The sequence below is a fragment of the Oenanthe melanoleuca genome, chromosome 3 (genome assembly GCF_029582105.1).
Source record: "Oenanthe melanoleuca isolate GR-GAL-2019-014 chromosome 3, OMel1.0, whole genome shotgun sequence".
NCBI lineage: Eukaryota > Metazoa > Chordata > Aves > Passeriformes > Muscicapidae > Oenanthe > Oenanthe melanoleuca.
In genome coordinates this window covers 78546372-78834729 of record NC_079336.1, presented here as the reverse complement: position 1 = coordinate 78834729, position 288358 = coordinate 78546372, and the positions used below count along the sequence as shown (strand labels likewise).

At 39.6% G+C, this 288358-nt stretch overlaps 3 protein-coding genes across 4 annotated transcripts; 1 reads left to right on the top strand and 2 right to left on the bottom strand.

The window, feature by feature from the left end:
* Positions 1–20538: 20538 nt before the first annotated feature.
* MRPS18A (mitochondrial ribosomal protein S18A) lies at positions 20539–42591 on the top strand. The gene is made up of 6 exons (XM_056486798.1): positions 20539–20716; positions 20892–20923; positions 24298–24402; positions 32250–32373; positions 33181–33247; positions 41819–42591. Exons 1-6 carry the CDS (start codon positions 20617–20619, stop codon positions 41961–41963), a joined length of 573 nt encoding a protein of 190 aa, XP_056342773.1. The 5' UTR covers positions 20539–20616; the 3' UTR covers positions 41964–42591.
* RSPH9 (radial spoke head component 9) lies at positions 42410–62262 on the bottom strand. The gene is made up of 5 exons (XM_056486797.1): positions 61998–62262; positions 61703–61865; positions 60891–61020; positions 60167–60313; positions 42410–44097 (listed from the first exon to the last, which is right to left on the bottom strand). Exons 1-5 carry the CDS (start codon positions 62222–62224, stop codon positions 43937–43939), a joined length of 828 nt encoding a protein of 275 aa, XP_056342772.1. The 5' UTR covers positions 62225–62262; the 3' UTR covers positions 42410–43936.
* A 51257-nt stretch (positions 62263–113519) lies between these two features.
* On the bottom strand, positions 113520–269249 carry PLD5 (phospholipase D family member 5). 2 transcript variants are annotated; one of them, XM_056486795.1, is made up of 11 exons: positions 269146–269249; positions 268460–268645; positions 206387–206523; positions 168114–168282; positions 160331–160445; positions 138707–138834; positions 124283–124480; positions 120964–121103; positions 119062–119227; positions 115705–115819; positions 113520–113837 (listed from the first exon to the last, which is right to left on the bottom strand). In XM_056486795.1, exons 2-11 carry the CDS (start codon positions 268643–268645, stop codon positions 113602–113604), a joined length of 1590 nt encoding a protein of 529 aa, XP_056342770.1. In that variant the 5' UTR covers positions 269146–269249; the 3' UTR covers positions 113520–113601. The 2 variants fall into 2 exon arrangements, with proteins under 2 accessions (XP_056342770.1, XP_056342771.1); XM_056486796.1 differs by lacking the exons at positions 268460–268645; positions 269146–269249 and adding an exon at positions 238759–238843.
* Positions 269250–288358: the final 19109 nt, after the last annotated feature.

Sequence of the window (288358 nt, the reverse complement as noted above, 5' to 3'; positions counted from 1 at the left end):
ATTAGATAAGGGTAGTCAGGCAGAAAACATTACACAGCCTGATTTCTGTTACCTGGTGTGTCAAACTAAAGATCCATTTTGTTGGGCTTTTTATTTCACTTGCATATACTAGTAGGCAAAAGGCTTACTAAGTAACTTTGCAGTGCATTTTTTCTCTATGAGATTCATCTGGTGCAAGATGATTTCTGGTACAGATATTTTTCTGTGTGGGAGACTGACATGTCTGGACTGGATCTTACCTGATATTTCTCAGCAAGTTTTCTTGCCAGATTTTTAATTGAAAAAAATATCAATTTAGTGGAAATTAACAGCTTTGTGGAAATGTATCAGGGCTGATGGATCACATGGGTCAAGGTTAGGTCTTCAAGAAGGATGCAGGAGACCCAGATTCATGGTCTGCATCAAATGGACCTGACACTGCTTCATTACACTGGCTCCTCTGCCAGGATGAGACCTGTACTCAAATCCCTCACCTAATGAACACCGAATCCCTTACATAACATGAAACAGCTCCTTGGAAAGAGGGAGATCACTTCTACTTGCAAGATACAAAATACTTCAAAATACTTTGGGCCACGTTGCCCACAGTGCTCTGGGTGGCCACTGCAGTGACCTGTGCCTGGCAGGTCTGACCTGAAGCCATGCTCATGTATCCTTCCACTCAGGGGTTTAGGACAGCTGAGCTGCTCCCAAAGCACATAACCAGTTGTTAAAGAGTTGAAGCAAAGTGCTGAACCCCTACAGGATAGCGAATGGTGACCACAGATATTAAAAACTGTTTGGAAACCAGTTAATGAGCCACTTCATTGCTCAGAAAATAGGGCCTAAATATTCTAAAAGGCTTTCACTGGCACCTCAAAAAGCAGATAGGATTTCAGGTGCTTCAGGCCTCCCACTGGAGGCCCCTCTCCTCACAGACCATGGATAGTCCCTGTAGGCAGCACTCAGTGGCCCCAAGTGTTTTACTCCATCATACACCAGACCCCATTGCCTAAGCAGGTTCCTAAACTGGTAATCAGCTGTCATCTCCACAAAAACTGAAGAACGAGACAGACTGGAGCAAATAAAGCCACACTGCACACCCTCTCCTCTCCATCAGAATGCACATGGTCCACAAGCCACATCCTGGTTGTTCAGCCCTTGGTGTCTCAACACCAGTGCAGCCCCCAGCACCAGCCATGCCCTGACACCACCAACAATAACCCTGACTCCCACAGCCACCACAGCCCCAGGGGTCAGACATAAACAATAATCCCCTGGCATCTACCAAAACACCAGAAGGATGCACTGACTACAGAGCTCAGACCTTGTGTCCTTTTTCTTTACAAACCTATACATGATGGTGTAAGTGGCCACCTCTGGAGCTGGACATCAGCTGTGGGTTTATTTTCCATGAAGGCACCTCTCTGCTCCCTGCAGGGCCACAGAGCCTCTGCCTGCCTGCAGGTGCCCTGTGGTTGGGCATGTGTTTGCCGTTGTGTGGGAACTTGGCTATCAGGAGAGCTTAGAGAGCTGTTCCCAGCTGCACCTTGGCAAAGCTGCTTTCTGGCAGGAGGAGTTCCTCATTGCTAGCTGGTTGCCATAGGCTAAGGAGGGTTGTACCTTCCTGGTGTTCCTCCTGCTCCTCCTCCCCACTCCTGGGTGCTAGTCCTTGCCTGCTGCTTTGCTGCAGGGACAGTAGCTCCTGGGCTGCAGGACCAGCCCCCTGAGTGCAGTACAGCTCTGTGCAAGGCAGGTACCCCTGGCTCTGCCCTCCCCAGCCAGCCCCATGCTGTTCTAAAAGCCCTCTTGGCAGAGTGCCTCTTGGCTCCTAAGAAAACATCCCCTCGGGAGCTGTTCCTAATTGGTGGTTTCCTTCTCTTTCTCTTACAGTGCTGAGTTTTGCTTCCTAGCTCATATTTTATAAGGCTGGTTTTTAATAGGCTGTGCCGGCTGCCAGACCTGAGTCTACCTTCAAACTACTGGGAAAAAAACATCCTGTCTGCAAACCAGAGGATAGATGTGGCTTTGTGTCTGGATGTGGGCTGGGCCAGTGAACCCATCCAGAAGCCAGTTAAGAGCTCTAAACTTTGAGGTTTCAGGCCTTCAACAATTTGAGTAGCACCCAAGTATCACTGCAGCCCAAAGAACTCAACCCAGGGTGGTTTCCAATGTGCATTCCTGAGATCAGCCAACCCATGGCATAGTGTACGTGATGGATGTGAAGGGTGGGAAAGATCTTCATAGACTGTAAACAGCCTGAATATTTATTACCCTCCCATCATTACTATATCCTTCTTCTCCAGGGATCACCAGCTGGGACAGGGAACAGATGAACCTGAAAATAGCACTGTCTGAAATGCAGACAGATTTTATTGCTGTACACCCCAGCTGCTAAGGGAGGAGTGACTCCACATGGGGAATTTGCCAGGACATGGCATACACACAAGAGGAGCTTTCTGCTGCCGTCACTAGGCCAGGCATAGAAGACAGAGGCTGGCAGAAGCAGCACAGTCCCCTTTGGCTGCCTTGCTCATTTTTGTCTCTGTCCCACCCCTACAAACCGTCCCAGTCTCCCTTAAGAACCAGGACACTGATGTCTCCAAGGCTACTATGGCCCTTTCCTCCTACGTGGGGACTTGTGGGGTGGTCTGGGCAGCAGAGTTGATATCCTGAAGCTGAACACCCATTGCACACCAGAGGCAATTGGGCTGGCCAGCATCTTTCTTTTGCCCTGAGAGCAGGGGCTGGCTCTGGCAGGGCTGTCACAGCAGCAGGGCCCATGTCCCCCTCCAGCCAAGCTGCCACTTGTCTAACAGCTGAATTCCACGCTCAGGGAACAGGCAGGGCTGGAGGCACATGGCTATGGTTGATCAAAGCCACAAGTTATTCTTCAAGAAGAAGCCCAGGCTGAACTCTGTGGTGGCAGTTGCAGTTCCAGATCCTTGCAGAGAGAATGAAGACAAAAGATCCCACATAAGCACAGACAAAATCTTCACTCCTCCTTCCATCAGATTGTCTCCTTTGTTAGCTGCTCAGCTCCTCACCTCCAAATCCTCACCAGCTCCTGGGCCTGAGTAAATCTCACCTGCCTTTTTGCTCAGATGCAAACTGGGGAGTCATCACCCCTCCCACCTATCCCCCTCACCACAGCCACTAGTGCTTGGAAAGGTTTCTCCTCTCCAAGGAGCCCACACACGGTGTGACTGCTGAATTCCACACGTGGCTGGCAAGTCATGAGGGGATGTTTGTACTCCCAATCCAATTTGCAGAACCCACCAACATACCATGAATTACAAGTGTCAGATATCACAGGCACATCTCCAGCTGGATTTTCCATTCACAAGGGAGGTATTGGTTCCAGAAACTGCAGCAAGTGCCTCCCAAGTGTAAGGAAGAAGGGTGACTGTCAGAGAAGGGTCATGGATTGATCCCCTGCCTCTATCCTTCCTCCTTACCCACTTGAATATTCAGTCTACGTCACATCTATGAGCCTTTGACCCTATTTGCATACAAATCTCAGAGATAAGGGGCAAAGAAAGGAGACCAGAGGAAGGATAGTTTCTAGACAGAATAGCATGCTGCATCCCTTCCAAGACACTGGCCTCCTTGTACTCCAGGGATGAGCCCCACCACCAAGCCTGGACACCAGGTAAGGAAGAAGGAGCTCCCAACTTAACCCTGTGAACAGCAGAGCAGGGTTTATTTAGGTGTGAATTGTTACTAATTGCTGTTGCACTACAGCAGAACAGAGGGGCTCCAGTGGAAACCATGGTTTGCAGGCAGTGACACACACACAGAAGCTTATCCCTGCCTTAGAGTTTACAGACTAAGGAGGAGCAGATGCTGATTCAAAAGGTCCCAGCAGGAAATATCAGAGGCTGTCTCAGTTCAACCTGAGTGCTTAGCTATAAGAGTAACACATGTAGAGAGAGAAAAACACTGAGGGGAAGTAGAGTCTGTAAAAGAAAGCAGGTAAAGTGCATGGGAGACTTGAGCAAAGAGATTCCTTGGCACAAATCCTCAGCACCATTTATTCTTGCAACCAGAAGGCATCCTGATGAAAGTGTACAAAATACTCACAGAGAGAAAGGCAACTGTGTGTTGCTGCTGTCCTTGGACACATAAGGGCAAACAGATATTCAATTAGATGAAGAAGTGGCCAGTTCAAACTTCATCAAAGTAACTAATTTCCTTCACTTATCTGGACCAAGCCATCCCTAACACAAGAAGATGCAGAAGACAAGAATTTAGTAAACCTCACAAAAAGATTGGACATTGACATGAACGAGAAGAAACAAAAAAAAAGCACACTAATGATAGCTAACAACACTTTTGTAAAACATGCTAAAATTTATCCTCCTGGTCCCAATCCCATCTCTAACAGAGAGTAACCAGAAAATGAAGTTAAGTGTTGAACAGATTATGTTCCATCTGCCTGCTGCAAAGTTCTTGCACTTCCCCCTGAAGCATCTGGAAGAGGCATCAGAGAAAGCATCAGATAATCAGTGACAGGATCTGGAAATAAATGGATTTTGGGGCTCACTCAGTTCAACCGTTTCAAGGTTCCAGAGTTTCCAGGGTCAAGATTGCAATCTTCATATTTGTGTATACAATGTCCTTGAAGACATCAGGGAAATGAAGCCATTTGAACAAGCATTGCCAGTGTTTGTGATAGATTGTGGATCTCATTGTCCTGGTCCTGTTTTTCCTTAAAGCTCCAGAACCTGATGATAGATGATTAGGTGAGAAACACATTATCTGCATAAGACAAGATTCTAGTCTGCTTGTATATGGGGAAAACCAAAAATTGTGATCTTAATGCAACATGTTTTCTACACAAGAGAAGATTCTCGTAGTCTTTACTGAGGGTAAAAACTAAAAAATGCTACTTAAGGGCAATTCTAAGGCTCAGAAACTGAGGCAAAGAGATAACATGTTGCATTTATTCTTTTACAAAAGCTCATGATTTTACAGTTATCACAAATTTTTGTGGTCCAGCTTAAAACATCTGAACCCTTGGGGCTTAGAATACTGAACTTAAGGCAATGTAAACTGCTGTAAGCTCCCTCATATCTTAGTTCTTTCTAGCTTTTCTCATGGCAGCTCAGCAGCTCTTCAGAAGCCCTCCTCTGCAGGCTCTGCCTCCCCCCATGCTGCATTCTAGATTTCATCAGACATCTCATTGAAGTCACTGTTTTTCTTAAAGCTCCAGTTCACAGACTCACTCAATTATGTGAAAACTTACATCATATAAGGAAAAGTTCCTACTCCTCATAGCTGCCAGGAAAAGCTAGCAACAGAGCCCTGCTGTAACCCAAAAGCCCAATACTGAAGGACTGAGAAAAACACCAGTATCTTCTTACACCACTGAGACATTTATGATTTGAGAGATTCAGGTCTTGGATTGTGCATCTGAACTCCTTCTGCTGGCACCATTGTTCTCCCCAGCCCTGGATTTTGAATGGGTCTCTCTTGCCTCCAGCCTGTTGCTATGCCATTTGCCATTCTAAATTTACACCACTGCTTCCTAAAAAGGCTAAAAGGCTAAAAAGTGCTCCATAGCAGTATGGATTCTGGATGAAAGGAGGAGACTGATGTTCCCTTGACACCAAAACTCAGTCCAGCTCAGACACTAGTATATCCCTAGTATGGCCCTGAGCTTTGTCCCAGCAAAAGTCCTTGAAGTGTCTGCCTCCAACTGAGCTCTGTGTCCCTCTCCCTCATCTCAGGACACAGCATCCCCTGGCCAGGCAGCAAAAGCAGCTCTCCTGTTCCTCCTCCCCTCCATTCCTGGCTCCCCTGTCAGGTAAGCAGAGGTAGCCACGAGCTGGTAAAGGTTATGACCAGTTTTCCACTGCTGTTGTAATTTGGCTCTTGTTTCCACAGCATAGCACGCTTTTGGGGATGGGCTTTTGGAACCCCAAAGGCTTTCTGCCTGAAGATGGAGTTGGACCTGAGGGTTAGGACATTGAGAACTTGCATGGGAAACAAGCAAATGCTCAAGCTTAGGCTCTGATCCAGGTTTAGTGTACAGTGTGAATATGCCCACATACTACAGTCTTGTCCTGAGGCCAACACCTTACAGCAATATCTTGAAGATGAATGTACATATCTCCTAACTTTGTGTAACCTGCTCAGCAAGGGGTTTCCAGTGCCTCCCTCACCCCGGTAGGCAGGTATGTGAGATTTGCATCTGTGGCTGCTGCACACAGGCACAGCTTTCCAGGAAAGGTGTGTTTTCCAGCTCTTTTCTGTGCCAGTATTGCCGCCACCTGGAGATGAGAGGAATGAAGGGCTCCCAGCCATTTCCTTACCTTCATCCCTCTCCCTTTTCTCAGCCACAAAGCATCCTCCTCTATTCCAGCTGGAGGGAGAGCTGGCAGCCTCCCAGCTTCTGTGGTTATGATATCCCATGAGTGCAGCCTGTTGCAAGCCTTGCTCGAGAAGGACGGGGCCCTTTATGCTCTTGGTAAAAACACAGCTCCTGGGCACTGGGGGAGGCTTTGGCAAAAGGAAGCAACCCCCACTCAGCTTACTCGCCATCCTTCACCTTTCGGAGGAGGCAACTTGCCCTGGGCTTTCCTGTCCTTGTTGGTTTAGAATTTAGGTTGCAGACCTGCATGAATGAATACAGGCTTGTGTGTTCGGCAGAGCTGTGCACAAAAAGGAGAAGGGGTTTTGTCCATGTATTTTATGGCACTGCCCGTGTTGGGAGATGGGAGGGAGCTCCTACACTGCATGTGCACGTGCACATTTTCATGCTGTCTGCACGTGTGTGCATGTGTATGTGCATTTCCATATTGTGTCTAATAGGCTCTTTGTTTCTCCAGAGAAGAAGGAAAAGGAAATCCGCATGTAATGAATCCATTTATTTTATGGAGCTCCCCTGGAGAGGGGCCGGGGAGCATGATTTATGCAAAAAAACAGGCAGCTGCTGTTGGGAGGGGGGCATCAATCTGGTTTTGATTTTAATTCATAAGTGGAGGTGGCCACACAAGCCAAGGCCTCGTAAACTCCCCATAGAAGAGAGTGGCTCATTGGTGTGAGGCTGTCAGAGCCTATTTGGCCATTAGTATCGAGCTGCTCTCCACTGCATCCGACTAATTCCCGCCCTGTTGTTCTGCTTTCTTAGCACGGGTTTCCCTGTGCTGAGGCCTCCCATTAAAAGAGTGAGGCAGAGCTGTACTGGGGCACAGACTGAAATCTTTGTACTGAAGGGCAAAAAAGCCCCTTACAGAGCATTTGCAGTTTATGTCACAATTCAGTGTGCAATGTACACTAATAAAAAAAAACAACAAAAAGTAACATGACTTGTATGCTACAGTCCAGTTCCTCCCTTTTATAAAAACACAGGGAGTGAGGTGGGATGAAAAGACTTCTGGGTTGGGATAAATGGCCTGGAAACAACATACCACTCATCAGTTTTTTCCATCCCTGCCATTCTGCATAACTCAATGGATATTGTCAGGACTCTGAGTGTAAAGGGACAGTGAAGAGATGCTTTAACAGGGCAGAAGTCTTCGCAGATTCTGTTTTATTACATGATTCTCCATCAGAATAAGAGCCCATGGAGTTTAACGATCAACAGTATAAAAGAGAACTCCACACAGCATATTCATTCACTCTGTGATTATCCCTTATGACAAGAAAGTTGCATTTGGCTTCCAGATCTCCCCCAGCTGTCTGTGCATGGCATAGCTGATGTGCAAAGAATCTAACTGAGAATCTAACTCAGGTCTGTACTCTTCACCATAATCTCATGTCCAGCAGAGGTAGGCAGGTAAGTGGACAGACAGTTCCACTGTATCAGTTCAGGAAACCAAGAATGAAAACTGGTCTTTCCCAAAAACTGTCCTCACATGCTACCAGCAATTAATTATTGGGCCAAATTAATAATTTTTTGTATTTCACTTACTCTCTGTAACTTGGGTCCCTATAAAAAACACAGATTTTCTTGTTCTCAACACTGAATGATATTTTTAGATCACTCAGATACATGTTGTCCCTTCAGAGAACAGACAACACTTGTCTGTTGACATTGAACTTTAAAAGACTTTTGCTTGGCAGAATTAAGGCCTAGTAGTGGGTCAGCGAAGAGAATTTGGAAGAAGAGGTGTGGTTCACTTACCACTCCCTAAAATGCCCAAACCACCTTGCAGAAGAAGGATTTGTTTTGAGAGCTACATAAAGGAAGGTGGCTCATTTGCGTGTTACACCTTCGCTGATTTTCCAGATGGTCTTTGCGTGGCTTTCTAAGAACTTAATTTGGCAGCAGCTTATACATCAAGGATGTTTATGCTGACAGCAATACAGCCCCTGGCATCACCCTGCTCTTGCATCATCAAACGTTCTGAACCTCCTGTTCCCAAGTAAAAAAATAGGCAAGAAAAAAAGGCAAAAAAAAAAAAAAAAAAAAAAAAAAGCTTTGAAAATATAAAGGCCAAGAATGCACTGATGTGAAATGCTGACTTTAGGAAGCAGCCACAAGGAGTGCTTGTTTTTTTTTAAACCAGTGGGATCAGGGCCCTTCCCTGAAGCCAAAAGTAGTAGGCCAATTGGACCATCAGTTTCCAGGCCAAGAGAAAGAGCTGCTTTTACAGGCCATGCTCCTATAACAGAGTCTGGTCTGTGGAGGAATGGATCAGGTCACAGAACTTCCCCTAGCAGTAGCTTTCAAGCATAAAGCTGGATCCATTTCACAATTTTATTTTGGAAGAAACCTAGTTGCTTACTAAGTCTCAGAACTACTAGCACTATAGCAGAGACTAACAAAGATTAGATGAAAGGCCTCAAATTTGCAGTAAAGTGGCATTATCCATACTTGCCCCTTGATAATCCCCAATTCAATGATTTTGCTGTTTGACAGACAAGGCTGAGCACCAACAAAGTAAACACATCACCTTCATGCTCTTCTGTTTTACATTTTCCTTCCTTGTAAATAAACACAAAAGTCTTAGTAGCATTGCAAAGGGTATTTATAATTAGGGAAATGTTTGAACTGATCTACCTTTCCACCTTCTGCCTGTTCTCACTTCCACTTACCAACTGCATGTTTCAAGTTATCTTATGAATTGTACATTTTATGAAGTCTTGGTTGAATGATACTTTACCTATCAAAGTTTTTTAATGGTCTCTTCAGCTACAGCTTGTGCAACTCTTAATTTTAATGTGTTCATCTTCATACAGACCTACAGGAGAGAGAGGCACAATTATGTCTCAATTATGGTTAAGTCCCTGAGGAACTCAAAAGACTAAGGCCTGTCCCAAACTGCAAAATTCATTCAGCCATACAGGGCTGCTGATGTAAGTGTGCCAGCAAAACCTCTCATGTAGATAGAGGTCTTCAAATTGATGCAACCATATACTATCCTCATTTTTGTCTCATTTTTTCCCTTGAATAAACAAGGGAATGGCCCAAGGCTGGGAAAAGAAGGCAGTAAATAATGTCCAGTCCAGCTTCTAGACATGCAGACAATATTCTCCCTAGGTGGCTCTGCCAATGTTGTTATGCTCCTGATCACAGAGTAATTAATTTATTATTCCTCCACTAAAAACAGACTATTGAAGGTACTCTCTACTTCATGAATGGCCAGCATGCAAAAGTTTATTCTTGCTCTTCTCTTGGAGTTTGACTTCAGTTTCCTAAAAACGCATCCCTTAATTAAGGGACACAAAAACATGTTGGAAAAATTACCTCATGATTTTTCAGGGTCACACAGAAAGTCTGTAGCAAAGCAGAGAACTGAGGCCAGGTGGTCTGTGTCCTCAGCTAGTCACCTAAGAACATGGACCAGATGAGGCATGAGAAGCAGGAGAGCCTAGAAGCACCCAGAGAAAACTTGTGCAATTATAAGAATGTAACAACCCCAGAAAACAGAACACAAAATAATCCTGGGATAAAGCATGAGCTACCTCCACCAGCAGACCCCAGGGCATGCTCACACATGGTGCTGCAAGGCTGGAGACACGGCTTGCTGAAAATTCCCCAGGACAGCACTACCTACATGGGTGTGTCATGCTAGGCTATGACACATCCTCTCCAAATGGACAGCTCTGAGGACAGTGAGAGCAAATAGTTTCCTGCAGTATCTCTGAGGATAAGAGAAGCCTCCACACAACCAGGGTGAGGACCACACAGTGGGATTGAGACAGCAGCTGGGAGCAGAGAAGGTGCCAGCATGGCCTCTGGGCACCCACAAAGGGCATAGTAACTTCTGATGCTCCTTACACAACAGTGGTAGGGCCACTGCTGCCTGTTTGGAAAGGGTCTTAGTAAAGAAAACTTAGAAAGTTGAAAAAAAATCTTGAAGAGACTAGTCTAGGTCAGCTGGTCAAGAACAAAGACCCTCCTAGCAGCAAATAACTCAGCATGGCCCTGGCTCCTTCATCTAGGAGGTTATTTTCATCCAAGAGCTCCTCACCAGGAATTACACCTTTTCAGCCAGCTCTCTGCAGTTCCTACTGATTTGGTCTAATGAAAGTGACTCCTAACCAATACTGGTTTAGTAAAGTTCCCACCAGATCAAAACTGACCTCAGTTGGCTCCTGTCATTTCCAAAAAGCTCCTGCTGATTTGGCTGACTGACTGAGCTCCAGGAAAATTGTGTGTAAGCCTTGCATTTGAAGAGGGTAAATTCTCCCTTTCTGGAACACAGAGGAGACAGGAACAAAGCCAACAGGAACAAACAGAGTCAATTTGTCTGGATGAAAATGTTTGCAGCAGCCCCTGCTCTAAGGCTACTGCCTCTGAGCTGGACACCAAGACATCCTGGGCAGACCAGCATGCCATGCCACAGAGACACAAACCTTCCCAGCCCCTGGCCACTTTATTTCTAGCTTTATTTGATTGCCTCAGGCTTGGACACCAGCACAACTGCATGCTGCAGCCACTTGCAGCAAGAGCTATCATGATGAAAAGTTCTTTCATCTAGCAAGGGGCCAAAAGATTAGGCCCAAAACAGACACTCAAAAGCACCCTGTACTTTGGAGATGATCCCAACAAGACTTTCAGGCACTTTCCTCACCCCTCTCAAACTCTTGGCAGAGCTGTGATTCAAAATTATTGCTTTAGTTAGAGGCTACAGCTACTTAAGCATCTGACTTCCATGCAAGGCCCACCTGGCATAGCAGCACACCTCCCCCAAACCCACGTTGGGCCCGTAACATTTGCAGGCTGTGTGGGCTGCTCTGTTTCAGGGCTGTGGAGCCTGTCGTGCTCCCCTCCAGCTGCAGCGTCGGCAGCGTCACGCTGACAGGTTCAAGCCATGCAGAGACGGTTGTTTTTATAACCCACTCTCTTTTAACACAACTTTCCCAAGCTGATTCCTCTACATTACAGTTGAGATCACCTGCTGCTCAAGGGGATTCAGATTCTTAAAAATTGAAAGAAAAAAAAAAAAAAAAAAAAGAGACTGGAAAAACTGACACCTAATGGCATCCAAGGAAGAAGAAAGCACCTCAGCACTGACCAGTTAGTCCAAATACTGAGCTCTGCTAACATCTCTCATTCCTGACTAGCATCTCCCCACCTCTCTCTGTTGTTCCTTGGTATCACCACAAGAAGCCCTGCTGACCTGCAGCTCTCCCTACTGTTCCAGCCCTGGGACCACAACATATTTCCCACTAGTTGTCTTAGAGCCTTGAACAACAGCCAGTGTGACAATGACATGGTGGTCTACTCAGAAATTAATCACAGCTCAGCTCTGGGATCCCACAACCCATGTCTGCTGCACGCCTTGGCCTTTGCTCATGACATCCCAACTGTTCTTGTCCCTCATTCACAGCACAGCTCCTCCATGCACTTCAGTCCCAATTCACCACCTTCTTTAGCCCATACAGACGGAAATCAGCAGATGTGGAACATGTGAGTCACTCTGCAGTATCAGTCCCAAGGTCTCCACAGTTCAGAATTTTACCTGCTGAAAAAGCTACCACAATAGAGAGGGGAGGGTTTAAAATCCACTTAGTAGACTGTCTACCATCTAAATTTGTACTGACATTAGCTTAAAAGCCTGAAACATCATGTTTATTCTGGCTTTCAGTTATGTTAATAACTACAGTGGTTCTCCACATACTTGCCATTCACACACTGCCCAACCAAGTAAACAGTAATACTATAAGTGCACTGTGTAGTGCTACTCAGGTCTTTTCCTAAACTAATAGAATTAAATTAAAGCAATTCAAGATGTTTGAACAAATTAGTTTTCTCTCAAATCATGTGCTGTCTCCTGGCATTCTACAGGGAACTTCATTTGCCATGGAGCCTCCTCTTCAGTAAATTTAGCTGGGTCTCTCTGAACTCCTCTCTAGACTTGATCAACCTAAATTTGGCTAGTGCTCACATAGTAATATTTAAAGCTCACGCAGTGCAAATGAAAAAAACATGCTATAAAAGGATTCAAAACAATACCATTTGTTTTTTGTTTTAAAATTTTGCTATTGAATTTCATGCTATTGAATCCACAGCCCTGGAGACCAAAGTCCCCTTCTTAACTCAAAAGGAGCTGCACAGGCAAGGCAAGATTCTTCACAGTATGCTGAAGAATCAACTTCTATGCACCCTAGTGAGTTTAGACTCTGAGTAACATTTAGTCCACCACTTTTTTGATTAAACAGTCAATGAGTGCAATGAAAGTCCAAGGCCTTTTAGAGAAAAGGATATTCTAGCTCACTAGGACTTCGGACTACAAAAAACCCAACTTATTTCACACATGTACTGCCAAAGAGCTGTCAAAAGGAAACAGCTTATTGTGAAATGTTTTTGTCATGAGAATGAATATTCAGTCAAGAACAAAACAAAACCTACCAACCTCTCTGACTTCAAAAACAAAAATCCCTCTGGCCAAGCATTTCAAAGCTGTTCACCACCCTCAGCTGGCCTGAGATCCAGGATCCAGCAAAGTTCAAGAGCTGCTGCCCAGTAGGACAGAAAATGAGATCCCAAACAGGTGTGGACCAGGTGTGAAGAAGTAGAAGGTTAACACACCCCATCCATCACTGGACAGCACATCTGTAAAAACGGAAATAAATACTAACTCAAATCACTGTCTCGTCTGGAGATGAGCAGAATTCCCCCAGTGGCAACTACAGAATATCATGTGTTAAGGACTGCAGCTGAGCTGATTTACTGCTAAACTGTGCTTGTATGTTTGCAGGAGGCTCTTGTTCCCTTGCTGCTGAATTGCTTCGTCTTAATACAAGAGACAAAGAGTCCTAGTGCTCTTCTGAATATCTCTCTGGTTCATTTTTCCAGTTGCAAAGCAAATGGTTTGAATTTTGATTGTCTTGCCAGACTCATAAAAAGAAACTATCAAGCTCTAGCCAAATTGTGAAGAACAGCATGTTTCATGAAATCCCAATTAAACTATGGCCATCAGTGTCTCACTTTCATCTTTGCCGAGTACTGCCTCAGCTTTCTTCTTGCATGCCAAACTCATATTCTTCTCTGATGCACTCAGTGAGATTACAGTTGATAGTTTTGTTTTGTTGTTTGGTGAAAGACACACACACACACACACACACACACACACACACACACACACACACACACACAAACGATCTGCAGGGTACCAGAAACAAGTATCTTTGGGGCCAGAAGGAGATTTTATTTCCATGTATTGGATGTCAAATTGGAATTTTTTGTTATTATCACTCAAACAAACAGGCACAGAATATCTTTCCCAAAAACAAACTGACAGACATCAAATGAAAAGCACCACACTGCAACACATTTTGGGAATTCTCATCAGTGGAACAGCTCTTTGAGCTGCACAACATGACCCACGTAGATTCTACAGTCCAATGTACCAAGAGATTTGGAAAGTGACATAAAATTACTCTTTTGGAAATTCTCTTTTCCCTTACCTGTCTCTAAGCAGGTCAGGCACCAGCCATCCACCCTGAAAGACAAAGGGAAATGCAAGATGACACTGTGTTTTCACTGATGGCAAGGAGGACATCACTACAGTTTTCCAGCAGCCTCCAGGTCTCTTCCAGTTTGATGATACATAAAAGTAAAGCATTCACTAAAAATGCAGCACAACAGATTGCAAAGCAGAAAATGTGTACATTAAGGGATGAAGTAAAACTGATTTTAATGGACCATTAATAATCACTTCAGCTCATCTAACCTTTTTTTGAACATACCAGTCCAGGAAGCAAGCTTGATGATGACTGGAACAAAGCAAACAGAGATGTCCTACTGTCTTGCACTGTTATCAGTCTTCTATTGTCTTCTCTTTAGAAATCTGTCTAATAAGACAGTCTCCTATTGTTTACTACTCAGTGCAATTTTGATGATAAGTGATAAAAATGCATTGAGAAGAGCATTCCCTGCTTTTATTTGTTGTGATAGTTGAAGCTTTTCATGCTGAAAAATATTGGGAAAATTTAAAAAAAAAAAAAAAAGACCAAAACCTAGAAAGCAAATGCATTATTTCCAGATTTGCAGAATGCAAAGATAAATCAAGGTTCAGATAACAGTTCTCTGTGGATTAGACAAATCGGCTGAGACTCAGAGTGGTAGCACATATAGGTGTGTACAAGAAGTGCCATGTTTTAAAATTTCTATTCAGCCAGAAAGCAGCAGCATCACAAAGAAATATCACTCTGAGAACTACATCAACAGCACAGTTGGCTAAATGAGCACTCTTCTCAGAAATACTTGGAGGAGTTAGATGACTGAAAGTCTCCAAAAGTAAAGGACTTTGAGGCGAATCCAGCTGATATATTTGTAATATGGTGCCAGCATAATTTCCCCGAATGGCTAAAGGAAAAGGGAAGCATTAAAGGGGTCAGTTGGGAATATATGTGCATGTGGGGGAGGGGGGCAAAGAATAGGCAAAACTAGCTGAGAACAGGCTCCATTTAAATTGCATACAGACCTCACACAAAGCACAGAGAATTGGTCAGTAGATTGAAGCCATCTGGCTGGAGAAGCCATAAGAGTAAAACCCTGCTGGAGATCTCCCCATCACGTCCCATCATGGTCCAACATCAGAGCACAGCACGGGCTTCCCCCACTCCAATCTCATGGAGTGAAATATGGGAAGATGAGCAAGAAGAGGATTGAAAAGTTCATCCTTATGACACAGCCCCTACTCTTTTCACAAAGTATGTTGTCCCAAGGCCTCTCCAATAAATCTCAATCTTTGGTGGCAACAAGGGAGAAACTGAGTCAAGGCTCTACGTGCTGCAGCCAACAGCACAGAACACTGACACCAACAGCTGGCTTCAGGCTTCCATGACTCCCCAGTGAAAGACCACCCCAGGGCTCTCCTAATGTGAATGAACCAGAGGACTCCGGTCTCTTCCTGCTCACCCTGGCCATTTACAAGCATGTCTGTGGTAGAAGACAGATGCAGCATTTGTTACAGGGCAGCCTGGAAACATCTGAAGAAGCAATATTTTTATTATAAAAGCATACAAATGTATTTTAAAACTTATAAAACATATCTTGATTAATGACTCAGATAAAGCCTCTGATTCCATTTAATGCAAATTAAGACCTCTTGTGTTTCAGAACACTGGTATCTGAACGCTCAGCAGTGCTGTGGTCTTTATGCCAGCCAACCCTTACAAATTTAATGTTTTTTTATTGCCTGTTTTTCTGAAGTCCCTCCTTCACCTGGGTTGGAAAATTAAGGCACTTAACATCTGGAAAAATTAAAACTTTGGAAGTTTGCCGGTCTGATTGCCATGGTGCTGTTAGAGTTTTTGTTCCTTACGATTCTCCCATGCAGCCCAAATATTAATTGCCAGAGATCAAATCCAGTGCAAGTGGTTCAGTTGTTTTCCATCATTTTGACTTGCCCATATGGAACACTTCCAAAGCATCAAAAGTCATCACTATTTTTTAAACCCTGAGAAGCTCAAAACTTATCATTTCTATGTCAGAAGTGATTTTGAGTGATCCTAAAGTCTTCTCCCTCTAATAAATACCATCACTGAGGTATTTTACCTGGTGTCAGCAATGTCAGAGATACTGGGTACAAGAACAGTAGCAGAGAAAATGTATAAGAAGCATGGTGGGGGAGAAACAGAACTGAAATGCTCTTGCAAAAGGAAGTTAGATTAATTTTCCCACTGGATTTTTCTTGTTTACACTTAGCGTAAAATCTTGGATGGAAACGTAATGAAATTATTCCTTGGTTATTTTACTTTGAAAAATAGCCATATCCACTGGGAAAATAAGAAAACCTTAAAAATATAAACAAGTTATATTCAAGTGAGTCATTCGTTCTTCTATCCCAGTGCCATCTCTCGCTGTTCTCTTTGCAGCATTTCCTTCTTACCATCTCCAGCCACCTTTTCATCTCCCTTCACACTTCCAACTATTATTTTTTGCCCCAATGTCATTCACTTCCACCCTCTAAAGCCAGTTTGAGAAGCTAGCTGTCACTTCTTCATGGACACTGGCATTTGGGGTACACTATTGTGGTGTGGAATGGGCTGGCCTTTTCTGCTGAGGAGATGTGGCCACTCTTGACCAGACGGCTGATTCACATGTGATGAACCCTGCAGAAGCCTCCATGCCCTAAAGGACTTGTGACACTGGACAACCTTCAAGGACATTCCTGTATCTCAGTTGTTGAGTAGGATGAACTGCATTGTGGTGCAGGATGATTGTTATTCTCTTCCCTTATTTAGATTTATGAGAGTTTTTGTTACATTTGTCTTTTACGATCCGAATTTTGAATTATCCAGGCTTTTGTTTATGTAACTGTAAGATATTATAGTAATATGTGTTTTCTAAGTACAGACGACCCAACAGGATAAATCTGTGAATCCGTGTCCCTCTCATTACAGCCGAGCAACGCCAGAACAGCTCTTAGGATCCATAACATCTAACGTATGTACACATCTAACAAGTGATTTTGAAGAGTTTACTAAGTTTCCGCATTTAAAATCCTGGATCACCAATTGCTGGATTTGAACACATTTCTTCTGCTTTTGATCACCCAACATCAAATTATAGACTTTAACATAAATTCTAGATGTTATGCAACCTACTTGTAACCAGATTCAGGTTTCCTAATTTTTCTGGAAGGGGGAAGGGCTGTTGGATGCAAAGTGAGCGCTGACCTGCACTGACCCCTTCTGGAAAGCACCAAGAATGTACCATTGGAAACAAACCTGCACTGGTCCTGGGGGTGCGTGTGAGAACTACTTGACCTAATAGTTTTTTCCATCTTGATTCCATGACTTTTATAATCATGTTTGGTTGGAACGGCCTCAGCCTTCAGAAGCTATTTGCATGGGTAAGGCTCTGGAGCTAATATACAAGTCATCCATTAACATCCAGCAGACCAGAAAAGGCTCACAGGACCAGAAAAGTTTCTCGGTAGATGAAAGCAGATACAATAATGCATTACAAGAAAAATAACAAAATATAGTCCATTTTCAGACAGGAACATAACACAAATTAGTATGAAAAGAAAAATGGAGCCTTACAGAATATCTACAATGTGTTATCCCAAAGCAGTTCAAACAAGAGAATACAATCCCTTTGAGAACAGTTCCATGAAATCTCTGGATGACATGAGCTGTTAAGGCGTAAGTTTCTCAACTAAAATACGGTACTTCCTTGCTCCTGACCAGACCCACATTTGGGAGCACAGGTTTAATTTTTACTCAAAAGGAAAAGGACTCATTATTCAATGGCCAGTGACATCCTGTTCTGCTCCTTGGAAACATCCAGTTCTATCCAAACTGGATGACCCACTACAGTACTGACAAATCACAGACCACGGCTGAACCAGCTTACAGAAAGAAAATCACTTTATTTTCTCTCATGTACAGGGACATAGTATTCAGGGCTATATTTCTTCTTCCCTGAACACAAGGGCTTGATGAAATAAACACATTCAAAAATTATCTGCAAGAAATCAGAAATATGTCAAATTTCCAAATTTGGAAATAGATTATGGGCTTCAACTCAAATTGGCACATGCTTTGTTTTTCTGCTTGGGACTTGATGGTCTGCACAGCTAACAGTTATAGAAATATTCACAAGACAAAAAAAAATCTCAGGAGAAGAGACAAATCGCTCAACCCAAGCATGCAAGTTTTTAAGAGCGCAACAATCTTTATTCCTTGCATTAAATTATTTGCCACTTGAACTCCTTTAGAGACAGCATTTGTTCGAAGGTGAGGCAAGCAAGTAGAGTACTTACTGCATTTGAACCATCACCATGTCACTGGTCTCTTTCTGTCCAACCAAAAGCCACACTGCTGTTTAAGTATCTGCTTCAAAAGTCCCATGACATGGAGAAATTTTTGAACAGCCACTAATCCTCTACCTACACAAATTTACGATAGTGAGCTGGCATCGCGCTTATCGCTGTTGATTTCCATCCCATAAAGAAAGCCATCCCTTAAGTTTTCCCAATCACAAGAGGCAACAAAGCCAGTAGAAGAAACTGCATTTATTTTAAGCCACTGAATAAACTCTTCTGTTAGGTTGCTTCTTCCCCTAGGATAAAACTCATTTTATAAAGAAAAAAAAACAACAACCAACCCATAAAATTGTGACTTCACCACTGTGCCCAGCAATGTTCCTTCTCCTCATAAGGAAATAATTCCCAGACTGGATGGCAGTAAATATTTTGTTTGGCTCTTATGTTTAAGCTTTTGGACAAGTTGAAAATCACCCTGCTTCTAGAAATCATTATATAGCATAAAGCAGCGAGAGAGGAAGAGGTCTCTTCCGGCAAGCATTCTTCCTCAATTTGTTCTCTGAATAAATGGGATGGCCCTGCTTTCACTGCTTGGCATAAAGCACAAGAGTCTGGACAGAAGCCCTGCCCTCATTCCCACTTCTTTGGAAAGTCCCAGAGTTAAGAGCTTAGACCTGCAACAGAAAGAGATTACTGTAACAAGAAGAAAACGAGAGAGGAGGTGAAAGGACCTCCTGTGACAGGGAGATCAGATTATATTTTAAATAAATTTTACATTTATGTTGCAGTTTACATTTTGCACCACAATTTAGACACAAACTCAGAAAACCATACAGAATATCTTGGATGAGCACTGTTGACCAGTGATGAAACAGATTAACATGAAGGCCCATCAATGTGCATGACTCACAAGTGATTTTAATTTACTCTGTTAGTTTTCACTTTCTGAATTTTTTTAAGAGTTGGAATGACAGAAAACAAACAAGCACTTGGAGAAACTCCATGAATGACCTTTGCTCTCAAGTACAGTTCAACTCAAGTACGCTCTTCACAAAGATGCAGCATTACCATCTAAGACAAATTGTTGGTATCTGAAATCCCAGTGAACTATGTGGGTCTGAGCAAGCACCTCCAGGCTACCTTCCACTAAGGGCAGGTGTAAGAAGTCCAGCAATGAGGTATGCTAAGAAATATGATGGGAAAAGTAATCTCTCAGCAGCCTTCAAACTATCAAGGAGAAGTGGTATTAAAACAAAAATGGAAAGTGTTTAAACTAGACTGACTGTTTACAGCCTGGCAACACACTGCTTCAAATTGTCACCTGCTGAAAGGTACAAAGCACTGCAGGAACCTCAGGATCGCTAGAACATACAGATGTGGTAATGGTGATTTGAAACAAACCCCTTCCCTGAATTCCACAGCTGGCACAAAACTTTCCTTGATGCGGGAGGCACTCCAGAGCCCATCCAAACAGACACACAGCTGAAGCAAAACCACATCTGAGCCTCCCCTCACTGGAGACCTAGGAGATTCAGGAGCTGCAGCAGGACTGTAGCTCAGGCTTCCACAACACAAAGGCACCACTACCTCTAGATTTACCTGCATCCTCCTAAACATGAGCCAGAGTGTGCCCAGGTAGCCAAGGAGGCTGGTGGCACCCTGGCCTGTGTCAGCAATAGCGCAGCTAGCAGGAGCAGGGCAGGGATTGTCCCCCTGCACTCAGCACTGCTGAGGCCACAGCTCGAGTGCTGTGTCAATGTCCCCTCACTGCGAGGACATTGAGGGGCTGGAGTGTCCAGAGAAGGGACACGGAACTGGGGAAGGGTCCGGTCCTGAAAGGAATGGCTGAGGGAGCTGGGAGTGTTTAGTCTGGAGGAGGCTCAGGGGTGACCTTGTCACTCTACAGCTCCCGCAGGCCGGGATCGACCTCTTCTCCCCTCAGCCAGCGCCAGGACAAGAGGACACAGCCTCAGGCTGCGCCAGGGGAGGGTCAGGTTGGACAGCTGGAGATCCTCTACAAACAGTGATTCCACATTGGGATGTGGCACCCGGGGAGTGGTGGAGTCACCGTCCCTGGAGGTGTTCAATGAAAGATTGGACCTGGCACTCGGTGCCATTGTCCTGATCCTATGGTCGTGTGCAGTCACGGCTTGGACTCGATGACCTCAGAGGTCTTTTCCAGCCGAGCTGAATCTGTGATGCTGTGATCCCAAGCTGATACCACCGCCAAAAAACCCAATCCCCCAAACAAACAAACCAAACAAAAACCCCAGGGAAACCCAAGTCACTACCAGCCACAATAAACTCAAACAAACGAAAACAACGAGAAGGACCCCGCGGACAAGAAACACCTCCTCCCCTGCCGCCCGAGGGGCAGAGCGGGGGACGCGCCCCGAAATGGCGGCGGTACCGCCCCCCCCGGCGGAAGCGGCGTGACGGCAGCGCCGGCCCCGGCAAGATGGCGGCGCCCAGCCTGCTGCGCGGGGGCCTGCGGCGGATCTTCTCCGGCCTGCTGGGGAGCAGCTGGGCCGCGCCGCCGGCCCGCGCCCTCCGCCAGGGTGAGTCCGGAGGGGGCTCGGCACGGACCCGCGCCCCGCTGCCTCCCCGCTGGCTCGGAGAGGTGGTTGCGGTCACTGTAATTCGCCCTCTCCCACTGCTCCCCCCCGCAAAATGCTGCTGCTTTCAGGCTGCATGAGCCTCATTCTGGTTTCCCGTCTCTTTTTTCTTTTGCAGTTGTGGAGGTGACTGAAGGCAACACGACCACAGTAAGTCCCTGCACCCCTTTTCTTCGTTGCTGCCTTTGCTGTGGCTTTTCCCTCCTTCAGCCATGTGTGTGTCCGAGCCCTACCCCACAACAAGTGGAGGAAAAAAGGGGACGCTTTTCTACTTGAAAGGGCCCTCAGGGTGCGAAGGCAGAGCCGAGGCAGGAGTTTGTTGCGAGCGCAGGTAGCAGTGGAGGGGCTGGCGCTGAACAGGATCCCTGTTGGCGGTGACAGGTGCCTCCAGTCAGAGCCACTCGCAGCTCCGGGAAGGTCGGAATCCCTGAGGCATCCAGGATCTAAAACACTCGAGGCCATTCTTCAGACGGGTTCGCTTCCTAAACTGGTGCCCTGTGCCATTGTCTGCAGTGTGCACAGGCACAAGGGAGGATTTTCGGTGGCTCTGTCACTGGCAGTGCCATGCAGCATTGCAGGATGTTTCTGTTCTGCCTACGTGCCACACACATCTCATGCCTTTGATCTGTGTTGTGTATGTTAACCACGGTGTGTGCCATACTGACTTCAGGTCATGCAAAGCTTCCATCTTATAACACACATCTAAAAAAAAAATAAGTGAAAGGGGTGTTGTCAAAGGAAGACCTTAATTACTAAAGGAAAACTGCTTCTGAAAAGGAGACAGAAGTTCTGAAGTAACTGATAAAGAAGAGCATCTTCTTAGCTACAGTTTAAGGCAGGAAGGAAAAGATTAAAGCAGTAGAATTAAAATTTTGCCTAGTTAGCACCATCTAATGTGTTATACTTTTATCAAGACAATTGTCATTTTTTAGAAGCACTGAAATGACTGAAGGGAAAAGGAGATTGCATTGTTCTGCTCACATTGCATATGGTAATAGCACTATTTGCCCTGGTTGGAGAGAGATAATAGATATTTTTAAATATATATATATATATATGAGAGACGAGGAGAGTGAAGGACCAATTTGGGAATAGCTAGAAGAGAGTGCACTTAAATGTTAATCTGTATATACATAAATAATGAGAAGGGGAGGGACTATTTTGCTTGCTAATGAAACAGAAAAAACCTGCTTGCTCATACCTTTGAAACTTAAAATTTTTTGTTAGAAATATGTATTTTGTTGAAAGTTTTGTTGTACTTGCGTTAGTGGACTTTGTCATGTCTGAAATGTGCATGGAGCAGATAACTTACTCTATTTGATATTACGTATCTAATATAAGGCAGTTAGCAAGATGTCATAAGACTGTCAACAAAAAAAAAGTTTAAGCTGTGCCAGTAGCTATGATGGAAAGTATCTATTTCTTGCCTTCAAGTACCAAACTTACTAATACAGTGCCCAGAAACCTGAAGAGATTGCAAGTGTGACCTGGAATTATTTTATCCAAAACAAGAAGGGAAAGTGCACACCAACAAAACACACTCAGTGGATTGCTGTATTTTTCACTCAATCAGTTTCAAAGAGGATGTAAATTATATTCTCAAAAGTCCAAAACATTAACTGAAGCTTTAAGTAGAAAAAATAAGCATTACATTAGCAGAGCCCTTTATGAAAATAGCTTTTCCTGGAGATCTGGATATATTTGCTGTGTAATATCCTAGCATCAGTCTGGAATCAGTCAGTACCCCTAGATGAGGAAAATGTTGTCAAAAATGGTGTAAATTGACAAACCAAAGGGCTGATAAGTTTCTTAGTGTCTCTGTCACTCCATTTATCCTGCCAATTTTACATCAATCTTCCCTGAATCCATCTTTCCCTGCTCATCTTTCTGTGTCCTCATTTTTAATCAGTATTGAAGAAAGTGTTTGATATGAACCAGTTAATAAATACTGAGAATGTAGAGCTCCTACACTCCTTCTTAGTTGTTTGACAGAAAAATAACAGCTGAGTGGATTGACAGTAGAGAAGTTCCTCAGCAGCTGGGAAACAATTCCCAAAACTTGTACACTGAAATTTATCTCAAGAAAAATTGATGTTGACGTAGCATTCTGAATCTTTATTTATTTCCAAGATGGGATTACAGTTATAGTACAGTCTGAAGCCAGACTGGCAAGAATCAATATATATCAAGATATACCAACTTCCCTGAAAATAACTTTACTTATTAATAGAAAATTATATACTGGCCTACATCTCATATTCATAGTTAAGTATTTATTTTTGTCAAACTGGCTGTTGTACTTGTGGGGGGAGGAATCTTACTTAAAAATTGACAGTTCTGTCTGAGGTACTGAGATGCTTAAACTACAAATAACTTACCTGTATCCATTTTATCATCAGAAAGGAAGAAATCTGGCATATGAAATAGTTCTGTGAGTTCAGCTGGATGCCAGCTTCCTGTGCACACTTACAGGAAAGGTCATGCTTTTCTCTTCCCAGGTTTTCAGGCACAGAACCTGGTGGTTTCTTAAAAGTAACCTTGCATTCCACCTTGGTTTTCTTTTCAAACTCTGGTGCTTGCGCTCTTTGAGGCTGACAGTGTTCAGAATCTGCTTTTAATTTTAATTTGAGCAAAGGAAACTCCCAAAATATCTTGGATAAAAAATAGCTTCATTTTATTGTCTCTTCTGTTCATTTGGGTGCAATTTGAGATAGCTCTTGCTATCTCCATTATCTTCCATTAGTGAGTGCTCAAAAAAGAAAAAAAACACAAGTGCACATGTAGATAGGCTATATTTCTAACACATCTATGATTAGGAAACAAATTTGTCAAGTTCTTCCTTTACACATGTAACTTGTGAGAAAGTTTGAGTATTAGATGCCACCACTTTATAGTGATGTAGAAAAGATAATTTTATAATCTTGCAAAAGAATTGTTCAGAAAATTAAACTGCATAAAATACTGGTATTATAAAATAAATCCCACAGACGTTTCCTAACTATCCTTTCTTAAATTTAAATTTTGCTCTTAAGTTTTCCCAGCTGGTGGTTTATAATACATCAAGGTCCTGCATGCTTTCAACTATAATATGCATCTGCTATTCTGTGACATTCATATTCACAGAAAAAAAGAGTTATTTTAAAGCTTTTGGCTAAAGGGCCTCTACACTTTCAAGGCATGGTGTTTTAAAAGAGTACTGCAATAAATGGAATTCAGGTGAATATGAGAACTTCCTACTGACTGTCAACAAGTTTGCATTTAGAGAAATATGCACAATAATTTGCCAAAGGGTTTTCTATGCCCTTTGAATTTGTCCCTCTCCCCACAGTCTGTGGCACAAGCATAGCAAAGGGCTTGTGGTATCTATATGAAAGTGAGTGGAATGATGAAGATACTGTTCCCCTTACATCCACACAGAACTGGTCAATGTACTGTGGACTTGATGGAAAGTATTCCTTGAGTTACAGGTGCAGGTAGAGCTGTAAGCTGTGCCTGATCATTACATGCTTTGAATTGTTTCCTAGATTGAAGGGAGAATTATAGAGGATGCTGAAGCACCACCTCCACCAAACCCCTCTGGCCAGTGTCCCATCTGTCGCTGGAACCTGAAGCATAAGTATGATTATGTGGTAAGTTTAATGAGGGAGTTCCCCCAGTCCTCATCCCTGGACAAGAATTGCTGTCATCCTACCTACCCTGCAACCTGCCCACCTCATCTTTTCGTGGGTGTAGTAAAGATACTTAACTCCAGCTCTGCTTCTCTTGGGTGCAGCAAGAGCCTCCTGCACAGTAATTGTGTGCCTTGGTTGATGGTGTTCCTGGGAAAAAGGATGAGTTTGTATCAAGTGGGAGATTTGGAATTACTTACACAGCCACCTGATCTGAAAGGGCTGTAAAGCTCTTTTGTGCCCAGCTGCCTTTCACCACTGCACTTCCCAGAGAATCAAACTGGAATGTAGCATTTAGTCAGTAGATACAGCCCTGACTCCAGAGTCCAGAAGACTTGACTAGGCCAATTATATGACTTCCAGCACTGTGATTTCTCATTTGTCATTGTCCACTAAGTTAATAAGTGTTTCATACAGCTTTTAAAACTCTTTAGGAGTATGAAGGAGAGCATACATTTTTACTTATCTTGTGAGAGAAAAAACAGGTTTTCAAGGATTTTGCAGGAAATGCTAATGAGACGTTTATTATCTAATGAGAGGATAACTAACACTAAACCTAGAATATGGGAAGGAAATCCTGTAGTGCTTTAAAACAAAAGCACGACAGTCACAAGCACTTCAGAATAAGAAGCATGATATAGCAGATGCAGAATGTAACTTTACAAGAGGTCATTCAAACACACAGTTTACAAAAGGACTAAGTTCCCCCCTTGCATGCTCAAAACCCAACACTGGAATTAGAAAAGAAGAAAACCAGACAGGAACATGCTGTTACTAAGATAAGGCAACAGAAAACTCAGAATAAGCTAATGTCAATAGGATTAGAGAGGGGGATACAAATACATTGGAGAAAAAGAAATGTTTGTGAGAAAATCCATTAATGAGAGGAGAAGGGGACTGAAAGCCACATTGGTTGCAAAATGACCGAGCTGCTTGTTTGTGTAGTCCTAGTGCACACATGCAAAGGAAAAATTATGTTTAAATATCTGTATATTGATGGCAGTCTGCAAATGTAAAACGAGGGAAAAACAAATACAGAAATAACTTAAGCATTGAATTAGGTACAGACCAGCATGCCTGGATTGCATGTTGCCTCAAGGTCTTGAAGGAATTAGCTAACAAGTATATTAATTCACTCACAGGATTTTTTTAAAGCATGAAAAAAACTCCTAGGGGATCACCAAATGGTTTGAAAACTGCAAGTGGCATACTAAATAGATAAGAGGGGAAGAAGAATGATGCTGATGATTACTGATTGGTAAATAAAACATTGCAAATTCCAAATAAAAGGTGTCAGCTAGGAGTAAAGGCAAATAACCTGTTGGATAGGACTAATTAAGACTCATGAATTATGAAGAATATGAATATGGCTATAGTACCAGACAAAATACTTGCAACTACTCCAGACAGATGAAACAACAGGTGTGAGGTGTAAATGAAATAACGTTTAGTGTCTTTCAAAGCCTGTGTTGCAGAAATGGAGGCATTTAGAATCTGGTCTTGTCAGTGATTCTTACTCAGGCTGGGTGCAATATTAAACAGTGAAATAAGCTGGGGGCAGGGGAGTATTTAGTGTTTTCTGGCCTGGTTTGTCAACAATGTGGAAAACCTGGAAATAAAGTGAATTTGCAGATTATGATAAATTACATGAAATGACAAATACCGTTAAGGTTTGTAAAGTACTACAAACCCGGATCGTGTCTGTTTTGTATTGCCCCTGTACAGTTCTTTTTCATGATTGCTGAATTGTGTAGTAATCAAAACCAACTAGTTCCTTACTCTGGAAACTACTTTTTAAAGATTCGTATCATTTTATGTGACTTCTAAATGCAAGAAGTAAACAGCATCATTAAACTTAGTAATTCTAGAGATTTACAGAAAGCATTCCATGAGTCACACATTAACAACCCTTGAGAAACTATAAACTGATGTTCAAGGATGAAATGGATTACATCTTGGAAATTTATGTATACACTTACAGAGACTCAGTTCCTGCTGCCATGTGTGGCAGAAGACTCCACTGAGTATGTGGAGAGATAATCCATCAAGAACCAAAGAAGTTTTAGACAGTGTGATTCTGTAGAGTCTGGATTCTAGGATTAGAAATTGGTCACAGTAGACGGTGTGAAACATTAGTTTTATATGTGTTTGTAGAGTGAACTGAGTTACGAGTTTTCTTCCACACTTCACTGTGATTCTTAGATCCTGATTTCTGCTGTTCAGTAAGGAAGCAAGAGAAAACTAAATGTGAAGGGAGATTCTGCAGCCAATCTTGGGAATCATTGCTGAGATAATTTCTAAGAAATTGTGGTGCTGAGAGACAATCTAGGAATGTGTCCATCTCAGCTGTCCCATAGATTTTGAATGCATATGCATCTAATGTGGATATATCCAATACTCCTCCTGGACAAAAAGCTAAAGAGAGCAATGCGAACTGGTATTTTGGAATTGTAGAAGTTTCTTACCTCATGTTTAGTAGCTTCCCTCTGTGAGGCCAGTGAGAACTAGGAGAAGTTTGAATTCTGGAGTAGATCACTTCTCTGGTTATGTAAGTCCTTTATGTGTTTGAATGCTTTGTGCCAGCTACAAATTTTCAGGATTTTAATCATTAAGGTGAATAAAAATCCCTTTTCTACACAAAAGCAGTCTCTGCTATTTTATTCTTTGTTGTAGCCATGATGAGCAGCAGAATATTGAGATGCTTAATACCAAAGTGCAGGCATTTAACTCTGCAGATGATTAATCAGTGGGACAGTTTTCTTACTGATAGTTAATTGCCCTAAATATCTGTAAATTGAGAGCAACTATTTTTGTTAAAGATACAGCCTGGTTCATACAGCATAACCTATAAGCTGAGCTTGGTGAGAGACTGGAATAGATGGTGGTTCCTTTGAGATTGATAAGCTGAGATCAGTCGGTTGCACAGAAGGGAAAGTGTGAGCTTTTTTGCTTGGGATGCTTGTAATTGGGCTGAATGAGGCACTATGAAAAGGGAAGTGTTGAATTAGCCCCTGAGGGAGTTGAGTAATATGACCTCACAGGACTTTCCTTTTGTCATGTGCAACTAGCACAGTCTAAAGTAGTGGCATAATGAGTTACTCTGGCTGTCAGAGAACTGGGGGACCAGTGTCTCCAAAGTCATTAATCAACTGAACAGGCATTGTGAGCACTAGCAGGTCATGATTCCAACCTGCCTCAGCTGTGGTGTAGAGGGCTGCAGTTGTCTTTGCCTGTTCAATCCTGATCCTCTGCTGTGGCTCAGGATAACAGAGCTTAAGATGTAAATTCCCACACTTTGTGGTCTCCGTGTGTCTGTCTATCCAGTGAAACTGAGATCTCAGTTGATTTTTTTTCATATCCATTGGAGATAAAATATTTTGGTCACTGTACGGATGCAACTGGATTGAAATCTGCAATCCTGTTACAAAATGCGTGGAGAATGGTGTACAGCTCCCAGGAGTAAGGGAGAAAAGAAAAACTAGACTCTTGTGTAGCTGGAAATAATGACTGGCAGACGTGTCTGATACAGCCCAGTAGTAATTTGGCTGCACAGAGAGAGCTGTTCCTGTGCTAAATGAAAGTTTTAATGAATCACGTGTCAGTCAAGGATCCTGCTTTTCAAAGTGTCTGCAGACATTAAAATGCAGGTGCCTCTGCATTTTGGTTACCATCTATTCACAAGAATGTGTGGTAGGTATATAGTGCTCCATCTAGCAAGCTTGTCCAGCCCTTTTAGAAGTGGAGGCTAAACTTGTTTTTCATTTCCCCCCCTTATCCACTTCAAACATCATTAGTTTGAGTAGGCAGTAAATATGTCATCTTGCTTTGGCAACAGTTAGGGGAAACCAAGCTGCAAGCTTTGCCTATTAGCCCTAGATTAATTCAGTCCAAGTTGTTTTCATCAAATGCTGCAGATTACAGGGGTGGGAATCTTGGTCCAGCCTCATGGGAGCTGTCCAGTGATTAAAGTAAATCCGCAGTTACAGGCTTGGCTGTCCACTAGCACAAAATGTGAATTTCATGGAACATGACGGCACCATGAGAACTTGCCAGACATATTTTTTAATTTGACCGCTCCACGTACTTGTTCACTTCCCTCCACAGCTGCCCCATGAAGTTGGCTGTACCTGTCTGCTTTCTCCCAGTGGTAAGATCCATCTGTGTGAATACTCTGGGAGAGGCACCTGTCTTGTTAACTGTGGGGAATCTTCAGAAATGGACAAACCTTTGGTCAAGTGTGCAGCATTTTAAGCCAAGCAGCGTGAGTGTAATTTGGAGCTGTAGCAGCTGGAACACGACTGATGATTTCAGTCAAAAAATGACTGCCACACCAGGGTGTTGGTCAGTTGGTGACACTGTTGGTCAGACATGATAACAGAGGACAGATTTTATTGTATTTTTTTTCCCACAGGGAGGAAAAAAAAATATCGTCTCCATTTGTTTCCCACCACCCCCCCTTTGCATGGAAACACTTGATAACAAGCCTGTAACTCCATGAGGTGTGGTGGTAATATGAGAAATTACTTGGACCACACACACACCCTTCACAAGAGTGTGTGGCCTACTTAGGCTTTCATGGCTGCAAAGACTGAAACTGCCTCAAACTTGCCATCAGTTCTCTTTGTCCTCTTCTCCACAGAGTAATGCAGCAGGCTAGTAGAAAAGTCTTGCACGTTTTTCTCTTTCTAGTCACTTGGAGCTGAACAGCCCTTTTTCACTTAGGGAGGTGACATGTGCTAAATGACAAATTTAGCTGTTGGTGATTTGAAGATCCAGACAGCTAAAGAAGAGGAAAGGGGGGGATGGAGCCTTGCTCTGGTTTCCTGAATCCAATCCAGTGTATTTCAGGAGTGGTCAAAAGTCAGTGCCCTTGGACTGTTTGGCTGGCCTCCATCCAGTTTCTGCCCAGTGTAGCTGGCACCATCTGGTCCCTTAGTTACTGTTCTCCTTGGCAGGGCCATGTTTTAACTGGGCTGAGGGATATTCTGCTTCCTTTTTAACCATCAATGGCCTCCCAGGAATGTGCTGCTAGCTGCTTAGCTGGGATTTTCTCCTTCTTTAGATACAGCATCATTCTGTAGGGTGCCTGATAAGTCATTTTGTATCAGAGAGACATTAAAGTCAGTATCTAAATGTCAGTGGGCCTACATGACATGCCATGTTTTCAAAGGAGCTGGATCTGAAAGTCAGTCTGAATGTATTCACTATAGACAAGTGGATGTAGAAAGAAAGCCAGTTATGGGAAGAGGGAAACTGTATGTCGTGATGATATTAGTGGGGATGGTATTCATTGGGGACTGGGAGGTGGGAAGGACAAAACAAAGCATAAAACCCCCAAACAAATAAAAACCCTCAACATTTTGTCTGTAACATTTGTAACCAAAATTTTTAAAAATGGAAACCATTTTTAAAAAGGGTAGAAAGAAGGAACCTGAGAACTGCTGACCTATCAGCAGGAACATCTAGGAATATAATGGAACACCCTCCTAGAAGGTGTGCTAAGGCACATGGATGACATCAAGAATATGTGATACAGCCAACAAGGCTTCATCAAGGGCAAGTCCTTCCTAACCAGCCCAGTGGCCTTTGGTGATGGAGTGACTCCATCAGTGGACAAGGGAAGGCTTCAGATGTCATTTACGTGGACTTCTGTAAAGCCTTTGACATGGTCCCCACAATATCTTTCTAAATTGGAGAGGGATAGACTCAGTGGCTGGACTGTTAGATGCACAAGGAATTGATTGGATAGGCACATCCAGAGAGTAGTGGTCAACTGCTGAGAGTCTGATAGACATCAGTGACAAGTGGTGTACCTCAGGGGTCCTTATTGGGCACCAGTTCTATTTAGTACCTTCGTTAATGATGTAGGCAAAGGGGTTGAGTGCACCTTCATCAGATTTGCAGATGACACACCTTAAGGGTGGGATGCCGTCCAGAGGAACCTGGAGAAGTTCAAGTAGTGGGGCTGTGGGAATTTCATGGAGTTTAACAAGAACAAGTGCAAGGTGCTGCACCTGGGTCAGTGCAGCCCCTGTTATCAACACAGGCTGGGGATGAACAGATGGAGAGCAGCCTTGGGGAGAAGGACTTGGGAGTGCTGGTGGGTGAGAGGCTGGACATGACTCAGCCATGGGCACTCATAGGCCAGAAAGGCAATTCTGTCCTGAGCTGCATCAAACAGAGGGTGGCTAGCAAGGCAGGGAAGGATGAACTCGATGATCTTTAAGGTCCCTTCCAAGCCACCATTCTACAATTCTATGACAGCATCTGTCAGAATCCGTCATTCCAGAAGGGCGTCCTAAATTCCAGCAGTCCCCTTGACAGCTGACTGGTCTTGTGCAGTGGGAGTGTGTGAATAATTCCTAGTTAGCTAGATTTCTGAATACTCACTTTATATTTGCTCATGATTATTTGCTTTTGTAAGGCCAGTAATTGAAGGTAGGAATGCTCCAGGGAGCTCTGTGTAAAAGAGCAAGGATGGGCGGTAGGAGCAGGTCTGTGAATCTGTGAACAGGCAGTCAGGGTCACCCAACATGAAAAGCAACAAATGCTCTTTGTTGTTGCTGTTGCCCTGGCTGGGGGTGCAAAGTTCTGCCGTGCCTTGTTTGAACTCACTCTGTCTGGATGCTTGCTGGCAGCTCCCTGCAGCCTGCAGGCAGCTTCTGCATGGCCCTGCTGCCTCAGCTAGGAACATACAAGAGCCATGGAGAAGTAAACCCTTAACCAGCAACAAGTCTTTCAGCAGAAGGGGAAAAGACAAGTGCAAAGTCTCTAGAGGCCCTTTGGGCCAACTTATGCTGGTCAGAACGTCAAGGATGCCTGCTTATATTGGCCTGAGGGGTATCTTTGCACTGGTGTCGTGTGTGGAGAGCGTGGCTGTTGTACTGTGTACAGTTAATGGGACACTTGTGCAACAGCTGTTGCTGCTGTGTTTAAAAATTTGTCATTCCAGCCCTGTGATACTATCTGATCCTAGAGATCCCTTTAATTTTGTTATTATTAAGAGGGCAGCTTTACATTTCTGGAGTTTTTAATTGTAAATGTCAACAGCAGTGTAGTCTAAATGGTTCTTGAATCACAGACAAGTCCTCAGCATGCTTCAAGTGTTCCTTTCATCCACCATGACTGTCACAGCCCCATCTTATGCACACACTATTGAAGGACTGAGTGCAGCAGTTTATCCTATTAGTCCTTACTCATCAGCACATATTCTTTTCTTACATAAAGCTTCCTCATGCAAGATCTTGGACCATTACCCTGCTCTCCACCCTTCCAGAGAGACCTGAGGGAAGCTCCACCATGGGAAACTAGATAAAAGTTTGAGGAGTAGATAGCAGAGAACAGTCCTCCTCTGAGGAAACAGGGAGGAGGTCAGAGGTGATCTAACGTATCTGTGAACTTTAGGACAGCAGATGTGATGGCATTTCAAGTTGTGTAAACAGTATCCATCTGTAGGTCTTGTGTAACTGCCTCAGTACCTAGGACACATTATCTTAGCAAGAATCTTGGAGCAAGTAGTGAAACAGTGAAGGAGCAGGGATTGCAGCTGACATCATGTGTTTACACTAGTGAAGTCAGGGGAAGACTCAAGCCATCTGAGTGACCTTACTAAGCTAAACTGGCAGGCAGTGACAACAAGCAAAAACCACTTGTTGTCAAGCTGCAGACAAAATGCGTAGGAAGGAATAATTGTTTTGTTTTACATTGTTTTGAGTTCTGTACACAATGCAAGGCTCAGCACAACACCTGCAGTCACAGCAGTGAAGGTAGGTGGGGCACTGATGGTTTTGCCCTTCTCTCTTCCTCAGGATGTCTTGCTGCTGAGTCAGTTTATCCGTTCAGATGGAGGGATGCTGCCACGAAGGGTCACGGGCCTCTGCTTGGAGGAGCACAAGAAGATTGCTGTCTGTGTGCAGATGGCTCACCGTGCAGGTACATAGCTCTGCCAGAGACAACCCCTGACTGTAGGGTACCTGTTGAACCCCTTCAGAGGGATCTCCTGCCCAATTGGTGTAGCTCAGTGAGGTGTCATTGTCCGGTCACCCAGCAAACTCATTACTGTCCAAGTGCTGGGATGGGTGATGGAACAGAGACGACTTGTTCTGCTTTCTCTGTGTCCTGACTCCTGCCTTGACAGCAGACATTTATCCCTGTAGATGAGACTAGTGTTGTGGAAAGATCTGGGAAGTGGCTCAGTCTCCAGTAAATAATGATTAAACACCTGCTTCTGAAATTACTTGATTTATCTCAGCTTGACCTAACCCATTAGTAACATGCAACTCTACCATCTGCCATGTGACGACTTTTTTACTTTTCCCTGGGAGTGGGACACAGGTTGATGCAGTCAAGAATATTGTGCTGATCTTTATGCCTGGTACCTGAGTTGTATCCAAGTTAAGTGGTTTGATGATTTTAATAGTCAGATTTTTCATCCTGGAGATGGGATCTGATTGGACACCAGTGCCCAGTGTCCTCTGTAAAAGCCTCTACAATGAGCCCAAGTGACAGTGTCATTGGTATGTATTTCCTCCCTATATCCAGCACAACTTCCCAGCTTCTCTGGCTGCAGTGCAGGTTCAGCAGTGATGAAGATAAAATACCCTTTCTACTGTACTTGAGCTTTTGTTGTGCTGTCCAGTAGTGACCTGGTTTGCCTGGCTTATGAGGTGTAATGTGACTTGTGAATGCAATAGAAGCAAAGAGACACTGCAAAATATCTCACATCTTTTTCTGTTTCAGGTTTGTTGCCAAACCACAGGCCTCCACTTCCTGAAGGGCATATTCCCAAGAAACCCAAGCTGAACAGGTGAATAGTCTTGTCTTTCCACATTTCTCTTTTTCAGGCATAAATTTGAAAGTGAAAAGCAGTTAAGTACAAATGAGTGAGAAATGCCTTAGGCAGCAGGATTTATAGAGTACTCAGCATTTTGGAGAAGATCTGTCACAATATTCTCTTGGCAGTCTTTTAAGGACAAGTTGTATCTCATATAAACCATTTATTCACACAAGATTAAAACTGCCACACATGTTAAAGTCCGCCTGCCCTTCCTCAGCTGTGCTCACCTCCTCATCACTTAAAATCAGTAAGGCAGTCACAGAAGAATGCCACAGATGGAGTCACAACACTACAGAGTAGCTGAGGTTGAAGAAGCCTCTGAAGATTATCTAGTCCAAGCTACCCACTTAAGCAGAGTCACCTAGAGCATCTTACTCAGAACTATGTCCAGCCAGGATTTTAGTATATCCAAGAAAAGACCTCCCCCAGATTTTTCTAAGGGCAGCTTGTTCCAGAGAACCAGCCTCATACAAGACAGTGTTCTCTTACATTCAGACAGAATTTCTTTTTTAATTTGTGCACATTGCCTCTTGTCCTGTCACTTGGCATCAGTGGCTGGGGACAGCCCACCCCTCTCTTGTTTATGCTCTCCCTTCAGGTACTTAGGAACATTGTTAACACCTCCCTGAACCCTCTTTTCTCCAGGCTGAGCAGTCCCTTCTCTCTTAGCCTTTTTAGCCCCTAACAGCAGGAAGGTGCCCAGGCAGTGATACCAGCAGTGAGGGTGGGGGGTGCTGAGCAGCCAGCAGGGGCCCATCACAGGCCTGTTACCTTCTGCCCCATCCCAGTTTCCTCCAGTCAGTGATTCGCCCTCTGCCTGCCCTTCCTATGCAGCTGAGTCTCTTCCCCCTCCCGGGCCTTTGGTGGGCGAAGGGAAGGCCTGCAGCCGCCTCCTGCTCTGTGCTGGGCACTTGGAGGTGCTAATCCCCTGTTTATAACCTCACACTCTGTTTCCATGGGGATGTCAGAGCAGTGTATGAACCTCGCATTAGCAAACCCTGGGGTTACCAGAGGCCATGGGGCTGTCGCTGGGAGAGCTTAGGCTGCAAGGCTGAGGATGGCTGGAGACTCCTGCATTTCAGGTCTGACTCTACAGTCAGATTTGAGACTTGGTTTGGAGATTTGAGAGAGGCTCTTGGAAATGTTGGCAGGCTGCATAATGGCTATCAGTCAGGGTCAACTTAGACGATACTGTTTCATGCAGCCCTGTAGCCATCAGATACTTCGACTGTAATAACTTCTTCCTTGTGTCTTACAAGTCTTGGGGATTCTTTAGTATCTGTGTCTTATCTGGCAGCTGTGGGGTGGAGCACATTATCTTGTTAGCATTCACATTGCAACCCTGAGTAGCAGGTTGAGACTGGAAATGGTAAATGCAGTATCTTGCTGGAATCACACCAGGACTCCAGATCTGATGCCCTGACTCTTACAAATTGTTCTATAGACCTTCAGTAAGAACAAAGAATGACGACCTCCGGATACATTCTACATGCAAGTATGGTGTGCTACATCTCTAAATTAATTAAATTGGAGATTACTGCATTGCTTGCCCCTCCCAACACCACCATTGTTTTTCTTTTCCCAAAGAGGGAATGAAGCAGGCCCAGTGGAAGCAACTTCGAAAAAGAGAGCAGAGCTGTTGCAGAGGATATGGAGGAGCACTGAAGTAGGCAGATTTTGGGTTCTGGGTGGAGACAAGAGAATAGGATCAAGAAATGGGATTGACAGTTTTGGTGCTGGGGCTGACACTATACAAATGAATCCCAAGAGCTAGGATAAAGTGTAGTAGTAGTTCAGGAGTGCTCTTCTGGTCCTTCATGATACTGTCTTTTCAGCCTACTGGAAAGGGAAAGCTCTGTATGTTGGAGCCTTGCAAAATATTTGCCATTCTGTATGAATTTTGAGTGTGTGATCCCCCACCTGTATTTCCCTCGTTGCTTTCTGGAGCAGTAGCTGACATGGCATAAGGCAGGAGTTACAAATTGCTTCCTTCCTCTAGCCTGAAGTGCACCCACATGCTGAATGACTGGAGTCATTTAGCCAGTACTTATTTTGGGAATGAAGCCAGAGCTCTTATCAGAAGTTTCCCACATAAATGACTTGCCCAAGCTTACCTTGACTTTGCCTCTGAACTTGTTTCCAAAGCTTCCTGTAAGTCTGCAGTAACTTGGGAAGCACTCAACCTGTGGTGCTGCCAAATGCAAGTGAGCTGACAGGGGAGAAGAGGGGCAGAAGTGGGCTTGAACCTTGGAGTGGAACAAGCTGCCTTGTTTAATGCCATCAGAATGTGTCTGGGTCATCCTCTAAATGTAGTATCAGGGCTATTCACCTGACCTTGCTTGTTCCTTCATTCTGTTTATGCCTACTGGATTTTTAAGGGCCAGTTCAAGAAGTGATGAACAGGATCTAAAGAGAGCCTATTATAGCAGGCAGTGCATTAGACAGTTGAGTGATGTATTTTCCAAATCTTTGAGCTTCATCTCTTTCTGAGATCACTGTATTGGCTGTTCTAGACATCTTTACCACTCTGGTTAGATGAGAGGTAGCTGTGCCTTTCTGCACTGCTGCTATACCCCTGCAATGTCAACAGGGAGAAACTGAGATGCATCATAATATGCTTGGGCCCCCTGTTAAAGCTTTTCCAAGACAGAAACACAGTTAAGGTAAGCAATCTGTTATATGTCTCTATACTCTGAATGGAGAAAGTTTTCAGTTTCGTAAAGGAAGGGCTTCTGAGAAGTCACTGTCTACTCCAGATGTTACCTCACACACTTCTGTGGGAATTTGTAGTGTCTGGGAACTGCCTGCCATCTTACACTGAGCTGAAGAATGTTTTGCTCATGGTAGGGCTCTTGACATACTACACCATCAGCTGTAGAATGACAGGACGAAAGCCTAAGATAGCCTTAGGGACTGATTTTACTCCCACCACCTGAGACTGAAGGGGATACATTGCTGTGAAGTGGGACTCAGAGCCCAGTGCCTCTGCCATGATGCCAACCTGAGCACTGAGTTACTGCATGTAGACTCAGAGCAGCAACCCCAGCCTGGCTGAAATCTGGCAGATTACTTCATTTGGATGAGCAATCCCTTACATTTTTTTCCTGGCCAGTAAAGTTCTGGTTGGTGCTCCCTGTGGCCAGGCTTCCTCCAAGGCTGCATCAGTACTTTAAAGAGCAGCTTCATCTGTTGCCAAAAGAGGGACAAATGAGCCTGATGAAAAACTGATTGAACCTTAGACAATGTACAGGCCAGCTGCATGGGAGGAATGCTATGGCTCCTGAGCAAAGGTACTAAGGAAGACATAAAGGAGCTGCATTAATGTATACTTTTGAAAGCACTAAAAAAAAAGCTGTTCCTCAGATATTTTTTTTACTGCAGTTGTGGCTATCTTGGCCAGAATGTTTGGCCCGTGTCACTGTCACCCTGATTAAAGTGAGCCTGCTTCAAATCCAAAGAGTCTGGCATGCACTTGCTAGCACCTAGCTGGGATTAAAAGGTATCATGCCACCATATGGAACTATCAGCAAACTGCCTTGTTTTAACAAGGGTCAGGGGTGCTGACATGCCATTGATTTAGAGTTATGAAGTGTGGATTTATGATGCAGAACCTCTCTGCCTCTCAAGAAGGTGCTCTTCTGGTACTTACTCAATGATGTTTTCCTAAAAGCAGAATTCCTGCTCTGTTTTCTGAACTGGTTGTACTATCTCAATTGTACGAACTTTGGACATTCCCTTCTCCGTGCCCCAGATTTCTCTGCTAAGAGATAAGGATTTCCCTGCTTTGCACTGGGTTATTTGGCAGCTGTCCTTCCTCTACCTACTCCATCTCCTTATCCTGTTTCCAGCACTGGAATTCAAGAAGAGCAGAATGCTTTGAGAACATCTGACCTGCAAATCCTGCCTTGTACTTGATTATACAGCTCTCTAGCATAGTATGGAACATTCATCTATGATGTAGTGTAACACAGAGGAGGAGATGGCATAACATGGATGTGAAATGCTAAGCTTTGTGGTCCTGAGGGTGGTAGGAGATGTAAGAACACATTTTGGTTTGAATTCAACTGGGGAGCATTCCACATCTCCCTCTTCTATGCCCTGCAGTTGGGACACTGTCCAGGTAAGACTTGCCATGGTATTTCTCATTTCTTGGACTTCAATTCTGTGCCTTTTTGCTTTCTACCTGATTTGTTTTTGACAGTAATGGCTCATGAATGTTACCACTTAACTGCTTTACTAGCTATGGTTCTTTTGAAGAAATGGCCTTGGGAATAACCCACATCATCCATAAACTCTTGAGTCTCATGTCCTCACCTTCTCTTACGTATAATTTGTCTGCAGAATCTGGAGATGGAAAACAAAATAAGTTTATCCTGTCAATGCAGAAATACTCCCTACAGTTCATTTTCCTCATGTTTGGCCCAGTCTAGGGCTTTCAGTCTTTACAGGGGATCATTTCACAAGCAAATTTGTCGTGCAGCCAAGGATTGTTCCCTCATCCTCAGCCTGTATTCTCCCTTTAAAAACTTTCTGCTGTTATTTCTGCATTTGTTCATGCTCCAGCCTGGCATGTTCCAGTTAAGTGCTGCAGCAACAAAATATTTTCACTAGCCTGTGAAGCTAAGGAAGTTCTAAGCGATTTCACCAGAATTGTGTAGGGTGACAGAGTGTTCTCATACTCCACAGTCATATGTGTACAGGCTACTACGCACCAGAACCACTTGGGAAACAGTCAAGCTCAGCTGTAGGTCAAACTTCTTCCTTTCAGTAATGGAAACCTGAATAGCTCAGCAGTTTTCTTTTCAGCATGGAGGTTTTTGCATGGAAAATGTGGACTAACAGTCTATCCAGAAGAGCTGCTGAATTCAAGCCAGCATCTAGATGCTCTTTTAATATGAATATAGCACTCATGTTTCTCTGGCAGGTCCAAAGTATTGGTTAAAATGCAACTCTGTGAAGTTGTTCCCTATCCAAAAGGACTAGGGGATATCACAGGTTCCCTGACTCTACGGTCTTCTCAGCAAGAGGTGCTGTAAGATTATGGAGTACTTGATTTTGAGTCCTCAGCTGCCAGTCCATTTCCAGTTAGCATAACTTGGCACAGAGAGTATCCAAGTCAATCTCTCCTCCATCACCTGAACTGGAAGAGTTACTCTGTGTTAAGCAAGAGGCAGGCTCCCTACAAATTCCTCACGAATTACAAAGTTCTCAGGCTCTGTGGACACCTCTCGTCCCTTGGAGCAGAATCTGGTTTCCCTGCTATCAGCATTTCTCTCCAGCAGCATGTGGTTCCTCTCATCTGCATGGAAACTGTGTTGTGCATAGCATGTGTATTCAAAAGTCAAGAGCCAGAGCGGCTGCAGGTGAGCAAAGCCAAGAGGTGTCATGGGAAGGGATGTGGCAGGGAGGAGGCAGTCTCGCCAGCACTTTGATCGAGTGCTTCCTGCAGTCTGTAGTCCTCTGCCTTCTGCTCTTAATCCAAACAAAAGCCATATTGAAAAAATTCAGTGAGGGTTCAGAAGTTCAGACTTGAACTGTACCAACATGGTCTTTGCCTGAGCTGTGTATGTGGTTTTCCTATTTCCCTTACCCTGCATGTGGAAGTCTTGTGCCTATTCCTAGGTCTAAAGTGGCAGCTTCCAAGGAATGCCTGCCCACTGAATAGAATCTATGAAAACAGACTTCCAAATGCTACAGAGATTTTAGGCTATTACAATGGCTGCAGGTGAATTAACCACAGTTGTTTCCATCCTGATTGTATCTTGCCTTTTCCCATCAGGGAAATCCCACCAGGGTTCCCATGACATTTTATCCAAAATACTCATTTGTGCACTTAGAGTCTAGGATTCTTGCTCAGGACCCTACCATACTCAAAGGGGCAGGCAGAGCCCCGAGGTGAGTCACAGTTCCCAGGACTGGCAGTTCTGTCCCCCTTGCCTAGAGTGGGAGCTCTGAAGTGTCAGGTTAGGACACTGCAGACCAGCCACATTTGGCATCCACCTGAAGGATCTGTTGTGACAATCTTTAGCTACTTGAGAAAATTCAAAGACTCTGCCAGTGTGTGTTGGTAGGTGATTATGAAAACTCCTCAAGACAAACCTTGTTGGATACAATGAAAAGTAGGGAGACTTGGCTAGAAAAGGGTGTACCCTGCCTTACATGGATGGCACAGTTCGTAGGAAAGTCCTCTGTGCTGGGCTTTGAAGCTCTCCTGTGTGAGTTTTGTGGATTGTTTTTACTCACAGAAAACAAAACCCAGATCTGTGAAATCTGTAGGAAATTGAGTTAGTCAGAGAGGAGAAGGAACTTTGTAGACTGACTGCTCCCAGGCATCAGGCTTTTGCACTGCTGAATCAAGGTAAAAAAAAAAAAAAAAAAAAGAGGCAGCAAACAAAATAGGACAAGTTTGAGTTTGGGACAAAGCAAGTATTAAAAGCCCTAAAAGCAAATGTGCTCCAGGAAGGGAGAGCGTCCAAATGTCTGTTTCAGCTAACAATGAAAAGCCCCAGCCTGCAGTCCCCAAAGGAAGCCAAAAGCCTGGACCAGAGGGCTGGATTAGACCTGCTCAAAAGAGAAATAACAAAAGCTTTAAAATCAGGCCATTACTAAATCCTCCTTCCTATGCAGAATTGGGGTGTGCACTTCCAGCCCCCACACAGAAACAGAGGGATTTCTTAAAAAGCCACTGTCTGTCTAAACCTGCATACAGCATTGATGTGTATCTCACATTCACACATTCACTTCTCTCCCAGTGAGATCATTTATTATCACAGGAGCACTTTCCCGTAATCATGTGGACACGTGACCAGAATTGCACTTGGCACATTGATGCATTAAAACAATTTGGGATTTTTTTTCCCCCTCCTTTTTTGTAAGTGTAGTCTTGCAATACCAAGATTTTTGTTATGGCACCCCCCCTTGCAGCAAGGGGAATATGAAATGGAGGACCTAGCCCATGTGCTCATCCAATACCCTTACAGCTTCTCCCAAAGGAGCTGCCTTGCCATGGTCCTGTGCCAGATTCCAAACTGGGGACCTGTGTTTGGTCTCTCTGAACTCCCCTTGCATGTGAAATTAGAGATGGGAAAGTCTCTCCTACTTTCTGTCCCGATGCTGTTATGTAAGGGATTCCACTAATGCACTAGCATAGCATTACAGGTCACAAGGGATGAGTTTAATGCACGTATAGGAAAACAAGTGGCTGGATCTTGCTCTGTTGTCACCCAGACCCCTCCTGCTGGTGCTTCTAGATGTTTTAAATGTCACAAACTTTTCGAAGCGAAGCATTTTGAAAGTGGCTTGATTTCAGAGGCGGAAAGCTTCACTTGTGATTCATTTTTCAGTTTGTGCTGTTAGGGCATACTGAGGAAGAAAAGTGCTAAATGGGCTGCTCTTATGCAGTCTGTAGCTGCCTGGCATAGCAGGTTTTCTTTGTAGTTCTCAGGAATGTGCCAAATGTCTTCAAACAAATGTATTACATGGTCTCTGTCCAAAGTTCTTAATATCTCAAATTTGCACGATGCAAATAAAAGGTAACAAAGCTTTTTGTGGGGAGAATGAGTGATTGAGGTTACATTAAGACCATGGGATTACTCAACAGAGGCATGCAAACATCGCTGGACAAAGTTTATCAGTCTGTTCCAAATTCTAATTTGTTGGAGCATTGTTTGTGCAGATTATGCTAAGGTTTTACTTTGGATCTTTATTGTCTGAAAAGACTCTTCTTTCTCTAAGGACCTCTATTCCCCTCTCTACTGGTAGCAAAAGATTTAAAGCCTAACAAAACTCCAGGCCACCCAGCCACAGGGTAAGATTTCCAGTAACTGATTCTGGATCTGAAATCCCCTGCCTGTTTGCAAAGCCAAGTCTAAAACTTCAAATGGTAAAAAGCAAAGGATATTTGCCAGACGCTGCTCTTCACAGAGATTTGTAGTTGTGATGATAATTCCATTTTAATACCTCTTACACTGTAGGTGCTGACTTCCTGCACTAGCAAGCTGCAATACTATTGTACAGAGAACACTAGAGCAAATTTCGACATATAGAAATACAAGACTAGGTCAGAAACCCATTGCATGCAGAAGTAAAAACTAATTATCCCCCCAAAGTAAATATATTCGTTTTTAGAAGTTTTCTCACAGAACTTAGCCTTTGTAATTAGTTTACCTTATTGAGACCAGCTGTTGAAATAACACTTCCCCTAGAGGCTGGATGCATTCATTCTTGGACTTAGTTGCAATGAAGGGATTTGGCACTCCAGTTTAGCTGCAGGTGGACAACTTGCCAGCAGCCTGGAGACTACACCTGATTTGTTTTGTGAAACTGGAAATCAAGCAGGTGCCAGTGGGTTCAGTAGAGAAATGAGCTTGGAAATTCCAAAACAAACAAAAACTCCTTTCCAGTCGTCCCTTCTGAATTGAGGGAGCTCTGCTTATGGTTATTCCTTTTATAAAGAGGCGTGTTAGGGAGGCAGAGGGTATAGTGCCTTGTTTCTGCTTCAGTGATCAGTCTCAAACTGAAATGTGTTTGTGTTTTTGACAGGTACCTGACCCGCTGGCCCATCAGATCTGCAAAGCCCATTTGGAAGAGGGGCCCTAAGTGGTGCAAAAAGCCCTATGCAGTCGGACACCCTTTGCTGAAGGATAATGTCAAATATACACAGAAGCCTCTCTGTTTAAACCACTAGTGACTAGAACTAGCATAGTCAGTAAGCACATGTTTTCCACTGTTCTGCTGGGTTTTTTTCAAGTTTGTCAATATCTCCAATTTTCTTACTCCAAAATTGTCTTTACTCTATATTGTGTCCAGCTGTGATCTTTTCCTCTAGGAAAATACAAGAGCCATCAAAGCAAAATTCAGTGTGCTGGATGATTTGACAAAAGCAAGGGGCAATGACTTATACCTCAAAGCCAGAAAGGATCTGTAGGCTTTTGTTTCTTTATGTTCCACAAATGGGTTTGGAAAAGGAAGTTTCCTGCTTTTCCCAGCAGTGAGTGGTGTTTCCCCATAAACATTTGCCTCATTTGGGCTTTTGTACCTGTGACATGGAAGAAAAATTTCTCTGCAGCACTGTATTTTCTCAGCAGTAATAGAAATTGTTAATGATTACTGAAATCAGTTTTTTAATTATCATCTGTACTATCCATAATTTTCAACAGAATACCTGTGGCAGTGGCAAACAAGTGTGTGTCTTACACGTCCCCTTAAGAATTCCTGGCTTATGATTCACTCCTGAATCTGGCAAATACAGTGTAGACATCCTTGATGACCACCTGTTTTTTTTACCCCAGCAAATAAATTTTTCGTAAATCTTCCATGTCAGTGATATGGTTGCTTCCTGGGATAGATTGGAACTGATTATCTATCTTGTAACTAAAAGGTCCCACCATTTTTCTCCCTGTGTAGTACACATACAGATCTTCCACCTACTGACCATTGCTAATTATGGGCCTGGTATGAAAGGCTCATTAAATTTATCATGGTCATTATTGTTTTGGCTTCATTTCTTTGGTATTAATCTGGGGGCTGCAAATCAATAAGGAATTTTTATGTAATACCATGCCACTTAACCTTGTATTGCTTATATCAGAATCATCTGCTAATATCATCAGCATGGACAGGAACAAAGGGTAAGGATAAACCTGTATTATCCAGGAAATCAAATTAGATTTAAATGGTTCTTTTTAGCCTTATATTGTGAAATGAAAGCCCTAGATTCAGCCCCTCGAGCTGGCCAAGACCTTTTGCTTTGAGAGACAGAGCCAAGTCTTCATTACCATACTGAGATAAAATCTCTGGCTGACTGTTTTATAAAGCTTTGAAAGCTACAGCCCTTCAGAAAGGAAACTATTTTTCTTTATTCTTATACATACAGAAGTTACTCTGTGTTCTAGCCCAGATAGTCCTGCTCAGTGAGCTTTGCTAATGGAAAAGTCACTGGATTAAACCATTGTCTTGAGATGAACCTAAATAAGCACGGTTTCCAAGACCAGGTGATGCCCACAGCTATTTTTTTCTTACAGTTTAATGACATGAGCTGGTGCAACCCCTCTAATATTGGTGAAATCTTAATATCTGAAAAGCAAAATACTCTCTTCAATATGCCTTTCTAGAGTTCAGGGTTTAGTACAGATCTCTTACAGTATACAACAGTTTTTTATTCTGACTCCCTCTGCTTTTGTCATTCATAGGTGACAGCAGGTATTCATTCATATTTCCAAGTTCTTGTGTAAGCAAGGTGCTTTTGTAATCAGACAGATGGCCTAGGTTTCATTTCTGACCTAGAGCTTGCCTGTCAGGGAAGAAAATGCCTTTTATTACTATCTAAAGGATCCACAGTGACACATTACAGGGAGAACTTGGTGCTAATAATGCCAAGGTTGTGTTCAGTCCCAATTCACTTAAGAGCTGGACTCAATGAGCCTTGTGGGTCCCTTCCAACTCAGAATATTCTGTGATTCGCTGAATTCAATCTGGAGTTGGGGGAGGATTGCATACAGTGAAGTCCTAGGAGAAGGAATCAGGGCCAGCATCCAGGCACTAAAGAATCCTGCTCAAAGTGCAGAGGTTTCACATTTTTATTAGAACAAGCAGTAAACAAAATTTCCTACGTATAAAATCTAGATCTTTTCTAGTTCTTGAAAAGAACAGACAGAAGAGTCACAGCATGAAGGGCAGATCAAGATTCTTCTCACCAGTGCCAAAGTAGACGTAGCCAAATTGCTTGGTCATTGGGACATGATAGAATGTCAGTCCCAGCCACAGCAGGCTCCGCAGCACCACCACAGTGCCTCCCTTCTCCAGCTGGATACTCCAGGAGCCTGTGTGAGAAGATGTGCAAGTGAATCACTGGAAAAGAGAAAGAGGCAGTGTTCCTGCAGCAAGTTATCCTAAGCTGAGAGAAGGGCTGCCATGGGTTCTGCCTGAGCAGTTAACAGGGCGCAAGGCTGCACTGGAGTTTGTGACACCTGAAAGGAGGGAAGTCGAGGAGAACATAAACCTTGTTTTCCTTTTGTCAGTTCAGCACTGCAGGCTGCCCTCCTTTCCAGATGTCTGTCTGGGTTCACATAGTAGCATATTCCCATGGCTATGGTGGTAATGTCATATGCGTCACAGGAAGGGACCCTCAAGCTCCAGACTGGTAGAGCTGATCCCCAGGAGAGGCTGCAGCTATTCTTGGCTGTTTCTGAGTGGGCAGCAGTTACTCCAACACGCTCTGCCACCTACTTGATGTAGCTAATAGCTACAGAGAGCCAAGATGAGCTATAGCAATCCTGCATAGGTATGAAAGTTGTCCTTAAAATAAACTAGCATTAGTAGTGGGAATAGAAAGAAGGTGCTTTCCTCCTTCAGGGAAGACTAGTTTCTCTGATGCAGCAACTGGAAAAAAAAAAAAAAAAAAAGAGAAAATTAAAAGTAGGGTATTTCCTATCTGAGAAATTTATGGAAAAGGTTAATTTTTTTCAGTCTTTCTTGGCTCCACTGTTGAAGAGGATATGCGTGGTAGGGGCAAAGGGATTAGTTTCCACATTAATTTTGTTTTGGCTCCACAGAAGAGGTTCAGAGCCAGTGTGAAAATGCAGTTTCTTCTGGATGCAAGGAGCTCAGAGCCTCTGAGTATTTATTTTGCATCTGACATGACAGCTTGGGAATTGTGCCAGAGGGAGGGGGCTGAAGCATCAGCTTGGATTCAATGCCAGAGGGCAGGGAGCTGCCAGGAGAAGAAAATACCAGCTTCAGCACCAAATCAGTAATGCCTAGAAGCTACAATGTACGGAAGAAGGTTCCTGCTGAATCTCCATCTAAAAAAAAACAAACGAGCAGGCCCAAATTAAAAAAAATTGGTTGGAACTCTCAGGCTACCACTGGCCTAGAGTCAAGCAGTCAGCCTATCTGTATCCAAAGCCAAAATCTGCCAATTCCAGAATAAGCAGAAAGCACATAATGTGTTGGGCCATTTAGGCAGTATTCATCTTTGTAGATAATTTTAGGCTCATTAATTTTAAGCTCATCAATTTATGCTATGATTCATGCTTACTCATGTCACGGTTAGCCTGGGGAAGGGCTTCTGTGATTGCTGTCAGCTGCCTGTCCTCCTGCTCCCACTCACTAGTGACTCTTGGCCAATTTTAGTCACATCCGACAAAGGGCTGAAGGGCTTTAACACCCCAGGTTCCTACAGCAGGTCTTCCTGGGATGTGGCCCAAGGGCTGACTTCAGCTCCTGGAGCTTTGCTCTGGCAGGAGCTGCAAGGAAGCACAGGCTGTCAGGCCTGCCTGGCAGCCACGAGGCAGCAGCTAGCTGGGCAATCCGCGTTTGTGCAGCCTTGGGCTCTTGCGTGCTCCCTCACAGTAGATGTTCTCTTGTGCAGTTCATGGCAAACTACAGTAGCTGAGGAAAGGAGGGAAGTTGAGGGGAAATGTTTATGTGGTGGCTGCAGAATCAGAAAGGAACAATACAATTCAAAACCCTGTAAAACCAGGTGTTGTGAGTTGTGCTTCTCACCCATTATCTAACTCTTCACTTTGTATTTCTGTACTTCTCAAAAGTTTCTTGGACACCACTGTTTCCTCTGCCTCCTTCAGTAGCAAGTTCCATATGTTTGTTATACACAAGTCTTGTGTCATCTCTGATCTGTTACCTTTCAAAGTACCCTCTTCAGTCGTGCAAATGTGGGATTTGGTGAACAGCAAGAATACCTACCTCCTTTCTGACAGGCTTACTTGAGCTGCTGGACAGAAGTACAAAACAGACATTCACAGTCTTTTTCGGGAGATTTCTGCTTTGGAGAACTTCCTTCTGACTTACTCTCCTCCACATTTCCACTAAAGACAAGCAGCTGGGGTTGCAGTAAAGCAGAGCACTACTAAATATCAGACGGTCAATATAGGTGTGTGCCATCCTTTTACCTTCCTTGCACTGTGACATTTTTTACACAAGTCCTACGTACAACATGAGCTAATATCTTCACAAGCACTGGTTTCACATACAAGGCAACCCCAATCTCCCATCCAGTCTCTCCAGTGTCACTCATGGACACAAACTGGTCTGGATCTTTTTCATAAATGGAGTAAAAATGCCTATATTACGGTTCAGCCACCGAGATTACAAGTTCTGACTGAGGAGATCTGCGTGTTCCTAAGAAATTTCACCACTTGGGTAACATGGAAACCCGGATGAGGAGCACTTCCCTACAAGGCAGATCATCCAGTGACTGAAGCACTACAGCCATTTGCTGTCAAAGAACAAGCTTTCAGTTTCTTGAACTTTGTCTAAACATTTTCAGCATTTGCTAGTGAGAGTAGCATGACCATGCACAGGAGAGTTGATTAACAAGTAGTAGGCAAATAGGTCTGAATGTAATAGTGACAAGTAACTCTCAATTTCTCCTTTGAATGACTGCTCTGAGCACATGGTTCTTCAGCTTGAATTTGTAGAAATGATCTACAAGTCTTTCCTCCAAATACTGGTGGTACTTGCTGCAGCTTTACACACTGGTTTGTGGGGAAGGGGATGACCACATGCCGTAAACTTTTTGAAAAGTTTCTGTGACAAAAAAATAATGAGGAACTCTCATTGTCTTTGATTTAGCATCAGTCCTCTGAGAAGCAGGTCTGTCAAGACCAGGACTATGCCTTGCCTTGCTGGGTGGTGAAAACCTTTAGGGATTATCTAATTAGAGGAAGCATCTAACAACCTGGGTACTTGTGATAGCTTGTTTATATATGTTCACCTACACAGATGAAGCCTCTGCCTCAAACCATTTACACAGAACAAAAAGAAATGCCTGGAGCATGACAACTGAGAAAGGTAAGAGGGAAAACAGGATTTTTAATGCTCTTAGGAACTATATCTGGATTTAGGCATCTCTTTGTTGGATAATTCACAGAGAAGGTAGAGTAAATCAAGTTCAACATAATTAAATCCCCATATCTGTGCTCTGGGGCAATAGAGTACATGGATCCATGATCTCCTTAGAACATTTAGCCAGTGACACGCAGGCTTATCAATATCAGCAGAGTATTCATCAGCAGTTAACTCCACTGATCAAAAGAACTTCCCATGCACCTTCACACCTGGCAGAAATGGACAGATATAATTGAAGATGGCTCCAATCACTTTCATACTACATCACTGAAGGCTGTAATGTGCAGTTTCTGCATTTCCCTATCGTCTGTTCAAGCTGCCAACTCTCAAAGGGCTTGAACTTGTCATTTCATAAATGTGAGACCTTTGGTGAATATTAATTATTGTTATAATTTCCAGCTCTTCTCTGGCCCTTCATCCTGCATATAGTTCTACACAAATACGAACAGTAAAGTTTTGCTGATGCTGCATAAGCCTTCGTGTGAAACAAGGGTCTGAACAAAAACAAGCAGGTTATGTAAGGGCAATCCCTTCTGGACCCCAGCACAACATAGGTTGAGAACAGGAAAAAGTTACAAGAAGCTGTCTGGAACTGTAATGTCATTTTCACTGGCATCCTGTTTTCAGACAGAATGATGATTAATCCTAGAGCTGCTCTTTATTCTGCAGAGCCAAAGAGTAACAGCACTTCCACCTTCCACCTTCCACCTTCTACTAGAGACATTTTTCTAACCTAATCATCAAAGGTGTTTTTTTTTCAATATACTTTTCCAGACTGGACTTTTCCAACACAAAAGCCCATTCAGAAACGGCATTTGATGCACAGTGCTCTTCTAAGAAGAGATTACATTAAAGTTCTGGAACCTCTCTGGGTTCTTTGGACTTTTTCATAAAGGGAAAAAATTAGAACACGTTACCTCATTACTTTTTTTTCTCCATACCTCACCACATCAGCAGTATTTGAGGAAATGGTACATAAACCAAAATTTGAACTTGTGAGACATGGAGAAAGTTGTTCTCTCTGGAAGATACAGGACACTTGTGTTCTATCACAGCTCAAATCTCACAATATTCAAACAATGGTTTTTTTTTGGTGGGGGGGAAGGCCCACCTTTCTTGTAGAAGTTTGAAATACTGATGTCGTAAATCACACTAGAAGTAGTTTAAACAGTAGCTAATGAACAGTATGCAATAATAGCTTAAAATTAATATGCCGCCTTTTCTTCCTTAAGAGAAAGTCTTAGAAATGCATTTAATAATGCAATATAAAAAGGAATGAGAACTATGAAAATGAAATTCTACTTTCATCTTTTTTTTTCTTTTTCTCTATTTTGTTTTTTAAACTTCTGTACTATTACAGATGGGTTTTGGGATAAAAACATTGCATAGATAGCTTCAGGTCTGTATTACTATAAAAATGCAGAAGTGGGCTGCTGGGTCCAAATCCTTTCCATCACTAGCTGAGAATATTCCATGGCAGTCCGTGTCAGACAATATATCTCTTTACTGAGAGACTGGGAAGCTCAAAGCATCCGTCTATAAGGTATACCAAGATTCCTAGATAAAAGTTGTCAAGAAAAAAATCCTTTAAAATATTATTGTTTGCATTGGAGGAAATACAACTAGAACCAGGAGTCAGCAAGTTAAAGTTGGATTTCCTAGACTCAAATACAGATTTTAATTTGCTGTCTCTATATCAGGCAGCAGAGTTAACTTCACTCATCACGTAAAGCTCACTGAGGTGTTGGTCATTGCTCTCACACAAGAGATTCCTATCAGTAACACTGTTCTGATGAGGTTCCCAAAGTTCAAAATACATTTCTTAAATGAGCAAGTTAATTTTTAAGCTGCACCCAGCAAACTTAAGAAAGCCAAGCACTGTCTGTGCTGAAACTATTGCCTGTTGCTGCTCCAGAAGGGAAGGGAGGGAGCTGCTGTGTGGGAGGAAGGAGCATGGGAAAAGTATCCGCTGGATGAAGATCTGGAGCTTCCTATTCCCTCTTTGGATCAGGCTGCAGCCTCCACCCTCCAAACACAGGCAGGAATTCTGAGGAGTTCCTTACATCTTTCCCAAACAAGAAAGTGCTTTGAAGATCTTGATGCTCACCCAGTGTTAAACCACTGCCTGTTTTATGGCCCTTCAACAGCTGCCAGAACACCAGGGCTGAATTTCAAAAGTCAACCTCCTTCTCAGCTTCTTCTTCCTTTGCAGTCGCCAATAGAAATCCCTGTCTCATCCCCCATGTCTGCCTCAGCTATGGGCTGAATCTTGTAATCCACAGAAGCAATAGGGTGCGTGAGACACGAGCTTTTAAACAAAACCCTTTTAAGAGGGCTGTTTGCAGAAGAACTTTCCTGCTGTAACTGGTCCACTTGCAGTATGACCTCTCATAACACTGCTGCTTTGGAGGTGATTCAGCAATGCCTCATTTCAGTGCAAGCTTGAGAAGAAACAGCTTTAAGAGCTAGACAGCCTGATAGAGAGGCTCCACATCGCGAAAGCTCACAGAGGGTCATAAAAGTGACATTATCAATTCCTCTTCAAAGGAGGAAATGTCTCAAGGGAAAAGCAGCCACAGCGTGGTTGTACTTACCATTAACACATTATGCTGCCACAAGAGCAGGTTACAACATCTATTGCTGCAGTTAGTCCTGAGTGAGAGTCAAGTATGGAGTTACAGGACAAATATTAACACCCAGAGAGGAGCAAGATAACCATTTTCCTCTGCAAAAGCAGCCACTGCTTGGCTGCATGACCCCAAGCACTTAGAGCTGACAAAGCTTCACTACGCCCATGGGATTTGGCTTCCATTTCCCTCCAACAGAAAATCCTACACTGAGAAGAGCTTCCTACTTCTAATTTGTTGTCTGTAGGGAACAAATACAAATTGCAAACCAGAGCAGCTGTAAGGAAAGGTCACCGTGCTTTGGCTCTCAATAAATTGTGCCACACGGACATTTCACACACAGTCTACCAGCCATAAGGACACATCCAAACAGTCCTATGTGGGGCCCAAACTCCTTTGTGCCACTTACTGGCTGCAAACTAAATCTCTTCCATTTGCTTGACACACCACCTGCACCCCATATGTTAACACTGCTGTCAATATTTCCAATTCCCCATATAACTATTTAATAATAATTAAATAAAAACACAGGCTGGTTGCAGGTTGTGTACTATTTTTAAAAGCCTCCAGAGCCAGGAAAGCACAGCTTACAGTCAGATGCTGCCAAGCGGCTCCTGCATGGTCCTAATGCCTGCTATGTCCTTGACACACAAATACCACCATGCCCAAACCCCAGAGTAAAATGGTCATACTTTAGAGTCTTTTCCTCTCCATTATTCTCTCCCACTGGGGATGTCTCTGCAGTAGAAATGATTACAAAAGGCTCAGGTCTTTTATTTACACATGAAGAACTTCCTGCTGACAAGGAAGACTCAGGATTGCAGTGCTGTCCCAGATTCACAGTATTCAGGTACCTCCAAGTTAAAATGAAATTCAGGCCATGCTTAGACATCTGACAACAGCACTGCTTAATCCAGCTGAAGCAGCCTCTGCCCTTAAACCCTTATTCCCGCCCTCATCATTCTTCCATCATAGAGACCACAGAAGTGTTTATTTACTGCTTAGTGAGTCAGGTGGGGTTGAACTGAAAAATATGCTAGGCAGAAATAACATTATTTTTCCAGCTGGAATCTGCACAGCCAGCAATGCCAACACAAAAGAAGGGACAATATACAGAAATAAATGAGCACCAGAGGATGGGAAGAACTGAAAAAGCTAGCACTGAAGTAATACACATCAAATTAGAGCCTCCCTTATAGCCCTGTTAGTTTGCCCTTTAGTCCTAAATCCACCTGATAAAACAAAACAAAACAAAATAAAAATATTCTAATTAAGGGAAAGATGCAGACTGCACAGAAAGCATTGGAATAAAGACTTGGAATGGAGCTGTGCACTAGAGGAAACAGCAAGACCATATGCAGTCAAAACTTATAAGGAGTAGGAAAAACTGATTAAAATCCATGCTATTTGTATTCTGACTACAGTACAGATCACTGAATCGTGGGTTTTCTGTAGTAAATTTAGAAATCTCTCAGAGTGGCAAATCACCTCCTTCCAAAGCACAAGTTTATGCTGGATCTCATCACACTCCATATTTCTTGTTCAGCTGGTCGCTGTGGAAACGTTTTTGGAGCGTGCCAGGAGTCACGTAGCATCTACCTGGGGAGCCCCTGCATTAATCCGTCACCTTCGTGGGTTTCTCTGAGCCCATTGGTTGGTAGCAAGAAAAAGGAGTCTCTCGCCCCTCCCTGCTCTGAATGAAAGACGCTTCCTCTAAATCTTGCTACAGGATTTCAGGCTCAATTCAGCTTCTTTGGGGCTTTTGTCACCAAACAAATGTGATGTCTTTGAAAGAAAGATTAACAGTTTGATGAAAGGATGCAATGGGCAGCTTTGTTCTAGCCTGCTTCCCCTAGAGCTTTTGGTCACTGTCACTTTCTTACCCACAGGAGAATATCTGTCTGACTCTCAGAGGAGATTATGGCCACCTTGTAAGATTTTTCCTCTCCTGGTAACAAAACACTGGCCACTTTGAGGAGGTGATAATGATGAACAGGGGCTGGATTAGGGGCAAAGAACCTCACATTGATCTCTGAATTCTGAGAAAACACAAAGGAGTCGATGCTGGGATTCAAAACCTACCAAATGCTTAGAGCACATCCAGTTTGCTCTCCTGCAGGAGGGGCAAGTCCACAAGCCCTGTCAGTCCCCCAGTTGTAGTTCTTACCTCATCATCAAATTAGCAAGGCTAGTTAAAAGAGCTTGGGATGAGGAACAGATGGCACGGATTATAAACTGTTGATGTTTTTGTACTAAACTAGATACGAATTCTGGACCAAATTACCCAAAGAGTTTACCAGTTTCTGAGAATAGTGTCACACTGAGCATTTCCACACAGCACAGTGCAGTGCTAAATCTGAACACTCAAGGCTAAGCATTTTTTAATGCCTGTGACAGCCTAGCTACTTCTGCTCAGTGTAACTGCTGTACAAATATACCCGAAGATGAATTGTCCCTTGTCCTTTCCCCTTTACACACTGCCACACACCCCTTCAGCATGCAGAATTTTAATCCATATGATATTTGTGTACAGTAAAACAAGATAATGCCATTGGCTTCCTCCTTTCAAAAGCTCTGTGGCCAAATGGGCAGCAAACAGCAAAACAAAGCTATACAGCAGGGCTGGCACCAATGCCAATGACTGCACAGGCCGGAGCTGCCACTCCTTGGAGCCCCTTCAGAAACAGATCACTCCTAGCAAAAGCTGACCTCATTCTGACTTCGGTGACATACAAATTTCCCTCATCATTCCCTAGAAAAAAAGTTAGGCCAAGGCTGACTGATGTGGTGATAAACCTGCAGCTTCTGGTTCTATAAGGCTTTATCAGCATTTTCCATCATTTTAGCAAGAAGTTCATCTCCTTTTTATGTCCAAGGAACCAGAAGCATAAATGGAGACAGGGTGGGTCATGTTTTATTTCTCTGAGGAGGAAAAAACCCTTTAAATAAAACCCTTTTCAACCCTGGAAAGTTGTTACAAAGATTCTGCTTCTGTCTTCATTCTTTCCCTACAGCAGCCTGGAGGATGAAGGACTCCACCACAGCTCTCAGTTGATGAGCAGCCCTGTTCCAGTATAAACTCATCCAAGGTCTGACTAAACAATACCCTGAGGTGATATAGAGCCAGGACCCAAAAGCAGTGAATATGCTGCTTTATTACCCATAGATACAAAGCCCAAGGAAAACAGGCTCCTTTCCAGTAATCAAAGCAGACCATGATCAGCTAGTCAGGTCGAATACTAGGTGGCTCAGGAGTCCTCCTACCGTGCTGCCACATGAGAGGTTGCAGTCTGATCTTGAACTCCTGAGCTGGCAGTACCCCAGCTTGTAGGAGGGACAGCATCTTGTCTTGCTCCCAGGCAACTTTCTTGGGTCTCTGCAAGAATGGCCTTAACAGCCTCTACACATCACTGGCAAAAATTAAGAGTGATCCTACTTTTTTAAGAATGTTAAATTCTTAACATTTATAACATCTTAACATTATATGTAGTGTATGTCCGTTCCACAAGCATGTGATCTCTATGGATGCTGAGAAAGCCATTGAAAAGCCTAGTGACCATTCCAGAAATTGGCTAAGCTTGAAAGGGAGAGAATATCTTCTCTATACGTACAGTTCAGGAGGCCAGTTCCAGACACAGTCTGGACATACTTAGGACATACTTAGGACATACCTTTTCCTTGATTTGATGCTGCTCTTGGTGATTTTCTTTCTCATTTTACTTTTCCATGGTTTCTTTTTCTGTGCTCAGCACTGAGCATGCTGGCACCATAGTGCACCCTGCTGGAAGGCAGCAGCTAAAGTCATCCTGGAATTATTTCTGGGCATCGCTGACTTCAGTTTGAACAGAGAAATTCAGGTACCAATGCTTTTACTAAAAACCCATTAAGCCAGCTACTGGGTTCAATTTTCAGGTCAGAAATCCTAGTGCTCTGATGCATCTGATGCTCAGATGACTCATCTGGTTTTCTCATTCACTAACACTGTATTCTAAAGCTTGTTTTTCAAAACTACTTGTATTAATGTCAGGTAACTCCATGGGATTTTGTAACTCAGTTTCATGCATTCACCAAGCCTAGGGAATCACATCTCCTAATGAGGAATGAGGATAGCTGTGAGCCATGCTAGGTATTTCAGTCTACATTTTTGCTACCTCTTTTTATCCTTGCAAACATGAAGTACTGCCCTCTCATTTATTATGAGTCTTTTAGTTTGGATTTCAGTGAGACAGCTTGAAAAGCCTTGTCCCCGTGTGGCTCTTGGCAGGCTAAGGAGTAAAGTGCTCTTGCTCTCGGCTTTCACAGAGCTGGGGAGGTGCTGCTTATTGTTAAGCAATGAAAGGGGAGGGCTCAGGTCACATCTGTGAAATGTTAGTGGAGAAGGGAGGCTGGGTGAAAGTAGGTGGCCAGCACAGCATAGCACTTCACTGGATTTTGCAAGGCCACTAGGGAGATAGGCAGCCATTTGTCTTAGAGCCCTGATAAAGGGCCCTCGCCTCTGGTGGCTGGCTGGGGGCTGTAAATACCTCTGCAGACACAGACTCTTCAAATGGCTGGAGACCGAGGCTGATAGGGGATTAATCGCCTTGGAGGGAGGAGGGAGGGGGGAGGGGGATGGAAAGCAAGTTAATTAGCTGTGTTAATGTATGGAGATAAAGCAGGGTCATGCCTCCTGGCCTTCTTCCTTCCTGCACCCTGACTTTTGGGACAGCCATGATGGGGCTACCAAAATGGCCCTTGAGAGCAGCCACGGAAACTATCTCCCACTTAGAAATGCAGCCCCTCCATCTTCAAGGACCCATTAGGCAACAGCTTTTGCTAAACCGATAAAGACTGTGCTAATGAACCTCAGATGACAGGAGGTTAGTGTTCTAACTGAGGCTACTGTTCAGCAAGCTTACAGAAAAGCTCGTGCTCAAAGTTTTCAGCCAAAGAAATGGCCACAAATCCCTTTGTCTGTAATGCTGTGTAAGGAGTACTTCAAAACCACTGCACTTTCAGGTGAAAACAATAGAACTACATTCCAAGTGGCTTCCTCCACAGGCAAATGGTAAAGGAGCTGAAATGATCTTCTGTCTAGGCACTTCTACTACCCTATCTTCATGCTGAAATGGCAAGTAGACGAGACTCACTGATTCACCCTGCCACTGTATACTCATTTGGACTGATGCTATAGAATCTCTCCCAGCAGTAATGATCCACAATGGCAGTAAGTCAGGAATCTCCTCAGTCCTCTTTTGGGCTCTCACATATCATAGTTCAGAAAGAAATGCCAGCTGAAATGAGCTGACTTGCACTTGGAACCCATTGTCACCTTTGTTTTACTGTCACTGACAATGAAGAAGTGCAAGCTGAACATCACCCTCCATGGCTGTCATCAAGTTTATGGCCAGGCAGACCAGGAGTCCGGACTCCTACGGACCACTGCCCATTAAACTGAAGTCACTTACACATGTCTGGGACTATCAACTTGTCTTTGCATTTGACTGAAACACAATTCCCAGGAAGACATCCAGCATGATGTTAAGATGAGACATAAGGCTCATCCATTACCCTTGCTAACTTTTCACTCTTAGAAATTGTATCTCATCGTTCATTTTAGCTCTGGCTATAAGTTTTAGCTGCTGATTCCTGTTATGACTTTCTCTGCTATAATAAATAGATCTTCAGTACCTAATGCTTAAACTCCACAGAGTATTTACACAGTGTAATACAGCCATTCTCACGGGCTTTTCCTCAAGATAAACAGATCAAACTGTTTATGTCTCTCACCAGCCCTTGAATCATTTTGTGATTTTTTTCCTGCAATTCTCCAGTTTTGCAATGTGCAGTAATCCAGTTATGATTCCACTAACAGTACATGCAAAAGTAAAGTCACCCCTCTGTTCCTAGTTGCTACACCCTTGTTTATGTATCTGCAGATCAAGTTACCCTTTTAAGTCTCAGGACCAGCCTGGGAGCTGATGTTCAGTGGGCTGTGCCTGGATTTCCTTTCAGAGCCACAGTTTCTAGAATACAATTCTCAAAGTCTGACTTAGAGTCCTTACTTTCCTCATGTGACTTGGCAGGTAGGTACATCAAAATGTACTGTATTTAAGTAAGCCCAGTTTTCCAGATCTCTGTATCCATCCTGCCTTTGTCATTATTTGTCTCTCCACCAACCCTGTACTTTTAGATAATTTATAAATAAGTTGAAGAATACCAATATTGGCATTGGTCCCTTTCTGACCTCTCCCAGAAATACACCCATACAGTGAATTCTGAATCACAACTGCTAAGGAAGATAAAAATTAGGGGAATAATTCTGCAATGCTGGGATTTATTAAAGATTATTATGCCACAAGTCTCTTGAGATAATGATTTCAGAAGTAAATTATCTGACTCTGCCATTTTAATGTTTTTGATCCACAGTAGATGTTGTTTAACTCTACCCTCCCTTATCAAACAGTCTAAAAACTGTCTGAAACAGTATTTTATGGTCTTTGCTTGATGTAAGTTCATATTCTTTCAGAAAAGAAAACAGAAAAAAATCGAGCTCTTCTGCCCTTCCACATGCTTATCAGCCTTTTTACCATCACCATTTAGTGACAGTTTCCAGTACCTTTACTATGCTTTCTTTTCTTCTCAATGTAGTTTTAAAAAATCTGCCTCACTGTTGTCACGGACTACTCCACGACAGCCAGTTATTCTGGCTCCCTTTGTTATTCTCTCCTCATTATAAATTCCAATTTATATCAATCATCAATCATTCCAAACATTCTGCATTTCCTTTAATATGTCTTCTTTTATTCTAATTTCTACTCTTAATCTACAAGTGCACTGTGGTAGGTTTTCAGCCAAAGGCAGCTATTTACTGATTTGGGGTCATGGCTTTTGAAGAAAGTCTTCTCATATAAATCCTATTTCCACTCATATCTTTTACTATCTAGACATACCTTCCTGCCTACATCAGTTTTTAGCAGTGTTCTGTTGGTTTCCCTTATCTCCATATCAAAGTGATCTGAGTCAGTAATCTGTAACAAACCCTCAAGTCAAGCTACTGTTTTTCTGAATTGCAGTTTGAAAGTGCCAAAGAACTGAATTCTCCATCCCTTGTCTCACTTTCTTCCACGCTTTCCATTCTACACTAGTATCCCAGCCTTTCACTCATCCCCTTTCTTTATCCTTGCAGAATGGGGCATAGTCTGATCTGATAGTAGGGTCACAGTAAAATCAACCTTCCCCCTCAATTTTTGCTTCCCCCATCATTATCAATGCCTGAGAAGTGTCTATTTTATATCTTCACAACATTAAGTCATCAAGTGAAAATACTGTAGGTATGCTAGGAATTATTACTATTTGCTTTGCCATTCCATTATCTGCAAGCAGATGTAAAACTGCCACAGCCTCAGTTCCTGAAATACTATGTCCAGGGTTCCAAACTCCATGCAGCAGAAAGGACAACGCTGGCAATGTGCCAGCAGCTGAAAGGCCACATGTAATTGTGCATAAAGTTGAGCAGATTGTCTGCTTAGACTAGAGCAAACAAGCTTATCTTTAATGCAGACATATGGCCAGCAAAACCTACAGATCCCAGCATGCAACGTTCTGGCCAGCTGGCCATTTGGATCAGGATGAAGCATTACATGATCTGATACTGTGGTGACAGAAGATCTCTATCACAACCCCTCCATGTTCATGCTGTCAAGACAAGGTTCTCATTTCCCACTTTTCTCTAGAATCATTTTTAAAAATGCATTTTTCTTTTAAAAAAAAAGCTAAGTCAGCCATTTGTCTGTGGGAGCTGAGACACCAAGAAAAAAGACAGAATGATTAAAGGAAAAGCAGCAACATATTCTGAACTTTTAAAGTGCACAAATAACCTGATAGATAGACATACAGACAGAATCTGGAACCTGCAAACACCACAGATATCACTGGTAAAGATAAGAATGGCAGACAGTTTTGTTACAAAACTCCAGGTTTTCCAATTTCGCACTAAACTTTGCTTTTACCATTGTTGCCTTTATTCAATCCAGTTTTAACTTCCTTTCTTCCCACCTCTCAGCTGTCATATAAAATGTTCTCTCTGCCTCCAACTTTCCATTCTGTAAGACACCTCTGCTCTCCTATAATGACACACCATATATCTTATGACAGTTACCCCCTTGACAGCCATCACAGATGCTAAGTCTCCAATTAATAGAGAAAACTATTCCAACAGAGTTGTTACTTTTAGATCAGCCCTTGATCTCTCCGATCTGTTGTTTAGGTCTTTTAAGATGCTAGGGGAATTTAGCCAATGCAGGCTGGGAGCTTCACTCCAATGTCACTTACCTCCAAATCACTTCTTATGTATTTATTGAGAAAGGAGCCATTTCTAGCTTCAGTCACAATTCTAGATGCAATAAATTTGAGAATTCCCACTTCTGCTCTGACAATAACCATTCAAGACAGGATCTAACCAGGAAAGGCAAGAAAAGCTTTGGGTCAAAATGAGGAGATTTTCCAGAGCTTTGAACATGTCAGTAAATAGAAAAAGCACTGTCTACTTTTTCTGCTCTGTCAGGACCAACATGCACTGTCAGAGCTCAAGGAAGGTAATCTGAGAACCAGAGTTTGAGTATCTCACAACCAGGAGTGACTCTGGCAAAGCCATGCTGATAAAATCAGTAGAAAGCCTGAGTCTGTCCTGTTTTTTTTCCCCAAGCAACCAGTACTTTTAGGCAACCTGAATGCTTGTTAAAGGAGACTGGGTTGATCTTTTTTTAATGTCAGAGCTTCTATCTGCATGTGATAGAATGCCATTAGAGAGGCTATACACGCCTTATTGATCCTGTAACCAATTACTGTCTTACCTCCTTCACCTCATCCCTGAATTCAGGACAGAGCAGGCAGAGCTGCACAGGCACCATGATGAATCTTCTCTTCCATTAAGAAGCACTCAGCTGCATTTTAGTTCAGGTAGTCTTTCAGAAGCAACTTTTTAAAGGATACTGAAATTTACACTAACAGCAACATCCACCCAGGAAAGGAGTAAAGGTTCATGCTTACAAAGATATCAGACTGCCACAGGAACACAATCATGAGTGGCACAGTTGAGCCCCACTTTCTATCTGCCACCAGGTAAAACACAGCTAAAGTCAAATTTGATTTGAAGACTTTAACAAAATTCCATCTTCATGTCTAACACATGGTGTGTCTCCCGACCACAAGGGAGGGAGGAATAAAGGGGGGGAGCAGCAGGAAGACAAACTACCATACAAAACTGCAGCTAAAATTTTCATAGGAGATATCTTGGATCTAATCCCTCTTGCAGTTCTTTAAGTCAAAAGGGCTGCCTCAATGAGTGTGTATGTAGAAATGTGCAGTTTCTCCATACTACACCTCTGGAAAACGACTGCATAAGGACACTCCCAGTAAACTGAAGAGTGGTTTAGATTTTAGCGGTTTATGCTCTGTCAAAAATGTTTAGAATTCAGGCAGGAGCTCACATTCTCAGTTCTTTTTTTGCCAGAGGAAGGGAGGGACAGAGAATCTTTAAAACTATTTACAACACTGGCAATTCATTGTCCATCCACTCAATTCCATCTGGCACAGGTTACCCAGTATCGTACCCTTCTACTCCTGAACAGGAATAAAATAACAAATTTAAGTTTAAATTGTTTCCCTGGAATCTCCCTAGACAGAGGACATGAGAACACCTGGTACAATAAAAAAAATTGCAGCATATCAGCAAAAAACAGATAGAAACAAATAACAAGCCACTCCCATCTCTTTAGAGAAATATCCTGCCAGAGCAATCCCTGGAAGAGACTTTAAATATATTTGCAGCTGTCCAGCAGAACAGCAGAGATGTAAACTGAAGATACAATCTGGTATGCTTGTATTTTTTTCTCCTTTCATGGTGTATAATCCTGCCAGAGTACAGACTATTCCAATACAGTTTATCAAAGGAACATTTGAATTCAGCCTCTCTGAGATATCAGCTTGGTGTTAATGAGAGCCCATTTAGATAAAGAAGAGAAATACTGGGTGGAACAAGAGGTGTGAAATACTTCAAACCACATAAATTCCCTGTATCACTGGTGGAGTTATCTCTCCCAACAGGGTCATCATTTGTCACAGGCTTTACAGAAGTCAGGAGGGAATATGGCACTGAGGCAGTGTGGTCAGACCTGTAGTGAGGATGTGACAGCCCTGGTACACTTACATCTTTCCATTGTAAGCATCAATTTAGAATTGATTGCATAAACCAGGAAGTAACTACAATATTTAGTAAAGGAGAAAGTTCCTTTAGGGATTCACAGAAGCTTCTCATACCACCTCTGCAGTAACCCATACCAGTCCCCTCAGTGTTTCCAAGGCTACTCAAACTGGCCTTCCCTTTCATTGCATCTGTTGATTTTGCTACCTTTACCTCGTGGGATGTCATGCTCCAGAGAATCTAGAAAGTCGGTGGATGGGTCCAGGTCAGCCTTTTCCAGCAGGGTTTTATTCTTCAGGTTAACAGGCTCAGTGAGATGGAAATAGGAACTTAACTTTTTTGCCTCTGCCAAAGACAGACCTGCAAACAGCCATTGGTGAACATTAATACATAAGTGAATGAACTAGGGTAGCATTCGAGATATACTATTGAGTATAACCTTGCTTCTCTAATGCCTACAGCCCAGAATCACAATCTAGGACAGAACCACAATCTTTCTCCAACAGACTACACAGAAGGCTTGTCAGAAACAGGTGTCAGCACGTGCCAGTGCAGTGCATTGCAGACCATTCTGACTGCAGTCCCAGATAACCTGACTCGAGGACAACTTTCTGTGCCCATTTGGTCATATCCTATATCTAAATGGACAATTCACTACATCTGTGATTGCTAAACTTGGACATAAACTACAGTTTATACAGACAAATGATTCAGCTTAATGACTCAGAACTATTACTGACTCTTTTCCCACCTTTCAAAGTTGAATCATGCACCTGAACATTAGTGGCAGTGGATTCTCTCCTTCCTATTCATCTTATCCAGGCAAAAAAAAAAACCCCAACTGAAATCAAAACATCAGTTAGAGAAAGTCATCTTAATTTACAGCCTTTATGATCAAAGTACAGTTGATCCTGAATAAAAGACAATCAGAATTTACCTTCAAAGTGTCTATTTTCATGCACAGCCCCAAGAGGAGTCTTCACAAATGCCCCCCGGGGGACGATACCAACTGCTCTGTCTATCAGTTCAATCGTGGCTATGAGGCGGGCCTCCTCCTTCATCACAGGCTTTAAAGAAAAATAGGGACATTTTAAATGCAGGGCTTTCCCTGTTTTCATTTCTAAAAATAAACTTGAGGTGACACAAGGGACTCATCATCTTGGAGTCCAATGGCACTAAGAGGACCTCAAAAGACATTTCTCTCCTAAGATATGACAGAAAACATGGCTAGGAGCAGACTGTTTAGACTCACCAGAGATCTAACTATCCATCCCTTCATCTATTCTTTCCTTCCTCTCAATTCCCCTACTTATGACTTGTCTGTTCATTTATAAAGAATGTTACCTGCAGTTACTATTAAAGCTTTAGAAACCACAGTGAGGATCTGTACCAGTTGTGCACAATAAAGCAGAAGGGATATTTACTATTTCTGAGGCTTGACAGCAAGAACTGAAGTAGGAGTCCAATCAAGAAGCTGTTGTTACACAATGACGGTGAGGATTACAGAGATACAGAACATTTTGAGTTGGAAGGGACCCTTAAGGATCATCAAATCCAACTCTTCAGCGAACAGCCCATACAGCAATCTTGGTGTAATAAGCAGCGTGCTCTAACCAAGAGGAAATTGTGTATCTTTTGCCTGACCACACGCTCATGCTGCTCATTATAAACGAGGAGAAGCCACTACCTGTCCAGAGTGAGGGGCACAAATGTAGTGAACAGAGTTCAAAAGCGTTGTCCTGTATTTACCTCCTTACCACTTTCCATCAGCCTTGCAGCAGCTTCTGCGTTTATCTCAGCCAAGCTGTACTCAAAGGAAGGATCCCCCTGAAAGCGGCCCTTCACCTGCTCAGCCAGTGCGAGCATCTCCTTGGTGGCTGGCGTCAGCAGGCTCCAGTCCAAGCAGTTCAAGCTGCCAACGACAAGCACGACTCAGGCCGAGCCCTTTAAAGAGCAGGGCTCGAAGCAGCTTCGCCAGGCCCCTGAGGGCGCAGCGAGGCCGGACAGCCCCTCCGACCCCACAGCCCCGGGGCGGCCCCCGCACCTGTACAGGCGGCTGCGGGGCGCGGCGCGGTCGGGGCCCAGCCCCTCGGCGATGTAGTAGGCGCCGCGCACGCCCTGGATGCAGCCCCAGAACCAGACCCGCTCGAAGCGGTAGTCGCGCTGCAGCAGCGGCAGCGAGGCGCCCAGAGCCGCCCGCTGCTCCGGGCTGAGCCCCGCGCCGCCGCCGGCCACCAGCGCCAGGGCCGCGGGCAGCGACTGCACGTCCATGGCGCTGCGCGTCCCCGCTGTTGCCGGGAGACCGCGGCCCGCCCGCCCGGGGGCCGAGGGACGGCGGGCGGCGCGGCCGTGCGGGCCCGCCTCAGCCCCCCGGCACACCCACAGTGACGGGCAGCAGCCCAGGAGGGATGGAGCCGTGCGTGTCTGCCCGCGCTGCGCTCCTCCGGTTCTAGAGGCCTAAATCCAAAGCCAAAACGCAGGTGGGCATGCAATTGCGTACAACAGGGAAAAAACAACCTTTATGCTTACTGCTGTAATCTCACTGTAAGCTCACTGCTTACAATGTCATTCTTACAGATCCTGAGGAGGGCCATGAAATTGATTAGAGGACTGAAGCGCCTCCCCGATGAAGAAAGGGGGACTTGAGAGGAAGGCGCACAGGTTGAGAAAGTTGGGACCCTTTGGGTTGGAGAAGGTTTTATGGAGACCTCATGGCAGCCTTCCACTACCAACAAGGAAGCCAGAGAGGGACTCTTCATCCAGAACTGTAGTGATAGGATGAGCAGTGTTGAGTGCAAACTGAAAGAGAGGAAATTTAGGTTAGATATTAGGAAGAAATTCTTTACTGTGAGCATGGTGAGACAGTGGAACAAGGAGGCTGTGAAAGCCCCAATCCTGGCAGTGTTCAAAGCCAGATTGGGTAAGGCCTTGAGCAATGTGGACTAGTGGGAGGTGTTGGGATTGGGATGATCTTTAAGGTCCATTCCAATCCCTTAACATATCATGATTCTGCGATCTTATCTAGCTCGTGTACCTCTATAAATAAATGGCTTATTTATAAGTTACAGCATTGGGATTGCTCTTTGGCAGCTCATTTTGCTGAATCACAGACATCCAGGAAACAGCTCCTGCCCTAAAAATATTGCCGTCAGGCTTAACACAAAATACAATAAATAAGTAATGAGATTGTGCAGCTGCTTAGACAAATAGAATTTCTATTTGACGTCTTCAGGAAATTTAAGCTTTTTTTATATGTGTGCGTTATATAAATAAATATGTGCATGCACTTACATTTAATTCCATTGTAAAGTCATAAATTCTTTCTTTTTCATCCGTTTCCTGTTCACTTCTAAGGAAAACACTGATCCTGGGACTGCTGCCTGTAACCGTTGTCACCTGATTTTTTGTCAAGTGAGGTGTTTAATGGGCTGTACAGCACACAAGCTGACCCATTAGCTTTACTTATCCTGTACAAAAGGCAACTCAGATTCCTGAAGATTAACTACCTTGTCTTTGGCACGAATCAGGCAGGACACACAGGAATGACCGCAGACCACTGCCACCTACCTGTGCCTGATTTGCTCAATGGAACAGGAATTTTCAGGCTTTATAGACTCATTTAATTAATAATTTCTCTAGAAGTGTGTGTTAGTATTTTATGCTGGGGCTACAATGGACCATAAACAGCAGAACTGCAAGCCAAACTCATTTCACATGAGTCAGAGAGGCAACCCAAGATCATTATGAATTTCTGACACTGTCAACCACAGCTGGATTCAAACCAGATGCTAACATTTGAGAGGCTCTTTAGCCTGTTATGGATCTTCTAAGCCACCTAGTCTCTAGTCTTTGCCTGCCCTCACTGAAGATTATCAAAAAGAATATCTATAGCTTAAGGAAATTCTTCCTGGTTCAGTAAAGTCTGGTGGATAACTCTGCTCCCCTTTGTCTTGACCCCAATTACTAAACACTGATAAGGATTGGGAAGTAAGTGCTTGCATTATTTAACAAATGAAAGGTCAAAAGCACTGCTATTCAGTAAGGTCAAAGGTTACCATCACTGTTATTAAACAGTTCGAAAGCAGTTTCTCCCATTTGCCATCCCAGGCTCAAACAAGGAGCTGCTGGGCAGACAGGAGGGAAGAGAGGCAGCAGGCATCATTCAGCTGGCAGCTGGCTAGGTGGCATTTCTGAGACACCTGCTTCAACAAGAGAAGGTGCCTCAGTCCAGCAGCTCCCATCAGAGGGCTGAGTTCTCCTGCCTTTGCAGGGAACATGCTCTTACCTGTGTACCAAACAGCTTCAGCTTCTCCCAGCTGCACCCTTTAGAGCTGGCATCCTTTTGGGGGAGATACCAGTCTCAGGCTCCCTTCCGCTCATCTCAGGCAAGGTAGCAAAGCTTACAGAACTAAGCATCTTGAAATACAAGTGAGTTGCTGCTGTGAGCACAGCAGGCTCCTGGATGCTTGCACACCTTCATAAAGCATTTGAAAACAGTTTAAGTGATGTGGTGAAGTGAGCTCTTCTTCCTATGTTTTTTTAGTATACTTCATCTTCAAAGAAAGAAAAACAGCTGTCATTCCATGTCACTTCTGCTGGTACAAATTAATAAGGCTGTCCTCAAAATATTATTGCAGAATAACTATTGCACTTTCCTGGGCATCCATTGGGCTGACACTGATCACAGGTTGTAATGCTATCCATCACCTGCTTTTTTGTGTGGTAGAGACAAAGCTGCAGTTGGTTCTGATGCAGCAAAAAATGGATAAGGATTATTCCTCCCGGGTGTTGAATATAAAATCTGATTTTCCTTCAAATAATCTCAAAAGTTCATACTGTCTCTGACTTCATAAACATTGCAGCCTTGAATCATTTTCCTGCTAAGGAATCATTACTGCTAAGGATAGTAAGAGATAGTAAGCAAGATAGGAAGGTACAGGGCTTTTCTCGATAAGGAAGTAAAGATAGATGGCTTCTTGTCAGAAGGGGAGGAGACTGTGAATGACAAACAGCTGAACAAACTTCAAGAACTGCAAAGTGAAGCCTTGAGCTATGCTGAGCTTAAAAAGTAAGGAACTAGAGCCAAGTGATGGTTTAACAGCAACAGAAGGGATCAGGAGTGTCCCTACCTGATATAGTACAGACACTTTCCTCTGTCTTGGAGATTGTACTAAATATGGGAAAACACTGGAAATACCTTGACTGCACACTCTTCAAAGGAAAAAAGTATGGGTCTTTTGGCTTGTCCAGGACCAATGCCATGTTCTCTATTAGTGGGACCCGAGCTAGCTGTGTGCAGTCATGGGGAGACACAGAGACGAAGGGGTGAAAGTGCAGCATTTGCCATGAGCTGGACTCCACCACTTCTGGAATGCCTGCAGTAGCATTCTCAGTAACAACTCAGCAAGAAATTGGGCTAGTGGGTCAGGATGGGAACAGCTGTGCTGAGATACAGAGAAAATCTGCAGGATGACTGTCACAAGCCTTCTCTGGAGATTCTCTTTGGCATAATCCTGGGCAGGCAATATGCCCAAAAAAAAAGTGGTTATCCTGCCTTACTCAGGAAAAGACAAGCACAAGAGCCAAGAAGCTTTGTCATTTTGTGACATGAAATTTTCTGTGTCTTTAAGGTTTGTTTCATGCTTTTCATCACATCTCCTAATAACATCTATCATACTGACTGCTCTTGGCACAGGGGGCAGGTAGAGTTTAGTGGGGTAAGAAATACCAATGTGCTGATTACATCATCCTGCCTGGGCATCACTCGAGTTGCTGTGATACTTCTAGCTGACAGCTGAACACACATGTCTGTCTTGGTTGTTTTTCAGGTACCAGAGGGGTGAGATGTAGCACTGTGACTTTGCACGCATCATGCTGCCAGTTGGACTGCTGACAGCCTGAGGAGGATGATGCTGTTGAGGAATCCTGGGAAAGACAAAGCAGCATAGGGAGAAATTGCTATGTCAGTGTAGTTCTGACTGTGGTTAGGCTTCAGGAGGATTTAATGCATTGGTATAGGTGTTATCCACATTGGTATGGGTGTTATCCAGCCCATCATTTTAGTGTCTTGGCACTAGGATTTAATATATTCACAAACAACTAATGCAGGGTTTTTCAGACATCCTACAAAAATGGGCAGTGCATGAAAGATTGCTAAATTGTTTTGGCTATTCCCTGGAAGCAACTTGCTGACAGCAGTCCCTGGTCTTTATATTCAATTTTTAGGACTGACACTCATCTCTACAAGCTGCAGTTGCTACAGCAAAATGGTAGAAGAGCATGCCTTATAATGCGGGGACCTGATTTAGGCTTTTCAGAGCCGTGACCAAGACTACACATCACAGAGTGGAATGAATCATCAGCCAGCAGTAATCACAGTCCTGGTGTAACAAGGTTTAATCAGCTTGTCCTTGTAAGAGAGCTCAAGTCTGAAGTTTTCAGGTGGCTCCAGGCAGAATCTCTCTAAAGTGTTTAAGCAAAAAAGGAGCAAAGACTTGGGTGATGCTTGATGCATGTGGCAAGCTGATGACGGGGTGGGTGTTTCTGGCCTAGCACCTGAGAGCCCAGAGCAACAGTAAAAAGGTGCATGCAGGGGAGCTCTGGGACCAGAACAACTGACAGGGCAGATGTCATTAATTAAAAATAAGGTTTCCAGAAAATATTCTTCTTGTAGTAAGCTTGGTTTTTATCCAGGCAGAGCTTATTCCTGTGAAGACATCTGCATGTCTCTCTTTGCCAGATAGTCAGAGACCACTGGCCTTTTCTCAGTGTCACTTTCTATAGTGATTGCCATTTTCAACAGGTCTTTTTTCCCCCCTCGGAAAATATGTCCCAATATGAAATTTCTATTCAGTCTAGAGCACCTGCTTAGGTCTTTGAACCTTTAAAAATGTGCAGGATGAGCTCAGATGGGCTGTGCAGCTGCAGATAACTGTCTTTGCCCTCCAAGCATCAAACATCCAGAGAGGTGTTTGCATCCCCATCTTTGTGGCACTGGCTCTTGCCAGCAAAGCTTAGCCCTTTGCCTTTGAGTGGATTCACTCTTCCACCTGCTGCTGAATTACGATGTTTTTAAAGCCCAGCTGCATTGTGCTGACATTTGTATGTGATTTCAATTCCCAGTAATAGAGATGGGCCAGGTAAATTATATCAGAAAAGGGGAAAGAAAGAGGGTTCTTTGCAGAGCATCTGCGGCAGAGTCTGTTCCTCCACATGCAGTGTGTGGCCCTCACCCAGGCAGCTGCACTAACAAACAAGGGGTTTCCTCATTTTTACTGTGAGACTGAAAAAAATATTCTGTCTAATTCAGGAGAAAATGCTACTCCTCTGAAATTTCCAGCTTTTCTTTCCTGCCTCAACTCAGCTCTGGGCAGAGACTGAGGAAATCTGAGATGACCCAGGAGAGAGAGCAGCAGAGACCTCTGCCTAAACTGTTTGAATAGATAATACCCTTTCCAAATGCTGGCACCTGGGAATCCTTTAATGACTTGGATGGTGCTTTGGGTAGACTGAATATCTCCTTTCAGAAACAGAGGCTTATTATTATTTATTTATCTGTCTTAAATTCTGCAAGCAGTTAGAAAGGAGCCCTTTCTTGTGTTACATTCCTACCACTGTGCAGAATATCATGAGGCTAAAGTTTGTTCTCATTTACCCTGATTTAACTACAAGTGTAAATCTATATTAGAGCAGATACTTTACATCAAGTTTTCAAAGGGCAGAATTTGTCTCTACTCATTTAGTAATCTTAAACACACATTTCCCATTCATAAGGGAATTATATGTGAAGAATTCCAAATATTAAATGGATATGTCCCTCCAACATAGCTATTAATGGAAAGCTGAGTAATAATTTGTAACTGAGAGGATAGGGTTGTCACTGAAAGAGGTAATAGACCACCCTTTAAAAAGTATTTTGTCCTCTGCATTGGGAAATCGTTTTAACAACTGAACTTTATTGACATTTCTTTATTGACAGAGCTCTGGTAGGACTGATTTTTCTTTCTTGTCTGCATAGAGACTTCTATTTGGTCTAAAGAGAGAATGCAATCTCTAGTTTCATGGGTATGCATGAAAACTCTTCTTAATAACCTGATCCAGAGTCCTAATCCCCTAAAATTTATTTCTTACCTCTCTACTTCTTGTCTTGATTTGTTTGTTATTGTCTTCATCAGTCCCAAAATCCGATCTACTCTATAAAACCATAATTTGTAGGCCTGAGCCATATTCTTTCCAGACTCCCATCTTTCTTGGTTTCATCTGTTTGCCAGGTCTTTGATCTTTAAACAATTCATAGCAAAAACCAAAAAGTGAACAAGTAAATGCTGCAGCTTTGGACGTTTTCCTTTGCCTGAGCCCAGCTTACAACTGCAAGGATGGAGGGTCGCTTTGGGTTTGTTAGGCACCTTGCAGAATGAATCCTCCTCCCAGTCTGGCCTTTAGTCTATATAGGATTGCAAGTGGTGTCACAATAATAAGTACCAGCTTGCTTTCCTGCACTGTTACCTTTGCTTCTACCAGCCTCTACCTCAGAATTTCCTGCAGCAGAGTGACCTTGTCTAGGAAGGTCTGGAGGTCATTTCAGATCTGAGCCAAGGAAAGTTTCCTTATGACAGTAAGAGAAACCACATGCCCAAGTCCCCCTGTGAGCTTGTCAATGCAGCAGCACAGCAGGATGCCCATGAAGGATGGTGTGGGTCTCTCACAGCCAGTTATTTGGGCTTCATAGCCAGCCACAGGGCAATTTCCTGCATAAAACAACTTGTGAGGTGTAGAGGTGCATCTGAACTGTGAGGCCTGGGGCTGTTTTCCAGCTTGGAGGCCCAGATGTGCACTGCAGTCACATGCTGCTTGTTTGTCAGGATGTAGCTTGGGTGTGTAATTGTCTGCCTTCTCTTCTCTCTCCTCCCTACCATGCTTCCAGCTTTCCATTGGAAAGAAAACTGATTGAGGGCAGGAGCGTGGATGATGTGCTGTACTCTTGGTTCGGACTGCTTCAGGATTTCATACAGTTCACCTCAGACTAATAACAACACATTGCAGAGCTTGACCTGAGAAGAATCACTGTGGAATGGGTTGTTGCCAGCTTCTGAGCATCTAAGGCATGCAGACTGGGACTGTGGTAGTGCTTTTGAACCAAATTTTCTTTCCCAGACAACCACCATGAGGTGTCCTCGAGCATTCTTTGTTTTACAGCTATCATTACCAGCAGGGATGAGCTAGGGTGTATTTGTTTTGGGAGAGGGCTGTGAGGGTCAATACTGACCAATCTGCCTAGTTCTAGGACTTTGGTGGGTCTCTGTGTGCAAATGCTTAATCAATTTTAAAATACAAAACCACCCAAAAGTTTCCTTTTCATTTGACCACAGCTTTATTTTTGCCCCAGTTAACCCAGAGTCATGTCATTTCACCTTGAGATTAGAGATTATGGGCCACAGCTGTATGAAGTTGGCTGAGGGAGGGTGAATGCTGCAGCCATTTTCTAAACATCATATACTAGATGTAAAGAGAAATAGGAACTCAGGTTTACTGCTAGACGTGTGCATTGCTGAGTGGTTGGAAGAGCAGTGCTGTGAAAAAAACCCTGAAATCAGGAATAGGTTGAAACACAGGTTTAACAACAGCCAGAGGCTATTGGTTGAAGCCTAGGTCCAGCAGAAGTCAGTATCAAAGCTTTCATTGATTTTGCTGGATCAGGATCTCATCTGGGGAGTACAAATGCAGAGTCAACGGAACTGCAGTTGCAGAAATGGCAATAAAGCAGCTGTTGTCAATGGACAACATGGAGAAACAAAATTACAGCAGTAACCTACAGTATGAACTTGATGAGAAAGTTAAATGTGGTTTTTGAGGTGTCTACCTGTTCTGAAGAGAAGCTGTAAGGTAACATAATGGGAGATGATTAGAGCACAGCCTGGGCTCTGGCCACTGGGAGTTCCTCTCTCCCAAAGAAAACGCACAGCTGTCTCACATTACTGACTAAAGCAGACTCCTAAGGGGAGAGATTCCTCACAAATTGCTTGTGAGAGAACAACAGCATGGTTCAAACTCCCAGAGGACTTATGGTTACAATTATTTAACAATACTGAAGTCCATTGAACTGATTACTTAAGCCAGAAGTACCTTGGCTGATGATGAACTCCCTTGTATGTTGAAGAAACCCTACCTGGTTCACAGCCTTTGCACCCACCAGAGCAGTAGGAACATCAAGCAGTCATTCCTACCCTATAGGAAGTGGTTTGGGAGAACCACAGAAGTTTGGGTTTGGGAGTGGTTTTTGTTTAGTTTAAACCACACCTCCTTGGGTACTTGAACAACCCATGAATAGTAATTAATATTATTATTTCTCTTCCTCTCCACTGTTTTTAAGGAGAAAATTTGATGGTAATACAACCTGAAGGTAGCAAGGGAAGCTTTTGTTTGTTTAGGAAGTGCTTTTTAAAGTTCCTCTTAAAATCATATTTTATAAGGATTTTTTCTTTTCAACGTTATGACTAGAAAAAGCCTGTACTGGATGCAAAAAATCATCTCTCTCAGATGTGAATTGTGTTCTATGGGCAACTCGTTGACATCTTTTATTGTTACAGTTGTTGGATCAAAAAAATAGTGGAGGTACTGGGGACAGCAGGCCTTTTGAGCAGACTAGGAGCAGGCAAACAGCAATGGGAATTTCACTGAACTGATTTTGTACAGCAAAAGCTTGGTACACAGTGCCCTCTTTGTTCCACAGAGAAGAGTGCATCCCTCTGAACCTTGTTGCAAGAAACAAGCAAAATTCTAGCTAAGACGTGTGTTGAAGGGATGCCAGCCGTTCAGCTTGGCTTCCTCCTTAATCTTTGTGTGTTTGGAAATGCTGTGCAAGTCAGGGCTCCTCCAGGCCAAAGCAGAGACTGCAACAAATATCTGACATTTGTGGCCCTGCAGGGAGAGCTATCAGACATGGACACACGAGCCTTTGCCAGCAGAAGAGGGGCTTTGACCCTCTGTAGGAGCACCAGAACTGTGTTTGCTTCAAATGCTCTTTCTGTTGAAAGACACTTGGAATTTGGAGCATCTAAGGGACCCAAATGCAAGGATCCAGTGACATCCCCACTTGTTACATTCTCAGTGCCTCTACTAGAATTCAGCCAGGCTTGTCACAAGCTGGAAGTGTCTCTCCTCTTCTAATTTTGGTAGCAACGAGAGGATGGGTCTTTTCAGAGAGCCCTCCTCACTGAAAGAAACTCAAAATGCAGACATACCAGGAGCTAAGAGTTTTCACACTCCAGGAAAACACCGTTTCTGAGTTAGGAACAAATCTGCATGGGAAGAATCTGAAAGTAGCCTGTTGCCCAGTGGTGTGGAAATGCGTGTGGTGGACAGACTGCACTCGGCATCCGCGGATGCGGCAGCTGCTGTGCCTGGCGCGCACACAGGTGTTACTGGGGCCTCAGCTGCTCACAGTTCCAGGAACTGGAGGAAGAGGCAGCCAGAAGGAGCAAAGAAAACACAGATTGAATAATCAGGAAAAGAAGATAAACTGTGCTGAGTGGCAGCTGGTCTTTAGAAAACAGGCTGTGTAAATACCCCAAGGGCCTTGTGCATCATCCCTGGGAAGCTAGTCCCCAGAGGGGGACTCAGCTGGATCACCACGCCACTCCACACTGGAGGTATGTTTACTTCTGCACAGTCTTCAGTGTTTCCTGTGAGAACATTCCCCTGCTCATAATCAGTATCTGCTGACCTTTCAACAAGCAGTGTTTTCCTTCTGTGTCTATACACATCTGTCTGTGCCAGAAAAATCCTCTAAATAAATTATTTACTGCCCATCTTCTTCTGAAGGCAAAGGTGCAGTCCAGTCCCACTTTTTACAGTGCTGAGGGGAGAGACGTGACCAAATAACAGGATTGTGCATTCTGTCTTCAATGTATAGGTGACATACAGTGTGTAATGTGTATAATGGAAGCAGTTAGTATGGAAAATTTGCCTGGAATAATTTTCTTCATCATACGTACTGACAGCTCTACTGATACTTTTGCAGTGGTAAGCATGGGTGGCTTTTAGAAGAGGAATGCAGCTTGCCAGCAGCGTTTCAGTGCTGGCTGTTAATGTTGCCTCTGGCTGTAATTGTGCAAACCATCCTTCAAGGAATATTTGACAAAAGGTATCACCAATTTGTGCTTCCATTAACCTGTAGGTCCATTTCGTGTCTGCTACATCCTTTTCTTTTTCTGTTCATCCTTTGCTGTGTTTCTCTCTTCTCTCTCTGTCCTTCCCACATGCTTTGTAATGTTTGTTCTCTGCAATTCATTTGTACTGGTGGACTTGCCAGGCCTGGAGGCACACAGAACTTTTGGCACTGGCTTTGATGACACACCTTGAGTGCTGTGTCCAGTTCTGGGCCCCTCAGTTTAGGAAGGACGTTGAGATGCTTGAGCACATCCAGAGGAGGCAATGAGGCTGGTGAGCGACTGAGGGAGCTGGGGTTGTTCAGCCTGGAGAAAAGGAGACTCACCGGTGACCTTATCACTCTCTACAACTTCCTAAAATGTGGTTGTACTCAAGTGGGGTTGGTCTCTTTCACCAGGCAGCAAGTGACAGAACCAGAGGACACAGTCTCAAACTCCACCAAGGGAGATATAGGTTGGATATATAGGAAAAAGTTTTTCACTGAAAGAATAATAAAGTCTTGGAATGTTCTGCCTGGGGAGGTGGTGTAGTCACAATCCCTGCATGTATTTTAAAAGCGACTGGATGTGGCATTTGGTGCCGTGGTTTAGTTGAGGTGTTAGGGTATGGGTTGGACTTGATGATCTTGGAGATCTCTTCCAACCTAGTTATTCTGTAATTCTGTAATGTGATCTTTGGTGATCTTGGTGAAAGAGCTGACCCCAGCCTGGAGCTGTGGGTTTCCTTACAGAGCTCTGCAGAAGCACCACAGAGCAGGGGTGACCAGAGGGGAGGGACAGCTGAAATGCTTTGCTGTCAAACAGTTTCATTGCTGAGGTTTGGACCAGAAGAGCAGGACTGTCGAAGCAGCACTTAGGTGACCTTGGGCCCTGCTTGGCACTCAGGCTGCAGCTGTTGTAGCAGTGAAACATTCAGTCCTGCACCACCTGAACTCTTGGTCTCCCTTCTGCTGTCCCTAGGCTGGGTTTCCACCCATCTCTTGCATGCTTTTGGTATTGTCATCACTCAACACCTTCAGCAGAAGAGCTATCTGGCAGAAAACTTTTCATGATTGACTTACTCTAGGTAATTAATAAATGAGAAACTCTGCCTAGTGCAGTCCACACCAATGGCCTGTCAAGCACATGGCAGTGCTATAGACATGCTGTGCTTGATGCCTTACACAGACAATATCCTTGCTCTAAGAAATTTTCAGCTTGATATAGAAGTGAAAAATGGGAGGAAGAGGAAGAGGAAGAGGAAGAGGAAGAGGAAGAGGAAGAGGAAGAGGAAGAGGAAGAGGAAGAGAAGAGAAGAGAAGAGAAGAGAAGAGAAGAGAAGAGAAGAGAAGAGAAGAGAAGAGAAGAGAAGAGAAGAGAAGAGAGAAGCTCCAAGGCAGAGCTCTCCCCAGAGCATGCATGTTACCTGAGTGTTTGTTTCTTGCAGGGGAAAGGATCTGGGGATTAGCTGTTGTCTTTACTCTGCAGGCAAACAGCAGGTAGTAGGAACAAACCAGAGAGTGGAAAAATAGCGTAAAGAATTAACTTGCACATTCATAAAAGCTGAAAGGAATTAAACACATGGTGACTCCTGGAATCTACTTCTGAACTTACTGTTCCACTCCTTAGTCCTCTATCTAAGATCCATACAGCGTCAGTTAAGGATCTGCGTCATCCCTTTGTTTATTGGCTGTTCAGGGTGCCCACAGACTCCAAATGAGAACAGATAATTATTTGCACTTACTTCAGTACTAGGTAACTTGTGCTGTGTATCAGAATCTAATTGTTCTAGAAATACAAACAAACAGAAAATGCAAAGCACAGAAAAAAAAAAAAAAAAAGCAAAAAAAAAAAAAAAAAAGCAAAAATTTCTTTCAGTTTAAGAAGATTAAAAAAAAAAAAAACAAAGAGCTGGAGAGAAGAAGGCATCATCACTTCCTTTTCATGTATGGGAACTAGAGCATTAAGAGATCAAATAACTTGCTCAAAGTCAAAGAGAGGGTGGGCCAGGAAATTAAGCCAATCCATCACTAGCCTTTGCTTGCAATCCCATCTCTTCTTTAAATAAGGACTCTGCTCCACCTCTGCAGGGAATGTGGTCATAGCTACCAGGCAATAATCTGAATGGGAGCATAAAACTCCCAGTTTTTATAAGGGGTAAGAACTAATGCTGCTAATGACTGACTACTCAGTTCCATAGATTGATGAGAAAGACTCATTATACTCACTTGCACCTGTAACTTGCCTAAATGTGACAACTTACAGAATGTGCAATAACTAAATACTAAATACTGATGGCAGTGTTTTAGGACAGAAAAGCAGAGGAACTAAAGACTTGGAACAAAAAGCTGGTTTAGAGCTACCTGTTTTTTAATGACGACTGTCTTGAATATCCTCTTGAAGAAAGCCTGTCTGGAAGTTGCTGAGGGATGGAAAAGACAGGTTGTTTTTCCATAAGCTAAAGTGGTTGCAGCCACTTGTTTTGTTGCAGGTGGGCAGCGGGCATGCAGCTGGTGGCTCCTGTGAGTCCATCAATTTGCCACTGTCATCACAGCTGCTGGGGATCCATTCCTGTATCCTGCCCTCTGTAAACAGCAGCTCATAACCACAAAGCATCAGGCGTCTCTGGTCCAGCATCAGCTCAGGGAGCCAGAGAGCTGCTTGCTGAAAGCTGCTTTCTGTTTGCTTGCAGACGTGTCAATATTTACTGAGTGAGGCTCCACTTTTGCCCAGCTGGAGCATGACAGCTTTGCCACTCTTGCACTCACTGGCCCTATCTTCCAGCATTAACATCAGGAGGTGATGAGTGACCAGGCTGGCCTGATAAATGGGAAGAGATCTGCAAACAGAGAAGAACAAACACTTCCTGGGGGGCTCAGGACACCTGCTGAGAAAGATATTTTTTTTTTTCAAGGATCAGGTAGCTGTATCAGGAGAGACACAGGAAAGGTGCTGTTGGAGGTGTTGGGTGCTGGGAAAGGCCCAGCTGTGAGCAGGGGTACACAGCGAGCTGTTAGGGTGCTGTCATGGGGAAGGCACAGTGCCACCTCAGAGCTGTAGCTGTCTCACTGGGCTTTCAGCAGAGCTCTGTGAGTGCAATATTGGGGGAAAACGACAGTCCAAGAGGTGCACCAGCAAGAGTGACCCCCTCTCTTGTTTCTGATGGGAATAGGGGAGGCAGGACACTGGCAGGGAAGATGCTGTCAGGGGTTGGAAGGTGCTGAGCTCTGCTGCACAGTTACAGCTGCAGTTCCTCAGTTATCAGATGTGTTTGAGTGAGCCATTATATGCAAATAAAAATCAGGAGGCCAGTTTCTGACGTTTAGTGTTCAAGCTTAATTCTCTGGGATTTCACCGCTATTTGCAGATACTTTAGTGGTAGACACATTACAACTAATGGTTTGAATTTGGCTGGAGCTTACTGGCATGGTCTGGTCTGCATTAGGTGGACAATAGCTCCCAGTGGTGGGGACTGGCAGAAGGGAGGGATTAGTAAACAGCAGAAAAGGCTTAGAGACACTGAGGGACAATATTCTGAAAAGGATAAGCTGTTCAGTTTGGGATTCTTCTAGCTTAGTTTTTTTTCACCCTTCTTCATCAGGACCATACGGAAAGAAATTTAAATGACTGAAAACTGGGCCTTTTTGTACAGTTTAAGTGTCAGGATGGCACAATAAGTTCCCCAGATTTGGCTGAGACACCTTCAGAAATCCCTCAGAGATGTCAGTGTTGGTGGCAGCATTTCCCTGAGGATTTAGGAAATGAGAGGGTCAGCAAGGAGGATATGAGAACAGAGAGTCCAGACATTATATAAAATTATAGAATCATTTATGTTTGAAAAGACCTCTAAAATCACTCAGACCAACTGTTAACCCAGCACTGCCAAGTTCACCACTGAATGGAAACAGCAGAGTGCAGAACAAAGGAGACAGCAATAGATCAAATATTGAAAGAAAAGCTGTAAACAATGAAAGGAAGACAAGAAAAAATGATACAAAAATGGGGTATAACGTAGTTTATGTATTAAGTGAAGAATAGGAGTTTTGGCAGCTGAACTGTGTATAGAGCCAAGCAGTGTCAGTAGCATTTTCTGGCTCCTCTAAGGCCACGCTTTGCATCATGGCTGGTCTAATGTGGTATGGGACTAATGACCTAGAGGTTCAGATTTCCTTTCCCATTATGGATTTGACATTTCACCTCAGTGGGGCCCAGCATCCCACAGTGATCGTGGGGGATCATTTAAATGAATTTTCACAAAAAGGATACGAAACAAGCTGCCACACCAGAAAAGGGACCACACTCAGTACTGTCATTCAAGGAGCAGTGCAAGGCTGCAAGGATCCCAGCCCTGCTACCCTGATCTGGCAGAGCCTGGGGCAGGCAGCAGCTGCACTGGGCTGACTCCCAGGAGCAGGGTGGACAAGAATCAGCCAACATCTGTTCCCCTTTAATCTCTTGTTCTTTTATGTTTTGGTGTAGTGCTTTCGTGCATAATAAGTTGCATGCTCTGGCACGTCCCCAGCCACTGTCCTGGATGGTGGCTCCTCAGGCAGGCAGTGCTGCAGGAACTCTGAGGCTGGAATGTGTTAGGAGGTGGTGCAGGCTACAGACTCCAGAGTGTTTCTGATGGCCCAGCTCCTCCTGCCCTGCTGGACTTGGCAGGATTCCTGGGGTTCACCAGACCCCATCGGGAAGAGGCTGAACCATAAAAGTTGGTTTCCCTTCGTGTCACTGCTTGTTTTGATTACAAGGGGTACAAGTCAGGACAGTGTCCAGGGCTTCCTTTCACCCACACCCTGTTATGCAGTGTCTGCAAGGAGAGCACCTGCACCTGCAAGGTCTGTTATCCTGGAGCCACCGACGCTTTTCACCTCATGCAGATCCCACTGAACACACTCAGTTGCTTTAGCAGAAATGGAAATGGGAATAATGTACTAACAGTCTTCCACAAAGACCTTGTGCTTTCTGAGTTTCCACCGTTGCTTCAGGAAGTTTACTGGGACCTTGGTAAGGGAGCTAAAGACGGTTTCTTGATGAGAAAAGTGGTCACAGATACTCTGTGACTTGTTTCTCATTTAACCCCATGCTGAAGGAACCACAAAGCAGCATCCAGGCCAGCAGCTTGGAAAATGACAGCTCCTTGTGAAACAAATGGTTGAGGCAGACTTTAGGAGGGAAAGCTCTTTTCTCTCCAAGCAATGTATGAAATTCCAGATAATTTCCTTCTGCCTTGGTGCTTGATGGTGTGCAGGCAACTCCTCCAGGTTGGGAAGCACATAAGGATAATATTAATTGCCTTCCACCTCTGAGCCTTTTGAAACATGAGGGCTGGGATCATTACAAATGCTTGTCATCCAGGAAATCACCAGCAAGAGGAACATGCACAGCACTGGACTTCACTGAAGTAGTGAGGCACCAGATTCTGCATGACTGCACACTGCAGTCAGGAGTAGTAGTGATGGCAGTATCACCCATGGAAGAGCAGTTGAGATCATAAAGGGATGTCAGGAATACACAGTGGGACAGATATTGGAGGATAGCGAACCTAGAGCAGCTCCAGTGGATTGTGAAATGACCCTTCTCCATGTTCAGCTCTAAGGCAAAGCTGGCTGGATTTATAGTCCCAAAACTCAGAGCAAGGCATCATGAATAAAGCATGAGGCCCTAAGCAGAGGGAGCTGCTGGCTTCCAAATTTTCCATACCAACATCACTCAGGCCAGCATGTCTGCTTGGGTGGATATGTTCTCCTCTTGAAGTCAGGAGGGGAAAGGGAGCAAGAAAAGACCTGGAAAGCCGAGCTGCTTGCCCTGCTGTGCTGGTTTTGGCAGGAATAGAATTAATTTTCTTCATAGTAACCTAGTATGGGGCTATGTTTTGGATTTGTGATGGAAACGGTGTTGATAACACTGGGAGTTTTTCTTTATTGCTGAGGGCTTGCACAGCATCAAAGTCCTTCCTGATCCTCAACCCCCTGCCACCAGCAATGGGGCTGGGGGTGCACAAGAATTTGGAAGGCGACACAGCCAGGACAGCTGATCCCAGCTGACCAAAGGGACATTCCACACCATACAGCATCCTGCTCAGTATATAAAGCTGGGGGAAGAAGGAGGAAGTGGGGACATTTGGAGTTGCTGTGTTTTACCTTCCCAAGGCACCATTGCCCATGATGGAGCCCTGCTGGGATGGCTGAGCACCAGCCTGCCCATGGGAAGCAGTGAATGAATTCCTTGTTTTGCTTTGCTTGTGGCTGTGGCTTGTTTTTTCCCTATTAAACTGTCTTTATCTCAACCCACAAGTTTTCTCACCCCTGTGAAGTTGAACCATGACATTTGCTCACATGTTCAAGAGGCAGGAGCCAGTGGTGGCTGTGATGTATTGGTGATGCACCAGTGAATATTTGGGCACCTTTTCCTGTCCCCATCTCTGTGCTGGGGGGAGGATGCTGGACTTCCTGACACCTCCTCCCTTGAGGTCTGTGCAGCAGGGCAGGTTCTGATGGCTGGGGAGCATGTACAGCTATGGAAGGTATTGCTTTTCCATGGGTGGCTGTTCAAGGGCTCAGCCCTTGGGGTTTTTTTTTATGCTCATGACAGCTTCATTTTCCAGAGGCCAGTGAAAACAGGATATGATGACAACAAGTGAACCTTTCTGATTGCTTCTCCCAGGAAAACAGCCTATGGGCTACAAAGCCAGGAAGGAACTGCCAGGAAAAACAAAACAGTCTCTTAGCAGTTACTTCCCCTCCAGCTAGGGAAACCTCTGCCATGTCATCCATAACAGAACAACTTGTATCTCCCTCTTCATGTCACTGCACAGATCAGGTACTTGGATGCCAGACATCCTTTGTATGTTGCTTTGCAAGAGTAGAAAGTAAGAGTAGGAGAAACAAACACAGAGCAATGAGCACTACAGTACTGGTTGTTCCTTTCCACTTTTCATCCTCCACTGAGACACAGCCAGTTTGGGAACCTGCAGAGGATGCTGATAAAGAACAGATGGGGCTTTAACTTAGCAGAAAGGCCATGGGTTAGTACTCTCTATTGGAAAATCACTTTGCCTTTTTTTTCCTAACAATTGCTTCTAACTTTCCAGGTTAAGGACGTGTCATATGGACTTACTTTGTTCTGGGTCCTGGCTCCTGTGCCATGGAGGCATGAAAGCCTTTTGGGCACTGAGCTGCCCACACCAGCTATCTAAAGGACATGAAGAGAAATTTGTTCTTTTTCCTGTGAATAAATGACTCTCAGAGCAAGTGAACCCTCACTTGGTTTGCTTTTGCTTAAACAGAGATACAGGCTTGAATCAGTATTAGAGTCAAAACAAAAACTGTTTGTTCTTTGATTATTAATCTTTAACAGAAACCTGTAAACAGTGGACTGTGGGGATAATGCTGTACTGGTGCATTAGTGCCTCCAGGATCTGAGATACAGGCTGATGTATTTGAGCGTTGACTTGTCAATCTCGTGGAAAAAAATATTGCTGCAGTCTGTAGGAAAGGTGTCTGACTAGCTGTGTTTGCAAATAATCTCTCTGAGAGGAGACAATAGATTTTCCCTCTTTTTTTCTTTTTTTTTAAGACATGTCATCATTGATACAGTTCAGGCCCAATGATACTGTTAGAATAATTAGTATTTCCTTTCTTGAATACGGGATCTAAGAAGAGAAGGAGGCATTGCTGTCTTTTATTGCTTTCTGTTTGGAGGCAATTTAGTTGCTTAAGCTTGATTTGCTTCCCAAGTTTTCAGGCTCTGTCACTCACAGGGCCTGCCTGCCCCAGCATCAGTGTTTAACTGCAGCATAGCAGCTGCATATAAACTCTAGCAGGGATGAAGTAACACCCAGACAGGAATCCCGGGAGGCTCATCAAGTCCAGTCAGGGCCTTGAGCAAGCTTGATGCACCACACTGCTGCAGCTTGACTGCTGTTGACATCTTGGCTACTTGGAGTTAGATGAGTCTGCCAGTGCACCATTCCATTCTTCAGCTGCATTTTAAAAGGGAGCATCTTGTGGATCCCTCCGCAAAGTCCTGGTGTAATGTGCCATTCTGCACATTGAACAGGTTTTCCAGGGCTCTACAGGGGCCTCAGATCACTCTGAAGCTTTTATATCTCTACACTTTTTAAGATAATGAATCCCAAATCCATGAATGGAGCTCAGCTCCCTTCCTCACCAGAAAAATAATTCTCCAGAATCAGAGTAAACGGTGATGTGTCCCATGAACTGCCTCCAACCAAGGGCTCAAACACTGGCATAGGAAAGTGGAAAAGTAGCCCCCATATGAAATCAATGTTGCTCTAGAACCACCCCTCTGAAATATGTCACAGGTTGGCTTTATCCACTAGTCACCTCCTGACAGTCAAGTTTACTATGAGCTGCACTTCTTGACCAAGAGTCTCTATTCCTGGCCCATATCATGCTTACTCTAACAGAGCCTTGGTCTTTCATTAGAGAAACAGGATATGAATACCTCCCATTCACAGCCCAATATCTCACATGGAAGAAAAATACAACAGGAAAACTACACACATTTTCCTTGCTTCATTTCATTTTTCTCATAATTCTCTCTTCCTTTATTATGCTGAATAATTTCTCATCACTCTTCAGATACTTGGAGGCCAGGATTCTGCTCCTAATCCAACTAGACTTAGGCAAACTAGATTTTGTTTTTGTAATGTTTTTCTGCATAGTATCTCCAGCCTCCTAATCATCTTTGTTAGTTTTCTTTGATCTGTTTCTCATTTGTCATGATTTTTCTGGTAAATGGGATTCCTCAAAATGAGTCCAATATTCCATCAAGTGCAATATTCCAGACATAGGAGCCCTGCATGTCCCATTGCATGTGTGATGTTGCCCTCAGGTGGTTACTCCAAAGAGAAAATGCAACCTTAAGAAAAGCCTTTGATATTTCAAGACAGACTTGTAATGGCATGGGATCTGTGGAAAGGGTAACTCCATGCTCACAAGTGATGCCTTTGCAGCAGGTACCAGACTACACTGTTTTTTTCTGATCCTTATCCAGTTCTCTGCATTTAAAGTGTATTTCCTAATGTGGAAGTTGCTGTGCTTAAAGAGCAGCAGGAAGAAGCTCAGCTTTGGTGAGCTACATAAAGCTGAAAGGGAATCCTAAGACAAGAGGCATAAGAATTTTATTGATACTTTTATTAATACTAATTTAATTAATACTAAAGCTTTATTAATACTAATTTTATCACTACTGCTGCTTATCTTGGTCCCACTTTCCAGCACTTCTTTTTGTCTCAAAACTCTATGTATCATAATGCCAGATTTCTGTTCTTTATTACACCAGGTGTTGGTTAAATCCTAGATTATAATTCACATAAAGTTATGGAAGGTGCCAGAAGGTGGCAAGAGACTTTGCTAAAGGTCTAATTAGAAATTCATCATGCTGTCTCTTCCCTGACTCAGCTCTTCACAAAGCTAAACCATGGTGTTCACTCATTCCCTTCTCCCATCGCAGAGTCCACTATCTCATAGATTATGGCGCCAACTTTTTTCCAGTCTTTTCTGTTCCTCTCTGCCCCTTTGTTATGGAATTGATCATGCCCATCACTGATTTCAAGGCAGAGATACAGAGCTGATTTGTTTAGGGATTCCTATTGTACTATATAACTGACCAGTTTAATAGATGACAATTTGTTCTGGTTTTATTTTGCTCTGCCCTGAGCTTCCTCTCTCCACACTACACTGTTCTCCACAGAGGTGCCCACAGCTTTTCCCCCAGATCAGCTCTAACCACAGATTTTTTTCATTTAAGTGTTAGGTAACTGAAATACATTTTTCCAGCTTCCTTTAACTTATGCTGGCACACAGAGAGTTCCATCTGCCATCACTTTGTCCCACTTATCTAACTTTCGGTTCATTCCCACTGAATGCAAATGCCAAAACTCTCACGTGGTTTAAAAGGAGTGGTATTTACTAGGAAGTGAATGCCACTTTATGGAAGATTTTACCAGTCACTCTTATCTTACATAGATTCAGCCAACTCCTGAACACTTCATCCTTTGGATATGGCACAAAAATAAGCTCTGATCTCCCTAATGGCACTGAAGATTTTGCCATTGAAACCAAAAGAACTGGATCGTTCTTGGCTACTGTGTCTCAGCCCTGATCATGGGAGTTGCCTTGCAAATCCCATCAATCCCTAAGTGCTAAGAAATGGATGCTTTCTTCTATATTTTCTTTCACAACCTCACTTTAGTTCCTTGCTTCCCACAGAACCAATGCCTGTACAATCACTGGTGTGTCTATAGGTGTGTCCTCCTAGTAATGTCTTGATCTGTTTGCCAATTTCAACAACTTCAGCAAGCAGAGATTTCAAAAATAGTTCTGAAAGGTGTTTCTACATGTTTCATGAAAACTGATGGTTTTGGGAGGTGCAGGGGTAATTTTATAAACACACCTAGAGAGAACAAAGTCTTAGAACAGCTCAGTTAGAAAGTTTTTGTGTTTGTTCTTGCAGAATACTAAGTCTTTGTGTTTGTGAATAGTAGCTGCATTTTGCAAATGCATGTTGAAAACGTGGCTTCATTAGTTCCGCTGCTTGTGGAACTGATTATTAATCTTTGGCAAGGTTTCATCCTGCAAGCTGTTGTTGCCAAGTTTTTCTTAAGAGCCACTTGCAAAGGGCTTTATCCTTGTACCTTCTTGGAAGGGCCAGTCAGTTATGTATGCTGAGATTTGACTTAGCTGTATCTTTGCAAGAATGGATGAAGGGAGAAAATATGCTTGGAGACTTGTTGATAGAGTCTTGTTTTCTGTATTGAGACAATATGTTAAAAAACATTCCCTAATTTCCCAGCGGTATTTTGGGTCCTCATATAGGCTTCAGGTTCCATAGTGCTGTTTTTCTTAGGTGAGATGTCTTCAGTGCTGTTATTACATTATACTCAACCATGCCTGGTTTTCCAGACTAGCTGTTTTTAATAAAAAAGGAAAATCATATCCTTATGTTAGAAGTTCAGCTGATTCAGTCTTCATTTTCTTAATGCCTCTGGACCTGAAGAGCTTCTTCATATTACTGTTGTTGTTGTCGTTGTTATACAATGTAGGCATAACCACTAATAATGGGCAGCAGGGCTACCACAGAGAGAATAAATAATTACAAAGAAAGGAGACCACAGAAGCATTTCCAGATAGCTAGTGCAGCTCCCAAAAGGGGAGGAAATAACGCACAGAATTGGAGCAGAAAAGTCTCCAGAATTTCCATTGAAATGAACAGATCATGAGACCAACTTCTCAAAACACACGTCTTCTCTTGTGCATTTCCTCAGGCTGCAAAGGGAGCTCACGCCCCAGCAGCCCCTTGGCTGCCTCCCAAACCAATTATGGGAGCCCTGTGGGTGCCTAAAGCCCAGCTGATATCTCTGCCAGACCGTGCTTAAATCTGGGCTTCTCCTTTCCCCTCTGAAGCCCTTCTTTGTAACAACTGGTTTTGGGGAGTTGCCCATGCAGAGTAATGGCACAGCAGCAGGACAGAGAACCTGCCTCTCTCCTGCAGTGCACCTATCCCTCATATCCCACAAACCCCAGGTTAGGCTTCAGAAAACAGCAAAGACCCGAGCTTCTGGGACTCTGCCTCTACAAAAGGCATGCACCAGAGAAGACAGGTCTGCCATAACATGGCTCTCCCCCTCACATTTCTGTGTGCCTCCAGCCTCACACCAATACAGCTTTAACTTCTCAGCCCAGGCTTAGGCTTATGCCTAGGTTAGGGTTTAGGAAACCACCAACCACAGAGCTCCAGACACACTGCAGCTACAATAGGCATGCCAAGGGGAGCACAGGATTGCTATAACAATGGCTCTCTCCACAATTTGCTGCCTGGCTCCAGTCTCACCCCCATGCAGGTTTAACTACTCAGCCTAGGGTTAGGGTAACACCTAGGGATGGCGTTCAGAAAACCGCAAAGCCTGGAGCTCCAGCGACTCTGCAGCTACAAAAGGCATGCCAAGGGGAAAACCAGACTGCCAAAATATGCCTCCCTCCACACCTATATGCTTGGCTCCAGTCCCACCCCCATATAGGTTTAACTGCTCAGCCTAGGGTTAGGGAAACACTCACCAAAAGCCGCACCAGGAGTTTGCCAAGATCAGGATGGAGAAAAGGAACTTGGGATCTGGCCTGTGATAATAGTTACTATTAAAGAGTCCTCAGCAGCAGTAATTCCCATCGAGAAGGATGGGAATCATTCTCTGCCACTTCTTTTTGCCTTTTAGCAAAATATGACATTTGCTTTTTTAGATTTTATTTTGTAGATTATATAAATTATTGAGTATAGACCCCCTATGCATACTGATTTATCAGCAACCCTTTGTTGAAGATACAGCCTTTGTTTCTGTCATCAATTCTTCTGTCACTACAATAATGAAAAAATCACCCAGGGAATTCTTTTCCATAGGACATTTATATCTCTACTGTTGCACAGATCTTAGGACTAGTCCTTCCCTCGAGTTCATTTGACCAGTTGCATTGTGTGTTTTTAATGATTTTTGCTTTCTTTGCAAGATGGTAATTTCACTTGGCTTGGAGCAATGGTTGCAAGAGATAAATAGTGCCCTACTAAGACAATAAAAATAGCAAAACTGACCAGGGTTTAAATTTGTTTCTCTACGAATTGGCTGGATTTTCCTTCTGTGTAAGCAATTCCTTGTGCCCGTGTCCCGGAGCACAGGCAGGAGCTGCACACCCGCCTCTCAGTGCACAGGCTGGGACATCGCGTTTGGCGCACCAGCTCTGAGCCCAGCTCCCGGTGCTCTGCTGCCTGCCGCCCATCGCCGACATCGCTGAGATTATCCCTGGGGTGTCACTGACCTACAGAACACTGGCTTGGACTTGAAAGTTGCCTTTGTTTTTAGTGATGCCACGTCCCTAAGTCCAGCACACGTAACAAGCCTCCTGTTTCCAAACAGCTGTTGTGTAACTGCGCTCCCCACCCCCAGAGATGTTGCCTGCCATTCATTTAATGGGCTCGGTTTCACTGGGAAGTGCCTGGGGGAACCTCTCAGCTCCCTAATTAGCAACAGAAGGGGCCAGTCCTGGAGGTAGCACTGAAACATTTGTGAGGTCTCGTGACAATAAGGGAGGCAGAGAAGGGGCCGCTTCCAGCTGGGAAAACATTAACTTTTATTCAACTTGCAGTGCAGAACACAGGGCTGAAGAGAAACTGTTGGAGGGAAGGTACTTGCAGAAATTATGAGGCTTTCTAGGCAAGAAAAGAGCATTTGTGAAGGGGAAGGAGGGAATGAGAGAGATTATCCAAGTTGTCCATTGCTCCTGCAGCCTGAGTTTTATATAAAACAGGAGGAACACAGAGACCTCGTGGGCTGGCTGCCGGTGGAGACAGGAGCGAGGCATTGCTGCGATCTGCTCTTAGGTGTTTGAGCTGGCTCTTGTTAATAAGATTCAGGAATTAACAGCTTGGAAGTGCTTAGGAGCTCAGTGTTTCCTCTGAGGATGTGATCACTGAGGCTGAGGACAGAGCCTGCCATTCAGCACTGGAGTAGACTTTGGTGCAAAACAAATCTCCCACCAACCAGCTGAATGTCCTGTGACCTTACAATGAAGGGAAATACTTTTCTCATCCATTGACGGCATGGTGATGTGCTTGGGGCTATCCTTTAATCCCCAGGACACAGCAACATGTGGTAAGCTCTCTGATTTTTTCCCATGAAGTTCCATTTCTGGGCAGGGCTTATTTCATACAATACAGTTGAGAAAAGTTCTGGAAGTAGGGATAGTCCCAGCTTGGACCCATTGGAACTTGGGGACTGTTCTCCTTCAGAAATTATGAAGGAAAATACATTATTCAATATCTCTGGACTGTGGGTACAGATATGCTGTGAGGCAAAGGAAAGCCTTGTCAGCCTTAAGAACCTTCTTTAAAAGCACAGAAAGAAGGTGAAGTTCAAAGACAAAGTGAAATCATGAGGCAAGCAGGGTTGCAGAAGCCTGGAGGAGCAGAGGGGAGATCTTAAACTTTCAGACATCACTCTGCCCTGCAACTTCACTGGCCAGCAGTCCACTGTAGTGGCCACTCACCAGGTGAGCTCATCCCTGCTATTCAGAAGGATCCCTTGTTACTGAGCACTATCTGCTCTCTGATTATATTTTTAAGACAGCAGTCCTGATTTTATAAATTAAAAAAAAAAAAAAAAAAAAAAAAAAAAAAAAAAAAAAAAAAAAAAAACCACCAAGAAAATTATGCTGCAAAGCATTCAAGCTGTAGGATAAAGAGCAGCACATTACAGCCAGGGCCATAACACCCAGTGAAGGTATTGCAGTGACTTCAAAGGTCAAAATAATAATTTCTGAGTTGCAACAGCATGTCTGGTTATAAAAGAGCTGTGCTTTTGTGGTCCACTCTTACCCATGATTTTAAGCTCATTTCATAACCAGAAATCACCAGCTTTCCTCCTTGTGTTTCCGGTTTTTGTATTAATAGTATTTATGGAGCTTGGATTATGATTATGTGCAGGTGGAAATGAGAAAGAAGATTTCTTTTCTATTAAGAAAGTACTTGAATAAAAAAAAAAAAAAAAAAAAAAAAGGTGGGATTATGCATACTGCAAGCTTCTCTCTCCCACTAGTGAGCACCCAGCATTTTGCTGAACTCCTGGTTGGCCTTTGAGTGCCTTTTCCAGCAGCAGTGAATGGTCTAGGGAGAGCTGGCAGGTTATGTTGTGTTTGGCTCCTTCTGCTCGTATCCAGCTGCTAAACCAGCTGAAAAAATACTTTATGCAGTTCCATGTGTTCATTTTTTGTCATTGCTGCAGGGGTGATCCTGCAGATCGGTGACAAGAGCGAGACAGAAACATAGGAAACAAGCTCTGTGTTAGTATGGGATTTGTGCAATGGAAACATATTAAATGCCCTTATAAAATTATACCAGTTGGAAAGAGACTGCAGGATGACAGAAGCTGAAGGTTTAGATGGTGATACAATAATGAGATACAGTGTATCAAATATTATTCTCTCCCCTGGTTATTTTGGTTTTTTTTTAATTTTCTGTGGTATCTTCCCATGCCAGAAATCACATTGACATAGGCAGAAAACTTTCAGATAGTTCTCCAAGGAGGCTTTTTAAAAACACATTTACTGAGACATATTTCACTATGGGATCCTGCTCCAGTACAGGGAGATGCTCTGAGACATTTGTGCAGATCCTTTCCTGTGGGATTCCCCTTTCCACTTGAGGCACATGCATCAAATCCAGTGGAAGGCAGCCTTGCTGACTCCAGCAAGTAGTTTCTGCCTGAATTTGTGCATTTTGGCCACTAGAGGTTGTAAGAGAGAGGGAAAAAAAAGATTGTTTTCCACCAAACAATCTGCTGCAGCATCCCAGGATTTTCTCTGGGACCCTTTGATCTTTGTCCAACAGAGCTCCCACAAAACTCCTACACATTCCTTGCATGTACATAGACAGGGTCCTGACATCCCAGCTATTTCAGATTTATCAGTGGCAGTTTGTTGCCTTTTCACTCCAGGGCATTGATGGCCTTAGTGTGATCCCTTAAATCTGAAGTTAAAGGTCTTCTGATTCTCAAAATTTTTTAGACAGAGAGCAGCAACCTGTGTCTTTCTCTGCAGCATGAACTAGCTCTTTTGGCTCTTTTCATACATTCCTTGTATAGATAATTTCACTCTAAGATGTTTAAACCAGACCTTCTTCACCCAGCCTTTATACTTTTTTCTAGTGCTGAGTAAGAATTAGAATTTTGGTAAGGTCTCCTGGAAACATCACAGCCTGTTGTACCTAAACTTGGCACCTTACAGGGTCCTCAGCTACCTTCCACATGGGCTGTAATTCTTTCCTCTAGTTGCTAATTATTCTCTGGTCTAACTATAGTTCCTCTGCAGTCAGGGGTAACATCTTCCAAGAAGCCTCAAGAGAGATGAATTCTGGTTGGGAAATACAATGTTAAAGCTAAGTATTCCAAAGAGTAGCCATGATCCATAATAGCTATAGAGTGAGTTGAACTTCCACCAGATGAAGGATTTGCCAGCTTTTCTTCCTGATGGCTCTTTTTGCTGGCACAGCAGCTGCATTTGAACTCACAGCAGTACCAGACCTCATCATCACAGAGCTCACTGGTGATGGGACTCCACTTGAAGCATTGCACACTGATAGGAATCATTCCTGGAGTGAAGCTCCACAAAGGCATTGCAACAATTTCATTTACCTGGCTATGGTTTAGCTCAGAATTTTGGGGACAGGATAATCAGCACGATCTTTTAAACATCAAAAAATATTTCACAATCTTAAAAAACTTATTTTTTTCCAATATTTTTTATGTGTGTTCAGCTTTATCATCGTGTGACTGCAAATGAATAATGTCTTCAGTCCTAACTCTTTATCATGCACAACCACCAGCAGACTGAGCTTACTTACCAGCACTGGAAAAACCAAAGAGTCTCAATTCCAGGGTTTTAAGGGTGGTAAATAGCAGCAAGCCACCCTGATGATAAATGTATTATCCTGCACCTTACAGTGCACATCTTAATGTACAGCAGTGGCCTTGGTTGTGTAATTTTGTCAGTCCTTGAGTCTGAGACACAGCCACTTGTGTCATGGTTCTCAAGGTCCCCAATTCAACTGCAAAAAATTATAACTATATTCACATACCTTAAAATGTCCTTATTTATACACTAAAAAAAAAAAAACAAAAAAACAAAAAAACCTGTAAGAAATCATTTTTCTTATTCTACCTTAAAAGTCACTGACTGCAAAGCAGAAACTCAAACTTAGGAATTAGGCAGCTTGGATTCCACTATTACTTAGAATTCATGGATAGAAATCTTTTCCATCTGAAGCAGTTCCCACAATTTAATTGTCATGACTGGTGTTCACCATTGCCCTACCCCCTCCATAGATGGAGACAGCCACCCTGTCCTAACAGAACCCACCAGAATTACTAAAATTCATGTTTGCAGTTTCTTTATTTTGGATACAAATGTGTCACACACATGAAATGCTTCCTTCTAGCCCAAGTCCTGCCTCTGCTGGTGGCCAGAAGGGGATGCTCAAGAATAATCTGAGAAGAGGCCATGTCCATGGTGGCTATTTCCTGGATATCCCAGTCTCCAACAGTGGAAAACACAGGGCTCACCCAAGCCAGCAAGGATTGCTCAGTGGATTTCCTGCTGGCACCAGGCCCTGCTTCCCTGGCAGCTTCCAGCCCTCTGCACTGCCCATGGGGCCACGTAGGGCCAGAACCCCTCCTCAGGTCCATGGTTTGGGGCCAGTCCCAGCCTCCCCAGCTGGTGTGGCTGGGGGGAATGGAGCAAAGCAGTGAGGTTTAGTTGCCATAAGAGCCAGAGCACAGGTGCCAGGCTGGAAGCACAGCCCTTGCCTGCAGCAGCAATTGGTCAGGAGGGAGGGCAAAACCGAGCCCTGTAGTGAAACCTCCACCCTGGGCACACCTGTGCTGGCCCCACCAGGCAAGACAAGGCAATCTGGTAGGATTACAGAGTGATCCAGGTGGGTTCTAAACATCTCTAAACAGAGGGGGAGATGCCCAGGCCCTTCCTTGGCAGCCTGCTCCAGTGCTCTGCCACCCCTCGCACCCTGCTCTGCTGTCCCCAGGGGATGCGTGGCCAGCCCCTCTGTGCCTGGCTGGCTTTGTTGTAGCCATGGCCTCGTGCAGGGTCTGGCAGCTGAGGAGGAATGGCTGGGACTCTGAAGAGCAGCACCCATGACCTTGCAAGATGCTGTGCCACCACACCAGAACCATACACTGCTCCAAGGCTTACAGCGCAAAAGGACTGCAGTGGTTTCACCTTGGCTGGCTGCAAATTATGTGCAAATGTGTGTGTATGTAGGAGGGAGGAATGTATTGTGGGGCAAAACTTTCTGTACATAACTCTTTCTCAAAGAGAGTAGCTTGTCCCTTCACTCTACCAAAACTGTTACCTCTCAGCTGCTGCATATTCCTTTAAGTAGAAACCTCATACCCTCCCTGTAGCATTGCCTCTTCTTACATCCTAAACACTGAATTTTGTCTTTTGGTGCTGCTCAAAGCTCAGTCCAATCTGTCACATATTAGCAAGGGAGACATGTCAGGGAATTGTATGAGGATTTTTGAAAACCAATTTGTTACAACTCTTGTAAACTTGGTGCAACTCTCCTCACCTGCAGCACGTGGTACCTGTACTCTTGTAATCACTCATGACCTTATGACTTTGCCAAAAAATTGCTTTAAGGAGAAGGGAGAAGAAAGAAATATCAGGGTTTTCTCTAATGAGTTACTGTGACTGTCCTTCTGGTATGGAGGCTACAAATTGGAAGGTTGTGTTTCTTACCTGCTTACAGCCTGGAGAGGGGAGAGAAGGCTTTAATATCAACCCTCTCTCTGTCTTTTTCACATTGATTTGAGAACTTGCTAATCAGTTAGGAAATACTTCAGTGACACAGCATGACACAGACACTGAAGATGAAAAATGTACCCAAATAACACATGTAAAAGAGCTTGCAGAAAAGAGTCAGCTCTATCTCAAAGCAATAAACCTTCTTATTTTTTTTTTTTTAATTTCAGTTTAATTGCTGTGTCTCTGGGTTTCTGAGACTTTCTGCTTTTTAAGGTACCGAGGAAATTTCTGGGTCAGAAGACCAGTCCTAGATTTATCATATCACAATGCTGGATGTAGTAAAAATCCCTTAAACTAGAAGTAAAAAAAGAAAACAACTCCACTCATCAGATAAAACAAAAAAAACCAGTTTGATTTACAATCTGCTTCTACAGAAGGCCTCACTCTAACATGTGCAATCAATTATTCAAATAGCTTGTTGACAATTGATAAAATTATTTCTAATTATTCTTGATTAGAGTCCTCAAATTATGTGATTACATCTTGATGTATGCATCATAAATGCAAAAGGTACAGCAGAGATGAGGGGAAATAAAGTTTTATTTTTCAATTTATTTATTTTTACTAGAGAAAAGGACTCAGAAATTTTAATTTTCATGATCCTAAACAGAGGCTCACTGAACTCAACTTTATTAAATTTTTTTCTTTAAGTTAAGTAGTAGAACCTCTTCCCTCATGGAAGAAAATTTTGCTATCTTTTTCAATATTAGGAAGGCTAAAAAACACAGTAGAATTGTGTGATTGACATGCAAGCAATGTGAGTGTGTACGTTTTCTTTCTACAAAATCAGGTCTCGTAGTGCTCCTAGGAGAATAGAACCACGGGAAAAGCAGCAGTTAATTCAAAGGTAATTTGCTAATTTCTCTCATTATTCAAATTTAAAATTCATGTTTCCTTCTACTGTAAATTCAACTATGTTCTTATGATTGTCTTACAATTTCACTGGTGCTTAGAAGGTTTTAATATGTATCAGATAAGCATGAGACCTTGAGGCAATAACTCAGCTGGGTGTGCAACTGTGAGAGACTGGAGGAGATTGCTGGCCTGAAACATCTCAGGTGTGTGGGTGTGAGGGGCAGGTGGCACCTGGGTGGCTGCCAGTGCCTGGCACACCACAGGCAATGCTGCACACCTGCCTCTGGAGCTCCTGTCAAGCCCCAGATTGGGCAGATGACAGCAAGTCCCATCTGGGGGAATGTCCAGGAAAGCCAAAGGTTCTCACTTAAACTGAGACACGAGGCAAGCACCAGTCTTGGCTCTGCCTCATCTTGGAACTTCTCTGAGCTGGACACTGCTGGAACCACGAGTGGTAGCTCTACGTGTTCCTTTCTGTATTGTTTCTGTCTTTTTCTTCTTCTAATTCCTTCTTCTTGGAGTTTCCAGTAACTTAAAATCAGAGAGGCTTGTAGTTTGCTAAGTTGAATGGACTAAGTTAATACTTTGTGAAATGTTTCATGTTGATTGAATGCTGCTCTAAACTTTTTGCTGAAGTTCTCTGATTTTCTAAAGCTGACAGTAAAGTTTTTTGCTTTTTTGTTTTTTGCAAGAAGATCTTGTCAGTAAGCCCTTTTAAGAGCGTCTTTGGGCAAATTTTTGGGGCCTTACAGCAACCTAGCAGGGTACTAAGTAAAGCAGATACTGAGGAAGCTCTACCTAGTGAGCCAGAATTAACTTAATCTCATTGCTTCTATGCATTTTCCACTGTTGAGCAGATTGATTACACTGAAATATCCTCCTTTTTAAATTATACTGTTTATTCCAGTCCTTTGCTAATGCATTCTACTCATTGATTTTATAGTCATTAAGGAGCTTGGTCCTTCATGGTCACCAGCTGTGTAATAAAGATGAGGGAATTATATTTCACAGTGGCAGACCCTTGTGTATGGCCCTGAACAACTGCTGGGTCACAGGAGTCATCACCAGGTTTTCATAATTTTCAGAATTTCATAATTCATAAAATCCAGCTTCTTGTGCTTGGGCCCAACGTGTGTGACTCAGTAGCAGGCAAGAGCATGGACTGAGCTAAGGACTGCTGATGTAACCTCTGTAGCTTGAATCACAGCAGGGTTTTGCTCCATCTGCATGATATGGTTTCTAGTCTTAGGAACAAAGCCAGCCATGCAGAAGTCCTGAAGGCAAAGAAGAGTGGATCAGCAGGGAATTGGTAAAATGGAGAGAAGGGCAGTGAGGATGAACAGAGTACCAGTGCCAGAAGTTACAACAGTTCTGAGGGGCTGCTGTACCTGCACCCTCAGCTCTCATGTAACAGGTCTGAAAAACCCCACTGCTTCAATTTGACATTCTGGATTATTTCTCACTGTACTACAGACAACTGCATTCACATGCCTGTGCTTAAACCTTTTATGTCTCAAAGGCATCTGGATTGTTGTATTCGGTTTGGTTCTCTTTTTGGTTTTTTGGGGAATTTTTTGTTTGTTTGTCTGTTTGTTTTTTACTGAGGAGGCATGGTTTTAGGCAACCTGTTGCATCAGCTGTCTGAGTCTGTTAGGGAGGAATAGCTCAGTCATTACTGCACACCTACAAACATCTCAAACTAGGTACTCTTCCTCCTCAGATGTCGGTCTAGGAAGAATGCTCAGATCACACTGTGTGCACATGGCTTTCCATGGAACAGTGATCCTGCTGCTTCTGTTATCAACTGCTGGGAGGGTAATGCTGCTTCTTCCCTCACACTGTAATTCAGGGCCCTGCTGTTCAGGGCATTAGCAGCAGAGATCTGGCTCTTGTTCTTGCCCTTGCCTGCAAGGATTTGAATCATAGCTCCTGCCTGTCAGCTGTAGCAGTGTTCTGACCTGATGGATGATAAATCAGCTTTCTGTTCATTATTTGCCAAGAAGGTATGGGAGGCAATCCCCAGTAGCACACAGAGTTGACTTGCAATGAAAGCAGTAAGGTGCAGTGTTTGTCCACCTGCAGCAGAAGCTTCCTGTGGCCATGGAACATGTGGTATTGGATTATGAGCTGCATGCTCTGTGTGCTTTAAGGGCTCTCACTCCAGAGGTTCCAGCCATGGTGATTATATTGGATTTGCAATGGCACACAACATGCTTCCTTAGTACTACTGTGCCTGGCTGAAAATTCTCAATGACAACTTTGGAGGATTTTATTGTGATGCATTTTTCTATCCTCTCAGTAACAGCCATACCTGATACCTGTCACTAAGAGATAGTTGGCAAAAAATACCATCCTTTGATTGTGGCTCAGGTCTGATATGCAAATTGCTCAGATGCAGGGCAAGTAGCCTTCCTTGCCTGCAGTACCTATGATTTTTGACATTTATTTCCTGCAGTTAACTGCTAACCAGCAGCCATCCCACTTTATGAGTCCTGAAAAAAGTACAACAGTTCAGTAATTCTCTATCCTGACAGGCCCATTTTAGAGGCCCTCACTTAGCAGCTTCTCTGATTCCTGCCAAATGGAACTAATTTCCATGACTATTAAGGGTCATTTGCAGAGAGTTACACATAACACAGCACAGGTTTGCAGTGAACACTCTCTGAGAGCTAATTTTTTCTGCTGGCTATGGTTTTTATCACAGCAGCATGTGACCATCTGTGGATGTCCCTGCATCTGTGTGAGCAGCAGCACTGTATAAAGCCAGAAAAGGTAAAGTGAAAAGAACTAATGCCAGTGGAGATCTCTTGTATCTCATGAACAGCTTTCTTCTTTTTAATGTGTTAACCCAAAATCACATGATGGTAGGAGTCTTTGTTTTGCCTCTTGTAGGACATGCATACATTCCAGATAGAAAAGCCATTTCAGATGCTTGAGGAGGATGAAATATGGGTCTGCTCAGTGAATTGGAGTGATTTTGCTCTGAAATTTAAAAATGACACGTTCTGAAATTAGTTTGCAAATACCCTGCAAGGCAGGACAAAGCATATACATGAAAGAAAAACATTCAGGGCTTCTGGGCTTTCCTCTCTGGATAGCAAAGAGGGCATCTAGCTTTGTGTAGATTCATTCAAAGGGCAGAGCTGTCACTGGGACCTTTATCCTCTAACTGTCCCCAGAGAGCTGCAGTGAAAGCACAGAAAGGTTGCACCTAGTTAGTAGCAATGTGTGAGGATTCATCATTTTTGCAGCCTCATTCTTTGGTTTGAGGCATGCTCTGTGCAGGCTTGAACTTAACCTAGAGGCAAGGCACTCTGTGCATTTAAATGATAAGCAAAACAAGTAAACACAGACAGAAATAAGAAGGTGATTAGCATCATTAGAGGGGTTTGCAAACTCAGTTTGAACTTTCTGCAATTACTTAATGAAACAAATTCATTCCAGTTTCTACTAAATCGTTCAGATTGTCTCAATCAAGACTGAGAAGTGTGAATAAATAGAGATTAGTTTGGTCACTGTTGTGGTAAAAGAAGTGTTAGTCAGTGCTGGCGTGGCACATGTGAATTAAAGGGACTTTTAATCCTACAAAGGAGAGGAAGAATGCCCTGGATAACCTCCTGAATTTCCTTCCAGAATTACTATGGTGTTGTTCCCTGTGGCTTCAAGTCTGCACAGGCCATAGGTTTTTAAGGGCAAATGACATATGGTGTCAGCTTGGCCAGCAAAGGATTTTTTCCCTTCAGTGTTTTTCCTGTGCTTTGTTCATGTTTGTTTAATTCCTCCAGAGCCTCCTGCTTATTGTAACAGACCTCACCAATGCCAGCTTTTCATTGCACTTGTTTCAATAGACTAGTCTGTTGCCCAGAGCAATAGTCTGAGCAAGTCTGGGGAGTGAAAAGATCTAAAATTAAAACCCTGCAGAGAAACTGCCTTTGTTCTTTCCCAGAGAAATGAAATACGAATATATCTTTGCCAGAAACAAAGGAACCTATCTGTGGGAGTCCAGAGTCCTATCCCACAAAGAAATGACAGTGCTCTGTCCTTCTCCAAGAGGAGAGGGGACTGGGTGCAGCTCCAGGCTGTGAGACACCCAGGTATGATGAGCAGAGGCTGAGCCTTGCTCTCTGCTCCCTCGCTGGCACTGAAGGGACCCAAGTGACAATTACCCTCATGGCACCAAGCAGAAAGCTCTGCTGACATTTGGAAGATCAGCTTTGCTTGGGTTTCTCCTTTCTTTGCATTTCAGACACCAAGCTTTCCCACAGCATGGATTTCTTTGTTACAGTGATGTGTACCCAGGCCAGCACAAGCTGCTCCTCTGCACAGCAAGTAACTGTGCTGTGAGAATCATTCATTTTCCATGCAACACTTCTGCCATGAAGGCCATTTTTCAGCAGCTTGGCAGAAGGAAAGGGCCTGCAGAACAGTAGGACCAGCCTATTTTTTCATTTGGCTTGAGAGCTACCTCTCAGAATACCTGCATTTTTTGACAGGAAATACCTGAGAAGCAGCTAGGCACACCTGCCCCCCTTTCAGCACCCACAGGTGGTGGGATGCCAGTGTGGGCTGTGACTTTTTGTGTGTGGCTCCTCTTCTAAAGATTTGTTTGTTTTTTAAATGGGTTTGAAGACAAACGAAATGGTAACACCCTTTCATGGAGACACACAAAGGCTCAAGAGAATGATGCTACATGAACTGACTTCCAGACTTCTTTTGTTTGTAGGTACATTCTGCCTGGTGCCCTTATGTGGCTACAGAAAACATCTGGAGTCAGAGCACATCTTTGTTTCTTTATTGCTACTTCTCTTTGTCTCAGGAGCTATCAATTTTAAAGTGTTGAGGAGCAGCACTTACTAACATTGTTCATTTTGATGCTGGCACTAGCCCTTAAGGCAGGCCTGTGGAGGTGTGCTGGGATGTGAGCTGAAAATACCATACAACACTGACAAATAGATGTATTTCTTTGCTTAAGCTTGGACCTTGTGTAAAGTAAAGCAATATTATGGTGCCAGCTTAGTTGTGACAAAATCCTTCTCAAATTGGCAGGTTTCTTTTTGTCAAATTCCCCACAATTCCATATTGTTTCAGGAAAGGGAAGCATTGGAGCAGGACAATGTGTGTTTGGAAACTAAAAGTGTCTTAGCAGATCTTGTAAGATTTGAACTGAATCTCTGGTGAGAAGTGAGGTATTTCTCTGTCATGGAGCCAAGAAAACGTCATGTTGAGAGCTTCATGGTACATTAGGTCATTTACACTTCATAGATTTATTGCCTTTGCACTTCTTCTGCTCATCACCCATGATGCTGTAGGTACAAAGTAATTCTGGCTTCCTGTAGGTTTGCTCATCTGGGAACACCAGCAAATTCGAGGAAAAGAGCTTTACTAGCTGTTTATAAGTCTAGGATACCTGGCAGGAAATTGGTACCCCCTACTATGGCAAGTTGAGGAGAGATTGAAATGAGATGAAACACTTTATCTAGTTTCAGGACAAAGAAAAGTGTGTAAGAATATCTTTGTGCCATCTGGGAGTAAAGCTGCTTGTATCATCTTGGGAATTCTTTACATGCACTGCTGATACAACAAAAGTTGTTTATTTTTCTGATTGTTTTCTGTTTCATAATTCCTTTTCACAGTGTACAAGCATTTCTTTATGTTATTTGAAAGAAGAAACAGTTTCTTAATATATTCTTGAGAGAGACTAAATGAGCAGTTAAAGCCTGCTCTGTTTCCCTGTGTCTAATTAGTCAGAACTTTAATGACTGGTACTCTGAGATGTAGTAATTTTTTGTCTAGGATCTGATCTCATGTTTTTTATGACCTGCCATAGCCCAGAGCTGGCCCAGATAAATAAATTAAAGGATGTGCTGTGAATTTATTCAGACTTCTGTCACTGAGTACTCTAGTGATGGCAGACCAACATACAAATTCCTGATGTGAGCTGCTGTTCCTTTGACCTGTGGCAGAACTGATCTTTGGCAATCTCTCAAGTGTAACTCTTAAGAGGAAGGAATTCCTAATCCAGCAGGATGATACACAGTCTCACTGGGACTTGCAGTTACTGTGCTTAGGTCCCTGGGCAAATGGGACTTGAGTTTGATCAAGAGGTGCTCCAAAGATCTTTGGCTTGAGCTCAGAGCTGGGCTAAAAAGTTGAACAGTTTCTTTTGCTATAAATTTCTAGCTATGAAATAAGACAGGCCTAATTATGGGTACATTGCCTGTGAAGTCAGGAAGCCTGTGTGCAGTTTTGAGGAAAAATATCACTAATTAAAATAAAGAGAGGGATATTAAGTTTGTGTGGAGTACACAAATGGTTTCAAATTGTTACCAGACACCTTCCCTGGGAGGACGAGGTTCTGCCTCTGGATGAGGCCATTACTGACTGCCTTTTCTGGCCTCTGCCTCTAGGGAAATGTGTCTGATGGGGCTCTGAGCATCCAACAGCACAAACTGGCCAAATGGCCCCTGGCCAGGCTGCAAACAAATCCCCTGAGGCCCTTTGCCACCATACCTGGGTGTTGGAGTCAGTGAGCCAAGGGTCTCTGAATTCTTCAGAGAGAAATCAAAGTGCAGAGATTGAATTAAAGCCTGTGGATGGATTGAAGTATATTAAACCACTCACACATAAGTAGAGGTGTAAGTTTAAGTTTAGGATAAGTAAGTTAGTCAGTAAGTTTTAGTATGAGCTGTAATGCTTTTAATAAGTAGAAGGTTTAGAAACCAAAGTAGAAGTGCAAGTTCTAGTGAAGGTTGAAAAACATACTGATGTTTCCAGTAGAGGCTCCAGGACCATAGCTGTAGACAGTGCTATAGTAAGAATATTGCTTACATTTTTCAGAAGAACAAGATAGGTTGTGTGCATAGTCTACACGTAACCTGGTGTGGTAAGAAACTAGAATTCTAATAGGCTAAGGAGTGGTGGTCTGAGCTTGCATCTTAGCTAGTTGAGAAGATCCTATATCAGAGTGTTGGGGAGAGTTAGTACCTTTTCTGCTTTTCCTGCCATTGCTTTTCTTTTTGCTTGCTCACCATCATCAGCCAACACCCAAGAAGAAGGTAGGAGCTGCCACAGCAACATCAACTTCCTGGAACCTTTGACAAGAGCAGCTTCTACTTCTGTTTGGGACTCTACACCAAAACTTAGCATGGACTTAGACATCTGTGGCTGTGCCTTTTGAGACTGATGTGCTTCTGCAATAAATAACCTTTTAGCAACTATTAGCTGCTTCTCTCATTTTAGAAGATAACCCGATGAAGTTGGTGCCTAGAGCACTGGAGGTCGTAACCTCACACTGGGGACTCTTGAGCACCCATCCAAAACTGAACTGTGATACCTGACTCTGGAAGGTGAAACCTTTCTGGTCCTTGCAGAGAACTTCCTTCATTGCTTGTAAACTTGTATGGGTCCTGTGGGAATGCTAACTTAAGTCAGGATGAATCTCTGCACTTCCTTCTTTGAGTCTTGGCTTTGTTACAGAATCTGCTTTATTCTAAAGGAGACTTTTGTGTACAACAGGTGCAGAGTATCAGCTGGGCAGAAGACCAAGAGGGATCACTTGGGCAGCAGCTTAAATTAATGCTTCTCACTTCCAGATTGGAGCTCCTGATTCTCTCATGAATTTCTTTGCTGTTAATATAATTCATGTTCAATTCCTGTACACAATCAAGAAGCCATAATGAGAGTAAACCCCTCTCCCACATTATTAACCTAATTAAATGCAAAACAGGCTCACAAAATTTGGTGGAATTGCAAATAAGTAATTTTATAGCATGTATGAGTAAAACTTGTGACAACTGACTTTTCTGTTTCCTCCTTATAGGAATGGCAATGGAACAAGTTCCAATTTGTTTGAACTTCTATAGTCCTGGCATTCAGTATTAATGTGATGTGTCTGGCCATAATGTGCCAAAGGCAGAAATGTGAATTCCTAACAATACAAACTTTAAGTACTAAAGATCATAATCTTACAATTTCATTCCTGGTTCTTCTATTTTTAGATTATTCTAATATATTTTTACCTAAGAGTCACAGGAAAAACAGATTTGAAAAGATTTTCCTGCAAAGCATACTATTTGGCAGCTGTTCTGAACTTTTCATTTGCTTGCTTAAAGGTAGATAAGCCAAAATCTTCAAAGTGTTCCATCCTTATCAAATTTTTCAGTCTCTACAGTATCTTTTGTTGTATTGCACATAAGGTTATACCCAAAATAGAAAAGTAGTTTTCTATTGTTGTCTGTTTCTTACTTGGGTCATTCTACAAAATGTTCTAGCTAAAGAGCTTTCAGCCTTGAAGAAGGCTTAGCATGTTGGGACTGAAACCTCATGGCAGAGGGAATACCTAGAAGTGTTTTTTAACTTTTTTCCTTGGATTTTGTTATTTTTTCCACTTTCCTGTTTGTTTTACTTGTGTGAGTGACTTTTATCAAGCCATCAGAAAGAAGGTGCATGTCAAGTAGCTTCATCTATCATACATATATCATAATCATTGTGGAGGCATTAATTCTGACAAGGCATTGTAACAGTGAAAAATGTGAGGCCTTGAGATAAATTTCACCCTTCAGTGTGAAAACTGACTTTTGCTGTACACTTAGGTCAGGGTACAGATCAGTGATGAAGTACAGACTTTGACTCTTCTGCACCATTTCCTTGCAAGCAGTGATGTACAGACCTAAAGAGGTCAGGCTGCAGCACTCTGGTTATTTTGGGTGTCCCAAGATATGGGTAAATCCACTGTACTGAATTAGAACAACTTTTTTATCCATCTCAGGTGATCAAAAACATGGTATTTTTGAAAGATTATTCTGCTGAGAGTTTGATACTTAGAGCTAGGGACCAGGCTTTCCAGGATGGTAGCCACAGCTTAGAATGCTATTTTCATTGCCTATATGGTTTTTTTTCATTAAGCAGATTCCACAGCCCTACATATCTTTGTTTTCTGTGCTTGTAGATCAGAAGATTTTTTTTTTTTTTTTTTTTTAATTGAAGGGGTTCAGGAGAGTCTTCTTGGACTGAAAATCACTGGATGTAGACTTTGCTCATTTGGTTATCTGTAAAGTATTTGCTGTGGTTCTAATATAATCATTGTCCACTTTGAAAGGGCCATTCCTGAGGCTTTCAGTATCTGCAACTCCCTAAATTCTGTATGAATATGAACAGAAATTAATGTGCTGATCTCTTGGCTTTCCTGAGATTCTCCCATTGATGTAAATGGCACCTTTCATTAGAAAAGAGTTTGTATGACCAGGTTCTTAACTTTTAAGCTCGGCCCTGCAGATTCTCTTGGACTGTGCTGTTATGACAGTCATACATGAGTTGAGATGCTTTAAGCATTAATAAGCCTTTGAAACAGAGCTCACTGAGCTGGTTCTGCTACAGAAGACATGACCTTTCTGGGAGCTTGGGGATGTGTTGGCATGCTGTTTGCAGGCTGAAAACAGTCTTTGGGATATTATGTTACACCAGCAGTAAAGCCGACCCAAGGGCTTACTGTCATATTGGTTCATTCGTGGCTGTATCCATAAAAAGGATACAGGGTAGGGATTGGAACATGACTCTTTGGTACTGAGCCATGATTTGTGCTTTCATCTTTGTGTTATCAAGCATCATGAATGAGTTTTAAACTGCAGGCTGCATAAGGCTGTGCAAGGCTTGGAGAAAGACATCCCTTCTCTGTTTCAAAATACAGTCCTGTTTGGTTCAGAGGAAAAAATTGAGACATGAGAGCTAGAAAAGTGGGTTATTGCTGTTCAGTGATTTCTCTCCTCTCTGATTCAGACTTTCTGTGCATCATTTTGATGACACTATTTCCCCATTGGTTGTGGGGCAGCAGGAATGAAGTGATTTGGAAGATTTCTTGCAGTGAGCCGAGCACCTGTTCTGAATATTTTTCTTCTGTCTGTAATACAGTTCCAAAACCTGGGTTACATGTAGCAGAATTCTCTAAGTGGGCTGGACTTTTGTGCTGGGACAACAAGTAAAGGCTGTTCAGGAGTTATTTCAGCAGGGGCAGTCTGTGTCAGCACACTATTAGTGTGTTATGCACTTCAGCTACTTTAAGGAGCGTGCTTGTGCTGGTTGTGGCCAGGGTAAGGTTCATTTTCTTCCCAGGAGTTATGTTTTGGATTTGTGCTGACCACAGGGCTGATAGTGTCTGTGAATCAGTCCAGTGGCAGTGGCCTGCACTGTAGCTGTGACACTGCAACAGATTTCTTTTTAGCTACTGGGACTGAAAGTTTTTTTGTATTCTTATGGAATGCATCTGAACATTTCCAAGCATATTTCCAGAGAAAATGCACATTTGGAAAGGAAATTTAACATGAAAATACATGTCAGCAGCTGAATTTAAATTTTGTGTGTTTTGCAGATTAATTGTAGTGCTACAGTGCACAGTAACCAACCATAGTTGCTAATTGTCTGTAAACAGGACTAATATTTTGCTTCCTGTGTCATATGATTGTTGTGAAGCTGCATATGTGAAAAGAATATTGAGTTCCTAAATACATGTTTTTGTTAAGTGTATACTTCATTTTTAGTGACAATGAGCACTAAAATAATAATCAAGTACAATAATTGTCTTGCATTTGTCACAGAAAAAGCATGTGAAATGTGAAAGTGAGGTGCTCTGAAATTGTCGAAAAATGGGGACATAAACAGTTTGGAATTAAGGTAAAGCTTCTCTTCTTGGCAATTGATTCCTTCTCCTTGTTCTGCCCTCATCACTCCTGCTGTACCTGAAATCTGTTCAGGTGTTGTATTTGCAGCACTGTGGGTCACACAGCAGCAGCTATTGCTCACCCCACTGGGACCTGTGCAGCCAAAAGCTGCCTTCCTGGTGCAACATAGAACAGCTCCTACAAAAACACATGCTACTGAGGCCAGGGAAATTCAACTTCCTCCCATCCCCTGTCAGTCTTCACCTTTTTTTCTGAGTACTATCTGCTGCTGAGTGTTCTTGTTTCCAAACTACTTGGAACATGAGTCTCCGTAGAGCAAATTATTTAGAATTAGACCTGGTAGCAGCTTTTTAGATGCAAATCAAAGGGGAATTTATGTTCATTTGGTTAGGACTCCTGTCTTAACAGGATGTTACAGCAGTCCTGGCAACAGAAAATCACAATGATTCTGTCAGTCTCCTGAGAAACCCAGAGTGGTGCCTACTCTTCCAGATTCCAACTAAAATTTTAATGCTAATCTACTAGGAAAGGGGATCATGTTGCAGCAGTCCCAGTGGTCTGGCACCAGTGCCAGTGCTGCTCAGGCTCTGCAGAGCCCTGGATGGAGGCACCAGGTGGTCTGCCAGTGCTGCCTGGAGTGCCCTTGGGGTGTGTATGTGCAGAGAACTGGGAGCAGGGCACTGGGAGCTGGACAGCAGGGGCTCATATCTGGGATTTGGTGCTCACAGAAACAAACAGACCAGAGAGAATAAGAAAGCATTATGTACTGAAACAGGATTCTTTATTTCAATGCAGTACAAAGAAATGGGAGTTATTTTGCTTTGAATGAAAGTACTGAAACTAAAAAATGGAGCAGATAAAATACGTTTGTGTAGTACTAGGAATCCTTGGATATCAAAGCAGTGAAAATGATCTCTGTGATGCTGCAGCATTAAAATCAATATTTACATATCTTTAAATAAATGCATTATTACCTTGATTTATGTTGTATCACTGGTAACTTAGTTTCCAGCAGTATATGACCACTGACAATGAAGTTTTAGCCATCAGACTTCAGCCAGTGGTTACCTTACATTTAAAATGCATTGGTACAGAAGCAACACTCTGTACCAAACCAGCTCTCCAAAACATCAGCAAAATCAGACTCTTTTATTTTTTCTTCCAAACAAATTTGATCAATTTTGTTAATTGCATTGAACTTTGGTTATGAATTGTAATACTGTAAACAGTGGGCCCAGTTCACAATCAAGTAACATGAACTCATTGTATTCAGGTCATGAGAAAGTATTGTTTAAAGAAAAAATATGGATTGCTACATTGTCATCCTGCAGTACCAAATGGAATGGCTGCTCAGGATTGGGCTTTTTCAATTACAGCTTGCCTCAGGACAGCATCATCTGCTTTCCTAGTAAATGCAGATTTACATTTTCAAAGGTACCAAAGCATACCAACACAGTGGTTCTTAGCAGAGTCAATGGCCCCATTTACAGATTCAGGGATAATGGTGTTTTCTTTTTTTTAATAAATAAACATTAAGTACACAGGTATTGCTGTGAACCAAGCCCATTGTCTAAAGGAAGCACATTTCTTGCCAAATTAAGTCTTTACATAAGAACATGTTTTTTATAATGGATTTGAATAGCTGCTGTGCAAGTTATTAAAATCATGTGTCTTGCAGCTTGTACTTTGTACCAACACAAAAAAATAATGAATAAACATGCAGTAAAATGTAGCATTGTTTAGAAAATAATGTGTAAAAAAACCATTCAGTATCCTATATTAAAGCATTTACACTGCATAGGCATTCATATAAGGATATAGTATAATAAAACTTATCAAATATACAAGCATGCAGCAGTTGCCTTATATTCACAGTTCTAGAAATGACCACACATTGATTTCCTCAAATATAAATTGGATTATCCAAAATAGATTTTGCAGCCACTCTCCTTTGCAGTGGCAAACTATGTTCTCATGTGCATTGCAGATACTGACCTATATAACAGGCCTAAGCTATGCTGCTGTATTGTACACACCTGTGATAAATACTGTGTTTGGAATAGGAAGGAAAGGAGAAGTGATCCATACTTCTCACAGCAGAACTTGGAGACTACACAGTGCTTGAATTGAACAAAATATCTACGCATATTAATTGTATTCTCCTTAGAGAGTAATACTGTAACCTTGCCACATATCTAGCTACTGCATAAGCTGGCCATGCAGTTCTCAAAATAAGTTTAGACAGATTTTTGTATTTGATAGTTATTCCATCAGAAGAGATATGGTAGGAAATGTATAGTACATACCCTTTTTGCTCTGCAAACTCTACACAGGACTCCTGATACTTTTAGATTGTGTTGGGAAATCCAATGCAGTGCCAAAGTCACACTTAGAGAATTAAAATGTGTTTGCAGAGAGATCGTCTTTCTTCATTTGCTCTTTTGAAGGTGGTGGTGTTGTATACGATGGTGAGCTTGGACCATCTTAACTGTCACAAGATGACAAGTACCCAGGTTAGGCCCCCTCTGTGGCCAAATGCCACCTGGAGGATAAAGTTGAGGTCACGTGGCTTGAAGTTGTCTGTGGTTTTGACTTGCTTGTTATTGCCTAGCTTGGCCTGGAGCGTGACTCCAGGCCAACAGCAAACAGAATTCCTGGAGGCAAGGCTTTTGTTAGTTGTGCAAGGTTTGCAAAATTCAGCTCTAGATCCTCATGCAGATTTTGGTTGTGCCAAGGTGAAACTGGATTGAGTATGACTTTAGACCTCTTCCATGTCCAGGCATTTTTCCAGTAGTGCCTGCATTCTGCTTTTGCCCTGACTTCCCTTGTCTTCGTACATAGTAACTTGTGTGTCCTTAAACACTGTGTGCGTGCACTTCATTCTTCTGAGCACCTCAGGTAAAGCTAGTGGAAGTAGCCTTGTAGGGTATTACAGCACCAACAATGCAAGTTACAGGGATTCATCCTTGTGTACAAAGCAGCAGCAAGGGATTCAGAACCAGCATTCAGGAAATAGCTTGAAAAGGAAAAAGACAGATGAGGCAGAGATGGTGGAAACGTTTGCTAGTTTGCAAAGTGGAATGTGGAAAGGGAAGAAAAGTGGGGCAGTGATTGCTGTTCTATTAAAAAAAGAAAAAAGAAAGGTATAATCCTCTCTGGAATGTTTCATTCAGAGAGAAACACTGCCCTTTGTTTTTCTAAAAAGCGAACTTTGGCCCACATGCAGTGTGGGAATGACAAGGTGAGTAGATGGTTTTGGTGTGTGCTGTCAGAAATGGGGACACTGATGTCCCTCTGTGCTGCAGCCAGGAGTCCACTTTGGTAACTCATTATTCTGAGTCTCTGTGCGTGCATATTTACATTTTCTAGTAAAGGATATGTGGCCCTTTCCAGAAGCTGTACTATTTCCTGTCAGCCTTTAAGAGCAGGACAGCAGTGGAGCAAGTAATTGTGCTAGAGATGTTCCAAGCTCCTGTGGCAAAGACACTCGTTTTTCCTTTGGGGACATATCCCTGTGTGTATGTGTGGAAGGAACCTCAAGTCTGTATTTGGAATCTGATACAAGGACATTTGGAATCTGAGCTGGATGAAGACATTTGAATGCTTTTATTGTATCAACTAGCACTTGAAAAATGGGCTTGCAGCTTTTTTTGGTGGGCTTGCTTGCTGCCACAGATACTGCTTTTCTGCCTTTCTCCAGACTTGTTCAGTAAGATCTCTGTGGTCACATCTGAAGACACAACTGCTGTGAAAAGTGACAGGTTTTCAATGATTATTTGGCAGTAAGATCTGTATAAATATACACAGAACCTAATTTTTTTAGCCTGCCTTTTAAGCTGTTTACATTGAGAAATGGACATAAGACGCTGAATGCCGAAACCTTTGTGCAGCATATCAAAGATGTTCTCTGATACTTCACTGCATCTCTGCATAATGAGAGCAGCAGTTCAGATGTGGGGACTGTCCATAAAAGTAAGAGTTTTGGTTTATAAATTCTGGTCTTATTAATCTGAGGTATATCATTAGCCTCTCATTTATTTTCCCAAGTCTCATTTGTTGGCAAAAATGAGAATGCCTTGTGGCTTTGATCCCGATTTCTTATGTATTTTAATATTTGTACTAGGTTCTCTGGATTCCTCACTGAACCTGCCTTTCATTTTGCCTTTTCACAGGGAAAATTCTTACAGTCTAGTTTAGAAATGTCTTTGAAGAATCTGGAGATTGTTAAAAGCAGATGTCACAACTGTCTTGAGCATAGCAAGAAGGAGGAAAAGGAGCTCTCCTGAGAAGTCTGACAGTTTGCCACAAAGAAATTGGTACAAAAGCTGTGAGCCCCAAGTTCCCACAGAGATGCACCATCTTGTGAGAAATAATAGAAGTCCAGTGTGTAAGATCTTTGCTTCTTTTAGAAACCTTATCAGCTTTATTTCTAGTAGTAACCTGGCCTGTTCCCTCAGAAGAGGAAGCAATGTTACCTGCCTCTTCCACCTCTCTTACATAGTGAAGAAATTAGTTCAATTCATAAAGATGAGGGGCATTTGACCTCTCACCTTTGATGCTGAAGTTAGCCACACATTCCAGTCATTGCAAATCTGGCTGTGTGGTAAAGAATGGTTTATTCTAGAATAAAGTAAGTTCAGCAGAAGTGGTATTTATATAATCAGAAGAACCTTGGTAGCTTGCCAAGCATTCTCCCCACCCCTGCCCTCCATCTCTTTTTCCAGATTTTGTATATGTGTCTTTCCAGGTAAAGAATTATGTGAGGCACCTGGAATTATGTGCTTGGCCTCCTTTATTATACTTTTAGTATCTCATTAGATGAGGGATCTCTCAAAGGGCAAGAACATGTTGAACAGCCAGCAGTTTTCAGAAACAGCAAGTGACTAAAAATACTTAATTTTCTTTGCTACTCAGGCAATGACAAATGTAAGCCTGGATTGGATTGCTGAAGAAGTAGGAGACAATAAGAGGACAAATTAGGTAAGAAGAAGCCCTCTGACCTTTTGAAAGAAACAGCTATCAATCACTTCCAGAAGCATCCTGCTTTTTTGTCAAGTTTCAAGTAAAACACAGAATACAGGTACAGTGTTGCTTGAAGAAACCCAAATAAGGAATACTTGCAGAGTAATTTAAGAGATTATTGTGCAGTAATTGACATTGAGCAAATCCACTAGAAAAATATTTGCTAGCAGGTCAGTCAATAAAATGTTGATCTACATACTTCCATTTGAAGAGCTTCTCATTTTACATTTTATATGCTGTTATGCTTAGACACTGCATGTAACAGTGCATGCCTTTAACAGAAAGATTCCTGCCCTATTTAATCCCCATTAAGTCCCTCAAAATTACATTTGAAATAATTCCAACTTCTAAGTGACTTATGAACTTTATACAGTTAGCTCTTCTGGAAGGATTCCTTTTCCTCATTTGTGTGTCAAGTTGGATTGCCTGATCCTGGTGCTTAGTTTTCACCAGTTGATCAGTAGCTCAGAATGGTATCTGATGACTGCATTTGTACATTGAGAGAGCAAGCAAATGCTGCATGTGATGTGAAATTTGCAGACGTGTGCTATGTTATCAATTTTTATATTACACTAGAAACTTCTAATGTCCAAGGAGGAATCTCATTTCATTTAGTGCTTTACTACTTGGTACCTGCTAAACAGAAATCAATGGGCTTTTATTCATGCTGATTTCTTTCTGTTAAGAGTAAGTTCAAAGTTGTTAAAGGTTCCTTTCTTGCTCTGGAAAAAATCATGTGAGTTCACTCATATAAAGATGAGCAAGGAGGATGTATAAGAAACACAGGATTTTGCAGAGAAAGGAACAAAAGAAAAATGTAGTCCAGAGTTTTATGTCAGCATCCAGTCCATTAACTCAAGCTGATCCAAGTTAGTTTGCCTCTGGCTCTTTTTGCCACTTCCTCTCTACCCTTACTATATTTTATGCTGTTACAAAAGGGATGGATTTTACTGTTTGAGCTTCAATGTCCACCAGGTGTTCACACAACACTGTTCCGATACATGTAATTTATATTGTTCATATTTGCAGCCATGCAACATAACACAAAATAATCCTCTGGAAAGCTGCAGTTGCCAGCCATTTCATTATATTTTGTTATGTTTTGTAGCCTGAATTGGCCATCTCAACCTTCTTTCTATTCTTAAAGGGAGAATGATCACGGTTATTTTACAGGGCTAAAAAGTTATTGAATCTTCCCGTAAAATCACAGTGTAGAATTTGTTGTGAAAAAAAATAGAGCTGACTACATTACTACAGCAGAATAATTTGCAGCCAGAATTGAATTACGCTCTTAAAATCTGTTTTTAACAATGTTTTCAGAAACAGGCTGCAGTAGCTTGATTTTTGTCCTACATGCTTTTGAACTGTAAGGAAAACCTGACATTAGCATGTTAATGCATTTGTATTATATGGGTATGGAATATAAATGTGCTTTCATGAAAACCCAGTTACAGTTACTGTGGTGAACCACTCAGTACAGCTGGATTCTTCATTCAGATTCTCTGTAAATTGCTGATCACAAGGCAATTCAAACAAACAATTCTCACAGACTTTTCTTAGAAGCCCATGCAGGGTTAACCTAAACAGGAGGTACAATAGAAAGCTCCACTTTATTATAGGACTGGAATTTATCCATTGACTTCTGCACCCTTCAGAGCGTAAAACACATGAGTTCTTCTTTTCTTGTCTAAACTATTTTGAATGAGGTCTTTTTTACATGCTAGTTTGGCAAGCTTCTAAGGCATTTGTGCAAAGTGATGATCCAAGAGCAACCTGATTCAATACTGAGAAATTAATAAACAACATCCAGCAGTAATTAAAGTGAAAAACTACAGCTAAGAATAACAATCTCCTACAGACTCAGTTGAGCTGCTATACCTTACAGTTAGAAGTGAAGCATGTTCACTGGTACCTTCAACTCGGGAGGCATCAGTGTGAATTTTAAACACACCAAGGATTCATTCTGGTTTCTTTACATAGATTGCATTGGAATAATGATGACTGAAAAACCATGAATATATGATAGATGCAGATAGAGAAGGGGTAAGAGTGGAAGAAAAACACAGCACCAGAAATTACCATCTGGAAACATACTAAATATTTAGTCGATATACTTGTATTAAAATGAAGAGTTAATTTTGAAGACCAGAAAGGTTTTAAGATAACTTAGTGCACTCTATAAGGCCATTCTCAGGAGTCAAGTGTATAATTATCTGAAACAGGAATATTTAGAATTTCAGATTGAAGAACTGGAACAGCCATCTGATGTCTTCGCCATCTTGCTGACAGTGCATACACTCTTTCCAGTAAGTACATGCTGAAGTCACAAAAAACCCTATACATTTTCTGGACTTTTTTCTTAGATTAAACTGGCAGGTAACAGAACTTATTTGTTCAGTTTGTATGTGTGCAAATCTCAACAAAGTAGTAGAATTTAGGTAGCTGGTAGTATAGCAAATAATGGGTAGGTCTTAAAAATAGCATTTGTAGGCTTTTCTATTTGTTTCTCAAGCTGTCTTCTGAACCACCAGTACACCCTGGATTTACTGAGAGGAACACCTGGCCCTGTGTTGGGTAAAACCTAAATCTGTTCCTGTTAGGGTACAGCTATAGCCATTGTGCTGTAGCACATAATCTGTGCCTTTCTGGTCTTCAAAGAAGAGGTGAGAGTAGTTGTGGATTACTAGTTTATGCTTCAGCAAGAAAAAGTAGCTGGTCAAAAACAACTTGGGACTTAACATGCAAGATCTGGAAAGTAGCCACTGTGTGATATTTGGACTTCAACCTGTGCTTACAGGAATTTCTGTGATTATGGTTTTGATAGCAGCCAGATGTTGGGGGAATTCAGATTTTATACCTTGGCAGAACAGAATAACTCAACTGTGTTTAGATTTTTTGATAATGAAGCCAGGAGTAAATAGTGAAATTTAGTTCTTGAACTGGGATTGGATAAAAATGCTCCAGTTTAGATGTGCTTGTGGTTTGGACCATCTTGCAGTCAGTTTTTGTCTTTTTGTGACTCTAGTTTTAGGTACTAAACTGTAAACATCACAATGTCTTCTTACTTAGGAAGTTTGCTCTATGCCTCAGTACTAGATACAGGATCTTTAGCAGGACTTCATGTGAGGAACAGTTAAACAAAAACTTGTATGAATAAGGCACTAGTAAATGTTTGCAGCAAACAACAATTACAGTCTATATTCTTTAAGAATAAAACTGTTCTGTTTAGGAAATTGCCTTTAATATGACAGAGTTACTTACCAATGCCAGTTAGAAGGGCCTAGAGAAAGTGCATCTTTTGGGTTGTGCCTGTGAGGTCTGTGAGAAACCCCTGAATGCAAATCCCTGGTAAATTAGGAAATAGCCTGTGCAGTGGTGATACTCAGGAGATTGGAAGCAAGAAGAAACTAGTTTAGATTCTGATCCCTGCTAAACTAGTTTGAAATCACTCTAATGGATTTGCTTCCAATTTATTACAGTGGTAGAAGGATCTGAAGCCAAAACTGAAGTTGTTTTAGCAAATCTAGTTAAACTGTAACAGCGCTGGCCCAGGCCAAATAATTGGTGATAATCCCCTTAGTTTCAAAAAATAATCTGGTATTTTAATTTCCTATTTGCTGAAGTCCAAGGATGCACTTTGGCTTTCAGCTAATGTAACAGATCAAGGCCTTATGCACTACTTTGGAGTTGAGGCTATTCTAAACAGTTATTACAGTATTGATCCATACTTTGTACCAAATGAAATTTGAGTCTGCCATTCCATTTATGGGATGGCTGGCCAGTATTTCACATTGAAAGATGTTCAAAACCACCCAAATTCTTCCATTCATAAAAACAAAACATACTGCCACTTTTTAAAAATACTTTTATGCACCTGCATTTTGAGGGGGGTCATTGAAGCACCAAGAATCTGTTTATCTAGCCAATAAGAAAATATTTGCAAACTAACAGATCTTGTTATGATATTTGTGACCTGCATTTTCCTACGACCTGTCCAGTAAAACTATTTTACCATTCATTTGTTATACTAAATCAGTTAATGGTCAGTCTGATTTAATCAATAAATCCTGCTTTGTAAGCAGCTTAGCTTTATCATCTGACAAATTTATGTTCCACTCAGATCCTCCATTATTTATACAAGATGTCATTTTAAAAACTTAACCCATTTTCAGTATCCATAATGCAAAAGGGGAAAATATCCCTACATTGATTAATTACTGTATATTATTGCCATTAGCTGCTAACAACTCCAGACAGTGTTTTTTGTTTTTTTTTTGTTTTTTTTTTTTTGTATGAATTATTTTGTGTTTTATGTAAGGACATGGTGTTAAGTTTATCTCAAACTTTAACATCACCCATCCATGGGGACCTCAGAAACTGTCCAACTATCTCAACATTTAAAAATGTGGTGGGCTTTTTGTTTGCTCATTTTGGGGGTTTTTGACTCATAAGACTAAATTTATTGGTGGTATAACTCAGCTTAAATTTTGGACTAATATTCATTTCTTAAACAAGTAAGTTAAGTGTTGGGAATCTCTCTCCCATACATACTAAACAGACTCTAAATTAAATACAGAAGGAAGAAAATCCAGAAATTTCTCCTCAGAAAGATCTTTCCTCATAGCAACTCAGAAAACATTTTTCCTTTTAAATACTTGTTTCTTATCAGTATGTCAGATTATATGCTTTTCTATGTATGTGTGTGTGAGAGACTAATACATGGCATGTGTTTATCTGAATATCAGAAAACATTACTGACTATTGGAGCTGTGCAAAATATTTTCTGTAAAAGCTGACAATCTTAAAAGTTTTTTTGATTTATCACTATTTTCAGTAAGATGATGCAAATCTTTGCAATTTCAAAATAAACAAAAATTCTTTGTCAAAAGTGTGCCTTTGGGGATCATCATGAGTCTTGTGGGGTATCTCTAACTGACAATTTGAAGTTGTGCATATGTTAATTTATTAGAAATTCCTAAGCTGTGCTCACTGGAAAATAAACTTTAATTTTTTACCTTATAAGTGTAAGCTATGTTTTGAAAGTCAAGGTGGGTTTTTAACTCCTTCTTAAGATTAAAACAGTACATTGGAACGTGGCTGGGTTTCCTTTTCTTTTTGCCCTCTGCTTTTGAAGTGTGCCTTCAGGAGATGAGAGGAAAAGTCATCATTTTGGAAAAGGTTCTGTGAATACTTAACAAAATGAAGAATGCAGTTTGCTTTCAAGGCTTTGTTTCTTCAGTGGAAGCAGAGGCAGAGTAGTGAAACATTTTTATTATGAAACTATGTTATTACATCTCTGACTGGAGAAAAATCTGTTGTCAAACATTTATATGTATTTTTCTTCAAAGAGCAAACTCACACTTTTATAGAACAGTTGCTCCTTGGTGCAACTTAATTGTGATTGTAGAGGCACACTTTTGACACCAACTAAAACTGTGGTCTAAATGAAGGCATCTCTTTTCTGTCCAAGCAGGTATATTTACCTATATGGATGACATTTTAACAAAAAAGTCACTTCCCAATTTTTATTTCTTTTTAAAATAGAAGATAGGAAAGCAAATTCTTCAGGTGTAAAAATCAACAAAATTACTGTATGATCATTTAACAACAATTATTGTATGATTTTGCATAAGCCTTGGCCTTTCTAAAAAGCAGTATTTGATTTTGAGATGCGAATTGGTTTAATAATGAGTCATCACATACCTGCTTACTCACGCATCATAAATATTTAACCTGGGGAAGAAATTTTCTCGAGATTTACGAAAACATAACAAAAAATCGTCCTAGGTTTTCGCTATTAACTCAGAGATTTCACTGTCAGATGAAATTCATGTAATTGGAAATAACTCTTCTGTTGAAAGGAATCCACAGTACTTTGATAAAAAAATCTGAGAGGCTTTAGGGAATATGACAAACTTGATGAGGCCAACCTCAAGCCCTCAAAAATTTCTCATACTGTTCAGAGATGAATGAATTACCAGTCCTGTAACTTCAATGTATTTTAAGGCTAGTTAGAAGACATGGAACAGTGATACTCAAAGTAAATGCTCAAAACCAACCAAACATTTTTATGACAGGGTAGTTATTTAAAGGGAATTATTTATATGGGTGAAACTTTGCTTATTCCTTTACATTTTCTATTACAGTAAACCTACCACCTATTTGTATGTCAATAATAACTGATCTTAGAATGCCATTTCAGAGCTTGAATCTTCATTTTGCCTCAAGGTTTGTTCTAGCCAGGTTAGCAATTGGAGAAAGTCCTAAAACAGAAACATTGACACATGCTGATAAATTCAAATGTGGAACATTAAAATTCACATGGAAGCGGAAATGACATTCAGTGTCAGAAGTAACAAAGTCTTTGAAAGTCTTAAGTAATTCATATAGAGAATATAGGTTAGACAGATTCAATATAAGTGTGCTTTTTCCTAAAAACACCCCCCCAAACCAAACTTTTTTTTTTTTTTTTTGCTTTTTCTTTAAGTCTTTTGTGTGTAAATATGAAAGAAGGCTACACCCCAACGTAATTCTTCATTGCCATACTAAAGGGTAAAATAGTCTTTCTAATTCACATTGCTCATGGCAGTCTTATTTGAAGTTCCTTTATTGAGTTTGTGGTTAAAGCAGTTTGGGATTTTTGTTGGTTGTAAACTTTTGGCATAATGTGAGTACCAGTCCCTTTCAAAAACAGCCTTGAGTTGCTTAATGATGCTTGTGCTGTTCCCCGCGTCTGCTTGGTTGATAACAAGGCCAGCTCCAGCATTCTGCGTAAAAGCATTTCCCACCCAATCAAAATTACCTGCAAGCAAAGGCAGGAATAAACAGTGAGTTTCTGACATTTAAAAAAAGAACCAAATAAAAACCCATCGCCTTGCAGAACCATTTCCCCCAGTGCAGAGATGGAAGTAAGTTTCTTTTTTTTAATACCAGAAGGAAAAAAAAAAAGCTCCAATACATACCATGCATAGTGAAGATTGTTTCTTGAAGTTTTAACAGCTCTAAACTTTCAGAAATGAAAACAGGTTCTTCTGTTAATTCAAAACTAATTTGCTTTTCCTTTTACATCTACTACATTATTACTCCATGTACTTTCCTCACTGGCTTTTTCAGTGCTAAGAATGATTTTTTTTTTCTGTATAAACAATTCAAAGTTCCAAACCAGTAGATATTTTATAAACTACCTGTTGACAGATACTATTTGAGGAAAGAAAAATAGATTTTACTGGTTTATGCCTATTTTTACAATCTTTCTTGAATTCTAAGGTAACAAATAAGCACTTTGAATCCTGGGGACAGCAGGGCAAAAAGGATAATTGGACTAATGGAAAACATGTAAATCAAGTACTCTAGTTACTTTTTTAAAATTTCACTAAAACTCTAAATAATATTTTAAATTATACACTTAAAAAATGCAGTGTTTTGGACAAACAAGTCTGTTACTTCATCAGGAAATGTTAAAAATTCTGAAGTTGTCAAGGATTGTAAATTGAAACCTCTTCACAAGGGACAATTTTTCGTATGCTTTCAAGTAAAAGATGTATCTGGTCCTTAGCATGCATTTTTATTACTTTAACAGAAATTTGATGATTATTTTATTTATATGTAGCTAAGGATGCAAGTACAACAGGAAAGAAAAAACTCAACTTGGCTTAGAATCTAAGCCATGTAGATAAGTTCCAAGGGACTGAGATTTGATCTAGCTATGTGAAAGAATTTAAAATGGAGTGGAAAAAATTATCTGGGAGAGGGGCAGGAGGGTGTCATAAAACCTTCTGGAGATGAGGGAGGAATGAGCTGCAGTACTGGATGTAAAAAATATGATTTGGATCGATTATGGGGTGTGTGTTTCGAGCCCATCAGGGTGGGCTTTTCAGAGAAGATTTCAATTGTATCTCTACACAGTTTGGGATGTCCCACTGTGGATGTGTGTGGGCTTTGCTTTTGGATTGCAGCCTTTGCCCTCCCTCACTGTCTCTGCTATCATGGGTGGTAAGCCCTTCGCAGTGTGTCAGTAAGATCCCTAGAGCATCAAGCTGCAGCACATCACATGGCTTTTAAAAATGTTGTTTTCTTACACAGCTTGCACACAACTCAGATTCTTCAAAAGGTAGTTTTCAGCCTGCATTCAGCAGACTGGTAATGAACTTTTCTGAGGTGCCACATAGCAATCTTACTTGAATACATCTTTAACTCAAAATACCAGTTAGATATGTACCTAATGTTAGGAGGGTGTCTGAAATGTCATTATAGTAAATGGAGTAAGGCTTTGGATGATGAGAATGAACAGCATCTGTACAGTATTTGCCAGGATTGACCATAGCTTTAGTAATAACATGGGGAAAAGAGAACACTCTATCTTCACTGGTTTGCAGAACAAGAGAATATGCTAATAATCATACCTGCTTCATAAATTGTGTTATATTTGTCTTTTCAGTCTGTTTTAAGATACTGAAAGCAGAGTGTTGGTCTTGAGAAACTGATTCAGAGGGAAAGAAAAGGTTTTAAATGAGAAGAGTCTCAAAGTTCAATCGTCATCCAGGGTCCCAAGGAAATGAACTATTTTCTTCACCTAAAGAATATATCAGCTGTCGCTTGCTCATCTAGAAAATGTTGTCATCTCAGGCTTTTGGATACAAACTAGAATTTCTTGAGATGTGGTCACTTACCAATATATGCAGCTCCATCAGTCACCATGTATTTGTTACGATTCAATTTGGGGAGAGAAGTGTTCTTCTGTTCTTTAAGAAAGCAGGCACTCTCTTCCTCAAGGTCAAAGAATTTCTGCCATAAAATAGAAGGAAGCACAGGTTAATGAGAATTGCTCTGTAAGAGACAGAAAAAATACTGTCTGTTCTCTAATCTTTATTGAAAATGAATTGGTGCTACAGAACAGCTTAAGTTTTTATTGCCAAGCATTAACTTTAATAAAACGCTGCACATTGTATTTCCAATTAATTCCCACAGTTTGTGATACTCCTGCCTTGGCATTCTGAACTATACAAAGTATATGGCTACTGCATGCTAAAAGCCATACAGTGCCAGGTAGTAAAGGCTGTAAAATGAAACCCCTTCCCCCACTCCAGTCTTTCTGTTCTCCAGGGTAAGAGCCAGGAACTTTAACTCATTTCCTCATTTTTCAAGTGACACTGAGGTTTGAAGTCTGCTTCAGGATCAGGATCAGCAGACACAGCAACAGCTGAATTAATACCTCTGCAATCACACATTGTATAGTTTCCAATAGGAAACTTGCCATTTCAGAAACTTAGAAGCTTCTCAGGATTAAATTTGGTATGAAGAGAGAAAATTTTCCAGGAAACAAGAGGAAAACGTTTTACCCTAGAGAGTAAAGTATGAGCAAGATTTATTTATTTGTTTGTTTGTTTAGAGCTATATGCACTCCTTGTCTGATCAGTACCAGACAAAAATGAGCAAGAATATACCTGCACAATCAAAAATAGGTTCATGTGGAGGCTCAAGAATAACTTGGCTGTAGATAGATGTCTGTTCCATGCCCTTCTTTTGTGTTTTCCAGTTGTCAACAGACAATTTTGTTCTAGGTCATAACTTCTGTGGGGCCTTTAAAAGCACAGACCTTTCTCTGTTCAGCACTGCACCCAACAGAGCTGGCCCCTTCCTGCTGCTCCTTTGAGAGTTAGAGCAGCCATTCGTGCACACAAGATGCATTTACAGGGTCAAGTACACAAAACTTAAGGAATATGGGAATTAAGGTCCCAAGAAGCAAAATGGTGAGCTCTTCACCTGATTCAAGCTTTAATTTCATGACCACATGAGCATAGGACAGAGCTCCCCACTTCAGCAGCAGTTTGATGTGCAGGTTACTCCTTGCCCTTTGGCTGTGTGCTTACAGCATTTAGTTAGTCCTCAGACAAAGCTTTCCAGGTGCAAGTTCTTCTAGTGATCATTCTCTTCAGAGTACTTGAGTTTGCATTCTCAAAACAGTTTCAGTTGAATCCAGTAATTATCAATGCTTATGTGAATGGGACTCTGAGGTGCTGAAAATGCCAGGTATAACAGGGTTGCAGTGCCCTGCTTTTAAGTCTACACTTGAAGTGAGGCAATATCAAAACTTGCATTATTAGCCTGGTCAGAGACCAGGAGAAATCAGGAGGAGATTCCTATCTGATTTCTAGAGAAATTACATCTGCATCTCCTTCTCAGGATGACCACTGGCAAACCAGTGTACCCTGCAGCTGCAGCCAGCCATTGGCACTCACTGGAAACTTTCAAGCCAACTATCAAGACAAGGCATATCACAAGGATCAAGAGTTAAATGAAAAAATAAGAAGTTACTGAGTATGTTTTGTAGAATATGTTATCCCCAAAAGAACAGAACAACAGAAGGATAGGAGGTCATGTGGTGCAGGTGTGTGTGGCATTTTGGTCAGAACCATACAGAGGTATTGCAGCAGTCTAGCAATTTTAAGTGTAATTTCAAACAGAATTTGCAACAGGCTTCTCTTAAAATTTCAGTGGTTTTGTAGATAAACACACATAAGACATGTCTGCAAGACAGTATTTTTTGCACTGAGGTTATGTTTTCTCCAAAGAGAAAAGCCAAAGCAGAACCAAGAGGGAAGAGGAGTGTTTTCAATAGTTCAAAAGGTAATTTAGTTTTTACCTTGTTAACCTATTCTTTCTCCTCCATACACACACCAGCAAACTCTGACCCTTGGGCTATTACTCATACCAAGGTTTATTTAAGGCAGTGGCTCACCCAGGCTGGGAAAGGTGATGCACAGCACAGAGCTGACTGACTTTGTGTTGTACCTTTGTAACCCTCTACAGCTGATTTTTTTACTGGAAGTTGTTTTTGTATTTTCCAATTACAGAGAACTCTATCTGGACTATTTACCTAGAACAGAAGTCTAGAAGTAATTTTCTTTTTTCCTTTTATCATTTAGCTCTCGACAAGATAAATACTGTACAAAAGATTTTACCTGCTGTAAATAGACAGCAATGGATGTACGTATTAGGTACTACTTGGAAAAAAAATTTGAATACGTCAATAGAATTTTAATGATAAATATGGAGCAAGCTAGAAGTTACTTAAAATTGAAGTAGCTTAAAAAAGTCAACTATGTATGGGTTTTTTTGACTTAAAATCACACTTTATGCTGCTTTTTTTACTAAAGAGACTTATAATAACAACATACGTTATAAGAAAAAATGCTATTTCTAGAAATGCATAATACCACTTCTTGTGTATAAGAAATAGTACTTCCTATTCAGAATTGTTGTTAATTTTCAAAAAGCCAGAAGGATTGACGGGATTAACACTTTATCAAAGTAAAAATCAAAATAATTCAGCAGATTATTTAGAACTGTTACTTGAAAAAAACCAAAAAACAATAAAACTGCACCATAAGCCCCCCTATCATCCAAGGTGGCTGATTTCCAGTGTACCTCAATTTCATAAAAGTGAATTGTATCACACTGGAAGTAGCACTCACCATACATTCTGCTCTCTAATACATTTGTATGGTATTTTTCACTTTCCTGTACTGCATGTCTAATGTGGCCCCAGAGTGGTGCTTCTGGTTTTCACAATTTTGAGTTTGAAGTCTAAATTGAATGTAAAGTCTTCATTATTTTTTCTTGTACTTTGCACTCAACTGAAGGAGTTGACACTTACACAGCTTAACAGTAAGATTACATGAATGCAGACTAAATCATATTTTTGTGCTGTCAGATTAACTCTTATCTCACAATATAAACATGACCAGTGGCTACAGTTCACCCTGTTGGCTTTGCTGTGATAGACCACATGTGATGTTTTGCATGGGCTGTCCACCACGCTGACTGCCTTTTGGCATTGATATATTTTTTTGTCTTAATTTCGAATTCCGTTACTATTAAGAGTAAATTATGTTCAATATTTTACATTTCCTAATATTTAATTAAATTAAAAGAGTTTGACAATAACAGAAAAAGATTCTCAGTTGCTATGTTTTGGGTGAGGTGGGGAATATCTTATATTTTAAAGCAATATGGATTATACTTACAACTTTCAAACTACAGCTTGGAACTTCAGTGCAAATAGCTTTCAGAGATGAAACAAAGTTAAAAGTAAGGGGATCTGTGTCTCTCGAGAAACTTATGAGAAGTCGTACTTTAATACTTCGTAAAACTAAAGCTTCTCTTATCTTCCCATCTAAATAAGGCCAGTACCTGTGGAGAAAGAAGACAATGTTTGCAGAGAACTTTTGAAACGTTAAAAAGTTTGGGAGAGCCGCAGCCAGAGGGCGCTGCTGGCCAGCCCAGCCATGGCCACACAGGATTTTCCCTGGTGGCCCAGGTCAGGGGACTGGAACACCAGATCTCTCCCTGGCTGACATCTCTTGTTCAACCCCTGTGCACTGGGACCGTGCAGCTGGGGACTGGAACGCCTTCTGTCATTTCTCCTGGGGAAACAGAGCTGCTGTGCAGGGTGCCTGCATCCTTCAGGAGCTGCAGATGAGATGGGTCACTGAAGGAGGATGCTGTTTTGTCCTGATGAGGATTGCAGAAATTCTGCCAGGAATAGGATGGTGGCTTCCATGGTGCTATTCTCACAATTGACAGATAGCTTTGTATTCCTGACATTCGATGGGAGCGGGGCAAGGAGAATGAAACAAAGAAAAATGCATACCAGCAGCATCAAAACATCCGGGCTAATGAAATCTGAGCTCTACCATGCCAGAAAATAACTTACAAGCACGAACTGGGAGCTGGCAAGGTAGAGAAGCTGGGGCAGTGCCTCAGACACAAAGCCATGAAGGAAAAACATTGAAGCATTCACACAGGTGGCTTCCCTGCATCTCCCTAATCCAGTAAATTTCTGAATTCTTCCATTGTGAGAATAAAGTAAGGAGGAGTATAGGAGACAAACTGGAACACTGTAGTGGTTCTACACTCTCAGATGCTTTCCAGCATAAAGGAGAAGTAAGAGGGATACATATCATTAAACTGAGGTTCTTACAGCATTTTCCATAATTCTTTCCCTATGATGGAGGCAGTACATAAACAGTTCATTGGAAAAACTCCCTCATAGACTTAAACCAGTTTATGCTTGGTATCACTCATATGATAATTATTTTTTGAAAAATTTGAACAGAACAGCTCTAAATAGATAAGAGTACATAACCACAAGCTTAATTTGGCTTAACTGTGTTCAAATAAAATGCATAGATGGAATAGCAGACTTTGCTAGATTCTAAATTCATTGTGAGCATTATCAAGAGTAGGAGGGACCAGTGGATACTTGCCTTCTAATGCACTATTTTGGATGCACTCTGGCTCCAGTGTTGGGCCCATGAGTGCTTTTTAATGGTCCACAGAAACTGGCTATTTGAAAATTATGTGGTTTTGTTGGGTTTTAGCACCTCTCAGTTAACCAAACTGTGATATCATTCAAATGTAACCCATTCTGAATGGGGAATTTTCCTTTATATGTGTATGCCAGTAAGATAATGACTTTTCCCACACTGTATACAAGTCATAACACATTATTTCTCTCTTAACAGACACATGCATTCTGTCATGCAGAATATCTGCATGATACACATAATATGCCAGTAGCTGTGGTCTCAGAATAGTCAATATAATAGTGTAAGAAATAGGATTCATGTATGAGCTGACTGTTATACTCCTGGGTCCCTGTCACATGCAGATGGTCAGACTAAACAATTCTGATCTCCTTCAACAGGCAGATCCAAAGCTTAGGACCCAGAACTGGAAATGTCCTCTTAGGTCCCAATTCTGCTCCCATTTAAGTCAATGGCAGGACTCTCATTGATTTCAATAAGAGCAGAATTGGGCCCCAAGAAATTGGTGCACAGTAGTAACTAATCTCCTGTGGGTTCACTTTCTCCAGCAGACCCTACTGGCATTATGGTAACCAGCTAGGCCTACACCTGGACACTCACCTTTTAGCATTGGTGTCAATGACAATGGGCAAGTAGTCCATGACAGCAATGTACACAAACTGTTTGGCATCATCTATAACACTGTAGATAGCTTCAATATCCAGTACTCTGTCCTTGGGGCAGAAGAGTTTAGGTGAGTTCTGTGAAAGGAAAAGTTCAAATATGGCATTAAAAAGAATTGATTTAATTTTTCTCTCCCTCAGTCTTCCTGAGATGATAAGCAGTATCCATTATTTTAGCAGAGATTATTAATAATACCTTCAGCCATTCTGCTCAAATACTCAAAGCTACAAAGGTGAGCTACTTGCTCATTTGGCCCTCAAAAGCCTCACCATTTAGATGTAACTGTGGATAAAATGCAGAAGACACAGACTTCAAAACGTCCACTGTCATCATAGAAGCTGTAATTGAAGCCACATTTCAGAGAATTTTGTTCCAAAGAGCCCCAGGACTGGTTTCTATTAGATGAAGTGTTCAAATGTTCTTGCCACATGAGCTGATCCTTCACTTGTGAGCAGGAATTAAGTGTTTTATGTCAGTTGCAGGGAGACACTGCAGTTTTGTAAGAAACTAATCTTTAAATCAAACCTTCAAGTATAAATTACCCAGTGCAGAGCTGGTAACTGGCAAGCCCAGACTGCAGCTTTTCTGCCTTCTATGGGGGCTGTCAAAGGCAAGGTGAAGCCACTGGAAATTGCTCATCTGTGGCAGATGTGCCCAGGATTTATACTCCGTTGGACAAGCAGGGAGAGAAAAGTGAACCCCCCTTCCAAGCTGCTTGCAGGGAACAAATTCATTCCTGGGACAGAGGTTGTCAAAGGCACTTTAACTCGGCTGGAACAGCTGTTTTCCTGCCACTGCATCACCTTCTCACCTCCGTTACTTGCTTGGGTTCCAGCTGACATCCAGATGGGTACCTTTCCTTTAGGGACAGATCCCAGGGGCTTTATTAGTCTTCCTTAATTTCAGTACACTGCCTGTCACAGTAGTTTCTTATTACTGACTGATGTTCTTAAGGATTTACTACAACTAATTACAGAAAATACTAGAAAATTAACCATAGAAAGATTTCAAGACCAATATTCCAGATCCATTCCTGAACACTAAAAAACCAAAACCTCTTACACTTTATCAGCCAGTCTGAAAGATAAATTTGTTGCTAAGCAACATTAAGCCATGATTCCCAAGTATAACCAAAAAATTCAATGACTCTGTATTACGCTTGTTGTATATACCACAAACATTAAAATATGTTTTCAAAAATGAATTTCAACTCAAGAAAAAATTGTAAAGTGATTAAATACAGTTAAATCATTAAATATAACTTATTTCAATTATCTGAAACTTTTTGGAGGTTATTGCACCGAGATGTTATTCTGAACACTTCCATTATTTTCTTGAACTTTTAAGGCACAGAACAGATGAATAAAGGAATTCTCATGCACTTCTCTTTTTTGGATGCATTCAATATAAATATCAGAAAGTGAAAGACTTTCTGAAGATAATTAGAAGGAAAATCTCAGTAAAAACTCTCACTGTAGCAGTGTGCTTTGGCATTCCACTTGCTACTCTGAGGCACAGCTGATCCCTGCCCTGCAGCCATGGACTGGTTTAGGACTTCTCTTCATGTTGTGCAGCACTTGCTGTTCTGATCAAGTACCCACTTGTTCCTGCTCTTCACCTACCAGGAACAGGCCTTTATTCTGGCTGGGAACAGCACCTTTCCATGCCCCTGCTCAGGGGTATGCTATCCCAAATCCACAGGGAGGCAGCAGCCTGGCTCCTGAGAACTTTCTGATCTTCAGCTCAGTCCACCTAGTCAGTCCCAAGGAACTCCAGGACTGCGCTTCAGAAGGTCATGCTGGCAAACACTGAGAATTTTCTAGTGAGTGAGAAATTCATGGAAGAGCCTGTTTTCAGGAAGGAAGAACTGGTCCAAGTGGCTGTGGATACAAATTCAGGTAAGTCTTGGAGTTGGACTTCAGTGATTTGAGCTTCTGAGTACCACTGAGTCCCTCCTTTTGTTTTCTGAAGTGAAATACCAAGAGAAGATGCTTCCTTGCTCACAGGAAAGGAAAAAATCACAGAGAGGAGGGGAACACTCTGCAAACTGAAAGAAAATGTAGTTTCTCTCCATCTGTCTTTGTCTAAGATCCCAGATTCCTTAAACTGGGCCTTAACCAGCTTTCCATTCTGTGTTCCCCTCCAGGATCGACTTTCAGTAGGATTTCTCCATTTCTTACATATTTCTTAGAAAGCAGTAGGATTTAATTTCACAGTGCATTAGCAAACTGTCCAAAGTCTGTCTCTCATTTAAGCTAGTCCTTAAGATTCCCCAGAATCAAAGGAAGTGTCCATTTCTTCAAGCCACTATTAATCCTGTCTTAGGCACTGCCACATTTTCACTCCAAAATAGTTCTCTGTCTGTCCACTAATTCTAGAAGTATGAAAAATACTGGACAGAGGATCACTGTCTGGCACCCAGCAGGTGAAGGGAAACCCTGCCCTGTATGACCACTCATCTGCACCATCTGATGCCAGTGGCTGTACAACTTAATAGAGGGCTATGTGTGTTGTGTTGTTTTAGACATAACATGGCAATAAAGCAATTGCTTCATAGAGAATGGAAAATTACTCTCAGCAACTTTATTTATATTCTTAATTCTGAGGGGTGGTTTACACTCATGTAATTACCCTCAAAATGAATGACACTTCACATCTTCCATCATCTGTCTCATTGACTACTTTTCCCAGTTTTGCTACAACACTGGCAAGATGGAGGACTCAGTTTATTTCCATTAAAAATATGTGCACAGACAGTGCTTCCATGGGGATCACTGCTTGAATTTAAGAAGTTTGAAAATGTCATTTAAAAATAAAGATGAAGTAGATGATCTTGTACAGAAGTACAAATGCTTTGCAATAGGGGGAATCCTTATGAATTACATTGGTGAAAATGCAAGCTGTGATACCAAGCTTATTCTGTATGATTTTCTATGTCTGATTAATGGTTCATTTACTCCCAAGTCATTCACATTCTATCAGTGTAAATAAAATAATTTAATTTGAAGGGTCTCTGCATTGTTTTCTGAACATGAATAGAAAAGTGCTGAACATTACAAAGAAAGGGAAATTGAATAATGCTCAAATGAAATCCTGCAGCATCTTCAGTCCTGGCAAACTGCATGTCACAGAAACCAGAATTTAAAAAAAAAACAAACTGGGATTTTTCAAATTTCCAGGTCTCCCAAAGATCTTGTGAGTTAAATAAGCTTCTTCCCTTTCCCCTCCCGACTCTGGAACTCATTTCAGAACTTACCGACACAAAAGCTTCTGATTTTGTCTCGTTCAGCTGCAGTGTCAGTTTATTCTGAGTATCGTACACTCCATAGAGTCTCTTAGACCAACTCGGAGGTATTTTATTCTTGTACCTTAATGAGCTATACAGGGCAAATATCCTTTGTAAATCCAGCACCAGGCAGCTACAGTTGTATACGATGACGCCAAGTTCCTTCATCTGTGAAATTAAAAGTTGGATCATTAGTGATATGTTCACTGATGGATCTGTGGAATTATGCAGCAAGAACACAAAACTGTCACCTTGGGTACCCTGGTTTTCTGGGTGTCAGTTTCTTCACATGTTGAAGGGGAGATAATGATACTTTTCTCTCACAGAAACTACTTTGTAAGCATCAACATTCTCAGATAAAAATTATGAGGAAAAAATAGTCCAAGTAAATACAGACAGCAGAGTACAATTAAATTCTTTAGCCTTCAACAGGCACAGTCAACTTCTCTTTTAGGTAAAAGCATGTCTCCTGATCATCATAAAGCTTGTTTTAGCAGAGATTTCATTAATTGTACACCCCTAGTGCCTAAGTTGTTGACAGTATTTCATGCTGAATGTATTGTCTGGCTTTTGTAATCAAAGTGCAACCACATGCTCACTCTGTTCCCTTCCTTTCCTTTAGAACAGCTCAAGAAAGGACTGGTGTAGGCCTGGATGCTACTGACTTCCCATTATCTGTATTTAACAATAGTTCAGCCATCTTCTAAAGCAAAGCAAGAAGAAAATCTGGATGTCTTTGTTGGAAAACCATATGTAGGATAAATGTTTAAAGGATCCATGCTGGTTTTCTGCAGGCAAACTCTCTCAGAAGCATGCCTGCGAAGTCTGCCTGGCATGATGAAGAAAATAAGGGTAATATGAACTCTCCAGCATGCTTATCCTGCTACTCCAAAATATTCCCACTGAAGTTATTCCCTTAGATGAGATCCCCATGGTCACACCAACTGGTTTCTGGTGAAAGCATATCTTTCTGTAAAGCCTATGGGAACTCTGAACCCCACACTGACAATATCTCAGAGCTTGTTCCAGTGCAATTCTCCCTGGCTGAAGATGAGAACCAATCTGCAGGAGTGGGCAGAGGGAAAGCAAAGGATAGATGTGAACCTTGACTCTTTCTGTGGTGGGTGAGCAGAAACAACGAACACCAATACTCCAGTGAAAAGGAAATTTGATGGGTGACACATTCTTCATGTCCCCAACCTGGAAATACCACATACATAAGAATACACAACATTGAGCTATCTCCTTCCTAAATATTTGCCAAATAGTAGCAACCACAGGAACAAGACTTAATATCATTACTAGCTAATCAGAAAATTTCTGCAAGCTTCTTTAATCTGTGCACAAACTGAAATTTGTGGAGAGTTGGAAAAAACAGACATACTGCACTGCAGCCTTTCATTTCTGGCTAAGCCAGTAAATTAATTTTGATATTAAATATAAATATGACCAACATCCTAGCTGAAGAATCTATTTGGAATAACATCTTTAATTTTTCCCCTGGCTGCTGGCATCCTTGAGGATGCTCCTGTACTAGGCCGTCCCCGTAGTCTGGGCACTATTTGTCTCCAAATATTTTTAACTATACATTATCACTGTTTGCACTGTGTGCTGCCAATACAGCTCTCTTAATTGCCAGGCATGCCACTGCAGAGGACTTGCTAATAGTACTCTGTTACATGTATCTGCATAATGTGCTTTAATCGGCTTTTCATGGCTGTTAGTTAATTCTGACATAATTACGTGGTTACAGTCTTCCTTTCATTTATCAGTCCCATTATTACTATTCCACTTTATCCCTTCTATTAAAAGTAAAGATGAAAGGGTCCTCACTGCACACCAGAAGCTGCCAGGATCGCATCTGCATGGGCAACTCTCCTCGCACAGGAGTGCCCGCAGCGTGTCCCCTCCCTGTGAATTAAGAGACTGCCCTCCTGCCTAAGTGGCACCTCCTGTAGGATGGGGAGGCAGCCGGGGCACTAATGCGCTTTGTTAAATGTCCCTGTCCGAGCTCACACGGGGCATTAGCCAAGGCAGCACCGGCTCGCCCTGGCGCACAGGAGCACCGGGAGCGCAGCACCGAGCCCGTCCCGCCCGCACAACAGCCTCGCACCACCGCGGCAGCGAGATGTGCTCACAGCAACGAGCGCTGCCTTCCCAAGGTGCTGCAGCCGGCTGCTCAAAGCACTGATCAAAGCGCTTCCTGCTTCTGAAGCTCTTGTAAGAGCTTTTCCCCATGGGGATTCCCTAATACACGGCAGAGGCAGGGTTCCTCCTTTCCCTCGCTGGGAAAACACAGATATCCTCTGCTGCTTGTTTTCACTAAGCTTTTATAAACTTAGGTTCAAATTTGACTCAACCTGAACAGCAGATTCAAAGCTATAGGAAGAGGGCATATGGCGACTCTGATGCCTGCTGCACAAACCTAATTTTCTTAAGAAACCGGTTCAGATGTCAGCCTGTCACTTTTGTCACCCTTCCAGGGTGTGATACATCCCCTTGAAGTGCAAACAATACATGTATGAGGTAAACACCCACCTTCTCTTTTCTTGTGTAACAGCCCCAATGAGTTTAGAGACAAAAAAAAAACCTGTTTCAGAAGCACCTTCTACACCGAGCCTAGTTTCACTTCCATACTCTGAGGTATTTTCATACTGTTCTTCCTCTTAATCATGAAGCCTATAGTCCTGGAGGCATGGGGGGCAGCAAGGATGTGGTAGTGGCAGATTCTGTATGAAGTAGTATGACATCTAGATAAGGGAAAAGACTTTCTCTTCCGTTTGAGAGCTGCTGTCATTACAGACTTTTTTTTTAGTAGTCTCAGAGGTGAAGCAGAAAAAAAAATCTGCATTGTTGCTCTCTAGCTTGTCATCATGGAAACCTTCAGCTAAGCATCATTTGAAGTATCTGTTAAGGTAGAACCCTTCAGGGCAGGAGCTCTTAAGACAAGGGAAGTATTTCCTCATCCTGCATTTTAAGAGCAATTAATACAGTAATGAAAATGTCACTGAAAAACTAAAGTGAAGATCTCAAAATATCAAAACCTTAATGAAACTAAGCAAGGTAAATGTGAAATGAAAATACAGAGTCACAAATTTGATTACCTCAAAATGGAACAAAAGGTTTTGGATGGTAAAGCTGGTACAGTTGCTTGTGAGTGACATTTCCAGGGCATGTGCCAGGGTCTGGGGAAAGGAATGGTTATCTGCATAGAGAATTTTGTGTCCTCTCTTGAGCAAGTTTCTTTTCCTCTTTAAGAACTACCATACATGCTCTAATCAAAAAATGAAAAATATGGGATCTGGTTTTCCTTGTTTTTCCCTATGCCATTTACATTTGTGTAGAGCAACTGTTAAAGATTACCAAATTACCAAATTACTGTTTGACTTTTTTTGCCAATAAGGGCTTTCTTAAAGCACCAGAAAAGTGAATAATTATACTTGGCTTAAGAAATCTAGTTTCCTCCCACTGTACACTGATACTCTAACTACAGAACTCAGTTAAGCTGTGAAAAGTAATTAATATGGCCTAGATAGAAAAACAGTAATTTTTATGAGAAGAGGAGGAATTCCTTACTAAATTGGACAAAAAGCAGCATTTCACAAACAGGAATGTTTGCTTATTCTTTTTTCATGCACATTCATAGGCATACTATGAAAAAAAAAAAAAAGAAAAAACATGGGAAAATGACCTGGACAATCCATGCTGTGGACACAAAGCACTGTAAGATCCCCACACTGAGGAACAGTGTTAGCAGGACTTTTCAGGTACGTTTGGGTCACAGCCAACAGGGCGTGCAATGTGTCCTTACCCTGCACTGTGCAGACGAGACAGCTCATTTTTTATTTACCTTGAGCTACTCTCTGAGAGACAACCCCACTGTGTAGGCAAGGTACCATTTGACCTACATAAGAGTAGCACAATCTGGTTCACAGCTTGCAATATCTGAGTTGTGGCAAACGTAGCAGGAAGCTTTAGAAAACCCCTTGCTTAAAGAAAAACTTTTTAGTAGTTCTTCACACCCAAACCTGATGCTGTAAACAACAGGCAGCTCTCCTCAGGTATGAACTTCCACTTGCCCAAAAAGTCTGGCCACTGGCAGATGCCAGGAATCCATTGTCTGTGCTACAGCAACTCTGGATTAATAGAGGTGGCCTATTGCACACAAAATTTACTAAAGTAGACTTTCAGTATACAGGATAGTAGTCCACTGGTCTTTAATTCTCATCTTTAGGAAGTACATTTGATAGATTTGGAGCTGTAGTTCTGCAGAATAAAAGTCCCAAGAAGTTACAACTTTGTATGTTATTTTTACTAATATTACCTAATGACAAAAATCTGCCACGACGAGGCAGAGAAGACCTTTGAGAAGCTGCTAATTCTTGTCTCCCCTTTTTGCCAGTAGTCCATAGGCAAAGAAAACAAAACTGCACAGTGATGCTCTATTAATTTCCACTTCACTTCAGCCACACCATCATTTTTCATAGTACCCTGATCTTAAGAAAATCATGCTGAGAAAAAAAGACAGGCTTAGCATTTAATTTCTGCTGAAAAGTACTGCTGCTGAGACACAAAGCAAGTTAGGCACCCAGGCAGAAGGGGGGTTTGTTTAAAAATGGTGAGGTTTAAAAAAAATTTTGTGATGAAGAGGTAACAATGCATCTTCAAAGCAGAAAAAGCAGAAAACCCTGGTGTCATCATCACATTAGAAAGAAGCCCTATCATGATTTTTCTTTTTCAGCCATCTGTTCTATTGATACGAAAAATTCAGCAAAAATAAATTTGTCCGTAGAAAAAATTAGGATATAGTTTGTTTTAACCATGGACCACTCTGTTTACATAGACTCTACACAGAATTGTGAGTGCAAGTTTGGGCTTTTTATGGCTGTTGTTTAAACTCACTAACAAACCAAGCCTAATACATGGCTAATTGTCAGAGCAAGTCAGAAGGCAGAACTGAATAATCAGTTAAAAATTCATTGCCATATAATCTATCAGCATAATTTATATCACTTGGCATAATCACAGACTAATTTATAATTTTCAAATGAATTTTCAGTTTATAGTTTCATTACCCCCTAAAGCAAGCATAAGAGTATTCTTTAGGGGAAATGGAAGCTTGCAACTGCAAGAAAATATTTTACCAGGATCATGTTTGATTTATTTCTTGTTTTACTGAAGGAAATCTAATTAATGTGAATTCTAATTTGATTCTGTTTCTCTTTTGAAATAGTTTTGTTCCTTTTGTCAAAGAAAAGAGCAGGCTGGAAAGAAAAGGATCATGTTGTGTTGGCCTCTCACCTCACTGCTGGCAAGCTGCACCACATTTCAGTCTTGGTGTCATTCACATGGCATTAAAAAATTTGCTTCTCCAGCAGAACCATAAGAAAACTAACAGGTGAAGTGAAAGGCTCTGCTAGCTTCTGAAAAGGGCTGGACTCTCCTTCACCACATTCATGTGTGTACCTTCCTGAAGCCTTTTTCCATCTTCCCTGCTCCAGAGCCTGCTCTGTCAGCCCTTATCTCACATTCTCTTCACACAGCTGGAAATCACAGCACGAGCCCTTAGCATTTGCTCTCATCCTATGCAGTGCTGCAAAGGGCAAACTTCATACATCTTCTGCTGTGCAACAGAGAGAGGAGAGTGCAAAGGGCTGATCTCAGAGTAAGGGCAATATTTATGCCTAAACATTTCTCTCAAAGTACAGTTTCTTTGGGGCTTTCAGATCCACGGCCTTCAGGGAAATGCAACAGCATGTAGTTGACTAATTGGTTGCATTATTTATAACATTACTGACACACACAGTGGGCTTTCCTTCTGCAAACTGAATAGAGATTGGTTGCAGGCATGCTGGGGATGCAAACAGGGACAATGACATTGCATATGAATTATTGCTGTAACTGTTGAGCTTTGCCAGACTACCTGATCAGAATTAGAAACCTGGTTGTTTGGTGTAAGCAGAGGGCCAAAGAAACTAATTAATTTTTGACCAAGCCTTGATTAAATTCAGTGTACCTTGAGGCAAGCTAGAAATCCATGCAGTTCAGATACATAAGGAAATTTAGCCAAATGGTACACAGGCAGCCCCAGAACAACAGCTAGTCAATATGAAAATCTATTTTAGAAATCCACTGTGCTCTCTGTCCTTTTCTCCTGAGTAACCATCTCAGACATTTGTGAGGTTTCTGGCTGCTTCAACATGGAAGCAATGTCTCTTGTAAAGATATGATCCTGGTACAGGCCCCTAGGAAGAAAACTTGTAATTAAACTAATACATCTTTTTTCAGCCTCCTGACTCTAACAGTAAAATTGGGAACACAGAGCCACAGACTGTGTAAGGCTGGAAGGATCCACTGGAGGTCATCTAGTCTAGCCTCCCTCCTACCAGGGTTATCCTAGAGCACATTGCACAGGATGGCACCCAGACAGCTCTTGAATACCTCCAGTGATGGAGACTCCACAGCCAGTCTGGACAATCTGTTCCACTACACAGACACACACACAGTAAAGTTCTTCCTCATATCCAGGTAGAATTTCCTGTGCATCAGTTTCTGGCCATTGCCTCCTGTCCCATTGCTTGGCACCACCCCACAGAATGTGGGTCCATCTTCAACATCCTCCCTTGAGATACAAACACTGATGAAATCCTTTCAGTCATCTCTCCTCCAGGCTAAACAGGGTGAGTTTCCTCAAGCTATTTCTTGTGAGGTTCTCTAACACTACATTTGAAAGAAATGCCTAGTAAGTCACCATACTGATTTTAAAAAGTTGCCTGTCCAGTATCATGATTCCTATGACTTCTACAACTCTCTGAAGACACAACTCACAATTCTGATGGCAAGCACTCCCTGCACAATACACCTCCCTCATGCAGGGATTAATAGTTTTCCACTGAGCAGTTCCAGGGAAACGTCAATGACTTCACTGTTTTGATGACTGCTGTTTACTTAGAAAAGTTAAGAAAGGTGACTGCATGATGACTTCTAAACCAGGCCTTGATGCTTATGACGACAGCATCAAAATCTGAAAAGGTTAGTGATGACATTAATGCTGCACATTCATATGGAAGGAATGCTTTGTCAGAGTCTATTTTGTTCTGCTTGATGACTTATGGATATAGAAAAATGAGAATTTATTCTGAACTGCAGAATCATTTGTCTTTTATAAAATGACTGAAATGATTGTCCCTCCTTACCCTGACTCATGGAGATTTATGCCATGGTATTTCAGCCTGATTTACTGTGTGTCTTTTTCACAGGACAATACCAAATCCAGTTTTCCATGAAAGGATTCAAACTTTCAAGCAAGAGGTGACTGGGATCCATCTGGGAACCTTCTGGAGTTCAGGCAGTTCTGAATAAAGACATTTTTCTAGGGGGGAACTGTCATCTGTGCAATATCAAAGTGTGTGTGCGTGGGCAGAATCACATATTGGGAATACACTTTCATGATTATTTTAATGTTGTTATTTTAATTGTTTAGTTGAACAAGACTGATCTGATGGGGCATGCTAATAACTAAATCCCTGTGAGAGGACTCTGCCTCCATTTGTTAACATTGCTGACCAGGATTAGTTGCCAGCAAATTTTTGTGGAAGATGACAGAATAGACTATGGTGCTATTAGCTCCCCCATCAGAGATTCAGCTGGAGTTTAATGAAGAAGTTTTCTTTCAGCATAACATAAATCAAATTTTTGGGAAAGTGGTGGATTTACAATTTTTTTTAATATCCATATAAGTTTACTGGTTATTTCCAACTACCCCTGTGTAGATCATTGCAAACAGACTTTATAGAGATGTGCCTAAAAACAATTTTCATCTGTGATCAATGTCTTTTTTTATTTGATTTTTTTTTTTTAAGGCAAGACAACTGCCAGATGAGCTACTTGTGTTGCAGTTTCTGGGAGATCCTCCCAAATAGCTTTTATAAATTTCAACAGGTTAACTTTTAGGCTACTGAGTCTTATCCCTAGGTCATGGACTTGTTCAAGCACACTTCACCAGTCCTGTCTATTCACCACAGTATTTGCTTCAAGATAGCAGAAGAGGTCTTAAAAGCTGTCTCCTCTTTTGCATGCACTTTTATGGATTATTTTTTATCCTATGTGCAGTGGTATACAGTTTGTGTTCAGGCAGCAAATTCCTTCATGCCTCCAGTTCCCTAAACACTTTTAGAACCCATCCAAAATTCTCAAGTCTGATAATGCTAGTAAACTGATACTATTTGTCAAGTATCTGAGGGACCAGTAATAAACCAGAACCAATCACATTCTCTTTGCAATATCTATGACTCTTAATTAAGACATAGTGATGGTATGGCAAATATTAAAAAGAAAGCAACGATTATGAGGTTAGTTTTACTGGAGAAAGAACCTTCTATTTTCCTTTGAGTTGGAGATCCAACTATCTGCATATGCCATGCTGCTTTGGAAAGAAGTCAATTTATCAATTCAAAATGGATATTCTATAATTTTGCTCTGCCAGCTTACTATTTAATGATTTACAATCTATTCTTGATTAATCCAACAGCAGGTAAACCTGTTCGCAGGACTTCCACAGCAGCAACAACAACAACAACAACAAAAGATGAGAAGAAAATAGAATCATAGAATAGTTTGGATTGAAAATGTCCATAAAGATCATCTAGTTCCAACCCCCCTGCTATAAGCAGGGATGCCATTCACTAGATCAGACTGGCTCAGGGCCCCATCCAACCTGTCCTTGAACATTTCCAGGGATAGAACATCCACAATTTCTCTGGGACAACCTGTTCCAATGCCTCACTACCCTCACACTACAGAATTTCTTCCTAATATTCAATCCACATCAACTCATATTAAGCCTGGCATTCTGCAATATTCAGGTACCCAGCTACCTGAATATGCCATACTGCTTTGGAAAGAGGTCAGTTTATCTGTTCAGACTGAATATTCCATCATTTTGCTTGGCAGATTTATTACTTACTGATTTACAATTTATTATTGATTATTTCAACTGTTGATAAACCTGTTTCATAGAACTTTCAGAGCAACTGAAAAAATCAACCAAAAAACAAAAAAGACAAGATCTGTAATTTCAGAGGTCAGAAAAAGAGTGATGAGCATTCTCCTACAGTCAACAGAAATCAAATAAAAAAGTGCAGCAAGCTGTGGATGTATTTTGCTCTCTCCAACACCAAATACAGACACATATTGCAGAAGATGCATTGTTGCATGTGAGAATGGAGCACAACAGTGGGAGAATATGACAAACAGGAATAACTTTGGAGTTCCTCTGAGCTGGGAATCAGCACTGCACCTAGAGAAACCAGCCAAGCTGAGAGGCCTTTCTGGATCCAACTGCAAGGTGAGTATATAGATCCCACGCTGTTTTCAGTGGCTAAATCACAAAACCTAGAATCCCATGGTTTAAGGAGGAACCAAGGGCAGTACCAGGCAGCAATGAAGCACACACAAGGCACAAGTGGAGCAGCCACAATCCTGTCCAGCTTTAACCAGCCCTCTGTGAGCAGTGCACAGCAGTGGTAAGCAAAAGACAAACAGTTCTTTTTCTTCACTGATATTTATTTGTAAATACTGGATGCACAGGTAATGAATTTCAAGCAGAGTAAGCATAATGGGCAACACTGACTGTCCTCATTTACTGGATGTAACAGAGAAAAAGTAGCCTGTCTCAGTTAAAGAATCAAACAAAATATTTATTTCCAAAAATGCACACTTTACATCATGATAAATACATGCTGTGAGATCTGCACATTTACAAGAGCAACACATCTTCTTCCAGTCCCCTAACTTTTCGGGGGAAAAAAAAGAAGAAAGAAAGTAGAAAAGCTGTAATTTTGGAGATACATAACAGCCAATAAAGTGCTCTAGATTTGGTCAAAGATAAAAACCTTAGCCAAAATCTCTTAGTGAAAATAATAAAAGTATTTTCAACTTGTCCTTTGAAGAACAAGCTGTCATAGCACTTAGCAAAGTTCTGACAATACATCTAGATTTCTATGCAGCAGGAAATTAAGAAAAAGTAATATATAGTCTAAAAAGGTAACTGTCAATACAGCTCTGTAATATCTTCTTATACCTGCTTTCTTCACACATTGCCTTATTTACCTGTGCCTGAAGCTCTGGGTTGCACTTTTCTGTTCTTCACAATATTAACTAGCTCGGGAAATGATCCCATAGACAGAAAACCCATGAAGGTTTGTTTTAAGGATTGGATCACATGGATAACAGTGTATCAAAACTTTTTAGAAGGAGATACTCTCTATCTTATATAAGAGAAAATTATTAATACAGAAATATGACTTTAGATAGAATACACCAGTATTATGTTGCCTGTACTTTCAGTCTTGTATTTACCCATCTGAACTTGCTTGAACCTCAGTGGACAACAAGAGCCTTGTTTCATGTTATAGGACACTTGAGACTGTGTTCACTTTACTAATAGCAATATGATACTGAACACCACTGGGATAGTAAGAAAATTAGCTAATTATTAGAAGACGATGGAAAAAACTGATGAAGTGCACATTAGGGACAAATCTGTAATTCATACTAGCACAACATGGTATCAAATGGAAACTCTCAATATAACTTTTGCTCGACTGAAAAGATGGAATTCTACTGTCAAGACAAAATATCTTATCTCAAAAGGACCAGATGCACCATTACATAACTTCAAGAGACTCAGTTAAAACAACTGACTGATTATAGCCTGCTTTTGCTCTATGAATTCTGTAAAGATCATCAACAGAAATTGCAAATGTGCAGATCTTGTCTCAGTGCTCAGTTTTGAGAGGTGGCTCTACTATAGCAATATTTTGGGGAAGCTGGAAACAAGTAAGAACATAATGATGTATTTTGAGATATACAGAAACCCAGTATTTATTACATATTGGTTTTACTGGAGGACAATTTTTTCCCCACAAATATATAGACAATTGGATTAATTTTCCTTGTTTCAGGAATTTTCAGTATCTCCATTTTCCAAGAGCTGATTATTTGTTGCACATAAATGCATTTTTCTGAAGGGTTTCAACTAATCCATTACAGTTGTTTGCCCACTGGATTAATTTATTCATGAATAAAACTTTTCAAAAAACATTGGTAGCATAAAAAGCTCCAGAAATGTTCATATGTATTACAAACCTCATGCTCCTTAACAGAATTAAGGAGATAAATGCATTTTCAAGCTTGGCTGGAACTATTGAAGGGAGTCATACAACAAAAGAAATATACATTTAGTTACCATATGGATTATAACAATTGTTATATAACCAATTTCTTTTATTAAGAAATAATAAGCTACTGGGTCAAGGAGCTAGAAACTAGAATACAGCACCATGGCCATCTTGATTGCTATTAGGTCAAACCACAGGAAAAAATTAATTTTTAGGCATGTTTGAGTGACTCATTTTTTGTTTATCAGTATATATAAATTTACCAGTAAGAAGCTAGATGATTTTACCAGCAAAATCTTACAGAGTTTACTATACTTAAGAAAGAGACAAAATTCTCATTGTCCATAATCCTCAATTTTCAATGGGTTATGTAATTGGATAATATTTGGATACATTGATAACAATAGAAAAAGATGCACAAAATCTAGACCTGCACAAAGTAAAATACAAAATATTCCACTACGAACAAAAAATATCCATTTTTTTGTAAAATACTCTTTTCAGGAACTCTAAGCATTACTTAACATTTCCCTGTGGGGTTTGATTTCAGACTGAAGCAGATAGCTGGCACAGATGATTTCAGCCAGAATTACTACAGTTTTGAAAAATTTTCAATTTAACCAAAACACAGTTTTACTTGAAAAGCAATAATATGCTCTTAGCCTTGCTCATAATCTCAAAGCTGAGACTCTGCTAAGTATTAAAACTTTGCCATCTGAGGCACAAGATATGCACAAGTTTAAAGGCTATTCTTAAGTAATATCTGCACCATATGAAAACCTCTCCTTGCTAAAGAAAATTTACTTTTAAGAAAATACTCATATTGCCTCTCATCAGTGCAGGCTAGTCAAGAAAATGGCAACAAAACTAAATAAGCTTCATATGTGATTGATTTCTAGTATCCAGCTTATAAACACAAAGAATTCTCCACAAATATTGCAAATCCAAAGTACTTAAGTCCTGATGATGTTTTCCAAGGAGCTGTTAAATGTTAAATTATTGTTTCAGCTTTAGATTTAGCCTCCTAAAAGACAAATGATGCTAGCAGATTTTTTTTTTTTTTTAACCAGGCAAAGGAACAAAAAAGGAGAGGGAAAGAGAGAGGGAGGAGAGGGATCTGATCCCTCATTTGCAGCTATACTGGGACTCTGGTAATGAGAACCCGTGGGAGATGTATTTCCCCAGTGAGGGCTCAGCTCACGGTGGGTTTTAAGATTAGGTCCCACACATGAACAAAGCATTTTGCTTGAGGAAAGGACTCAGAATAAAATGACAGAGTTCTGTGCTTATTTTGCTGCATATGTGAAAAGGAAAGTTCAAGGCAGGATTATTATTTTAGGACAGCATAACAGATCTCTTTGACAGTTGCTCTGATTTATTAACCTGCAACTCTGGGGTAAGGGAATCGAATACTCATATCTAACATCAACAGGAGCCAAGCATCTAATTTCCTTTGGCTCTTCTGAAACCCCAGCATGCATTTCTCAACTAACTGAAAGCAGATTCTCTTTTACTCTAATGCAGAGAGATTTCTTTTTGCATTGTAAAAACATTCTTCAGAGTTTCATCATATAACTACATAGAAAAGTATACTATTATATAACAATAAGATTAAAACAAATCCAAATGCATGAAGAAAACAGTGATAAAATTAACATTGAGGAATCACTTCTGAAACACTGGCCTACAAGTAACTCCTATCAAAGTTTAATAAAGGAACGTGACAAGATCTAAGATTTATTTCAGCATGAGAAGACCAAATCTATATGGAATTTCATCATCTGTGATGAAGGTCATAAATACATAAGCAATATATAAATAATATAATAATCTGTGTGGTAAATGTGCTTCTTTTCCCCACATCTATTATTTTCAAACCCCCAAATAGAAGAGGCTTCAAAGATAAACTATTTATAAGCTAAATAAATCCTATGAAGAGCTATTTTGTTATGACAGAAGAGTTTAGGTCATGAGGCACAGATAACTTAATAACATTTTCTAACTGTCCAAAATCCCAAAATGTATTGACCGAAAATACAATATCCTCTTTTCCAAGACTTTCTCTAACAACATTGTTTTTTCTACCCGTTCCAGATTCCTTTGTAAACATACCTTTAAAGTAAATTAGTATCATGGGAAGAGTAAAAAGGCATTTATTCAGTTTCTTTACTAAATTGGCAAGTTTTTTTTAGTAAGACTTCCAGTCTCTGAACTGAAAACAAATCTTAAAAGGTTCAGCACAACCAAGACACACACCTTCTTTACAAAATCATTAGAATCTTGTGTTTCTGAGATTCTGCTCATACTTAGAAAGCAAGATTTTTTATAGCAACTAATGGCTACCTAGGACTGCTGCTTTTCCCTCTTTGTTGAGTATTTCAGCTACTGAGATCTCAAAGTATGGGTTTCACTCTGTAAGTATGGCTGAGTGCAGCCTCACACAGTCAGTGGTATATAGCAAAAATTAAAACATGACAAGCACTAACGATCCCAAGAATGCTGCAGAAATAAAAAATAGGCACACATACCTACAAAAAGGCAAATAAGCTGTGTTACTGATGAATTCCTCAAAATAGTCACAGACTGCACACAGTTCTTAGCACTGGTTGTTGCTTCAGCTGTCATGTTTATGAGGAATTAAAATGTGGAATTCTCTCTAATACACTCAGCTTTCAAAAGCATTATGCTATTTGATATTCTGCACCCATAAATCTGACCCTCCCCAAAGGAGGGGTCTCCTTTATACTGGTATTCCAGTATAGCACCCACTACCCATTTGGAAGTCTTTCCAAATTTGGAAGTTAGCTTTTTAAAATGGCAGATCAGAGGGACTAGGTTGTGCCCATGATACTGCTACAGAATTTCCATAGTGATTTGCTTACCAATGGGTTTGCTCACTTTTTTTTTTTTTTTTTTTTTTTTTAAATAAGTAAACTGGAACATACAATGACCATCAAAAATCAACAAAAACAATCAAATATTTAAAATTTAAGCATAACCATGGATGGAAGGTACCTGTTCTAATGAAAAGAAGTAAAATTTATAGAAGTACATGACAGAAGAGTCATCAAAACTGTGGCAGTACAGTTTCTGATGTTAGCACTTTTGCCAGTAAATTATCAGAAAACAGAGCTATCCAAGTGTCCTCAAAAAGTTGCCTTTTTTTCTCATTATACACTCAAAGGGTATAGGATTAGTTTTTAAATTAAATTACCTGTCCCAACGATCTCCAGTCTAGGCTGGCACTTCCAATGTATACGTGCTGTTTATCAACAATCCAGAAGGATGACTGCAGCCGACCTTCATTATATGCTGACATGTTCATATACAGCACTTCAGCACCTAGAGATTTAAGGATAAAATAATAAATGGCATTACTTAATATGACATAATTTACGTTATTAAAAGAAGAAATTACTTCACATTTCACGGTCTCAGTTTCCAAAATTAGTGAGGGGCCTAATGAAACATACCATTAAGGTTTAATAACGATAAACATTGTTACTTTCCCAATATATAAGACTTTAACTAACATATATTCCAGTTATATGAAGACATATTTACTTAATGCATGTCCCAGGTATAGGGAACATTCCCATATGTTATAATGTTAACCTAATTTCTTTCCACTTTAGAATCAAATAATCTGTTTTTTTTCCAGCAGTGTATGTTCCTAAAAATAGTTCATTTGTAAATTTCTATTCTGTAGCACAAGCCAGCTACATACTGCAATAGTGACCTTTAAAACCTGAATGCAATTAAAACCCCTGCCTAAAAGCAGACTATGCTCTGCTCCTCCTGCCTGTGCAATGGTTTGAGCAGGTAACTGCAGTGGCTGTGGTAGGCAACAGACCCCAACAAGAGGAACATGGGTGGAGATTCAAGGAAGTAAGCAAAAACCTAAATAAAGTATGTTGAAACTGCTCTTAATCCTGCTAACCTATGACATTAGACCTACCACTCTGAACAGCACAGTTTTATTAATGACTACAGGCCACTGAAATCAAAGGAGCTCCTTGTTGTCTCCACCACATCACTAGGAATGTCTGAATTGGCCCCATTTGTATGTTGGCAGAACTAAATCCAGAATATATTTAATATTAGGTAAGTTTGGGGGATTTCTCACACCATTACTGTTCTTTCAGTGCTCCAGTGTTTGCAAAATTAGGTGATTAATCTGAATTAATCATTGCTGAAGGCATTTTACAGTAACCCACTCATCTTCACATTTCAGTCATGACTAACCAGGGAAGAGAAGTGACAGTAAACAGCAGCCTGGGGAACAGTGATGATACTGGCCATCTCCTATTAAACATTTATGGGGCCTCCAGTATCTGAATTCCAGTAATGGTTGAATAGGAGTCACAACTTTAAAAGAATTCCAGGATACATAGAAAACTAATATGTATTTCTTTTCATTGAATTTCCTATTTTTGATCTCCTAAGAAACATCTGACTTCAATTTTAGACAACAGTTACCAGTGCTAAATATTTATTTATTATTATGAAAACAGCAACTTTTCATTGAAAAAAATATTCTGAAAGTTCAGACATGAAGAAAAGAAGAAAAATCAGGTAAAGTGCCACTTACCATGATGCACCAAATACACAAAACAACATTTTGAGCACGTTACAGAGTTTGGTTCATTGGTCAATTGCATTTGGTGCAACCCAGCTACCTCTCCAATTTTTTGTACATTTCACTCACCCACACTCATCTGTGATTAGAAACAAAGATTTTTCCAATTTCCTTGGAATGTATTGCTGCTACTTTCAATTCATGCATTAACGAGCAGGACTGTGCTAATTATTGAGAAAATGAGTGTGAAATGGAAAAGAAATCAGAAAACACTATAGCAGCTGTTAAATGGTTTAAATTGTTTCCTGGTGAATAAACAAAACAAAAGCAATTGCTATTAGCTAAGGATAACCATTCTGTAAGGCACTAAGCTTGTAGCTAGTGATCCGAAAACTGTGTTTAAAATCAGGTTTAACATAGCAGTTTGCCTTGATGATGTTTTCTTTCCACACATCCAATTTTCAGCATTAAACAGCAGTATGAATTTAACACCCACAACACACCTACACCAAACAGGTTATAAATGAAATGTTAGGATTTTTGCATAGTAAGAATAAACAATAGGAAGCAACAGTGACCTTCGTTCTCATAACTGAGAGCCTAAAATAAACACAATTTTAAAACATTTTAAAAATATCCAATGATGAACCAAAATGCTGACTGCCAAAGCTGTAACAGGAGATTCTTTAGCCAGTAATACTAATGTTTAAAATAGCAGATATCATCAGTAACTTGATACAAAGTTCAAAAGTTGTAAAACACCAGAATTTGTTGGCGTGGGCTGTTCAGACATGGGCATAAGCAGTGAGATGGGACTATTGCTCTAAAATACAATCTATGCTTTAATTACCAAAATAGTGAATATAGCAGTGCAGAAGACACTGCTGTCACATATACCAGTAAAATCAAAACCTGGAACACGATTTCTATTCCTTTGGGAAACAGTCAACTGGTAAGTGAGCAGGTAAGGAAGCAGTATCTCGAAGTTAATTTAAGAAAAAGTCATTTGTTGCAAACAGCAGCTGTTGTGCAGCCTACTAATGAGCCCTACCTTTTGATGAAAGGAAACATGTATCAGTATTGATAATTGCCACTTTTCCAGAAGCCCTTGAGATGCTTTGTTACAATAGGCTTATCAAGCCTTCAACACAATCCACCATCCCTAGCGTGCTTCAGGTCCCATGAGGAAATTAAATTGGACTGATCAATATGTGAAGCCGTAACAGAACTCCCTGTCATGCTGCAGTCTCAATTACACGAAGCTGGGAGGCTACTGAGTTCAACAAGAAAGGTACATTTCTAGGCTTGACCGCTAATAAACATGCCAAATAAATCTTACCATTTTGTTTCACTGGAGATTAAACTTCAGAATGAGAACTGAGACAAAACCACTGCTGTCACTTAAAACTCAAGTGGATTTGTCTGTCTCTTAAAATTGTGCATTCTAAGGGCTGGGACTGATTACACATTTTCAGCAGAAAAACACCCACAAAAAAAGAGACACTAGGGATCAAAGCATGTTGTAAGTAACAGACATTTACCTGAGTACTTTTGCTTTCAGGTGGGGTATTTTTTCACACCGTAAAAGGAACTGATGCAGTCTGGGATGCTTGGAGGGGACCCTGCCATGGAGAGCCTGGACTTTCTACATGCAATGTGAACACAGCCCTTGGAAAGTGCCAGGCTGCTACTTAACCTCTAGCTTTGTCTCATAATTCAGGAAGAAAACAGAAGGTATCAGTAGTACTGCAAGAAAGACTGACTTTTCATGCATAAAAAAAAAAAAAGTCCAATTCCCAAAGTAATCCCAAAGAAGAGGGATGGCCCAAGCAAATAATTTACCATTTCTAGCCTTGCAACATCCTGTTTGGTCCAGCTGCCTGTTCTCAGATGCTTCACTAGCAATGTCTGAAAGCTACAGGGCAAGCATGACTTCAGCAATAGGAACTTGAAGAGAATTGGGATTATTCGGCCTGGAGAGAACACTTCATGGTGACCAAATTGTGGCCTTCCAGTGCCTGAAGAGAGTCTACAAGAAGGATGGAGGTAAACGTTTTCCAAGGGTGTGCTGGAAAGAGGGAAGGATGAAGGGGAATGAAGTCAAACTGAAAGAGAGTAAGTTTAAATTAGGTATTAGGAGGAAACTCTTTACTGTGAGGGTGGTGAGGCACTGGAACAGGTTGCCCAGAGAAGCTGTGGATGTGCTGTCCCTGGAAGTGTTCAAGGCCAGGTTGGATGGGGCTCTGAGCAACCTGGTCTACTTGAAGCTGTCCCTGCCCGTGGCAGGGGGGCTGGAACTGGGTGATCTTTAAGGTCCCTCCTACCCAAGACATTTTATGATTCTATGAACCTAAAGCTAGAACTTTTTTTAGCTATTTGAGGCAAAGCACTAAACTTCAAGCAAAATCTTTGATCAAGAGCTCATCACATACATGCTGTCATGAAAACCTGTGTCATGATTTTACAGCTGCTCAAGCAAGGTCACCAGATAGCTACACAAACTGGGAAATTCTTCTTCATGGGAGACTGCAGGAGGTCAGAACTCACAGGGCAGCCACTTGGCCTCCACATCCAAGTTTATGCAACAGGCTTTGGATAAAACACCTGTGAGCAGCTTAGGATATTGTCCTTCTGCCGAGGCAACATCATCATGCCAAATCCCCTCACTGGTGGATGCAGTAAATAATTTTTGTAAGGAAGACCCAGAAAGAGCAATCATTCAGGCTGCTATTATCACAGCTGCCTTGGAAGCAAACATGCAAATTCGGCTTGCCACAGTTTTCAGCAGTTCCAGTTACAGGCTAAACTCACTCTGGAGTTAGCAAACATAACGCCCAAGAAACAGAAGCTGCACTTGCTTGTACTATGCCTAAAATTGCTCTTCTGTCTTCACAACTTTCTTACTTTCACTATAGTGTTTTTAAAACCAGAGAGAAAGAAAAATAATGGGAAGAACTTTAGGAGTAAAAGGAGAGCCAGAGTTATCTGGGAAGTCTGTATAGATACAACTGTCTCTTTCTCTACATTTTGCAATATATGCTTTCATTTCATTTATTTGCTTTTGATAATAACCTCTAGCACAAAGTACAGTCATGAATAAACATAATTTTTATTCTACTGAGACAAAAATTCAGAGTTTTCAATACAAGTGGTCACATGTGGTGGAGTAGTTGGCTCATTTGGGGCAGGCACAAGTGACCCAGGCAGATGATCACCTCCCCATGAATTTTCAGGCTTTTCTCTCAACTGATTGCAGAAAGTATGGACTTCTTCCAGAAGCCCCATTAGTATGACCTGCCACCACTCAGAAGAGGACAAGTACAAAAGCAGAAGAATGCACAACTCGAAAACAAAGTTACTTTTACTAAGCCTCTGAATGATTAAAAGACAAACTAGACTATTAACTATTTCTGCGCTCTTTATGGAGTATTGGATTTGAAATGCAATTTAAAAGTCTGTCTGGCTCAGAAAGATTGATGATTCAGACTAAAAGAGAAAACAGTCAAGGACTTTTAGGGAAATCTCTAATGGTAATACCTTAACTTGGCTGGTTTGTTTACATTTCCCTCTGCTTCTCTCTCTCTCACACACATCCCCCTGTCCTTTTTAAAAACTACCAGGACTGAATCCTGTCACTCCAGGATTATGTGCTATTCATCAGTCTAAAGCCACTTAATTAAAAAGAGAAGCAGCCTAGAATCAAAACCTTGCTGTCTTTTCTTTTGCAGCTCTATATTCAACTGTCACACATGCAAAAAATGAAATCATAATTACTCAAAGAAATTGCATTCTAGCACAAGTCAAAGTAATCCCCAGAATGCTTTCACAATAATATTTACATTCATGGCACCTTGGCTTGTCTTAGACTCTACCTGCATGAGAAACACTCCCAATATACAATCAGCCATAAGCTGTGTGCACATGTAGCTTCTCAAAACAGCCTTTAGGAAAACTGGGCTGTTTCTGAGGTAGATATTTTTCACAAAAATTTACTGCAGTGCTCACCACCTTGTTTTAAAGCATCTGAGGTCACTGACACAAAGATAATTTTTAAGGAAATGAGTGCCCACGAGAGGAATCTGTGACCAAAGCTCCACGAGCCCCTCTGGTCTCTCTCTGACAGACACAGGTGCCTGCAGCACGCACTGGAATTGCAAAGGATGGGCTCACATGCCTGGGGCTGTGGGGTGGGTGTTCAGGGGCACCAAGCAGGCACTGCCTCCCCGTGCTGCCGCTGTTCATCCCCACTGGCACGATCCCCAGCCAGCTCACGTGTCCCTGGCTGCAGGCAGACAGGCTGCAGTCAAGGGTCTCCCTGTGGAGTTGAGAAGAGAGGTCTCCATCGGTGCCGTCTGACTTCCCAGCCCCCTTTCCAGGCCCCCTGCCAGCTTCTTGGCTCCCTTCCCTCCCCAGCAGACTGCAACCTGCTGCTGGGCTCTGCTCTGGATGATCAGGGGAGCAAGTAGCCTCCACACACTGGGTTTTTGCTTTGTTTTCCACTGAGTCAGAGGGTTGAAGTAATTTCTGTGAGGTGGTACAACCCCAGAATTTGCTCTATCCACACAGCTGTGGAAGCCAAGAGCTGAGAATGTGGACAGGAAAGAACAGCAACAAAAAGGAATAGTGGACAAACGAGTATTGCAAAACCCAGCTCTCTTAACTGAAACCTAAGAATTATAGAATTACAACTGGCATGTTTAAAAAAGGGAAAAAAAAAACCAACCCCAAGAAATAAACACCAATTAACCCCCAAAACAGTCGCATGAACAGTTCCCATCTTCAGCCTTCTCTATCCCTTCACTGTCTCCTCAGCTGTGCTGAAGTAGCTTTTTCAGGGAATGAGTTGGATCAGAAAATGGATCCAATAAATAAAAATAAGAAGTTGTTTCAAATGTAGAACAGTTTACTAGTCCAGCTCAACACATGGCAGTGAACAATTTTTTCCAGCACAGCTGAAGGCATAGTGAAAGGGTGGGAATGAGTGGCTGTGGCTGGGTGCAACAAGATGCAGGAAATGCTCATGCCAGAGCTGCCATTTAAAGGCACACCCACACAGTCTCAGCCTCTGCTCCTCTCAAAATCAGGCCTCAGGTGGCAAGCTCCAGAATTTGTTTGCCTTTTATTTTGCATAATCATTTGTCTTGTGCAAAGCAGACAGGAAGGCAATGTGAGCATTTGCTTGGTGAGGCATTCCCACGTGTTTACACAAGGGTCCACAGTGACACAGAAGATCAAGAAAAGACCCATCAGAGACCCTCATGTGTGCAGAGTTTGCTCACTGGATACAGGATGGCAGATTTTTGAGAACAAAGGAAAGGTCACAATTAATTTTTTGCAATTGCTGATTTAATTTCAATGACATCTTGGGAGCTAGTTAGTTCCCAAAGTAATATTTATCTAAATATGCCCTTACACTGGCTTTGAAGAAGTCAAATGTTGGCCTTTGTTGCTAGCCCAAGTAATTAAAACACTGATTTCTCAGCTAAGTACCCAGCTGTAGCTAGAGTTCAGTGTGGGAGTGTTACAGCTCTCCCCCACATGAATGCATTTTGTGCTGCCTGCTGGGCTCTTTTTGATTTACTCAGCAGAAAAATCCCAGAAATATAACCAAACTGCTCCCCATCCCATGTCAGGGGAGAGATAAAAGAGAGGCCAGACAGTATTAGTTTGTAATACTTACCCACCCAGCTACACCTAATTTCTGATTCACCAGCAAACAGGCAGTGGTCCATCACAAATATGACAGCATGGAGACAGAGATTCCCCTCTTTACTCATGGAATAGACACAGCTGGAGAACACTTGTCCTTCCCCATGAAGAGAATCATGCATATTTCCCATGAATAGAATCCATCAGGGCTGGAAGAGAGCTCAAAGGTCATCCAGTTCCAACCCCTCTACCATGGGCTTCCACCAGCTGGAAAACCAGGCTGCTCAAAGCTCCATCCAAACTGGCATTGAACAGTTCCAGTGATGGAGCATCAGCAACTTCTCTGGACAGCCTGTTCCAATGCCTCACCACCTCACAGCTGATAAATCATGTGTGGACATGTTTAATTAACCTATACACAGAATTTTACACGTCAAAGAAGGAATCAGCTCATGTAATTATAGATCTCTGGTCCTTCCAATGATGGAAATCCAGGGCAACAGCAGATCCTTGAGAACCATATGCTGCCACCCAATAGAAAAAACAAGCAGATAACAATATAGCTCACTACATAGAACAAGACAGGAAAGGAATGCTCAACTACACTATTCAACCTAGATGTGGCCTCTGAAGCCAGGGATTTCTGTACTGTATTTGCTAAAGAATCTCTTAATGCTTATGCCAAAGTTTAGGGGTCTGATTTTAGTCTGTCTCTAAAAAAATTAAATTGAGTCTGGGCACATAATTTAGTGTAATTTAAAAAGCTCCAAACAACTTTTCCTTTCTTTCTAGTAATTTTATCAAAAGTAGTAAACATCTTGGCCTCTTTTAAAAAGTGTTGCTGCCTGATATAACAAACCTGAGAAAAATCCCAATTTTTTACTGCCTTGACTCTGATATCAGTATTTTTAAATAAATTTTTGCTTCTTTTTGAGCTATTTGAAGAATTTCACATCAAGTCACAGAAAATTTTGAACAAAATTTTGAATAATGAGAGCATTTATGATCAGTTCAATTCTTTCCCCTTAGCAGAATTCAGCATTCGTTTAAATAGCATTTTCTTAGTACAAATCTGTTCTGAGAGTCTGATGATTCAGTAGAGTCTGCAAGAGAACTCATATACAACAAAGTTTGCTAGAATATTAAAAAAAAAATTCCACATCTTTTTTTGCCCTTCATTATTGGAGAGTAGACTGCTCATTTACTAGACAAAGCTATATAAGTGATTGCTTTGGAGACTGGGAAAAGTAATTTTCTTACTTAGTTGATTCAGGCAACAAAGCACATTACCCCTTAAAGGAAGACTATAATACAATCAGTAAAAGCATTATTAAAGCTGGATTGTAGCTTTCTTTCTTTGCCTAAGTATAATTGCATATGTTTTTACTATAAAAGAAAGCTATTTTAAATATAATAGAGAGATTAGTAAACTTGCACACTGCTTAACCCACTTCCTTTTGAAGACTTTTCTTTACTTAGATTAGCATTATGAACCACTATATTTATTTATATACTTCTTGGATGAAACATCCAAGAATTCAGTGAAACTTTTTTATCCTAATGCATGAGGAATTAAGATCACAACCTTTTATGAATGAACAAGGCTAAATCTCTACCAAGAAAAATGCAGCAACTATTTATCCCTATCTCTCTTTTTAACTTAGCAACATGATTTCATTCTGATATTTATATATTCTAAAATCATCAGTATTGGCAACTTCTAAATATGCTGACTAGCAGTAACAACACTTGTGCATCATTCTCAAAATGTGCTCCTCAGACATCTGGAGCTCTGCTTTGGGTTCTGTCAGTTTTCCTCTCCTGAAGGAGAAATAAATCTCAGTTCTGGAAGGTGAGGTGCTCCAGGGCAGGTGAAGAGGTGAGGACAGACTTTGCCTCCTTGTGTGTCTACTGCTTTTAATTTTTCCAATATCTACGTACAGAATCTATTTTTTTTTCCCCGAACTTTCTTTAGGTTATTCTCTGAGCAGCCCTCTAATATTATCTGCAGGCTACCAAAAGCCAAGAGCACCAGCTGACCTGGCTGTGGCCATGCAAGAAAAGCTGAGGCACAGCCAGAGGTAACCTGGGTCTGCCAGCAGCACAGACATTTCCTTTCACTACTTCTCCCTTGTCTCTAAGCCATTTTCCCAACCTCTTTCCTTTGATTATATCTTGTTATCTTGTTGAGTCAGCCTTTGACTACTCTCCATTTTTTTCAGGTCACTTCTATCTCAATGGTAATTATTTTTCTCTCCATGTTGTCATAAGTCCACCAATAACATGCTTCACCTTTTGGCAACATTCTGTTCTGATCTTTTCCTAAATTAATTATTCAGTTTTCACTTTCTGACCTTCGGTTTTATCTGATTCATTTCTCCCTCTTATTTCATTTTCCCCGATACTTTCCCCCAATATAATTCATCCTCCCTCTCCTTCACTCTCTTCATACTTCATCCTCAGTTCATAATTTCACTCTTGCCCTTGCCTACTCTTTCATTGTTTCATTTATCATATCCATCCATTATTCATTCAATCCCTCTCACTCCAGTTACTTGAGGAACATATTTTATTTTATAACTACATAAGCAGTATGGTATATTCTTCAAGCCAAATACATTTGTGGAAAGAAAAAAATACATTTTCTTAAGAGTTCTAAGGCTAACCAAGGCTTTGGGATACTCAGATTGGTCCTAATTTTACTTTGTTTACATGTGCTAGGAATTCCACAGGTATTAACTCATGATATACAGCCCAAAATAAACACAGATTTCTGATGGTTGTTGCAATTTAGGACTTTGGGAATTTCTTCTTGCTTTCTTAGTCCAGACAACAACTGCAGCTGAGCTTTTTATTACCATGAATCAAAGGTTCTTGAAAGAACAGTACACTTCTACAGCCTCTTCTTTCACCAAAGGAAGCACATACAATAGACACTGCAGCTCTGCTGTAGCAGACTGAAGAGTCTCACACTTGATTTACTATTGTTCTAACTAGTCTAACTAGATGCATTTTGAGGACTTCATTATTTTGCCTAGGTTACCCAGATACTTCAATCATTTAAATGGCATTTTAAAGAGAAAAATGGACATGCCCCCATGTCAAAATCAGAAAAATTCAGTGGACTGAGAAAAAACAAAAGGTGCATGGGAAAAAAATGCTTTAATTTGAGGAAATACCTAGGGGATGCAGATCAATAGCTTGTCTGTTAGATGATTTTTGACACGGATTGACTTTCTTCCAAACAGCCTACTTGAAATGTAGAAAGCAAAACAAAAGGAAGCCACAATTCCACAGATTCTATCTTATTATCTGGGTGAAGGACACACATAATATACAGTCAATTAAAGTAACTGCACACTGAAATCACAGAGGATTTTAGCACCACAGGGGGACTAGAGCACTAATATTGTTTCATTTCTCCAGTGTAAATATCAGCAACTGCCCATGAAGGACAGGAATATAGGTACATTACTCCCCTGTGACATTCTGAACTGGTGCATAATCAGGTTTGCAAGACTTCTTTTTCTAGTCCAAACCACACAGGACAGAGAGAATTAGCTTGAGGATAGTAAGAGACAAAGATGGACCAATTCAGAGCCATTTGGGACGGCAGCAGGGTACAGGACAGGGGCTGTGAAACTTGACTGCTTGCAGTTGGCTACTGGGATGTCTAAGAAAGCAAGACCAGAAGGCAGCACAGGCACTTCAAGTCCCAATATCACATCATGGACTTGGTTACAATCCCTTGTCTTAGGGCTGAGAACAGCTGCTCTGTGGTCCTTTGCTTAGGAACTCTTATTTCTGAAAGCTTCTCATTGCAATGACCACAATGTTCTTTTGAAGTGATTTTGAAGCTTAGTATAGTTATTATGCAGTCCTATAACTGTTGGCACTTTTGTCCATCACTTTAATGCTAACAAGACTACTGAGATTAAAAGCAGGGATCTGTTTTTCTTTGAGTCACTGAAATGACTGTCAATTTCCATACTACATAATTACTAATACTCACACACTATAGAAAGTTAATATTCTGTCCAAAGGATGGAAAAGGGGCTGAAATCACTCTGTTCTCAAGGATAAACATTAGAGACAATTGCTCTGTAAGGATGTGCAGAAAGAGATGTAAAGGATGGAGAGTAACACAGAGATATCACTCTGAGAACTTTGTTTCCAGTTGAATAACAGAAGGATCTTCTGTTGTAATGTAATTTGCTTTCCAACCATTAGGCTGGGTAAAAATTCTTAACACACCAAAGTGCTGTAGAAGACAAAGGGTAATTTGGAAACTGCTACAGGAAATCACCAGAAAGAGCAGCATTAGCATCATAGTGACAAATCCTTATTACAAAGACCATTCTTGGTAACTAACATATAAACCAGCTTTGGTCACATGGGTTTACTTTATGCTACAGTTTTGCTGTACACAATAACCCCAGCTAAGCAGCCTTTCCAAAGTGTTCACCAAATGAAAACTAAATGGTGTTGGTCAAAGAGTGCCACTTTGGTTTAGGCATTTATTAGTTTTTCTTGAGCACACAGTACTTAATCAGGTTTGGAGCAGAAATGTTATACTGATTGAGCTAAGCAGCAAAGGAGCTAAAAGAACATAATACAAGTGTCTTTGTCATGTCACTTCAGGTCTTCTCAGAGCTGTCCAGGTTTGAGGTTACATTTCAGCCTAGATGACATACAAAACTTGAAGGTGAGAGACAAAACAGCCCCTCTGAGAAGGCTGGATCCTGCTTGCAAAACAGTAGCAATCAATAATATACCAAATCATACCAGCAACACCACGCTGACTGACCAAGGTACAGCTCTAAGAAAACAGTCAGGCTTCCAGTGAATATTAAGTATGTGAAAGTCACATGACCAAAATTAAATTGTTTTCCTTGGACCCTTTTAGGACCATTAGCCTTCATGTCTTTTCAGGATGAGATAATGTTAGTGCTTTTGCATACAAGAGAAAGCATGGGATGCCAAAATTTCTGCAAAGGGAGTGCAGCTACCTAACGAATGATTTCTTAGCTCAGATGGCCCTGGCAGCTCTTACCAGCTCTTTTAGTAGCTGTAGGTAGGAACTTGCATGCTATCCATATGTTTTAAAAATGTCACAACTAATTTCTGCTAATGCCATCCATTATTGGTTCCTCTGTACTAAAGAGTGTCAGCAACTCCAGGCAGATAGTTCCATACGGGAAGAATCCATTCCAACATGTGAACCACCAAGCAAGATTTGAAGATGATCCCTGTGGCACAAGCTGTTATGTGGGACCTGACTAGGTCCTACCTGACAAGAGCACTTTGGCTGGATTACAAACACTCATAGTTGTGCTGGAACTTACTAAATACAAAAGTGCCCACTGCTGCCAAATCCATGAATACACACACATTAGTACCAGAATAGAGTGCAATATTTGCAAACTGAAATTATGTACTAAAATACTGACCAATCTACCCTGAAAGACCTTTTCAATTACAAATTTCAAAGCAGAAGAATGATGATATTATTTCTACTAAACACCTAACATCTTAAATATGCCTCATAATACATCTGTCCCTAACAAATACACCTCACAGTACATCTGTCCTTGACTAATGTAGAAAATTAAATAAATGAATGTATTATTACTTACCTATGCATCTTTGAAATGGTGACTACAGATACTGGAAAGCACAACCAGTATTTTATAATGCAAAAGTGCACGTTGCTAATGAGAGGGTTTTGTCTTTGGGTACACAGCCATTTCTCTCAGCAAAGGTACTCATTTCTAAGCCTACAGACACAGAAGCTGTAGAGCTCAGAATCAGAATTTATTGCTTACATATCTGGCTCTAAAAGACACAGAATTTTTGGCTTAAGTGAACCCTTTTCGCAAAATAAGCCAGAGTAACCCAAGGCCCTGGCTGCCTTCAGAATTTAAATTACTGTGATGGTTGTTTGGGTTTTTTTCTTCCTCTATTGGCTGTGGATGTGACAACCTCATACTGCTAATTCTCTCCTGCTAAAGAATTCTGTAAGCCAGGCTATGCCTAAGTCTTTTTAAAGTTAATGTGCCTCAGGCTCACAAGAGAAAATAAGCTGTTTGTTAACTATTATGGTGGCTAAAATGAGGATATTTGTATATCCAGGGGAAGTTTCATTCCCAGATTAGACATTTAGTTTCCTGTAGAAACTATAATAAAAACTGGCTTATCACCAGTTTATTGTATTTTTTTGAGCTAGAAGACATCCAAACTAGGCAGCAGGCAATGCTGATGGAAAGTATGTTGTTTACCCCAGTTCCTCATTTGGAATTGCACAGAAGGATGGATTCTTCAATGAAGTTTTAAAATTCTGTTCTACAATCACAACATTAAAACTATTCTGTTACTATTAAGGCTAAGACATGTTTTTCAAAATGTATCTGGAGCAGAAGCAAAGTAGGGACTGGAAGCCAGGTTTCTTCCATCCCAAGTGAATGTGTGACTACTACAGCCATCTTTATACGCAAACACAGATTAAAAGATTTTCTGCAAACTGTCAGAACTCAAGTAGGAAGGACCAAGGGAGCACAACTACAAAATGTCTTCTGCTCTTTCTAAATCTTTGTGATTTCAAGCTCAGTTTTAAGAAGTTTAAGATGTTCAATACTAGCTTAAATGATTTGCTTTCCATCTGTCAGGTGCCTGGTAAGGCAGACAGCTGTAAGGTAAAAAATGGCACTTTAAAAACTTCCAGACAGAGCAAGATTTTCAACATCATCCTCTGCAACTCAGGCAGATGTTCTGTGTTGAACACATTTGGTTATTGACACACATGCAATAAAAATACTCCCCACCTGCTCTTTTCAGTCAGGTTTCATAAGGTTGGATGTGGTTTACATGGCAGGACCCAGCTCACCAACTGAAACAAGTAAGAAATGCTGCATATGAGTTCTGATATAGGCATAAAACCAGCACTGAATATTCCCTTGTGATCAAGATGTTTGGGGATGTGTGCACACTGTGCAACATAAACTGAGGTAAGACAGCTCAGGTGCCTAAACAGAAAGATGTTTCTCCAAAAACAAACCTGGTTTCTGCATGTTAGTGTTGCCTCAATGTTAGGTATGAATGCTTGAATCTCTGATGCAAAACTAGTAGCTGCTTCTTTCCTTTAAAATGGATACAGCCAGCTTTGGAAATTCAGCTTGGTAATTCTCACTACAGAGAACTCTGTCAAAGCTACTATGCATTCTAAGAGTCAAATAACTTAATGAGATCTTCCATCTTGGAACTGGCTTTAAGATTGCTTGTCACAGGCTTAAAGTTTTTGAGAAAATATCAGCATTCTTCAGCAGCAACTAATAAAAGTTAAATCAAAGCATGCATCTGCTCTTTTGTGGTACCCAAGTTGTCTAAATTCATAATAAAAACTGAATAAGGCTGATTCATAATAAATTAAAATATAAAAATAAATTTTAAAATCAGATGTCAAAGGTGTTGCCAGTGGAATTTTCATTAGCTGCCTTTTTTACACTCCCATATTTTCAAGTGTGACAGAGCTTTAGAAGAATGTCAATATTTATGATTTCAAAGGAATGGAAGAGATTTCTCACCCTCTGCTCACATGCATCTTTATTTAATTCTATGAAACTGAGAGCCAAATTACATGCTTCCTTCAGGAAGATTCATCCCTCAAAAAAATCCTGCTTACTTCTTCATGAAAAATCATAGGAGAAAAAAATCTGGTTTTGGTAGAGCTACAGGAACTTCCCCCATCTTAATATCCTTCCCTCACACACACTCACAGAGAATCCAGCCTAGGAAACGCATGAAGAAAGCAACAGAGCTACAGATCCATTCAATGCCTTATGTAAAACCATCCACTGAACATCAGCTGTCAAGAGCACTCTTTATACTCCAATGGAACATGCATCAGGCATTATTATTCTTATGGTACATTGTGCAAAAACTGGCCATCTGGACAGGCAGAAATCTCTTCAAGATCCACCTTCGGGATTCCAGCTTCCCATTATATGAACGGAGTGTATTTTCTTCTTAGTCTTTGCAGAGTATTTGCATTGATTCCCAATATTATCTTAATATGAAGAGGAATTAGAGACTTAATTAGAATCAGCAAATGCCAGGTTAAAAGAGCCCTCAGAAGATCTGATCCAGTTTTTGTGGAAAAAGGGAGTCTGTATGAGATTATCCAGCACCCTGTCCAGCCACATCTTGGAAACCTCCAGTGATGGAGACTCTACCATGACCCTGAGGAAGGTTGTTCTAGTGAATGATTGTTCTTAACAAAAAAACAAACAAACAAACAAACAAAAAAAAAAAAAAAAAAAAAAATCCACCAAAAACAAAAACAAACCAACAAAAAAAAACACCAAAAAAAAACCCTTCTTATCTTCAAATTAGTGTCCTAAAGCACATAAGTTCATGTTCTTCTTCCAAATCATTACAGAACTATTAAATCCAGCTTTGAAATCAATCTAGATCTTTCCCATGCACCAGAGCTATGAGGCCATTCATCACAGAGGTTTTTCTACTTTATCCTTAAAATTGCTAGTGATAGCTCTTGTCTTATCTCTTTCAAGACCACTGTCCCCAGATTTTGAACATTTTTTTAATTATACTGAAACCAAGTATTCTGAGCTTAATATAAATCCATGTCATCAGCCCAAGCAGTGTCTGTCAAAAGACTTCAGTGACCCAAACTTCAAAGAAACTTATCAGGAAATGTTCCCTCTTAGTCTTATAGCTTTATCTTTTCCAGAAAAAAATATTGCTTTCTCCAAAATGGTCAATTTCACATTCCTAGTGCTTGCACAAAGGCTCTAGTTCTAAAAAAGTGCCAAACTCACAGCTTATTTAATAAGAAGAAACTGCTCTGATACTCCCAGATTATCTCCATTTTTTTAATCACACAAGTTCTTCTATGGTATGTTAAAATTTATATCTTCCCTTCCTCCACAAGAAGACAGGGAAAGACAACATGATGGTGGCCAATGGTAAAAACTCATGCCCCACAATCATCCCAGCTCTAAAACTATGCAGCACCTTAAGTGTGCCAACAGAAGCAGACAGAATATGGAATTAAACATATTTCATCATTTATATAAACTGTATTTACTATTGCTGTCCACTGTGCCATGCTTATATTTCCTGTACAGGAAACCCTCAAACTTCTAGATGTTTCTTGACATTACATGAACTTCAGCTTTATGGTGTCATGGCAGATGGAACCTATTGCAACCAGGTTCCAGTGGTCCTGGAAATTCCACCCTTATCCAGCCCAGCTACGTGTTTCCCTTCTCTTTGTTGCCCCCAGCCTGTGAGACCACATGCTCACTAATGCAGAAATCTAACACAAATGACAATTAAGCTAGCCAAAAAAAAACTCCAGCCTGTAGCCAAATCAGCCCCTGAGCTGTCTCAACACATGATCACTGGTGCAAGGAAAAAGGCAGGGACAACATATGGTGGGGAGAGCAAAGAGGAAGCTGGGATCATGCAGCTGCCCAGATATAACCTGATTTAATTTGTCATGGAATGGTATCTGTTAGTGTTTGTAATATAAAGGGCACAACTCAATGCATAAAACATTTCTAGAGCTTTACTATGTACTCATTTTTTTTGTCACCCTGCAACAACATAAGTTTAGTTTTTCTGTTTTGGTTGTATCTAAGGCAAGACTGTAATCCCGAGCAAATGTGCATGAACTGCTCAGTGAGTAACAGCTGCACATGTGATCCAGGGATTGGATCCTGCCCTATGACAACGATTTCCTATTATCCTCTGGTTTCCTTGCTAATACACAAAAGTGATTAGTTGACTTAGATGATATTTCTTCCTTAGATCACACTGTGACATGGACAGACTCCTCTTTTCTTATCTGCCTTAGCCACCACTGACAAAAGACAAAATATTCCTTTTAAATATATGAAAAAATGCTTCACAAAAAAGGAGTAGCAGGGAAAACAAGAAATAGAAAAGGAAGGAAGCAATGCAAATTGAAGAAGGAAAATCCTTTGGTATGTCTTAAAAAGCATGAATGCCATCAGCTAAAATAAGACAGCAATTAGTAAGGGATTTAGATTCTGTACACGTGAGAAATAACACAACAACCTGCTAATTGGAGACAGCGCTATTCAAATGTTACTGATGAACAAAGACTGGTACATAATAATGTGAAGGAGAGGGAGGGTTACAAGAAACGTTTCAGTCTGGTAGACTGAGCCACAGCTGAGGAAAGGCTAAAACAATAACCATGAAAACAAGCATTAGTAAGCTACTGTCACACTACAAAGAGGATAAAGAAGAATATGTTTGTTTACACAATGAGCCAAAGTTTGTCTGAAGACAGACTTACCTTTCCACAAGAGAATAAAATACAGTTATGCATAGTATGGATATACATATGCCCTATAAAAATACATCATACTTTATAGTCTGTTTAGTAATAATTTTGACAATGTGAGCTGGAAGAACTTAAATGTGGTTATTTTTTTTTTTAATACTATTTAAAATTTTAATTGTGACTATAGAAAACAAATGCTCAGATCTGGCTTCTGGTGCCTGTGTTGCCATCAATAATCACTGGTTGTTCCCAAGAGGCAGAAACAGCAAGAAACCTCACGTAACAGGGATGTTGTAAAAAGAAATTCATTAATACTGTATTTGCAGAGCACTCAGATACCACAGTGAGAAACAGCATGGAAAGGACTATGAGAAAATTAATCATTCTGCATTCAGTGCAGGATCTGGCAGATGTGCAATGAAGAAAGCCTAGAGACATACATTAAATATGAAGATAAAAAAAGATTCTAGCCATTACCAGCAGAAATAATATCCCCTGAATGAACATCAACTGCCTTAGGCATTAAATGTTTGATGTATTCTCATTCTATATAAAGGAAAACCTCTGATTAATATGGCAAGATTACAACAAGGTAACTACAGCCAGGTATTCTATACAAAATACAGAATCTGATAATGTAATTAAAGTCTATCATAAATATATGCTATGGGATTAGAATTTCCTCATTTATGCTTGCTTAGTTTTGCAACTAAATAACACTCCCACAGTCCAGCAATTATTGGCAAATGTACATTATCTTGGCAGTCAGAGAATCCTGTCACCACAGCTGACACAGTGTGGTACGTGTTAGCACAATAAATCAATCCACGTTTCACACCACAGCACTGGACTCCTGTAATCGAGCTCCCCTGCTTTACAGCTACCTCAAGTAAGTCAGGATAGCATAGACAGGGCAAAAAAAAATTACTGGAGTGATGAAAAACCTGCAGGTTCACAGCTAGCTCAGATGCCTGCATTAACATTGCACCTGTGAGTTACTAATCTGATTTTACTCCACATCAGTTCAGTTCTGCTCCCCATCCACATAAGTTATGCTTTATCTCACCACCCAGCCCACATCTGAAGTCAGATTTCAACCTTCTCCTTGATTAATCAATAGGGACAGCTGCTGCAGAGGAAGGATGTGTGGAGAGACTCCAGGTAGGATGCACCATTGTGTTGGAAAAGATCTATGAAAACTGCTTCCTACAGTTCTTTAGAAATGGGGAGAAGAGACAAAGGGACTCAATGCATGCCTGCCTAGAAAAAGGAGATATGCTGGAATAATCTGACAGAAACGGTCTCAATACCTGTGTTGAGATGTAGAAATACAGGAGCCTACCATGGTTCCTTGTGCAAAAAAGCCAAAACACTGCATGAAAACATATGGATAACCAAGTACTGGTCTTCAAGCAATCCCACATGTTTAAAGCGATTCCACTTTGTTGAGACTACTTATAACAGACAGGGCATGCTACCTGAAGGTTCCTGGACAACATATTAACAGGCACATCCATGGCCAAAATTATCCCTCATCCTGGCCCTAGGAACCAGTCTGCACCACATGAGAGCCCAGCCCAGGGGTTCTGATCACTGTGTGCTGAAAAGAAAGGCAAGAATCTTCCATCCCCTTCATGCAATAGCAATTCTCTCTCATATTCAGCAGAACAGCTTGGAGACTAGGAAAGAAGAGCCAAACCCATGCTCACCTAGCAAGGTGAAGGCAGACTCAGAAAGGCATCAAATTCCCAGAGTCCCACTGGCTGTGTATGTGCTTTCTGTCCATACTACTGCCCATGGCTTGGGTGCCAAGCCCATTTGCTGCTTAGGATCAATCAGAGTAGTAGTAGAGATGAAACCCTGATAAACAGTATTTGGGCTCTCTGCTGCCTAATTCAGACTGACACCACAAGTCAGGACTTGGGTCTGCTCAGACAAATACATTCTGGTCCTCCATCCTGAGATGCATCACAACTTGGCTGAGCTACTGACTTGTTTACTGCTTTCTTCACCAGGAGAGGAATGGATCTGTTAAAATGGGATGTATGGCATATTTTAAAGACAAATGTGACCAGTTGCAGGAGAAAAAAATTGTCTTCATGGTTATAAGTCCAAGTTCTCTTGGATATTGCCCAGTTCCCTTTCAATGATTAGTTCTGGCTGATTTCTGAGGATGCCAGCACCTCACAAACAAAAAGATTAAGAATTTTAGGTGGATAGCTTTTCCAGGATAGCATAGCAAAGATTAATGGTATCTGTTTTTATTTTTTAAGCTAGCCTCACACTTAGCTTCTATTTGACACAAACAGGACATACCATAAACTGCTCATACTACTCTACTCATTTCAACATAAAATTAAGACAACTAAATCTGACTGAATGGAAAACTAATTTATTTCCTTTCAGGAATGCAAAACCAAAGAAAGACTTATCTAGCTCCCATGGAGATAAAAACCAAACAAAAAACCTAAATGAGTGAAAGAATTTCAACAGAGCTGGCAATCACCTTGCCATAACCAAGACATTCTAATAAAAATATCAGTGTAGAAATTAGCAGACCAAAACATGGAATGAGAAAAAAAAAGTTGTAATATTGATGTTTGAGAAAGGCCAATAGTACAAAATGATATATACAATTCCAGGGTTCAACAAAACGCACAAGAATTATTAGCAACTTCCTCCAATCCTCTGTAGCTCAGAGCACCAATATATTATTCATTTCAGTTAAATACTGTATGATTTTCTGTCTCAGAAATCTAAAAAAGGCATAAGGGAAGCTGACGCTAGTAAGATTGTAAAAGTCTGTGTTGTGGGGTTTTTTTAAGTTCACAAGTTGGATTAATTCCCACATAAATAGAAGTGTTAAACATTTCTCCCCCTTTTCTAGCTAAAAAATTATCTTCACTTTTTTGGGAAAAGGATGATTTTTGGTATTGGCTATTTTTAATGAATGATACTTAAAATATCTGTTGCCAGTATATTGATATGAATGCACAGGCCTGCCTCTGCTATTCTCTGACTCATAGAAATTTGTGATATTAGAATCACAGGGAAAAGAAACAACTTTTTAAAAGACATCTTCACTGACATTAATGTTAAAATACCTATTTCTTTCTGAATACATCAGAAAAAGACACTCCACATATATCTGACAAGTATTTGATATATTCTTACTGGCTATCAAAGGATCAATATCTCTTTGTTATGTAGCAGAAGTCATCAAATCCCTGGAATAGGTAGTGTCATGAAATGATGAGGATCTATAGTTATTAATTTTTAAATTAAATTTAAGTTTATTAAATTTAAATAACATGCCAATCTTTATTAAAAGTCAATCTCCCTCAGGCATAAGGACTTCCATTAGTAATATTCTTGTGCAGTGAAGAAATTACAAAGAATTTAAACATAGATTGATTTTTTGTGGGAAAAGGGTGCCCTTTATTCTTCACCATGAGCAGTCATGCTATGTTAGGGTGCTACTACACATAACAAATCCTTTGCCTAATTAAATTTTTTAGAGTTTCCTTTGTGATCCATCCAGGCATCTTTTCAAAAATCATCACCATCAAAACACCTACATTCTTTTTGATCTTTGAAAAGTTTATCTTACCCTTAAAATCATGCTTTTATCAGATATAGATAACTAATAGGAGAAATGTGTATGAGATTGCTAGAACTCCTAAGAGACTAATTTCTTTCAGCAATTCTTAAATTCTCTTTACTATTTTTCCACATGGTTTTACATAAAAGAAGTTCATTCATGCAGTGAATATACAATCCCTCTTTGGATAGGGATTCTTGAGCCTCAAAATAACATTAGGAAAGCAGAGACCAAAGAAATACACATAGCAAAGAAAACCTTGTCAGCTGGCTGTATCTGACCAATGGTCTGTTTTCCAGTGCTTCAGAATCATCAGCACCATGCACATGTTGTTTTATTAATTTCCTTTGCTACTTCTCAAAAGAGGGAAAGTATCTTGTCCCACAAGGTGTTAGCCCAGACTCTCAGGTTACACTGCCTACTCTTAAAATGGCAACAGGGAATGTAAACACCTATCTAATGATGTACTGCCTCTTTATTGGCTGGCAAACTGCAAACACCAGCTACAGTAACAGCTTCAGACTTCTGACATCTCTGGGACAGAGAAAGCTGCAGGGTTACAGGGTAAGAGTGCAACACCAGCAGTGTGCATTTCATGCACCATCTGAGTCTGCACTTTAAATGACAGGAGCACCACACAGCAGTCAATGCCATAACAACATAAAGACCTTGGTCTTACCCTTTGTTTTCAAGTCGTTTAATACCTTGGATTCCACGGGCAGTTTATCACTCACTAGTTTTATCTCAATATTTCGGGACGCCAGCTCAAGCAATTTTTCAAAAAGACGCTGACCCTGGGAAGAACATTAAAGGAAAGGAGAAGCTTTTAGACACAGATTTGATCAAACTGCATATCAACAAATTTAAAAAACATTTAAACAAAAACATTATAAACAATATCGGAGTAACTATGTTTCTAGATATGATTAAACCTACCCTAAAGGTTTGCAACTCAAATTCTTTTTCTTGGAGAAATTCTGTTCTGAAGGCCAGTAAGGTTTCTTGCTATTCCCAGATTGTGTAATACTGACAAGGTGTCAGGTGTCAGGCAGAAAATGAATTCTCCAGGGGTTTTATGCTGCATAAGTACATTTTCACATTAACTTTCTTCTAAATAATTACAGTCTGTTGACTTAGTATTAAAAGCTCAAAGAAAACTGTTTATTACATTTTTTCTGCATTGAGTGATATCTTTGCAAGTGGTTCTAACCATAGTACAACACATTGCCAAGTAGTTGCATACTCATATTTAGATGAGTTATACCAAGAAGGAAAACAATGACCTGTAGGTATTTTATGTGCATTTACTTTTTATGCTGCTGTAAAATTTTACTATTTAAATCCTATTTATAACACAGAACAATAAAAGGAAAGTCATACTGAGCTGGATATATGCCAAAACAGAAATGAAGACATTTGTTCCATATGAAAAATATAATTTTTAATCGCCACATTTTCCCATATTCAAGAAACAAACAAGAAATAAAACTTCTGATTGCATTGCAAATGTTTAAATTTTAGGTTCAATATTTTAAATTAAATAAAAAACTTTAGTAAGATCCATCTAGACTACCTGAAGAATAAACTCTCCAGTGTATCATTCCTGTGTTGTTACTACAATTATAGTCAGAGCTCACCTCCTTGTTTCTACTCTTAGTACTGCAGACACCACTTTCAATTAGCAGTCCAATACAGAAAGACTTTGGGCTTACGCACCTGACAAAATGCCTACCCTACCTTCACTTTAGATTCAATGTAATGTTTGCCCCAAGGTAAACCTAAAACCAAAAAAGCAACAGCTATACACTAACTTCCAAAGAAACAGGTAGAGAAGATAAAGCTCTTCACAGAAACATGTTACATAATTCTCTGTACAAACCAAGAATCTTAAAAGATCTTTCAGTTCAACAAAAATTACTAAAAATAATAGTTTGGGATGATATAATATGACACAGCATGGACCTCAGACAGCAGCCTCCCCACACATTGAAAACCCATTAGCAGCAGACAGTGGAAAGCCTAGAAATTTGCCCTGTAAATGCCTAGAAAGGTTGACACTTTGAGCCTTGCTGGGCTTTAAGCATTACATAGTCACAGAAAATAGTGCTTCCCCTGTCTAAAATACAGACCTACTTTTTAATATTCACTTATTTTGAAGATATGTGCCAAAGTTAAAATACCCATCCCCCTAAAATGCAGCTTTCTCAAAATTACCAATCAGCCAGAGGCTGCAATGGAAACAGAACTACTGTTTGTTTTACTTTTGTAACGTAGCCTGCTTGCTCACTCAAATCCATAGTATAGCTCCCTGCTCATCCCAGGGCCCACAAGAACTTGTCAGAGAACAAAATGCTGCCACAGTGAAAGCATTAAAGAATAGCTAACAGAACAGGAAAACAAAAACACGCCTTGTGTGAAGTTCCAAATGCTTCTTTTACTCCGATTCAGCATTTCTCAAGGTGACTAGGCAGCTCCATATGTAAGAAATGCCATCCATGATTTTAACTCACACACCCAAAAGCCCTGAGCTGTTGTGGAAGGCAAGGAGTGGCTTTTCCTCACATACCTCATCAAGCTAAAAACAATCCTTAATTCTTACACCAGAGATTGTGCTGGGTCTTTTTAAGAAGAAGAGCAGATGTTACAGAGAGTGTGAGAATTAATGAGATGCGGAGGAGGAGATGGATGCTGCACATAGAGTTATGCAGCTGCTCCAGCATCATTCTGGGGGAGCAGAAGTGCACTGAGCAGTGTTCCTGGGTGCCCTGCTCCCTCCAAGAGGGTTTCTCATGCAAGTGCTACAGCCTGACACTGCTAGACTCTAACCAAATCTGGGAAGGTAGACAGAAAAACACTATTTTTGTTTGGGTTATCTGTAAAAACTGATTTTGTCAAGAAGAACAGCAGAAAGCTCTAGCATACAGAAATAAACATGGAAAATACATTCATAAATTTGATGGAAAATTATTATCATTATCAGTACAAATTAATGTGTTAACTGTTCTGATAAAGAAATGCTAAGGAAGTTAATGTCTAAAACTGATTAAATGAATTGCTTCAGGGGATGGCTCCTAATTTTATTTCCCTATGGTAGCTATTTTTGGATATTATTGTCACTTCTACCTGCATGAGATTATATTTACATATGATTTATAAATTCTTTGATAAACAAGCCTGGACTTTCTGTATTAATTGTAGTTTGGACAAAAAAGAACTTGGCAGCACCTCCTGAGTTTTAACAGCACAGCTATCTCCTACAGGCCTGCTGAACAGCCCATCCTATGGGTTCACAGATTGCTTGGAGCGCAGCGCTGCATTCCAACAAAACCATCTCCTATGAAAATGCGTCTGTTTTCCCATCAGGGACGCCACAAGCTATTCAATTATGGCATTTTTTTTCTGATTGTGTTTATAAATGGTAAAACCTCAAATTGATTCAACATTTAAAGCATCTCTAAGTACTGATGGCTACAACCAGGAGCATGCTCACCACAAATATTTGTGTTTATATAGATACATAAAACCACCACCTGTGACAAAACTGGAAAGAATTCCCTCACCTGTCACTGCATCATCCCTCTGCAGGCACTCACCAAGGCTTAAGCTCAATGACCCAAATGAAAAATTCACAACTTGATTTTAAAAACAAGTACATACTCCAGTAAACAGGGTTACTAGAAATTCTTCCCACACTGCTGGAGAACCTAGTCTTCTTCCCCATTAATATTAATTTGAAACTCAGTTTCTACACTTTCTGACATGTTTACTTGCAATTTTACTGGTTTGTTCTATGAAAAGAAAAAAAGACGGGATGGAAGGTCTGAAATGTTTTGTTACTGCTGTCAGAACATTTGAAATGCTTCCATTGAATACAAACCCTTTGCTGTCATTCAGATCACATTCCCTTTGTGAGACAATACCAGGCTGCTGCACAGCTACGTGACAGTGATCAGAAGAATTTCTATATATCCAGCTTGGGAAGACTGAGAAACTGGAGCAGCCAAGTGCTATGAATCTGTGGCTACCTTACAGCAATATCTGCTTTTTAACAAATAATACCACTAGAAATCTGCTTATCCTGATAAAATATTCTCTAACATTTTTCGCTGGGCTGTTTGAAAATCACTTACCAAAAGTGACAAAATAGAATGTAATAAGTATTTATCACATGAAAAAAATTACTTTCACATGGTAGCTTTAAATCATCATAAATCTCAAACATCAGTCCCAACTGTACCTGCCACAGAAAACGGGTAAATTAAAAAAACCCCTGAAGTTGTCATTACCGAAAGGTAATGAAATTTCCCCCAAAGCAATTTATTGGCAGACTCTAGACAGGCTGATTGTAGCCTGGCTGATTTCCCACGTCTGCTTTTGTCTCCATCAGCATAGGTTCCTCATTAGAAATAAAATGGGGAGATGCAAACATGAAAATGCTGTATTTACTGAAGGACTCTCAAATTGCATTATTGTATTCTTCAATAAGATAAATTCCTGCAGTTTAGAAAATTAATATATTTTTAATCACACAGAAAAAACCTGGTTATTTCATAGACTTTTCTTCTGTTTTTTATATATATTTCTACTATTTTTTTCCAAGTTTTCCCACAATCAAGACTCTGGGTGTATTTCTAAAACATCACTAAAAACCACAGCATGCTAGCAGAAACCAATAGAGCAAATAAATCAAGAAATCCTAACTTTTACAGCTGCTATTTAATACAGAACTAATAAATGCTTTCCTCAATTCTTCTAACCAAACAGCTGATGCAAAGGAAGGGAATATGATTTCACTTTAAAAACTCTCCTTTCATTGAATTTATTTTCTATGCCTCAGCCAGTACCAGGGAAACGCCACCACCTGAAGAGGTGTTTATGTAAAGATGAGCTTATAGATCTCTACAGCTGATCCTATCCAATTTCCACCAGGAGCTGCTAGATTTGGAGATATCCTCCTCTTTGTATTTATCTGCATTTTTTTAATAATTTTCAAGGAAGGGAACTTAAGCTCTTGCACTAACATTTGTTGTACCAAACAAATCACTTAAGCTCCGTGGTGAGCTCATGTGTGAGTGACTCATGACTCCTCATCAGAGATTCATTACCAAGCTGGACAGCTGCCTTAGGTGAGACAGAGTATCAGATGGATGGGAGACTTCTCCCACCAAGCCATATGGGAGATGCACAGCCGGCTGGTAAATAAAATCAGAAGTATCTATTTTTTATGTGACACTTGTAAAAATCAGATGCAAATCTACCCTTGATCATCTTATGTTAATCCAAATATCCATGCAAGGACAACTGTGTTGCATACATGGCAATGCCATGATGGCACTGATTCTGATTTGTGAAAAACAAATTGAAGTTTGTAAAGGACTAGCTGGAAATCTAAAAGGTCATTCTAAATTAAAGTTTCAAAACATAAGATGAGCCAGAGGAAATGAACTGTGAAAATTGTGAACCGGCATGATCTTATATTTACCTCTCTCTTTTCACTGAAAATGAATCAAAAGCCATCCTCAAAAAATACGTTTCTTTTTTCCTATAATATCTCTGAACATAGATTACCACAGGAAGAGCCACATACTCACATTCCACAAAAACCTCAATGCTTCTACAGGACAACTACCCTGTTATCTTGAAAACTCACATATGACAATACAAACTTGTCAAAATATGTGGATTTTTCTGAATGAGGAAAGCAGCATAGAAAGAACTCCCTATTTTGCCAAGCAAATATTTGTTTATTTGACTGCTTTATCTGTTGAAGCACAGAAACACTGTCTCATCAGGTGTCTGTCTTTAGAGAATCCAATTTAGCAAAACTCATCATCTCAGATGACTGAGCGTGGCTGTTGTGACCTGGACAGCTCAGCCAGCAATGAATGTTTATTTAGATTTATAACAACAAAATACAGACAAGCAAGAGTCAAGGACACCAGGTAACATACCCACCAACAAAAATACAGAAAAAATGCAGGAAGTTCTGCACTTTTATATATACAGATGTATACATATCTATGTATGTCCAATATATGTTTGGACAAGATGGACAATACATATATATACAGGTGACACATATATTGGGCATATATATATATATATATATATATATATGTGTGTGTGTGTGTGTTTGTATACAAAGTTGCAGAATTTCTTGCTGTATTTTTCTTCAATATGTATACTGCCTATATTTGTGTGTACATGTATGGATGCATCTATGTCTGTGACTACACACACATATCTAGAGAAGGCAGTTAAACCTTGTAACTAATTGAGAGAAAGAAATCTAGCCAACTCTGCTTTTCTCCTTCAAAAATCCATGTCTGTTCAAGTGCTCCTGTAGAAAACCTTGCTCTCCAGTATGACTTGAATATTCATAAAATGGAAATTGCTAATTAATAGCAGGATGTGGGTCTGTAGGGAAAATGGTTATGTTCTTAGTTTCTAAAAAACAAGACTCATTCAACGAACAACTAGAACTCATTCACTAAGCACTCTACTATCTGGGAGCTTTGCATCTCATCCCCTTACCTTTCATAATGCTTCTGCTATGCTGGGCAAATTTCCCCAAACTCAAACTGTAAAGACTTGAGGACATTGGACTCATTCTTCAAACAATTACTAGATTATAGTTATTGAAGCTTCTCTGAAATTTCACTTTCACTTCACTGAGAGGAGAAATCAGATGTAGCAATACAAGTTTTCTCCCTTCCCTTTCACAGAGTGAGCTTTGTGTACATTCTCTGGGACAGCAATTTGCTAAGAAACACTGCCTCTTGGCAATTTTTTAGCAGTCAGACTGGCCAATAACAATACAGTGTTCTGGCATGAATGGACAAGCTCGACAGAAAGATCTATCAGCTGCTCAGCCCACACTGCTGTACAAATGAGAAAATGACTGGAATATTAATTGCATTTAAGCAGAAGTAATTATTCATTTTTGTAAGACTACTAGCAGGCAGAAAAAGATAGCTAGAATAGAATATTATGAAAAATGTTTCATTTTTCCAGCTTTTCTTTTTCCTTTCCTGCTGAACAGTATCTTACAGTTTTTACTTTGCAATGTGAATGTGAAAAAGGGAATGGATTTGATGCTTAACTACTGGAATCCCAATTTTAATTTTGCTGGCTTTTTATCTTCTGTTTGGGATTTGTTAGGCTCTGCCAGTTTTGAAGCAAATGACATGCTGAATTTTTTTCAGACAAAATATTTTTGAAAGATTCATGCACATAACAATTCATGCACATCCTAGAAACATCTAAGGCACTATCTCCTTGAATTCATCTGCTTGAATGACAGTACATGGGCTTAAAACTACTTAGGCAATAAATTTAAATAAAGCTTAGCTGTATAATTACATTGTGAAAAAAGTCAATATTTTGATACTCCATAAATTTATTCACAAACCATATTCCAATATTTATAAACGTTCTAAAATGAAGGGTTTGCATTACATTTTCTATTTACCTGCTCACCTTTTATTTTCAGTATTTTAAATGGACATGCACTACTAAACTTATTCTGAAGAAAAGTTAATGTATGGTGCTCAGCTAGGCTATAGTCTATAAAAGAAGCAGAATATAGTTGATTAGAACACCAGGATTTGCCTATCATCTACCAAAAGGCATTTTTTACTGCACAGCATCAACAGAACTAAAAAGAAAATACAAGAGTTTATGCCATGGTACAATAGAGTTGACTCCTTATAGTTACCTGGCTGTCATTTCAGCCCCATTTCGTGTCAGCTGAGTGGCTCCTTTCAGCAACCAATCTATCTAGTGGAAAAGAGGAGATACTCTCAGCCTATCCCTTCTTTGTTATCTTAGTTTCAGAAGTGATGCTAAATGGAAACCTTTCCTGACCATATTTTTAAGAGAATTGCTCTCAAAAATGAAGTGTTTGTTGGCATAGCATCACTGTAATGCTTGTCTGCCTTATTCACTATGATTTATGATTTTTCATGCTGTTTTTAATTGCAGAAATCTTGAACACTGCTCCTTCCCAAGATTAATTTTGAAAAGCTATGAATCATCTGATAGGCTATTGTTCCTTGTAAGTGTAATTCTATCCATCTATTTGGCTGGAGAAATAATCCACATGCTTGCCTTTTTATTTCATCTGTAGTACTAAATACAAAATAATCATACAGATTTATGAATATTCCCAAATAGGAGGATGTGCTAGTATAGATACAATTTGACAGCTTTCTTAAGGTTACACTTAATGACTTCCTTTCCTAAGATGGAAGTGCTATTAGTATATGTTGAATGTTATCTAGTCCAAGCACACCACTGATCTCAGAAACTTTTGCATTGGCAGGAAAATCCCCATAAGAAAATGATTTTTTAGACTGCCCAAACAAATAGTTCTGCTACAGGGAAGGGTTTCAGTAAAATTATTAGTTTGACAACAAGAACAGACTGTTAAGGTCTCACTCTTTTGTTAGGCTAGAACATACCTGGCATGCTGATGGATGGCTGTGATTGAGGTCCCACTGGGAAGATACTATGTCAACAGACTTTTCAGCCATATTAAGCAAATTCATCCAGCCTTGGAAAAGAGACAAATGGGATGGTGCACTGTCTGAATAGTTGATCCCTTCAGGAATATTTTCCACAAGAGCAACCCTGAGAATAGATAAGGAAAAGATAACCACTTAACAAAAGCACTTTTCTTTATTAGAAGGTTCAACTGCTGCTCTGAGAGGCTCTCAGCAGTTTGCCACCCTGCAACTCTCCCTGAAGCATCTGACTATCATGTTCCACACTTCCCAGAACAATGAAGTGCAGAAATGACCTACTGCTAATATAGCAAAGCCAATTAAGCTTTCAAAGCCCTGCAAAATTAGCTTACAGAGGGAAAAGGTTATTTCTTACAACACAGTAACTGGGAATCAGTCTGTAAGGTGAGGATGGGAAGAATGAAACAATCTCCTCTTGCTTTGAAACACTCATCTCTGAATGTATTTTCTCCTCTCTAAGGAATGTGGCAAGAAGTACATTCCCTGGCATTCTCTTAGGTCTGCCTTTACATATGACATTTTATTACATTGCCATCTCTACCTATGAATTCTCCCTCCACAACTGCTCTAAGCTACCCAATTTTTCTGCTTGTTTTTTACCTGTGTAAGGCTCTAACTGGGACCCAGTGGTTAAAAAAAGAATTATGACCTTTTAGCTTCTTGCTCTTTTTGGAAAGCTCTTTGATCTTACTTTCTACAGTATTCAAAACATTTTCAAATTAGAGTACATAAATTCATATGGATGCAATCACATCCAGAAAGGCAAACAAGCACTGTAGTAAACTGTCAGCTTAAAATCTGCTCCTCTGCTTCAGGGAAATGATGTGCTTCATTCAGCACACCACCTCACTGCTAAATTGCTAAATTGCAGCAGGTAAAGCTTCTTTCTACACTCAGCAGAGGAATTTTAAAATTAAATAAAATAAAACAAGTTCTTAAATTCTGGCTTTAAGTAAAGAGAATAAATTTTCATATAAGTGCCCCCAACATCTGCCACTTCTACTGTGAATGATACAAACCAGATGTAGGAAAGCTGTAATAGGAACTCAGAGAACACTCCTCTATCATATACAAGTACATCAAGCACTTCTACACTGTTTTTGTACTTGTCAATAGTGTTAATTATCAACTCCCATAATATGAATATAATTTGTAAACTTTAAGTAAATCATTATTACAAAATTCCAGGGTAAAAGAGAATTGTACATGTTTTGACTCTTAGAAAAACAGATTCATACAGTATATTCTATTAATTCAGTTCATCTTAGAGGGTTCACATGGAAACTTTTACAGCTATTTCAGAATACCAAGCATGTTTCTGAAGTGAACCCATTAAAAGACTGAAGATTGGTACTCTTAACGTTAAGAAAATCTAGCAAGAATTGTGATAAAGTAAACCCATGGTCAATCTCCTGGCCTGGCAAAAAATCTCACCATCCAAACCAGAACAGGCACAGCTCCTCCTGTATGTTCTCTCATTCCTCCAAATCAGTCAAACAACATAGGTACCACTAATTACCAATTACACTCTCCACAACTTACTTTGAACACACTATTCTATTTATTAACATTAAACCTAGCTACATTGCAGTAATGGAGTTGGAAATCAGAAAATAATAATTAAAATGTTAAAAACCCAACTAGATTTTTAATGTCTTTAAAGTATATTTTATCCTAAAACACTCTGCCTACCTTGTTTACAAACTTTCTGAAATAACCAGTACTCTAAAAATTGAGTGTCCTTTTAAAAGCATTAAAAAATAAACTAAAATAAACTCTTTTACTCTAACACTCAGGGGTTTAGGCTTACTTTTACCAATAATCCTGTTACAGAACTTCATAAAAATTTGGTTAGATCCCTTGAAAGCATAGCTTGTTCCTTTTCAATAGTTAGCATTACTAATCATATTGTAGCTCTTAGCACGCCCATGTTTCCAGAACTTTTTTATGCAGAGTTGCAGGATAGCCACTTCAAAGAGCAAGAAATTGAAGCTGAGAAAATAAAGTGATCTCTACAAGGACATGAAACCTCTCTCATTAGCCAGTTGCAAAGATCAGAAATGAATGCACTTTTTCTGAAATCTTCCATCACCAACTCAATCATGTCTAGATACAGGAAAGAGTTATTCTGAATATGCTTCAAAGATATTCTTAATATCAAGTAATTCTTCAAAAATAATGTCAAATGCAGTTCTGATTTAGCACATCACTCCCTTGAACAAGTAGTGATCAAAGTTTCCCAACATTAGAATATCTCCTCACCTACACAGTGTTTTCTAGTGGAACCCATGTAAATGAATTATACAGGAGCCCACTGATAACTGATAGGACTGAATCTGCCACAGTCACTTCCAGTGGCTTTTAGGAGTGTTTCCTATGGGCTGTACTGAACTTGTCTCATTGGAAAGCATTAGCTTAACTTCCTCTTCTCCTGTCTCTTTTTCTGCTAAGTTGAGAGCTGCCAAAAACCTAACCCTGCCTCAGAAGGGCTAAGATGATCTGGAGGTCACGTAGCTCAACTCTCCTTGTCAAAGGAGGGTCAATGCCAGCAGGACACTATCAGGACACTATCCAGTCAGGTTTTTACATATCTCCAATATCTCCAAAATCAAAACTCATCATATTTGAGATGACAGACCTGACCCAGCCAAACACATACATATTTATTTCTGACTTCACATTATTAAGGTGGGCACTAAGCTATAACACAGGAAGAGTTGTGAGTCATTGCTGATCACATACATTTTGTTACAGACACTATCAAGACATGCACAAAAGTTGGGCTCTTCCTCATTTCTCATCAGTTAAAACTTTTACTTTTTCAAAGAAAGTAGGAAGGAAAATTTACTGGGCAATAAGGAATGCAACTCCTCCTAAAAGGGCCCCTGTCAAGGACAAGGTGCCTCTTGGCAAGGAAGTTTGTCCCAACTATTGGAATGAACTTGCTCTTCACTAGAACATCTTCCAGCTTCTAAATTTGCATAGCATTCACCAGGCTATGGCACCAGCACTAAATAACACACATGACTGCACAGCTCCTGCCATTCCATAGTTAGGGTTTGGTCATCCAGTAGAAGCCAAATGTTAACAAAACTGTTATTCAGAACAGATACTATCTGGTAATATCTTTCCTCCTCTTCTGTTTTACCAAATAGCAAGTACAGGGAAGTGGTCACAGCACCAAGCCTGAGTCTGAGAAGGGTTTGGAAAATGCTCTCAGGCACATGATGAGATTCTCGGGATGTCCTTTGCAGGGCCAGGAGCTGGACTCAATAACCCTGATGAGACCCTTCCAACTCATCATATTCTATAATTCTACTTTGTGCTCTTTAGCACAAAATATAAAAGAAAAGAAAAGGGAAAAAAAGAAAAGATATTTCATCTAGCTAGGGCACTAGTTAAAACATTGTTTTCACAGTGTAGATTTCTCTTTAATAATGAATTGATTCTGCCATAAACTTCCAATGTTAAAACCCAACACCAAGCTCAGAAGCAGTGCAAATAGCCAAGAACCCAACTTTTATACTAAGTGATTTTGCCTTTATATTCCCTTTTTGTTTGGCACAATAGCAAAGTTCCAGTACTAAGTCAAGATGAGTTTTGTTAAAAGTTCTGTGAAAAAAATTGAGTTTGCAAACCCTAATCCCATCAATAAAAGCTAAATTTAGCTTTCATTTTTGTTCCAATATGACCCACAAAGAGGTTCTTCAAATATGGTATTACAAAAACTTCCAGGAGAGAAGGTCATTCACAGACATTGAGGAAAGTTAGACATAGTGACATAGTTCATTCTGCAAAAATGGCATATTAACAAAGCGAAACACAAATGTACCATGGTGATTAAAACAGATTTTTCCTATCCTCAAAATGATTAGCAGATAACCTTACACCTGTTGAATGAAGATGTCCTTCCCCCCTCTGATTTCCTGGTGCTCTATTTCATCTGATAATACCAACATACGCTTGCCTCTTCAGTTTTACAGCTGAATATCCTCAAAACTACCTCACAAAGACTGAGAAAGTAATGTTACTCAATTTCTGTGAAGTTAGAGAGACAAGGAGCAGAGTGAGACCAAGCTCCTCTTAGCTTACAGACATGGGGCAATGAATGGTATCTAATGCCTACCACAGAACAGACCATGATCTCAATAATCAAACTCTTCTGAGCTCAGCCATGACTTGCATTTAGCAATACCAAGTGAATTCTGTCTGCAGTTAAGGATTCTTGTTCCTCTTTGACACTTCTTTGGTCAGAAAGCAAGAAAATTTGTTTCTGTCACACCAAGTTGTTCCTCAAAAGGAAACAGAGGTTCTTAATTTAGCACATGAGTTAATCAAAGTAGAGAGGGCTAGGACAGTGAAAATAGGCAGATGCTATATGTCTGTCTCTTGAAAAAGTTTTGGGCTATTGGCAGAAATTTATAGCTCTGTAGAAAAATTTAGCTGTGACAATTCTCCTAGTACAAAAGAAGTATTTTTTGATGGTTCGCACCATATTAAAACAATAAACTCTGGAACACTATTCAGTCAAGTTTGTTTCAATCCACAGTCATCTACCAAAGAAAACCCAGGTCATATGCACTTGAGCATCTCTACATCATCTGAATTTACTCACCATTAAGGGGAAGAAATTTAGTAAGAAAACACTGCAATGATTTGTATGAGACAATAAAGAAGCAAAAGATGAACAAAGGCTTTGACATAAGGCTGCTCTACTTCAGACAAGGGAGAGAAAAAAAAGAAGATAATTGAGAAAGGTAGGTGAGTCCTGCCTCTACACTAGGGTCCTATTTAAAGATGCCCTCTTTTGACAGCTTTTTCTTTCTTTCTTTCTTAACCCAGAAGCCCTGGAATCACCATCACGTGGCCTAAAGGACCACATCTACTCAGAGTTCCAGATCTGCTTCTCTTATAACAGCAGAATCTTAAAGTTTATTCAAAACCTACCATCTTTCTAAAACCAGTGTTTTCAATTAAGGCTTTCACCATGTTGCTTTCAAATCCTTCTTCATCACACCCTTCTACCACTCTTCCCCCTCAGATCTAATAACTATCTGTATCCTGGCCAAGAGCACCTTGTCTTCTCAACTGATCTACAGCTCCAGTTCTTGATTCTGAAGGGATTAAGAAATGCACTTCTACACAGGGTACAGTTACATGCAAAAAAAAAACATGCAAAAAAACCTGCTTTCTGGGTTCATAGAAAAAGTATCCTAAAAAAAGAGAGAAAGTATAGCACAACTGTATTTGGATATTCTACTTAAAGACAGTGGTAATGATTTGGAAGATCAAGTGCAAGAAGTCTGCTTTGAGATCAGAACTGGAGCATAAAGGTATCCAGTGTATTTGGATAATTAATAGTATATCCAGTAAAGAAAAATCAAACTGTGCATTTCTTGTAGTATTTACTTTGTAATTAATTACATCTAATTCTTCCAGCATGAGAAGTTGTACTATAAGAAAATGTGCTATCACATGCTTATGCTGTGAATTTCAATTTTAAATAAATTTTGTTTGACCCATTATAGGGAATTCAAGACAGAACACCAGAGTTAAAAGTGAAATGCAAAGCAGCTAAGATTGAATTTATAAAGGATTGTGAGTTTAAGCTCAGTACTCAAAAGCACCTAATGCACTATTTGCACCTGAGAATGTATCACAGGTTCTGTAACAGTCTTCTCACACTGACAGTCTCAGCTGTGAGGCACATGTGTGTGTTTGTATGTGTGCAAGTGCCTGAGTACATGCATGTACTTTCTTTATAAAAGAAAGCTCTTTTATGGCATTTACTTGTCTGCTTTTTGAATTTTAGTCATGAAGATCTTGATGTCCAGAGAGAAAACATAAAATCTTGGTATGACAAATGCTTGGTTAAAGATTATTCTTTGAATCAGATCTGTGCTGAATGCAGATAAATTCAGGTTTATGATATTAAATATATTTTTCTGCAGACGTGCAAGGTACAGAACTTCATTTGAATATTTCCAAGCACACAGTAGAGCAGACTGGAGTGGTGTTTCAAATGAAAGGCTGTGCTGCCTTAAGCCAAAGAAGACACACTGGCCCTGGGTTTCTGCTCTCCACCACAGGAGTCAGTCAGTGACTCCTCACTCCCCTGCTCGCATGGGCCAGCTTGGCTGCAGGGCACCCTGACCTAAGAAAGGGCCCCAGCACAAATGCAAGAGACACATGCTGTGTTCAGTAACATGCAGCTACAGCTGGTTAAGCCTTCCTGCACCTACTGCAAACATTTTGACAGATCTCCTAAACAGAGGCTAAAATTCAGAATACCATCTGTGACGACTCAGAAGACACACGCCTCTTCAGCCAAGTGAGTGGCTGGTCCTTTTAAACATGCAGCTGCAGAAGGTGGCTGTGGCACAAGAGTGGGAATAAAAAGCCCTGCCAACTTCAAGTATTCACTGAAGTACATCCTTAAGCACACCAGTTAAATCCTGTAACTAGAACTTATACCTTTCCCCTTCTATGGCCTGCTTCTTCTTTGCACTTAGTTTCTTTTCATTTTTTCTTACCAGTCCACAGAAGCAACTGAAGTATGATAACTATATTTCAAAACATACTTTAACTCCTCACCACTTAGGCCTTCTTATATTTTTTGTAATCAACTTGAAGATCACTTTGTTATTGCTGTGCCCACATAATTGTTTTTGTGCCCACTCATCACGATGTCTAGAAGACAAATACAGCATGCGGACACGCGCAGCACATCCATTAATCTTGGCAGATTTTATGTCCCACATTCTCAGTTGGTACAATACAGAAAATAAGATTTTCAGTCAGCACTTATGTCAGTGGAATGATATTGGTTTTTACCAGTTAAAGATTAGACTCAATTCTCTAGGTCAAATAACTAGAAGCATTCCCAGAATACCTCTTCTCTTTGGATTGTCCCATGGATTCTTATGTATGAAAAGGATGATACCCTCTCTCTGATACCATCATCTTCAGAAGAATGTACCAATAATAAAGTCCTACTACAATGAATAACACAATATCTGTGTTGTAACACACCACAACCACAAAAGTTTCAAAGAAGGATCCACTATACAAATTCACCAGTCATCCAAGGTCTAAACCTGTGAATGATTTCTAATTAAACACATTTTAGGTGATAAAATGAAATTTTCACAGTTGCATTTCAGATGCAGCTTTCAGTTCCCAAAGGCAAAACTGCATGCCAAAGAGGGAAAGAATTGACCAGATGTTTCACAATGTCATTTCACCCTACCAGGGACAGTATTTCCCTGGTGTCAAAGCAAATCTGAACCTTAGTGGGAAATTCAATCCAGCCTGCCAAGATCATTTTAACACTGGAACCAAGATAGCACTCATATAAAATATCAAATTGAAAAAAAAAAAAAAGGAGCACAAGAAAGAATGAATGGCAAACATTAAAGATCTTCATTTATTTTCCTGGCATGATTGATATTTGCCTCAGTTCAAGAAAATACATCAATAAAGTACAATAAGCACAGAGCCTTAAGTAGCCTTAGAACTTTTCGCATGGTTTCTGCAGACTTAGGATTTCTGGTGAATTATGCAGAACAGTCCACTCAATACTGATCTTTTTCCTACACTTTTACATATCTAGGTGCATACCAAAATAATCCTTACCAACTGCCCTTCGCTCTCTAAATGCTGAAACAAGGATGTTGAAATAAGATTGTTGTTTTCATTGTATAAAACTATTTAGCATCATTAGAGCTCAATAAAAAAACCCACAAAGAAGAAGAAAAAAAAAATCAGAATCTAATGAAAAGAGAAAGAAAAAATACGTATAAAGACCTTTTTGGAATAAAACACTGTGTGGTTTTGCTTCAGGTTTCTAGCCCTGTTATCTTATGCCTGAACCATAGCATTATCATCCCTGTTTGAGAAAACCTAAATAAATTAGATATTTTAAAATTATTTCAAAAGCAAATTAACTTGTCTGATTGTTAAAGTCTACATGTATAAGCAAAATAAATCTGAGAACTAATAATCACTAATAAGTATCAACAGCTGAGACACTGAAATCTCTCTGCAACTGGTAGAATTATCATCATAAGAATGCAAAGAACTCTTTAGTTTACTGAATTGACTTTTAATTTACTGATAAGACTGCATGTAGAGTTTAGTCTTCTAGACTTCAGTCTGGCATTTCTCACCAATTCAGTAAAAGAAGATTTTTCAGGTACAAATCTGAACATAAAAATCTCAGAATAATTTATCCTCTTTTATATACCTTCTGTAACCATTTATATACATTCAGATCAAACAGACAAAGACCTAGTACGCCAGAACATATAAACACTTTATGGATTAATTATAAATATTGCATTGTTTATGACTTGGATAGAATTTTTTTGACACCATCTAAGGAAAATTACATTATGAAGCTGAGCAGTCAAGCCATCAAACCAGAAACAAGCACAGCTACATTTAATAAAGACAAGTGTAAAAATATAATAAAGCTAACATAAAACCTATATAATAGTGGACTTGTGTTGTATCTAATTTCAATTCAGTATACAAATTAATGAAGAATAAAAGAACTCAATACCTGAAATTAGCAACAGATCAACCACAGACAGTTAAAGGCTGGTTTGAGTGGAAAATCACTACACTATCCCAATGCTATGCTTTATTGTCCCATCTTCATCTATGAGAATCAGTGCCTTATTCCACGAGGGAAGAATTACTTGTTATAGTGACAACTAGTGCTGCAATAGTGACAACTACACCTGAAATTCCAAGACACAGAATGGAGTTCCATTTTAGGAAACATTCAGGTGTCGTATCTAATCATTTAACTTCAGGTGAAATCTTGCAGGAACTGATGATTGATCATTACTATCTAAATCCAGCCTGTGGCAGGTCTTGAAGCCCCACTGTGCTGTGTAATCAGTAATCAGAGCTGAAGCATAGCACAACTTTCATACTTTACCTAAAAGTTCAGCACAGATATAAGTACATTTACAAAACATCACAATGCAAAAAAGGAGTGTTTGATAAGGCCACGAGAAATGTCAAAAGGACATTGTTTGAACCAAACTGGCACAGCCATCATCTCACTTTCCCCATGTTCTGATGGAAGTTGACCTTTCAAAATTCATAATCAATAGAAAAGGCATCATACAACACATTTCGAGATCTGTGCAATTCTTTGGTGGCTGTCAGAGCTTTGATTTGAACCCTTTTAAAATGGTATAATGCCTATATTTCCATCAGAAAAAAAATTCTTAAGGTTCAAGTAAATCTTATATTCAAGTAAATCTTATTTCACAATTTCTTGTTTGAATTACTCAAAATTCTTTTTCAAATTAAACACCCAGGCACTTTTATGTCAAAGAAAGCAACAGTATCTCTAGACACTAATCATCATTCATTTCAGAGCATGCTGTAGCTGAATTTCACATACAAGAAGGCACAATACAGAGGTCAAACGCTGCAGCGTTCTGCTCATGTCTCTCTTTATGCACAACAGAGACAAGCCTCAGGGATAAGTGTGAAATCTATTTAATGGACACAGACTAAGAACAGAAACTGCCATCTGTTCCTTGTATATATTTGGGCTTTCTGTAAGACACTTCCATTAGGTTATTGTTAGGCTATGATGAATCATGACAAGAAGATCTAAAATGTGTCTGTGATACGCCCCTGTCCTCTGTCATGTCTAAAACGTGCTACAAAACTCTTCAGCATCTTCTCACGTGCCAGAATAACTTCCTTTCAGACTGTGATTTCACAATAGTGTTTAAAAACAACAGAGGGAAAACAGCTTGCATTTTCATCTTATTAAAAAAATTCATCTCCAACAAAGGATGTCACATCAACGTTTGCATATGAATGAAATTTATTTGGGGTCACAACAGCATTTCAGGAGCTCATACCTGCTCTGAAAAACTTCAAGTAGCTTAACCAGCTTCTCTACAGCTACTTCATTCTTTAGCTCCCATATTTCTTATAAAAAATTTGTCCCCAGATGCTTATTCATTCCAGCTCCTTGTGAAGCACTTTGTGAGAGAGAACAAAGACAATTTCTCTCATGGTTATCCTTCATTGTGATGATGTTTTATATAATGAATTTATACTTTGTTGGTAAGTGCTCAAAACACATCCCCTTGAATGAACTGTTCATTCTTGTGAGATTTTCTTTCTTCTTGCTCTTGAGAAAAGAAATGCTGGAAGGAAGTCAGAATGGAGTCAGCAAATTCCTTTTGTGGGGATCACTGGGTTTTCTAAAGACAATAGACCTACTCTTGTATTTTTTTCCTGGGCATTCTCTACATCAAAAAAGCTTGCTCTAACCACTGGCCATATTTTTTTTTTTCTACCACCTTTTGCTCTAGATGTGCCCTGTTTTGAACACTACCACTCTCATGGCTCCTTCTCCCCTTGCCTCCCTCTTCTACATATTAAATCCTAGATGACCTCTGTTGTTTTGCTCTTTCTAGTTAGCATTCCTCTCAATAAGTTTCTTCCAAATTATTTAATTCGCAGAAAACATAATACTGTTACTAAACCTCCAGGACAGATCTGTTTCTCCACCATATCTGATTTGTCCAGGTAGACTGAAAGCTCTTATTAGTAGTGGCACTTCTTGTTGCTCAAGCAGTAGTGACAAAGTAGGATTAAGTTTGGGCAAATTCCTAGGAATTACTACATTAGAAAGAAGAAGCATGGGCCTCTGAAAAAGTCTGCTGCCAATAAACATTACCTAGGGACATACTTTTAAGTACTGCTACCTAAATTTCATCATTCAATTCTTTACATAAGATGCCTCAGATAAGTGTAATTTGGCTTCCTGTTCTGGGAGACAGTTTTTTGTGTACAGCTCTTTTTTTGTTTTGTTTTGGTTTTTTAAGGGGGTTTACCGATAACTTGGCAGCTTCATGATTACAAGAAGCACAGCAGTAACAACTGAGACCTCTAATTACTATTTCTAATGATAACTCTGGAAGTTTCCTGCAACTTTCTTTTAGCTGCAGCAATTACAAAACCAGATCTATTGCCTTAAGAATGGATCCTGTGGACAGTGTGTAGGACCTTAAGTAGACATTCCACACTCAAATGGAGATTTCATGGGTGATCAAGTCTCTCTCCTTGCTACTTCAGGCAATGTTTCATATGCCTTTATTCTTAAATTCTCACAGAATATTCTGAGTTGTTAGGGACTCACAAGGACCACCAAGTCCAACTCTTTAAGTGAACAGCCTCTACAGGGATTGAATCCATGACCTTGTCATCCACATGAGGAAAAGATAATAGGGCAAGCAAGAGTTTTTACCACCACTTGTCATACTGCAATATTTTTATCTTGCTGCTTTCCTAGGCAGAAACCTGCCTCATTTGATATCCTTTTACCTGCTCTAGCTTTTATCCTCAATAACTGAGATCCCACTCTGTAATTTCTCTCTCCTGTGTTATTTTCATGGATGATAATAATTTCCTTTTAGCTTTCACCCTGCACAGCCAAGTGCCTTCAGCATCCTTCTTATTAAAGCCACTTTTCACTTTTAGAACCTTCTCCTACTAAGTATGAGTTCAACCTTCTTGATTACTGATGGTCAGTTACACACAATATTCCAGATTAAAACTTATCAATGCCTTTCAAAATGGCATTAAGTATTTGGTACTTTTCTTGCCTGATATAAATATTATTGCATCTATCTCTAAGCAATTCTATCTACTTTTATTACTGTTTCCCTAAGAAACTGTTTCCCTTAAACAGCAGAAAGATGGAAAATCTAGTAAAATTTCAATTGGACTGCTGCCTGGGAGTTACAAAAATTAAACTGTTAAACAAAATGGGATTTATATCCCCATGGGAAACCAAAAGATGTATTTTCAAATTTAAAAATCTGAAAAAAGTGTTTTTCTGTTCTCAGAGTGAGGAAAGGACATTTTTTGATCATTCAATTATTTTCTGCCTTCAGAAAAAAATTATTTGTTGTGCAAATTCAATTCTAATGATCTCTGTAGGGAAATGTATCTTTAGGAATCTCTACAGTCAGCTGCCATTCCCTGCTATTATCATGTCCTGCTTCTGTATGACTACTATAATTTGAGAAGTTCAAAGAGTAAAATAAAGTGAAAAGATACCAAGACTAAAGAAGAAAACCAACTAAAAACCATATGATGCTGAGATGTGCAACAGGCACATGAAAAAAAATTTTCTACAGCCCTGTTTTAAAACTGCAAGCAACATGCTCTAATAAAACAACTGACACTTAAAGCAGCTTTTGCTCCAAGTTGCTTCTGAGAATGTTTTATTATTATTTTCAACTAACTCAGGATCAGAATAACCTCAGAACTTAAGGAGTGATAAACTCCACAAAATATGAAACAGGAGAAATGCTGTTAAGCAGGGATGACAAAAATAAGGTAAAAATACAGAAAATCATCAAAGAACAATTTTGAGGTGTTAACCCAGTCCATGTAATAAGAAATTGCACAACAGCATCTGCAGAAAAAAAACAAACCAAAAAACATTAAGAATTTGTGCTGAATAGATCCAGGATTAATCCTCAGCAGGATATTAGTAACTGCCAGAATCCCCCTTGTCACACTGAATTGTAGGGAAGGCAAACACTCCTCCAAGAATGCACATAAAACCTCACATGACTACAAGGAAGAGCACCACTGCAGAAGAGAGTAACGAGATCCAACTGGCACTCTAGCAAACAAAGCAGCAGACAGCATTATTAAATAATTCAGGTTAGATGATCCCCCCTGGAGGTCATTCACTCCTGCTCAAAGCTGGCCCTCTTAGAACAGGTTGCTCATCACTTTGTCTGGAAAAGTTTTTGGTATCTCCAAGGATGGAGATTACAGAACCCTCTCTGGGCCCCTGTTTTGACATTTAACACTCTCACGATGGAGAAAAATTTAAATCTAAGAAGATTCTATGATAAAGGCTAATGTTTTACAGAGATTTCCAGCAACCTAAGAAATTGAGTAAGGCTTCTCATTCAATCCCAGCCTATGAAAAGCCAAAGAGTCCATCTCAATAACAAAGTAAAATGCCTTGCTCTAATACCCATTCTCTTCCAGCTCTTCATTTGCAGCACCCATTCTTGTTTTTCAGCTGCAAATGAACAAATTTGTCCTTTGCACTATTAAGTTACTTTTCTGTAACTCCAGACTATAAAATGACTTCTTGCCTACTATGATAATATCTTGAGCTCACAAATTCTTCCAATCAGTCATAATATTTCTCATCCTAGTCTTTGAGCACAAAATATACTCCTTAGACTATGAAATTATATTGATAGTTAGTTGTATGATGCAGAGCAAAGCAGAGTCTCCAGGCAGTGCAAAGGAGACTTTTACTTTATTGCAAAAACCAGGCCTTTTAAAGCAGTCAGGCCTTCATCAGCTACAGTTTTAAATTGTAACAAACATAATCCAACCAAGTACCATACACCACCATGTGAACACATAATGGTTATATAAGTTGCTTTTCTCCCTCTAATTCAGCTGAGTCCCATAGTTCTGTCTGTCCCATAGTTCTCCTCTACTTAGCCCAAGTAGCAGACCTGAGCCATGATTCTACAAGGGCAACAAGCCCCTTATTTTATAAGGCTTTACCTATATGCAACAGTGAACATCACTGATTCTCAAAAAATACTGCTGCACATTCCCTGTTCATGATGTTACAGTACCACTTCCCTCCCTTGTGGCAATTTCTCACCCACCAAAATGTTTGCTCAGGCTGATACAGAGTGCATCTACTGCCTTGCCTTGCCAAAGAAGTCAATTACTTATCACTGGAGATACATTAGTCTGCCAGAAACTACCTCATACAAAATAAAGGGAATTTTTTTTATCCTTCTTCCCAACATTTGTGTTAAAGTATTGTATAACACCAAAGTGAAATTTACAGGCTGGGGTTTTTTTTTTAAAGCAGAAGATATGTTAACTTACAAACACTACCTGGGGAAGCATAAAATTTCAAGTAACCTATTCCAAAGAGACCAGACTTTCATCACAACAGATGAAAGCATTTTTCTTGACTTAATCATAAATTATAATGAGCAAATTATAATCAGTAAATTAAAGCAATACAGATGGGATATAGAAAATTCACTTGCAACAGCAAATGAGATGTATGAAGATGATTAATTAAATTATTATAGAACAAAACCACTGTAAGACAAGAAAGGTAGATACATAAAACCAAAAATAAAGCTTATTTCAAAGGAACTTCAATAGGAACACTAAGTAGTAAAGCAGAAATATTCCCTAACATACTCTAGTTCAGCATTTATGTTTATAAATTAATTTGGACATTCACAACTAGAAATCTCTATATAAAATAGGTTCAAGATCAGAGGAACACAAAATAACCTATTAATTTATCTTCTACAAAGTGATTAGATATGAAGCTAAGAAAAAAACTCCACATTTATTGATAACTCATTACTCAGGCCAATCATTTTCCCTATTAAAAACCCTCAGTATTATTTAGTTTTGCCATTTCTGGTCTTTTGTGGGCCTAAAGTTTCTAACTAAAGGCAAGTTTATCAGGACTGCCTGCAGTACCCATATAGACTAAACTATCACTCATTTATTTTATTCTGTCTCTAATACTTATAAGCTGTGTGCTGTAGTACTTACAGTAAACAATTTATCCAGGCTTACACAAAGAATAAAGATTGACAGGTCTACATTGCTGAAATTTTACTTTCTTACTGCAAGATAGAAACATCTGATGAAAACTCAACATTTTGAGATAGGAATTGCCTTGCTCCATGCCAATCTTCTCAGGAGCTACATTCACTCTTTAATTCCTCTGGTGGATACTTCAGAGATATAATGAAAGGTTATTACATCCAACATTCTCACAAGTTCAATACTAAGTTCTGACAGGTCATCCAATATTATAACAAGTTCAATACTAAGTTCTGCCAGGTATAGATAGTGTCATTCCTGGTTTTGTGCAGTATCTAACATATCCTGGACAAGAATACATTGCACAACATATTAGCACTCTGTCAAGATAGAAAGATAGATGAAAGGACAGACAAAAACAACAGATTACAATTGGACTAATTTATTGTTCCTAAGCCTTACTGGTAAAAACACCTGGAGCTTCAACAAATAACCTACAATTCAGAGTAGATGCCTATCACACAAAGCTACTTCCACTATAGAAGAAGATGTTTTAAAAAGAGAATATTGTTCTGAAGACTTCAAATCTCTGCTCCCAAACCCAGAGAAGACTCAGGGCTGAGAAGGAGCAAGGGAGTTTGTTTCTGTCAGCTGGTACTTCAGTTATAACTGACTACAAATGTTTTAGTAATATTTGTCCTGAAGGAAGGATTTTGATGACTCTCTTTAATCAAACTATGCATATCAATGGAGATGCTATGGCAGGAGAAACGTCTCAAATATGTCTCTGTCCCTTGGTCCTAGTGACTACCAATAAGTAACCCAAATTACTGATAACCTGCACAGCATCTTCAAAACAAAGTCCTGCTTACTGATGCTCCAGAGATAGAAATGGAGACAAAACCACAGAGAAAAAAAGACTCTAAAAAACTTTATAGTAATGGTGATGGGAGAAAGAAAAACAGTAACAAAATACCAGCTCTTTGTCTCTCCTTTTGTCCACTGGCAAGCAAAAACTTATCACAAAACTGATAGGTTTCCTTCAGCCCTCCCAGGTGCAAGCCAACTGTTTATGGAAACTGCTCACAGATTCCTCATGTGTCCCTCACCTGAGGAGGCAGATGGTGGATTGTGATGAAGGAAAACAAATTAAAATCTAGACTCCCTAAAGTGAATAACAAAATGCCTAACACTTCATTTGGAACAAAACTTAGCTCCAACTTACTCATTTTAAATAACCTCCAGGAAATATACATAAAGAATTCTGTAGTAGTTCACTTTTCAAATCCATTAACTGTCTGTTTGATCTCATTAATAATCAACTTTAGTTAATTCTGGCCCAGCAATTTTATGTGCCTCATGATTTTATGCATACAAAAAAGAATAAATAATTAGTATGTAGAAGGATTACAAATGTTCAGTTTGCAAGGAATTAAAGTTGCAAGTGAATGCTATCAACAGTCTAGTTTAAATGGTTATTGATAACCAAAAGCATTGTAGAAAAAAAGCCATTTGAGGCTGTGCAATGTCTGCTGTAAGGGACAGGACCCACTTAGGAGCAGCCTCATCAGTGGGATCCCATACACAACACACAATGTTTAATAAATCACACACTTTCTCTTTACACAGCTGCTCATTCTATGGGTCCTGTGAACTCTGCATTATTTCCTACCCTCAGTTTCCACAGACAGCACAAAACACACCATGACACACCCACCTGTCTACACCCTTGATATGGTGATTAAGACACCCATCCAAAAGCATAGATGCAAAGAAATGCTTACAGCTCAGCTCTTCTGCTTTCCATCCACTGCTCACTCTCTAAAGACAGACACACAAATACATCCTCACCTGGGTAAGGTCATGAGCTCAGTGGCGTGAGCTCTGCTTGGTTTTGTCTGAGCTTATCTCTCAGATCAGAAATCACCCCAGAGAAATATTTTAACTGTGAAACTCAATTTTGCTGAAGGACAAGATGGAAAACTCTGGTAAAAAGGCAGCAGTGTTAGAAATGCAGAGTACAAGAAATCTGTTTGGAGTATATTTTTCATTAGAGCAATTTTTTTAATAGATCAAAAAAACCAACAAAAAAGCACATGGATTATGGTCTGTGCTTCAGCTCCTAATTTCTGCAAAATTTGCATTTCAGTACATAAGGTGTGGTTTGGCATGTGGTACCAATACCAGCCAGCTCCAAGATGGACCCCACTAGCCAAGGCAATGGTGGTCACACCTCCAGGATAACACAGTTAAGAAGGAGGGCAAAACCTATTGTGCAAGAGCAACTGCAGCTGCAGAGAAGAGCAGGAATATGAGACAAGCATACACTAGACTGCACACACCAGTCTCAGTGCAGATGAAGTGGGAGGAGGTGCTCCAGGTGCCACAGGTGAGACTCCCCCTGCAGCCCATGGAGCTCCAAAAGGCAGCAGAGACCCACCTGCAGCCAACTGAGGACCTTAGGGAAAAGAAGGGATGTGCCTGAAAGAGGCTGTTACTCTGTAGAGCAAGCTCCTGCCAGGAGCTGTGAACCTGTGGAAAGAGGAGCTCCATGCTGGAGCAGGTTTGCTGGAGCAGGGGAAGAGTGTGAGGAGTCCTCTCCTTGAGGAAGAATGAATGGCAGAGATAATGTGGGATGAGCTGGCCACAGCCCTTTCCCCTTCTGCTGCACCACTGGGGAGAAGGAGGTAGAGAACCTGGGAGTGAAGATAAGCTTGAGAAGAAAGGAGGAGTAGGGGAAAGGTGTTCTTAAAATTTGGGTTTATTTCTCTTTATCCTATTCTGATTTGATTGCTGATAATTTAAACTGATTCCCCCAAGTAGGATCAGTTTTGCCCATGACAGTAACTGGTGAGTGATCTCTCCCTGCCCTTATCTTGACCTATGAGTGCTACATTCTCTCTCCCCCATCCAGCTGAGGAGGCAAGTGATAAAGGAGCCTTGGTGGGCACCTGGAATCCAGCCAAGGCCAACCTACCGCGGCATATTGTCTGGTCTTTCTAATTCTGGCAATATTAAATGGTGAAACACTTCTTGGCCTCAGGAGTAGGAACTACAAAAACCAACACTGAAATACTATATTCTAATTTAGCTGAAACAGATGTTCAGGACAGGATTTACTCTTGTGCCTGGGGAAACCTATAACAATATTCCACTGACTTGTTTTAAAGTATCATGACCAAGTCTTAGGTAATCAGGGTTGTCCATATTCTGAATACCTCAGAGATGAGAAATAAACAATTTACAATATTCCTTTGTCTGGACTGTTTCTATCCTATTTGCCCTTTCCCATTAGCTAAATTCTGACTCAATTCATCACAATTTTTATGATTAACGCTTGTCAATACTTTATTTACCTTACAAGCATTCAAAAAAGAATTATTTCAATATAAAGTTACATCTCTTTGCCAAATAATGGTTTTGCCTTTTCTCCCCAAGTATGTTGCAACATAACTTCCTTTCCCAATTCTCCTTAATACTTCAGGTCTTGGCTGACAGACTGTCAAATACACATTAAGTTCAGTTTCAAGAAGTTTATGTTGGCACATCCTCACTGCTTTATTTGATTATCCAGGTTTTGAAAGTTCATTCTGGAAATTTATCCTTAGAAAAAATGCATTTGGATAATAAAACAATAATTTCTGTAACTTCGAGAACACAGATATAAACAATTTAAATTATTCTCATTTTATACTGTTTGTATTCTTTTCCTTCTATCTGGCTTCAAAGAATAACTGGATTAATAAAATAACTGTTTTATTTACCACTAGCTCAAATACAATCAGAAAAATACAATGTTTGCCACAAGCTTATTTATAACAGAAAGGGGGTTTTTGACACCTTACAAACATACACAGTAAAATAGCTATCAGTCTATAACTTGCATGTCTGGAAAATAACCACATCTTTGGGAAACTACTTTGATCCCTGGAATTAGAAAGTTAAAGTAAATATGAAACTCAAAAAAGGTCACCACATAGTATGTCTATTCAATAAGATCAATGAGGATACAAAATGATAAATTCCAATGGAGGTTACTAACATAAAAAGCAGGGCAAGCAGGACAGATCTGAATAAAATACCGTCAACACCCTTCCACCCCCCAAAAAACCCCACAAGCAGAATGCATAAGAAGCCAGACCTGCACTCCCAATTGCCTTGGTCATTAAAGCTATCAAGTGTAGGACAGACCTTTCAAGTACTGGAATTTGGAAATGGATTTGGCATATTCCTGTTACTCTCCACTCTGCAGCATCAATGAAAGAGAAATATGAGACACAGACTCAAGATGGTAGCACTGTGAATAGCATGACACAGTGGAGCACATTTTGTCTCAAAAATGCTTAAAAAAATATAGTACTCTTTCAGTAGCAAATAGACTCCAATAAAAAGAAAAAAAGCAGAGATGGTCTTCAGTAGAATGAAAGTGATGCGTTTTTTAGACACAACTGCCTGAGCACAGCTTGGCATGGGCACTGAACATCCCTAAATTTGCTCTGATTCCAATAAATAAATCCCTAACGATACCCCAAAAAGGAACAACACACTTGTGTTGTATCAAACATAAAACTTAAGAGTATAACACAATACTAAAAAACCTGAGAATATGCAGAATAAAATAGTGAAAAGACAGTTTAAAAATAATTTTGCTATGTGGCTAGCTCATTACTAGTTTACCACTATAAAAAAAAAATCTCAATAATTAGAGTCTTTCATGCAAAGAAAATGTAGCATGCTTAGCAAGATTTTGTGTAGGCATGAAGCTAAAGAAGGATTTAATATATTTTAATTAAATTAATACCAAATATTGTAGGTTATTATTTGATTTTTTAAAAATACATGACATTTAATCCAGAAGAAATTAAGTAACAGAATTCAGGTGCAGTGTTTGTGGCAAATTAAAATTAAATGAAGAAAATTATACAGTGTTTTGGTTTGGTTTATTAAAATTCAGTTTGATTTTACATTTTAATGTATTATTCCCCTGCTCCCAATATGGAATAGTAGTTTTCAGTATCAACTAAAGTTCATAATACTATTTTACATTCATGAACTCTACATATCTTCTAGATAGTTCTTCCTTATCTTCATTATTGCTGAATTTTAATTCTGTATTTAATAATGGCATTGCAATTGTAACTTCATGAGCTTTGGTGAAAGAAGAAATATGTTAGCTAATTAAAATAACAACATGTCTTGCATAATAGAGAGAGAAGTTTTTAGCCCTAGAATGTCTAAACTGGAATACATGAGAATCACATTGCTAAGTGTAAATCCATCTTTGTTAAAATATATGAACATGAAAAATTTACTTCTTATTATATTTTGTCATTTCAGCTATTAAAACCAAGAAGCAATAGCCACACAACTTATAATTACACTGTTGTTATGAAGTATACCAGTGAGCCATAACAGAATGATCTCATGAAAAAGAAATTACTTCAGCTTCAAAGCATATGAAAGCCAAAAATATGCATTGTTGTCTTCTCCTCAGCACATAAACAGACTGTCCAATGAGGGTGGGACTGTATGAAAATCAAACATGTTCTGCCATTGCAAGATTGCTACTATAAGTCAAATAGCTAAAAGACAACAAGCAACTAAAATGAGGATTAGAATAGTTGTTTGCTGTAAAAAAACAAACAAGCACATCAAGAACAACAAAAAAGATGTGCTGTTGCACATCAGCAACAAAAAAAAAACTAAGAAACTGCTGACATAATAATCTGTGCTGAACATCTCCCCTACCATGTACCACCCTTCAAAAAAACAAGCTCTGTACAAATTAAAATGGGGACCTTTTATCAGTTGAATAGTTTAGTTCTGAGTTGGTGAGACATCAGGACTACTATTGAGCTGCACTTGGTTGACTGACTGACCTAGGGTTTTTCAGTGCCTTTGCTCCCAAGCATTCCAGGAGGATATAATAAAAAAAAAATATATATTGTTGTGGGTAGAAGACATCAACTTTTCTGTCAAAAACTCTCAAGGCCCCAAATCCAGAAACCCAAACACAAACACTGTCTTGTACAAACCCCAAAAATGGAATAGTTGACTTATTAACTACCTGGAATTTGGACTTCATTGTAGTACAAGAAGAAGCAAAATCAGGAAGGAACACACATGAATAAAAGAGAATTTCAGCAATTTTTCAGCTAGATACTGCTAAGCATTAGCAGAAGCTTTTTGCTGCTAGTTAGCAGTCATACACAAAATAATGGCATCTGTAATGAAAATCACTTTTCCTACTGTTTTCTTCAAATGCAGAGTAAAGTCCCAGCACTTGAAAATGCTTTCCATTTTATTGTCTCAAATTGGTTCTTTTTCACTGCAAATGGGATATGATTTTAAAAACCCACTGAATGGTTAATGAAATAGGAAAATTTGTGTTTTTGTTGCACTACTTTAGTACCACGCCAAAATACAGACTTCCAAGCAGTGTTGAATTTACTAAAAATGCTTTCCATATTAAATAAATCTGAATTTTACTCTTAATGAGAAAAACACTGTTATTAAAAATCTTAATTTCACTCTCATATTAATAAAAAAAAACCCAAAAGCAGCAAGTAAGTATTTAAAATAAGGTAAATTGAAGGGTGAGGGAGTGGGGAAAGAAGTAATTTAAGTAAATTTAAGAGATTAACTCTTCAAACAATGGAAACACTTGGTAACATAGGTGTCTTAGACTAATTTGGAAGTAGTTTGTGATGTAGACTCTCTCTTCAAATGAGAGACCAAGCAGAAACTCTTTATTTCAGTACAGACTTGCAGCAGTATTTTCAAATTTCAACTCAGTAGTTACTGCATTTAAACATGGTAATTCCAGATTCAGATAATTAGCAATACTGCAGCAGAGAGACTCAGAGACAAGAAATAAGCAGCCAGAGAATGGAGATGGAGACAAGGTGCCCCAGTTCTTTGCTGGTGCAGTGGTCACAGCACATTTTTCCTACAGCCACGCTCCCTTCCTACCCACAGTATTTGACAGGGCAGTTGTGAGGAGTGCTTTAGGAAAGAGGTGACCACAGTTTCCCAAAGAAGCAAAATGCCTGGCAGCAACATTGAAAGGCTCAAGAGAGACATAAACAACCATGGCTGCCTCATTAGCAATGTGATAGAGAATTCACTTACTCTGCTCTTATTGATTACTATCCTAACTACTTTCATCTAATACCAGCATGGGTCCAACATCCCACCAAGCCAGAGTGAGGTGAGCAGTGCGTTGCTTTTAGAATGGTTAACTTGAGCTGCTTACCCAACAGAAAAGAGCCTTCTTGGATTTTCAACTAATTATAATAGTAAAAAAATCCCTGCTGGGAATGTGTCCCTCAGAAAATAAGCAAAGATCCTTTCTTTTTCTCTTTCTGATACAGATGGGTAATTTTTATTTAGCTACATTTAGTGCAATCAGGTATTCTGCACTATTTCAAGGCTGCCCACTGTGCATGCAATGTGATGATCTTCTATCTAAAACAATGGCAGTAAACTGTAGAACAATATTTACAACACACCTCGTTAAAAAAGAGACATGGATAGGAGAGCTCAATGCTATGCCACTGCTTTTGACCTTGAACAAAGCCCAATGCAGAATATTTCCTGAGGATTGAGGAATAATAACCAAAGGGTAGTTGTTCTTCCACTCTAACTCCAGCTATTTCCTATTCCTAACTTGTCACTTCTGTGTAGCAAGAGTATCCCACATTAGAGTCATTATTAATAAAAGGCAAATCAGCATTCTTGCCTCGCTAGATGGCAAGACCCATAGGTAGTCCATTAAGCTTGAATATGTCAAACAAATGTCCCTCTTCATTGTCACATTATTAGCAACAGTAAGAGTTCAAAGAATGCAATTACCTGAAACCTGGAAGAGAGGAAAAAAAGGTACATACCATCATCATGATGGATTGCTGGATCTAGAGAGCAAAGGAGAGGAAAAGAGAAGATGCAACAACAACAACAAAGATTGTTATGAAGACAATTTACTTCTCATATGAAATAAATTAGTTCCAAATAAAAGGTAGTATTTAGAAAATGGATGTTTACTCTTTGATTTTTGTTACTGTTTAAACCCTGCATTTATGTGCCTCCCAAAGAAATTAAAAGCAAACCATTTGTTGTTTGTAGCTAAGTCTTTGGATTTGATTAAATGCTTTTACTATCTTTAGTAGATTTTTAAAATAAAATTGTCTTGCTTTTAACTAAAATCACTGAAATCAGAATTTGTGTGTTCAGGATCTAGACATGGCAGTTACAGTTTACTTCCAGATGAAAGATATCATATAAACAAACCTAAGTTTTCTGTAAAGAATCTAGAACTAATTCATTTTTAGAATTGGTACACACATGTTATTTGTCCAATAGCACACTAGGTCAATATAAATAGGGAAAACATAGAGAAATTGTTTTTTAAAAATTGTAACACAATTACTCCACAAATATATCAAGGTGACAATGAAGATAATGCATACAACTCTAATACCATACCAGAGCTAATTAAACTTCAGTCAGGCCCACTGATAACTCCTCTATTTTGCAATATGGTTTCTCAGATAAGCTTAAGGATAAACAAGTTTGGTGCAGCAGATTACAGATTACAGATAACAGATAACAGATTACCCAGCTGATTGGTCTTTGATTACCAAAGGATTACATAAAAAGAAGCAAGTCTCTGGTTGCTGAGATCAAAAAAAGCTAACCTACTCTTTTGTAATTAGTGCACACCTTCAGGGTATGTTTAAGCCAACACCACTGAGCTTCTCAAACTGTTAAACAGCCCCCATTTAACATTTTTCAGTTTCATTTTCCTTTGGGAGGGTACAATATTTTCTGCCTTCTTTATATTTTGCTCCTATCAATAGGACTTCCATACTGTGCATGGAACACTGCAGACAGCTCTGTGTAACCCAAATGTTTCTGAGTAACTTGTGAGAATCTTCTATGCCCCTTTCCTGACTACACAGACTGAAAATGGACATTACCGAGGTAAACATATTAATTCCATATTTGTGTACTGTTGAGATCACTACAGAAACTTCACTACAAGAAACTACACAGAAGCGACATTATTTTAGCTTTTTATTTACACTTGTGTAAAGCATTCTGAAGGTGGTAGTGACAATCTTCAGAAAAGTAATTTCCTTAACTGCAAAGGAGCCCTTTCCAAATCCTACCTGTCCTTGTTATGCATCATCTGATGTAAAACTAAGATGAAATACACCAACATAAATGCAGCAACACAAATACAGCACATCAATGCAGATGACTGCACTTCAGAGAAAATTTATCATGCACATTATGCCTGAACAGCTCATACAGGGCAAAGGAGGAGTAGCAGAGGAGGAAGTTATTGTATTGTTTCAATACAAAGCACATTACCAGAGTGGGAAAAGCAGAAATATCATCAACTCCTCCTTTTTTTTAGACTGTGGTTAAGGGAAGAAAATAACATCCTTTGAAACAGTCTTGATAGTCAACTGTTACACAGTTGTTATATTATTTCAGATGAGAGAAAAAGGAAAAATAATTCCAAAATTTTCTGATCATGTCACTTTCTAAAATCTGCACAAAGCACTCACCACCACTTTCTTTTGCAACAGAAGACATAATTATTTTAGTTAAAGCATCTTGCTTTTAAAGAAAAAGCAATCTCCTTGGCTCAGTATGCTAGGGACTGAGTCATGGGCACCATTCTGTGCATTTGACTTGGCCACTGCAGAGCATCAATGGGTCCAAGCAGCTAAAATATCTGCTGAAACACAGCAGACCCTTTAGCCTGGGCTTTTCTACAGAGCTTCCAAGAACTGCATGTAGGCAGGTGACCTCATTGCCATTTTTGAGCCTAGGAAGCAGTCCTTCCTTTGTGCACCAACAGAGCAGAACACCACCTCTTAGCCCATTATTTTCTGTTTAAAAATAAAACTAAAGAAAGAGAAAGGACATAAAGCAAAACCTTTGCACCAAAATCCTCAGGTGACTGATGAATCAAAATACTAGTGAACTTACTAATGGTAAAACCTTCTCTCACATTGCTTAAAACTTAGCATTCCAGCTGCATCCACTACCCTAAATCCTTATGCAGCAGTGAAATATTCTGAAAACCATTTCTTGGCATCTTGCCCTTCAGCACAAGAAAATTTGCATTTTTACAGCATTTCTGCCTGTCAGCACTACCACATTTTAATGGGTTCTGCAGCTGTGGGAGAATTGAGAGCTGGTCAGCGGATTCTTATGGCAGACTGCTGAGAGACAAGTGCCTGAGGGTGCTGAGGCAGGAGAAACCAGCTGACCTGACCAGTCTTCACACTCCACAGAAAATTCAAACAACACCTTTCACTTCCAATGAGTGTACCAAAAACAAAAGCCCTTCCTGATTCATGGGATCTGTGTAGCAAGGAACATCACAATCCTTACTTTTTGGTTTTTTTTTATCTTAACAGAATAAGCAGCTTTCTGTTAGAACTCATCAAAGAACAAAAGCATAGCCAATTGCAACTTCAACTCCCAAAAGCTGCACCTAGTACATGGGGTTTTAGTCACAGATCCCAGTAACTACTGCAAGCAAGAGCAAAACCAGAGAACCACAGGGTCCCACATTTGTCCTGGGGATGGGGACAGCAGTGTGGCTGACTTAAAGGTGCTTCTTCAAAGGACATTACTAAAATGTAAGAGTGAGGGGCAGAGAGAGAGGTGGCAGCAATGCCATGAACTAAGTAGCACATGGAATCTCTCTGGATTCTGGATAGCACATGGAAGCTCCAAGCTGAGGTGGCTGGCAGAAGAGTATTGCAGTACCAGGAGCTGTCATTCCACAGGGGAATCATCCAGCATTTGCATGCCCAGTTTCAAAGTGTGAAATAAGTTCAGGAATCCAAGTCTAAGTAAGGGGTCAAACACACTTCCCTCTGCTTAAAGCAGAATAGCACTTGCCTTCTCCACAGTGTCTCTTAGTTAAACACTAATCCTACATGTTTTGCCCCAAAAGACATCCCTTGGCCAACCCAAGAAGTCTGTCCTGTTTCAGCCAGTACACCTTATTAAAGCCCACTAATTGCTGTCACAAGCTATAATCCTTCTAAGGTGTAAAAAGAGCTGATATATTTTGATTTCATGCCTAATAAAACTGGCATCCTATAAGCATATTCACTGGATTAACTATCTTATGATACAGTCTTCTAATAATTTCACGAAAACTAATTAGCCAAATTCTTGTCTTAACATAATACTTAAAACTGTGAATTCGTTTGATATTTGCAGCACTGTGGCCAACACAGATTTATCCTCCAGACACTCTCAGTCTCCAAATATAGACTGGAGATAGCTCATCCAGGCAGGGAACACGCATGTGTGTGGGAGGGAGTCTGAAAACGTTCCAAGGAATGGAGTTTATGCCACTTTCTAAACCACTGGGGGATAGGGAAAGACCACAAATAGGCCACAAATGAAAAGCCCAAGGGAAGGGCAAGCACACCATAAGAATCTCACAAAGCCAAACCCAAATGAAAAGGTAAAGAAGAAGAGAAGGAAAACAAGTTATAGATGTCTGCTGCAGGAAGAAAAATAATTTTAAAAATTAATTTTCTTAAAATAAATTTTTAAAATAAGTAAGAAAGCAATGAGGAAACATCTTTATTGCATGACAAGATTTAATCAGTGTGTAAGCCACAAAAAATGAAGTACACACAGGCAGTGAGACGAACTACTTAAAATCAGAGTTTGTAGATAAAGTATTAACAATTTAACACACCACCATTCATTATTCAAAACATCCACACTCATATGAAAGTTCTTGAAATCTAGCTTGCTTCTCAGGTTTGATGTTAATGAGAGGAATGGTATTCCCTGCAGTAAGGCTTGCCAGTATCCTGCCTATGCAACAGCCACAGTGCCTCTGTCGTTTTCATAACATCAAGGTGCTACATCACTCAGTGCTTAAAAAAATCTAAAACCTCACCCTTGTAAAAAGAAGATCTGTAGCTCACATTATCACATTGTAGACAGCTAGGTGCTACATTGAAGGGTAAACTACAAAAACATGAGGATCTTGAGGATCTGAAGTGAATAGAAATGAAAAAAGATAAGGTGCATTTTGAAAAACTTCTACTAAAAAAAAAAAAAAAAAAAAAAAAAGTGACCCAATTCTGTTGAATTTAGAAGAAGAAACCTATCTGTCATGTCTGTTTATTATCTAGAATGCCATATATACCATTAACCAAGAGGCACTACATCATTTAGTTTTCTCTGTTCCCTACCACACTGTAATTGAAGATCTCCAGGATATGCTTATCAAAAAACCCACACAATTGCCAACATCTTTCAAAAGTTCATGTTTAATCTTTAGACATGAAAGGACAAGGACATCATCAGAACAGAAACTTTTTTTAAACCCCAGTTTTAGTTACCAAACCACAGTTTTACCCCTCCCACTTTTTCCTTAGTTTTGAGATAAGACCAGAGAATTTTTATTGGTTTAATCACTTTTTGCCCAATAGATTTCTGACCCCTTACCAGGAATACAGAAAGACTGGCCTAGTTTTTATTTCTGTGCTTCTAAATATCTTCATTGCAGTTTGATGCCAAAGTTCTAACATATCCTCATTTATCCACAAAAACCCCCTTGTACTACCGAGTTTGTTTTCTCAACATCTTATTTGTTTATACATTCTTAACTCTGAGCTGATGCTTTCAAGATTCATTATCTACAAATGTTATCAGAATAAGTCTTCCAAATACAGTAATACGCAGCAGTTTTCCCCATATGCTTCCTGGCAGTGACTCCAGGCAATGCACCTAAATGGCAGCTGGGGAAGCTCTGCCCCCAGCCCATGGCAGGCTGCCTTCCTAACAGAGATGAGGACAGCAATGCTGCCCCTTAGGTGAAGCCACTCTAGCCCCTAAGGAAACCCAGCTGCACACTTCAGGGAACACCCTGCATATCCATCAGTCAGGAACCAGGAACTGAAGCTTCCCAGCACAATAAGTGCTCACTTGGTACCTGTTTAGTCACTGAAAATGATCTCAGCCTCTTTCCTTTGTTTGTACTGTGTTTAAGTCTTCAGTAAATGCCATTACCACGACTTTCAAATTATGCAAAACTCAACAGCCGAGGTATTTAGCCAGTCCTATACAAATCCATGTAGCAGCCACACAAGCCCCTCATCAGCTGTTATGCCTATTTAGCTCTTTTGAGAAGCAACCTATTCACTGTTCACCCATCTGTAAAACACACTAAAATATCCTAACATAACAACTGTAAAAAGCCTTTCAGAAGAACAATTGTATAAATATTGTATAAACAGCCCGTCATATACATTAATTAGTTAACCAGATGTTTTTATTTTATTTCTACATTCAGTTTGTGACTACGTTCACATTAAACCTTTTACAAGGCTTGAACATGGTAAATGACTACAGGCAAAACTAGGTCTTTTAATTTTTAAAAAAAAACCAGAATTTATACTGCCTTTTTCTTTCCTTCCATAAAACCCCTGATCTTCTCATATGGACACTTTGTAACTTAAAGAGCAACATTAATTTGGACTGAATAACCACATAGCAATACACAAAAAGTGGGAATTTGATTGCTACTATTTCTCCTTTGGCCCATGCATCTTTCTAAAAGGCCCTGATTATCATGGTATGACTTGGAATAGATAAATGTGTTAGCTTATGGTCACAGAAACCAATCAAGAATCAAAATATTATTTTTCCTCATAAATAAGCATGATTTTATGGTATTAACAATAACTGAATGAGAATTTTCTAAGTAAGAGCTCTCTTATCCAGAATAGAAATTAAATTATATTCTATGATGCTGGCATTTACACAGTCCAACAATACCCTAAACTTAATTAATGCCCTTCCTGCCTAGCAAGAACAAACAAAACTGCTTTGCAAAACAACAAAGGAAAATTGAAGGTAAAAACTTTGGTCAGCAACTATTTGAAATCAACACTGCAAATTCAGCAGATATAGTCAAGGTAGGAACAGTAATAAAAATCCACAGATGAAAATAATAAAGTACTTAAAGTATCCATTCCCAAAGGACACTGCCAGCACTCAAATTACAGAGGCAAGATTCTATGGAAACATTCCAGGATACCTTAGGAGCACTAAAATAGGTTTAACTGCAGTCAGATGGTTTTACGTGGCATCTATTTGTATTTTTCTTTTGTTGTTGATTGTTTAATTTTGGTTTTAGTTGTGGGGCTTGTTTGTTTGGGTTTTTTTTTGGTTTTTTTTTTATGATAATCAAGTTAAGTCCATCTAGAATTGCATCTGATTAAAACTGCATCTTAAAATGTGTTGCATTCAAGTTGAAACCTGAAGGGGAAAAAAAGGAAAACTGATGGGTACATTCCTGGCCAAGATGAAAAAAGTCAGGAACCTCTTCTCCTAACAGTCACAAGCAATCTAGATTGATAAAGCAGTGTTTTAAGAACACCACAGAATTAAACCAAACCTACACCTTTTTAGGTCTAGTAGAAAGCATTAACTGACTTATTGGTATCTCCCCTATGGAATACATTTTAACAGCAAAACCCTGACTCTCAAAAAAGGCCTGAAAACATAACCCCTCCTTATATATCAGATGTACATTTTTCTCTGGAAATTCTACCATGTGTATGTGTACCTCTGACACAGAATCAGCTGGCTGCCCATTTTAGGTATTTGCGTGACTCTTCTCAAGAGCAAATTGAAAAATTCATTGTTTGCTCCTCTCTAGTCAGACCTGAAGAAGTCTTTTCACATGCAAACAGATGTGTCACTAGGGAAAACACAGTTAGTCTGCAGTCATACAGAGGTTACATCTCTACTGCTTTCCCACACCATCCCCCAAAGCTGCTGCAGTGATGGACTGGCCTCAGTTTTGGCAGCCAGTCTTGGCCCAAAATTGGAAGGTCTGTGGAGATATCTTTGAGGTGGCTCACATGCATTTATGAAACACACCAGATGGGGCAGATCTTGCAGTCTGTCACCATCCCACAGGCACTGGCTGTGTCTTTGAGGAGACACTTCCACTAGTCCAGCACTTCAGCCTCCACTGGCCCAAATACATCACCTCAAGTATCCTCTAATGCATTTATTGGACCATACTCTCCACCAGCACCTGCAATGAACTGTAAAACATGCACTGCCAAGCTGATACAAGTGACCCAAAACTGGCTGAAAAAAGGACTAGAGCTTCTGACAGTGTTTGAACAAAATCCAAATCATGGCTGCCTGCCTGGTGCTGGTGACACATTCATTCTTGCCTTAAAGTGTCGTGATCAGTAATGAAGCTTATGCACATTCACATTTTGCCAAATTACAGGTAACAGTAATTTTTTTTTCAATACTCAGCCAGTAGAAGAGATCTAAAAACTCTTCTTATTGAAGCCCAACTGAGTAGAGGAGCTATTTCATAAATGACGTCAAAGAAAATTTTTAAAGATCGCTTTATTCTCCCTACAGGTTCTTTAAAGAAATATTTTGATAAATCAGTGAAAATCAATTAACTCTATACCTGCCAAACAAGATCAGGTATCACATGTAGTCATATGACTATAGTGTAGCATAGTTATTCCAAGTGTTCCAATCAGATCTAGAGTAAAAAGTCAAAGACAGCACTTCCAATGTGCCATAAAATATCCATCAAAAGTTTAGTCTGAGGCAAGATGAATCCTCCCCCTCATATCAGAAGGCATGCAAATCACTGATGGTTCTCAGAAGAGCCATTTCAACACTTAGTGTGTGAAGAAATCAGCTTTAAACCTACTAAATTGTGATGCTGTCAGTCACAAAACTCTCTTTGAGTTGTATAATAATTTTTAAATAATCTCATTTGGAAAGGACTGATCATTAAATAGAGGATAAATGACAGATCTGCATCTGGCATGCCAAAGTTGGTCTTCCACATCATTATTTTTGTTTTCCGATCTGGTTGACAGGAAGTAAATTAATTATGGGAAAAAAACCCTAAAACATAAAATGAAAAATACTAATGATAATGAAACATCTCTCCAGTGCATTTTTTACCCTTGGTCAAGACAATTGGATAAAGTTGAATAAAGGAAGCAAACTCATACTTTCCTGATTAACACAGGTCATTGACATCTTGCCCAACATGCAAGAATAATTTGTATTTGAAGTGTTCCTCAGAATGATGCTCTGAATAACTAGAGAGATGTGGACATATGGTATCAGAGACCACCGAGAGGTGACTCTGACTTCACCCAAATTTCACCCACGTATTCAAAGAAAAACAAACCAGGAAGAAAATCATCAGAATAACAAAGAATAACCCCAAACATTTCACCAAAATCTGTTTTCCTGTACGTGTAAAGAGCACCGGGTCCCAGAAATCATGGAGCATGATGCACTTGCACTCCTGTGCAGTATCAAATCATGCTGGCCCAGAGGACACTGACAGTGCTGCCCTAGGAGTAGGCACAGAACCCAATACATCTAATGTAACCTGACAGGATAATAAGTATCTTTTTCATAGACTGCTCTGAGGGTTGAAACAATTAAAAATAAATGGTGTCGCTGGAACAGGTGCTTGCTAGGATCTGATGCAAAGTCAGCTCTGGCTGAACGAACAAGTCACCCTGAAACGAAGCATCAATTCAGAGAGACTCTGCTACAATTTTAGCTACTTTTAATGCCTTTCACACAAGCAAAAGAAGAACGATTCATCAGGGAGCTTTATCAAGCTGGGTGGCTATTCTCACCAGGCAGAATAAGAACGTCTCTGAAATGTCATAAATCGGTTTTCAAGATCATGACAATGGCCAGTTATTTTAGATTTAATAACTCTGTTTAGTATAGCCTTACAATCTGGTATAGAAAATGACCTCAGAAATCTTTTGAGTTCTGCTCCGATGAAGTAATTTCAATCTGAAGACATTAAGGCGAAAAAAGAAAAGAACAAAATAAGTTGAGAAGGGAGAAAGGGAAAAAAAAGAAAAGAGAAAAGAAAAAGATTTAATCACAGAGAAGAACCAGCAAACCACAAAGGAGAAAGGATACCCTATACATGAACTGCTCCTTTATCCCACCTGCGTTACCTAGGAACCTTAAAGTAATTGGAATTTGATTTCTATTAGCTTGGAACACTTTCTCTGATATTAATTCATAAATTCTAAGTCATGAAAGAAGAAATAAACACATACTTTAAAAGGTAACTTCCAAGAACAAAAAATTTTTTAATCTGTCTTACATCCTAAACAACACGTATTAGGGCAGGAAAAGCTGCCTTAGGGAGACTCTAAAGCCCTCTGTCCTAAACTCCAAAGAAAATAATTAGATTTAATGGAACAAAGAGTAGGAAAAAGAATAGGTTTGTGCATTTGAGTAAAAAGAGTGGAAGCCCAGACCGATTTAATACAATGTAATTAACAATGAACTATCTACTGGGAGTAATGCAGACAGAACAAGATACAAACAGATTATGAGTTATGTCCCTGATTTTTTAATTTGTGAAAATACCCTCTACAGCCGAAAGTAATTGCAAAACAAAAGAAAAATTAACCTTTGTTTTTTGTATTTTGTGCTAAAACACAGGAAAAAAATTGCACTCTGCGCGGTACTGAGTAACTGTACCAGTAAAGGTACTGTACTATTAATACACTATCTTTTCCATTGAAATGCATTTCAAGAAATGAAAAATAAAAGGTAGGATGGATAAAATATCTTCTTGTGCAAGCTGAATTAGTGATTCCCCTCCCTGGCTTCAGAGGTTGAATGGACTTGCAGGAGGTACACTAGGTTTTGCAGTGTCCAGCCAAGAAACTTCCATTGAAAGTATATTCCTTCTTTGGATGCAAAAATAAAAATGACTACAAATAGAGATCATCTGAAAAATTAGGTGGTTTTATAGCTCATTCTCTATATCACCCTAAACCAAGAGGAAAACAGTCACCCTAGAATTGTTAAGGTTGGAAGAGATCTTTAAATCACCAAGTCCAGTCATCAAATGTTCATCACCAAACCACATCCCCGAGCCCCATCTCTCTATCTCTTTTATATATCTCCAGTGATGGTGATTCTACCACATTCCTGAGCAACATGTTTCAATGCTTCATAATCCTTTTGGTGAAGAAATAGTTTTAATATCCCACCTGAACCTCCCCTGGCACAACCTGGAGCTATTTTCTCTGCCACTTGCCATGTGGGAGAAGAGACTGACCCTCACCTAGCTACAGCCTGTTTCAGGTGGTTCAAGAGAGCAACAAGGTCAGCCCTGAGCCTCCTGTTCTCCAGTCTAAGCAACCTCAGCTCCCCCAGCCTTTCCTGACAAGACTTGTGCTCCAGACCCTTCCCCAGCTCCTTTGCCCTTCTCTGGACACTCTGCAGCCCCTCAATGTTCTTCTTGAATTGAGAAGCCCAGAGCTGAGCACTGGATTCAAGGTGCAGCCTCAGCAGTGCTGAGTGCAGGGGACAATCCCTGCCCTGCTCCTGCTGGCCACACTATGGCTGACACTGGCCAGGATGGCATTGGCCTCCTTGGCCACCTGGACAGACACTGACTCATGTTCAGCTGCTGCAAACCAGCACTCCCAGGCCCTTTTCTGCTGGGCAGCTTTCCAGCCACTCTGCCCCAGCCTGTGCTGCAAGGGGCTGTTGTAACCCAAAGGCAGGACCCAGAACTTTCCCTTAGTGAACTTCCACCTGTAGCCTTGGCCCATTGATCCAGCCTCTCCATATTTCTCTGCAGAGCCTTCCTACCCTCCAGAAGATCAACACTCCTGCTCAAATTGGTGCAGTCTGCAAACTGACTGAGGGTTAGACTTGATCCTCCAGTCCATCATGTTGACAGAAAGCATTTTTATGCCAAGTGGAAAAGTTGTTTTGTAAATAGAAACCTTCAGTTGCTCTTTAACAGGCTTGTTTTCAAAATCTGAGCATCTTGTTCTGTTTAGACACTTAACTATTATGCTTGTCATAGTTTGTTTATTAAATAGAAACCAGTCAATATAAACCTTGCTATGTTCAGAACCCACGCAGAACAGAGAAAATCTCCTCCACAATAAACCAGGGGCAAAGCACTTCCAAGGTAAATGAATGTAAGCATGTGCTGCAGTATGCTTATTTAACAGTGCTGCAAAACCCTACTTAGTGAAATAGCAGAGTAGTTGAAAGAAAGATACACAAAGCAACAGGAAAAAACCAATTGTGGGCCCTCTTTCATAAACAGAGAATAACCGTCTAATGAAATTGAAAGCAAGGCATGCAACACACAGTAATTGTTGAATATAAGTAATTATTGTATACAACTAGATTTAATCTCTGAAATTCAGTGTTGCAGGATACTGTTGAATTCTAAAGCTTTGCACATCAACAGGAAGATTCAGCTTCTCTCCAGGATACCAACCCTTGTCCAAAACAATTCAAACAATATCTAAAGAAATCCCAAACACTGCTCAGGTATCATCACCTATTTGTTATAGGGCAGCACTAGTCAAAGCCTCCCTACAATCAAGAAGTGATCTAAACAGGCTTTGCTACCCCTGTCATAAACAACAGCAAATTCTTCCAACGCAAATCCAAACACAAAAAAGTGTCTTAATTATATATGACTCCAAGGAGAAGAGAAATGATCAAAACAGAATCACTGGAACAGAATGCAAGATAGAGTCTGCCTTGAAAACACACACAAACAGAAAGCAAGAAAATCCTACCAATTATCATCAGAGAAAGGCAATATTGAAAAAAAAAAAAATCACGACAACAGTGATACCAAGTTTTAGCTTGGTAAGCATGGAAAGTAGCTAAGACTGCTTCCCTTTCCACCTTGTTCTGTAGTCCCCTCTCAAGAGATAGGGCCAAACCCGCAGCCAGAGGTAGGAGCTGTGCCAGCTGCTGCCACTGCTTCAACAGATATTGGAAAAGCCAGTGAGACAAGGATAACTAAGGGCATATGCAAACCCTGTAGGATCCCCAGTGTGACTATCAGCACCAACAAGCAGGAGAAGAGGCTCAAGTTGAGCCTTGAACAGCTCAAGTTACCATTAATAAATCAAAACAACCTTGGTTCAAATAGTTTGGATAGTAAAGACAATCTCTTAATAGTTACAATTTCTTCTGTTTCCCAAATTGCCATTTTTAGAGCTTATCAGTCAAACCCAACAAAGTCAAGTAAATCTTAACTGACATTACACCAAAGGCTAGCCAAGATTTATTCACAATAGATCAGCCATTAAAATGTACAATTTTCAAATTACAATAATCTAATTTTATAGATTCAGTGTCTAATGGACCCACAGCAAGACAGGCAAAATTCCCAGACTGCTAAGCATATCCTCTTAACCAGCCTCATCCATCAGGGCTGCCTAACAACATTACTGTGGACGTCTCAAGAGAATTACTTCCACCACATACTGAGCACAAACTGCAAGCCTCAACTTTTCACAGTCGCTGCTACTTTTTTTATTCTTTTAATTTCAATCAGTTAGCATCCCTTTTAACAAGATGGGTAGCATCAATCCCTCCAGCAATCAGGGAAGATATGCAAAAAAAGCCTGATTTCCCACTCACTAGCTTATTTTTGTTACAAAGCCCCAGGAGAAATAAATACATCAATAAAGAGTAAGGTCATTTTGGGAACATATGCAGTAAGTATTCCCCATCTAATAAGAGTTTAAGGAATGGTTTATAGAAGAGGAAACTCATTTTGAATTACAACAAGCAGATCAGAAAAGCTGCATTTGTGCTCCTGAACAATCCAATCACAACAACAAAGAGATGAAAGCTTTACTGGAAAACACCACTTGCAAAAGCTCTAGATTCTAAAAAGCCTCTTATGTTCTTTTTTCTCTCTTAAAAATTCTACTATTTTTGACATAGGCTTCAAAACTTTCTAGCCATAGAACTTTTCTAGACCACAGTTGTATTTCAGGTGTATTTTCCTTTGAAACAAAAACACATAAATGGAATTCTCCAAAGAAAACAGCCATTAACAAACCATGAGTAAAGTTCTTCTCAAATCAACAGCATCCTTTCCCATCAACATTATTCACAAATTCAATCAGTTAAAACCAAAAAAAGAATTATAGGCTCACACATATCAACTTATATTTGACAAACATTTCATTAAAAAAATAAATTAAAAAAAAAAAAATCATCTATTACCATTCTGTCTCAGCATATCCTGCAAATGTAAGCACCTCTTCCTGAATGTCAGGGAAAGTACTCACACAGCAGAAATGTAAGAATTCAGTAACTCTTGTCTTACTTATTAAAAGTGCTTAGCCCAAGTACTAAACATATGCCATTGGCAGCAATTGATTTGTGACACTTCAGTTAACTCTGTGATGTATTTAACACATAAAGGACCCCAGTTTCATCGTGTAGAGAAGGACTCAGTGTTAGCAGGTAGCAGCTGCCAGCACTTGGATACTGTTATTAGAAATGGTTTAGGCAGTTTATAAGCCCAGCATTTATGAGCCTTCTGGTTCAGGCATTAGTAGCTACATCACGCACTCAAAGCACTGTGAAAGGCACCTTAAAATAGAGCTGGGGTCTGGGTTCACTTTTATCCCTGTGAACGCTGAGCAGTTTAATTGACTCTTATGTTTAAAGTCTAGGTGCTGAATTTAGTCTCAGGCTCCTCCAACACAACCCAGGAGGGTACAAGACTGACACATGTGAACCAACAAAGGCAAGCATTCTTTGGAAAGGAAGATTGCTGTAACCCATACAAAGAGACAGAAGAAATCAATCTCTCACATGGAAAAAAATAATATCCCTGTTTTTCTTAATACTGTGTATCACTCCTACTCTGATTTTTTTCCCTTTGAAGAATAAGAAGTGAAGAAGGTGAAGTTCTTCCTCGGCTAGGCCTATACTGCTACCTAGAACAAAATGGAACCATTAGATGGTACAACAGGAAACATGGTGCAGTAGAGTGTGTTGAATACACTGAAGCCAATGAGCACAAAGACTTTCCCCTCATCTGACCTAGTTCTGTCAAAGATTCACAAATGGAGACAGTGGGTGTAGAGGTGACACATGCAGTATCTTCAAAAATTTTGGAAGGCAACACCTCACAGTGAAAGACACTTAAGACCTTGATGGGGAAAGGAAAACTGGCTGAACTCTAGAAAATTCAGAGAAGATTTTAGAAGGCTGCCCAGACCTACAGGAGTACAATGAAGTGAACAAAATTAAACCTAAAAACAGTTATGGGGGAAAGTGACAGAAGGTCAGTTGGTTTCAGGACAAAGCTACCTGATGCTGCAAGTATATTCCATTTGAGAGGAGATACAAGAATCCTCTTGGGTTTTTTTTTTTTGTTTGTTTGTTTTTTGTTTGTTTGTTTGTTTCTTAAGCAGCATGCAAACAATATTATAAAAACCCATAAATGAAAAAACATCACAAATATTTCTGGATTCTGAATTAGTACTGTCTGCAGTGTGACAGGTGTTGCATAAAAAGGCACTGTTTTCACACAATATGAACAAAGTATAGCAGAAATGATGATCAAAGGCTCAAAGAAACATTAATCTTTCATTAAAATATTCTAAAATGCAGATGTCAGTTAGTTCCTACCCACTGTATACCCAGCCATTGGTAGCTTGGTAGGTTCTGCACAAGCAGTGGAACAGTCTGTCCATCCTTGGAGCTACACAGAGCATGACTGTGCACATGCCTGAGCAACCTGCTCTAGCTGACTCTGTTCTGGGGGGTCATGGACTGGAGGATGCCCAGGTGCTCCCTCCCACTCCAGCAATTCCATGATCAGATCAGAATGGATTTCTGTGGTTATTAAACAATGCCTTATTTTTTTCAAACAGTGGATCAGAGAGGGTGCTCTGTATAAAATTAAAACCTTGATAAAAACCTAAAGAGAATACAACTGAGAATGAGGCTTACAAATTATTTTTAAATCAGCTTGGTGGATAGAAGAGGAGGTGAGACAATATGACCCAGGAAAAGCATTGGTCGTCACTAATGAACAAATTCATGGAGGAAGCTGACAGTGAAGAGCAGAAAAATGAGATTCACAGTCTGGAAAGGAAAGGCCCAAAAAAATAATCACCTACCTAAACCTGACAAAATCAAAAGTTAAAAGATATACACAGTCATGGTAGGTGTCTGAGGCAAATCTTAATTCAACACTGTCAACACTCATCTTTTTGATCATATCACTAATTTTCTTCACAGTTCACAGGTAAGCCACTGTGTCTGTAACAGGAATGCATCACACAAGAAATAGAAACGCTCCCCCTACACAGCAGGGACAGTAATCTTAGGTCAAAAGGCATCAGCAACCTTTCTGGAGGAAGAAAGAAGTGGTCTTGATGAGAAACAGACATGAAAGTATTGGGAACTGTGTGATCCACCTCAGTACTCAATTACTAAAACTTAATAGGCTTTGGCTCAGGCTTACAAAATAATTGATCTAACACAAGGGTCTTGCTCAAAATAACTTCAAAAAGTGTGCTTTACTTTGTTAAACTAATCTCTGAAACCAGAAATTCAAAATGAGAAACCATTTCTTCCTCTGTTAGCTGCTCTTACCAGTAACACCACAGGACCAATTACTTCATGCCCTTATATAACACACATATGTTCCTTTCCACCCCAAAAGAGAAGTTTTGTTTGTTACCTCTTACCGACAGTTATTTTGACAGTTCTTTTCTGAGAGTCCATCCTCATCTTCTCCCATAATATCCACTGCCGAAAATATCAGTGCAACCAGAATTGCAAAGCAGCATACCAGTGCAAAGATCACAATGCATCTTTGCTGGGACTGAAAGAGATTAAGATTAAAAAAGTTTTAATGGCATGAGTACATTCTAGTCAACTACTTGAGACTCTAAAACTTTTACCTAAGATCTAAATTTCTTTGAAGACCTTACTGCCATAGCTGTCAACATGAAACACACCTCAAGATGAAAACACTCTCAAAACTGTCCTTCATGTATCACCTTGAGAAGTATTTTAAATCTCTCAGACACTGTTTAATAATTCATGCCACAAATAATATTCATAATTTAAACTGCTTTCTGTTTGTTCCACAAGGAAAGCATTATGCATTAAAATAATAACTCCTACATTAACTACGTACTTTCTGATTGCGCCTCACAGGTAAAGTACACACTTGGGATGGCACTTAAAAGTTTTGGTGTGTTTGGTTGAATCATTGCAAGAAGACTGAAGAGCAAAGTCTTTTTTTCTATTGCTAGAAATAGGATCTGACATTGTCACTATGACTGCCAGAGACACTTTGGGAACTCCTTGCCCCACAGTATCTATAATATAATGAAAACAAATTCACAGATGATAAATGGGATTCAAGGAAACAGTGGGAGACTGTTGCTCAGTATGGTAGGTAATGCCTTCCACATCTCAGATGAAATATTAAAAGATGGCATAGTGCTACCTTAGGAAATCTTGCAGTAATAAATCAGATGCAGCTGGTAGAACCCTAGATAAATGTGAAACCTCCTACAGACAGTCTCAGACATGCAATTTACATGGCTGCATAAACAAAGTATATTCTATTCTGAAACCAAACATTCAAATCTACTGTGCATTTTTCTACTGAAGCAAATTTAAACAAGACCACACCCGCATATAAAAACATCAATGTATAACTTCTGTTGCAACAGTTATTTTCTTAATTTTCATTATTGCTCTGTAATTAAGATGTCTCATGGATGAAAATGCCTCATAAAGGAATGGGAAAGTGGGAAAGCATGAAAAATGCTAAGAGAAAGGAAACAACATCACACTTTCAACTGATAACCAATTTCATAGTATTTTCATTGTTCCTGATATTTTGTTTAAGAGGCAATAAGTTTCAGAATAATAAGATTATTTTCCCATACACCTGAAGAAAAGGTCTAACTTTTTTTAAAATAAAAAAAATTCCAATATGTCCCAGCTAGTGCACCTCTCAGGAGAAACATGCTCGTGTTTCATTTCAGAATAAATCAGATATAAAATTTTATTTCATTCTGGGAAAATACAAAACACAGGAAACAATTTCTTCAGACAAACAGGAAAAACTCATCTGAAATTTAGTGACAAATGTAGCCTTTAACAGTAGCACCAAATGTCTGGTTCAGGTTATAAGCATATTTTAAATATAATGCATATTACACACTTCTATACACTAAAAATATATGTTTAAATCTGTATTTCTATTATATTAACTAAAATCTTACAAGAATGCAGCAGATGAGAATGTTCTTCAGCCATAACAAAGCTAACTCATGAAAGAAATGAATTTGGAAAGGTTTTTTTTCTGCTGCTAGGTAAAATCATGGCAACATTTGAAAAGAGTTGTAAATTACTGCACCTGGGTGTCCAGAACTACGGCTGCACAGTGGGACTTTGAATAAAATTGTTAAACACTGTCTCATTGCCTCATACTACTGGCAAGAAAAAACTAAATGCTAAAGTAAAGTAGGTATTCAGGTCTGGGACACTGCTCTGTACCATTTCCTCATCAGGACACTTCAGACTGCTGTTACAAGGACCATTGTCTTGCAGTTTTCTGCAGTACTGCAAGTGTATTCACAGAAAATCTTCAATGCAGGTTCCTCTAAGCACTGAGCACATCACCATGGCAGCAAGTCAGCAAGCTACTCCCATAACCAGCAAACCAAAAAGATTCTGGGCTCTTTTTCTAGTCCGTAGGAGCAGAGGATGTGACCCAGCAGGGCTGGCAACAACAGGGCTCTTTTTCCTCCCAAATCAGGCTAACTGCTGCCATTCTACATACTGGGACTAGTTTTGAGTTACTCTGGATAAATGTGCAACACAAGCATCCTGGCTGCCACATAGTGTGAAAGACTTCATGCTATTGCTCCAGGGAATAATTCCCATCTCCTTGTTATGCTGCCATGCAAGCTGCACAACTACAGAGAGTGCTGGGATCACTGGACCAGCAGGGACCCCATCAGCCTTTGAGGCTGTACACAGAGACAGCAGGAGGTGCTTCACTAAAAGGTGGCCACAGTCATAACACACCTCTAGAAACCTCTCAACTTGCTAAAAGCTTGAAGGCCAAATCCATATAAAATCTACAGTGTACCAACAATAATGCAGTATCATGAGGAGGAGGGGGTGTGGGGGAAAAAAGGCAGCTGCAACAGATGCTTAAAGTTAAATACCAGGAAATCTTAGGGTAGCAATTTCTAGGTGCTCATGTTAAAGCAATATGGAAAGGGGACGTCAAAATAATTCTGAATGGATCCTCCTAGTCCAGCATTAATTTCCATTCCATATAATTTTGGGGAATATATTCAAGGTTTCTTGACTTCAGTTTGTAGCTGAAAATTGTATGAAGTTTAAATCCCTGTTCTTTCATGGATACAGCTTGTCAAGCTCTGCAGTTTGTGAGTACTGCTCACTGTAAGCAGCACAAACTTAGTACCATTAATACCACTGCTATTCTACCAGCACTAAAATAAAGACAGAACCATAAAAACCTGCTCTTTAACTGCTCTTATTTCCCAGATCCTTTATAATATGCAGTTGCTTTTGACAACTATACTGGATTAATTATCTCACTTTTTCTTAAGTACCAGCTTAACAGCATAGTTACAATTAGCATAGGGAAGCTTTTAAACCAACATTCAAAGCCCCCCTGTGACTGTGGTAGTTTTTCTTTGAATTAAGGATTGCACAAAATAGTAAATAAAATAAAGCAAAAATTCCAAGTTTGTGATTCTCCTAACTCTACATTTTCAGCCACAGGTCTGAAGGGTCAAGTAAAGATCAGAAAAAAAAATTCCAAGAGAGTAAGGAGGATTTTAAAAAGTTTCACAGTTCACGTTGAACGGCTGCGTGGTGGGTTTTTCACTGATTTTAATCTACATATTACATTAAAAATTATTGTTTGGAAATTGTTTACATTAAAATTCATTTTTATGCTAGAAAAGAAAGAATAAAAACAGCTACTTGCATTAAACAAGTCTTCTGAGCCTATCTTTTCACACCAGTAATAACTCTTTATTTTCACACACTTTTCCATAATGCTGACAATTTTCAAACAACCTTTTCCTAATTGAAACAGATCAGGACCGATCACATCCCTGTTACACCATCCATGCATGCCTCTGTGTGTGTCTATGTCCAAGCAATAGCAGGCTTCATCAAAGAATCCAAAATCAAAGAGCTCACAGCACTGACAGACTAGAAGGGACCTGCTGGGCTGCTCTTCAGACCCCTGCACTGGTGGGCTTGGGCAGACTGTCTGTTTGATGCTGTCTTGCTGCACATCCCCTTGGCAACTGGGATTCCTCCAAGCTTATCAGACCTACCCTTCTGTTCCCTCCAGTAAATGCCTCAGCATTTAAGCTTTCAATCTTCAACCCTTAATTACAGAATACAGGATTGTGAGGGATCTCTAAAACTTATGCAGTCCATCTGTCCATATACACAGTTAATTTGTACAAATATTAATTCTAATAGACATTGGTTTAACCTGTTCTCAAAAATCTAGAGTTGAAAGTGATCTTGTAGTCTTTTCAGGCAACCCCACCCCATATCAAAGCACCTGACTGATGCCTAACTTAAGTCTCTTATGCTGCAACAATTCCTTTTTTTATTTCCAGTACTCATGGAAAACAGTGCATTTCATTCTCTCTTTAACAGATTTAAAGGCTCCTATAGATGCTAAGAGGCCCAGAGCCAGACCACCTACAAGTTTGACTGTAGTGCTGTGCAAGCCCAGAAATTCTGTTGCATGAGAGAAAGATTTGTTCAGGGCCTAAGGAAGATTGGGAATGAAACTCCTGCAGGAAAAAGAACTATCAAAAATACCTGGATCAACTAGATTAAACACTACCTAAGTTAAAATAAATCCACCAAAACACTGCATTACTAAAACAAAGCATGGGGATTTTTTCATGCTGTTGTACCTCCAGGGAGAGAGAGTGAGAAGGAAAGCCAAAAGCTGCACAATGGGTATTCAGTACAGTACTATTCAGACTAAAGTTTAATCTGGGAAGGACCTGCTTGTTTATTATTAAGAAAAAGGATAGCCTGTGTCAATTAAGCTTATCAAGGCCTGTGATACCCATGCAGAATTGAGAATGTGAGCAAGAAAAAGGCCTCCATCTTCACTGCACTCACATTGCTCAAAAGCTGTTAAGAACACTTCTCTGCTCCTGAAGCTTTCAGTTTCTTCACAAACAACAGGCATTTCTCTGAGACTGAGAATTTAATCAGGAATTCATTCTTCCTCCAATGCAATACAAGAATATCCTCTCCCAAAACAGGAGCCATGAAATTGCAATGCTGCACCTAATGATAAAACTGACTAAGTAACAAGGAAACGTGCCATGGCTTTGAACTTATGCTTCGTATTTTTATATTTATTTAAAGATGGAAGAAGGCAATACTTATACACCACACAATTACAGAATTTTAATCTGCTTGTCAGAACTGCTGAGGCTCCAAGAGGTAGGCCATCACATCTTTGGTCATTTCATGAGTCTGCTCCTTCCTGCAATACATGTGAACACAAATGTGACAAAAAAATCACTTGTCTGCAACATCTGCAACTGTCCAACAGCCCTTAAAGAGCTGTTTATGAGTCAGGTTCTATGGCACACAACAATACACCTGCCAAAGATAGCAAGGAACTCTACTTCAAGAATTAGCAATCATTCCTGGACCCCTGGTCATGTGTGTTTATTAGAGAAAAACATTACTATAAGTACTATTTCCCATTAATCTGAAATCTGCATACACTTATCTTCATTGCAGCCTTGAATCTCCCAGTTAGTATGATTAATGCAAATCAACATTTAAAATCCTCCTAAAAATAATAGGAAGGAAGAGATTGCAATGGTAAGTTAAATATTTTAAAATTGGCTGGACCTAGTTAGCTTCAGCCTTGGATATTCTAGGTATAGCAGAGAATCTTTAGGACTCACCTCTGAGAACTCACAAGCCTGGAAAAAGCTTAAGTATTACCCATATTCAATAAAAAATGGTGATCAGACAGTAGAAGCTGGGAAACAATAAGCTAGTTATTTTAGCTTCAGTCTCTAGAAAATATGTAGATATCTAGAAGATAAGAAGCTTTGTCATGCAAAAGACACATTGATCAATTCTTATTTCTATCTTTCCTAGTCACAAACCCCATTATCCTGTTGGAGAAGCTGAAAATGACATATACTCTCACCTTTAATAAAAAATTTCTTACAAACCACAGCAACTATGTCCAGATTATCACAGGAGATGTGTAAAGCTGGTTGAAAAACCAAGCTCATTGAAAAAATTGGAGGACATTTAGAATGGATTCAGAGGATTCTTCTTTGTATCTGTTTTTGTTCATGTCTCCATTACCAATCTAAACTATGGAGTAGAAATGAAAAGTGCTCATTAAGTTTTCAATCAAAACCAAAGCAGTACAAATTGAAGACTAGATTAAAATTTTCTTGACTCTTAAGGGAGTATATCAACAAAAAAAGGTTAAATTTCAATAAAGGAGAAGAACTACAAGCAAGTAGGACCAGCTGAACATATACAGGAACTGAGAAACCACTAGGAAAAAGAGTAACCGAAATTATTAACAGCTTGGAACACATGTTTTAGGAAGACAGACCAAAAAAGGTAGAGTCCATAGTTTGGAGAGAAGAAGACATATAACCAAGGGGTACAATACCTACACATGAACATCAGGTATATAGTGAAGGCAGAATTATTCAGCAAGTACTACAATTCCAGAAATAGTGAATGTTTATTGAAACTTCAAGAGTTACGTTTCAAAAAGATAAAGAACTATTTATGAAGATGATATTAAGCATCTGGAATTTGTTGCCACGGGAGGCCACAAAAGCAAACAGCAGCAGGAGATTTAAAAAGAGATTAGACAAAGCTTTCAAAAATACATCCTCATCAGGTGCTAGAGAAAACAGGCTGGGATGTGCCCTCTACTAGAGATGATGGGAAACATGCCATTGCATTACTGGTAGGCACACAGTACAGGACTGGACACGCTGTGAGTCCAAGCTGCAGAATGTCTTTTCTACATTCTTAAATAGCTCTATTTTTCTGCAGAAGGAATCAAGAGCTATAGCAGAGAACAACCTGATCATGTCACATCATGTCACAGTGCGTTGACTTAGATTTCTACATCCTGCTATAATGCTTGAACTGCATGAAAGGCAAAAATTACCCTTAGCCTCTATTTCAAGTTGGCATATCTTGTTCACCTTTCAAAACTGAATGCAGACAGTTTAAAGCAAAACCAAGAGTAAATATTTAGTCCTATAGTTACCCACTGAAACAACAGAATCACCAACTAATTCTCCAAACAACACATCCTCTAATGTGTTTTCCAAGCAAACAAGACACACTGTACAGCAGTCTCTGTCTGCTCAGTCTCTTTTGAATCTGTATTTGATTTATATAGTAAGATTAATATAATATAATTATCTCAGAAATTTTAGAAGATCCATATGCAGGTAGAGAAAGACACAAATAAGTGCCTCTACTAAGAGAAAGACAGTCCAAAGGTTTGCCTTCCACCACACCCAGGGCTCAGCAGCAAGCAGCCTCGTGGAACAGGGGTGGGAAGATTCCCTGCTTTGGGGGGCTGTGGGCCCTGAGTTCTGAAGCAGTTGCCTTGGATTCACTGCTCTCTGAGCAAACCTTTGATCCAACAGGTCAGGCACATGACACATGGACAGGCTGTAAATAGAAAACCAATAAACTACTTTGGAAGAAATCCAAGGCTTTAGAGGTTACTTATCTGGACCTGCTCCACACAGGGTTCTATACTGCAGAAAGATATTAACATTCAGAACATGAGGTCTGTAAGAAAAAAGGTTTCCAGCACACAGGTTTCCACTCACTGATGCAATTTGTTGACCAAAATCGGCATAAAGGGGTGAAAAGCCTGAACCTGGTAAAGTGTTCACGTGCCATTTCCCTGAAATTGGTGACTTCTCATCATGATATATTGACTCATCTTCAGCATAATGTAAGGTAGTATTGTAATTTGGCAACATCAAAAAAAGGCCATTGTGTACCCTAAAAATAACACTCTACCCAAATCTAGTGTCTCTTGAAAAGAGAAAAAGAAAGAAAAAAGATATTAAACAATCTAAACGTGGCCTGAACACCAATTTAGAAGACTATTAATACTTTATTAGTATGAAAAACCAGTGTGAGTAAGATTTCTATACATCAATATCTCTCTGTGCATCTTTAAACCTGGACCCTCTAAGTAAGGCCTCCTACCACAGCTAGAATTACAGCCATTACTTCACCAGGACAAAACCAAACAAAAAAAGCACCAAAAATTGTTTTACACATACAGCACTTAATTTTATATATTACGGCTTTTATATACAGGTAAGAGACTTTCTATGAACAACATTATTTCACAAATCAGGTGAAATCCAGCAACTAATAACTGATCAAACAAACATTTGGTCTATTATTTCCCATTAAGAGCTGGATCTGTAAGGCAGTATTTTGAGAAAGAATGAAATTAGTAATTACATGAAGATGCAAACAATTAATATATTGCAGAAAAGTCCATTTAAAATCAATTATAATCATCAGAGGACAGCTGGCTAGGGAGTATATAGCAGGTGATAGAAAGTCTGGCCTAGAGTCTAAAAGTACAATTTCTAGCAGAAAATGTTCTTTCAAGTTTTAGACCCTTTATGTGTCTTTCTGGAGTCTACAGCATGCAAACCAAGCAGTTAGAAAGCCCTACTCTGGACTGTAGGCCTACTTCTCACAACACCTAGTTTAATTTTGATGTTGATGGTCTTAAATCCTAATGAAAAACTAGACTGAAATATCAGAATCTCTAAAAAGCAGAATCTTCCATGGACACAAAACAAGGAGTTGCAGTAACTTGCCATATTGCATCAGTCTGTGTCTTACCCACATGGGTTCCATACTTCCTGAAATCAGCGAGCATTTCTAATGCAGATTCCCGTTCAGATCTGTTACAAAATTTTGTATGTGTCTGTCTATATATATATATTCTTAAATATGTATACTTATACACACAAACAGACATGTAATAATGACCATTAACATCTAAAATAAATCTGTTTCTAAACCACAAGGACAAATTAGCAGTAAGGAGTGCAAGTGAAGGCAGACCAGACTCTACACAGATGAATACACTAATCTACACTAATTTACATTACAATTACATTACATTACAATACTCTAATTTAAAAATGGCAATGCCTCTGTTATGTTTAAAATTAACTATAATGTACTTATGTGCAGTTAGTAACTACAGAAAAAAAAATCTAGTAATGTACCCAGTAAGTAATATAAGACTTGCTGCCAGCACAGCTTCAAATGCAAGTCACTTTATTTCATGAAAGGGTTTATATAATTGTGCTGGTAATAAGCCTTTAAGAGAAACTAAGTGAAATTTTAAAGTAATGAAGATATTTTATTCACAGTGTTTGCATATGTCATTTTTGGCACATTAAATGATCATATGTACAGTCTACTCAAGCTTCATGTACACAGCTTTTGTTTTGCTAAGATACTTTCAAAATGAGACAAGACCAAAAAAAAAGACTAAAAATAAAAAATTGTGGCTACTGGCACATAGACTCCATTAGGGAGGCTGTTAGATACAAATCTGAGCTCAAGTGCAACTCTGTAGAATTACAAATTCATCACTCTACCTGGAGCATGTGTCATCTTATCCAAATTAACAAGGCAAAATACATTATGTTAAAGATTTTCAATGAGATTTTAGCATCCAATCCTGTGATTGGAACAGGCTAGGAATGTATCTACCATCAGTTACAGCTTTATCACATTAAGTTACTATAAAGCAATAATTCTACAATCAAAGGCAGATAATGCAACTGAACCTGGACATACTAACGAATTTTGTTACATAAATCATAAATTGCCAGTTTCTCTTTCATAAATTGCAAACAGCAAATTGAGAATATTTCAATTTTTTTTTTAAAGTTTGCTTTCACTCATTCTGACAAGACACACTTAAAGTTCTATTAACTCTGTTAGAAATTAACACAAGTTCAGGAAAAGACATTATCTCATATGGGAAGCATTTAATTTTAGCTCATTCTGAATTTTTAACTATACTGCAAGTACATGTTGAACTAATACATTTGCCATCTGGCCAAGAAGTTAATTCCATTGTCACAGAGAGCACAACCAATGTGACATTCACAATAGGAATTATATTCTACTGTAAAGAGAGATAAAGGAAAACAGAGGCTTATGATCTGCAGCTAATCAGAGATATAAAGGTAAACTAGTTAATTATAGTGATTAAGTGTATCTGATCTATGCTTTCTTTCCTGTGAAAGACTCAAGAGGTAATTTAGGTACTATGGCTTTTATCCTACAGAATTCTGTATTTGAACTAAATGACAGTGTTCATACTGTATTTTAAGTAACTCCACATGACTGAAAATTCCTTTACTGGCTGAGTAATATGTAATATTAAGAGTAAAGTTGGGACTGCCATAATGACTTCAGCTTCCCTGAATTGCAAGAAATGAACAAATATTTGAATATTTACAAATAAAATAAATTTATATAAGCACAAATATATACCAAGCAGACAAACAAAACAAGAAATACAAGAAACAAACAGCAGCAGGCATTCAAGACCTCCATCTTCCACTTCCCTTTACCATAATCTCTTTCCGTGTGAGATCTGTTCCAGTGTTCTCAGAGTTCCTCATTGTTGTAGAAGTATTTTTTCTATTCCTAGTGGAGTTGACACACACACCATTGTGGGTGGGGGAGATAAAAAAACAAGTTAACTGGGCGAAGTAAATTGTTCCTGGAAGTTTTCTTTTTCACTGTTTCAACTATATTCATAATTTTCCCTTTCCCCACTTCACCAAACAGCAAAAAAAGTTTCCTGCTAACAAGCCCCCACTCTGTTCTGCCATCGTACACTTCATACAGTGCAGACAAAAGCTGCACAACACAGACACCAGGTTTCAGAACCAGCAGAAGATAATGGGGAGAATAAAAAAATCAGCACCAGCAGGATCTTATTTTGAAGGGTCAAAGAGATTATTTTTCTAGAGAGAGCTGCAACCAGGTTCCTGCAGAAGCAGAGTGAAAACTACTGTACTCTGATTAACTTTTCACCTTTCGCTGCAATTACCAGATAGCTCTTCTACCAGCAGCAATGCTCCCTGCTGTTTGCCCTTCCTGTGCTGCCTTACCTCCATACTAATAAGGTCAGACTCCTTTTGGTATGTTGAGGTATCAAGGTGTCCTGATTTACAGCATTTTGTCAGGTTTTATTTCATAGCCTTGTTTTTCTCTTCTGCTACCTTTGCTTAAAAGGCTTTGTTCTACTCTTTTCTTTTTTTTAATATATTACTGTAGTATTCTATTGAATTGGGCTCACTGCCTATTGTTAAATTATCAAGTCAAAATATTTATTTTTATTTTCTTAGTCTGTTTATAGGGTGAATAAAACCCTATAAACAGACTAAGAAAATAAAAATCCTGTTTTTAAAAATAATAACCTCCACAACAAGATATATAAGGATAATCTATAAACATCATAATTGACTGGGTAGACATAAAAAATGTTAACTTGGCTTCCTATATTTCCTATTTGTCCTTGAATGTCTTTTGCATCCAAGTAATTGAAAAAACAGACGAAACAGAGGCAAGTTATGTAAAATATTTCACATTACTAGGTGGAAGAAAATCTCTTTCCCTCAACCCACCTTCAAATATCATGACATCTGACTTGAAAATGACTGGAAGGACTCCTCCTTTGTATTACATAATGTTTAAGTCAACCTATGAATTTAGAAGTTATTCAGAAGGAAAACTATGAATGTACACGAATGTACACATTTACATGTGCAACCTTGACCCCTAAAGTCTCAGTTCAATAGGAAAACTATCTTAGGGATTAAATATGATATCCAACATATATGACTGATTAAAAATAAATAAAGTAAAATATCTATCCAGGAAAATAGCTGTTTCCATGAAAACCATAAAACGTTCTGGCCTAGCTAAATGTGTGTCTAACTTTATTATTGCTTTAAAGTAGGCAATCACTACAGATTTTTTTTAATTATTGCCAACTTGGAATTTTAATCATTCTGTACAATAAAACATGGAATGAAGGTAGAATGAAATTCTGTTGTCTTATTCTCAGTTCTGTAGCAGAGAACCACAACAAAGTAAAAATAAGTGAGAGAGAGGAAGACAAACCTTGAATACAAAACAGCCACACTGCAATCTGACATGGTGGTGGTACAAACCCCTCAGTGAAGTTTCAGTGCTCCTGAAAGCAGAGATGATGATGGACCAGACAAAGTACCAGGAAAAGTGACTGCATGCCAAAGAGTGCCACTCTCCATTATCACCTTTCACCCTACTCTGAAGTCAAATATTTTTTCTGGTGCTGGTATTCCCCCCACCTCTCTTCTTTTTTGACAACAAATTTCTTTGGTAATACAGGAGGAAAAGAAACTAAACTATTTGGAACAAAAGCCTCTTATGGCAGGCTATCAACTGATGAAAATTGTTATGGGCACAGGTTTATCTTACAATACCTTAAAAGCCCTTCCTAAACTGAAAAATAAAATGCAACCTAAGTTTTCAATACTGTGTCAGGCCAGAACACAGCAAAGCATCCAGAGAAAGGTAAAGAGATTTATCTGTGAAATTTCAGTCTCAGGGTGACAATCTCATTTCCAATCTAGAAGTAGTAGCAATAATTTATGAGAAGCTCTCACTTAAAAAAGAACATCTGCATTTATTTTGTTGCACTGTCAGAAATGTTCATAAAATAACATTCCAAGAGGTCTCAAAATATGGAAGTTTCCTCATTTCTTAGATAACAGCAAAATGCTAATAAATTTCTAGCAATTTGGAAATAATTGGAGATATGCAGATCTTACACTGTCATATTAATTTGCATTTTAGGTTATCTCCTGAAAGCAGTAGCTGTGTAACACATCCACACTATACTTACAAAAACAAGCTTAGTCCTAATAATTTTTGCATGTGTTGCTCAAGGCTCAAATATATTCCATATGAATAAAAACCAATACAGTGTTCACTGTGTATTCTGGTAAAATGACCTATGAAATTCAAGTAAAATTGAGTCCATATTTATTTTCTGAATGTGTAATATTTTAACAAGTACAATTTTAAGGAATGTACATAGATACTCTACTTCTCAAAAATAGCAAACTCAGATAATGTGAACTGATAACATTTCCAGATCATTCTGTGTCACTATGTGTCCCTGTACACACTTGGTAAGAAAACAGTGAATCCCTCAATTCTTCACATTCAGATTTCCTCTGTAGGAAATGTAACTCTACTTTCAACAGGTTTGCTTTTCTTAGTTTCCTAGCTATATAAAAAAAAAAATAACATCTTCAGTAGTATAGACACACTAGGTATGTGCTTCTTCCACAGCACATTCAAAATAAATAAACTATTCTTACTTCTTTCTGAGATAATATACAACATTTGAACAAGACAAAACAGACTTACAGCAGAAGCTGTATGAAAGGCCAAGCATGTGCTCATGCTATCAGCTGATTGATACTCCATGTTCATGTCTCTGTAGAGATTAGGATTATTTTTTAATTACAGAACTTTATTCCTATATTAACCTATTAAGAGATTTCCACAAAAACAGTTACTCAGAAAGCCTTGCCTCATAAACTGAAAACCAAGTTTCATTTTGTTGGCCAACATACACTGAATGAACTACTGGTAGCCATGCAAATCAATAGCTGTCTTTGCTGGCATTTTTAAGAGACATGTATGTGTACACATGTATGTCCTGTAGAGCTTATTCCTGGGCAAATGCCATTGTATATCAAAAGCATGTAAGAGTTCTCAAACTTTCTCAGTCACTGAAACATTGCCAGACACCAAGAGCTACAATGGAAACCCACAACTATTTTTTATCAAAAAATTGCAATTGCAACAGAAGTCAAGTAAGCAGGAATATTTAATACAGTTCAGGGGGTCAGCTACAGATCACTTACCATAATTTTTTAAAGTCATCAGTGCTGTCCAGACTATATCCTAACAAATTTCAAGAAAGAGCCTAATGATCTGGGGTCAAAATTCCCTTTTCTTGTAGTGGAGAGATATGGGGAAGATGCACAGACCTCACTACAACCTGACTCTCAAACATACAGCAGTGATGCTTGGAATATGTATTCTAAATATACAGCGAAGGACAAGATTTGGTAGCAGCTCTGAGCTGAAGACGTGCATGTGCATTCATTACAGGCAGAAATGTCCACAAACGCATTAAAATATTCTATCGCTAAAAATGGCACTTGCTTTGCAGTAAGCTCACCACACTTGTTACATTCAGTAAGGAGTCACTGGGGAGAGGGCTGCTCTGCAAGGCTGTCTTTACCTACTAAATAGCAATCATGCTTGCTAGCACACACCCAAGGGAGATTTAAGTCACAGTATGAGCCATGATCTATGACATTTCTCACGTTCCCCATTTTTATACTGATGGCAAACTTCCCATCTGCTCCTGCCTTTCTTGGCTACCCACCTTCCTTTTGTATTGAATTTGCTATTGGCTTTGAAAAAGCCTCTGTGTATAATAATAATTTTGCCAGTCTTTAAAAGAACAAGGCTTAGCTCAACCTTCAGAAAGAGTACAGTTGGATTTATTGCAAAACCCAAAAATAAACTTAGAATAAAAATGCGATAAATCTCCTTCAAATAATAAAACTGTAGCCTTCCTTTTCAGGGGTATTAAAATGCAGACTATGATCACATAAAAGTCACTCATTCAAAACAACCTTTTCAGGGGTAATATGCAATTAATTGTTTAAATTCCTTGCCTTTTCTCCTGTCTATTCTGTCTGTCTATGAAAACTCCAGTTTTCCCTATGGCCCTAAATGTATAACACGATACAGATAAAAGATACATGCCCAAGCTAAAACTCACACATGTCACTGAGCTCAAATTCAGATTTTGCCAAGGACATAAAACTGTGACTATGATCTACCACATTCATTTTGCCACGTTCATATCATGGCAGGTAGCACACTCATAGCTCAAGCACTTCTGTTTACCATGGTTCTCTGCTAGACAAACCTCTTGATCCCATTCTGAGACTACACTAAATATATAAAGAAACACTATTAGATATGGTGTAACATCATCATCTTGATTTATACTTTGAATACAAAAGGTTTGATCAAAATTTAATTGATGCTTCAAAGCATCTGGCATTTCATGGAATATTTAGATACTACCCTATTACATATTTACCCTATGACATATTACCAAGAATAGATTGCAATTTAATTTTCCTTTGCTGCTAAGACTTTTTAACATATTTATAGTTTTCTTTGTCCCTTTCTTCTCTATATTTTTAAGAGACTTTTACAGAACATGTGGAATTTCTAGATTTTGTTTTCATATGACAATTTTGCTCCTCTTGGGGAAACATGAAATGGCAAAACAACTCCCTTTCTCTGCTAGGACTGCATGGCTCAATTTCTTTCTAAACATTAGCTTTTCACTCAGCTGCTAAGCTCTTTGCTGAGTAAGTAAACAATCTGAACAATCAAGCATTACAGGAACTTCTTTTTCTGCTTGCAACGGTGTTCTGATATCATATAGGTACTGGTATAATAACCTTACAAAGTTCATGGACATTCTTCAAAATTGGTGCTAATATTTACATGAACAGAATTCAGCTCTTGTTGTTCTTAGTTCCTCTGTGACTGGAACTTCTATAAAGTTACTTAGTAAAGATGAAAACATTTAAATACGTGCCATTCTGATCTATCTGCTTCTTGCATGGCTTTCAGCTCAATCCTTACATTAAAAAACAACCAAGAGGTGTACTGAAAGCTAACTAGGCTTGCTATCTCAACTACATAATAATTAACTAAGGTAGCTTGCAAAAAGTTATTACAAAGCTTAGCAGTTCTGTTTGAGAAGCATATATGCTATTTTATTAAACATGAGGGGAAAAAAATAATTATTTTTCATCAAAGCCACAATAACTCAAACTAAAGAAATTACCTAGTCATTTATAAATTCAATAAATATACTCATGCTTATCCAGAGATCCCTCCAAGGACATTGCATCTATTTGCTATATGTGCAAAAATTAATTTATTCCTTTCTGATGCTTTGTAGCTGCGTAAATTGCTTTGTAGATGGCAAGACTGGCAATTTATCTCTCTGCTATGTAAGAATGGGCTCAGAGACTGTAAATGATTACTTGACTAAAAGCATCTCAAGCTTTTTGGCTTGATGCAAGAATTTTCCAGTACTCTGTTCTCTGTTAGACTCTGAGTTAGGAAAACCTTTCTGGGTCTCTACAAAGAACCACAAGCTGAAAGAAAGTATCTGGGTAACCTTGACTGAAATGAAGATCTACACAATTGAGATAGAAAAGAAACTGTCTGAAGGTTAAAAAAAAAAAAAAAGAAAAAAAAAAAAATAAAAACAAGAAACTTAAAAAAATTGCAGTCATCTTCTCACTTTACCTTAGTTAAGCAAAGGACTGAACACAGCATGTAGTCCAACAGTTGTTTAAAAATCTAATTATTTGGATGGCACTCTTTCTAGAAAGAGCAGGCCCTTTCTTCTCTCCAGCCTCTGTGCTGAGCTGCCATAAAGCTCACAGGGCTACTTCAAGGAGAGTACCGAATGTGTAGACAAACTAAGCCACTCTGCTGTGCTAAGACAGGGGAACAGAATAGCCCTGCCCCAGCATTATTCAAAGAGCTGGAATGTCTACAGGGCAACACCAAAAAGCCATCAAAGTGAATTAATGCTCACTAGGATGGTGGCATTCCAAAGGCAGTTTAGGATAATGAAGTCATTTAAGGTCATCTTTCTGAACAGTAATCTTGGCTTATTGTACAAGGGACAATGGGAGGTAGTGGGCTGTCTGTAAGAGCCAGTGGTCTTAAGAAAAAAATTGAAAAATATTTTTTATTTATTTCTCCAACGTACACACACAGCCAAATAACCAAGAATGTGGTTCCCTTATGTAATATTACAGGTTCCAAACCATTCTTTTCAGCCTCTCTAACAGAACAATGCTCTGTGGTTTAGAATGAGACAGGTCTATGGAATGAGGAGAAAAGAAACAGATGACAAAAGTTGGAGTTCACTAACTACAGTGATAAGCAACTTAAAGAACCATTTTTAGAAAAGTGAAAACATGAATACTATAAAAATATTACAGGTATTTGTTGCTGAATTTCCCCGAAAATGATATAGTGACTTGCAGGCAAAACTAGCAAATGACCTAAAGCCACATGCTCGTATTGCCAAGGATGCCCAGCATGAGGTGAGGGCTTCAGCACTATCACAGTAACTACTGAACTGTGCTCACTCTCCATGGCCTTGATATTGGAGCACAGAGCATAATGAAGAAAAAAAAAAATTCTGTCATGGTGCATCTGATATTCAAAGAATTCTTCCATAAAGAAGCTATGCTGAAATTTCTTTTATCTGTTTTCCCCTGTTTATCTGTGTCTGGTATACCTTTATAAATATATCTTTAGAAGGCATACCTTCATAAGTGTCTAGCATACCCAAGGAATAAATTCCAATCTTTTCATATAACAATCAAAGTAGATTTTGCTATTTCTTCTGCAATATTATTATCTTTTTGCTACCACTCGCTGATTTTCCCTCAATTTCAGCAAGTTCCCTGTCTCATCTCTGAAAAGCTATCTTTGCACAGGAGAATAAAGATGCACTGAGGCTTTGTAGCATGCCTCAACACCTTCTATCAAATAGCCAGGAAGGCTTTAGTATGTTCTACAAAAATCTTTTGACTGCTGTCAGAAGTGTCAGAAAACAACATCAAAGTCCCCTGAGAATACAGGATGGTGCCAAAACAGGAAGAGTAGCATAAGCAATTTCCATCTACCATTCTAGATTGTCATTTTCAATAAATACCTGGAACTTCCAACAGTTTCAGAATGTCCCAGTCATTACCACAGCTCTTACGGTTCTTATTAAGACTTATTCTATCTAAAATAACATATAAAAGCCTATGCAGCTGTGATACCTAATTCCAAAATACCAGTCCAATATCAAAACAGTCCATGCTACTTATTGTGCAGAAAAATGTAAATGACATTTCTGATTTTACTTGTCTCAAAATTATTTTTAAACTACAACCATCTATGAGCAAGATGACAGATTAAGCATGTAAACTTATGGAAACACCAGTTTAGTGTCTGGAGGTCAAAGAGGCAAGCTGAATTTACTGGAAAGGAAGCAGAACACCAAAGAAAATTTCATCACGTGAATTTTTATACATTTTTGGATCCAAAGCCTGGAAGTCACAAAGCTCTGGTTCACTCATTTCAAAAATCACCAAACCACTGGAAGAGGTATAGAAAAAGGTAAAAAAAAAACAATCAAAGCATAGAATGTTTCTATATAAAGAAAGATTAAATAAACTGGTAATCTTCAGCTTGGAAAAAGACACGTCTAACAGAGGAATGTGACAGAACTATAAATTCATAAGCAGCATGGAAAAGATGACTATGAAACACTTATTCACTGACTCTTCTAAAAAAAACATTAGAGGGCATTAAATTAATTATGTTGGCAAGCTTGAATGAACAAACAAAAAAAGGGTACTCCAGGCATTGTTAAGCTGTAGAACCCCAATGCCATGAGACACATAGGTAATAGAAGCTTACATGGATTTGAAAGTGGGTATCTTTGGGTTTTGTTCTTGGAGAAAAGCCCTGGGAGCTAAAGACAAAATATGTCAGCTCTAAGAACTGGAAATTACATACTTGGGTCTATATTCTCCCCACTTTGCCAGGGTCCTGTCAAAGACAGCCTACAAGGTTGGCCAGATGTCTAGCCTGAACAATACAGCTACTCTTGAGAATCTTGGTACTCCTTTCCAGGAGAACAGCTCTGGCTAAACACTCCAAGACTGTATTTCAGGCCAGTACTGTTGTGAGACACACCACCTGCTCAATATTAGTAACACGGTCACTTATGGCAAAAAATACAAACACTGAATTTTCTAGAATTTGAGTTCAACAGCTTCAAGGAATGTAACAGAACATTACAGGTCCCAGCCAGACCCCACAGCTCCTCCTGCCATGTTCCAGAAGCCCATGTCAGCTCATCACAATTTTTAGGGACAAGCCTTGCAGGCACAAGGGGGAGGTTATAGCATTGCACACAGGCTGCTATGGGTGACAGGTCTCAGCTGCTCCTGGTTTAGGGACCCAGAGTCCTCACTGCTGAGTGATGACATGTAAGCTGTCCTAATGTTTTAAGTGAAGAATGACCATACAATCTAATTTGTACTCATCTGCCTTAAACACATCAATGAAGCCACGTCTTTCTACGCCTTAAGACAGCAATAAACAGAAAAAAAAAAAAAAAAAAAAAAAAAAAAAAAAAAAAAAAAAAGTTTAATTGAACTTTCTTGCATTTACTGCAATTTCAGAGTGATCATTAGGTATCAGTGTATTAAGTTTTGTGTGAGCCTGAAGTCTCCCTGCCCAGGAGACTTTCATGGAAGTGTCTTCTCCTAACCTCCAGCATATCTATTCTGAAGAACATTTTCAAGATTACTTTCTTCCTGCACATCATTGTACAGTGAATATTAGCTTTCACTTGTCAGCTTTATCCAGTCACCATTACAAAGGATATGTACTACTTGCATGAAAAATTAAAACTTTGGGCTGATCAGTAAATTTTAATCACAACACAGGAAGAGAAGGAAGATAAAGAACCTCCTTTATATAAATTTGTCAATATTTAAGACCATTTGTATTTAATTTATGACAAGTGTTGTATGGGTTCATTAAAGTTTATGACTTCAACAAAAACAACAGCAATTGCTACATACAAACAGCACCAACATAAATTGAACAAACTGGCTCAAATGTGAAAACATAAAGCTAGAATTAACATCTGAAAATATCTATCAAAGAAGGAATGCTATTAATCTAAATCCAGCTACTAATGTGTTAGACCTAGTCTTCAGAGGAGGACACTTTTTCTTTATTACTGTATGAGACCTTGGAGCTTCCCAGTGCCACACACTGCCAAGTGTTCTGTGCCAAAACTCAGCTTCTAGATAGCAAATACATTAGATTTGTGAAGACAGACTGATTTTCTCCTTGCTTTCTACTTTAAGAATTAAGTTTATCAAGAAAAAGCAATGCTTGTCCACCATAAGAACACCTCTTATGTGTATGGATTTATTTGATGTCATATATGAACTTTTCACATAGACACAAGCAGCAATGCAAATGAGTCTCAATAACTGCACACACAAAGGTACTGTGTACTTTGGCTGTATGGTTTACTCTTCTTTCCCAAATAATAACAGAAGATAAACTAATTTTGGCAGTATCCCACAGCCACCTAAGAAGTCTCTCTTACCTCTATTTTGCCTGTAACACACATTTTACTAATTCAGTTTTGCTCATTTTGAATAGATTCTGATTACAACAAATGGAAGAGATACTCATCCCTACTGGGGAAAAGAAGTTAAAAGGAGAGGTTTCAAGCTCCTTAAATTGGTATAATTATGAAAGGCTTGTAAATGTCTCAGCAAATAGGACAAAACATACACTCAATGTGAGTGGGCAAAGCAAGTTTCACTGAATCAAATGGAACTGGCACGAAATTCACAATGTTGATATCATTAAAGTGAATGAAAAAGATCTTCCAGTCCCACTGGAAACTTGACAAGGCTGTAATTGATCCAAGTTTCTACTAAACAGAATTAGCAACTAATAAACCACCTAGGGAAGAAAACTGTCATCACCATCCTATGGCCTTGCAAAATGTGTCCGCTGGTGGTTGACCAACACAGAGGAGAAATAAATACAGGCAATCCATTGCAGCTAAGCAATTTCTGGTTATTTCTTAAGTCAGTCTCAACAAAATAAAGAAGATATTCTAGACTCTTCAGAATTTTTTCAGCACTCTCATGCTCTAAATCTAGTATCTTTCTCCCTTGTTTCAGGTATGAGAAGTATTTACAGTAGACAAACCACTCAGCAGTAAAAATATACAATTTACATCAATTCTGTGAATAATTCAGAGCTTACCTGGCCACAGTTTTAGAATCAGAGAAGCATATATGTAAAAAATGAAGTGATTTAAACAAGAAAAAAATAACAACAAAAAAATAACAAATTTAAATTTAAAAATCAGTTGCACACATAGAAGAAAGGTTTATTAGGTTTCAAAAACAAAAATTTTTAGTATAATGAAGCAGGTTCTCAATTCTAGTTTATAAATACATTCTAATGTGTCCACAACAGAACCATATTCTTTATACCTTCAAATGCAAACCCATTCTGTAGTTCTTTTCTGGATTACTGGTTTCTAAAACTTAAGAACAATACATAGGCATGAAGCAAAGCAAAGCATAGTGCTCTTTGCCTTCTAAAATATTGATTCTTCAAGTAGGAATAATATATTCTAATCCAGATGATGAGTGAGATGTTTACCATTTTCTCCTATGCGCTGTCACTACTTCTCAACATTTAAAGGTGAGCAGCATGTACCAGACCAATGCTGAAAGCAGTTAGAGATATAAATACACCATGAATTTCTTACAGTAACATTAAAAGCAGCAATGAATCTTGGATTTAGATGCTGAGAAGGTTCATTAGTTTAGAGCACCAGTAATTTAAGCATCTTTGTTTTACAGTCTGCAGAAGGAAAGCCAGTAGAATTTCCATCTGTTTCTCAGACTGTAAGCACAGTCTGACACAAAAAGCTATGAGAAATGATTCTGTAAGTCAAAACAGCAATCACAGAACAGAAGTACCCCAAGTGACTTTCATGACCAGAGAGTAAATTCCAGTGTTTTCTTTTGTGCTTTGCATACTGTCATTTTCTTTTATGCTTAGCAATACTCTCGTCTTTACAAGCCAAATCACAGATTCCTTGCCAAATCAAAGTCTGCAAAACTCTCCTTCACAGCAGACAATGTCTTTCACCCCAAAAGTCCAAACCTCATGGTTAGTTTTCAAACAAGCAGCTCCTGGAATTGGTTCATTACAAGTGATGGCATTGGCTGAAGGAAAAGGCTGCATGGCCTGGGCCATGGCAGCAACATGAGCCTGGACTGGATCATTTCGGCTGCTTTAAGTAGAGATGGTTTTGACAAATTCCTGGATAACCTCTTGTACAACTACAGTGATTATGAAGTATTGTAGCTATTTATGCCAGATGCTTTATTTTGGATTATGTAAATGGTCCTTCTGTATTTCCATTTTCAGTCATAGTAGAGCAAAGATTTCTGAAATTAAAAGATGTCATGGATATGTTTCACTCTTAATGCCTTGCTATTTTTGTTGAAACATTTGCGAATTCACATTGACCACTGAAGAACAGCAGTATGATTCTTCAGTGATCTTTCATGATTTTCAGACTACTAGCTAAATGAACCAGGAGGCCTGTAAACCACTTGGAAATCAAATACACACTCCTCTGTTGAAAAGACTATCTCTTGGGTGATTTTTCTAGGAGCACCATGTGATTTGCACCTATCATCATTTATCTAATACATGTATCTCAAAAACAAGTCATCACCAAGAAAAACTGAAGTAATGAACTGTATGTGCTAAGATCAGCACATACAGCTCTTAAAGGGAAACACAAGAAGATGAAGTCTTAATATTTTAGAGTAAATTCCCATATTTCCCACTACCACACAAATATAATTCCAGGACTTTTTGCTGAAAGTTCAGCAGAACTCAGGGCTCTTTGAAATTCCTTTTGTCTTGGCCTTGAGCAAGGAAAACCCTATCCAGTTCATGTAATCATCTGTCATCAGCACTAACTGCAGCACAGCAGGATTGAATTTGTGATCTTGACAATAGCTTACCCACTACACATGGGTTTTCCAAAGCTTAAGCTCATCCATTTCTTTTAGTTGCTGGTTTTCTGTGCTAGAAGGAAAATACAGGCCATTTTTTCCTGAGGACACTGTTTTGGTGGCAAAGACCTGATTGTACAAGAACCCTACTTCCTCTCTCCTGTCTCCACTCCCCCAAGAAAAGTTGTAGCGCACTGAAAAAACAGCATGTGGAAGTTTGGACTGCCACTGTCTAGGGAGCACATATTCCGTGGGCAGGCAGACTATTTCATTTGCCAGAGCTGTCAAGCCAGCCCTTTCTACAAACACTAGCTTAAGACAAAAGAAAAGGAAAATTATAACAAAATGTTTTAAAAGCTACAAGCAGAGGGCTGAAACAAAGGCATAGTAATTAAGAAGTTTCCTGGGTAACGATGGGGCAAACTGATCAAGTCTGCCTGCTTAAAATGAGATTCTTAAAATCTACATTTAGACATTCAAGAGTTGCACAACTTCCAGGTGCTCTGAGTGGCAGCTGTTTTGATTACCTGCACCTCTAGCAAAGTAAGCAAGTCAGTCCAGTTTTGGAAATATAAGTCAGTGTGATTGTTACTCTTCTCCATTTGTGACTTCAAGACAAAGTACAAAAGGGGCTTGTTTTGCCAACATGTCAGCACCCACAAACTGTCAGACTGAAGCCAAAGTGACCTTTCCAAAATCTGAACAATATAAGACTCTCAATTTAAGCATTAAGACTAGAGGTTTGCCTAGCTAAACATAGGTATGAATCCAGTCCACTGTGAGAGAGTACATCACATGAAAGGACAGCTTAAAATTCAGTTGTCTGATTTAGAGGTGAAATTCACAGCAGAAGTCCAAAAATAAAGCTTGGAAAATTTCCTTTATCATCCCCCTCATTAGGTATCTGCATTTCTTGAAAGGGACAACAGGGAAATAACACAGGTGAACTGGTTAATGCTGTACATAAACCCACTGAAATATTCCCCTCTCCCTGAGGGATTTCCTGCTTTGCAAGCCTCCTATGAGTGCTCCACACGCTTTATCAGTCCTTTTGCCTTCTGGCAGTAAGTATTAACAAGCATGAGATCTCTGTAATGAACTGTGCAGCAAAGATTTGAAGAATTACTTAGAAATTTTATTTACATGAAAATGAAATGCACACCCTAGCAGATGGGAGATTGTGAAAGACGGTTTGGACTATCTAAATCATTTTTATTTCAGGAATAGATAAGCTCTTGTGCAGTTTTCTAAACCAAGGAATCAGACATCTGGAGATCTTATTGTCATAGCCTAAAACCTTATTTTTATACTAGTTTTTCGCATCTTTCTGTGTGTGGGAGGCTGTGCGCATGGGAAAGAAAATGGTATTAGCTGGCTAATCATTAAATTCACATTACAAACAAAACCAGTTACACATGGTTTTCCCTGGTTTGTACAACCAGTCAGATTCTGGTGTGACTTAATGAAACAATTGGTCTCCTGCTATGCATGCATTTGGGCAGGTGATTTACTGTGCTATAATATAAGTAATGTGTGCATGTAGTTCAGTAACTAGGATTCAGAAAAAAACTGGGTAAAAAGGGAAATGAGGTGTTTTTTTATTCCCTTTAATTCTCTATGAGAGAAAATACACATGCTAAAAATGAAAAAAAAAAAAAAAAAAAAGTGACAGGTTGCAAAGAAGCATTTGAATTATGTTCCAACTCTTTAAAGAATTGAGCCATGGGAATTCTCATCTTTCAAAATAATTTGAAATGCTCAGAATGTTATTCTCTATGGTGTTTCCTGGAAGGTTTGGGGGTTTTTTCACTAATTTAAGCAAGAACAAACAACACTGAATTTTAATTAACTATCAGGTACATCAGTTTCTATTCCAAACCTCCTCCAGGAAGCAACTATTTTAGAATTTAACATAGAAGAGTGTTTATAACAAAAAAGAATATGCTTCTTACTGCAGCCTAGTGAATGCCAGGCTCTAAAGATAGTAAAAATCTTAAGCATAGTCTTCTGCTACATCTATTTCCTTAGACTACACTGTCCATTCAGAAATTGTGCTTTTGATTTAAAAAAAATACATTTGCATTTGCACAACACAGTCTGAGAGTAGAGACTCAGGAGAAAACATACATGTCACTACTGAAAATAGAAGAGATTCTGCAAGTTTGCCATATTCAGCTGAGGGTCTCACTTTGACCATTAAAACCAAGAGCACTAACTTTTTTTTAAGGTGATTTGGTTACATAGATTTAGGTTTTGAAACCTCTTAACAGCTGAAAAAAAAATCAGCTGCATGGTTTTGGTCAGGATTCTTCCTTGAAATTAATGCTGACTCAACGTAACATCTTTCAGTGAACCCTCCCCAAAGGTTAACTGCTGTGCCAATTACTTTCCACAGCACTTCTTAGATCAGGCCTACCTAAGAACCCAAATGTTCCACAGCAAACTCTCAGTGAAGCAGAAGATGCCCCAGCCACAGGCTCAGGCAGGATCAGGGGAGTGCCTGCCTTGGTCCTGGTACCCTGTCAGAGCTCCTAGCTGAGGATCATGCATCACAGAACATCCTCAGGAGACTCCAGCTCCTCATGCCAAGGATTTCTTTGGGCAACACTAAAAGCACAGCCCTCAACATGTATTTTTGACCATGACTTTCCAGGTGTAGATAAGCTGTCCATTCTTACAAACCAATGTTACCACACACACTGCCTACAGCTTTGTTTGGAGACAGCTAAAACAAAATCCACTGAAGCCTTTTTCTTCCCACAGAAAATGAAGAAGTAGTGGAGAGGAGGAGGGGAACTGGAACACCTTTTTTTGTCTGCTTAGGATGCGATTAATCCCTGAAAATTCTCAAAACACCATACCCAGAAGTAAGCACTTGGAAGATTTAGCCCTAAGCAACCGACTCTGCTTTCATTTCTTAAGTCTGAGTTACTGCTGAGTTACTTTCTAAGTAGGAGAGTATTTAGCAGCAGGTGAATTAATATCATCACCTCTTCTGGATACCTTTAAAAAAACATGGTTATGATCCACAGCAGTGGCAACTATGCTGATAATTAAAACTGTATTAAAAAGACAAGAAAACCTATGACTTTGGAAAATTTCCATAGTTCTCACACTTCTGCAAGAGCAAAGAATTTAATAATTGTTTAATATCAAACAAATGTTTACAACAGTGGCCTGTATTAGGGCTGTATTAAAATTCCAGTGTAATATCTCAAAAAAAATTTTGACTGAAAATTTTTTGCTGAAGACAAAGATTATTAGGAAAAAAAAGCTGTGTTACAGATGGGAAAGAAATTGGTTAAAAAACCTATATACCACTGATAAATTAATATTATGTACTATCATTCCAGGAAAGTAATTTTTTCCCTATAATTATCTAATGCTATAAAGTACTTTCTCAAGCAGCATCTTGCAGGTATCTTTTACATGCATGAATTTAATTACATTGTTCATGAAAAATCCTCCTACTTTCTCATCACTGACTAGAAGCATATATTTTATGTGCTTCCCTACCCCCACTGACACAGATCAGAGAGAATATTTCACTGCAGAATTAAAATGATCAAAGTAAAAGTACAGCTTCCGTGAACCTGCACTTGAAAACAAGAGGATGAAACAACTGGTAAAACTATTAAGGTCACTCTACATGACTATGAATTTAAAGTATTTTAGCCTTTTTTCACCCTTCAGATTCTTCCACAAATATTGTTTACATTTCTTTTTACTACAGAGTCTCTAATCAACAGTGAAGCCACCTCCATTAGTAAATTTATGAAAGAGGTGTAGCATTTTGGGGATTTGGGATACACTGACAACCCAAAATCTGCTACAGAAATTAATGTTTCAGAAAGTCATATAAAATTGTAAAATATTGTATAATAAGCTTCTTTCTATAACAGTTTATAAATTGCATGGTCTATGTTATGATGCACTGCATCAAAAATGTTATTATTCAGTTAGATTGCTTGCATTTGCCATGACTTCAAGGAGTTCTGAAACTGATCCAATAGAAAGATTCATGTTTATGCTGGTACACTCTTAAATCTGTTTATTTTTTTCCAAGCAAGTAACTCTAAATGAATGTGCCTTATTAGGCTGCAGAACTATTTCCTATCTGAAGTAAAATACCTAAATACACGCTTGGTGAAAGTCACAAATATGAAACTTGTGGAGGTGTTTGATTTTTATTTTCTTCAAAAGGAAAGAACAAGCAATGCATTTGTTCTGTGGCACACAACAAATCCTGTTACTGCAAGCACCAAAGGACTGAACTGCTGCCACCCCAGAGCACGTGCACTCAATCCATAAAAAACTATATCCACAATAACCGTTTCCTAGTGTTTTTTGGTTTAACACACTTAAATCCAACCTAGCAATATGGCAATCACCTGTCAATCCCAAACCTGTCAAATTGACCAGGATCATTAAGCCAGAAAACTCTTCTGGGACTCAGTCTTTCAATCTCTTCTTCAGCTTCCTAGAAGACCAAACTAAGCAGCTGGCTTCACGTATTGGCATTCAACACATGAATACCTTGACAACAAAAGGCATACACAAGGCACATCTGGAGACAAGGGAACTCCAATTGCTGACTGCAGGACAACACCAGCTCTGATGGGCAGAGAAAATGCAGCCTCAGTGTGCAGAGGTAACAGCCAGCTAAAGCATCATTGCATGACAAACTCTGCAGCAAACAAATGCTAGTAGAGACCTTAATATATTATGCCTAGCATCCCTAGTGTGTTATATTCATCCTTCACACAGAACTCACTCTTTCATGCTTTGCATGTACAAGGAAACCAATCTTCTGTCTACCTGTGCCACAGCAGAAGAATTATTAGATGCAAGTGCTGATTTTGTGATCAATCCTCTGTAACAGTGGAATGAGGAATAGGACAAAAAAAAAGAGTTTTTTAACATGCCTAATACTTTTGACAATCCTTCAAAGAGAAAAATAAGAAAATTAACATTAGTGCATACAAGTTTAGTCAGAAGAGAATCAGAAAGTTTATTTGACTTAAAAGATCTTTTCTTAAGTTATCAAGCACTTTCTAAAATGAGTCCCTTCTATTTCTTCAATGAAAATAAAAAAATACATTAAGAACATTTCTTTTTCTGACATAAATTCTGTAGGCCAGTTTGAGTCATTGGAAGACCATTCTTATGTGAATGACTTAAGACATCTGCAGCAGCTCTTTAGCTACTTAAGACAAATGGCCCAGGCAACATGTTTGTCCCAAATCAAGTATAAATTTTTCCAAAACTTCATCTCAAGAATTAGTGCTGGTAAAATCTCTACCACATTAGACATATTTTTTTCTTCCTGAAAAGGAAGGAGCACAACAAAAACTGCTAAAACTAGGACTTACAGGAAAAGAAGCTAAATCAGAGGTGTAGATTTATAACATCCTCTTTCTTGCCATTTCTTCCAAATGACTATGTAGTCTCAGTTATTACCTAACCAAATAAATACCCATATATAATTATGGCTAAGACAGAGTTCTCCCTGTTACTGGACATGTGTATGCTAGCAGCCTCTGAAACCTGTAGTCTGGTACCCTGACACACAAGCACCACCTCCTATCCTGTGACAGGGAGAATTAGCACATAAAAATCCTGTCATGAAAGTCACATCACATAAGGGGAAAAAAGACTGCAACACAAAGTCTCAGAGCTATTCAAAAGGTTAGCACTATGAATTTAAAGCCTTGGCTATTAAAAAAACCACCCTATTATGGCTAACAGAGTCAGAAGTGTTGAGGGTTTCACCACCTTCATCTTTGACTGAATAAGGATCAACATCAGGTATTAAGAACCTTGTGCTGCGGGTTCCAAAAATCCAAAACCTTTGTTCAGATACCCAAGGTGTATATTGGTGAGAAGAGTGAAGTGGAGCCCCGACACAGGGCCAGGAGAATAGACAGCTCTCACCTCCAAGCTGAAACTTCATTATCAAAACCAATAATAGGGCTGACTGTGGGCTGTGTATCCCCTGGTGACACCACAACATTGAAAAAGTTTTAAATGAAATATTCATAACAGTAGATTTACTAAAAACTCAAGTGCAAGTTTTAGAGAATTAGAGAATTCCTTAAGGAATGGCAGCTTCTCATCAGCACTGTGTAGTGAAGCAAACTAGGAAATCTACCCAAACTGCATCAAGTCTCCCACCACGACATATAACCCATCCTCAGCTCTGGTCAGAGCACACTCCTTAAACAAGCACTGGAAATATATCCTTCAGAGCACAAACCCATAACTTGGTCTTCTTGCATCTGCAGAGTATCAGGTGGGTATAAAGTTGTCAGTACCCTTTTATCTTCTCCAGATTTCTTTTGCATAAAAGGTCCATGGTAAGTCTCAACCTTAATTGTTTTCAGTATTCTCAGTATAGTCATGAAGTACAAGAACAATTATGTGAGGCAAAATACCATGCTGCTCTGAGGGTCCTAAGATACATGGGAAACACAGTTTTGTCCTGGTATTTCAAAACACTGCAAATGCCACAATGCAAACATTTAGCAAATGCAGAAAAATATGTCTTATCCAGCCACCTTCTCACTAAAGCTGTATTCCTCTGGAAGCTGCTCCCATCAATTATTGCACCTAGAGACCAGACTGACCTTTTCCCCTGCCTTCATTTTCATCAACTTCATTTCTGATGGCATGACAGGATCAAAGCCAAAAAGAGAGACTAATGCTACAAGCATTTGTTTTTAATAGTTTCTTCATATATCCCATGGCTGAAGGAATAAAACCCTATCTTGAACACAGATGCAGCAGGCATGCCAATACATTATGTAAAATACAGCAAATAATTTATAACTTCCTAAGAGTAACTCATTTTGAGTTCTACTACCAGTGAAATGGCACAGCTTAAAAGATGGATTTCAGTGAGCAAAACCTGATCTATATAGTAGGTTGATTGTAGAATCAAAAGGAAAATGGCTTAAAAACATAATCCTTCATCACCTAAAAAACTAGTCTTGTTGCATAAACATTGCCTGCTGACATATTTTATTCACTGAAAGTATTCAGACTCCATAAACATGGATGCTGAAATTTTAAAATATAAACTTATTCCATTACAAGTAAATGCTAATACATACATATATATATATATATATATATATATATATATATATATATGTAGATATTTCAGCATTACATTTCAATCAAAGTTCAATGTGGTTTATTTTCATCCTTCACAAACAATATTTATGGAGCATGCAAGAGTGTATTTCACTTTAGGATAGTGCCAGACTTACTGGTTTGGCAAACAGCCAGAATGCAGTTTTTTCACCTGAACCAATCTGTGACAAAAGTTACTTGGGACACGTAAGTTACTACTAAACACAGGCACAAAGCTACACTGCAGCAGATTCCTTCTGACTACTGTCAGCATAATAAATAAACTCTTATTTTTTTACCAGAAAACTGGCAGAATAACAAAGTAAAAATATACTGAAAGAACAAACCCTGAGAATATTGAGTCTTGAATCAAGTTTATAGCAGATGCAAAGCTGTATTTCCTTTCCTTAAACATGTTCCATATTACATATAAAGTCCACAGCTTACATATTTATAATGTACCTCTTTAAATAAGAATTACATTTTCAGGCAGATTATCAGATGTCAATTTAGTCACTGAAATGAAAAAAAAAAATGTTTAGCCTAAATTAATCTGGGTGAATAATACATCCAATTGTTGAATAAACTCTTTTAAATTCCGCACCAGGAAGACACACTGCAAAGGAACTTTGCCATACCAAACATATCCTTTGCACTAATTATGCTTTAATACAATTTAGCACATTTAGTCATTCCTACAACTTTTTAGTTTTTCTGGTAAAGCCAGTACATTGTTTATAATTTTACTTTTTTCCTTACACTTCCCAGAAAAAACACTTTGAATAATCAAACCTGATATCTAATGAATTTGGCAGCTTGCAATGAGGGCTTCTTTAAGACCATTTACTATTTACATTCTACAAGAAACCATATCATCTAAAAATTTTAAGTGAGAGGCTGTTACCTCTGGACTAACAATGCAATTTATTACATTTCTGACTACTATTAAGGGTACACCATTAGGGAGTATGTGTGGTGCATGTTTCTTTTTTTTTTTTGCTTCAGTAACTTATGCAAGATTCTTGCCCAGACCATTCACATTGAAAGAAATAGATCCCTTGTGAACTCACTGCTTTAGTTACTGAACTAATCCATGTCAAGCAAGATACAATGTAAGTTTACTTTGGCTAAAACTTTATCAACATCAAGTATTTGGCAGTACATGAACTTCATTTTTCTAGAAAGAAATATTTTTATTAACTTGCTGTTACAGAAGCATAATCTGCATTTGACTTATGTAGGAACTAGAGAATCATAAAAGTGGAAATAAATGTAACATCATTTGTTATGAATTATGTTCTGTGATCCCAAGAGGCAAATGCAGGATCTCCTACCTCCAGCATTTTCCTGTAAGAAAATTAAGATGCAGGATAATAGTAAGTATGGGCACAGTCCTCTATGACAAGAAACAACAATATTCAAGTCTCTTCAGTACAACAGTACTGTTTAATGCTTACTCAACATGAGGGATTTTTGTAAAAAAAAAGCCATAATAATAATAATAATAATAATAATAATAATAATAATGATAATAATAACAACAATAACAACAACAATATCCACCACACACAGATTCATACTAAACATCTTTCCAAGAATCTTACAGCCTGGTTGCCATTCAATTATTGATTTTGCAATCTATTCTGCATACTGAGGAGGAAAACCATAAATTTTTAACACATCAAAGTGCAATGTCTAACATGAAATATATAGGCTATGATAACATGATTGACTTCATAACTTATTTCAATAAAACCACTCAGAAAAAGAAAATATCAGAAAAAATGTAGTGATAGTTTTAGGGTATTTTAATTTTTGTACTGCTGAGAAAGCACAAATACACAACAAAGATAAAAAATACAAATCAAACATCATTTCATATTTGTTGTACACTTTTCAAACTCTCATAGCTGTTCTGTTAAAAATCTCCTCTTCCATTTGAATTACAAAGAGAATAATTCCCTACACATCAATGTGGACTGTCAAGTAAATGTATTTCAGTGCTCTTCAGACTTATTTAGTAATTTGTTTTCCTTTCACTCTGATGTACGGTAATGTCCTAATCAATAAATTCCTGGATTTAGTATGCACTTAAAATGAATTCCTAAGTTCCCATACAGGAGATCGGGCTCAGTGTTTATTTCAATCAACACCCAACCCCAACCCCCAAAAAACACCAACAAAACAGTCTTGACAATGAGTCTTGGGAGTAAACACTCCCAAAATATGCTTCCTCCCTCCAATTCTTTAATACGTAGAAAATGCTAATATGCATATTTTTATTCTATTCTCAGGCATTTTTAAGCCATTAATAGCATTGATATCAATGTACACTATATTCAGATCCCACATTTATGTGCTTTATATTCTACTCCTATTGTTTTAATACTTAGATCAGAATATTTAAACCGGTACAAATAATAAAATCATTATTCTAAAAACTTTTCCCTGGTTATTTTTCCCACTAAATAAATGAACCAGAGAAAAAAATGTAATTAACAGATCTTCATGGACTGAAAATCCAGAAAAATAAAAACTTCCTATCTCCCTAAAAGTCAAAGGCATGTATTGAGCAGGTCTGCTTCTTTCTAAAAAACAAAACTCCAAAATCCCTACAAAGGAACCATATAAACAGACAGCCTGCATGAGTGATTGGCACAGGTTTATTTATGTTTTCATATATAAAGTCTATATCAGTGATTATTAATCCAAAATAATTTTAAAAGCCCATGCAGCTTCCTTCTGAAATAAACCAAGTGGACAGATTACAATTTACATCAAATACTTGTCAGCAATCTTTCCCAATTTTAAAAGATTTTATATAAGCTGCATAATATGTTCAGTGCCAGATACATTTGTCACCAACTTGCATTGCTGTTCTCTTGCAGGAAAAAAAACATAATTCCTCTGTATCTTACATACTGGTTTTATGCTTTAAATACTGACCTCTACTAATTTCATCATATTTTAAACATTTTTAACAAAGTAATAACCTAGATCTGGTGAAAAAGTAAAGAGCTTCTTACCATCCTGATCCAGTATTTTCCCCGTCTCTGGAGTTCAGCAGCAAGGAGCTGTTGCTGTTGCACTGCTTACTAGAGACACTGGAGGCTTTGGAAGCAGAGAATGTTTTATGTGGTTAAAATGTATCACCACTGATTATATTTCAGTCCCTCAATTCCTAGCCTTGATGTTCTGGAAATCAGCCAATCCAAGTGATAAAGAGGTTTGCAACAAGAAGTTGCAGAATTTCTACAGTGAATGCTTCATGGAAATGTTTTGCTTCTTGATACTTGTTTTTATATCTACTAAATGTTAAAATAAATCTGGCTCCCTTTTCCCTCCTCCTCTTTCTTTCCTCCCCCCCCCCCCCCCAAAATGAGATTCATATATTGTTCACAAAGGACTTTGGCATTTGGTATAGCTAGTGCAGAAAGGCATCATGCCAGATTATGCATACATCTCAGCCAAGATACCTGAATTTTGACTTGCAACACACCCTGTTATTCCAAACATGGATCTTCCTAAGCCAAAGCTCCTAACTGCCAAAATACACAGTGTTTTTGTGAGGCAGCCAAATGCCCCTTCAGATTAGCTAAGAGCATCTTTTATTTGCAATGTGGTTGCTCTTTGTTGACTTTTCTTTTTTTTTTTTTTCTTTTTTTTTTTTTTTTTAACACTTCTTTCCGTAGGGAAGACAAGGTGGTAAATTCCAAAGGGATGAAATGATCAACTGGCACTTCTGCCACTTCTCTCAAGAACAAATTTCACACAGCAAATTTCACACAGCAAATTTCCACGCAATGCTACAACTATGAATAATTACTTAGTTAACATTATAACCATCTTTATGTTCTCAATGGTAGCTCAGGATGCTTCTGTGTTTGGTGTGATAAAATAAAATAAAAAAAAAAAGCCAAAACAAAACCAAAGCAAATAAACAAAAAACTCCATGTAATCCCACAAACCCAAAACTAACAAATACAGTCCTGACTCCAATGCTATTAAATAACATAGTAAGAGGTGACAAAGAGGGAGGCAAAAGGAACCAAGTCATATTACTGGCTAGTTTAACAGGTACTTAGAATAATTTCCTAGCTTTTTAGGCCTCATAATAAAGGGGTTTTAAAGAAAGGATTATCAAGAGGCTATGGAGACTACCTTGGAGATGCTCTCAAGAAGAAAGCATATTAGAAAGCATATTAAAGCTCTCAAGAAAAAAGCATATTATTGTACTAAGTGAGCATAAGGCTGAGCCTGAAATTTTTATGAATAATGAAAGAGGATGGAGTGATGCTTCTGCAACAACTGAGAGTTTATAAAGGTCAAGAAAAGTGAAGACCATGTTCTGTACAAGGAGGGAAAATAAACTCAGAAGATATGCCTGTAGGCTTATTCTATTCTGTCTGCAAAAGAAAATAATAATAACTTTCACTGAATCTGAATGGCTATGAAAATGCAGGATTGACCTGAAGAACCCAAGGATAAGGATGCTGGACTAATAGGCAAGCTTGTTCAATAGGTGAAGAAGAGCTGGATGGAAGATTTGAATGTATTTTAACCAGCAATGAAATTCCTTTAAGAAATTACATTTACAATAAAATTTAATCATCAATAACACTGACAGTGTCATTTCCAAAGTTAGGGAAAGAACAAAGTAATAAATGACATGTGTTATGAACACCATGGCAAGATTAGGTTGTTTTCTAGAGTGACAAGGAAGCAGCAGGAGGGGAATCTGCAGGAGGCCTGTTTTAGCCATGTTGAGCTGTTGACATCTAGCTGAACAGCCACAAGAAGCTCTCTCTATTCCAGGCCCTTCTTCTTCAGCCAGAGCTGAAAAAATTCATTTGCAAGGCATCACAGCAAAGATGAATTTGATTTGTATTTACAGGTAAGCTTTGTCTGATGTAAATAAAAGGACCACAGTTCAATCCCTAAGAAAAATAGCAAGATGGAGTGGAAAGAGGCATTGAAAGACTGATTATGAAGACAGAAGGGTAAAAAAATAAGCAAACTAGGTTCTATGAAACCCAGAGAGACAAAATTTCAGGAGAAAAAATGGACAACAGTATACAAGATAGCTTACAGGGCAAAGAAAATCAGTTGACAGCCCTAGTATCACTGTTTCATCAGAAAGCTGTGATGGAGCAGAAGATGCACTGATTGGTCAGTGCCCAATGCTACATCAGAACCCTGGCAGTGCCCATAAACAACACAGGCAGCTGAATTAGTCACACTGCTGATGGGATTCCCATCAGAGAGGTTCCACATGTAATATCACTGAGACCCAACAGACAATTCTGTGAAACAATGCAATTGCAATCAGTCAGGCTACAGAGGTCTTGCTCTTTTCAGAAGTAAAAACTTATCCATCAGGAAGTTCTCAGTCATCTTACTAGTCTACACAAATCTTTCCTGTAATCCTTGAAATTTATGAAACCCTTATGCTCACAAAGATATCTGCTGAGATAGTGACCAGATGCCAAGTATGAAGGCAGGCAGCCAAGTTGTGCTTTGGCATGTTCCTACTCAAAATGTCTATGGGACAGGGTAGTATGGCCCAATGCATCATATAAACAATTTTCAACTCTGCCTTTCAGTCAATGAAGCCAGAATACTTCAATTTTTTACTGAAAAGTAATTCAATTATTGAATGTATACAAATTTCAGAATTATTTGTCTCAGTCTTCTCACAATTAAAACATGCACCTCCCAAATTCATGCCCAAATATTGCCTCCTAAATTCAACTAAAATTTCTATACAGAACAAATGCCATCACGCACTTATACAGGCAGAAAAAAATTCCTCAAGTTTACTAACTTACTCCAGCATTAGCACACCTGCTTCAAAGCAAAGCCACCTTTTCCATTTACTTTGAACTCCTCCTAACACAGAAAAAGAAGTGCCCACCAAGAGAAAGAATTATGTACTGATATAACTGCAAAAGTTTAAATGTGAACTCCAAGTTCTACATCTATAAACCTTAAAGATGATTTTTTTCACCCATCAATTCTTGAAGAATCCACAAGCAACGGGAGCTTAAATTTTTCCAGACAGGTCCAGAATTTCTCCTTTTTATGAGGAAATCAAATTCCTCCCAAGTTCACACCTGCAATTTAATCCTTGCTGACTGGTTGCAATCCTATTGCCAGATTTTACTCCTCCCAGCATATTAACTGCCACCATGAGCTCCATGCCTCAGAGGCAATTTCAAAAACAAAAATAAAGCTCTCAAAGACATCTGATAACATTCTTTAGGCCCTGCAGAAATGTAGTTAGCAGGCCACATAATTTAAACACTTATTTAGATGACAAAAAGATGCTCTTGAATGCTCTAAATGATCAAGGAATGTGTAAGAATGATGAAAAAACTTAAGCTGGATTAGAAGTAATCTATCTTTTGTGACGAAAACAGGTTAGATATGGCAACACAAGTTATTTCACAAGTTTTGCAACATGTAACCATTCAGACTAGAGCCCTCAATCTGCAACAACTGAATGATTTTACTAACTGGTACCAAACATAAAGCAACTGATCAAAGAACTGAATTTTGCCCTGATAGAATTTTTTTTCCTTTTTTTTTTTTTGGCATTTGATTGTTGTCTGGAGAGAAGAGTTAAAAAAACCCCAGTTTTTCATAAAATGAAAAACCCTAACAAATTTAAATGCAGAATTGTTGAGTCATTTTGGATTTGCTTGAAAAAGCCTCAGGGACACGCAATTATGGCTCTCTTGGGGCACTCTGTAAGTTCAAATTGTCCCTAGAGTTAGGAAGTATTTTCTCTCCCCATAAGTTGCAAAAAATAATGAAAATGTCTATGAACAATGTGCTATTAATAGATGAAAATAAACCACAGCTTGATTAGCAAGAAGACAAAAACATGCAATATTATTTGGCATCACAGAATATGTCTGCAGGAATTCTAAAAGTCAGCAACCAAAACAGATACAAAACTTCAAAGACACCTAAACAAAACATTTATCAATAGATGACTTTTTTTCTGTGAAGATATATGTCAAAAGTGCACTCTGCATGTAAATTGGTAAAATTCTGTAATTCTATGGGCTAAAAAAGTCAACTGAACAAATAAATGTTCTATTTCTTCAAAAATCTAACTACAGGAACTCCAAAACCAAATGACAGAACTATCAGCTCTTCATTGTTCACCAGTTTCATTAGCAACATGGAAAAGCAACAGGATTTGCAGGAAAAAAAAAAAAAGTAGTAGGAAGGAAAGAGAGACAAAGCAAAAAGATGGAAGAAGAGAGCTGGCAGAGGCAGGGCAGGGTGCAGAGAGGGGCAGAACTTCACAGCTTCTCAGTTTGGTCCATCTTCAAAGCTTGCTGGATCTACAAATAAATAGCTAGCACAAAAAACAAAAAACAAAAATCGAAGACTGATATCCCCACCTAGTCTGTTACTCTTCCACAAACACGAAAGTATTTCACCTTGTAAGAAGTTTTACCAAAGTCTCAGATATAAGCGACATCCTGAAATCACTCACTCACAATTTGCATATTAATATCAGTGAAAATTTCCAGTGGTAAAATCCCGTTCTTCAGGAGGACTTATAAAAGCACAGCCTCAAAAACTTCAAATAATGTTCTGAATTGGAAAGAAGATTAAGACGTTCTATTGGCCTTGCAGGAGAGAAAACTTTTATGCAAAATTCTGCTTGTAGAGATTTGGACCTCGCACAGCAGGAATGTCATTCCAAATCATCAGAAACACATTCAGATCTTATGAAATTGGTACAGCATCTACAGAATAGAAGAGGCTCCTTACCAATTAAAACTCTACTCAAGCAGTAAGCAAAGACTGAAACATGGCCCTGGATGTTTAACATTACCCAGCCCTAAACTGATGTGACAGCCCACAGATCGTAATTGGAACAGGTGGCAGCTATTTAAATGGCCAGTATCAATACACAGGGGATGATGGACTGTCACTGCCAACAAGCACAAACATTGCTTACAGGTTTCAAACAAATATTTTCCCCTTTATTTTTGAAGAGCTGAAAGTGTGAGTTAAACGAGTTAAAGAAAGTCTGTTGCATTTTTGTAAAAAAAAAAAAAAAAAAAAAAAAATAGTGAGAGAGAGAGAAATAGAAAGCCTCCTTATCTCACAGATGCAGCTGAAAAAACATATGAGTGCTGCCTCCCAGAGTCCAGCTGCCTGGAACAAGTCTTTGTGCTTTTACAGTGATTCAGTGGCCGAGAAAATCTCCAAGGGCTGAGAAACAATTAACTACATTCTCTGTTTCTGCCACTGTTCTAAGGGGGGGTCACACTGGATCACCCCAGCTCAAGTTGCACATAGATTCGGGCCTGTGTATTGCCTAAACAGCACAGACAGGTATCAGCTTCAAAACAGAGCTGAATTCATCTCTCTCTCTCATATGCACTTGAATCCCTGCCCTCAAAGCCTCATCAAGGAAAACAGAGTTAATAGACCCTCTCTGCACAGGTCCTCATCTCCCAGCACTCCTCCACCTGGAGCAGCCAGGTGGGCTGTAAGAGCCACTGGAGCTCTCCAGGGAGATGCTGGGGGAGATAGGGCACAGAGGGAGATGCAGAGCTGCTCTGAGAGGGTGGGCAGCTTCCACTTTCTGTCATCAGGGCCAACAGAGGCAATGCCACTGCTTCTCTGCAGGCTGCAGCCAAACTGCTCAGAGCAGCACAGCATTTCTTACCTAACCACTGAAATCAGCACACACTGTCATCATATTCTAAAGCCAAAGCAGATGTTGAAGGAGTCCCATTTAAAGAATTTTTGGGGCATTTTGAGCACTAATCAGAGTTCACTATTTTGCAAGTTTGAGGCAATCTGTCCATCACATAGTAGCTCAATAGACGTTTCTACAAGAAAAACCAAGTACAAGGAGCATGATCCTATTAATTTAGGCGAAAGGAAACAAAAATTCGCTTTTTTTCATCATGAGTGAAGCTCGCACACAGCCTTTAAATACCGAGAGTACGACCTAAGCCAGGAAGCAATTCGTTGCGGTGACAGAAATGCGTTGCCGTGTTTCAGCATTCCCCGGGGCGGGAGGCGCAGAGCGGCCGCCGGGGGGCGGTGCAGCACCGCGGGCGCGGAGCAGCGCCGGTCCCTGCGGCGCGCACCTGGGCGCTGCCCGGCCTCCGCTCGGCCGATGGCACGGAGCGAGCCTACGCAACGCAGACACTAAAAATAGCCAATTAGCGCTCGGCCTCTTGTCTAACGACGTTAGCTGTGTTGATGTAATTACCTTTTGTTTCCATGTGAAATTACACTTAATGTGATTTTACTGGATCATGAAAGACATTTCATTCTGCTGCAATACTCTGTATTGCAGACTCTAATGCCAGTCTCAAACTTTGTAGAAGAGGAACGAAATGGCAGAAAGGTGCTTCCACTAAGTTGAAAGCTGCCAAATACATAAGTGGAGAAAATGGAGCAGCCCCCAAGGAGATTTTCAGGGCTTTGTGTGACCTCAGGGTTACTACAGATAAAGGTGACCTATATCTGTTGGACTTCCTTGACATGACACCTCTCCAAAACAGTCCTGAGAAAGCAAATGCCTGACACACATGCTAGAGATGGCTCTGCAAAACTCCAGAAACACAACAGAGCACTACTGCAATGTCATATGGACAAGAAAATGCTCAGAAAGGCTCATATTCCTGCATGACACAGTACCTGTCCCAAGCAACAGGGCCAGGAGAGTGCCAAACTATTCCAGTGTAAAAAGCTCAGTGACACATAAAACCTACTTTGAAAAGCAACACGTAAGTTTGCACAAGTGGTTCTCAGGGAAGGGACCAATCTTAAGAAAGAAATGAAAAGTATTTGAACAGCACCAGCAGTTGTTCAGGTAACAGACACTGAAGCAGGTGATGCTGATTTAAACCCACTTCTAAATGAAGAGTCACGAGCAAGAAATCAAGCAGGCAAATGACTGCTACAGATTTGTGAAAACTTGAGAAGTGTAGGTGTACACAATATGCATCTCCAGCACAGGCTGAGCAAAAAATGGACCTGCACAGTGCTGAGAGACATATGCAAGCTCAATATCCCCCTTACCTGATTGAATTTTGTGAAAAGACAAGCAAGTGGTCAGACTGCTGAACAGAAACAATCTCTGGAAAAGACAGATCACTTGAAAAACTGATCAAAACAGTGGATGGCAATCTGGCCCACTTGTGCTAAGAATACAAGAAAAAAGAATAGAGAATAGCTGATTTTAGTGGCAAGGTCTCTGAAAAGATTCTAAAAACTGCACAAGCTTCTGAACTAAATTCTTTAACCAAAATATTTTCCATGTTGCAAAAAGGAGAAAAACTGATTTAAGGTATGGACTGCTGGCTTCAAAGACAGAAGAACAGTGCAGTTATGACTTTACCCTAAACTAATTAAGACCAAATACAGCAAGATCAACAAACCAAATCTTTCACTCATTTGACCAAGCTTAAAACCTGTCCATTTCACATAGAATCACAAAATGGATTACTCCATGTCCTGGCAGTAAGAGGCTTCGACCAATGAAAAGGTGAAGTCAAGCATCTTACAATAAGCTCTGTAAATCTATGTTTTTAAAACAAAAGAAGTTTCTGAGGAAGTATAGGTTGGTTATCTGAGTCTGGAGACTGATGTACAGAGCTGCCAGTCCAATGGCCAAGAGCTTCAAAGTACAGACACACACAGATGAGATTGACAATCTACTTTTACACAGCTACTCTTGGCCTAACAGGCACACGAAACAGGCACCTGGGGAGCAACACAGCTCCAACCACAGGTCTGCAAATGGTTTACACTTAAATAAACTATTGTGGGGGATCACCTTTGTCAGATGATACCCATACCACTGCTCACCCACTTCTCCCCGCTCAGTGGCACACAGGAGACAAAGAACAGAGCAAGGAAACTTGTGGATCAAATAAAGACAGCTTAACAGGTGAAGGAAAGTGGGGACACACCACCCCCAAAGCAGTAAGTGACTCGACGTCACTCACTACCTCCCACAGGTGTGGGCACCCTCCAAGCAACAACCACCATGGAAAACACTCACACATCCCCACACCCTCCTTCTTCTAAACCCAGTTTCTATTGCCAAGTCAGCCATAGTTGTATCCATCCCAACCTCTTCCTCACCTACTTTCCTATTGAATTTGAGGGGAGACAGAGAAACAAAGATCTTCGTGCTGTGCAAGCACTCTTCAGCAACAGCCAATTAGTGCATTATCAACATTGTTTTAGCCATGTATCCAAAACACAGTTCCACAAGTACTGTGAAAAAAATTAATCACATCCAAGCTGGACAGTGAAACTATTTTCCAAGAAAGTTGACTGTCAGGACAGGCAACCAGAAATAAGAGAGCAATCTGGATAATATAGACAGCTTTGTGTTAGAAAGGTCTTAACACAAGAGAGAATGTGCAACCTGCCTGAAGCCACCATAGATGGAGTTGGTGTTAACCCAAAAGACTCTACAGAGAAATAAATTATTAAATCAGATATTACTTCATACATGAACATTCTCGGCCTTGTTCTTTGTCACCAAAGCACTGGTTACTTTTCAAATGAAATGTTTCCAGTAGCTCTCTGGAGTCAGCTGGTAGGATGACATAAGAGCTACTGTTAGGAAAGAAAAGTGAGAAAGAAAAGGGATCATTTACAGTAGCAAAAACCCAAAAGTCAAAATCAATGCTGCTTGATTTCTCTGAACACATCTTCCAGATGAAAAGTGATCCCTGCTTGTAAGGCCATGTTTTTCAGGCCAGAAGGAAGTGACTGGACATTGGAATAGTGGTTCAGTAGCAAAATAAAAAACATTTGGCAATGAAGCATGAGACACACCAAGAATATACTGTGCCTGGTCCATATACGCATTATACTGCACTGGCAGAGGAAGAAAGGAATAATATGCATTCATAGTAATTTAAATAAATACCCACATTTTAGCAGTGTAGCTGAAATTTAATGTTGGGTGATGAGTAACTTAATGAACTTATTACTGGTCAAGCTGAACCAAAGGCACAGCTTAAATTCATTAATAGCTTAATCATCTAATGATTTTAAAGCAACCAGAGGTAATTAAGGCCTAGGTATTCTTCCTGGCCAAATTCTTTGCTGCCATAGCACATACACAGTCTCAGTAGTTTCATCTGTGTTTCACTTGTTGCTATGTTCCAGTTGTTTACACAACTGAAAAATACAGCATTGGTGAGATCAAGAGTGACCTGCCAGGAAAACAAAAATAACCTTTGAAAAACTAAGGACTGAGAAATATACAGAGAGAATGTCACACGTCACAGAATGATGTCTTCATCTCTCCCTTTCTTCTTTTGGCAAATGCCTCTTCAGAAGACAAAACCAATACTCACACACACACATTAAAGAAGCCTTGATGCTATTTGCCTACCTGCAAAACAATAATAATATGCTTTCCCAGGTGATGCACAAAACTCTGCAAAACCCAAATAACTTCTCTGAAATTTTACAACTAAAGCACAGCACTACTGTTTTCCACTACTCAGCTACATATCTAGTGCATTCCTGAAGAGGCTGTTTAATACTACTGTTAAGAATTACTGTATTTAAAAATGCAGGGAAAGAAAAATAATATATGAACATAAATGAAGACTTATTTTCAAAATTTTACAGAACAAATATATATAAGCCACATTAAACGCTTCTTCTTGCCAGATCAAAAATTTCTGACTGGAGCTAGGAAAAATAAGCAACTTTCCATTGTGTGTAAAATAAGTACCACACAGACTTCATAAACCAGAAAATTATTAGAAGTTAAAAACAGATTAAGTATTTAAAGATTCTGCCCTCATGATGTGCAAAAACTATGGCTACTAAATTTAACAGCTTCCTAAAGTAGCATCCAGCAATGCTCTCCACATTACATTTGTTTATTGTTGCTTTTCAGCTTCTACTGGATAAGCTTCAGTGGAAACAGACCCAAATACCTTGCACAAGAGGTTGAAGAATCCCTAAGTCTGACATCTGAATAGTAAAAACACAATTGGAAACACCTCCACATAGCACCTGGTTGCTGCACACATTGTTTTACAGCAGAGAGAAGTCTGTCTCTAAAGACATCCTCTTGAATAAAGAACTTCAAAGATACAATGCTCAGATTTAATTTTTAAATTAATTTAAACCTTCTGTATGATATATTTATAATATTTCCTATCTTGGTAAGTCTTTATTGGGTCGCAGAGAGAGGGAAATGGAATAATTTTCATTATTTACAAGAATTATATATAATGTTTCTGTAGCCAACAAAATAAAGCTTCCTGTAGATATAAATTTTCTTAAGACAGTATCAGCCTTTGAATCTGCTATAAATAATTTGACCACTAATCGGAGAAAAAGCCACAGTATGTCCATATACTTTACAGGAACTATTAAAAACCACAAATCAGACTAATCTGAGTTACAAATCTCTTTCCACAGATCTAAATATTGGACTTTTTTCTTTGCTATATCTACAATTAAACTAACTACATTTGGATTCTATTCTGATCTCTTATAATCTGAAGGGAATTGTTGACACCAGTTTTACATTCCATCTCTCTATCTCAAAACAAGGAAGTTCATTACTTTGAGAAAACCAGTCTCTCAGAAAAGAAAGTTCTACTTGGACATACATTCACTTTTCAGTAGGCTGCTTTCAAAACTTTGAGCCCTCTGAACACAGGAGCATCTCCAGCTACCTCAGTCCTGATTTAAGAAGAAAACTGAATATATTTCTGTGGAAAAAACCCAAAACCATATCCTCCCCAACCCAAGAAACAGAGCTTCAATCCCAATAACTGAAATTGTAAGATATGTTATGCAAATGCAAACCCTAATTTGCTTTCCTGGAGAGTATATTTTTAGCAAAATGATGGGTGTGCCTCAATTAGAATTTTACATTGCTTCTGCACTATTTGTGATTGTAGATATAAGCCTGTGCAAGGGCCAGAGCCAGATGAAAACTGGCACAAAAGTGAAATATAGTGGCTAGGACATTAATCTAGGAGTTAGGGAGCTAATTTAAATCCAAAACCAACAAACTGAGACAAATTGCCATTCTCTGCCTTTATTTCTCCTCCTCAGCTCTCATGACAAGGCCTCTCACTGCATTTGCACAGCATACTGCATAAAAGGCCCTAATTCAATACAGAATGCCAATCCACATTATACAATATGCTGTTAAAAAATACAAAGGTGACCTCCAACTTTCTCTACATGCTTTCACATCATTTAATTTCTGTGTGAGATTAGGATACATACGTTCATAAATTGTGTCATACAGTGAGCATGGAATCTGTCCAACTTTGTCTCTATGGCCTGTGAAGCCACTCCAAACCTCTGAATGTATTCCAAAGATAACAACAGTGCCAAGTCCTCCATCTTCACTGCTACTAGAACTGCAAAATTGATGGAAGATGCTGACATATCTTCAAATTTGTAGAGTTAAATGCAGGTTTACCACTCAGTTGGAACCAAAACAACTTTCGCAGCTGGATAAAAAACCAGAAAACAATTTCACTAGAATAGGCAGATGGTTCAATGGTAACCCTCACATTTTCCAACTACTCAATACATACTAAATATCATGTAAAGTGGCTATTACAGTCTCCTGAGCCAAGGGGCTTTTCTTACTGTGAAGATAAAGTGAATCATCTGAAATTGTTCAGATTCTGCTTCCATCCAAAATAAAGGCATGGTTTTCAACTTTTCTGCCTTTATCTGTAACATTATCCTTTGGACATCTACCACAACACAGACAAAAATGTAGCAATGTAAAAAAACATCAAACTCCATGTTACTGTGCAGATATCTTTAACATGCATTTTAAAAAAGTGAAATTGTAGCCTCAAAATACAGGGAAAAATAAGGAAGCCTGTAACCTGAAGTAGTCTGATGGCATTATCAAATGAGATAATGTTTTTTTGTTTTGTTTTTTGTTTTAACTGATGTATGTGCCTGTAGAGAGGTATAAAACAAATCACCACTCTTCAATGAAAAAATCCCAACAACAAAAGTGAAAAACCACCCTTTCTGTAATAGAAGTTTGATAAGAATGAACATAAAATAGGTGTTGTCTGATACACTTTGCAAGCAAGCAAAGCATACTTGTTGCAGTCTGCAACTCAAGACAGTTTATCATTCTTTGAATTACTGTACTCATGCATTTTTATCTAATCTCTACCTTTATTTTACTCAGACAGAAACTACAATTGCTGATTGATAACCATACATTTTTACCAAGCTGCTTTTTCAAATCCTATCTTACTAAAAATGATCCAATGACTCTGATTTTCTGAAAAATTGAATAAACAGAATTATCTCTCTGAAGAATAGGAGTGCAGCCACCACAAAAGTTCTCTGAATATTGCCTGATTTATACTGCCCCTCACCTACTGCACCATGACTGCCTTCTCAGCAGTACTCCAAACCTATAGGAACTGGAAACACTGGGACTCCAGATGGCAAACAGTGCAGAATGTAAACAGGTTATAAATCACCTGAAGAGTTCAAGGTATGTGTTAGGCAGGCAGGACAGGTAACCTCATTATTTTTTTTAATTTTCATTTTTAAAATTACAAAGTAGTACTTCCTTGCTTTAGCATACAGACTCACAGAAGTGTAAAAGTGTTTTAAACTATATGCCCTACTTAAAGGTAACATTCATTTTCTGAAAAAAAAAAAAAAGGTAATTATGTCAGGTCTCTGTTTTACAGCCTTATGTAAAACATGGCATTTATTATTATTAAGCATTTCCTTTTAATGGGGGGGAGGGGTGGGGGGGGAAGGTCTACTTGAAGTACAGGGTTACTTATGTTCAAATAGAAAGAAAACAAACAAACAAAAGCAAAAAACTACACCATTCCCAAAGCCCCAACCCCCAACTGTAATACAACACACTCACAAAGAAAAGAACTTTATTTCAAACGATGACAAACTAAAGACCAAATCAGTATCTGTGCTGAATATAATCTTAAAAATGAAACACAGCCTAAAGCCCTCAAGACAAGGGCTCCACAGTAATCAGCACTGCATAAGCCATCAACATTTCTTCCCACAGAGTTTAAAATTGAGAATTTTAAGGCCTTGATCTCAAGTTCACTGCAATTAGAAGACTTTTCAATGGCTTTGGATTATGTCCTAGAGAAATAAGCAGACACAAACAGACTGGAATATAAGACAAGGTAACAGAAAAACACATTAACAGTAAGAATGAGCTTACTTTATTTCCTGAGAAACAATTTGCACACCTGCTTTATTTCAAAATCCTAATACAATTATACTGCAGGCTACATTTGCCTGCAAGAGGCAGCAGTTTCTTTGAACTGAAGATCTTTAGCTTATTTTGAGATAAAACAGTAAAACCAATCATAAAAAGTAACAATAAATGTATTATAACCCACAGGGACTTGGTAATTTTGTAAGCAAAGAACAAAATATCACTATTTTTATTTGAACTGTAATGAAAAAGATTAAGTAAATTAGTCATAACTCTGGAAAAAATGCAAAAAGTACTATGTTCTAAAATTTTTTTACAAGGAACCACTATTTTAAGTCTTTAACCTGACGATTAAGTCTCTACACTGATGATAAAATATAATTTCATCTATCATTCAGTATTACATTTAGTTATAGTAAATGCATTCCAAAGGCATAAGCATGGACTGTGTGACTCCCAGTCTTCCTTTCAGTCATGTTTTTTATGATTTACTTTAAAGACAGACATATTTCATGGGCATGCTTCCAGCAATCCAAGTATAAAACATACATGATTGTAAAAGTTGACAGAAAGTATTATGCCATTTTCCTTTTTTCCATTTCCCAGAAAAGCAACCTTTATATTCTCAGAAAATACACCTATTACATGTATTTTTTAAGTGATCTTTTATCAGTACAACAGCTTAATAGGTTTCTGTGCCACACTGTTTGCATATGTAGCTTACAATTTAATGAAAAAAATGTATTTTATAAAATTATAGAGAAATATATCTAAATATTTTCATAACTATCTCTCAAAGACCACCTGTTGGTTTAAATTGCTCTAATGACTTGAGAAAAATGAAATGAGCTGGTAATTTGTTTCCATTTTATAGATCTGTTCAAGAATAAACATGGTTTGGTACTTTCAGTCTCCTGCAAGATCCTCATAGGGAATCTGATGAAATATGGGCTGGATGAGCAGTGAGGACTGAAAACTGGCTGGAAGGTCAGGCCCAGAGAGTGGTGGTGGATAATGGGGCAGAGTATACCCTCAGCAAGTCTGCAGATGATACAGAACTGATACGCCTCAGGGCTGTCCTGCCATCCAGGGGGACATGGACAGCCTGGAGGAACCTCAAGAAGTTCAACAAAAGGAACTAAAAATTCCTGCATCTGAAGAGGGGACAACCCCAGCAGCTCACTTGTCAATATGTGCTGGGGGCAGTCAGCTGGAAAGCAGCTTTGCCAAAGAGGCCCTGGGAATGCCAAATTACACCAAAATGCCCTTGTAGCAAACAGGACCTGGGCTACATCAGAAGGGGCATTGCTGGCAGGTCAAGAGGGGGGATCTTTCCCCCTCTACTCAGCCCTGGTGGGACCACAGCTCCAGTGCTGTGTCCAGTCCTGGGCTCCCAAGTACAACAGGAATAGGGGGCTACTGGAGAGAGTCAAACAAAGGACCGTGAAGAAAACGATTAAGGGAATTCATCAATATGTAAAAATGTCTGAAGAGAAGCAGATGTAAAGACAAAGGAGACAGACTTACCATTGGTGTCTAGTGACATCTTGCACTGTTTCTGCAAATATTTGAGGATAAGTTCTCCTGGCTGTGTGAAGCTATGGCCACACAGAGTATGCAAATACTAATAAATGCTATAAAAGTTATTGGAGCTTGTGTGTCCTGTGTGCCTAAGTTTTAATAAGTGCACTCCTGAAAGGAGACAGATAAGAAGCACTTTATGTGGGAAATGAAGTGACTGGTAAGTAATATTATGAATTTGTACTCACAATGCAAGTTTAATCAAAAAAGTCTAATAACACATGCCTCAAATTTTTACCCTTCCTGAAAGGAAACAATAGCTAAATCAAGAAGAAGGCAAGAAATCTGAACTTACATAACGTCATATTAAGGCTCTCTGAAGCAGCTGTTATTAAGAATTGTTCATATCAATATTGCCTTTCAAAACTAGGACCTAGACTGTCCTTCACCCTAAAGCCAAACAAAAGCCCTTGTTCAGATAAATAATCCTAAAAAGGAGACCTAGCAAAATGCTAAAATGTACTACGATAGCATTTAAGTTTCCACCTGTCAGAATACAATTATATGCCTCAATTTGCTCTTAGCCTGAAGTTCTGTAAGGCTGTGAGGACACATCTTGTAAATTCAAAAATTCCCAAGCACATCGGAGCCCTACCTCAAAAGTCAGAAGGCAGATCTACAAAAATAACCTAGTCCTGTTATTTTGGGAAACATTCTCCCTTTTATGCTTTGGATTAGAGTAAGTCTAATTTCACTTTATGAAAGCAAACTGCTTAATGGCTAATGTTGATATTGACATGGAACAAACAAGTAATTGGAGTAATCTTTCCTCAAATATCATTGTGTATTTCAACAGCTTGCACCCATCCAGGTTCCTACTCTGAAAAAACAGACCTAAAAAGACTCATTCCATAGGAGACCAAACACATCTTTAAAGATGTTTGTTTTCTTTCTACTTGAACATGAATGAGTAACCCTGTACTTTAAGTATTCCTTTCCACCCCTCTATTAAAGGGAAACACTTTAATAATAACCATGTCATTATTAAAGAAAGCCATGTTTTATGTAAGGCTGTAAACCAGAGACCTGATATAATTACATTATCTTTTTTCCAGAAAATGAATGTTACCTTTATTTAATTTGAAAAAATGGTTCTTATAAAATATTTTTAATCTTGCAAATACTGGAGAAACACACATTTAAAAAACCCAAAATGCAAACAGCTGTTAGGAAGAGACTTTTAGCAAAAAGGAAATTATAGAAAGCATCAGCTCAAATACCACATCCAGATTAGTCCAAACAGGGAGGGATCTTACAGTCTTTCTAAAATACCACCCCCCTTATTTAAGCAATGTATTAAAAAAACCTAAAACAACAAAAATACAACATACAGTGGTAACCTGAGAGCTAAAACAAATAAAAATTTCAAGTACTTTATGTGTGTCTTAGGTACTGTAGCCTGTAAATCAGAAGGCATTACTATACCATGGTACTTCTATAATAAATAGGCATTTCTACATCTGACACAAATTTCTCACTTGATCAGAGAAAATCCTACTTACTATCTGCACAAACTAACTTGAAAAGATGCACTCTCAGTTTTCTATTCCTGAAAAACAGAAAAAAATATGCAATCACTTGAAAAACAGATTTCATAAGAAAAAGGAACATTTTCTTCATCCTTTTCAAGACACAAAGGTAGAGTTGCTTGTATATCTCTGCAGAGAAAAAAATTCAGAGCCCTAATTTAATTAAAAGGAAAGAGATTCTGAAAGAACATGTTGTTGGCTGACATGACAGTCACACTGGTGGTGAAAAGTTTCATTGCCCTTCATGTAATCATTGCCTTTTGTATTACCAGATCTATGGACCACACCTGAAGGCTGTCAGCCAACTCACACTCACACAACTCGGAAACTTCCATCTTCCTTGCAACTTCAGGGTTTTCAGAAGTGCATATCTGGGATTTATGAGTTTAAAACACTTAAGAACTTCCAAAAGTGTTGCCCTGCCAGAAAAAAAATAATGTATAAAGTTTTTAAGAAGAAGTGCATTCTTGCAAATCCTACATATATTTTGCCCACCATATTTTCCCTGGGTGTTTCACACAAGGTGCATTGCAGACCATGGCATGCCATACCAAAACAAGGCTGTGGATTTGTTAGAGGAGTTTGACAAGAGAGAGCAAGAGGGTGGGGACAAGGCAATAAAGAAGAATAATTTAAAAATAAACATCATGAAATAATTGATGAGTTGATATAAATAGGAAAAGAAATTAAAAGCAAGGGCCTTGAGTAGGTAAACCCAACCTTGGAGAAGTAAAAAGGGAAACAGTTGTGCAATACAGTGTCTTGTGAAAAATGGATATAAGCAACAGTTATTTAAAGCCAAACAGAATGCCTGGAACAGCCCTTGCACAGACACACACTAGAGAATAAAATGCACAAATGGGGAAAAAGTATTTTTTAAAAATTGAAATTTCTAGCGGACTAAGGTTTCAGCTGTCATATGGTTGCAGGAACAAATTGATTGAGGCTGATGTGCATTAAGACCATATACACAGAGCCAGAGAATACAGTGTGGCACATTCCAACTTTCCACAGCAGGAGCTTGAAGTAGCTAAGCCATGACAAAAAGGCTCAGAGAGAACAATATTGCAGAAAATGGGATAAAGTAAGACAGAAGGGGTTAGCTGCCGGCCAGAAGCCCAATGGGGAATTGAAAGAAAAGTCTACAGGGACAGCAGCTCACACTGCCAAAGGAAATTGCATTGTTCAAAAGAATAACGTTTTCCAAAACACTTAAGGGTTTTGTTTCATGGTAGACCCAAAGGAATTGTTATTCAAACAATAAATCGTTTGCACTGTAAAAGCCTGAAAACAGCATTTGGTGTATTGATGTATTTTGAAGCTCACAACATCCCAAATAAGCACCAATCAGTCTTCAGCATCAAAGAGTTGGCTCACATTTTACAAACAAGTCACACAAAAATAAAAAATTGCAAATAATTTCAAAATCGTTTGGCTTTCATTCACCAGTGATCTTTTTGTCTGCTTGTTTTAAGTAATTTATTTTCAAGTCATCTTTTCTTAGAACAATCCCATTCACTGCACTAACCAGGGGAGTTAGGTAGTCTTTATTGATGTAACAGGAATTATGCAAAAGATGCATCTTCTCATGGATCTAAAAAGCTCAGCACCAACAGAGAAGCAGAATTGAATACACTTCATCCCATGTTGTTTTAAGAGGCACTTATGAACAGGACTGCATGCATGAGCAACTCTTTAACTAGTCAAGAGCAAAAGTCAGATGTCACATGACATGCTGGTTTTCTGTGAAAAGATACATAGAGAATTTGTACAGTTTAGCAAACGCTTCAAACCATGACTGCTGACACATCTAAATGATGCAAAGAGTATCATTATCCCACCCAAATTTAGCACTATGGATCCTGTTGAAAACTCAGGGAAACTACTTTTCTATAAGCATCCAAGACCACAAAAGTAGAAAGCTGCCTTGAATATTAGAGTTTATGGGACTAAACACACAGCTACAGGCCTAAGACAACTCTATAATAAGCAGGAAGAAGTTATGGAATGTACTGATTCACAGGAAGACAGAAAACTGTGTGTTCTCTGCCAACCCATTGGCCTGAAACCTTTGAAACACTTTATTCCATAAGGTAATAGCAAATGAGCAGCACGGGGTTAGAAATGCACATCAACTTCTGCTTTGGATGAAATTCCACCCCCCACCCACTGTACTGCAAAGGCTGTTAGAGCTGCTCCAGCCCTAGAGCAAACTGACAGAGCATGAGCTCTAACTTAGTCCATTTCACTCCTCTTCCCAACCTTTTCTATGCTGGCTATTTTATCACTGCCCAGGAAGAGACTGAACAGGCCAACTTCTGTCAACAGCTGCCAGAAAGCCACAAGAATTTCTTTAAGACCCTTAATCACTTGTGTTTCTTTTAAATGTCCCAGAAATACACGACTTTCTAGATGCTCATGGGTCCTCTCCAACAAACAGCTAGAGGGAAATTGCTGAACCTGACATGAGTCACCATCTTTATTGTAGCCACCAGTCACTCCAATGGACATTCTTTTATTTGCTCATCTAATTAATTTTTCACAAGAGGCAACACAGCATTTTGGTGGTTTTGTTATTTGTCATTATTCCCCCAATTATTACCTTTGAAGCAGGTGCACATTTCCACTTAAATCAGCACAAAACATGAATACCTGCTATCATTAATCTGAAATTATATTCCAGTTTATGTTTAATTTGTTTTTTAGCATGGTCAGCACTGGTTTTCACTTACACTTTCTAAAGAAGTACAGAAGTATTCTAATGGGGAACAAAGAAATAATTTCACAGGTAGCTTTGTTTTGCTGAGTTTTCTTAAGATATCCATTCATTACTCTTGGCATGTAATTGCAGTTTCAAATGCACCCTGCACCCATCATTCCTTGTATATTCTCCCTTCTGAAACGCCTTAAGGTGGGTTTAAATAGTGAACAACTGGATCTATACAATTTTTTCATTTTCACATAGATACTACAGTTTCTTATAACCCCTCTGTTATACTGGGATGCTTTCTGCTCTTCTGATAGCCCTGAGCTAACAGCAAAGTTTTCAAATAATTTATACAGCAACCAGCCTGATGATCCAGAGACTTAAAGCTCAAGAAAAGGTGAGGATTCCAAGGCAGATTTTTCCTCCAACTGCTTAGCATGAGATACTGAACTTGATTTTTAGCTCCAAATCCATGACAGCTGAGCTGATGCACAGTCTTTACAGTCTTCTCTCAAGGAGCTCATATACAACTTGTAGTAATAAAGTCAATGGATAATGGTTTTGGAACAAGATCAAACAAAAGTGCACTAACTGCATTTAGGAAATAGTGTCACCTTAAACACCATTCTCAGAAGCAAATAGCCTCAGCTGAGGTAATACCTGAAGTTTGTACAGCCATAAAGCATATTCCCTTATTTTAAAAAATCCCCTGCCTAGAAAGAATCCGTCATGAAACTTAATGGGCAGCAGCAGAATTTCTGTAACATGAAAGGCAGAGTAAGGCATGCTTAGTGTGGCTGGAACTGCTGAAGACCTTATTAATTTTATACATTCCTGTGTTTCAAAACAAATAAAAATCTGCTCATTGTGGCAGGCTTTGTACAGCATATACTGGCTTTCAGAAAACTAAGAGTACAACCCCATGTACATATGTATCTCCTGCAGTAACAACAGGATCAAGAATTTTAAGCTGCTTGCTATCACTATCTCATCACTGCTCCACATTTGGTTCTGCTCCAAACAGTTAAAAATGCCCTGGGGAAATCCAGCCTATTTAATGTATCAGAATGCCAGGAATTATCTAAATCACTATTTGTTTTATTAGCAGCAATTCTCAAATACATGAGCTTTTTTATTCCATTAAACATTTAATTACAATTGTAAACAGAGATACATGAATAACAAAAAAAAATAAAAATAGAGTGACTGATTTTTATGAGCTGCAACAACTTTATCAGTTACAAAACAAGCTGCTGATTATGTTGACATCATGCAGCCGAAAATGAAAGTTACTAAGTTCTCTCAAAATCTTCGTTTTAAGATGAGGAATTAATAAAATGTGCTTTATTCAGCTATAAATACTGCACATAGAGGATTTTACAGGTTGTGCAAAAGTGGGATAAAATAGAGAAATTTTTCTTCATCTTCAGAGAGCAAGCCAAAGTAGTATTACTAAAAATACCACTCTGATATTTCTTTGTCTAGGGCTAGATGCTATCTACACAGTCAAATTCACAGTGCATTGGTCAAAACAAAAGAAGAAAACTCCCTATAAAAATACTCAAATCCTACATTATATTTGGAAAGCCTTTATAAAAATTAAAGAATTCTGAGGAGCCAATCCTATCAGGAAAAAAAATCAGACTAAGTTTTGATAGAGAAGCATTCAAAAAAACCCTAGGAATAAGTTTCCAATCTAATAAAAATTATTTTCTGATTAAATCAATTCACTTAACAGGCACCAATGTATCATTCATTTCCTCTCTCCTTCCCTCCTGAATTTCTGAGGTTCTCCCAACTCCCTGCACTCATTTCTTTAGCTGAGTAGCCCCTCTGCCCAGTAGGCACAGTAGATAGTCAAGCAACCCAGAAAGCCCAGGGCTTGTCACTTGAGGGGACAGTGGGTTAAGTGAAACACAAATATCAGGGAATCTGTGAGTGCCTTATTTCTCAATGAATGGATCAACTGCACCCCCAGCAGGCAAGGGAGCACCTAGGAACACACCCAGCTCATCACTGCCACATGGGCATGCAGGCAGGTCTCAGGCAAGCAGCAGCACTCTTCCTGGATTTGGCTGTATAGGGAATTTGGATGCCAGCATGCACCTATTGCCTAACAGAGATATATCCTCAAGTAACCTACTTTTCTTCCCAGAAACTGTGAAGGGCAAGTTGAAAACAACTTGACTATCCATTTAGACTACACAATCTTACAGACATCAGAGAAGTGTCATTGCATGGGAAAATGAATGTTACACTTTTCACTCTACTGGCTGTCATCTAGGAGTGCAAAAATTTTAAAAATTGCATCCAAATTTCATTTTAAGAAACCTCCTTTCAGACCTCCTTTCAGACTCTGATATACAACACAGCAGCTATTTGGTGTATATGGATACATGGACCTTGTAAGACATTAGCAGGGTGCCTATTTTTTTTCCTCTCAGAAATGAAACTATAAAAAGGCATGGAAATCAGACCTGAAATAAAGATACAAAAAAAGCAAAGCAAGAGGTGGGCTGTTAGAAACCCATCTCTTGTGCCTCAAGAAAACATTCCATCAGGGGAGACAAATCTAGGGAGTTTACTGCCAGCACACTTTCTTTAGAAGGAACAATGAAAAGTATATTATTTCCCATTGTGAACAGGAAAAAAGCAGGGTTTATTAATCATTGGCATGAGCAGGCCAGTTGTTTTTGATAGTCAAAAACAGGTAAAGTTATTTTAGCATTCCTGGTTATGGAATGGAAGAAGACCTAAGCTAAATGTACAACCAGCCACAGCAAGTGGCTTCTTTGAGCATCATCTACAGACAGTGAACTGATAGCATTTGTGAGGAGATATTCATGAAGCATAATTTCCCTAAAGTGTTTTAAATACTCCTACTACCTTTAAATGTGTTACAGTCAATGGTCAGCTACAAGACCAAATCACTGAAGACTGCAGAATATTTGGTTGTGTAACAGGCAAGGAGATTAAGTTGCAAGTTTCTGCAGCTCCTTTTTCAAAATGCTTAAACAAGAATGGTAAATGCTGTTAAAATAAAGGATTACAGTAGCAAAGAAACTAATTTGGATCTTCCTTTATGCTGGTAGCATTAGGAAGAGCAGATCAGTGGAATGCACTTTTCCTATACCTATACTGATGTTAACATCTGGAAGAAATGAAGACTAAGATATATGTCTTTTTTGTAGAAACCAGAAAACTTCATTTCTAAAAAGTCTTGAATGTGCTGAATTAAATTATAAATTGAATTATACATGCATATATAAATTAATTTTTAGATAAACTTTGAAACTTTAAGTTATTTTGCACTCCTGTGCAGCAACATGAAGTCAGACACTATAAATTAAGCTTGTTACAGTAAATATGCCTCTCAAATATTTTAATTTTAGCTTTAGAGATTTGGACTTTGAAAGTGATTGATGTTGAAATCATCAGAACTGATGTGTGAGATTAATGTAATGTTGAATGATTTTCTCATCCACCAGAGAAAGAAGAGCTGCTACTAGGATTAGTGTATCTGGTTTACATGGCTAGGCTTTGGGAGGCAAGGGACCACTGCAGGAGTGGCCTCTGTGAGAGACACTGCGAGTTCCAGCTGGCTCCATGACAAACCTGCTCTTTGCCAAAGCTGGGCCCATCAATAGGACTGGTTGGTGCCTCTGCTAACACATATAAGGAAAAAAACTGCTGCCCAGGAGCTACGGGAGAAGAGCAAGAAAAATGTGAGAGAAACAGCCCTGCAGACACCAAGGTCAGTGAAGGAGAACAGCAAGGAGGCATTCCAGGTGCTGGAGCAGAGATTCTGCTGCTGCCCACAAAGAGAGCAGGCTGTGCCCATCAGCCCATGGAGGATAGCACTGGAGCAGCTATAGCAGGTACCCACCCTGCAGCCCATGCCAGAGCAGGTGGATGTGCTCTGACAGAAGCTGTAGCCTGTGGAGACCCACAAAGGAGCAGGAAGTGCAGCCCATGGGGGGCCCATGCTGGAGCAGTCCATTCCTGGAGGACCCATGCTGGTACTGTTTTTGAAGAGCTACAGCTTGTGTGGAGGACCCACATTGGAATAGTTTGACAAGGGCTATATCCTGCGGCAGGGATCCCCCACCACAGCAGGGAACTGTGAAGAAGAAGGAGTGACTGCAGCCCCCATTCGCCAATACCCCATGCCACTCGGGGGATTGAGGGAAAGGGGGTTGAGGATTCAGGAACAAAGGACTGAAGTTAAGCTTGGAAAACCTGGAGCATGTGAGAAGAAGTCGTCTTGCTCTTTTTTTCTCACTATCCTATCCTACATTTAATTGGAAAGAGATGAAATTAATTTTCTCAAAGTTGAGTCTGTTTTGCCTGTGACAGTAATTGGTGATCTTCCCATCTTTATCTCAAGCTAAAAGATGCTTTATCTCATGTTCTCCCCCTGTCCTGTTGAGGAGGGGGAGAGACAGAGTGTCTTGGTGAGCAGCTGGCAGAAAACCAAAGTTAACCCATTACAACTAAAAAGATAAAAACTAACTATTAGGTATCATATTTTCACTGCTTTGCAATACAAAATTACTTTTGTGTGTGGTAACTACAGTAATAAATTACCCAGGATTTGAAATTCCCTATACCACTTTCAAAATAATTTTTTTTTTTTCTCTAAAATGCTATTCAGCATTTTCCCAACACTGATCAATTATTTTGGTCCCCATTTTCCACCTTTTTGAAAATTTATTTTCTCTAATTATGTTTGTATACAAAACATTACTGGAGAAAGACACCTGCAAGGAAATCAGTATTTTGACATAAGAATTCCCCTCCACACAGTCTGTCAGCAGTGAAGCAAACTGCATGCTGCTACCTCAGCAAGAATCACAACTCATGCAAAGTACCACTGCTCCAGGCACGCAATCCACATACCAGTCTCCCGCTGAGAAAAAGTCAAAATCCCTCTAACTTAATTCAGTTTGCTCCCTTGATTTTAGTGATGAAACTTAAATATAGTTATCTATCTCCAGGATCACAGACATATGGATTTATAATCTACAACCACACCATCAAAAAGCTTCAAATATTGGAAACTAGCTCTAGAACCCTCTGAATTGTCCCCATGTATGTACCTTCCTACATGAAACTCGCCATTCTTCTTGGTATCTGACAGTGTTCCAGATGACAAATTATTTATGTCTGCCTAATGCAAAAGACTCTGACAACTGTGCACCAAGCACAGCATCACCACTCAGGCAAGGGAGGGAATTGTCCTGCTCTGACCTCAAGTCCTGTGTGCAGTTCTGGGTGCCACCACACAAGAAAGATGTAAAGTTGTTAAAGCGAGTCCAAAGGAGAGCAACAGAGATTGGGAGAGGTTTGGAGGAGAAGCCACAAAAGAAGTGGCTAATGTCACTTGGCTTGTTCAGCCTGGAGAAGACTAAGGGGAGACCCCATAGCCATGTACAACTTCCTCATGACAGGAAGTGGAGGAGCAAGCTCTTTTCTCTGGTGACCAGTGACAAGACCCGAGGGGATGGCCTGAAGTTGTGTCAGGGGAGGTTTAGGTTGGATATTAGAAAAAGGTTCTTTCCCCAGAGGGTGGCTGGGCACTGGAACAGCTCCCCAGGGAAGTAGTCACAGCATCAGCCTGACACAGTTCAAGAAATGCTTGGACCATGCTCTCAGGTACTTGGTGTGATCCTTGGGGTGTCTTGTGTAGGGCCAGGAGTTGGACTTGTAGATGGTTCCTGCAAGTCCCTTCCAAATCAGGATAGTTTGCGATTCTATGAAATCATTTACCTCAAAAGAAGATGTGCTTGCATTTATTTAAAGACTGGAGCTGTTTTAGGAATATAGGAATGTTTTTTTAATTCTGATTTATATCCTTGCATTCTTCCTTAAACTGAAGCCACTGCCACTGTCCAGGAAGGATTTGCCTTGACTGGGTTCTACTCCTGTTATGTGCTTTACATCAAGCTATGTACACCTTCTATATCTAAGCTATAGCTAGGCACATGGTGTCTTCTGCATCCTTCTGAAGATTACAAATCTTTCCTCTGACTTTTAATATTAGTGTTAATTTTATTGCAAGAGCAGAAATGTGTTTGGAAACTGTCCAACAATGTTTTTGTTAAGAATTTCCAATCTCATCAAAAAAAGAAGAGGAAAAAAAAAAGCTGCCTAACACACTTACTAGTTTTTAAGTCATAGAGATGAACTGGCAAAATTGGATTTGGAATTTCAGTTTTTTAAAGGTATTATGACAGGTGAAGTAAAGCTATATTTTATTTACTATTTGCTCATGCAGGTCTGAAAAATATTCTGGCCATGCTTGTCAGGTACCATTGTAAACTGACTTAAGCCTAACAGCTGCATATTAGATATCTACCTCTGCTGCCAAGTGACACTGCTATCCCTGTACCTCATGGCCACTTTTCTCCCTGGGTAGCAATGCTGCCAAAGGCATAGCAGTGTGCTGAGCAAAAATATCAACTGGTCAAGTAACAGCAAGAGCACTCAGAATCTGAAAATCCCAACACTGCCCTTGCTGCTCAGAACTTCAGTAACAAAAAACAAAAAAAAAATTATGCAATAATTGTCAATAACTTCTCATTACAATTCTTCAAAAATAACAGACTGAGGATTGTCCTGATGTCAAGTCTTCCCAAAAGTTAGTTTTGAACCATTTTTTTAAAATAGAATTTTAATCTTTTAAACATAATTAAGTAAATAATTAAATTTAGGAGTTATTAGAGAAAGACTACCACTACATCCTTGAGAAAGAATACCTGTATTTGTCAAAAATGCATGCTTGAAGCATATCTTGTGTAGCTTAGAAAGAAATCTGTTCAGTTTGGAATCTTTTATTAAGTTCTCTAGAATTCTTTGCTGAGGTACCAGGAAGCAGCTATTCGATATCTGTCATTACTATGGGATGCAGAGACATGATGGCGAGTTGCTGCAAATTAAAGACCGAGTAACTCCAATCAGCTAAAGCCTACCAAGTTAGCTACGCTTTTCCAATCCCTACCTCCTCCTTTTCCTCTTAATGAATTCACATTTCATGAAAAAGGCAACACCAGAGAAAGAAAGAAAAAAACAAAAAAAATTATGCAAAGAAAAATTTAAGAGTATTTCATACATCCATTTTCTCTCCAACACTTCCAACACCAGGCAAACAAAAAAATTTCACAAAGAGACACAAGGAACTAGTTGAAGCAAATACATAGAATCTGATCAATTTCAGTTCTGCAAGGATTTTAGGCAAAGGTTTGCAACATCACTGTGGTCACTACAATGTTGGCGTTCCTCACATGTCTTGTAAATTCCTCCAGTAAAACTATGGCTCTTCAGCACACTGGGTACAGCATGCGTGTACACTGAGGCCTCACTTCAGCAAAAACTCCCCATTGGGCCTTCAAACATGTTACAGGAAATTCATTTAATCTTAAATACAGCATCTGAGTTCACAACAGAACAGGGGAGGGTTGTGTTCAAATCCTTTATAGTACAAGCTGTGTTGCAGCTACTTGGAAAAAGAAAACCATACAAAAAGAGCTCGCCAATGAGCCGCACTATATTAAGATCCATTTGAAGAACAATTAATTAACAAGACACCAGCAGGATGTTCCAGATTTTTACTTTCTCTATGGTCAGTCAATAATTAAATATTGATCAGTTTTAAAGCAACTCGATCATATTTGAGCATCTGAACTTGTTCTGCACTTTCAGAAGAGGTAAAGCAGTTCAACCTTGAACCTCCTTATCATACTCTTGAACCTCTTTACCAGTCTTCAAATTGACATCTGTACAAGAAAAAGCCTAAAACAAACACAAACAAACCAAAAACCACAAAACCAAAACCCACAACTTTGTTACAGGCTTGAAATCTAGAAACAAACTGTTTCTATATTTGAGAATCTTTTTACATAAACAATTTGATACAAACTGGCTTCAGAAGATAATTTTTAACCCATCAAACTGTATGTGGATTAGTAAGTGTTGCACATGGTTATGTTAGGCTATTGGCTTGAACAAAAGTCCATATAAAATACCTACTGTGCCTATAAAGTCTTACAGTAAGTAATGAACAAAATACAGTGGCCCAATTTCATCCCTGTTACAAACGATTTAAGAAATCATTTCAATGAAGCAAAACCCAACCCCCTCCACAATGCTGAAAGAGTTCATATGAAACTTCAAAATCTGTCCATGTGTATCTTGACTTGCATTCACTACATATCCCTCTTCTGCCTAATCTGTCATTGTGCAGCATCAAGTCTGTGATGATATACTTTTAAATTCAGTGCCTCCATGAATGCTCACCCCTGTATTTTGATTTTCTTTGCAGGTATCAAGTAACATGATTATCTCAGAGGGAGCTGTAATGAAATGTTATGCAAACTTGGTGAAGTGGATTAGATAGAGGATGTAAATACCTTCATTATGCAATACTGGCCATAAGCTATCATATGTCAATGCCTATCCCATTCAAAAAGATGCATCTCAAAGTAATTGGTTTGTCTTTCAGAGTGGAAGAGTAGAGTGTAGGAAATAACTTCTTTAGCAAGAGAACACTCAAAACCCTCAAAGATTCATCTGAACACAAAAAATAAGAACCTTGCTGTAAAACTGTATAAGCAAAACAGAATTCATAAATAAATACACGTTTTATTTATATTCATGCAATAGCCTGTCTGTTACAACACTCATAAGTAATGCAGTTGCCTTAAACCATGAAACAAAGTATTTTCACATATCTACCATTAGCATATCAGTGTACTGCAGGGTAGACACAGTAAATGCAAATTAAATAAATACTTTTTGGCAAGCAAGGGACATCAATGCTCCAATTTTTTTTTCTCTTTGCATTGTTCAAATAGGCTGTTGGAATAAAAATAACTGGATCAAATGAGAGGGAAACCCCCAGAAGAACACGCACTACAGATTACAGAGAAAGCTTTTCACACAAATGCAGCAGGGATATTGAAGACTATTATTGTGACAAAATAGTGACTTAATAAAAATAATAATAACTCCCAAGAACAACTAGGAAAAATCCCAGCAACTAAACCACACACAAAATTAAGGCTTTGCAATTTCAATCTTCAAACAAGTTAATGCCTATTTTCTTCCTGCTAATATTGTGGTAAGGTTTAATATACAGGTATCTGACCATTCAGCTGCCAGATATCAAACTGTTGACAGATTAATCCCCCCTGCAATTAATAATTATTCATTTGATCACAGATATCAACATGTAGCAAAATCTGTTACAAAAACCAGAGCTCAGATTTCTGTGCTTTCGATGTTTTAGCTGTACTGAGATAAGGCACTGACCTTTATTCTTGATTGACAATGGGAGAATGCTCCATGTACGAGCTTACTACTGTGAAGCCTTGTTGTCAGTGTGAAGAATCACAAAATTGTGTTAAAAGGCAGACAGAATTCAATACCTTCCTCAACATCTGAAATACAATCTTTCCAACACATCATCCATTCCTGTCATTTCCCCGGAAGTATAAACAACTCAAGTTTAAGATTTCACTAAGAGGGGTAAAATACTCTGCAGTTTAAGAGAGAAAGGAGGGTTACAGTCCATGAACTACTTGGTAAAGGACCTTCTTTCAGGTTTCATCTTTAAAGGACTCTACTATGCCACTAGGATTTTCATGCAATAAAGGCAATTTATCCTTCTAATCAGACCATTTCTATTCAAAGAGACTTCAGGTGGCTGTACCACAAGAAATATTTTCCTGTGCCTCTTGATGTCAATGTGACTGTGATTGCAAATTACTCACTAATGTAAAGAATAGCAGACTGTTGCATTATGCAAGCCCATCCACATTCTTCTGCATCCCTGTAAATGCAGCTACTTTCCTGTCTTGATTGTACCGTACAGTCTAACAATGGGTTTCACCTAATAAGCTATTCAGGAAACTTACACAGCACACAGGTCATCTCAACCCACTTCCTTGCTGTTACAAGTAACATGAAAAATGCTTTCAAACATCATCTGAGACAGGAACACTTTGAAGGACCTCAAATTCTCATTAAATATTCATTAGAGCTATCCACAGTATCAGTACTATTGTGGCCTCAAACACAGTTTAGTCATGTACTACTGCTGCAGCAAGAAGTCTTGAAGGAAATCTCTACTCCACATAGGTAGAGTATGTTCAAAGTCCCATGCAAGGAGAAGAAAAAGATGGGGGAGAGGGAGAATGAAAACCATATCTAAAATTTAAAATGCAAAACAAACAAACAAACAAAAACCAACCACCAACTATTTTCTTTTAGCTATTCTAGAACTACATTATAATCACCACGAGATAAATGTTCTAACCTCCATCTGCACCATCCCAATCTTTGTCCTCCCACATCAGTGCTGAATTTGCTGGAGCAGAAGAAGGAATCAGCCAAGAACGTTAAAAAACATTTCCAGTTAGAAGGAGACGTGCATGTAGTTTGGAACAGTCCTGACATCCCATTTATCTCAGATCTGACTATGGGACCTCGAAATAGCTCCTTTCTCTATAATTTGGGAAATGCCATGCCCAGCTACTGGAGCAACACTTTTCTTCTGAAGTCCCAGCTGGCAGACAGCCTAACAGAGTACCAAGACAGAGGTCTAGAAATTAAAACAAAAACAAACAAACAAAAAAAAAAGAAACAAAGAAAAAAGTGGGGGGAAAAAGAAGCTGGCTTACGTGCTCCAGTTTGTCTTTTCTCCTCAGCCAGACACTGGCACTGTAGTCCTGCTGCTTGACAGTGCTGTAGAAGTTCGCACCTACTCTGGTGAGGCTTGGGGAAGGCTCCCTGGGTCTGCTCTTCAGCCTCATCTGCTCGAAGCCCTCATGAGGGGATGAGGAGAGCCAGTCATGCCTGACTTCCATCTTGACATGACAAGGCAAAGTCCAAAGGAAAAAAATCAGAAGAAATCAAGAAATTAAGAGGCACTAAAGGAAGATGGTCCAAAAGGGAACAGGATGGGGGAAGAAGAAAGAGAAGGAAATAAAAAAAGCTCTTAAAACCAGAAAATGGTAAGAGAAGGGGGCGACAAGCAGAAATAAGGTAGAAGGAGTGGAGGAAGAAAGAAAGGCTGCAGGTAGGAGAGAGGAGCGGGCTGGGAGAGATGGAGGGGCACTCGGGAAAGAAGAGGCTCCAGGATGCCGCTGCTTGTTGCCCTGGCCGCCAGCAAGCTGCAGTCCGGAGCGCCGCAGCGGGAAGCGGTGCCTGCGGCTCTGCCCGGGACGGCGGCGAGGGCGGCGCGGCCCCGGCAGCGAGCCCGGGCGGGGCTGCCGCCTCCAGCCCGCCTGCAGGTTGGCGCAGTGGAGGGGCCGCGCCCGCCCGGGCTGAGCCCGGCTCCTCCCCCGCCTCCCCTCCCCGCAGCCACCTTCGGGGGAGCGGCCGGTGCCGGGGGAGAGCCCCTTCCTTTCGGCAGGCGCTGCCTCCGTGCCCCTGGGGAAGTTGTCTCGCCTGCTCTCCCCCCGTCCCGGCAGCACCGACCCGCCCGCAGCCCGCCGAGGGCTGGGCGGCCGCTTGCCACTCCCTCTGCTGGAAGCCTTTGTCCGATCTCCCCACGGCGGAGGCTCCCGGGGCCGCCTCCCGCTGCCCTGCCCTGCCCATCGCATCCCATCCCGGGGTGGGCTGTGCCCCGCAGCCCGCCCGGCCCCGCCGGGGGATGCGGGGCTGCGGCCCCGGGGCCACCGCGCCGGCTCTCCCGCAGCTCCTCGCCGTCACCGCGCCCCCTCCCTCCCTGGGCAGGGGCTCCGGTGCTCTCGGGCGGAACCAGACCGGGCTGCCAGCCCTTTCGCCGGGCAGCCGGGAGCGCTCCTCGCCTGACCGGGAGGTGAAAGCCCCGCTGGGCTCCGCTCCAGGTCCGAGTCCCGCCTGGAAGTCCCCGCCGCCGCAGCGGCTCAGCCAGCTCCAGACCTCAGAAATCAAATCGCTTCTGTGGTCCCCATGGGCAGGGTCGCTGGAATGCCCACATTCATAGATGTCTGGCATCTAGGATTTCTCTCATGGAATAAAAAGACCTTCTAGGGTGGTTTCTATAGTTCGCTGCCGTCTCTTTTAGTAGAAGTTGATGTGTGTTGCTATTTATCTCAAATGAGTTTCAGCAGAAAAAAAGGACTTTCCTTTTTCACACTATGAAAAGCCACCTCGCTAATTGCCCACACACTCTGTAAAGCTATATTAGGCATAGACAAGAAAACTTTCTCACACAGTGCATCAAGAAATATTTACTGGAGCTTAGAACAACATTTCAGTTTCCTGGTCAATATCTGCTGTCAGGCAAGTGTTTTTATATGTTCCAGTCCTTTGGAAATAGATACATTGATACAATTGATACATCAGCATCTACGGATTTCTTTCCCCTGGTACAGAACCACACTGATGTCGCTATTCAGATAAAGGGATGCTGTACTAGAGGTCTATACTTGAATCCAGTTAACTGAAAATAGCCTTTGAATGGTAAAGAAATTTATCCAGACAAATTTCTGAGAAAATTATAGAAGAGCCCTTGGCTAATCACTTGATCTACAGTAAGCTTTACCTCCATCTGATCAAAAGTCAGATTTAAAATATCCTCATGATTATGACCTAAAGTCAATTACTCCAAATATTGGCCAGACAGATTAAAATTTTTTCCTGTCAAAATTCTAAAGATAAAGGCAAAACTCACAACACATCTCATAATTGGGGATTATTATTAATAGATAATACTAGTATCTTTGTGAAATAATGGAAAAATAAACTAAACTATAGCAGAGGTTTGGTAGGAACATAAATTACAGCATCTTCTTCTAAAACTAGAAAAACAATTTCAAAATCCTTACCTGAATACTACTACAAAAAAAAGAGTGTAAGAAAATACCAACAAACAGAACCATCAGTATTGTACACAATATCATACACTTTTAACTCACCAGTAGAAAAGATTTGCAGTTTTCTTTCTAATAATTTATAGTTTCTTCAGTTAGGAAATTTAGGTATTTCCAGGGTTGTCAATACGACCTCAAAACACATGGATCCAGAATGAGATCTATGTGATCCTGCTGCTGCATGCAGGACACACTGGAAGGAACTGAGATTTAATGTATGGCACATCCCAGCTGCAGCAGTTTTAAGCTGGGTTGTGCCATACATTATTCACACAGAATAACTTGATTAGAAGCCTGCTGAACTTAACTTTAGCTGCAGATGCCCATTTAGGAATTCTATATGCTCATAGATGCACCTACTCCCAAAGGACTGGAATAAATGCAAACATTCAGAAGAACAAACAGTCAGAAGAAAGGAAAAGAAAGGAAAACAAAGAGCCTCTATGTTTCTTCAAATATATTATATCCCAACACTATACATACATATATGTTTATATGTATAGTGTTCTTAGAAAAACTGTATGTGCTGTAAATCAGGAGCCTGCTTTATGCTGTTTTTGCATAAGAATTTTCATATTTTTTCTATACCAGTATATGAAGCACTTCAACCTTTTCTTTATCATTCTGATCTTTCTTGTTTTTGCTGCTTGCAAGTATTCATAAAGAAAAGTTGTGTCACTCTGCAGCTGCCACCTGCTTTGCTCCCCATCCCTTAATACTATAATAGGATCAATATGCCATGGTATTTGACTACAAGACATTGTCTCATTCCCCTACATGTACTGGATTAAGATTTTTTTTTTTAACATATGTTAGCTATTTAATAGGGATAATTTAGCCTGCCTTCCCTAGCTACACTGCCAGCAGACCTTCTCAACTGCCACAGGAACTTTTTTCTGCCTATCCAGAACCGCCAGAAAATAGAGTCCTAAAGTTGCTTTTAGACTCTAAGCTATAAAGAGAGAGCTTGCTCCTCTTCCCAAACACCCTCTTTGACATGTAGATGTGCTGCTTTCTACTACTACTACTGCCAACATTATTATTATCCCAGTCCTACTCTCACTAGGAATGAGAGAGAAAAGGCAAAAAAAGAAGCCTGGAAAAAGTCTGTTAAAATCATGTGAACAATCTATGCTTGTAAAGCCTTTGTTGCTTGCTGACCCCAACCAGAAAAGACTTCTAGTGGGAAAATGAAATCTAATGACTATAAATTTTTTAGTTTTTGTAAAAATTTTACTCAGGCAAAGTAATAAGCTAAGAACACAATGTCAGTCCCTAGTGAATACATCATTATTTAATCTAATTTGAAAAGAGTAAAGAGCTGTTTTCCAGATTTTGTGTTCCAGTTTATTTCCAGGTTAGAGCTATGCAAAAACCCCCACTTTTGTTCAAACAACCACAAGCATATCAACCAATTTAATTCAAAGATAATTCAACTCATTAAAATTCAATCAGTTCTGTAGTAGATCAGCAATTCCAATTGGCTGTATGAGCTGGATTAAACTGCTGTCTTTCTCTTCCATGCAATTTTCAGAATTACCCAAACACCTGCTCCTGTCAAGGCCCTTTGCTTCCATACCCAGATGACTACAGTGGCAAGGATGACTGAAATTACAAGCATCACACTTACATAATTAGCAATAGTTGCAAATCGTGCATATCATAATATGCTTTTACCTTACCATGGTTCAGGCTCCAATTTTCTTCAATTCGCTGCCCATCTTATCAAGACTCGGAGGAGCTCCTTTAAGGCAATCTACAGAATTTTCCATTTTCTATACCAACAGGATGAATGCTGTAGGGGGCAGAGTTAACTCAGGCCAATGCAAAGAAAATCAGGATATAAGTGGAAACATGTAGGTAGGGCTACAACAGATTTACTTTTTTAAAAAGACAGCTTCTATTTCTTCCAAAAATATTATCCAGATAAATTTTAAAGGACCTGCTCCCTGTGCTGCAGCTTTCTAAACACATCTATTTTAATGAGGGGGTTATAGCAATTCAGCCTATCTACAAGAAACTCACATTTTTTTAATCAACAAATGGCATATACCTAAAACCATAACAACTCCTATAGCAAAACTTTCTTTTGGCTGCATACCAATATTTGCATGTGTGCACCTTTAATAGATTCAAAGCCTCCTTACAAAGCACTCATTTCTAATGCAGAGCTGGGCTGCACACAAGCACTGGCCCACTTTTTAGAGTGTACAGCACCTGACCAGCACAGCAGGCAGCAATTGCCTTGCAGGCTTCAGCTGCTGTCCAGTCAGAGGGCTGTGACTGACACCAGCTCCAGCAACAGCTCTGGGGCTGGCAGCCAGGTGGGAAGGGAACTGTCGCCTGCTTATCCAGCTCAGCTTGCTGAGAACTTGCTTTCTCATCTAGGAATTGACAAAAACACTCAAATGGGGAGACCTTTTTAACCTCCCAGTAACACTGGCCTAATCCAGATTAAATTAACTGTCTTTCAAACAATTTTTTAGAGTTACCAAAACACTAGCCCCCAAAATTCTATCAGGCTGCAAAGAAAAAGCCCATTGCAGCAGGCTATTTCCTCTATGCTGATATGCTGGCCATGTCTCCAAGCCTATCTGCTACTACCTCCTGGAAGCAGCTGCCAATCACTGGAACATGGGTTTGCTATAGGGAAGGACCAGAGAGAGAAAAAGAAAAGAAAGAAAAAAGAGATTTTTTTTTTTTCCCTATAGTGCAATGTCCTTCAGTGCCAAGCACAAGGTCAGAATGTGCAGTAGGAAAAAAATAAGAAAAAAAACTAGACTGCTACATGGAGATATCTAAATAATTTCTGCATTGTTGCTTTGTCAAATTATATGAAGCACAATATGAAACATTTATACCTTTATCTTGGGTTTTCGGACAAGGATTGCAGTAACAAGTATGAAATGGGAGGGTCAAACCTAAAGTTAAAGGGAATTTTTGGAGTTGAAAGTGCTTTGGATTTCAGGTTATGAACATATCAGACACCTACCTCAGAAATAACATGGAAACATCGTCTAATACAGATGATGTTCCCTGCTTTAGCCCTCCTTTTCTGAATTCAACTATTAACCAAACTCTCTTGTGTCTCTCGTCTGAAATTTTAACCTCAAACTCTTTCTTCTTTGCATGATCTCTGATTCAAAATAAACAAAAAACAGCAACAAACAAACCCCAAAACCACAAACGAACTCAAACAACTCAAACAAACAAACAAACAAACAAACAAACAAACACATAACAAACCTTAACAGAACAACCAACATCATTACTCTTGAGACATCTCTTGTCTGTCAGATTTGGTTGAAATAAGCCATGTCCCACAACATATTAGTTTGGGAGTGACGAATAGTCAATTATATAAACTTTTTTCCTTTAGAAACCAGACTAAAAATACCTGAGACTTCAAATAATCCATCTTTCATTTTAAATGAAATATTATTCTGTAAGTATCATCAAAATATCTACTTCACCTAGAAGTCCAGGCCTAGAATGTTTCTCCTGTGGCCTTCTTTCCATCTCCAAGTAACATAAGAGAGTGCTAAACTGGGCCCTTGTGTCTGTCATGTGCTGCATGGATACCAGCATGGACTGGGATGCTCTCACTTTCACTAAGGATTGTGAGATAATGCATGGTATCTTCCATCCAGATCAAATTCTGCCTTCACTCTTTCTGCTCTCCTTCATCCCTTCCCCCATACCCATCCATACATTGCCAAAGAACATTTTCAGTTCTGGGCCTCAATAATCTCGCCCAGACAAGATTTCATCCTGCACCTTAAAATAATATTCATTAAAATAATATTCATTAGTAGCACTAATTAGGCCAAATTCTGTCCTCTACTCCACCTCTATATCCCCACCAGAGTAATGAAACAAAAATAATTGTGTAATGAGCCTGTAATAAGGGGGCAAAATTTAACCTACATTTCTTTAAAATAAATCTGCAGCAAGTAATAGGTATCTACTTACCCTGAGAATGAGACCTTTTACATTTGTGTGAAGGGTCCTGGCTTTTTTTTTTTTTTTTTTTTTTTTTTATGTTTACCAGGCAGGTTCACATCTATCTCAGCTTGGGCTCTTCATGCTGAATTTATCTGGTTGGTGCAGCTAAGTGCAATAAGCAGACTGCTGACAAGATCTGAGCTCTCGAGGAGTCTTGCTCTGAAGTGAGTTGTTAAAATTGTTCCAGAGAAGTGGCAGTCAGCAGATGAGAAACACTGTAAGGGACAATGTTTTTAACTGCTGTTCAGGGATAGAGGAATTCATTTTCACTTTTATTTTCAACACATACATAAATTTTAGTTGATAACAAGGGAATATTCTCTACATTTGCACAATTTGAGGTATGGAGAGGAACAGGAGAGAAAAATTGAACAGCCTTTCATGAATCATAGAATCATTAATGGTGGAAAAGATCTCTAAGATAATTTAATCAAACCTTTAACACTTTGTTCACCAATTAACTATATCCCCAAGTGTCACATCCACACACCTTTTGAGTTCTTACAGGTATGGTGAGTTTGCTACTTCCCTAAGCAGCTTGTTCCAATGCCTGAATGCTACTACATAAAAAAACAAACAAACAAACAAAAAAAAAGTAAAGAAAATAAATCCAACTAGGGGGTGGGGGAAGTAAAATCAAGAGTAGGAAGCATTAGTGAATATTCTCCTGTGGATGGATTGGTAGGGCAGCGTAAGGAAAGAACACGTTCTAAGATAAGCACTCTGAAACCTCCCATAAGTATATTCTCACAAGGCTTCATATGGTGCAAAGAAAGAAATGTACTTCAAAAACAACAAAATAGCACAAAGACTTTTTTCTTTTCTTTTTTTTTTTTTTTTTTAATAACAGAGTACCTCGGTACCTCCTGTACTTACTTAGCAAAATTTTCAGCATAAAAAGTATTAAAACAGAAATTATCTAAAGCAATCTTACATATAAGACATTTTTTATCTATAAAATATTTTTCTACCATACAAAAGAGTATACTTTCAAGCAATCCAAACTTTTTTAACACAGAAAATTAATTTCCAGTACATTCTGCCTAATTTTTGAAGATATTACTCTGAACTTAATAACTGCCTTTTGGAAATTTGCTCAGAACTTTCTAAATCGTGTCAAACTGCAAGCTACAGTATCAGAAGCTTTAACATGTTTTCTGACTGCAATAAAATTTACAGAAAAAGTGATTCATCTGTATTTGTGCTATCCTGTCTACTGTAGATGGAATTGATTTAAAACATTTTTCATTGAAGTGTTTACACATATTTGTGTGGTGGCTTCCAGTGAAATACAGGTGAAAGGGTCATTATTTGCTGAAATATTTTTCACTAAGAAAAAGCAGAAAGTTATGTCACAAAAGACATTTTTTTCCCCACAAGAGTTATGTTGTGTTGCATCAGATATCAGGACTTCCTTGTGTGAACAGAAAAATGTTATTGGTGTGACAGCACCTAAAATAAGATTAAATTACATCCATGAAGCAATATGACGTGTTCTTTAACTACAAGCTTATCTTTGTACCATGGACCAAGTGATAGCAGCATTTGGGGTAGCTGTGTTTGAATTAGACCAGCTACACACAGAAGAGCAGAGTTGGAGGACAATGTTCCCACATGGTTGGTGCAGGACAGAAGAATAGACTGTAGCAGCCTGGATTTAGAGAGGTTTGAGTTACAGAGAATCATGTCCTTACAAATAAGTGTATTTTACATAAAGCTTGACTGACCCAGAAGATTACCTACATGATTAACATTTCAGGACACGTTTTCTAAAGATTATTATTAATCAGTGCCTAGCATACGTTATGGTTCAGGTACAATATAAAAAATTACTGACACTGTCTCATTCACTCATTCTCTGTGACAGAGATCTTTGGATTCTTTGTGCAAGCTTTTGCATAGATATAAGTGATACTCTCTGCCTCTTGAGCTTTCTATCTGAATAAACAAGACAGAGATCAGAGAGAGGAAGCAGTTATTCCATTTTAGCAGATAAAATCTGAGATACAAAGACATGACAAAAGTTAATAAGTAGCCTGTAAAAGACCTAAAAACTGAGATAATGTCTCCTGGAATTACTTCCAGTCTTTAGCAAGAAAATTTATCATGGTTTTGTGTTAATGATTAAACACAACAAAGGAAATTTCAACCCAGTGGTTATGCAGTAAAGGATTTCACTGTGTTTCTCTACTAGGGCTTCACTAACATAGATACCAACAAGGGTGCTGAAAATACTATAGATGTGCTGTCAAACAGTAATAGCTTCAACAGGACTTGGCAAATTCATTATGTGATGCTGACAGCTGCATTACAAACTTCTGATTATTTACAGCCCTGATGCTATTTCACAAAGTAACAGAGTGAAGGAGCATTAAGGTACAGGAAAACAAAAATACAGAATATGTCAACTGTTATTTGAAGGAGGTGGAAATTAATAACTATTGGTGCCAAATGCTAACAGGAAAAAACCCACTTGTAATAAGATGGTGATAAAAAGCACGCAGGTGTACTAGTTTGTGAATTGTAACAATACAAGGCAAAAATAAAAATTTTCAGGAAAATGCATCTACCTTGGCAACAAAAATCAAGCAGATTCCTAGCACAAAAAGATTTACAGCTAGAGGGCTAGAGGGGTTTTCTTACCAAGATAAATTAGTTCAAAGGAGGAAACAAATGCAAATACCAACAGTCAAGATTAGGTTTTTCATATTAGGGGACACGAGTCAAAGCTGCCAATATTCTGTCTCTGACAAACTGTTTTCCACCTCAAGAAGCAGTAGTTGGTTTGACGATTGAAACATGTATGTGTATACTGTCTCACATTTCAGAAAAATGGGGAAGAATGAATGATGCAGTCTTTTTCTCTGCCCTAAAACTATTTTTCTTCTGCATACATATATTTCTGGTATATTTAACATATTCAAAAGGGGACATGATGGAGCTGACCAGAAAAGCTGTTGGTTCATACTTAATTTTACCCATTTGAATATGCACTGATGTGCAGTTGTATGATTGCGACCAAAGTGACCAACACTTTGCTGAATCATTGATGATTGTGATTCAGAAAGGACTGATCTGTCTGAGATCCCTGGGATACAGGATAGTCTTACTTTATATGAAATTCTGGGATCAGATTAACATAAATAGACAAAATACATTTGCCTTTAGAGCACAGCTTCAAAGAAAGAGTCTTAGCTCAATCCTCACTTAGCTGTACCCTCACTTGGAGGCTATACTGGAAGAGAAAAGATGAATGAGGGAGCATGGATATTATCTCTGCAAGCAGTGCTTCCTCCATTGTATCCTATGGTTAGGCCCTTGTATGCAGAATCAGGCAGAATTGCCACAGCTCCAACCTGTCACAGCCGCGTGTAAGACATGTGTTTCATTCTAATAAAATCCACAGGAAATATATTCTAAGGGAAGAGTTATTTTTCCTCATAAATACCCCCAATGGCTTAAACCAAATCTTGAAATGAAATATTAAAACTCCTGTAAAGTTGGAAAATTGGCAAAGGAGGGACTGCAGTTGTCACAGTTTGTGTACTCTACTCTAGAAAGGGAAAAATCCAAATTTATTTATGGGACTGAAAATTAAAAATAATTAGAACTTTTTTCAAAGTGGAATTTTGATCATCTGCAAAGTCTAGAAATGACTGTAAATGTTCAACCTATTGAATGCTGAAGTATGTACTACCCTTCCCTAAAAATTGCTGTGGTGCTTATGATCCTTCTATATACTCTACAAGAAGGATGCAGATAATCCCTAGATGCGTCACTAAGATTTTTTCATTCAGAAAACATTTGCAATTGTGATAGTCCTGAAGAAAAGGTAAAAAATTTGATGCAGTGTAAGGTTTCTTAGTATTTAGTAGGTATACTGGGTTATTGCTGTTTGTTTCCCAGTTAATTTGCAGCACTCCTCTTCTATAAAGTATTTAATTACCCTTATGTAATGAAAGTTAGAAGCTGAAAAACCCGAAGCAGTTACATAAATTCTTAAACCCATCAACCAAATTTATCAGGTGTTCTAGAACTTACAAATTCAAATATCTGAAATGTTATAAGAAATCAAAGGCCACATTAGGGATCTTTTTTAAAGAGCTTTAATATGCTCCATGCTTTGGAAGAGAAGTAGAATTTAGAAGGTGTTGATATTTGTACCAGGATCATGCTTCCTCCTTTCTTGTAAAAATCTATCCACAACTGATCATGTTGTACTTCTAATTCACACAGTTTGTACTTCTTAGAGCTCACATGAAATTCTAAGAAATTATTCTCCTTTGCTGCCTGCCTTGAGGGTGTCTTAACTAAAGTCGAGCATGAAATCATTATCAAGTCTGTTAATGACAGTGGGGCCCAAGTCTGAGCATGGCAATGGGAGGATGGACTAGCCTGAAGACGATTGAGCAACATTATGGAACCTGGCAGCTGGATTCTGAGCAAAATGGACTTAAGAGTGAACAGAGAGAGAGAGGCTGGGGAAAACAGTTTAGCATTTAGCTGTGTGCATACAATGTAATGATCTCCCTAAATGGAATTTCTTTATTCAAATTGTAGTTAAATTTTTCAGTCTACTATGAGGGATTCACCATTCAAGATGAGAATATCACTACCTACATTTGATTTTGATATATCCTTCAACACTCTTCTAATACACTTTAGCGTTATCATCTCAAAAGAAAGGACTAAATTCTGTTAAAGTTTTATATTTACTTTTCTCTACTAGTGATGTATGGAAGGAAAGCTTAATATTTATGAATATGCAGGGGAGTCCATTATGAATATAGAGGAGTCCATTTTGAACAATTTTTTACAGAATATTTTTTCAAAAATTAGATTATTAATAATAACAAATGTGTCCTCCAAGTCTAATAAAGCGGTATATAATTTCTTCTTGTAATACAGCCTGTAAAGCAGTTCAAAATGGAGACAAGAAAATTATGATAAAAACTTAAAAATTGCTCTTTGAACCCTAAACACTATCCACCTGACATACTGCTTAAGAGCAAAGAGCCAGTCACTGTGAGCTGATATTCCTCCAGTGTTCCTCCTATAGGTATCTTTTAATGAACTGAAAAAACAGGCCAGGAAAGACATCTCACATAGCTCATCTGAAAAAGCAGTGGGATGTGCCTCCAGATATTCTCACAAATAAAAGAAGAAACACTGGTGTGGGTAGGGCTTGGCAGAGAGGATGCTTACATTCAGGGTAAAATAATCCAGATAGCAGTTAAAAAGTAAGGAAGATTCGGAGCATCTTCCATTACCTTCAGGCCAGATTATGCAGAAACACCAAGACCTAATACATAACTACTCAACCTGAACTGCAGAATGCAGTCTCCTTACCTTGTGAACAGCTGCTCTACCCAGCTCTCTTATTTAGAACCATCGTGCACTATGTACTTTTGAAACTCAAATATAAAAATTTCAAAATTAATTAAAAAAAAAAAAAAAAAAAAAAAGGAAAGGGTTTTCCTTAATCCCCAGAGCACACTGCAGGGGCCTGATACAAGCACATGTACTCGTGTTCTGTCCTGTTTTTACTACTCAGCTTAAGGAGGTTATCATGAAATAGCTGGTTGACCCATGGTAATTTGAAATACCATCTAATGGTATTCAAAATATTCAGTTAAAAAAGAAGAACCAAGGAAAGAATCCAATGCTAAGTATTTTCTGCAAACAAGTGAGAGTTTTGCATGTGGCAGTTTGGGAATGGGAAGTAAACTAGGTGTGTAGAAGAAACCCTGAAAATATGACCCAGCTGCACTTCACAGTTTTAGAGAAACAGAAAGCAGATACAAAAGATCAATTTTGCCAACGATTTTGGCATTTGAGGATATATCATGTTTCATCCTCTTTAAATTATTGAATTTGTCAATAATGTTATACAAGGCGTTTTTTTTCCTGGATACCTTACAGACTTCAGTAGCTTGCATTTGTACTACTAATTAGGCCATTGACAGCAGCTCCTAAGGTGATTTGTGGTTTCCCAGACTGTTTTAGGAGCGAGGAACAATACTGTTACTTTTGTAATTCATGGGTTGGCTTATCATTAGGGCTTGGAAATCAGCTGCAGTATTTGTGGCTGCAGTACATAACTATAGCTTCTGTAGTTTTGTATAGTGGGATAAGAACAGCTAATAGCTTGTTACAGAGCCTGCCTTAAAAGCTGAAACATTTGCCAGTCTTCTGCTTGGCATTATTAGACATTCGGTATGAGAGAGGAAAAACAACACACTGCAAAACAAACAGAAAGAGCATGAAAATAGAAAAGAAACCAGGCAGAAAAGCTTGGAAAGTTAGGATATTGATAACAAACTGCTGTCTGGGACAGCAATGACTTCATTACTTTCCACGTTTCCATATTGTACAGTTCATGCTGTACAACAGGGCAGGGAAGGCAAGGCAAGGCAAGAGGAAAGAGGGGAAAGAAGGGAAGGCAAGAAAGCAGGTATTGGACTCTTCTGTATTTCTAGACACGTACAAAGAACAAAGTGGATGAATCAATAGGCCAGAGGATAGGAGCAGTCACTGCACTGTATGTTTGTCTCCCATATAGCAAAATAGGCCTATCTGCTGTAGTTCTGTCTACCTTTCTGCCTACTCCAGTGAGAAACAGTAATATATGGATGGGCTCACAACTATGCATGCACTAAGAATTCTCCTTGACCTCCCGGCGTGACTCCTGTACTTTGGAGCAACATTCTACCTTGTGTCCACTTGGCCTCCCACAGAGGAGGAGGACAAAGAAGAAAAGAAATAAAATGAAAAAGAATATAAAGAAAAGCAGCAGCAGCACATTTTTTAGGCTGCAGGGCTTTTCTTCCTGCAAAAGGAAAGCAAATGGCCTTTTATTCCCATTGGTGCCTGTGGCACTTTTCCTCTCTTTGAATCCCATTAATTTTAACACACTGGTCTTACTGTATACATCCAAGTGCCTGTCTCATTTTTGGTGCCTTTTGGTGACCTGAAGACTCACAAGAGGAAGTAGGACATAGCTTCACAGGACAAAAGAAGGCAAAAGCTCCAAGTAAGAGAATTTTCTACAGAAACAATAGATGGTTGACAATCTTGCAAAGTAAGGCAACACTTTCCCTTTTCTCTCTTCATTCACTTTCATTCAGTTTGCAATCAGAAAGGGGAAAGGTTTTTCTGCAGAAGTTGAGCTTCTGTCCGCTTTTTAAATAGTCAGAACTTGTAATGCCCTAAGTGATCATTGCTGTACTCAAGTAAACGAAATCTCTATTAACACATTTAAAATGTAATTTGTAAGCAAAATGAAGCAAGAAGAAGAAATAAGAGGGTGGAGTCAGTGACTTTGTGTTAGAAATCTTATTCTTTTCTCGCTTAATAAATTCCACAGAGATGACATTAAACTAGTATTGATGATAAATGACTAATAATCACACTACACTATATTTCAAGAAATGCTAGGTAATTTTAAAATGCAAACAGGCAATTGCATGTTAGTTGGAATTACTAAGTTCTAGGCAATCCATTTTTCTGGGTCTACTCTTGATTGTCAGGACTATAAATTATGCTGGGTGGAAAAAAAATAGGAGATAATCATGCAATCTTATTTTGCATCAAACACAAGACCTTTTTTTTTTCATATTTGATTAGTAGCATTCTGTCTCAGTTCTCAAGGGAAAGATTTCCAATACAGAATGGAGCATTATTCTATTTTTATGGAGATCAGTACAAACAGGTATTTACTGCCTTTCTGTATTGTCTTCAAAGTTTTTGAAGATGTGATTTTTTGAATATCAAATATTTTTTGAATCATCAAAAAGTATCATATGCAATAAAAATCCAAAGAATTATTCATCATTTAAATGGAAGGTGGTTAAACATTTTATTAACTATTTTGCATTCTGCTAACCACATCTTGGAATTTTCTGAAAGAATATGCCTATATTGTCTTTGAACCACTGCACAGCATCCTGATTTAATCCATACAATTCCAAAAAGAAATATAAAAAAATTACAAATCTGTCTACCCCAAGATTAATCAACAGGGAATATACAAAGTTACTCTCCTCTTTCTTCTCTTCCTGACATTTTTCAAAGAACAGTGATTTTCAGGGAACTATCAAAACTACAATTGTTCCATCACTTTTTATGATGGGCAAACTATAATTTTAACTCACAACGATATTTCTAAGTCCACAAAAAAGAAATTAAAATAGTTCCACTTTGCACAAGTTGTGCTGAAGAAGTGATGGAACCAGGGATTGCTATGTCCATAGCCTCCACATTACCATTTCCCCATATATTTCTGGTCATGTGTCACTGAAAACTTGATGCCCCTTATGTTCCCCCCCTCCTTCACCATCACAGCATGAATTTTGCAATGGTAGTTAATATTTCATGGGCAACAGTTTTAGTTCCCCAGCCATAAAAAAACAAATAACCCAGCCCATAACTGAAGTGATTGTGGAAAAGTAAACTGCAAAGGTGGTTCTAGTTTTTCCAGTTCTGTATGGGACTGGGTAAAGCTCAATATCCAACTAGCTGAAACAATATTAGTAATATTAATAATATTAATAACATTCAAGTGCAACACTGAGCAATACTAGTCTCATAAGCATAGTTGAATTAAAAGGCCAATGAATTTGTTATTGATATTTCTTTCATGCATAGTATATCATATCACAATAGGTTTTTATGCATCTTTCCTGATGGATGAAAAAACTGGTAGCAGAATATTCACTAAAGAGGTACGTTAGCTAATTAAGGATGCTGACAGCACTGAGGTTCTGTAACAATTTATTTACTGGCTTGCACATTACCACCAGTTTGTAATGACATGATTTCATTGCTGACTTGTGAGACTTATGAGAAATTAACAACATAAAAGGAGAAGTAAATGGATTCTTATGACATGATATAATTACTTGCACATATTATTAATGCTCCACTTTAGTGAACGGATACTTTTTAAATTCTTGTGTATTAGAAATTGTGCACAGAGAATTTCCCATGTACCTCTGGAGCTAGATACTAGATATTTTATCCTTTCTCATGAATGATTATTATGAAACCTCATAAAAAATTGTTCAAAAAGCAAGTCCATAGAAATGCTGCATTAGAAAGGTCATGGATAATTCTATGTTATTTTCTCTAACTTCTCTCTCACTGGCTTTGCATACCTGAGAGCACAGTATCTACATAACAAGCTGAAAAGCAACCATTAAAGATTCTTCAAAAAACTCATTTTCACTTTTATTGTGTATGGGTTTCTATGACACTCAGAAACACCACAAGTACTGGAGCTCATTCTTAGATTCACAGAGAAAAAAGGGAACTCTAAAGCTATATCACACTTTTACTTGGACAGATTTTATACAAAATACTGCACTGAGCCATTTAATATGCATTTTGTGATAGTCTGCTTTCTTAAAGCCCTTTGCCTGCTAGACATAATGAACACATAAATATCTTTCACAGTTGTAGAATAGTAAATACTCACCGTAAATAGTAAATTTTCACAGTAAATATCTTTAACCCCTTTTTTCTCTTGACCAAGGGGGAAGACCATGTTTCAAAAGATGCAAAACTAGATTTTCTGAAAATGAAACCAAAAACGATGAGGTGAAGCGAGTTCTTGTCAGTGAAAAACTTTTTCTCTCCTATTTTCTGGTGGTTATGTATGCAAATAGTTCTACATTTTTGCTACAGGAAAGCAAATTTGTTTGAAACTGAATAAAAATTGCAGGGCATTGATTTTTTTTCTGACATTGCTGTTGATTATTATTTTGAGCTACAAAAATGAATGCAAAACAAATAAACAAACCACCCCCAGAACACGAAGGCAACATACCAGTTTTCTCACTACTTCTGTCCTGTGTGGTCAATTACAGCAGTGCTCCTGTTCCAAGGCTCATCCTTGTTTATAAAATATCTCAGTGCATATTGTAATGTTACCTTCATTTTTCCAAAGTCTCATGGTATTTTCATCACTAGTCAAGCCTTAGGGCATTATCACAAGCTAGAAATGAGGCTGTAAGAACTGTAGTTGTACAAGACAGTACTAAATTAATGCCCTAAATTACGCTCTTTACTAAGAACAGTCCAACTTTTCCAGCTGCTGGCTGCAAAGCCAGACACCACAATGGAAGACACGGGTCACTACAATAACAGAAACTGTGCCTTCTGTCAGGAAAAGCATGCAAGCTGAAGAATAAAAAAGCATCAGCAACAGACAGACACCTACATTTCAGCAATAGTGTGAAATACATTTTCAAAAGCATTTCAAAATTTTATCCAGAGAAGGTAGAATATATAATTGTTATCTGATAGTGCTGGGTTTTCTCCTTGGTAATGAGTGGTAGCCACAACATTGGCAGTCCAATTCATCACATTGATTAGGACAGAAGGCTCTCTTTCAGCACCTCAAACCTCCATTTAAACAATAGAAATTATTGAACACCAAGGTTCTGGTCCTTCCATTTATCTCCCCTTGCTGCTATTTCATTTCTGTTTAGTAACTTAGTAATCTTTCCAAAATCCACTGAGATACAAATTCTTTATCATACTGGATCAAGTCATAATGGACTAAATTCAGAAAAATTCCAAGTTTCTGTTTATACTAAAGCCAGCAGCCACACCGATCTAGTGATGCCATACAGAACAAAAAGATAAATAGTAGAATCTGATTGGGGATTACGTGGGAAGTTTCTTGCTGTTTCTATGGACATTGGTAATATGTGAAATTCTGTAATGACCTGAAATTTGCATTCGTGCAAGACAATCTCTACATCTTCTCTCTCTACACAAGGGAAATAAGCAGCTTAGTAATTCTCAAGTCTATTAATTTCTGATTCTGGACTGCAGATACCATCAGTGCATAAGTGCAGAAACCATTCAAGATTATTCTCTGCCTTTCTGCAATGTATTTTGTCAAAGAAAGTCAGGGAAAACAACAGGCTTCGTAGCTGAGAGAGGCATTTGGGCACTTGCAAAAATCTGTGCAAGCTTCCTGTAGTTCTTTGTCTTTGTGTAGCCAAACAAAATTTGACCCCATTTGTTATAATTCAGATTTTGAGATTGCCACTATTATTAGTAAAATAAATAAAGACATTTAATTTCTTTATAAATTCATTCAATAAACAAGTAAAACAACGAAATCCAGTAAAAGTATTTGTTATTGCTACTCTGAACTGCTCTATGATCCTAGGGTCAGAAGAAACAGCTTGAAAGAATTTATATTAATTACAACAACCAATGTGAGTTCCTACAGATTGATGCTATTTAAAGTTAATACTAAAATTACTCTCAGAAATAAAGGCAAAAACATCTAATATCAGTTTTTATCAATAATATAATGCCGTACTTTGACATGGACACAAAAATATATGCACCATTATTTAAGCTTCAAATACTATGCTGCTGTCATAAACAAATCTCTTACAGAGTATTCTTAATATATTTTTCCTTGCCTAGAACTGATTAAATATTCTCTACCATGATGAAAAATACTCCATTAGTAATAGATTTTGATTGTTTACCCAGTATCTTCTAAGCATGTGTAAGAATAAGTAGAAGTATCCTGACTCAACATAATCTGGTCCACTCTGACAAAAGACATATTTTATCAATGTATTTCCCTCTTTTTTATATGGGAAACAATCTGAGTTTGCTTTGCATACCCCTCTGAGATGACCACCAGAACTATACAGAAGAAGATACTGGACTTACAAAACCTTTTGCTGCTTAATGTTCTTTTGGCATTAATTGCATTACAATCAGCGTGTTTCATTTCTTATCAATAGCAAGTCCCGTCCTAGCAAAAACTTCTGAATATGTGCTAATCTGGGATTTGATAACACAAATGGAATTTCAACTGGAGCAAATCCAAATATTACAATTTATTTCAAAGACCAAAGTTGTCAGGGAAGGAGGAGGCATTTTAGTCTGAGAAGGCACCTCAGCAGTAGTATCTAATCCTCAAAAGAGATCTATTCAGTATTGCAGCTGCAAATTTGAGCGTGGCCAGAAGGCCAAAAAGAAGAAAAGAAGTATATTTCTGCACTCTTTCCAAAAGAAATAATTAAAAGAGTGCCTTCTTCTTCTTATTGCTTTTAGAGAGTACAAGGAAAATCAAAGTGTAAAAGGGTGCTGCAGAGTGTAGAAGCAGACATAAATTTGGAGGCAGTTTTGAAAAACAGACACAGCAAGTAGAAAGCTAAGAATTAAGATTCTCTTACTACTACATTAGAACATGCTCTGGTTATGTTCAGGTACAGAATCAGAGTAATATCTGATATACTGTATCATGAGACCACTTCCCACCTTGTGGTCTTGAGGCTCTCCTGTTTTTCAGGTTGTTGTATACAATTTATTTTATTTCCATCCTGTAACAGCCCTGCTGCATTTTACTTTTCCCCAAAGTTATCATGAGAAAACTAGAAGGAAGTTATAAAAGATAACTTATGTATGAACTTGCTCTTGTTACACACTGGAAGGCAGTTCTGAAAATCACATATTGGTGTACTATTTTCATTGATAATTTTTTCTTTGAATTTATCTTTTTGTTAAAAAATATAAGAATGTGTAAAATTTGTATGTGTGTGCATGTGTATGCAAATGGTATATAAGATCTTCTTAATGAGAAAGAAGAGAAAAAACAGGCATACAACAACAGTGGAATTTAGGTGAGGCAGTCTCTTTCTATATTCATTTTTTTCCCCACAGAATTTAGGAGTTGAACAAACACTCATCAGCAAACTATGAGCCTTTTGTTTTATTTCAGTGAATAGAAAGCTGCTTTTCATATGGCCTGTAGCAAATGATCAAATGTGTATGTGGTATAACTGGCACCTTTTTTAATAGTAGAACATAATTGCTATCCTTTTGGTTTTGTTTTGATTTTGTGTGGTTGGGGTTTTTTAACAGACTGGCTTCAAATACTTTAAAATACTGAAATAAAATTTCATCTGCCACACACTGGATATGTGAGTATAAATATGAAAAAATTCTTTGATACTATTTTCAAATGGAGTTTAGATGCAGAAAATTATTAGTCATTTGTAGTGTGTACTTTAAGATCTGATTTTGAGTAGTTGTACACCCACATGAGAATTTGTCACTATTTTTGTTAGTCTTATTCCATTAAATAGTATTTTCATGGCAGAGAATGAATTTGAATCTATGTTGTGTCTACTCTCATGAGAAGAACAATTAAATGGCAATGGGATAAATTATTTTCAGTGGCCTCAAAAAACTGAACAAATACCTGGAGGAAACAGAAAGTGGAGTTTGCCAAAACAGGTGCTTAGAAACACTGTTGTTGCTATTTCCAGATCAGGGGAAGGAAGAGGCTTCATTTTGGACTGGGACCAAGAGTCAAAAGAGGAATGCTTAGGATCAAATCACCTGTTAGATGCAAAGGGATTTCAGTGGCCTTTTGCGTCCCTCAACTCTCTCTCACCTAGGAAGTGTCAAGATCATGATATCAAGAAAAAGATTAAGGGATTTTACAGATAATCAGAATTTGAATAAACAACTGAAAGAAGTTATCAGCGTTTAAACTGAAAAATTCTGCCATATTTAGTAGTGAGACAGTGAGGGTGAATATCATGGAACATGATGAATTCTCCATCACCTTCAGTTAGGATTGATGTCCTTCTAAAAGATTCACTTAAATGAGGATTTTGCAAGTCAGATGTAGCAATGACTTTCAGCAATTCAATATTAATATTATCAAGAGGT

Excerpts from the sequence above, each read along its gene's own strand:
- MRPS18A (XM_056486798.1), top strand. The coding sequence starts at position 20,617 with ATGGCGGCGCCCAGCCTGCTGCGCGGGGGCCTGCGGCGGATCTTCTCC. Across the intron at positions 20,717-20,891 it reads GGCCCGCGCCCTCCGCCAGG|TTGTGGAGGTGACTGAAGGC; the intron begins GTGAGTCCGGAG and ends TTTCTTTTGCAG. Across the intron at positions 20,924-24,297 it reads CTGAAGGCAACACGACCACA|ATTGAAGGGAGAATTATAGA; the intron begins GTAAGTCCCTGC and ends ATTGTTTCCTAG.
- RSPH9 (XM_056486797.1), bottom strand. The coding sequence starts at position 62,224 with ATGGACGTGCAGTCGCTGCCCGCGGCCCTGGCGCTGGTGGCCGGCGGC. Across the intron at positions 61,021-61,702 it reads TGATGGAAAGTGGTAAGGAG|CCTGTGATGAAGGAGGAGGC; the intron begins GTAAATACAGGA and ends TTTTCTTTAAAG. Across the intron at positions 60,314-60,890 it reads TGAAAATAGACACTTTGAAG|GTCTGTCTTTGGCAGAGGCA; the intron begins GTAAATTCTGAT and ends GGCTGTTTGCAG.
- PLD5 (XM_056486795.1), bottom strand. The coding sequence starts at position 268,645 with ATGGAAGTCAGGCATGACTGGCTCTCCTCATCCCCTCATGAGGGCTTC. Across the intron at positions 160,446-168,113 it reads GCCATCCATCAGCATGCCAG|GGTCAGCGTCTTTTTGAAAA; the intron begins GTATGTTCTAGC and ends TGTTCTTCCCAG. Across the intron at positions 119,228-120,963 it reads ATTGACACCAATGCTAAAAG|GTACTGGCCTTATTTAGATG; the intron begins GTGAGTGTCCAG and ends CTTTCTCCACAG.